Here is a 243,793-nt window from a genome sequence, read left to right as displayed (position 1 = left end):
CCGTAGATTACATCAGAACATCCTTACAGAATGCATGTTATATTAAAAACATGACTAATTTGAGTGTTTTATCCGTTCACAATGACAAAAATACTTTTTATTCTGATGGCACTGACATGTTCTTTGACAGTTATTTGAGAGACAAACTAAGGGTTTTGAGCAAATGACTGGCTTTTGCATGTAATCCATGGAGTTTTTCTATTGTACGAAATGTTTTGAGAAATTAACTAAATGTTATGCAAATGTTTAGAGTGGGAAAGCGACTGGAAAAAACTATTTCGGGTTACCTAATTGATATAAACTCCGGTTTTCCGGTCTGATCACAGCAATCCCAAATACAAATGACACTTAAACGTGACGCACCCTGTTAGCCAATAGAACGGCTTAGTGTGGTTTGAGTGATAGGTAGTCTAACCAATAGGGACGCAGTGGTTGTTTGAGTGGCAGACGTTGCGCTTCTAGTGGGGGAGGGGATCGTCCAAATTGACGCACCCGCCATCTTGAAAGTTGCCTTCAGATAATCTACCCTTTCGCGCCTGTCACAGTCTGTTTTATGCGTTAATTTTTCGTTGTGGTGTTTTGTTTTAATATATTTCAGAATACAACAAGTTTTGTGGGGTTCCCGGGACAGTTTGAAGATAAGGCTTATGCTGGAGACTCGCCGTTTGCTGATGCCAACCGGTAAGCACTTGCCTAGCTCATGCAGTAGGTGCTCAGAGCTCGCCGGCTAACGTTAGCTCCCAGCAGGCAGACAGCCACACTGGGCCATCTTATCACTGCGCTGTCAGTCTCTGTAGCTGTGGCCGGGCTAAGCACGGCTACTGTTACACCACCATCACTGCTGCCTGCTACCGGCTCCTGTTTAGGGCGTTTTACTGCGTTTGTTTTAAACCATCGTTACTGGCTGTAGAGTCCTAGTCTCTCACTCATTGAGATGATATCTAAAGCACTAGTTTGATTACAATTAAAGATGATCTGTTAGCTTACAGGAGCTAATAATGTTAGCTACTAAATAGCAGCAGGGTGTCTCTGGCCCTGTGATAATCCGTAGACACAGTTCCCAATTATGGGGCAGGTGATCATGTGATAATATCTGCTTTTGTGTGTGTGTGTGTGCAGGTTTTGGCTTTGATTGTACAGTGAGAACTAGCTGATGGCTGTCACCATTTTCACTCAGCATTAGAGTTGATGGTGGTTGTCACAGTTAGCAACAACAGCTGTATCCACTCATTTAACACTGTACTGTACTTAATCACAGCCCCCTGTTAGCTTTCAAACAGGGAATGTATTGATTGTGTTATCATCTGTGCAAAGTGCTCTTTTTTTTTGGTAAAGAAATATTAATGGTACACTACCAGTCTCTTATTCTGCTTCTCGCTCAATGGGCATTAATTTAGATTTTTGTCCACACAAAAAAACTCAATCGAGTGTGTTGAGCCATAAACATCTCCAGACAGTGGAGGGATTTGGCAATTAATACTTTTAAGGAATGTGATTAAACACATTTACTTAATCACAGAAGCAATGTGGGGGGGAGGTGCTGTACTGTTTACCTTTCCTAGGTGGGCTACCAGTACTATCAATGAACCTCAGTACAACAGGAACTAACAACTCACTGCAGCTCCTGCACTTTGCACAGCATAGATCTGAAAGAAAATATATTACCGTAGTCACTCTGTATGGCAGAGATGGCAGGGTAACAGAAAGTGAATGATTTATCATCTGAGCATTAACGCAGGAAAAAACAAAGGGTTTGTGTATTTTGTTGTTTTTTTGTTTATTTTTTCTTATTTTGTGTGTTTATGAGTCCTTTTGTGTATTTTTGTGTAGGCAGTGGTTATCTGTACAGTTGCCGTATCAATATACCGTCATTCTATCCGTACGCAGCGCCCCTCATTAACCAGTTTATTTCACGTGACTAAGACTAAACCTAACCGTATACCTAAACCTAAAAATTATTGCGATATAGGGTATACCTTAACCCTAAACCTGACACTATGTACGTGTACTTTGGTAAACGCACCAATAGCACTGGGGGTTGTTCGTACGGCAACCGTACGAATTGACACTTTCTTTTGTGCATATTTGGAGCCATTTTGTGTGTTGGTTGTCATTTTTTCTGTTTGTGCATGTATTTGTAGTAGGGAATGGATGAACCAAAATGAAAAATCTAGGCGAAAACCAGAAAAGAGCAAACAAAGACAGAAACACTAAATGGTAATTATTAGGCCAATAATTACCATTGTATTTATAGCTATGGCTATGTACTAACCTCACTAAAATCAAGACATTGAAATTGTAAAAAAAATAGTAATGCTTAAAGAATAAATTACTTTAAAAAATGAAAATATGTATTTAGCATTGACATTCCAGCAATGCAAAATATAAGATAAAATGTTTAACTTGACCCCAGTCATGTCTAAAACTGACTGGGTTGCAGAAAGATGGTAAAATGTGTTCTTTTAAGAAAACACAAAGTGCATTTAAGTTCTTGATCAGAAGTGGACAGTCTCTCACCGTCAGCTTTGCTCTCCGTTTCCTGCTTTGTGCACATATCCGTCTCCAAGCAGGTGTTCCGTATCCATTGCGGCCTGCATCATTTCTTGTGTGCGCTGCTTTATTTTCACAGACAAGTAAAGATCTTTATAACTCAGATCTCAGTGAAACATGTGCTGACAGACTCTGAAGTCTAATTTATGCTAGAGTCTACACTTATTTGTAGTTGTATTGTGTATTTACTGTTTTTGTTGTCCTTTTGGGCAATTTTATTGTTTTTTGATTGTTACGGATATATTCCAGTCTGGAGTAGTGGCCGATAATATTAATTGATCTGATACGATATCAGCACAAGTCATACGTACTATTTATTACTTATTTTGTATTGTGGAATGTTTGGAGAGGTTTGATCAAGTAATAAATTATATATATATATATACACACACACACACACACACACACACACACACATACATACATAAATGTCAAAGATAAAACCAAACATCAAACTCAGACAACTACTAGTTCACCCCAAAGACAAAATAGAACAAGACAAAAAACAAACATCAAAGGGAGTGGGAAAAGGAGAAGGCAGAATGACTACAAGAATGGAGAAAGAAAAGGCACAACAGGACAACCTCAAGTCTGCAATATCAAAGACCATTAATATATCAGAATAATATAATATTAGACCACTGCAGAACACATCACGTCATGGACTGGGACAGACGGAAACAAACGCTGGATCAAGAAAGTCATCGGGATCAGGAAGTGGAGCTTTAACATCAACAGGGATCATTTCAATTCAATTACAGTTATTTTTTTATCTTCCGAAAGTAAATTACAATTATGTTCTCAATTACAATTTAATCACAATTACTCATCCTTAAATAAATAACCTAATAAAAGTTCCTCTTGTGTTAGCTTTCTGTTAGCATCTCTTATAACTGGTCCTAAATCAGCTGTAAAACACACTAAAAACAAATGTGTTTGATCTTTCTTTGGTTCTGTTTCTGTGACTCATAGGTGTGAGCTGCTGAACTGCTGCATGTGTGTTTTTGGTTGGTCTGTCCATCACCACTGTCTGCCTGCTTGGCCCTCTGTCCAGCAAGACTGGAATGGGCCACAATTTCCAAAGACTAGAGCACGTCTCCTTTTAACCTGAGCTCCGCTGTCTGGACTCCACCTATTTAAAGGTTAGATGGCAAAATATTCTAGTAATGCTTTGGATATAACTCGACACAACTCACCGTAATCTTGTCGAGGGTCTTTTTTTTAATCTTCTTTTTCATTAGGTGTTGGAGATAAAGTCAAACTCTTGACTTCTTGATGTATGATCGGCTTTCTCTCAATCTGTTTTAGCACCAACATGTTTTGGAAATTTGACCTCCACACCACATCCCACATCGATACACTGCTAGAGAAAGAGGATGTGACCCTTACAGAGGTAATGGATGAGGACGATGTCCTGCAGGAGTGCAAGGCCCAGAACCACAAACTTGTTGATTTCCTGTTGAGGCCACAGTGCATGGAGGACCTCGTGACCTTCATCACACAAGAACCCTGTTCAGAGGTTGAGGAAAAAGTTAAATACAAGTAAGTAAATAAATCAAGGTGCACACATACAAGGTCTCTTCAGGTTTAGATGATCAATATTTTTTACCTCACACATAAAGATACAAAAATAATACATAGAACAGTTCTGATGGTACTGTGTATGTGTGCGCTGATAATCCCAACACCGATTAGGTGTGGAAATTATTTAGGCACCTCACGATTTGATCATGATTATAGGGACTGCGATTTAATAATGAATTGATGCATCTAGATGCACTTTTTAATAGGATTTCTTTGTTTCTCACTGTGACCTCTGATGAATTGCTCATTTTCAAACCACAACAATTGTATTCAGACAAGAGACATACTTACTGTATTTACCAGGCTATTGAAAGCACCGCTGTATTGGCCGGATTAGAGAGAGAGTTGCGACTTTGGTGTTATTTTTTGTGCGACTTCCGAGTCTCTTTTTTTGTCTCAACAATCTGTGACGGATTATGTGCGTGCGTGCGGGCACGCATGCGTGAGAGAACGCGCACAAAGTATTTATAATAAAAATAAAAAAATATACTAAATGAGTAAAATAAAACATGAAAGTAAATATTCTTACAAAAAGTACACAAACCAATAGAAATGCACAAAAATATACAAAAAGGCTCCAAAAAAACACACAAAATGACTCCAAAAAAACATATATTACAGAAAAATACACCAAACATCAATAAAAATATGAAAATGACTCAAAATACACAAAACTAAATATTTATATACAAAATGACAACAGAAATGCACTAAACTCCACCAAAAAAGATACAAAAATACACAAAATTAGTCCAAAATCACACTACAGTGGTAACAAAAAACAATAATAAAAGAAATGCACAAAAAGACAACAGAAAGATACATGTGCTTTATTTTTATCCAAACAGAATACATGTAATAATAAAAAACTATAAAAAAAAATGTTTCATAATTTATTCTATGCAAACACAATACATATAATAAAGAACTGCTTAGAATAAATTATGAAACATATATTTTTCAATACAAGCACAATACATGTAATCTATATATAAAAGCAAAAAAGGTGTGTGTGGAGCGAATATCTCCCCAACGTAGTATGAGTTTGACCTGAAACTTAGTCAACGGCTTCCAAATACCCCAAGTGTGTGCATTCGTTATTTTTGGAGTAATTTGGTGTAGCACAACATTCAAAACTTTCAATTTAAGATTACGGCCCTCTCGGTAATGAGCGCAGTATTGAGTGCGCTACTTCCGGCTCCGGGTTAATGACGTCACTGTGTCGCAGTTTTGTTTGGGTTGAAAAAAAAGTTTAATATTAAAAATGTTTTTTGTACTGCTAGAAGTTATTTAAGTTAATATTTCATGGTTATTTAAAATTACTAGTACAGTGCCCGTCGGAAGTATACATTCATGTGGGCGCATAAGTACAGTTTTCAATTGTGGCCAAATGAGTGTGTTTGAAGGTTGGATGTACATAGAGGTGTACATACTCTGTACTCTGTAGTGTTATAAAGGGGTTTATTTGCGGGTGCAAAGTAAAATAGCGTGTGCGATTTCCCTGGTTTAATTTTATGGGACATGTGCATGATAAATGTGTTTGATGTTTTTTTTATACTCATTTTTATATTTTTTTGTTTGATGTATTTTTCTGTTATGTATGTTTTTGGAGTCATTGTGTATTTTTGTATCTTTCTGTTGTCTTTTTGTGCATTTTTTGTATAATTATTGTTTTTTGTTGCCATTGTAGTGTGATTCTGGAATCATTTTGTATCTTTTTTGGTGTAGTTTCATGCATTGTCATTTTGTGTATTTTTTGTACAAGTATTTAGTTTTGTGTATTTTGAGTCATTTTCATATTTTTGTTGTTTGGTGTATTTTTCTGTGATGTATGTTTTTTCGAGTAATTGTGTGTTTTTGGAGCCTTTTTGTATATTTTTATGCATTTGTGTTGTCATTTTGTGTGCTTTTTGTATAAATATTTAGTTTGTAGTTTTATTTTACTCATTTAGTTTATTTTTATTATAAATTGTGTGTGCGTGTCTGAAAATTTTTGTGTGCGTTATCTCTCTCACGTGCGCGCGCATCATGCACATAATCCGTCAGGTTGTTGAGAAATTAAAAAAAAAAGAGAGAGAGAGACCCGAAAGTACCACGAAAAATAAACATTTTGCAACACCAAAGTCGCAATTCTCTCAACGGCTCTGTGTGCGTTCACCATGTACATCCCGATGTGGTGCACGCATGCCCGCGCATCAGCCGTATGTGTGTTTGTTTACATTGTAGCTGCTAGCATCTTTCTTGGCACATAGAAGAATATAAGGAGAAACACTCACCGTTGTACAGAACCCATCCGCTCACAAAAACGTTACATTCCTCTGTCTGAAGAAGCAGAATGTTTGGATTATAATCGGCTAATGACCGTCAGCACAGCCACCGCCCACAGTCATGGAGACGAAGGAGGAAGTGACGTCCGTGACCCGAGATTTAAAGGAAGTTTGGAATAATGATAATAATATTAAATAACCATGAAATATTAACTTAAATTACTTTTAGCGGTACAAAAAGGGTTTTAATATTGACCTGTTTTATTTATTTTTTTTTATAACCCAAACAAACTGCGACATAGTGACGTCATGATCCCGGAACTGGAAGTTGCGCGCTCAATCCCGCGCTCTTACCAAGGGAGCCGTAATCTTAAAATTAACGTTTTGACCGTTTTGCTACACCAAATTGCTCCAAAATAACAGGTGCACACACTTGGGGTATTTGGAAGTTTCAGGTCGAACTTACACCGTGTCGGGGAGATATTTGCTCCACACACACCCACACACACATACGCACACAGACATTTCTGGCTTTTATAGATAGACTAGTACAGTGCCCGTCGGAATTATGTATTCATGTGGGAGCATAAGGGGTATATTTGCGGGTGCAAAATGTGGGTGCAATTTTCCTGGTTTAATTCTATGGGACATGTGCATCACTTTTATATTTTTTTGTATGGTGTATTTTGCTGTAACGTATGTTTTTTGTAGTCATGTGTATTTGTGTATCTTTCTGTTGTCTTTTTGTGCATAAATGTTTGCTGCTTTTTATTTTTATTTTTTTTGTAATGTATGTTTTTTGGAGTAATGTTTATTTTTGTATAATTATTGTTTTTGTTGCTATTGTAGTGTGAATCAGGAGTGATTTTGTGTATTTTTCTGTTAATTTATGTTTTTTTGAAATCGAGTACAGTGCCCGTCGGAAGTATGTATTCATATAGTGGGAGCTTAAGAAGAGTTGTCAATTATGGGCATAATATAACAACATACTCTGTAGCATTATAAAGGGGTATATTTGCAGGTGCAATTCTATGAGACATGCCCATGATAAATGTGTTGTTGTTTTTTTAACTAATTTTTGTTTTTTTCGTTTGGTGTTTTTTTTCTGTAATGTACAGTGCCCGTCAGATGTATGCATTCATGTGGGATTATAAGTATTTAGTTTAATGTATTTTGAGTCATTTTCATGTTTTTGTTGTCGTTTGGTGTATTTTTCTGTGTTGTCTTTTGTGTACTTTTTGTATAAATATTTAGTTTTGTGTATTTTGAGTCATTTTCATATTTTTTGGTTGTCGTTTAGTGTGTGCGCGCGCGCCTGCCTAACTTTCACTAAAATAATCTATGTAGCACCGTTTACTGATCTGACTCAACACTACAGTCACTACCACCCAATGAATGGGTGTCGTGACACAGACTGTAACCGGACTAAATGGTGATCCGTTACACAGGACACGTAGACTCTCGCTCTTTCTCGCTCTCTCTCTCTCTCTTTCTCTCTCGTTCTCTCTCGTTCTCTCTCTCTGTGTTTCTGTGTCTCTCTCACAGTTTCTCACACGCGCGCACTGCTGATAATTGTGCAGCTTTCAACACAGCAGCCATTGCCGTCAATAACTTCTGGGTGAGGTCTGTCCGGTCTAAATAGCGAACGGTCAAACTAACATGAAAATAAATGTTTCAAAATGTCATCACCAAATAAGTAACAGTAACAGTTTCCTCGAAAGAGGAAGTCCACGGGAGCTCGTGCACACACCGGAAGTGAGCTGTGCAGTGAAATAGATATAGATGGTGCGCTAGCGCCCCCTCACACCCTGAGGTCAAAAGCTGAATAGGTTTCATTTCTGGGCCGTCCAGAAGTGAAATAAAATTAAAATAAACATTTTGAAATGACCAAATTACTCCAAAATAACAGATACACACACTTGGGGTATTTGGAACCCGTTGACCGAGTTTCAAGTCGAACTCGCACTGTCGGGGAGATATTTGCTCCACACACACACACAGACCTCCCTTGCTTTTATAGGTAGATTCCCGTGATCCCAAACTTCCTTTAAATCGCGGGTCAAGGACTTCACTGGCTGTGCTGACGGCCATTAGCCGACCATATCACAAACTATCTGGTTCTTCAGACAGAGGAATGTAACTTTTATGTGAGTGGGTAGGTCCATAACATGGCTCCACTATGATTAACCTTTGTTCTGCGCAAGGGTGAGTGTTTCTTCTAATATTATTCTATGTGTTGAGATGCTAGCAGCTACAATGTAAACACACACACTATGTGCATGAGCGCGTGTGTGAGAGGTAACGCACGAAGTAGATGGAGGTAGACACACACAGTATTTACAATAAAAATATACTAAATGAGTAAAATAAAACAAAAAACCAAACAATATTCATACAAAAAGCACACAAAACAACAGAAATGCACAAAACTATACAAAAAGGCTCCAAAAACACACAAAATGACTCCAAAAAACAAACATGACAGAAAAATACACCAAACAGCAAAAAAATATGAAAATGACTCAAAATACACAAAAATAAATATTTATACACAAAATGACAACAGAAATGCACAAAACGACACCAAAAAAGATACAAAAATACACATAATGACTCCAAAAAACATACATTACACATTTATTATGCACATGTCCTATACAATTAAACCAGAGAAATCGCACACGCTTTTTTATTTTACACCCGCAAATATACCGCTTTATAACACTACGGAGTATGTACACCTCTTTATACATCCAACCTTCAAACACATACTCATTTGGCCATAATTGACACCTCTACTTAAGCTCCCACATTAATTCATATTTCCAACGGGCACTGTACTAGTAATAAAAAAAACTCCAGAGAATAAATTATAAAACATATATTTTTTTGTACAAACACATTGCTTTTAAATTGAATTTTCAATCTCAGCATGGCAGAAGTGGCAAAACTCACAGTGAAAGCAGCAAAAATTCATTTTCCAGTAGTGCGCATGCTCATAATCAATCTCAGTACGAACTCAGACCGTGGCACCGGAGAGGGGAGAGGGGCGTCTGAGCAGCCGCACTCACACTGATATACTAGCAGTGGCAAAGCTCACAAGTATCAAGCATTTCAACCTGATGTGAGTCACTGAGTGCGTGCACGTGTGCGACTGAAGCGCGCGCGTGCGTGAGTAGGGGTGGGAACCTCTGGGTACCTCACGATATGATACACTATACGAAGCTCACGATAACAATTATCTTATGATATGACGATACTGCGATTATTGATATATTGGTCAGAAATCAATCTACAATAATCTATGACATAAAAAAGATTAAGTGAAAAAATACAATTTTTATTTTACATCTCTGAAAGACAATAAATTGAAAAAGTGTCCTATGAACAGTGACACTATTTTAGTGCAACATTTCTGTAAATAAGCGTCAACATACCAATATAAATGAATAAGTATCTCCAATAGTGCTTTCTGTAAACAAAAAATAGGGTCTTTCTTACCAGTGACGCCAGTATAGTGCAATATTCTAGTAAACAATATATTGGTTCCTTCAACAAACAGTGGCCAAATTTATGTGAAGACCTACCTGCACATTTTAGTGAAAAAGCAGAAAAGGTCTTGAAAAAAAAAATAGATAATCGATCGTGCAGAAAAATATCGCGATATATCGCCGCATCGAAATATCGTCACACTCCTAGTATCGAGTAACACACACCATGTTTCCCCAGTGAGTGTGAGCCACACACATGAATTTTAGTAGATGAAGTTATTTTCAGTCTGCTCGTTAAGTTACGTCTATTTGTATATTCCTTATTAACCTTGGATGATAATCACCCATGCACTAAGAAATGGTAAATAAATTGTTTTATTTTGTACGAATGTGTCTTTTATCAGATTTTACCTAAACCGCAGCATTGGTGCAAACTTTACTAATCTATCATGCGCATATCCAATAGAATTAAACCAGGGAATTCACACACGCTATTTTACATTGCACCCCCAAATATAGCCCTTTATAACACTACAGAGTAGAGAGTACAGTATGTACACCTCTTTATACATCCAACCTTCAAACACATACAGATTTGGCCATAATTGATAACTCTACTTAAGCTCCCACATGAATACATACTTCTGACGGGCACTCTACTGGTACTGTTAATATATATGAATATTCAGCAGATGTAAGACTTTTACTGTCACTCGTTGCCACGCAATTTCCCTCCACGATCAGACACTGTCCTGCATACGGATCATGACACCTCCGTTTTGTTATTAAAGCTGTGAGTGCTTTCATTTTCCCACATGATCCAAAGCTCGTTTTTGAACTTTCAGTTCACTGTGATGTTCAGTGGCTGTTACAGTTCAGTCATTCCGCTGCAGGGGGGACTGTCAGTAATATTCTTCTTCCTACACCCACTTTCACTGGACATGTGTGTGTGACTGACTGAAATTTCCACACACACAGCGCACCGTCACATTGGCTGCACTCACAACTTTAAAGGAAAAAAATAGCGTCCTATTCGGTATATTTTTACCTTTTACTGAACCAGCAGAAGATATCTGTAAATGTTCAGTAAGAGCTGCATGGTAAAGATCCAAAGTAGCAGCCTCCTACTTGTGATATAATCAATAAAAAAACACTAAACCAAAAGTGCTGTTCTGAATAATATATAATATACACTTTATAAAGAGCTAAATCAACAGTTAATGAACCATAGTGCTGTTAAAATATCCTTTTACTGTAATCCGTCAAAGTTACCATTTAAAAAAACGATAATGGAAAATGACTGCATCGATTATTACTTGGTCTGAATGATGGTGCATCTAGTATTTCTCCCACCCATATACACCTCACACATAATTATTCTGTCCCACCACCGATCTTCCTCTAAGCCAGAAATCACGGCGTGATCAAACATGATCTACTGCTGCATTGCAAGCTACTCGGAACTCAGGCTTTTCCGACTTCCTACTTGAAAAACTGACTTGGAATGCCACCTGAAATCGGAGCTCCTATTCAGTAAAGTCGGGGAAAAGATTAATATTATCGTGGTCAGCCATGTTTGAGGTATCTGGATGCGGAGATCAGAATTTTTAACTGGGAAAGGCAGAGTTTCAAGTTGCCTTGAACGCAGCATTATGCATTTCTCAGTCAGCTCGCTTCTTGATTGGCTACATTCTGTTCTACGTCACAAATCACGCGGTCAGGAGTCATCGGCTTTCCCCACACACACACAAGGAGTTTTTGTTGTGAATATTTAACGGGTTTAATATTTATGATTGTCGACCCTGACACGTTTCATAGTCTATTATTTCTAAGATACGATAGTCACTCGTATCTTAGAAAACACAAGATAATCTGGTTTTTGCCATCTTTGGACTGTAAGGGAGAAATTGGGACAAAAACAGCCTGATTATTCTTGTGTGCAGTTTACACTTATGGTTTAATTGTAGGAATATTTTATTGTTTCATATCCATATATGTAAGTGTTGTTTAACTACATCCCAGTTTGTTGAACAAAAGAGTCAGGCAGAGTGCTTGTTTTTATATGAGTTAAACACTCTGAGCAGTAAGGTATTCTGTCTGCAGGTATCCCAACATATCCTGTGAGCTGCTTACATCAGATGTGAGCCAGATAAACGACAGATTGGGAGAAGATGAAAATTTGCTGATGAAACTGTATGGTTTCCTCCAGAATGAGCCACCTCTTAACCCTCTCCTCGCTAGCTTCTTTTCCAAGGTCCTATCTATTCTTATTGGACGCAAGCCTGAACAGGTGAGTTTATGAGACAATGTTGGTAACAGCACAAATGTAATGATTTCCACTCTGCGTTTCATTAGTTATTCCATGAAGGCTTGAGCTTCTTCATATTTGTCTTTGTCCATTTTGTTCAGATTGTGGATTTTCTGCGGAAACGGGAGGACTTTGTGGATTTGATGATTAAACACATTGGGACATCGGCCATAATGGACTTGCTGCTTAGAATGCTCACCTGCATTGAACCCCAGCCTCTACGTCAAGATGTTCTCAATGTGGGTAGCAACACTTTTATATTCACTGAAATGAATACTATATTCCTAATTTAGATCTTATCTAAAGTCTCACAAGTTCTGTTTCAGATTTTTCCCAATTACATATTAGTATACCCAATTCCTTTTCACAGTACCCAGTTCTCTTTCATCAGCTTTCCCTAATTTGTAATTACTGGTGTTATAAACTCCACAAAATCATGGAAACAATGTTTAATGGAGATTAATGGAATTAACTCAAGTTAACAGTTTTATATTTCTAAGTGCTGAATGGAACAGCATCACGCTCGACACATGAGATGGATTGCAGCAAGATTTATCATTTGCATCCAAACGTTTGCTGCAAACTAGAGCTGCAACAATTATTTTGTAGTTTACTAATCTATCGATTGTTTGATTAGTCATGATTATTTCTCTATTTTTAAGCGCATATTTTGGACTCCTTTTTTATTTTAATTCTAATATCATTCAAATCCCACAGTTGATAATAAATGAAAGAGTTTTACTGTTCAGAATAAACCGTATCAGCAGAAAGCAGAAAAAGGGTATTTCAAAGCGACCACGCTGTTATTCACTGATTAGTGCAGTAAATTTTGCATAAACATAACTAAACTAGTGTGTGCTAAGCAGGCTTCTTCATGATTTTCCAACAGACAAACAAACAACATAGATCTAATAACTATTTGAATAATCAAATTTGCATGTGATTAGAAATAAAAAAGAACTCCTCACTTCGCTGCATAACGGGAAGGAACAGCAGCTGTGGGTGTTTGTGTGTACTTTAATGGAATGAGGGCTCATCTTCAGGGTTTACACTTGAATAGTTTCACTGGTTTCTTCTCAGTGAAATGTTTCCAAACTTTGGAGACTTTAGATCAGACTCGGAGTTAGGCCTCTTCTGTTTGTTTCGCCATTTTTCTTCACTGGGCAGGAAGTTGGCTTGTAATTGCAGGGTCACCGGTTAAAATCCAACACTGGGTCATCACTGTGGGATGATGAGCAAGTCCCTTAACCCTAGTTGCTCGTGTTGTACGTCACTTTGGATAAAAGTGTCAGCTAAATGAAACTGTAATGTAATTGTAATCTTGTTTACTTGTAGAACATAAATCGTAGGCCCTACAAAGCTCAGAAGTACCAGCCAGTTAAAACTAGTTAAAATTTTCTTAACCATTTTCAACCATTGTCAAACTGTCCAGCTGCCTAATGAGAAGGCCTCTTAATAGCGACAAACATTTATTTGGTCTTTTCTAGCTGCTTTAGCTGTAAACTGCTTAAATTCTGTACATTTTTAACTCCCAGACATTATTTAAACATTCTCAACTTTTCATCTTTTATGTTTTATAATCCAAGCCTTCCTGTGATGGATAATGTGAGTGTGGCAGCTGGACAACTTTCAGAAAAATTGATGCTACAGCCACACTTTCTATCTTTAAATGATTTTACATTTCCAAAGTTAGTGTAACACAAGCGTTCTCCCGATGCCCCATGGTCCTGTTTCAGTGCTTACATGCCTGTTATGGCCCAGGGGTAAGCAAGAACACCCTGATGTGTTTTCAAAAGTGTTTTTCTTAAATCCAGCACAAACTTATTCTGCAGTTTAAGCATTGCATCAATTTTTCTGGACCAGACACTGCAGATTTTCTTCCTATGGTTTGGATGAACCCAGTCGTTTATCTATCTCAGGGCAGTGATCCTCAAACTGCCTCAAGTCTGTACACTTGTCCTTTTTTTTCTTGTTTTAAAACTCATAAGCCTACAATGAATGTTCACTTGTTGCCTGATAAATTTGATATCAGTTTTATTAAAGTGTCTCTATGGTCACATTATGGCTGTTGTTTGTAATCTATTGCTTTAAATCTTTGTCCAGGAGTAAAGAGTGATTGTAACATATTTTAGTGGTGTTTTAAATTTATTTTTTAGAAGTTGTGTAATGGTAACTAACAATAGCAATAACTGATACATATAATGATTTTATGTTCTAGTTAAGTACTTCAAATCTGAAAAATGTGTCTTTGTTCGGGATTGTTTATTACCTCCTCCAAGGAGAGTTTTTGCCAGCATTATTTTAGTTTTTTGAAAATTGGACGGATTTTAATGAAATGTTCAGGAATTATCTCAAATGGGACAAGGAACAATTGATTAGATGTTGGGGATGATCCAGATTAATATACTGATTCTGGATTAGGTTGAAAAATGGATAAATCCTTACATTCAGCTGGTACTACAATATTGCCTGCTTTGGACTTTGTACATTACATGCACTAGTCATGAGTTCTGTTTCACTTTCTCTTGTGATCTTGCTCAGCCATGTGCTGTAAATGTCATAAAAGCCTTTTAAAGTGTGAATGATTGGGCACCATATCTGCCAATATCTGGTAAAGATGAGATTTGGTGCTTGGCGGAGGTTCTCTCAGTGCTCTTGTTTATTTTGTCTTCAAAGAAAGATCTAAATACTCTGTTGTGTCTTTAGTAAAGTCTTGTTAGCAGAAGTCACATGTTTATTTATTTAGGTTCCCCTAATTCGATATCTGATTACTTCCCCAGCTGCAAATATGTTTTATTTTTTGTATTTAATATTTTTACTCACTGCTCTACACATCTGTTTGTTTTTAAGTGGTTGAATGAGGAGAAGATAATCCAGCGACTGGTGAACATGGTACAGTCTTCTCAGGATGAAGATGTGAGTTCTACTTATAGACACAATGGATATACAGTCAAGTTTATTCTAATAGTTTTCCTTGAACCTGCTCTGTGTGTGTTTTCCCCCCATAATAGAGACACTCCAATGCCTCCCAGTCTCTGTGTGAGATCATCAGACTCAGCAGAGACCAGATGTTTCAGGTCCAGGGCTGCTCTGAGCCGGATCCACTGCTGGCCACTCTGGAAAAGTAGGCATTTGGTTATGTTGATCAACCCCTCTTGTCTTTTATTATACTTAAAGGTGCAGTCTGTAACTTTCAGATACCTCCCTTCCCCTCCCTCTCTATTGATCTCTTGCCCTGCCTCCAAAGTCCCTGCCTCAGAGGAGCTAACAAGCTAATGTTAGCCCGACAGCAACATCACAGTAATATAACATTCACTGTTAAAAGCATATTACTGCAGCACTTCTCTCTCTCTCTCTATGTGCACACACTAAATTATCAGCCGCAGCAACACAGTGTCACTCACAGCAGCCCACACGGAGGCTGCAGTGATGGCAGTGAGCACATGAACAAACACATGCACTACAGAGTTCTAGTGCAACAATTACAAATAAAACATAATGTAATTAAGCAGCAGTAATTACCGTTCAAGCAGAAAAGTTACCAATTCCATCTTCTACTCCTGCAGACCATAAACTGTAAAAAAGACGGCGCTCCAGGCACTGCCTTGCTATGAGCATTGCTGTGTTTTGGTGTGGCGGAAATGGGGCGGCGGCTGTGAGCAACAGCTGTCAGACAGTCCATCAAACACAATCCTGGCTCTGATTGGTTCTTTTTGCTCGGTGGTGCATTCTGGCAATCTGCCAAAGGCTGCAGGAGCAGCAGGAGGGACTCAATGAGTCTGTTTTTTTTCACACAAACTACTAGTTTGATGTAAGGCTGTCCTTACATAGTGACAGCTTTAGCAAATATGACAAAACGTCACTTTTATAAGAGTTACGGAGTGCACCTTTAAGTTAGCACAAGTGTTTAGTTTTATTAATGCCTTTGATATTTTCAATGTGATTTTTCAGGCAAGAGACGGTGGAGCAGCTGTTATCTAATATTTTTGACAAGGAAAAAAACGAGTCCGCAATCGTCAGTGTTATTCAAATCCTCCTCACTTTGTTTGAGACACGGAGACCAGCGTAAGTCCAGTCTTTTCTTCTTGGGCTTTTATTGAGAAATCCGATTTTACCATTTCCAAATTGTCCGTTACAACCCCATGATGTGTCCCATTGAATGTTATGGTTTATTTTGATAAATGTATACACATCATTTTACTTTAAACATCAAAGCGTAAAAGGGACTTGTTATTCATTGGACCAGTTCGCTAAAGGAAATAAAATGTGATGATAATGACTGATACAAACAATTTTATGATGGGATGTCATATCACGACATCCACACTTTCTATCTCTCTAGTTACTATCATGTTCTGAGGTCATTTCTGTCATGATGGGATTTGACAGTTTATAGCCTGCAACAAATGTCAGCTCTGCTGATTTTTCCCACCACCTCACTACACCCATCATCCACTCACACGCTATAGGCAACAACGCAGCCATGCAAGGCACACACAGGGTGTTCATCATTACAAATTTCAGATATTAGTTCTTACCTGGAAACAGTTCAGGGGCCTCATTTATAAAACATTGTGTAGGATCCATACTAATAGTGTATTTGGATTGCGACAGTCATACTTTCATTAGGCCAATTTATTTAAAATCTGTTGAGGATAGATGACTGAGACCCTAATGTCACCAGTCAGAGACCAGGTTTATAAATCACTGAATCAACTGCTTTATCTGACAGAAGATGGAACCACCTCCAACTTTAATTCATTCTTAAGAATATAGTTGAAACCCTCTTTAACAGCCTCAAGTAAACCTAAAACATACTGTTTGTATGAATCAGTAATTTTTTTTTTTTTTGATTAGCAAATAAAGGAACACAATACTTCCAACAACGAACATGGAAGTTTTACCTTCTACACAAAATTAAAAACAATAAGGTTTAAACTAATTGAAAAGGTGTAGGCTGAAACTCATGCTTATTATGCCTATACCCTTTTTTTCAAAGCACTTTCAGACAAGATTTCACAATTAATTATGAGTCGTCTGAGCAAACAAGCAACCTTTTAAAGGAATCATCAACTGTTTTTACAAATGTGGCCCAAAACCTTTGAAATGTTCTTATTAGAAAAGCTGCTAAATGATCTAAAAAGCTGCTCAATGATTTAAAAAGCTGCTAAATGATTTAAAAAGCAGGCTGAATGCTTTACTCCAATAGAAAACAATGGGATTTTTACAGGCAAATCAGGCTGTGTGACGTCTTCAATTATGTGATTTCAAGTTGGCAGAACACAGGTTCTGAAATGGTAAAGAAGTCCAATTTTTAAAAGTTAAGAAAACCATGATGGTGCAAAATAATGTGTTTTGTTAGACATAGATCTTCTAATAAGGACGTTTCAAAGGTTTTAGGCCACATTTGTAAAAGCAGTGAATGATCCTTTTAAGCATCTTACAGGATAACTAATTAAATAAGATTATTTTCCATAGCAATATTCCAGTCTTATTTTTCAAATCTTTTCATCATACCTAATCTTTATATTTTTTTAACATTTGATTTTAAACGTTTTTGTAAACGAGGAAAGTAAACTGCTTATTTTCAAAGTCATGATCAATGGTGTGTATTAATGACCTGTGATCAATCTGCTTCCCTGAATGTAAAACCTTTGTGTGTGTGTGTGTGTGTGTGTGTGTGTGTGCGTCTCTAGGTTTGAGGGCCATATGGAGTGCCCCCCAGGAATGTCTCATCCTTCATTCTCAGTCAACCACAGCATCTTAGAGGCTGTTAGACCTCGACTCAAAGATTTCCACCATCTTCTGCTGGAACCTCCAAAAGTAAGGCTGCATAGACTTTATGTATTGTCATTTGTTCAAAAACCTGTGTCATTTAGAGTTACTGTTTGTTTTTCAACCATTAGAAAAATGTAATGAAGACCACATGGGGTGTATTAGACCCTCCAGTTGGAAACACTAGACTGAATGTGGTGAGACTAGTGGCCAGTCTGTTGCAAAGCAACACTCACAGCATCAACGCAGAACTCATCAACCTCAACACCCTGGGAGTTATACTCGTAAGTAGGCCCTGTAGTGACATTCATCTTTTACTTTTCCTCCATATGCTTTACTTACAACAACATTTCTGTAAAGCTGAGAAAACATTTCTTCTCATTGTGAGTTGTCCTAAGTGCGTGTGGAAGACGTGCATTTGTTCACAACTGAATGATTTAAATCCCCCTCATTAGAATGACGTATTTTTAATAGAAAGGGAATACCCTGCAAATAAGCGCAAGCAGCATAAATACCAACACAGGCAAAAGGAGGTGGGATGACGAGGCTTTATTTCCTGATCCCTTTGTAAGATCTACAGAGACATCATGCCTATCATAAAGGCTACATAAAGCCCTCTAGGTGGATTAGGATTAAAACATCTGAGAAGCTGCTGGGACACACAGCTGCTTGGCAAAGGTCTGATGATGTTAGACGGTACTGAAAAAATGAAATATTGTCATCGATTGACATTAATGAGTGCTGCTTTCTTTCTAACAAAGTCTGCTTCATCCAGGTTTACAACAAGCTCAGCTTTATAATAAATATCCAAAATGTTCATTTATTTATTTCTCTGTAAACAGGATTATGTCAAAAGTAGTTAACAGATTTTGAAAATATTTGAACCAAAGATAGACTTCACACCATGGAAGATTCTATTAAAGTTTAGATGGGATCTAGATTATTATGCTGATTCTGGATCGATTTCAAAAACAAAAAATTTGGCAAAATTTGACATTTGGCAAAATGTAAAAAAAAATCATATCTGCGTTGGTAATTGACCGTTCTTTATGAAATTTGACTTAGTTCATGTTTGGTTGGTTCCTCCATTGTCCCACAGAGTTTCATCTGTGTCAGATCTGGATTGCACATTTCATTGTCCATACATTTGGACTTACTTTATTGTAGTTAATGGGGACAGAAATCTCATCCAAGCCTTTAAAGTGTGAATGATCATGTTTAGGGCTGCACCAAAATAAAAATTCATGGCCAAAAACCGAAAATGAAAAAGCCAAGGCCAGAAACCGAAACACCGCTAGAAATGATTGTGCAATTGTTTTTAACCTGTAATGTTTGATTCTTCCTGAGGGGAGGGGGTTAAAGAGTTTGTGTGCAGGGTGGATGGGGTCCTTTATGATGCAGGAGGTCTTTTAAAACAATTTCCTCACACAATTTCTTCCTTTTTTCCATTTTAATAAACAGGATATGTATTTCAAGTATATCTGGAACAACTTTCTACACATCCAAGTAGAGATCTGCACAGCCATGATTCTGGCGATGCCTCCTGCCCCTCAAGACATCCAGCCAGACACAGAGCAGAACCACCCACGGGAGAGTCTCCTTATTAAACATGTAAGGCCTCAGCACGTCCAATCAGTTCATTTATGTGCCAGCATTAATTATTCCATGTATGAGTTTGTTTTTAAAAAAAATAGTACTTTCTAAATGTTTTATGTTACGATTGTTCACAAACATGGCTGATTTAGTCATAGTGAACTCCCTAAATCACTGGTGTTAAAGCAGCAGTATGTAAGTTTTTTTTTTTGGCATTAGTCATTTGGTCAAAAATCCATAGTAACCTTTGAGGATATTATAATTCAAAGTGTTTCAAAAGGACACTGGATCTCTACGCCTTCTCTTGGGCCTGTTTTCATAAACTGTACTGACGTCGTACTCAAGGAAATGTAAAATAAATGTACACATTCAGAAATTGACAAAGTAGAAGTACAAAAAATTTAATGACTTCACTTTGATGGTTCAGACCAAAGTGATTGCTGATACAGAGAAACACTGCAGCCAACTCTTAAATCAAATATACAACAGTCTTAATATTTTATTTTTATAGATTTTGTAGTATAGAATTTCACTTGGCTCAGTTTCAGTGTCTTATTGTCTATTCTTGAGAGGATATATATTTAACTTCCGTTTGCTTAACTTCTTTCGTTGTCAAAACTAATACTTTTGACAAACAAATTTTGCTTTCTGTACAAATGTATCTTTTAACCTAACAATAAATTAATAGGTTTAGAATTGAAACAAAGCTTTTATTGAAACATTTAGTTGTCAACTGACTTGCATAGCGTGCTTATGTATTTTTGTGAGCAACATCTTTTCTTCTGTTTTAATTCACTTTTGTGTTTAAATAATTGAGATTAATCAATATGGCAAATTACCTACCTTCCTCGAACACAAAAATCCAACCTGGCAATGCAGCTTCTTCATTGGTTTACTTTCTTCATTTCCTAAAATCTGTGTTTTGCTACTTTTCTCACTTAAATGCACCTTATTTATTTATTTGACAGGGACAATGCAGTTCAACTTAGATACAAAACAGGTTTACAGCTGATATGATACACATAAGAGTATATACTGTAGCTAGTGCTAGTTTACAATTCCTGTCCCTGGTTTTGCCTTTCTACACTACAGTGAAATACAGTCAAAACAATAAAACTTACCCAACCACAATACAAATATTATAAAACATTCACAAACATACAACTATTGACAAATAGGTACAGTTTGGGGTTTCTTTCAGACAGCACTGAGTTGTTAAGGGGGCGTAATGAGGCAGGTTTCAAAATATAAAAAAGTGCAGATATTTGTGTAAAAACATAGTAAGTCGTTTATGAAAAAGAACTACTCAAGTAATGTACAGATACCAAAATGTATTTAAATACAGTAACAAAGTAGTTGTACTTTTATTAATGCCACTTCTGTTCGCCAAGGAAAAAAGCGGTACCCTACAAACAACAAGAGACGAACTGGAGGAGCACTTGAGAACAACGCACTCTGATCCAAGGCACTACGAACATCTGGCCATTCCTCCAGACATCCCACCAATCGCCCCCCCAGAATATCAATTTGAAATTGGCCCTCCAACCTGGAAGGAGGTGAAAAGCGTAGTCCATTGGGCAAGATCAGCATCAGCCCCTGGGCCCAATGGAATACCATACAAAGTATACAAGAACGCTCCAGATGTCTTGAGATTTCTCTGGAAGCTCATGAGAACAGTATGGCAGAAAAAAATGATACACTAAGTGTGGCGTAGAGCAGGTAGAGTCTTGATTCCAAAGGAGAAAGATGCAAAGAACATCAGCCAGTTCTGCCCAATCTCCCTATTTAATGTGGAGGGAAAAGTGTTCTTCAGCGTCATTGCACAGAGGATGGCTGCGTACCTACAAATAAATGAGTACATTGATACAACTGTTCAGAAGGCAGGGATATCAGGCTTCTCTGGCTGCCTGGAACACTCTAGCATGATCTGGCATCAGATCCAAGTGGCAAAGCTGGAGAAAAAGGATCTCCATGCCATCTTCCTGGATCTCGCTAACGCCTTTGGCTCTGTGCCCCATGAACTCATTTGGACTGCTTTTAGGTTCTTCCATATCCCTATCACCATCTTAACTCTAGTTAAAGCCTACTTTCAAGATTTACAGTTCTGCTTTTCAACCTCTGAGTTCACCACCTCATGGCAGTGCCTGGAAGTAGGCATCATGGCCGGATGCACTATCTCTCCTCTGGCATTCACCATGGCGATGGAGATCATCATTCGAGCCTCAAAATGGGTTGTAGGTGGACAACGGGTCGGCTCTTGTCTGCGCCTTCCTCCCCTCAGAGCCTACATGGATGACATCACCACGCTGACCACCACCATCCCATGCACCAAGAGGCTGCTCAGGAAACTGGAGGATAACATCAGTTGGGCCCGTATGAAGATCAAGCCATCTAAGTCACGCAGCATCTCAGTGGTGAAAGGAGTGCTTGCTGACTTGAAGTTCTTCATTGGTGATGATCCAATCCCCACAGTATCTGAACAGCCAATCAAAAGCCTCGGAAGGTATTACGATGCAAGCCTGAAGGACAGGTACCAGGTGCAACAGCTGCGCAAGGACATCAGCGCTGGCCTACAGTCCATCGATAATACTCAGCTACCTGGGAAGTTAAAGATTTGGTGCCTTTAATTTGGTCTCCTACCCCGGGTGCTGTGGCCCCTTGCAGTGTATGAAGTCCCCATCTCAACAGTAGAGAAACTGGAAAGAGGAGTCACAGCGTACATCAAAAAGTGGCTTGGACTTCCGCGATGCCTCACTAACATAGGCCTGTATGGAGATGGTGTTCTCAAGTTGCCCCTCACCAGTCTCACGGAGGAGTTCAAGTGTGCTAAAACACGACTACAGATGACACTGAATGAATCCAAAGACAAAGTGGTGAAAGACAACGCACCAACCTTAGCTACTGGGCGCAAATGGACTCCAGCAACAGCAGTGGAGGAGGCAACATCAGCTCTCAAACATGCTGTCATTGTGGGGAATGTTCAGCGCGGAAGAGGAGGCCTTGGCCTAAATACCAGCCAACCAACATGGAGCAAGGCAACTGCACCTACACGGAGGAAGATGGTGGTGGAAGAAGTACGCCGTCAGGAGGAGGCTGCAAGGTGGGCCAAGGCAGTCTCCCTTGGCAAACAGGGACAGTGGACACGGTGGGACAATGTGGAAAGGAGGAGGCTCAGCTGGAGAGAGGTGTGGGCCATGGAAGCACAGAGTCTGCGTTTCACCATCAGGGCTACTTATGATGTCCTTCCAACACCTGTCAATCTCCATCAGTGGTTTGGGGAGAACCCAGCTTGTACCCTATGCTCCAGGCCAGCCTCTCTCCGGCACATTCTAACAGGATGTAAAGCCAGTATCAACCAAGGACGGTACACTTGGCTCCACAACCAAGTCCTAAAGAGCCTTGCGGCCGCCTTTGAGGGCAAAAGATCTGCCATCAACTCCCTACCACTGCTAATATCCAACCCCACATGGACAACTGCCTTTGTCGGTGAAGGGGTGAAAGCAACCAGGAGCAGCTCGGCACCATCAGAGAGAGGCCAGCTGTGCCTAGCACGTGACTGGGCAATGCTGGTAGATATTGGCCAACAATTGGCGTTTCCTGCAGAGATCACCACCACCACCTTAAGGCCTGATCTGGTGCTTTGGTCCCGCTCCATCAAGAAGGTTTACATCATCGAGCTCACCGTACCCTGGGAGGATTCCATAGATGAGGCATATGAGCGAAAATACCTGCGCTATGCCGAACTAGCAGCAGAAGCACAACATCGCGGCTGGAATACAGAAGTCCGGCCAGTGGAGGTTGGATGCAGAGGGTTTGTAGCAACATCTACCACCAAAGCTGCATCGGAGTCAGCAGAGAGAAGCAGCCAGTGGCTCTGGCTGAAGAGGAACGATACCTCTTGGGTCCCCAAATAGTGGGTTGGGGTTTGCGGTTGGCTCAGGCTTGGCTCTGGCAGGCAGGGCGCCCATGCCATGTGTGGGCCTGGGATGCAAGCTATGGGCTGATCACCCTGTGGCTGGCCAACTCTGGGGAGGGTGTATAGTGAATGGCCGAAACACCCTATGATCCGGAGGAACACTACTGATGATGCATCCTAGGCCCTTGCTTGCCCTGTGGGGGGATGGGTGTTCTGTTCCCTGGGTCAAGCTCTTTTCATCAACTTTTGTACGTGCTCGCACAAAAAGGGTATTAACATCTTGTCCTGTGTTTTAGAATCTGGAAGTCAACATTTTTAATAAAATGTCCTGAAAATTCCTGTTTGTACTGCCATATTTTAGTGTGTCAATGTTATTACCTACCTGTACATACATTAATGTTTTTTTGTTGTTGTTTTTCTGCGTTAGCTGTTTCAGAAGTGCCAGTTTGTTCAGAGAATTGTAGATGCATGGAGCTCCAATGAGAAAGAACAGTAAGTATCCTAATAGCAGAGTCCAAATTAAGTGAATTAAAGCTAACATGATTATAAAGTGTACTGATGTCTGTGTGTGCTTTAGGGCTGAAGGTGGGCGACGACGAGGATACATGGGTCACCTCACCAGAATAGCTAATTCTATAGTTCATAATTGTGACAAAGGCCCGAACGGACCACAGATACAACAGCTCATCTCTGGTACGAACACTCCTCCCCCTGTCTGGTGGAACAGTTAGCGTCATCTTCATTTAAATCACTGGTTCTCATACTTTTTTGGAGTTTTCCCTACTTTGAACAAAAGTGAACTTTCAAGCCTGTCCTGCTCCCATTGCCCCACAAATAATCCTGATAAATAAAACAAGGAAGTAGTCAAAAAACCAGGAAATGACAAAATATTGTTTGCAATCTGTCCATGTAATAGATTTTTTTTCCCGGTTGCATATCTAATGCAGTCTAATAATTTAATGCTCTTTTGATTTCTGCTACATTTTTAGGCTTCTCATTATTCTTTGTGTGTAGGTGTTTTGTTTTAATGTTAGTGATCTTTATTATTAATGTAGAAAGGTATTTAAGAAGATTGGCATGAAATTGAATCTTTCCTCCTGTTTGTGGCGCCCCACCTGTCATACCTCTATTCCCCACCAGGGGGGCGCGCCACACACTTTGAGAAGCACTGATTTAATTAGGCTTGTTTTCTGACATTTTGCGTGTGACAGAGATTCCATCAGAAGACAGAGAAAAGTGGGAAGTGTTTATTTCTGGACAACTGGCTGACACAAACAAACGAAACACTGTTGACCTGGTAAGTCAACATTAACTCCTTTCACTTTTCCATGAAGCAAAACTAAAATAAATCTGCGTCCAATTCGTCGTCCACTTCCATCTATTCCAAAATCTTAGCTGCGCAAATGCGTGTTACAACCTTTGATGTGGTGGTGGTGGTAATTTCTGGTATTTAGCACGATAATGATAAAAATCACAATAAATAAAAACTATTAATAAAAAAATTAACAACTTAGGGTAAACAGGTTCCTTACTATAGCTGCTGACTCAAAGAGTTCATGTTCATGAGCTAATATATTATGGAATATATTTGTGCGAGTGGATTACTATTAGTGTTATTGTATGTAATTCATTTATTTCCTCACTTGAAATAGAATTATTTTAAAAAAAAAAAAAGAGGACATGAAAAGCACAAATAACTTCATTAGTGTTTTTACTGCTGCTGAATCTTGTTTATTTCATATTTGATAATGAGTTACATAAAGTTATGGTTAATTAATAACTATGATTTCCTATAATTAAACCAGATCAAGCTGATTATTTAATTATTCAGTATATTTTGGTGTAATAATCTCAATAGTTACATTAGTCTAATGCAACCAGCTTTGTCTTGTGAACACATGAAATATAATTAAAAAATATTGCTTTTCACAAATTGGGACGAATGAATAGTGACATTAGTATTTAAGCTAACATTTATTTCACACAATGTGTGACATGTTAGTTTTTATCCTTCCATACAAGTGTTAAATCTGACCATAAACAAATCAATGGCTCTCTGTGGCTTTATGACAGTAAGACGTGTTCTTTTTATTTGGTCTGATCTGTATATGGAGAGGTTCGCATTAGCTCTTCGCAATACTTATCGTTGTTTCTGCTCTGGTGAATATGAAGCAGTCACAGTGGGGCGTGTCCTAAAGAGTATGCCCTTTGCAGGTGAACACACATCACATCCATTCGTCCAGTGATGATGAGGTAGACTTCAAAGACAATGGCTTTCACCAAGATTCCTCTCTTCAACAAGTAAGACACACACAAACATGTTCACACATACACAGTAGATCCATCGCCACACCATCATTAGCTTATTAATACAACGATTCATCAGTCAGCCAATGCCCTAAACTCTATGTAATAATTTTTCTGTCAGTTTGCCAAAATTTGATGCAGCTGGTGATTATTTTTTGTATTGCATCATTGTAATATTTTTGTATTTTTATAATGATCACATTATCTTTTTATTCAAATTGAACTTTGTGGCCTTGTGGGTTTATCGTATTCAAGAAGGATTTAGAAGTCAATCAGTATAATACACATTTAAAAGACTGTAATCAGCAAAGATGTGTTTGAGGTATGGCAAAAAAAATGCCTGCCTCCCTATTAGATAACCCAATTTACATTTTTGGAAAATGAATCAATTTAAAAACATGCTTAATTCACACATTTGAATTTTTTGTATTGCCAGTAATCAGTTTTGTGTATAGCCAAGAATATATCATTATCGTTGGTCTTGGGTTTTGCCAGGCCTTTTCTGATTATCAGATGCAACAAATGACGTCCAATTTTATTGAGCAGTTTGGCTTCAATGACGAAGAGTTTGCTGATCAGGACGATGTTGTGGAGTGAGTACTTATCCTGCATGATTAGTCTTTCCGTCTAAATATTTCTGTGCAACGCTGAAGAGACAGAACAGTGAATGAGTAAAAAACCTGGTGTTTTTATCAACTCATTGGCACATGGATGCATGAGTCTAAACTACACTCTCTGGGATCTAAAGGATCACTAGCAAGAGAACAGTGTATACTGTTTCAAAAAAAAAAAGAGAGAGAGAATCTTAGATTGTTTCTAAATGTCCTTTTGTTATCAATTATTTTATTTTACCCATGATTTGGTTTACTAATTGATTTCTTAATAAAAGTAAACCTATATTCTTAAAACAAATTCCACCATTGCAATTCTCATGTTCTGTCTTTTCTGCATTTCGTCCATATTTTCTCGTGTTGTATTGTTAATGGGCCTGCGAACTTGGAACGACAGTTTAATCCTGAACTGGGCAACAGTGGGCAACTAAATTAAGTATGTCAAGACAATTAAAAAAGATCATACAAAGAAAAAATACATTAGTTTTATACCTTTAGTTTGCAAGTGTACTTGGCCAGGGTTCTAGGAACATGAGAAATGCTGCTGTATACAGCAGTTATATGCTTAATAAATAGGGGTGTAACGATTAGATTGTTTGTTGTTGACGATTCGATTCAAGTACGATATTGGTTAATTTAGAACGATTCCCGATCTGAAACTATTCAATACTGTACAGGTGAGGTTTCATAGATTCTTGATATTTCTTGTAAGGGACTCATATATCTATAAATGTATTATGGACATGACCAAACAAGTAAACATTTAGTGGCAAATGTATTCACATTTTATTTGAATAAAGTCCAACTAACATTTCAGATTAACATTTTCTGCTCTCATTTTCAGTGCATTTTAAATAAAAAATAAAAACATAGGCTTACCTGACCCTTCTGCTTGTTTTTTAAAAATCATGAAAATAATACAATGTTAATATCAAAATTTAAGTGCAACCACGATCTGTTCAGGTTAAATGAGCAGTGGTTAAACCTGCTACTTTTCCTTTTAACATGGTTACGATGAGGCTTCTGCAGAGCTAATGCTAACGAGCTATTGCTACATGTGTTGCTGGTGCTGCAGTGAATGTTTCCAGAGGGCCTGGTGGTCCATCTGTGTTAAAGCCAAAGTGTTTCCGATTTAAGATTGATTGTCATCTGGAAGGCTAACTTGCCGAGCACAGATTAATGTAGTTGGATCGTAGGAATATAAATCAATTTATTAATCTAATTGAGGAATCGTTACACCCTTATACATAAACATATATCTATCCTGTCCAGTGTCCCGGGAACACACATATTCTCTTATTTCTTACCTGATTTATGAGTGTTCCGATCTGATATTGATATCATATATCGGTCTGATATCAGCAAAAAAAACGAGTATCAGATTATATCGGCCTGCATTTATCTCTAATAGTACTGATACAAGCAGTCAATTTATTGGATTTATTAAGGTTATTTTTTCTGATTTATTTATTTATTTTACTCTTTTTTAGAATATTCTTATGTTTAAAGTTAAAATGTATGTAATCAATTTCTTAATAAACGGTCACTTTTACCTCATACATACTACTGCTGACTATTCTGTAATATCACTTAATCAAGACTTTTCTATCATTCAAAATAAGTAATAAAAGTGTGTATGATTCATGCTGATATTAGATTGATGTCAAACAATATTCAAGGCTACAGTTATCTGTATCATCAATCAATCAATCAATCAATCAATCTTTATTTGTATAGCGCCAAATCATAACCAATGGTATCTCAAGGCACTTTACAGTAGAGCAGTCTTAAGGATGGACTCTTCATTTTATGGATACACACATATGCATATATACGTATATACACATACATATGTATCCCACACCCAACATCATCATGTTAGATGTGAGAAAGTAGTTTTGGGACACCCATCTATAATTATGGCCCATTTGTCAGTTTTAAAAACTGCCCATTTGTTGGTGAAAAGTTTGCCCACCTCTGACCTAGAAGCACAAATTTCTTTCAAAAAGTTGTAAGTAATGTTGATTTGGAAGCTCACGTTTGGACACTACGGAGTATAAGCAAGGCCAGGTTTTGCAACTGCTATGACGCCAGAAAGTGAATTCCTCCTGAAGCTGGTGCCGTGCCATCAAATTCTTATCTTTAAGGAAGTTGATGCAGCTGAACGCTCATCATGTGACAGGTGGGCAGGTGTATAAACATACAATGACATTAGCTCAATCCTCTCAAATTGTATTTAGAATGGCCTGAGAAATGCTGCTATATATAGCTCAGAAGATGAGTTTTTACTTCTCTGATGTGGTCAAATGTGAAAGTTTGAATATAACTTATAACCTTTTATTATCTCTGTCATTCAATATACACAGTATAGAGCATGAAATTTTGTTGCATGGCTCAAGAATAAGAACAATAAAAACATTAAATCAAAAAAACTGTTAAGACCAAAGTGATGGTAGAAAAAAATACATTTGGACCTACTGTAGTTTTTTTCCTCCAATATTTTAAAGTGTGAATTATCATGGTACTATGATCAAGATCGTTGATCCAGATAATTACCAATATCTGGATAGAGGATAGGATAAGAGAAGGATATTTGGTGCTTGGTGGAGGTCCTTTTTTAAAATATTGTGTTGCATAACTCATATTAATGAATATGCTGAATATTTTCCTCACTCTATCCTAATGTGTGTCACCATCATTTGTAACACATTTTATTTAATAAAAACCACAAAAACATTTTAATTGAATCCCCTGAACTGCTTGTTGTAGCGTCGAGAGTGGTCGTGTCAATGTTATAGGTCATGTTGCTACGACAGGTATCCAGTTCCAGTAGCAGTTGCAAAACCTGCCCTAGCTTAACCTCCCTACTATCAGTCATCTGGCAGCACTGAATCATCAGACACCTTGAGAACACACAGCGAGGACGTGTGGGGGGGACTTTGTTGGTGTTTGCATGAATCCAAAGTGGTCGTGTTGACTGTAATGGTTGTTGTGAGCATGAAGTGTTCTTGTCTGCTCAATGTTTGTCATAACTGTGGATGGCTAACAAGCTAACTTAACTAAACTCTGTTCTCTCCAACATTGCAGTATTCCCTTTGATAGAATATCAGACATCAATTTTTCACTGAATACAAATGAAAGTGTAAGTACTTAAATTTTTGGTCTTGAAATGATTTGTAGTCTGTAAATGACAAGGGAAAGTAGGAAATCTTTTAAACAAGTGCTGTGTTGCTTTGTTAATGTGCCTTATCTATCTGGTAACAATAATCTTGTTTTTGGCTGTGTTGTCCAGCTTAATGTTGAATAATTACTGCGCAGCAAAGCTGACAAAATGTGTTTAATCCTGGGGTTGTTTTTTTTTTTTTTTACCAACACATGGATAAAAACAACAAATGTGTTAAAACCAGCAATATTATTTAAATTTAACCCACTGGACATGTCCAATAAAGTTCATTTGGGTTATTATGATTTTGTTTTGTGACTGTAATTTGTGATTGCATGCTTTGTCTGCATTAAGTGTCATTTGAAGTGTTTATATGTTCTCTCAGGCAAACATAGCTTTGTTTGAAGCACGTTGTAAGGAGAAAATCCAGCAGTTTGAAGATGCTGGTTCAGATGAGGAGGATATCTGGGACGAGAAAGATGTCACCTTTGCACCCGAGGCACAGAGGCGCCCAAGGTCAGTGACTCCAACAGACGACTATGAACATTTGTCCTGGTAGCCTAACAAGGTCAAACACACAATGTGTTAACTTGTTTATTTTGTTTAGTACAATCATCACATAGTTGAACATAAGCAAAAAAACAGGTGTTTTCTAGCACTTTATTTTTCCTTGTATTCTTTGATCACTACTGGAGGGTACAACTCAGTCACAGACATTATTGTACCTCATTTATAGGGCTGTGGATCAATCAGTTGAGATAAATTAAATTACTGTATGGATATCATCTAAATAATTCAAGCAAGTTCCTACGTCTTCTTTTTGAATAATATATTTCATTTATTCTGAAAACTTTTTTTTGGGAAATTTCCTTTCATCTTCTGACATGTTTCGACTGTATTGTCACGCGGAAGTCAAGGACACATCAAAGTGATCAGCAGACACCTCTGAAGAAGACTGATCTCCTGACATGTTTCGACTGTCAGCTGACAAAGTGAATTTCCTGAAAATAATATATCTAAAGCAGAATTTTTTTTACTTTCGTCACAGCAGAGGGTAGAGAAATGTGTCTGTCTGATCCAAATATCAAACATTCATGTTTTTTTAAGAGAAGAAATTGTTTTGTGGGTTTTTTGTATTTTTGTTGTGTTTTTGTGACATTTTCAGTGTTCATTTTGTGTGTTTTTGGAGATGTACTTTGTTCTGAGAATCATTTTATGTTTTGGAGTCACTTTATCCATTAAGTCATTTTGTGTTTTTGTTGGCATTTTATGAGACTTAAGTCATTTCATGTATTTTTTTTTAATTTTTAGGTTTTTTTTTTTTATTAAGAACAATTTCTGTTATTCAATGTCCTTTTCAAGTCATTTAATGCATGTACTTAAGGGGTCACACAAAATTAGACCGCCAGTTTTTCATGTCTGATTTAAAGTATACCGTAATTCACCAGTGAAAGAAGAAGACGTGATTAAAGGCCATTGGACAAAATATAAGGGATGATGGTTTTTGAGCTGCAGGGAGTAAAAATTACTGATGCACATGTGAAAACCTTTCCCTACATTTGAGCTTCATGTTATTTCACATGTTTGCTGCTATTCTTAGTTTAAGAGAGGGTGATTGTGGATCTGAAGTAACTTTACTGAATGCTTTGTTCTTCTTTAGGAGTTCGGGCAGCACTGACAGTGAGGAGAGCACAGACTCGGAGGAAGAGGATGTTAAGAGAGATTCTTTTGCAGCTTCAAACCTCAGCACAGATGACAGAATGGAAGTTGACAATGGTTGGTGTTTCATATACTTTATGTAGGACACATCCTGTTTACCTTGAGGGCAGAGGAAGCAATCTGTTAATTTACTTCTTTTAAAAACAAAGTTCAGTGCAACAACTGAAGTGTGGGCTTCACTGTGCTGCTCTTCTGCTCGTGAATGGGTCAATTCTCCAACTTATGACCAACTGATGGGAGTGTGTTCACTAGGGATGGGTGATATTGACAATAAAAAAATGATCCCGATAATTTTTGGTATTTATCACGATAACGATAAAAATCACAATAAATAAAAACTATCAATAAAAAAAATTCACGACTTCGTGTAAACAGGTTCCTTACAAACAAAAATAAATCTTAATACATCAACACCAGACACTAGAGTTCATGAGCTGATATTTAATGGAATATGTTTGTGGATTACTATTAGTGTTATTGTATGTAATTCATTTATTTCCTCACTTGAGCACCTGAAAAGCACAAATAACTCTAATAATGCTTTTACTGCTGCTGAATCTTGTTTATTTCATATTTGATAATGAGTTACATAAAGTTATGATTGATAAATAACTATGACTTCCTATAATTAAACCAGATCAAGCTGATGATTTAATCATTCAGTATATTTAGGTGTAATAATCTCAATAGTTACATTAGTCTAATGGGACCAGCTTTGTCTGTGAACACGTGAAATATAATTAAAAAATATTGCGTTTCAGAAATTTGGACGAATGAATAGTGACATTATTATTTATGCTAACATTAATTTCACGTGTGACATGTTAGTTTTTATCCTTCCATACAAGTGTTAAATCTGACCATAAACAAATCGATAGCTCTGAGTGGCTTTATGACAGTAAGACGTGTTCTTTTAATATTTTTACTTGGTCTATTTCTTATATGGAGTGGTTAGCTCTTAGCACAGGCTGTTTGTTAGCTTAGCATAGTTAGCTTTAGTTAACTTTCCAGTTCATAATCGTTGCTACAGGTTCATCTCTGTCCCCGTGATTGCTGAACTTTAGGTGGATCTGACGGAGGAACTTGAATGGTTCACTTTGTTGGATGGTTGTGTGGTTTTAACCAAGTAGCGGTCCAAGATGTATCGCAGCACGGCAGCTTCAGGTAGCTGTGACGTGCACCTCACACACAGACAGACGTGCGTGGGGCAGTGGCAGTGCACACCTTGCAGAGCTTCCGTAAACAGTGTTTCCCTCCAGAGAATAATAAGTTGTTGACAACAAACAGGCAGCTTTGGTCCGTGGATCATGGTTTTTTCGGGGCATTCTTGGCTAAATTGAGGGACAAATCATGGGAATTTATTGTTTATATCGTGGGATGACATATTCTTACTGGTGATACTTACTGGTATTTTAAATGTTACCACGTACAAACAGAAAGCATATAATGTGGTCACAGTGTTGTTCATTTTATTTCATGGATAAAAACATTGCATGTGCCTATGTAATGGTTTAGATCAGGAGCCTCAAACACAATTTAGTTCAGGGGACACATATGATCTCAAGTGGACTGCAGATTATACAGTAGGTGGGGAATTGAGCATTTTAATGTGCCCTAGTTTTTCAACATTAATGTGCCCATATAGGTGATATGTAAAGTATGTAAGGCACTGGATTGGCACCCTGGCCTTAAAGAGTAATTAAAAAACCCAAACCACCTTTTTTCTGCTGAATAAATTTGTATTTGTGTATTAAGTAGTGCTGTTGATTGGTCTTAGTCCAACTTTTAACATTTTAGTAAAAGTATTTTAATTTTGCGTTTTTAGTTGTAAAATGTCAGTCACTGGCCTAAGAGTTACAAGGGAATTTTGCTATTGGCTGAAACGTATTCTTTGAATTGCCTGCGTCATCAACTTTCACTGTATGCTCCGCCCCTCCTATAAAAGGTGATAGGAGGGAGGAGGGTTTCCTCCAATCACAGCCCTCAGTGAGCACTGATTGACAGCCTCACTGAGAAAATCTAATGTTCCGTGTGTACAGCCCACTGTAGCTGTGATGTTTTTGACTCTGCTTCTATAAAGAGCAGATTCTGGTCTAATCAAAGGGTTAATCAAGCTACTGTATGTGTGTATGTACAAATACGTAGTGTGCGTAGCCCCCTCTGTCTCTGCGTGTACGTGCATGTGCATTTGTGAGTAGTTTATTTTCTGTGTGTTTATGCTTGTGAGTTGGGTATTATATATAGTAGTTGAGCAGGCAGCAGTCTGTTACTGCCAGCACTGATTGGCTGTCTGAGTGGGCGTGTCTTTCTGCGTCAACTGTAACGCCCATAATCAAGGCATGTTTTAAAAATGTGGTTTAGAAAAAATAAGAAAATAATTTTTCATATTGCCACCCCTACTTAACCCCTCATACTGTTTTGTATAGGGCCTGTATGGACAGCCAATTTTGATGACATCCCCATGGATACGGGTACATCCACAAATTCAACAGCCACTCCCAACAATCCAGCTGCACCTTCGTCCTCCTCGTCTGCTCCCACTGAAGTGGGCTGGAGCTCCCCTCCTGCTCCTTCCAACTCTGAAACAGGCTGGGCGGATTTTTCAAGCTTCACTCCTGTCAGGTAATGTATTCTGCTAAATGATTTTGGTGTGATTTGTTTGGATCTCAAGCTTCTGCATCTGATTAACTCGGTCATGAATTTAAAATATCACTATTGGTGCTAATTAGCAGCAGATGGTTTCAGGGAAGTGGTGTTTACAATTGTAGCTTACCTTCACCAGTACAACTAGTCTGAGGAAATTCTTGTTTCTGTAACTGGTTTAGGTTTCTTGAAAAATGATTTAACAGCTTGGACATTTTGTGAACAAGAGTTAATATCTTTCAGTCCCAAAGATCCTCTGCGGTCCAACTCTCCCGTGGAGATGGAAACCAACATGGAGACAGTGGACCCGCTCGGCGTTAATGCACCTCTGCAGCCTGAAGGTGGGTGTAGGGAACAAAATATCCACCTTTCTGTTTCGATCCTATCCAGATAAAATAGGCCGCTTGTCCAGCACCAGCCTCAGTAGATCTTTGTGATTCAAAATATGCTCAAAGTGAACCCTGGTACTATTCTGAAATGTATAACCCTCTGAACACTATTTCTTGCATTTTAAGGGCCAAATTTTATGATGTAAAGCTAAAGTTTTTTTTATTTTTTTTGTTTTTTTTCCCAGCCTTACTTTAAAGCCAAAAGTTATTTTTGAATTGGTGAAGGGTCACGAATGGAGTTAGTTACTCATGTTTGGTATAGGTTCTCCACTAATAAATACTTACTTTTTAGACAGGAAATAACATTTTATTTAAAATAAATGATACAAAGATGCTCTTCAGCTTTAAAACTCCTGCGGTCAGCCTGTTTAGTTGTCAGCCAGTGAGCATCATGCAAGTCACATATATCACGTGGCTAATTTGCATCGATTTCCCACCAAATGTAGCAGCAAAGGAGCCGCGCACGTGTCTGGACAAAACAAGGGTGTTGATTACATCCTTTTGGCACATATACTGGGCATCTTGATATAAACAGAGATGTACAAACAGGTGTTTATTACATTGTTCTCCATTCTCTGAGATGTTCTTTACAGAAGCAGAAGAAGAGCAAAGACAATATTTTTCCCCAAATTTAAATGAGGTATTATGTGAGACCCGCAGTGTCCCCACGGTCATGACATTCTTGGAAAAGTTATGGAATTTGAAAAAACAATTTTCCAGTTTTGAAAAGTCATGGAATAATTTAACTGTTTTGGAAATATAACCTATTTTATTTGAACGTTTAAAACCAACATTCGCTGTTACTATGAGAAGTTAAGCAAGTCCCTTAACCCTGGTGTTTTACATCACTTGGTAGCACTTAGTTGTTGTTTAATGTTACATTCAACAGCTGATGCATTGTAATTTAAAAATTATTGCACAATGGGTGTCAAAGGCTTTTGCACCATTGTACGATGATGTATGACAGATAAGTGATGTTTTGCTACTAACCGCTCATTTTTGCACTTTTAATGGTCATTAATAGATCTTAGCGGTTCAGAACCAAGTCATCGAAATTTGGTAAAATATTTTTTAAAAGTTTAGAAGAATCATTGTGAAAAAAGTGTGGGAACCCTGTACTGGGACTGTTATATATTTTTCTGTTTTATTTAGATGATTGTTTTTGTTTAGATTATGAAGCACACTGTTTATATTGGATGGTGATTAAGGGTTACAAAGCAGACGATGCACACAGGCAACATCGGGGCAGCGAAGTGGCTCCAGGGGTCCTCAGGGGAAGGCGGGAACATCCAAGCCGATCGCCTGTAGTAAATAGACGGAGCGGCTGATGAATGTGTTTCTCAGTTATGCAGATTAAAAAGAGTTTAAATAACTCGTGTCCGCCTAAAAGTTCCTTTTGTGTCCAACAATTATCATGACGGTAGCGATTAAAAAGGGAAAAACAACAGAAAAACCGACATCACAGCGTAGGGGCCCTCTATGCTCAACTGCGATGGCGAGAACCATGTGTTGTATTGCGAAGGTGCCATGTGAAATAATTTACACAGCCCATACAACTTTATTTACAATTACAATGATTAGATGTGAATATAAGCATTAAAGTCTTTGTAAGATAGTCCAACTTTTGCACATACACCAGGGTGTCATCACATCATGTTGATTCTGGTAGCTTATTGAAGTGTTGCTCGAGGATATTTTGTGCGTGTGCATGTTGGAGGGTGGAGAATTAACAGTGCTGTTTAAAATAAAAATATAAAAAAAGAGTAGGAGGAGATAGTGTTAGTGTCAGTAGATCACAATCCTTTGCTCACCTCAGTTAGTACAACAATGTAGCTGATCAAACTGGGTTAACTAGAGCTGTCGCTGCATTCAATGATCTTGTTTAATCTGAATAAACAACTTATTGGGTTATTCCCACAGACTGTGACGGCTGGTTGAGTACAACTGCGGCTGCCTCCTCGACCACAATGAAGGATTGCGGGAAATCTAAGCCAGCAGAGGAGGAGCAGAGTTCAGAGCAGCGCAGCATAACAGAGACAGTCATCAACGGCTCAATGAAGGAAACAGTCAGTCTCACTGTGGACGCCAAGACTGAGACGGCAGTTTTTAAGAGGTTCGCCAAATAATCGTACACTAAACTAACCTCACAGATCTTTGTAAGGAGGTTTTTTTTGGATGCAGTTTAAATTAAAATCAATATTATTTGAACATAAATTGGTTCATCACAGAATATTTCAGCATCCAGCAGCAGTTGATTGGCTCAGACCAGGCTGTTTCAAAGCATTACATTCTGCCCCCGTGTTAGTATTTCACTTATGTTAGTCGTACTAAAACCTGGTATAGATGGTTAATCCCTGGACAAGTTATTTTTTTGTTTTGTTTTTGTATTTTACATTTCTATCAATCTTGAAAGCTGAACTGAACAATAATTTCACATTTTATGCTAATCTTTCTACCGAGTTCTGCAATTTCCCACATTCTGCTTGAGGCCTTGAATATGTTCCCATAGATATAAAGAGCTAGTTGAAAGTTGGTTGTCCTTCGTCTTTCTGTCGCCTTGTTGATGATGCATTATATTTTGTGTGTCTTAGTAATTAACCACAGTGTAATGAACTGAGTGACACTTACAATCTGAGCTTCCCCCTCTCTCTTTGCTATGCGTTGTTGGTGTGGTCTTCCTCAGAGTGTTGAAATCTTATCGGTATGTACAGCCAATCAGAGATCAGCCTGCAGCCGTGATGTAGTCTTGTTGTCACGTCAACCACCAACTTTTCTTTCCCAATTTTGATCTTCTGCTTTGGTTTCAACTCCTTGTTTGTTTCATTTATTCCATTCTGCATGCCTCTCTACCAAAAGGTGTCTAAGGAACTTTCTCACTTTTTGTTCCAGTTTAATCTGTTAGCAGTGAAGGTCGTCAACTCTGAGTCTATGAGCTGGCCTTAATACTCCTCAGACAGCCATTACATAATGCCACCAGCAGTTGGTGTAGGAGTTCTGCCTAAACATGTTTGTATATCAGCGACAAATATTACATGAGTGCACACTTTGCTGGTAGAACTAGGAAATGGTGGAGCCTGATTTGGGTGTAAGATATGAAACAGCTTTTTGTGCTGCAATAATGACTGGTGCAGGTTCCATTTCCAGTAGAGGCCTCTGTATGTTGTAAAGCTGAGATCACAGCAGGGCCACAAAACTGGGATTGTATCTGGTCTGAGTGCCACATTATTAACATTCATTTTAGCATTTAGAATAATGACCAATCTGAACATTAACACAGGAAAGAACAAAGGGTTTGTGTGGTTTTGTCATTTTGTGGCTTTTTCTCATTTAGTATTTTTGTTGTTGTTTTCAATGTATAGATTTTCTTAACCTTTATTAACCAGGATTGTTTTGTCACTTTGTGTTTTATGTAGTTTTCTGTGTTTTTGGAATCATTGTGTGTATTATGAAGTCATTATGTGTGTTTTTCATGCTTTGTGTGTCTCTCTCTCTCTCTCTCTGTATATTGTCTCAGTCGTCCTGTGTATTTCTGTTGTTTTTTAGGTCATTGTGTATTTTTGTTGTCGTTTTGTATATTTCTTTGTCACCTTGTCTATTTGTCATTTTAAGTGTTTTTTGTCATTTTATTCACCTTATTTTTTTTCATTTTGTGTCTTTTTGTTGTATGATGTATTTTTCTGTAAATTCCATGTTTTAGTTTTTTGTGTAGTCACTTTGTGTGTTTATTTTGGGGCCAAATAAAATTAAATCAAAGGCTGCCATGTGTTGTAAAGTTATGTGGACTTGCTATTAGCGATAAGCGTTAGATTTTATTGTTAATATTAACCAGTGGTCTCTGTTGCTCATGGAAATTAATAATATTTGAGGGTTTATTACATTAATTGAGGCCTTATTGAGATTATTGGTGGTTCTGTTGACAAAGCAAGACTGACGGCTGATGAAATCAATTTTGGCCATAATCTGTCTCCAAATCCCTTTGTAGCTCTGCCTACTGTTTGCTTGTCATCTGCCCGTCAAGTAAACGATGTCGCAGCCAAACAATCAAAAGTTGACTTTCTCCATTTGCTGTACATTTTAATGCTTTTCCTCCATAGAGACCACCAAATCCTCCTATTTCCACCCAACCATCCTTTCTGTTGCCACGTTCTATCACCTTAGCATGTGTCACTGTGCCCTGTGTTTCTGTGGGATAGGCTTAGAGTGTTTGCTTCACATCTCACCTGTCATCCAGGTTTCACAGTGTCTGTTATCATGTACCTCTCTATGTTCCAGTGAAGACAAAGTTGTAGCATCATCAGAGAAGAGCACCGTGGCAGAAACCGTGGACTGCGAGCGACCAAACATCAACAGCTCGGCTGCAGCCGGCTGCCCCATAACAGGGTTAGAAACAAGCCGAGTTGCACACGCTCATGTTTAGGGTTTCCTGCTGGGCTGATGATGTCTCCTTGTGTTTGTCTCATTAGGGAGAAATGCCAGTCTGCTGCAGAGCTACCTAATGGGCCTGTAGATGAGTTGGTGACTGAAGAGTCCAAGTAAGTCAGACGAGAATCTTTTTGTTCCCCCTGTGAACACAAACCCTGATCGCTTAGTCCAGTGTTGGGAAAACAAGTGTAATATCAGGAACTGTGTGAGAGGGCCATGGTAAAAGCAATAGTAAAGCACAAAGATACCAGACATCTCTGCACTGAACCAACACATTTATTAACTTCATCTGTGATCATATCAAAACTCAACCTCAATCTTACTTTGTCAACTCTACTAGTGCTTGAGTTTGGATGACAAGGAATGAAAAAATAGACTATTTCAACTTCTGTTTTGAGTTGTCTTTTTTTGCCTAACTGTGCTTGCTCTGTTAGAGAGTAACTAAACCCTGAGATTTAGGCTGACATGTGTCTAGGCTTGAAAAAAAGAAATGCCTTGATTATAGGTGTGGCTCCTGGAGCAGTTCAGACACGCTAACTCTATATAAAAAATCTGTAAGCACACAACACATCTTATTCAGAATTATCACTCAATTTATTGAATTAATTAGCCTACTGGCAAATTTAAGTGAGGAAACAATATTTTTTTTTTTTCTAAAAATAAGTCTATCAAACATTTATTGATGGAACATATAGCAGTAATAATACAAAATACTCATCAGCCTAAAACTGTAATACAACTATCTACAACTTTAATGAGAAGGTTGAGAGTCTGTCTTAAATCTTTTTCCACATAACGTCATCATATGTATTTTGTTTTCATGTTTGTCAAAGCTGAAAATCCACTTTCACACAATTAAGTGGTGGCAGAGGGCATCAAGCACGTTTGGCTAGTGCAAAGCAATGTAGCTCATTATATTTACAATTTTTATGAGATAATTTCTCTGTTACCACTTCTCTTACAGAGGCCAATGTGTAATTTGTGGCAATGCATGGAGGCTCCTGACTGCTGCTCTATTTATATTCTAGTTTCCAATGTTGTCACGCTGTTTTTAATTTATATTCACATACCCTTTATGACATTTTGTGTACCTCAGTTTGGAAAGCTCGGCTCTATACTATAAAATCTCCAAAGAACAATATGCTATGCTAACTAGCTCCTCAATGCTCACTATATCTCTTGATTTACAATAATCTCAATCCAACAACCGTCTTACCACAGATTGTAAAGTCTACTGGTGCTAGTTTAGTAATTGCTGGGTTTCAACCCATAAAGCAGTGGTTCCCATATGTTTTGTCATCAAGGTACACCAAAGGACAAGTAAAAATCTGAAGGCACACCTGTTGTGCAAAATAGCCTTTATAATCACTCATATCATGTACAATATCTGTATATGTGCATAATTATTTACTAATGCCAAATAAAATGACAGACAACTATATTACTCATGAAACATTTATTAATGAAACATTTCAAAAAAAAGTTGAGATGTAGAGTTTGCCTCTGTATTAGGAAATGCGTGCATACAAAGAAGTAAATCAAAAAATAGTTATATTTGTGTAGTTGTATATTGCAATAAATGTATGGTTGTCACACCTGGACTACCCCAGCACACAGTTTAAAACCACTGCCGTAGAGGACAGTCACTCTAACATTACTACAATAAAATGTCACATTTAAATACTTTGACTGAAATCTGAAGCGTTGGACAAGAATCAATTAACAACACTACTTAATACCCAAATATGTTTGTTTCCAGGGGGGGGAATTGTTTATTTTCTCTTAAAGTGTTAATGGAGGGAAACACAGCTTGTTACGTGAGATCACTGCTCACTCCTCATAGATCCTAATGACGTGCTCTTGCTTTGCAGGCTCGGCCGGAGTTGTGCGCCCTCAGAGCCAGCAGTAAACGGGCCTGCGTGAGGCTCCATCAGCATCCACTTGGAGCCAGCTTGTTATGCCATGAAGGGTCCTTCCTCCTTTTGGCCATCCAGCAGAGGCCATTGCTATGAGCTTCAAATCACACGCCCTAACAGGACCCAAAACGGACCAGCAATACCCCCCTCAGCTCATCACTGACAAACAGACTGACAGGTGTACAGACACGGCACAGACTGAATGGCAAAATGAGAACAAGAGGACATTGATGATTTTTTTCTGCATTTGTTTATATATTGTTGTTCTTATGAGGTGATGTGCAACTGATATCTTGACACTCAAAATTAAATAGTAATGTTGCTATAGTTAAAGAAATGATTGTATGAATAAAATATTTTATAAAAAGAAAAATGTATAAAGACACAGGAAGAAGTACCACAGGAACGAATCATTAAGCTGTTGTACCTGGTAGGATCTGTTGTAACGGCATCACACTGAATACAACAGTTAGTTTGATTTTAAGTGTCACATGTTGTTTCTGTCTCCAAACAAAGCTGATCCCCTGATGGGATGTTGTTTTTAAAACACACTTAAAGGTGAAACTTTGTTGCTGCAGGAATTGGTAAATGTGTTTTCTTTTAATTTTAGCAGGAAATCGAAGTTGACTGATTTGATTTTTTCGGGGTTAATCTTTTCTTTTTTTTTTTTTTTAAGGTCAGCAACCAGACAACATAAAACACTGCATTTTTCACTGATTTTCTTTTATTTCTTCAAAAAGAATCCAGTCAAACTCAAAATAAAAACCAAGTATCATTTTCAAAGTAACAACAATTTCCATAATAATAATTAAATAAAATGTCATCTCAAAATCATAATCTCCACTAGTGTCAAAGTCCAGGCCTGGGGTGCCAAATCAACTCATCTGGACCAAAGATGACTGATAAAACTAATCATTGTGTAAATCACCAAATAGTTCAGCTGTAGATATCTCAGCTCTTCCAAATACAAGGAAACACCCCAATATTTGTTGGGTTCACATTGAACTCTTTTGCATTTAATTTTTTCAAGAGAAGTACTAATAATAGATGAAATTCAGTTTAGAAAGTAATCACAGCATTTAACTCAAACAGTGGAAAAAAAACATGAAGTTTCTCCTATGAGGACCAAGTCTGACAATCATAGAATGATATTTCCTGCATGCTAAAGTAAAACTTGGGTCTTTAATATAAAATGTTTATAAACTGTAGAAACGTTGGAGGCGCAAATAGGATCAGCCAATATTTTTGCTCCTCAGCTTCAGTGTGAAAGTCAGAATTAGGGATACACGATACTTATTAGTCCAAAAACTTCTCTACGTTTCCGTATTATTCACCTGAACAGATGTTAGGAAGGAATATAAAATGGTCGCAGCGCAGATTGTCGGATAACGCTGGGAAAGATGTGATGTGGCCAAACTCCAACACTGCACATTGTCACTGCTCCTGGGCGTCACGTCACACAAGTTACATTGGCAGTTAGCCCGGCTTAGGCTAGCCGGATGCTAGCTTGACTTGAAGTCCTTGGTGCCCGTCGTTGTGCTCTTTGCCTCCAGCTACCACCGGGAAACATGACAGATAGATACAGTGAGATTGGTCTCTTCCAGCAAATACTTGGTTTGAATTTGGTGCCACGAAAAAACGGAACAAATCGAGGCAATGACACTTCACTCCGCGATTTCTCAGGTAGGCTAATGCTTAGCAGCTAGTTAGCTAGGTATCCTGTCTATCTCTGTTACATAAACACAACCAGACAGCCCGATATAAGTCCTAGTCTTGGTCTTTACATTTATTTTTTATTTTTTTTAATTAAGTGTGTGCGTGCAACGTGCTTCATTTTATGCAATTTTGTTACAATTGCAGCTACGTAGTGGCTAAGCTAGCTGTCACTGGGAATGCTGTGTGTGAGTTACTGTGAGCAACAGGTAGAAGAAGATGGAGCAGTGACTAGATAATAACACCTAACAGTATGTCTATCACATCAATATTTGTTCCACTGTCAGAAGAGTTTGTAGTTTTTAGGGTCACAACACTCCACAACTTGTTTAAGCTTACAGCCATTATGTGTGCGTAAGTAAGACTTTAGTGAAGCTTTGTCTTGCTTTACAGGATTAACTAAAGATTAGCACAGTACTGAGCTCCATTCTGTTTCACTGCTTTAGTATGTTTTCATTAGTTATGTTACTACAACAGACATGTAGGAGTCAATTAAAGTTAATGTTATGGTTTTAGTCACTTTAGTTGGGCCACAACATGTGATTCAATTCATGATTTTATGTACTTCTTACATCTCTCACTGAGACCCTGACACATTGCACTGTTTTAAAGACGTCTTCTCTCCTTAAAATTCAAATCCTCCTGCTCATTTTTACATTTACACTGTTGAATTAGATCTGTCAAAGTGAATGTGGTTCATATTAAGGTTGCAAAGGGGCAGAACGTTAATGCTAAATTTACTCAGGAACCTGAGTTTTGGTCATTTAAAATGATAAACTTTTCATGGTAATTGTTTATTGGGATTAACCAGAAATTGGGAGTAATTATAAATGGCCGTGGCTGCCACTCTATGCATAAGCGCCCCTCATTGGCCTGTTTAGGTCACGTGATAGGTGCACCATGTGACTTAAAGTTCCGTCATTTGTACTTTCGCTTGTGTTTATTTTTAGCTACCCCACTAACCCTTTTATTTTAGCCCTAACCCAGGACAAACCCTAAAATGTTTTTAAAAGTGGAATTTGCCGTGTTAAATTTGTTAAAATGAAAAAAATATATATGTCAAAGGTGGGATTCGAACCTACGGCAGCAGAAGGAAGAATCCTTGAGTCAGGCACCTAAGACCACTTTAGACCAAGTTAGCTTTTACCAGGGATGTTGAATAGAGTAGAGGAAAATACTTTTTAGCATTATCTAAAATATCAGCATCAGTTATTTAAAAGTTAATCTGTACTTCTATTTGATTCCAATAAATAGTTTCCACGAATCGTTTATATTTTTTTAATATTCTATAACATTCCTGACCTGGCAATAAGCCACACCCACTTCTTTACTTTTTGTAAGAAAGTGGGTTTGGTAATGCGGTCGTTTCTGCTCACTATCAGTGCCCGATCCTTAACGGGCCTGAATGTTTTGGATCCTTTCAATGCATGCGCAGAGTACTTCACTTCCTTCACTGTCAATCGTCACGACAGAGCTCCTGGGATGTGATATTTGAATGTAAACCGACCATACAATGTTTGTTAAATATTTTAATAGTGCACATGTAAATATGTGACTGTTTTTGTTGTTTGTAATTGTTCATTTAAAAAAAAAAAGACAACAAGGAAAAAACACCATTTAAGAAAAAAACGGATCAAAACACAATACACAACATTGACAATCAAAAACCAAATTAAATCGGAATTCACTCAAAACAACTATTTCTAATTATTTTCAAATGGCAGGGTTTCCACCTTTTAAATCGTACACGAACTGCCGTAAAATGGGCCGACCGGATGTAGATGCGTTTAGTGCATGCATTCAAAGGATCGGGCACTAACACATACTCCTCTGGTTCAAAAGAAACCGAGTCAATCAAAGCTGTACATAAAGAACGTAATATCTCCTGCGCCAGGCAGTGTCAAAACAAACATGGCGCCCATCACGGAGAGGCCGTTCAGCACTGTGCTCTGCTCTGTTTTAATTGCCTGTATTAAACATTGAATAATACAAGGAGATTAGGATGGAATCCAGGTTATAAAATTCCCATGTTTCCTGTGGAAATGACATTTTCAGCCCCTTTGCAACCCTAGTGGTGAGAAAAATCACTGAGACCCCAATACATATTTGTATTTGTGTAATACAGTACTGTTTAGTTGTATTTACATGAGCAGTATTATTGTTTATTTAGAATGAATCATCTAATGGTGTTTTTTAAATCCCAGCAGGGTTTAGTCATGGAAGCAACAGGTTAAGCAAGTCACTAGACCTTTATTTAATTTCAACACTTGACATGTTCTGAGGATGAAGATGAGAAAAACCTTCCTGTTAAGTTGTGTTTAAATTTGTACTGTAAAACAGTTGAACTGTGTGTAGTGCGTACATGGACTGTATAGCTGTGATTCTTAACAATAGACGTGTGTTTGTGCAGAGATGTGGTATGGAGTGTTCCTGTGGGCAGTTGTGTCCTCACTGGTCTTCCACCTGCCTACAGCGCTGCTCGCCCTCGCCACGCTGCGACAGCACAAGGTGGCTCGATATATGCCCATCGCCATCCTCCTCATGGGCATCCTGGGGCCACTGTTGGGTGGTGTCCTCACTAGTAAGACTTTTGCTTACATTAAGGGCCTGAACTACGAAGCTGGATAAGTATATCAAGGATATTTCTCCCCTTGCAACCTGACTGCGTGCACACTCGCATAAAAGGGGCGGAGTTTGCAGTGTCTGACCAATCAAACAAGGAGAATCTGCAGAGCAGCCTACATTACGTAGCATGGAGTAACAGACAATTACTCTTTAAAAGATGAAGAGTTCAAATTCACGATTCAGGCCTAAAGTAACACTGTTAGTGCAGGAAGGAAGATGCTGACACTGTCGGTGCGTAAAACAGTGAGATTATACAATATTAATTTATCGGATGATAAACAGACTGTTTCTATTCAGGTAGTCCTCCGCCATTTGTGGAAGTGTTTGGGAAATTGAGATTTTCTAAGAGAACTGATTGGTCAGAAGGCGGTCAGATCTTATCCAATAACAAAATCTGTTCCTGAGCAGGTTAGTCGTTCAGCATAAGTTACCATGGTGATTTACCCAGGTATAAAGATAACCAGCTTCATAGTGCAGCACACAATGAATAAATCCCAGAAATTAGCACAATAAAAGAAAATCCAGCATCAGAGTACAGGCCCTAAATTTGTATTTGTGGTTGTAATTAAAGCTGCTGGAGACAATAATTTTGTTTATCAGATAAAGACGTAGTGTAGGACACTTGATCAATAAATTGACAATCATTTCCTTGAAAAAAAAAAAGTTGTGAATGGTTGGAATTGCTGCTCAAAAGTTTGTTGTAATCTCGACTTTAAATACACTGACATTTTGGGCCTATGCTGCAACGCTAGATTACTTCTTATTGCGCTAAATTCCGGGATTTAATCAGTGTGCGCTGTCCTACGAAGCTCGCTAACGTCTTATGGAGCTAAATCACCATTCATTATAGGGCGACCGTGGCTCAGGTGGTAGAGGATCGTCTTCTGATCGAGAGGTTGGGGGTTCGATCCCAGTTCCTGACTATGTGTCAAAGTGTCCTTGGGCAAGACACTGAACCCTAAGTTGCCTGAACCCTAAGTTGCTCCCAGTGGTCAACTAGCGCCTTGCATGGCAGTGCTGTCCCACTGGTGTGTGAATGTGAGTGTGATTGGGTGAATGAGCTGATATGTAAAGCGCTTTGGGACTGCTTCAGTGTGGGGATAAAGCGCTATATAAATCTAGTCCATTTACCATTCATGGTAACTTAGGCTGAACGACTAACCTGGTCGGGACTGGGCTTTGTTTTTGTTCTGGCTAGGATCTGAGCGTGTGCTAAAGCCCCACCTCCTGACCAATCAGTTCTCTTAGAAAACGACCTGCCCATTGTTAGAAGATTCTGGTTGGTGAAGATCTGACAGCTGCATTTAGGATAAATACAATCCTTTAATTTACTGATGACATTCTTTAGGAAAGATATAGATTTATATCTGATGGACTGATCCACAGTGAGCTGATGAAGCCTGTGTGTCCGTATGCGCAGATGGGTTAAGTCATTCATTTATTCATTCATTCATACACTATAGTGAGGCTGACAGCATCAGCAGGAACATACTATAGTGAAACAATGTGCTATCTGAATAGAAAAACGCGTGTGCTGTATTAAAGTTTAACTGATCAGAGCGCTGTCTGTTTATCATTCAATGGAATATTATAAATAATCTCACACTTTTACGCATTAACAGTGTCAGCAGCTTCCTGCCTGAGTTCTTTCATTCCTGCCTTTTCTGTGACAACAGTGTTGTTTTTGGTCAAATTATGGATTTTAATTATTCATAATTTTAAACTTAAGGTTCACATCTAACCTGTATTGCACATTGCATTGTGGTATGTGGAGTCCTGTGGACAAATGCATAGAAGTCTTTTTACTTTATTCTTACTATGATTTATTATGTCAGTCCTAAAATCTCTACCAAAGTGACTTCCCAACACAACACTGGTGTTTTCATGAACTGAAAGTTGTGGTATAACAATGGTGGATGTTTATTTTGGCTTACATGGAAAGGACTGTTTGGTGGTGAGGTGATATCACAGGGAATACTGGAACACTATATACAGTATATATATATATATATATATATATATATATATATATGTCGCAATACTAGAACAAAATGGATTGCAATATGCAATATTCTTCTAAAAATGCCAATAAAAGTGTTTACATTGGAGATCAAAACAAACACAATCAGCAATTTCAATCTTTTGCATCTTTTTTTGAGAAAATTCACTTGAGTTTATTGATCAATGTGGCCTAATCTGTCTTTATCTGATAATAAAATTGTCATCTCCAGCAGCTTTAAATCAGATCAAGACCCTAATTTACTGATTTTCTACATTATGCTGTCATATTTCAGTTCTGTCAGAGCAGATAGCACAGCTTTAATGACTGTTGCTTTCTTGTTCCTCCAGGTGCAGCTATAGCAGGTGTTTACAAAGCTGCAGGGAAGACCATGATCTCACTGGAGGCTCTGATTTTTGGTGTTGGACAGTCTTTCTTTGTCCTCGTCATCTCCTTCTTCAGGATACTTGCCACACTTTAGCAGTAGTCTGGCCTCTGGGCCAGAACTAAGGCTGCTTGTCCTTAACACTGTACTGGAATGTAAACCAGTTTCCCCATTATGATGACAATTTCTGGTGATGTACCAGGGTTGACCCAACGACCACATGGAGAACCTGTTTATGCCTTTTACCACCTGTGGAATCTTTGACACATGGAATATTTTCTCTGTAGAACACTCATGCCCTTATGACCTGATGAAGGAATATGGACGATGTGACGATGGGATGAATTTTAATGCGTGTGTAGTCAAATAAATGCTCATTCAGCAATATTAGTCACCCTTGTGGTGCCGCGTACCATATTGTGATGATCCACACTGGTGGGCAGTGGCGTGTGCCCACAACCATGACTGAGCATCACAGTGTGACAAATTATCACTGACTAGTACCATTTACCGTACATGGTGTTGATATGTGAAGCAGTCTGTCATTAATATAAATTTGTGGCGTTGGTGACGTGTCGGTGTAATCCCAGCATTGGATGCTTCCCCTCACAGCAAACACACAGAGATGAACCGTTGGTTGTTGTCGTTCTAGACTGAAGACGGTTGAATGTGTGCATGATGACTTCCTGTTGATAGGCTTACAGTGAAGCTGCAGAATGACAAATATCTCAGGGTGTGTGCACTTTTTGTTCTGTGACAACACTGATGGCTTCAAAAACATGGTGTTTTTATGCAGGGCTTTAGCTTTTCCTCAAGTGACCTTAATTTATACCTTTTGACATCCAAAGTGCTGCGTTCCTTCAGGGCTAAATTCTTCTGACCCTGTGTTTTTCTGCTTCACCTTTTCATATTTAAGTCGTTCTGGTTTTTTTTTCTTTTTCTAGGTTTTACAAAAGAAAACAGTACTTTTTTTTTTTTTTTTTCTAAAGGAGTGGGTACACTTTACGCTTTTAGCAGCAGGATATTTTTAAAGGCGCTCTGTTGTCAAAGCTATGATTAAACTAAGTTAGAGCTTCTTTGATTCCCTCCTCCTCTGAATGCACTCATTTCTCCACTTTCAGAGTGTATACTGATTTGTCGATACTTCTTCATATTCAGTAACATTTTATATATATTGTGTAATTTAATAAAATGTTTGCAAAAATGTGTGCCTGTTTTATTTTATTTTTGTTCCTGTACTGAATGCAAATGTCTTAGCCATTAAACATGACTGAGCTGTGAAGAAGTTTGTTTCTGAACCAGTAGCTACTAAGTACAAACATTATTTCACTCTGTCAAAGACTTTGTTGTCTGGTCATTGTCTCTTGTGGTTTAAAAGGAGGCAGATTTCCCTCTAGAGCAGATATGGGCAGCTAGAAGCCCTCCAAAGGAAATGCAAGAATGACCCAAAATAAAAACACAAAATAACAATTCACAAGATTTCTTCAAAACTACACAAAATAACTACAAATGCATAACAGAATACAAACTGAGTGAAAAACATCTTACACCAGTGATTCCCCAGCAGAGGTATGCGTACCCCTAGGAGTACAGTAGCACATTGCAGGAGGTACTTGGAAACATTTATCAATTAATTTCAAAATAGGAAAACATTACTTGTTCCTTTTTATGATATTTTTGGGACACATTTGCCACAAATAGTACTATTGCTCAATAAAATACTGCATTGTATTTTATTCATACAGGACTATTTTATGCTGTAGATGCCATTTAATCAAATTTCTGACAATAATTTACAATGTGTCTCAATGCTTTCAATAATCTGTGCTGCTGGGTGGCAGAAAAAAAGGTTTATTTTTGTAAAATATTTGACTGAAGAACAAAGGCTCAACGTATATTGCCTTGATTCTGAGATTCAAACCTGTCTCAAAGTTTACTTTGAATATATATTGATACAAAAAAAAAATCACATCTTTGTTGAAGTCAAGAAGAAAATACATTTTAAAACTCAACTTTATGACTGCGGTTGGTGGCGGGTCCTGTGTGAATCAGACAGACCAGCAGGGGGCGGTAAAAGGCATCTGCGTGAGTAAAGAGAAGAAGAAACCCGGCAGTGTGAGCAGTGTTTTCCCTGTACAACAACAACTCTCCAAACACCCAGGAGCTCTAAGCTAATGTGTGAGAGCAAAGCCGTCCACAGAGGCCTGTGAGTGTCAAGCAACACCAGCATCCAGATGTGCACGTAGAGCTCAGGTAGGCCCTTTACTCTCACTCAACTTTGATAGACGTGTGAAGTTGTGCTAGCAGGTGTAGCTTTGATACAGCTGCTTCTCAGACCAGCTCCTGTTAACACACACACACGCACACACACACACACAGAGCTTTTAAAAAGCTTTCCTCGTTGAATGGCCATCAGTGTGCGCGTGCCTCCTCCATCCTGTGCGTGCGTGTGAAGCCCGCTGGGTGTTTGATGTGTACTTTATGGGTTTGTCCCTGTGTCCTTACTGAGGGAGGACGGTTCATGTCTGCATAGCAAACACTAAGTTCCTGTTGGTGACACACACACACACACACACACACACACACACACACACACACACACACACACACACACACGCACACACACACACACACACACACACACACACTGGTGATCCATACTCAAGTTACAAGTTACAAGTACAGGTACGTCATACATAAAATACTCAAGTTAAGTTAAATGTAGCTCAAATAGTAGTCAAAATACTAGTTACTTTCACCCCCTATGTACATTTTTTAGTAATTAATTTTGCCACGTGTCCCTTGCATACTGTAAACATCTCATGTGTGAACTTAAAAAGGAAGAGACCAAATCTTTCACTATTGGAACTTAGTTTGTTTTCCACAAAGATATCTGTGTAACATAAAAGGTTTGTCAAAATGTACAAATAATTTTTTTAAAAATAGAATAACACCAATGAATTCATTTCAAAATCACAAAAAAACACTGGTGCTGGTTATATAATTAGAATATCATGAAAAAGTTGATTTATTTCAGTAATTCCATTCAAAAAGTGAAACTTGTATAATGTATACATTCATTGCACACAGACTGACATATTTCAAGTGTTTATTTATTTTAATGTTGATGATTATAACTTATAACTGACAACTGATGAAAACCCCAAATTGAGTATCTCAGAAAATTAGAATATTGTGGAGAGGTTCAATATTGAAGACACCTGGTGCCCCACTCTAATCAGCTAATTAACTCAAAACACCTGAAAAGGCTTTTAAATGGTCTCCAGTCTAGTTCTGTAGGCTACACAATCATGGGGAAGACTGCTGACCTGACAGTTGTCCAAAAGACGACCATTGACACCTTGCACAAGGAGGGCCAGACACAAAAGGTCATTGTTAAAGAGGCTGACTGTTCACAGATCTGTGTCCAAGCACATTAATAGAGAGGTGAAGGGAATGAAAAGATGTGGTAGAAAAAGTGTACAAGCAATAGGGATAACCACGCCCTGGAGAGGATTGTGAAACAAAACCCATTCAAAAATGTGGAGGAGATTCAAAAAGACTGGACTGCAGCTGGAGTCAGTGCTTCAAGAATCACACCGCACAGACGTATGCAAGACATGGATTTCAGCTGTCGTATTCCTTGTGTCAAGCCACTCTTAAACAAGAGACAGCGTCAGAAGCGTCTCACCTGGACTAAAGACACAAAGGACCGGACTGCTGCTGAGTGGTCTAAAGTTATTTTCTCTGACGAAAGTAAGTTTTTCATGTCCTTTGGAAATCTAGGTCCCAAAGTCTGGAGGAAGAGAGGAGAGGCACAGAATCCACGTTGCTTGAGGTTGAGTGTAAAGTTTCCACAGTCAGTGATGGTTTGGGGTGCCATGTCATGTGCTGGTGTTGGTCCACTGTGTTTCCTTAGGTCCAAGGTCAAACGCAGCCATCTACCAGGATGTTTTAGAGCACTTTATGCTTCCTGCTGCTGACTAACTTTATGGAGATAGAGATTTCATTTTCCAACAGGACTTGGCACCTGCACACAGTGCCAAAGCTACCAGTACCTGGTTTAAGGACCATGGTAACCCTGTTGGCCAGCAAACTCACCTGACGTTAATGCCATAGAAAATCTATCTATAGGGTGTTGTGAAGAGGAAGATGCGAAACGCCAGACCCAACAATGAAGAGCTGAAGGCCACTATCAGAGTAACCTGGGCTCTCATAACACCTGAGCAGTGTCACAGACTGATCCACTCTATACCACGCCGCATTGCTGCAGTAATTCAGGCAAAAGGAGCCTCGACTAAGTATTGAGTGCTGTACATGCTCATACTTTATGTTCATACAGTTCATTTCTAAAAATATTTTTTCTTGTATCTGTCCTAAATAATATTCTAATTTTGTGAGATACTGAATTTAGGATTTTCATTAGTTGTCAGTTATAATCATTAAAATACAGTGGTTACAGAAAGTATTCAGACACCTTTACATTTTTCACTCTTTTATTGCAGCCATTTGCTAAAATCAAAAAAGTTAATTTTATTTCTTATTAATGTACACTCAGGACTCCATCTTGACAGAAAAAACAAATGTAGAAATTTTTACAAGTTTATTAAAAAAGAAAAACTGAAATATCACATGGTCATAATTCTTCAGACCCTTTGCTCAGTATTTAGTCGAAGCACCCTTTTGAGCTAGTACAGCCACGAGTCTTCTTGGGAATGATGCAACAAGTTTTTCACACCTGGATTTTGGGGGTCCTCTGCCATTCTTCCTTGCAGATCATCTCCAGTTCTGTCAGGTTGGATGGTGAACGTAGGTGGACAGCCATTTTCAGATCTCTCCAGAGGTGCTTAATTGGGTTTAGGTCAGGGCTCTGGCTGGGCCAGTCAAGAATGGTCACAGAGTTGTACCAAAGCCACTGCTTTGTTATTTTAGCTGTGTGCTTAGGGTCATTGTCTTGTTGGAAGGTGAACCTTCGGCCCAGTCTGAGTTCCTGAGCACTCTGGAAGAGGTTTTCTTCCAGGATATCTGTACTTGACCGCATTCATCTTTCCTTCAATTGCAACCAGTCATCCTGTCCCTGCAGTTGAAAAACGCCCCCATAGCATGATGCTGCCACCACCATGTTTCACTGTTGGGATTGTATTGAGCAGGTGATGACTAGTGCCTGGATTTCTCCACACATACCGCTTAGAATTATTGCCAAAAAGTTAAATCTTGGTCTCATCAGACCAGAGAATCTTATTTCTCATAGTCTGGGAGTCCTTCATTTGTTTTTTGGCAAACTCTATGCAGGCTTTCATCTTGTCTTGCACTGAGTAGAGGCTTCCGCCAGGCCACTCTGCCGTAAAGCCTTGACTGGTAGAGGCTGCAGTGATATTTGACTTTGTAAAACTATCTTTCTGCTGCATCAGCCACAGCAATCTTCTTTACCTCTCTCACGATTGCTCAGTTTGGCTGGACGGCCAGGTCTAGGAAGAGTTCTGGTCATCCCAAACTTCTTCAATTTAAGGATGATGGAGGCCACTGTGCTCTTAGGAACATTGAGTGCTGCAGATATTCTTTTGTAAACTTGGTCAGATCTGTGCTTTGCCACAATTCTGTCTCTGAGCTCCTTGGGTAGTTCCTTCAACCTCATGATTCTTATTTGCTCTGACATGCACTGTGAGCTGTAAGGTCTTATATAGACAGGTGTGTGCCTTTCCTGATCAAGTCCAATCAGTTTAATTAAACACAGCTGGTCTCCAATGAAGGAGCAGAACCATCTCAAGGAGGATCAGAAGAAATGGACAGCATGCGAGTTAAATGTGTCTGAATACAAAGCAAAGGGTCTGAATACTTATGACCATGTCATATTTCAGTTTTGTTTTTATTTTTTTTAATACATTTGCAAAAAATGTCTACATTTCTGTTTTTTCTGTCAAGATGAGGTGCTGAGTTTACATTAAATAGAAATAAAATGAACTTTTTTGATTTTAGCAAATGACTGCAAAGAGTGAAAAATTTAAAGAGGCCTGAATACTTTCCGTACCCACTGTAGATCAGTCTGTGTGTAATGAATTAATATAATATACAAGTTTCACTTTTTGAATGGGATTACTCAGTTAAATACATTTTTTTCATGATATTCTAATTATGACCAGCACCTGTACATTTGTGAACTCTAAAAAACCTGTTTCGGCACGGTGCATTACGCTTAATCTGATTGGTCGGCTTTGATGTGATGCATTAAATTGTCTGGTCAATTTATTTTTGTAGTTTCACAATGTCCATTGATCATTTCAAAACAAAAAATAACAATTTATTCAGTAACGGTTGGGTGTATAATTGTAACAAATTGCTTCTTTTATAACCTACTGAAGTACCAGTAAAAATACTCAAAAAAGTACAACTACCCATAAAAGCTACTTAATTGCAGTAACGTAAGTACTTTTAATCCTTAATTTCACCTCTGGTTCCTGGAACTTTTGGTTCAGGGCTAGTTCCCAGATCTAAATTTACAGTGGTCTGTAGATGCCTGCTTTTCCATTTTTTTTGAAATTCATAAACTGTTAGGCATTCGTGAACGAATACTAAGGGTGTCCATGTCCGATATTGATATCAGAAAGCGGTTCGATAGCGGCAAAGAAAATCATCGGATTATATCGGCCTGTATCGTAAATCTCAGATAGAAGCACTCAGATACAAGCAGTCCATTCAAGTCTGCGCTCCAGCACTTCTATCCAGTAGGTTTTATTTTTATACTATGCAGTTGTGCAATATTTTCATGTTTAAGTTAAACCAGTTGTTATTTGTTTGTTTTTAATGGATTTATGGATGTTATTTTTCTGTCTCCTAATTTATTTATTTTTGTTCAATTGTGGAATATTCTTATGTTTATGGTTAAAATGTATGCTACCATTGTTGATAATAAACGGGTGAGAAAAAAAACATCCTTGTGAGGACTATGGAAAGATATGACGAGCGATAAAAGATGGAGAACAAAAGAGGAAAAAAATAGATAATAATAATAAATGAATATAAATATCTATATACAGTGTTGGGTAGTAACTGAACACGTATTCAGAATACGTATTTCGAACACTCATTCCGGGGAACTGCATTCAGGTACAGTTATTCTTTTGTCAATTTCTTGATATCAAAGGAACACATCAAAGCACTGTCATCAAATTTCAGTTTCATAACCGTGACATGAAAAAAAAAAAAGGGTCAATCCAGCCGAGGAAAAGTTTAGCTCCATTTTTTTTTGGGATGTGGGCATTTGCAATGTGCTTTCTTTTTTTTTTTGCATTCCACATTAGTGGTAAATGAGTTTGTAGCAAGTGTGGCCTAAACATTTTCTTATCTACATTCAAGACTATTGTAAAATCCCACACTACAAAATATGCAATGAAAGTATATGTGATTCATGCTGCTATCGTACCAGATCGATCAACGGATCGACAAACACTCAAGGTAGAAATATTGGTATCGTATCAGAAGTGAAAAAGTTTGAAGGGTACACTACCAAGAATAAAACTATACTGATCTAACTAAAGGCCAGCTTAGTATGCACTGGAGCTCAGATATAAAAAGGGAGATACAGTAGGTAGGACTACGCAGAATTCATGTTCTGAAATGGATAAAGCTATCTGAACTGTTTTTTTTTTTAAATTTATTTTAAATGGCCCCCAAAATGACACGATAATACCTCACATCTATAGTTTTGGAAAATGTTTGTTCTTTATAACCTTCAGATCCTCATTTGTGCTTTGTGTTTCTGGGAACGGTGTCAGGAGATGTGTGCGCACACAGGGCGTGGGCAGGAGGGGACGTGAAGACATCTACCGGTAATTAGTTCCTTCCATTCGGACTTAATGGTATGGGTTGGTCAGTGCTCTGGGAAAACTTCAGTGGTCAAAGTAGGCGCTATATAAATCAAGTCCATTTGTAATTGATTTCCGTGACCGTTCTTGCACTTGCTGATGATGTTGATATTTGGACACAATGCAATTAAGGATGGGAGAGGGAAAAAAAATTGATGTTACGATTTATCGCAATTTTTTTATATGCCAATTTTAATAATCAATTCTGCTTCCCAGCATCAAATTGGGTGGCGATAATGTACCAACAAGTGAGTACAAACATGAGGAAGACTTCACGAAGAAGAGTTGCAGCAGCTGGCACTTCCCTTTAGCAAAGAAAGTGTCTAGAGATACGTTAGCTCCCGGGAATATGGCTATGTTTCCGGACCTTTTCTACACAAGCGTAATGTGCCTGTGTTTTCACCGTGTCGGGATGGCTAAGTGATATAAGGTGCCGCACAGTTGTTTACCTCCTTTCTGATGGAGGTTTGATTTTATTTATTTCAGCATAAATAATAATAAATCACTGAATAAATAATGATAAATCAGTGAATGAGTGAATATGATGTGCATTGTTTTTTGAAACTGACATATTTCTAGAAGTTTAGGATTCAACATGTGTTTGGATAAGGAAAAAATTGTAATAATCGTCACTGTAGAATTGTAATGCTTGTAAAAGCAGAATCGCAATTTAAATCGAATTGGCACCCAGGAATCGGGATTAAAATAGAATCGGGACAAAGGGTATTGTCCCAGCTCTGGTTGTGTAGATAAATAAATCAAAGCTGTTTCATTCACAGACATGTCAAAGGTTGGAGTAGCAGCTCAAAAGTTAGTTTTTTCCCTCCACTGTAAACACTCTTAGTTATTTGAAAAGTTATGTGCATTGCATTGTGGGATGTGGAGTCCCGTAGATAGATGTCTAGAAGTGTCTTTACTTCTTTCTTACTGTGATTTCTGTTTTTGTCCTCCAGTAGTCTGCCAAATAAATAAAGTTGAATTGAATTGAACCCAAGCACCGCTACCAAGCACCCCCACCCCCACGCCGACCCGAGACACCCCCAAACCCCAGCACAGCCCGGAGTCGCTGATATCTTATCGGTATCGGCCAATACTCAAGGCTGCGCTATTGGTATGGTATCGGAAGTGAAAAAGTTGTATCGGGATATACCCAATCTAAGACTACTTTTTCAACAACGTCAGTAAGAGTGTTTACAGTGGAGATCAAAACAAACTTTTAAACAGCAATTCCAACCTTTTCCATCTGTTTGTGAGTGAATGATCTTTGATTCATTGATCTCTAAGGCCTACACTATGTCTACAGGTATATCTGATATCGCCCTGTACAGCTATCAGAAATACTTTTTTATGATGTACTTAGACCGAGTTCAGAAAATATCAGCGGCAAGTCATATCTGTATTTGTTAATACGTAATAAGTTGTTTCCGTATACGATCAGAGTGGGAACACAGGGCGTAACTATGTTTCAGGTAAACTAACTCATTTCTCAAACTTATGGCAAAGCAGTGCACTGGGATATTTGTCTGACTCTGCATATCATCATATCACCATATTTAGATGTTACTGCATTGCAGCTTTGGGTTAAGCAAAGGAAATCCCACACGCTACTATAGACTGCTGTGTGTACGCTACTATAGACTGCTGTGTGTGAGCTCACGGCTCCCACTGCACAGTAAACAGGTGCCGCTATGGACCTTTGGCCCTGGTAGGATGCTGCTGTTTCCTCAGAGACTGGTGTAGTGCTGACACTGGGTGGCAGCGTCTGCTCACATTACATGGTAAAAACTACACATTTATTTATTCTTTCTTGAAAATATCCCTGACTGAATGTCAGATTATGGCACACATTGACTAACCTTTGTTACAGTGGTCACTGGTTACCATTAGCAGAATGAGTGTTGGGCCATAACTGGGATCTAATAAATATGAAATGTACGAAGTGTGCTGTAAACTTCCATTGCCAGTGGTTTGTATTTTAAGCAGCTTTAAAAAAATAAATAAATAAATTGTTGCCCTTCTGCTTTTGAAGAGTTTGTTGCAGCAAGACACTTAGTTTTTCTGTGTTTTATTAAGCTCAAGTAGACAGAAATGTGTTTCGTAATCAACATGTTGGTTGGTGGTGAGATAGCAGAGGTGAAAGTAACTAGTAACTTTTACTTTGAGTACTATTTAATTGAGCTACTTTTTACCTGTACTTGAGTATTTTATGTACTGTATGACCTACTTGTACTTGAGTACAATTTCAATCAAGTAACAGTACTTCTATTTGAGTAGGATATAGCAGCACCTCTGTGAAATAGTGATGATAATTCCAATTGAATAGGGTCCCAGACGCTAACAGACTCGTCTGCTAGGCCGGTGATGTTGTGGGGGTAAAACTGGACTTTCTGACAGTGGTTACAGAGAGGAGGCCATCTTGGTCAATGAGTCCCACCCATTCCATGATGTGCTGGTCAGACATAAGCACCTTCAGCACCAGGCTGATCCCACCACGGTGCTCCACAGAACGCCACAGGAAATCATTTTTGCCTGGTGGCGATCAAACTCTACAATTCATCACTGTAACTAGGGATGTCCCGATGCAACTTTTTCACTTCTGAGACAATACCGATTTTGCAATTTTGCATATTGGCCGATATTGATCCGATGCAATATCCGCATGAATCATACGTACTTTTGTAACTTATTTTGTAGTGTGGAATGTTAGAAATGCTTGATTATTTAAAAAACATACCCATTTATTATAAACCAATGGATTACATATAATTAACCTTTTAGAATAAGAATATTATATGATTGAATAAAATAAATTAAAAAATAAAATAGAAGATATTGAAAATCAATATCGGATCGGGACACCTCTAACTGTAACCTCACAGCTTTGATTGTTGTATATATTTGTAATATTATTTATCTTGTTTTATTTTTTCCTACTGTAATGTGTGCATTTGTATTTAATCCTTATTTAATTAATTAATAGTTTTTTACTTAATTATGTACATCTTTCTTTAATGTTTATTCTTTTCATTTGTAATATTTCTCGAGTGGCTGTAACGCAGGTAATTTCCCCCTGAGATAAATAAATTACTTCTGATTCTGAACTTGGCATCATTGCATTGTTTGATCTGTGTTTGTGTTTTATAGGTGCAGAAAGTGGATCCTTACCTGCTGTTCATTGGTGTGTGTGTGTGGCCACATTAAATCCTTGAGAGCGTGCCAGTACACCATGTCCAAGTATTACTGGATGCTTCGACGAAGTCCATCGTTGTGCTGCATCCTCTGTCTATTATTGCTGTTACTGGCCAACTCCTCCCAAAGTGTAACAAAAAAGGTTCTCCCTGATCCACCGGATCGCCTCCTCCAGGCCAACTGTTCCTCCTCATGTGAGTATGAAGCTTAAATGTGATAACAGTGATTTATCAACCACAGATAAGCACTACTAGTACTATAATTTGAATTACATGTGCTCAACTTTGGTTTACTATTAAAGCAAAAAGTTTCACTGGCATCACTAGTAAGCATTGGTGTATATGCTACTGAGGGGGCGGCATTGGCTCTAAAAAATGATGGTTTAATCTCTCTTACTTCACTTGCATTATGTCTACTAGTACTACTAGTGAATCTTTGGCTTTACTCATAGACTAGAAATAGTGAGAGACCTCACTAGTAAAGCAAAATTGTTTACTAGTAGACAATTATGTGTGACTGTACTAGTAAACTAAAGGACTTCCTAAATGAGCTGAAAATCAAAGCAAAGCTTCTGCAGCTTCATCTTCTGCTCTCCAACAGGCTGATTCATCAATGTAACAACCATCACAAAGAGTCTGAATATGAACCAACGGCTCCCTTTAGGCTGGGATACACTGTGTGATTTTTTTCAATCGTACTCAGCTCCAGCTCAAACTGTGCGACTCAAGAGTCTGACGGACCGATATTCTGACACGATCTGACTGCTCACACTATGCGTTCATACACAACACGTTGGGGTCTCGTTTCCGTAAATGCAACATACAAATTAGAAGAAGAACTCTGAAGGGTCGTCATTAAAACAGAAGAAGAACCCGGAAGTGGAGAGACACTCGGAAATCTCAGCAAAAAGAGCTTTAAAAAAGAAAGACGGCGATGTGATGGACCAAGAGCTGGCTGGACAGATGTGGGCAGTACAGTTCGTCAATTTTACAGCGGTCCTATGGTGTTAACACATGTGCAGTGTGAGATTTTAAGGTAAGCCGGTCTGTAGCACTGCTTCAACAGAGCTACACTCACGAGGAACGATTTCAAACGTGTTTGATTTCCTTACGCCCATACGATTGCTGATTGGGAGCTGGTCGTGAGGTGTTAATCACTTCTCGTGACCCCATGTATACTACACGATGCACGACACGCGTTCCGATCCCAAAAATAGAGGCACAGGTCAAAAATCGGCTCAAAGTGTGCCAAAAAATTGCACAGTGTATGCCTGCCTTTAGATCAGCGCCTGTGTGACACTAATGAGCTGCTCTTGTTAAAGGATGTGCAATACAATCTGCTAGTCTTTGCTAACGTAATGTAGCATAACTGTTCAATTAGGGATGCACCGAATATTCGGTGGCCGAATATTGCAAAAAAAAGCCACATTTGGCCTTCGGTTTAGTGAGTTAAAAGCAAGGCCGAATAGTAGCGTGTGACGCAATCAAACAACGTGCAATGATTTTGAGTCGGAAAAGTGTGTGCGTGTTGCTGCAGGAGTACAGCAGCAGCTCCTCCTTTCCCCATGCAAACACAACCAGACTCTCTCCTTACCGCTCTCCGTCCTCCGTTAGAAGTCCAATTCCATAACAAAGTCCGTTGTTAGCGCTGTGACCCACGAATCCGTAAACATCCCCATCGTTTCCTCTTGGGTCTTGCTGCACAGGCTGGTGTAGCATTAGCACGGAGTGCTAACAGCTGATGTGTGCAAACAATGGGTCTGTGGCTTCAAGCAGTGACTCCCAACACGATCGACAGCAGAAAAAGTAGTGCAGTTTGTATTTACATATATGGCGATAAAGAATAATATATTTTCTATATTAAACCACAGTGTTTGTTTTAGCTGTTAGATAGTTGGAGAGGGAGGAGCTCACATTCTAGGAGGCGTTAGGTGACGTCACCTGCCAACATGGGCAAAATCCAAGTCGCCCATTTTGAGCTGACTTTTTACAAAATGTTGAATAAAACTTTGAATCTGACAGATCACCAATGTCCTGTGGGGTTCCTCAGGGCTCTGTTCTTGGACCCCTTCTGTTTAGCCTTTATATGCTTCCTTTAGGACAAATTCTACAGAAGTGTAAGGTTGATTATCAGAGCTACGCAGATGACACACAACTATATCTATCACTGAACCCAAATGACTATGGTACCATTGAGGTGTTGTGTGACTGCTTAGAAAAAGTAAACTGCTGGATGAGTGAAAACTTCCTTCAACTAAACCATGACAAGATGGAGGTGATTGTCTTTGGTAACAAGGAAAAGAGGACTGCTGTCAGCAAGTATCTTGAGTCTCGATCTTTAAAAGCTAAAGACCAAGTCAAAAACCTTGGTGTTCTTACATTCAGCAGTCAGATCAAATCTATGAGAAAAACAGCCTTCTACCACCTAAAGAACATCTCCAGAGTGAAAGGTTTAATGGCTCAGAAAGATCAGGAGAAACTGGTCCATGCTTTTATATCCAGCAGACTGGACTATTGTAATAGTCTTCTGACAGGAATCCCCCAAAAGAGCATCAAACAGCTACAGCTGGTTCAGAACGCTGCAGCTCGGGTCTTAACCAGAACAAAGAGGTCAGAGCACATTACTCCAATTTTAAAGTCTTTACACTGGCTCCCAGTCAGCCTCAGAATAGACTTTAAAGTTCTGCTGCTGGTGTATAAATCTGTGAATGGGTTTGGTCCAGAATACATCAGTGACATGTTAGTCAGGTATGAACCCAGCAGGTCTCTCAGATCTATGGACACAGGTCAGATAGTGGAGCCCAGAGCTCACAGTAAACATGGTGATGCTGCTTTTAGTTGTTATGCTGCAAAGAAGTGGAACAAACTACCAGCAGAGCTGAAGTCAGCAGCCAATGTGAACATTTTTAAATCAAAGTTAAAGGCACTTTTATTTCTCTACTGTGATTGATTTGAGAGAGAGATTTTTGGTCATGTTGTTGATGTAATGTTTGTTGATGATTTGAATTGATTTTACTGATTATTTTAAATGTTCTTATAGATTTTAAACAATTGAATGTTTTATCATGTAAAGCACATTGAGTTGCCTCGTGTATGAAATGCGCTATACAAATAAATTGCCTTTCTTCTCAGAACAGCATGTAAAGCTCAGTTAGATGGTTCAGTAAGTGCGTCCTAACCCAGACCTTCCCCATAACAAGCTACACTACAGAACTCACTCACACGTGCTGTCCCTTACAGGTGAAAAAGCCAAAAGTGACACACATTGTGCAGCTGTTTGTTAGTAAATGAGCCTTTGTAACATTTTGCATCAACAAATTTAACCCAGAATTGTCTTTCTGCTCAGACTTCATTTGAAATAAAATGATCAAGATTTATATTTTATATCACCATTTTGAGAAAATTTATTGAGAAATGAGTTTTGGTCCATATTATTCTAGTAGGAATGTTCACAGCATTTCAATGTCAACAAAGGTAGGTCTACCATATTCTAATCACATAATCAGATTTAGTAAGTGGTTGACAGGTGGTTTTAGATTTCCTGTACACTTTACACTGGAGCTTGGTTGGGGGATTGGTCACCCACATTTTATTGTATCAATGATCTGTTTGCATTATCACTACATGCTGTAAAATCACTTTACTGCTGTAATTATTTTGCTGTAGGCTACTTAAGGGTTCAAGTTAATTAATTACTATATGATCATGGTCCAAAGCAACATCAAATGCAGTTATTTTCGTCAAGGGACATGAAACTCATGTTGCTGGTTGGCTCCTGTTGGAATAGATTATTATTCATGGTTTCCTTTTCTGTTTAATACTATAATTATATGTCTTTATACTCAATAATCCTGTTAATAAAATACATTCTCAATCAGGCCAACCTTTTTCGAAGCCCCACAGGACAAGGACAAACAGTTTTAGAACATCTAATATATACTTAATCTAAATCTAACAATAACAACCATGTACGTAAGCAATGATATAAATAACCAAGACACTCATATTAACACTAAAATGTCAGTTTGACCCAAAAGGCACAAAATCTAAATCATTAACAAATAAGAATAATTCTATTTTAAATACTAAACTTAATACACATTAAACAAAGCACGTTCATTTACCTAAATAGATCAAATAAACAGACACCATAGACACTAAATGATAAATAATATTAAGGAATAAATCAATAATCTTGTACATAATTTGTATGGCTTTAAATCAACAGTAAAATATATTCTTTGTGCATGTCTTTATCTTTGATGAGCTCATGTTTGACCTTGACAATCACAAATGTCTTGCGTATCATAACAAAAGAAGACACATGCAGCCTGCATGTTCCATCCGAAGGAGGAGAAACACTAGATTACATAGAATAAAAATGCTAAGAAATCTACGTTCGGGGCCCAGGGAGTGAGCAGACCCAGCTGTGCTTTAGATGAGTGCCTGTTCTTCTATTGACTTGATATTGTTGTTGATTCGTTTTCTGTTCATCTCTAATAGATTGATTGATTGATTCAGCAAAGCAAAACCTCTGACTATGTCTCTCTGTATGCAATCTGAGGTATTGAACACAAGAGTTAGCTCAAAAACTCGTAACACTCCCCACACCGCGCGCGAAGTGGGCCGGACTGTCAATGAGTCCCGGGCTTTGTCCTGAGTTGTGGTTGTTGCTTATCAGTGGAACGGTGCTTCTGTGTCTTTGATCTACTTGTTGATTGTGTTTTGTCATCCAGGTAATGAGAGCGACGTCCCAACGCAGAAAGTGTCCAAGTCCTCCTCCAGTAATGGGACAGCTGCTACGGTGCAGGAGGACAGCACGCCTGTGCCAGGGCTCAATGGCAGTAATAAGATTGTCACAACCCAGGCCCAGACCTCCCCTAACTCCTCCTCCTCCCTTACCCCCTCTGTCACTTTGAACACCAACAGTACTAAAGCACCTTCCACCCAACCTTCAAAAAATCCCAATGCATCCATTCCGTTAACGGCATCACCTACCAGTGTACCAGCTCTCAAACCATCAACCCATCCAACATCAGCAGAAGCATTCAGCAAATCTGTTCCTACCACAGCCCCGAGGAGTCGGCCTTCACTCACTGCATATTTGAACAAGAGTCACACCACAGCCACAGCGTCTACAGTCACGACTCCACTGGGTTCAGTTTCTACCACATCTAAATCACAAGCTACAACAACAAGAGAAGCCCCAAAACCTCCATCAACAACGGACACAGGTAGACCTGAAACCACAGGGTCATCAGCAGTGCAACCTGTACACACTACCACTGTATCTCCAGCACCTGCTAGCAGAGCTGCAGATGTTGCTTCCACTCCCGGTGATGACAGGGAGCCCATCGCCACGGTGACCAGGGTTTCTCTGGTGGAGGCTGCAGGCGTGGCTCTGAGCAGACAGCTGGTGGACACGGCGTCTTTACTGGCTGTGCTCCTCTTTGGTCTGCTCTTCTTCCTGGTCACAGTGGCTGTGTTCACCACACAGGCCTATGAGAGCTACAGGAGGAAGGACTACACTCAGGTGGACTACCTAATCAATGGCATGTACTCAGACTCTGGGGTGTGAGAGGTCAGTAGGCTTTCATCTGTCGGTGCTTCTGAGGTGAGGACTTCTGACAGGATTCAGATGGATCTACAGACCCACCCCCAGTTTTCCTCACACAAATCCAGACCTTTTTTTCTCTCCTGTCGCATTTCAAATTTAATGTGCCAATGTTGATTTCAGATATTAATACATGCAGCCTGTGTATCACTGTTGCCTCAACTGAGATGTATTGCTGCTTGGTAATGGTAACTAAGCCTACCCAGGCTGTGGGAATATCCTACCATAGAAAACTTGTCTGTCATTTCAATATTTTTCAATCTATGCAGAGTGAATGATGTGTAGCACAGCATATGGCTGTTGCTGCAATGGTCCTTAATTGTTCCATTTGCTGTGTGAGACACCACCTCAGTCAGTTTCCATTGTATTTGACTTTGGTTGATGCTTCACAACAAAGTGCAAGGAAAAATAATGCCTGAGCTTAAATACAGGTAATCCCTGTGGACAGTTGTGTAAACATATGTTGATTTATGTTTTTTGCACTTTTGCACCATAAGGAAAATGTGGTGTGTTCTTGGAGTTTAGAAAGGTTCACGTTCAGCTTCATTGGGATGGGGGGGGGGGATCTATGTGTCTACAGATTAATTTTTGTCCTCTACAATGTTAACCAGCGATGAGGCCGTCATCACAGCACTCACTCAACTCATTGTAATATCAGTAGAGGGACATATCTTGAGCTTTGGCTGATTTTTAGGCTCCAGTAAGTGTTTTGGAATATTCTGACGGCTACTTTACACTGTTGAGAAGTGATCTCTTATTTGGGGGATGCTATATTTTTGGCAGGATATGATGAATCTGCTTCATAAGTCCCTTTATATATAATCTAACTTCTGCAAACTGTTAGTACATACCTGAGAACTTACATAATTGTTATACAGGGTTTCACCTTGACTCAGCTCCAACTCACTCATACTAACAAACATAGACCTTGTGTAGGTATCATAGTTCAATAACTCATAGATCATTTGCTCAAAGAAAAGATGTATATTGTTGAAATTGCTGCTGTAATATCTGTTTTTATCTCCAGTGTAAACACTCCTAAACAGATGGAAAAGTTTGGTGCATTGTTTGCCCCCAAAATATTGAAAGTTCTGGCAAAACAATGATGGATCTTTAATTTTGGGCTGACATAGAAAGATCCGAATCCTGTGAAATTTGAATTTCTTGTGGTGTGATGTGATATTACGGGGATTACTGGGAACTAACTAGAACAGTGGTTTCCAAACTTTTCACAGTCCCATACCCCTTCAGACTTTACCTGAAGCCATGTTCCCCCTACTCCTGCACACTTAAAAAACATAAAAATGTAATGTCATATACAATGTAGCCCTACAGGCAAAATTGTCCTTGAATTTTACTTATCCTGTTGAGGAATAGAATATATTTAATTTTTGCATTTCCTGAAAAAAATGCAAGTGAAGATGCAAGTGCTGGCCCGTGTCATTGAAAACTGCATTAGCATTAGCCTAGTGTTGGCATTACCCAAGCATTAGTATTAGTTAACATTAGCATTAGCCGAGTGTTAGCATTGTCCTAGCATTAGCATCAGTTAACATTAGCATGTGCCTAACATTAATTCGCATTAGTTTAATATTAGCATTAGCTTAACATTAGCCTAAAATTAACCTAGCATTAACATTTGTTTATTGTTAGCATTAGCTTAGCATTGGCCTAGCTTTAGTACTTGTCCCCCTTCAAGCAAATGATTTTGGAGTTATTGACCAATGAGGCATACACTAGGTCTCCATCTGATTAAAAATGGTCTCCAGCAGCTTTAAGTGTTTTCAGAAGCACTTAAATCTTGACATGTCCTCCTACTGGATGCATTCAGGACCATTCAAGCTGTTTAGTGCCGCATTGACTGTTTAATTTTCAGTGTTGCAAGTAAAGGCAGCTGTTCTCAACACTGAGAAAAATCAATTTTGGAAATCCACATATTCTGTAATCAACAATGTTTACTACAGCATTGTCAAATAAATCAGATTTTATTTATCCAACACAAATTATACAAACATATTGCAAGTCTCAGAGGTTCACACAATCAAAGGACACACAAACAAAACATGCCTCTGCCCGCCCCTCTACAAGGACCTGAGAAAGAGTTCTGGGTCCCCTCCAGGGAAACGGATGCCCTATAGGTGCCTCATCACCATCGAGCCCACAGCACAGAAAATTTACAGTATAAAAGACAAATGTTTACATATATCTAGCTTTATAGACCAAAACAGAGTAACTGAACGAGACGCAAAATTTCCTCCAAGCCTCTGCTTTTCCTCCGCCATTAACTGATCTCACAGAAGCTTCCATTATTAATGTCACATGTTTTTATTGTCCTGAAATATTACTGTTAATAATTAAAAAGACATATGTCATGTTGGAAAAGGTGCAGCTTGGCAACTGATTGGTTTTCTACACATACCCAAAGATTTTCTCCCCTGCCTTCAAGTGACTTTCACCAGCAGCAGATTTAGACTTTTCATTTCATTGATAAATGAACCACTTTGACAGCTTTGGCCCACTGAAAATCTAAATGAGTTGAGTTGAGTCTAGTTCAGCAAGATTGAAAAGAAAACATTTGTATAAGCTTAGTGGCTTTAAAAGTCTAAATGAGGTGAAATAAATGCAATCCAATCTCCTTCCTGCCACTGGGGCGTATAGAGAAGTGTAGACTTGGTGTTCTCTGCTGTGAGGTCCAGAATTTATGATATAACTGAAAAAACTCTTCTGAGTCAGGATTGGAGGTGTGTGGGCCAAGTTACATTTCTTCTATGTTGGCTTGGCAAATGTTGAGCAATAGTTGATGACATCCTTAAAAGGTATTTGTTTGTACAATTTGTCTTGCACATGCTCCTTTATGATTTCAAGTGTCTTTCATCACATTTCAGCTTCTTTCAACAATAATCAAGAGGCCGTGGATTCTTATTGGCTGCCGGAGAACGTTCTCCATCAAAGTCAAAGTGTAACTTCTAGCACACTGCAATGGATAATATCTTACCCACGTTCTCTGGTCTGCTATGAGTTTACCAGAAAGGCTTGTTTTTTTTATACCGGGATCTGTTGTGCAAAGTTTTCATGAATTTTGGAGTGTGATGCCATACATTACGTTTCCTCCTGGTGGTTTTATGATCTCTGGAGGTGTGTCATTAAAGCACATTATTATAATGAAGCAAAGGGAAGCAAAGAGCCATGAGCCTGTATTCCTTACCAGGAGCACAAATTCCATCAGACTTTTGAAGGTTCACATTCAAATGAGGGTGAAGCAGTGATGTGTACCTTTGTGCGCGAGAGATTCTGATAAAAGCACAGTGTTCTCGGTCAATGTCTTAGGCAATGAAAACGAATTAATAGTATGAATCTTTAGTCAGAATTGTATCGAAGCTTAGTCTCATAACTTTAATCTTGTGAAATGTCGGCTCATCTGGAGAAAGCATTGATCTGCTAATTTCTGTAACACATTTCAGCCATGTGTGGTCTCAGGTAAATGTTTCCTGTAGCTTCGTCACACTCGGTGTTTACATGACGATTGCTGTCTTATGCCATGCATCTTTGAGACTAGAACGAGTTATGGTGGAGCTTTTTTTTAAATGAGCTTTTTCTGTTTGACTGAAACCAAAGTGTGATTGAGTTCTGCTGATTGGTCACTTTCCGTTTTTCAGTTTTGCACTTTGAAATGTGTCTGATCAAACTTAACCAAGGCCACTGGTCTCATGAGTTTTTGTTGGACATGTTTGCCTCTAAAAAGGAGGTGATGGAGCTAGAAAACTTCCCAGTAATTCCAGTTGTCTTCATGGAGTTTATCAGGTTTCACATGACCTTGAATGACTGAGTACCTTATTGGACAATCTGTAATAATTTGTTTTCCCTCTAAACATTGCAAATAAAGAATTTTGAACAAATCGATGTTGCCAGAGTTTGGCTTAATGGGTTCGATGTAAAATATGGCCATTCTTTGATCCAAGCTGCTAGTTAAACCCAGAGCCTGGGGCTAGGGATGGAGCGTTCTGGGAGCCAGCTGTGCAGCACCGTGGAACACCTCCAAGCTCACAACATGTCTGATTTGGCTTGTGCAACAAGTCTTTGTCAACAGTGAATTATTTTAATCGGTCCAGTTTTCTAAGCTGCTTTTGTTAATGGGATAGTAAAATGCACACTAATGAAATCCACCTACATGGTAAACAGCCCTGCTGAGTCTTTAACACGCCAGGCTCAGGTTTCACTTATGCTGATGTCTTTCCGTTACCACTGGTGGTCTAATGTGTCCACCAAGATTACACACACAGCACATGTGAAAGGAGCACGATCCGTTGTCTTGATCGCTGTTTGCAGCTGTGTGCAAACAGAAAATGGAGAAAAGCTCAGTTGACCTCAACATCTGTCACTTTAAAACTTTGATATTTGGACTTTGGAATAAATAACTGTTCATCAGAGATGCGCATATTTTATCACAGCAGGGCCACAAAAATGTGATTGTCTAATGTGAGGGTCACATTATCAACATTGTCAGCATTTAGAATAATAATGACCAATCTGAACATTAATACAGGAAAGTACAAAGGCTTTGTGTGGGTTTTTGTTGTTGCATTTTGAGTATTTTTGTTGTTTCATGTATTTTTCCATAATTTTTGTATATTTTGTAGCTGTTTTGTGTATTGTTTTTGTATTTGTGCATATTTTTGTTGGTTTTAATATTTTTCTGTCATTCTGTACATTGTTTTGTAGGTTTTGGGAATCATTTTTGTGTATTGTTGTCATTTTGTGTATTTTCAGTTATTTATTTTTAGTCTGTTTCTGGATTGATTTTCAAAAGTCCTTTTGTGTATTTTTTTTTTTTGTATATTTTTGTTGTTATTTTGTGTTTATTGAGTAATGTTGTGCATTTACTGCACAAAATTAGATCACAAGCCAGTAGTGGCCCCCGGCCTGCCAGTTGCCCAATGTCAGTTGTAGAGAATCTACAAGGTTTTCCCAAAACAAAGAATAGTGACTGATTTAAAATTCATTTAATATGGCTTTTCTGAATTTCTCTGGGTTTTAGACCAATGATAATCATCTGAACCCTTTATGAATAGATGGATGGACAGATGACAACCTATAGTTCACACCATTATGCAGCTGTAACTGTAGGGTTTGCTCATTCACTGTTAATGTGAGTTTTCTCCAAATTGGTACCCCGGCACTCCACATCATTTGAATCTGTAATGTACGTAACTTTTATGTGATCCACAGTAGGTAAAGCCTTTAAGTGCATTTAACTTGTTTACTGATGTGTTTTTCAGAGCATCAGTGAATGCCTTTTCTCTTAGTCATCTGATCAAACCTTTGCCAAAACACCCACAATAAAGACATCACACATTGCAACACAGCATTCAGCGTGCATGGGAGCCTAAACTTGGCCAGTAGTGCGCAGACTAAACAGTACACACAGTGAGCACGTTCCTCTGGCATGCTGCACTGTTTACATGTGCATAAACAAGATAACTTCAAGCTGACATGTGTTAAAGGGCTAGTTTCGTGCACTGGGCTTTTAAAGTGGTTGTTGGACAGTTTTACCCAAATTTGAAAGTGTTCAGGACAACATTTCAGTGGTAACACCTGCCACAAGATGCACCCAGTGCTCAAACACTTCAACCACTGTGAGAAGCAACTCAGCCTGTTGTTTGTTATCAGGATCTTATTCAAACATGCAGGGAAATGTCTTTTTAGGCTTTAAAATGCCCTTTTTCAGCTTCAGGATTAAAGATAACATTTCCAATCATTGCATTATAACTTAAACTTTTCATGAGCTGATCAAATGTTTTTTTTAAAAAAAGCTTCAGAAGCGCCAATATATCTTGAAACCGCTGGATGCTATTTATCTGACAATATTTTATCAAATAAACCAGGGTTTTCAAGTGTGCCGTGGGAAATTATTCAATTTCACCTAATTGTTAATAAAAACATTTTTGAAAAGGAATTAAATATTGTCTGCAAATATGCCAGAAGAAAAAAAAAAATGAAAAAGAAAGGCACATATTTCTCATCATTCAAACTAGATTTGTGTCATTCTTGATTAAATCTGACACTCTTACGTTTAATAATGTAGCACAAAATTGAATTAGAAAAATGTATTATGTATATTTATTATTATTACACCCCGCAACCCTGAATTAGGACAAAATGGGTCTGATGGATAATAATAATATAAATCATCATCATAATAATATATTTATATGTTATTATAAATATAATATAGTTATATAATATAAAAAATACATTCTATCAGACAAAACAATATTTAACAGAATAAAGTTCAATTATAGTTTTAATCATATTTAATTATTTTTTCAACACACTTTTGTCCCTCTCATGATGTGTATCAAGTATGCAAAATATTAAAGGTGATAAAATATTTGTATTCAAGACACTTTAATAAGAATTTCTGCATATTGTTAATTGCACTTTTCATTAGAAAGAAGAAATATTAAAGATCATAAAAAAGGTTTTTGTGTTTATTTTATCCCTATTCAAGATATTTTGATCAGAATGACCCATATTGATAATATAGGCAACAAACGTTTTTCAATATTTTCGGTTGGTGGTGTGTCTTGGGACTTTTTATTAATGAAAATATATACCTTGGCTCAAAAAAGGTGTAAAAACACAGAGATAAAACTCATGAGTATGGGAACCACTGCTCTATGAGGACATCTTTCTCTATGTCATCCCCTTTGAAAACTGCATTATAAAGCTACATTCAGGAATTATTTAGTTTTAGGCTTCAAGAATAAAGTCGTAATATTACAAGAATAAGCTTTTAATAGGCTATTACAAGAACAAACACAGCTTTATTCCCTTAATTCTACAAGTTTACTCAAGTAATATTACGAGAGAGAAAAACTTATGAGAGAATAAAGTAGATTTCTTCTAGTCCATGTGGTTTCTCCGTCAGAAAAGACACATTTTATGCTGATAATGTGCCTCTATTTTCAAAAAAATACGACTTGTAATACTATGACTCTACTCTCATAATATTATGACTTTATGATGATAATATGAAGATTTTTCCTTGCAAAATTATGACTTTTTCATTTTCGTTTTATAAATTACTAGTAAAGTGCCCGTCGGAATATGTATTCATAAAGTGGGAGCTTAATTAGAGTTGTCAATTATGGCCAAATGAGTATGTTTTTGAAGGTTGGATGTACAAAGAGGTGTACATACTCCGTACTCTGTAGTGTTATGAAGTGGTTTATTTGCGGGTGCAAAGTAAAATAGCATGTGCAATTTCCCTGGTTTAATTCTATGGGACATGCGCATGATAAATTGATAAATAAAGTTTGTACCGATGCGGTAGTTTAGGTAAAATCTGATAAAAGACATACATTTGTGCAAATACAACTATCTATTTAGCATTTAGCATTTCTTAATGCAGGGGTGCCTATCGTGTGCGTGTGTGTGTGATATTATGGTTAAAGTCACCTCGTCAGGGAGATATTCGCTCCACAAACACACACACACACACACACACACACACACACACACACACACACACACACACACACACACACACGCACACACACGCAGACGGTCCTGTAATTAATAGATACATGTTGCTGTTATTCTTGGTTAATGGGGTGTTGCAACCAACTTGAATAGGTGTATATCACCACCTACTGTACTGGAGAGTGAGATTTACTTCAGGTAAAAAAAAAAGCCACTAGTACGCTAAAAATCTTGGAGCAAATCTTAGTATTATAATAATAATACATTGAATGTATAGAGTGCCTTTCATAGACATAAAGCATTTTTTCTTGTGACAGTTTGACTTTATTCTCATAATATTACAAGGTTTTTTTTCCTCGTAAAATTACGACTTTTTCTATTGTAGTATTAAGAAGTTTTTTTTTCTTGTGATAGTTTGACTGTCAATATTTGTAAATATCCTAAATTTAGACTTTATTCTTGAAGTCAGGTTTTCTCTCTCCATCTGTATATGATGGAAGGCCGTTTCCGCCACAGAAAGAATAAAAAATCACTATGGCAAGTCATAATTATGAGATAGTAAAGTCATAATTATGAGATAGTAAAGTCATAATTATGAGATAGTAAAGTCACAATTATGAGATAGTTAAGTCATAATTATAAGATAAACTCATAATTTTGAGATGGAAAGTCATAAATGTGAGACCGAAAGTCATAATTATGAGAAAATTATTTTTTATGTAAAATTGCAAAAAAAAACAATTTTTCAATAAATACTTCAATTACACTATGTATGTGTTCAATTCTAACTGAATAAACAGCCAAAATATGTGTTTTGAATGAATTATTATTCAAATTGTCATTAAGAATTGTAACAATCAGTGTCGGTATGGAATGTATGGAAGCCCATTCCCACCAGTAAAAAAAAAAATCTAAGTCATAATTATGAGATATTAAGTCATAATTCTCTAGCACGCACACTTTCACAAGCTGCTTTTGAAACACTGACTCTCACTGGAAATGTGCAGATGTTTGAAGGCAGCCCATGAGAATCTAAAGTGAGCTTTATGATGGTAGTGTGTACTTGTACAAGACAATGCAGTGAAAGAATGTGAATTGTGTTTTTATACATGCTATAATCAGTCGCATCAGCTGACGCAGTTTTTCTGTCAGTAATTATCCCGGCCATCCAACATTTTTGGTGCATCCATCTGTAGCCGTGTTGCAGAAGTTTGCAACTGACGGCCTATAAAGGTATATAAAGGTCTATGCAAGTCTATAAAGGTCTATAAAAGTCTATAAAGGTCTATAAAAGTCTATAAGGTCTATAAAAGTCTATGAAGGTATATAAAGGTCTATACAAGTCTATAAAGGTCTATAAAAGTCTATAAAGGTCTATAAAGGTTTATACAAGTCTATAAAGGTATATAAAAGTCTATAAAGGTCTATAAAGGTTTATACAAGTCTATAAAGGTATATAAAGGTCTCTAAAAGTCTATAAGGTCTATAAAAGTCTATAAATGTATATAAAGGTCTATACAAGTCTACAAAGGTCTTTAAAAGTCTATAAGGTCTATAAAAGTCTATGAAGGTATATAAAGGTCTATACAAGTCTATAAAGGTCTATAAAAGTCTATAAAGGTCTATAAAAGTCTATAAAGGTCTATAAAGTCTATAAAAGTCTATGAAAGTCTATAAAGGTCTTTAAAAGTCTATAAGGTCTATAAAAGTCTATGAAGGTATATAAAGGTCTATACAAGTCTATAAAGGTCTATACTTGTCTATAAAGGTACATAAAGGTCTATAAAGATCTATACAAGTCTATAAATGTCTATAAAGGTATATACAAGTCTATAAAGGTCTATACAGGTCTATAAAGGTCTATACAGGTCTATAAATGTATATAAAGGTCTATACAGGTCTATAAAGGTATATAAAGGTCTATACAAGTCTATAAAGGTCTATAAAGGTAAATAAAGGTCTATACAAGTCTATAAAGGTCTATTAAGGTCTATAAAGGTATATAAAGGTCTATAAAGGTACATAAAGGTCTATAAATGTATATAAAGGTCTATACAGGTCTATAAAGGTCTATAAAGGTCTATATAGGTCTATAAAGGTATATAAAGGTCTATACAAGTCTATAAAGGTCTATAAAGGTCTATACAGGTCTATAAAGGTATATAAAGGTCTATACAGGTCTATAAAGGTATATAAAGGTCTATACAAGTCTATAAAGGTACATAAAGGTACATAAAGACTGCAACTTGAGCTTCACCCATCTTATTTCGTCTCCTCCACATTGGTTCTTCTGTGGTTTTCTCTCCAGGGTCCAGAGGCTGATTTTGATACTGTGAGATTTCTCCAAAACAACTACAATTTCACCATTTGTGAATCCATGTCTAAAGTAGTGTTAAATGATATCATCTGTAAAGATTTGTCTCAGCCCCTTCAAATGTAGTATAGGCACATCACATGGAAGACCATTTAGACCTCTTAGATAGTATCTCATAAATATGAGATACTGAGTCATAATTATGACTTAGATTAATATATATATATATATATATATATATATATATATATATATTTTATTTTTTTTACTTTGCTAGTTTTTGCCGTTTTTTTTTTTTTACTGGCCGGAATGGGTTTCCATAGAAACGATATTCCATGTTATGTGGCATTAAAACATCGTTTCTTTAAAAACGCATTATCGAGTACATAATGAACAATTTTGCTGTAAACTAAGAAAAGAAAACTCTCCCTGCCTCGTGCCGTTGACGTAACCCTACGTCATCATGCCCTACTCTCTGTGTGCGCGAGCTCCAAGGTCCAAAGCAAAGCAGCGCGAGCGCCTCAACAGGAGAAGTTGACACGACAGCGCACGAGCCACAGCCACAGACACAGACACAGACACAGACAGGCTCCTGTGTGTGTGTTTCATGAACAGACGCAGTGAAGGAGCCTCTCTCAGCCTCACTAGGACTAGTTGTGTGGAGATGGAGCGGCTGCCATGGGCTTAGGGTCCAGGGCTCCTGAAATGGGCGCTGCGCTGCTGCTGCTGCTGCTGTGGAGCTGCCTGTTGTTCACCGCTGACGGTAAGTTAACTTAGTGTTAGTTCACCCAACATGGATTCACTCTCCAGGGAGCAGAAAGTGAGCGGAGTGGACCGAGAAAGGATGGCACCACACTGCTCCTGTTATGGTGCTCGCACCCACAGGCTGGGACTGCTTTGCTCAAAGTGAGGGCAGCTCCTTTCCCGAGGCTTCTTTGACAATAGTTCCCAGGACGTCCCGGGCTGTGATCTCACAGCCAGGACAAACACTAGCCCGGTGTGTGTCCGCTGTGTACCGTACCGTGCACGGTTAGGATCTCCACTGGTGCTCAGGAATGGCTTTTGGAGCCATCCTGCATATTTTTCGGGCCTCGGCAGCTCCAGCCATGAAGTGGTCCGGTGTCGGGTGTCAGGCACTCTTTCTGTCTTCATGAATCAATGCAACGCGTTCTGCTGCTAATCTGCGTGTTGTTGGACACGAAGGAGTTTCTACACAGGCCCGTTTATGGCTTTGTCCAACTAACAGGACACTTTTACACTTTACCAGTCTATCAGTGGGAAGAGTTGGACACCAGGCGGAGCTTTTAACTCTAACTCTGATGGATCTACGTCCACATCTCTGTGCTCACACTCAACAGATAGACGGATCAATACACCTAATAGATTCAGATTTTTAATAGCGTGGGACGATACACAAAGTTCACGAGAGAAGTCGATATACGATCCTGGGCTTTCGATAACGATAGGAAAGGTGGAAAAGAAACACAAAAAGATGACCTTTGAAAAATAATCATTGTTTTCATTTGACTAACTCTGTGCTGGGTATAACCTTTTCAACTCCATAGGGAACAAAAAACTAAACATTCACTAATTTGATAATAATTGATGATTAATAAGACCATTTTTTTTTCCTATTTAAAGTGCTAAAAGCGCCATAGAATGCAAAAACAAAAAAAAAAAAAAAAAAAAAGAAGACTGAGTTCATGCTGGTCTAAAATAAAAACCAAATCATGTCATCATCATGATATTCCTATCTGTGCATGAACTCTGCACAAGTTTATTAACACATCAAACACTCCCACACAGCCCAGATTATATTGACCTGGCAGCATTGAGACATTTGGAAATTTAACCCCCCCAACACACACACACACGCTCCTCAGTTATTTATTCATTGTAAATAGTTGTGTTGTTTTGATGACATAAAGGTCATACCAAAGGCCAGTCTCTACGACAGGGGCCACTGATCTGAGGGCCACACTCATTTTGTAGATATTTCTCCCATTTTGTGTGTTTGTTGTTTTGTGTTTTTGGTCATTTTGTGATTTTTTTTTTTTTTGTAATTTCAGTTGTCTTGTGTCTTTTTGGAATTAATTTGTTTATTTATTTGTTTAGTTATTTATTCTTTAATTTAATTTTGCTGTAGTTTTGTGTATTGTGTATTTTTCTCACATGTCAATATTTTGTGTTGATGTTGTTTTGTGTCATTATATGTTTTTTCCAAGTCATTTTGTGTATTTATGTTGTCATTTTGTAAACCCTTTTTTCTTTTGTGTGTTTTTACCCTAATTATTTTTGTGTGTTTTTGGATTCACTTTTATTTTAGTGTGTATTTATTGTTGTCCAGTGATTAGTGATTTAGGGTATTTTATCTTATTGTATAGCTATTGTGGTTTTTTAAAAAGCTGTTATCCAGTATATCAGCTGATATAAGAAGTAAGAACATTGATATACAAAGGATATATAGTGTCTATGAACACACATTCTTATAATACACAAAATCTGATTCAAAACAAAGAAGCAGAACACACAATTAAATAAAAATACTGATGAACTTTGATTACGTTTTAACATAAAGACTTTTAAGCCACTGATGAAGAAAAAAAGGAATTTTTGTGCAAACCATTTATTGTGGGATACAATGTCAAAAAAGTTAAAAAATGAAGTTGTTCAAATCCCAAACAGTAAATATGGAAAACATTTACTACGTGAGTTACACATAAGAGCCCAATGGATTAATCGACCGGGCTATTGATCGATGTCGGTTAATCGATGATGGCTAAAATTGGCCCCTAACCCAGTAGTTCACAACTTTTTTTTTTGTCGTAACCCCTTTTTTATATCAAAAGTTTCTGGTAACCCCAGATACTTTATTTTTCTCCAAATTATAGTTTTTAATCATGTTTGTTGTGTGTCGCGTTTTATTTTGAAAAAGAATAGTAATTTAAAAACATTTGAAATAGGGCTGGGCGATTTTGCTTAAAAAAAAAATCAGATTTTTTTTTTTTAAAGAAAAATTCAAGTTTCGATTTGATTTTTGAAAAAAAAAATTTCAATACACTTAAAAATGATTGCAGACATTAGATTTATTGTCAAAAGTGCAACTTTATTGCTGTGATTGTACTCAAGAGTTAAAATGCATAGAAAAATCTCAAAATAAAAAGTAAATGATTCTCTGTCATTCAACAATTTCTAGCTTTAACCCAGGTTTAAACAAAAGTGCAGCAGCAACTTCACAGTAGCTTAAATTTTCTGATTAAGAAATAAGATAACTATATATTTTACAACATATAACATTACAATTAAAATAATAATAAACTCTTCCCTTAGCATCTCAGCATAGTGTGAATAAAACATTAAACATGCCTGTAGCACACATATAGCCTACTCAAAGGGTAAACACATGTAAACAAAGAGGGGGCTGGCTCACATCACAGACGGAATGCTAAAAAGTCCGAAAAAACTGGTGAGGAAAAAAATAAAAAATTAAACTCAAATTTGCAAAATAAAAATCGTTTTATCTACAAGTTTAATAAATTGATGAAATCAATTTTTTTTGCCCAGCCCTAATTAAAAATATGATTTTTATCAGTCATTTTAAAAAATTGTACCACTACTAGACATTTCAGGCAACCCCTTTTTATTTCTAGGCGACCCCACATGGAGTCACGACCCCAAGGTTAAAAAACATTGCCCTAACCTTATTTTTTTTCTTTTCAGGCTCACCTCTCCTGCTTTTTGCAAACCGTCTTGATGTGCGATTGGTAGATGCAGAAGGTCCGCGGGATGAGTCGGCCATTGTTGTGGGGGACCTGGAGGATGCAGCAGCTGTGGATTTCCTCTATGCTGAAGGCCTGATATTTTGGACAGATGTCAGTGAGGAGGTTATCAAACAGACACATTGGAATCAGTCATCCCACTGTAAGAAAACCTGCAAACTTACTTTTTACCATTTCATTTTCTTGCTGTGGAAACATTTCTTGAATGAATAGCAAGAGTTAATAAAAAGCATGTACTGTATTTTCTGGCTGTGTAGGTTGCTATGTTTTAACTTAGAAATAGCAACCTAGAAAAACAATGTTTACATTACCTTCCTGAAAATAATAAGGTAAATAGTATCCAAACCACCACATTAAGTTTGTTCATGTCTGATTGCACTCTGTTTTGTAACTGGTAAAGTTTAGCTTATGTACTGGTAGCATAGCTAGCTAGATGGAGTGTGATTAGAGTAAAAAAAAGAACCTGATATGCAGACATGGAGCAGTGAGGAGGAGTTGGTGTTTGTAGATGCTTGTTGAAACTCTGTCAGGACAAATAGTATTTGAACTCAAGCCTGCCTCCAGTCATGCTCTGATTGGCTGAGTTGATTGATGATTGACACCTTTCTAACAAAGGTGTCAATCAGCCTTGCACTAACCAATGAAAAGCATTCTAACACACCGGCATGGCCTTATTGGCCAGAGCGACTTAAGGCGGGCATACACTGCGATTTTTTTTCAATTGTTGTACTCAGCTCCAGCTCAAATTGTGCGACTCAGTTGCAGAGTCTGAAGAGGAGGGTCTGGGGAACTGTGGGGGCGTTTCAGATGGGCTACAAAACTGCCTTAGTGGGGGTTGCGGTACCTTCTCACCAACCAATCAGAAAGGGTTTGAAAAAACGGCATTAATGCTTATTGACTTCCGACTTGGTTACTGCTTCAGCATATTATCATGGAAAATATGAGATCAGGGATGTGCAGTTTGCTTAAGTTGTTAAGCTAACGTTAGAGTTCCATTCAGGATTTGTTAGTGACTGGATTCACAAACCTGACATATTATTCTTGTGGCTGAAAGTCTTCTGGCCAATATCATGCTCGTATTTTTGAAGATTGTTGCCACGTTTGGACACCTTTTTATGAGAAAATGATCAGACCATAGTTCATATGTGCTGAAAGAGAAGATGAGAAGAGAATTTTAAGCCATAAGCTCTTTAGAATGTTGTGATATCACATGACATGAACATGATTGTTTTGCATTTACCTTTACCACTTCTGTATTTTCTACAGCTCCAAATGTTTGGTTTGTTAATGTTTGAGAAGTGTATCATGTATAATGGATTGTCTGTGTGTCTTTTTTTGATTTGTTAAAGAATGAGATGAGGAAGTCAATGATAGTGATGGGCTTTATATGAATCCACGGCAGTGGTGGGATATAGTTTACTCTTTGTGCAGTTCTGAGACGTTGGTTATGTCCATGTAGGTCGGGGCCATATAGATCTATATACTGTATCGATAGTGGCTCGCGAGCCCCACGGGAAAAAATAAACATATTCCTCGACTTAATTCTCTACAGTAAATCTCATGCTTAATCAGTGCTTACATCAACTATTTGTGGGGATATGTATATATATTAAAAAAAAATCCTAGATAGCACATATAACAGTAATAAATATCGCTGAAGATCTAGAACTGTCCCAACAAAACAATGATTTTATCAGTGGGTAAATGCAACTGTTTTTTAAACTTGCTTTGTTGCGTATCATCAGATCAACGTTCTTTGTTGCGTATTACCGGATCAACGTTAAACTTAAACTACCAAAAATGTATCGTAACAATACCATTCCGGGTTACAACATCTTATTTTGAAAAACCAATCAAGACCGGATGTTAAGTTACAATTCAGAAGCAATTAAGAAGGAGGGGGTGTTTCTGCCTTTGAAGGGGGTGTACTCACTTACAAACCAAAATGCACCTTTTTGCTGCTGGTCGGATGTTTTTGAGTCTGATTGTTCGCAGCTCACGATTCATGTCCTCACACTATACGAACCGACACTCTGACGCGATCTGACTGCTCACACTGTACGTTCATACACAACACGTCAGGGTCTTGTTTCCGGAAATGTAACGTACAAATTAGAAGAAGAAGAACTCTGAAGCGTCGCCATTAAAAGAGAAGAAGAAGAGGAACCCGGAAGTGCAGAGGCACTTGCGAATCTCAGCAAAAAGAAAAGATAGGCAGCAATGTGATGGACCAAGAACTGTCTGGACAGACGTTATTAGTACGGTCCGTCAATTGTACAGCAGTCCTACGGTGTTTGCGCATGCACAGTGTGAGAGTTTGAGGTAAGCCGGTCTGTGCCACTGCTTCAACAGTAGAAGGAGCGACTGGATTTCAAACAGGTTTGATTTTCTTGCGACCATATGATTGCTGATCAGGAGCTGGTCGTGAGGTGTTAATTGCTTCTATATTCTGTATACTACACCATATATACTGCACGATGCACAACACACGATTTAGCAGAGACTCTGTCCGATCCCAAAAATAGTCGTAGACAAGTGAAAAACGGGCTCAAAGTGGGCCAAAAATCGCACAACGTATGCCCGACTTTACTTGTACATCCTTCCAGGAAAATAGTAAATTTCTTGGAAAGCGACATACCTGTATATGTATAGCCTTGAAGTCTTTTCACCCTTTCACTCCAGCGTGTTGTGTGTTTGCAGCCCTGAAAAAAGCTCTGGGGACAGGTCAGACTGTAGTGGTGTCAGGACTCGACAGTCCTGATGGGCTGGCCTGCGACTGGTTGGGTAAAAAGCTCTACTGGACGGACTCGGAGACCAATCGGATTGAAGTGGCAAACCTTGATGGTAGTTGCAGAAAAGTGCTGTTTTGGATGTCCCTGGACCAGCCCAGGGCTATTGCTCTCAACCCCTCTCAACGGTAACTCCAGAATATTTTTATACTTGTTGACATTTATTTTGATGCATATCTTTAAACAGACTGTGAACCAAAATAATTACTTTAACAATTCGTTTTATCATCCCTAAAAGTGCAGTCAATGGACAAAAAGGCAAAAGCTTCTAAATACACTTATTAGAAGATCTGTGCTCAAGAAAATGCCTAATAATGCACCGTATTCATCTTATTGGTTTTTCAAAATTCTCATCATGGAATCTGTGACTCTCGGTCATGAGCTGCAGCAAAAGCATCATTAGGGATTTTCTGTGATCATAAAAAAAAGTAGACGGAAAACGCTTAGTGTAATGTTTTTGTCATCGGATGTTGTTTTTTCAAAAAAAGTGCAAAAAAAAAAAAAAGTGGTTATTTGACTTTCATTTTAAAATTAAAACATTAAGATTGAGATTTTCATTTTCTAAAAACTAAAAATTAAATGTTGGAAGATAGAAACAAAAAAATAGATAAAAGGAAAAGGAAAACAACGTGCATCCGTAAATCCTTTGGTGGCACAGTTTCCTCACCTGCTACAAGCAATTCACTAAGAATGCAGCAATGATTAGTGCACGTGCAGAAGTAGTGGAGACCACCCTATTTAAAAGAGCATTTTGTGCATGTTATTTTGAAAATGGAGGGTGAAGGAGAGCTGAGTGCGCAGATGTGCATACCATACCCAGCGGCCACAAACGCATCCTCCGCAAAAGAAAAATCAAGCCACTTTAATTTAAACGTTAATAAAAAGTAAAAACATTAAATTTCAATGCAAATATTTTACATCGCCTAGATGCAGGTTGTTTCCCGTTCAGGCTGAGTTATGTGCAATAAGATATTTGTTTTGTGCCTGATATTCATTTACTTGCGGGTTAATACAAGTCCGTTCACATTTGTTGTTGCTGCTATTGCTTTTTCGAAATGCACAGTATCTGAACTTATTTGAAAATCTGTCCTTTTTTTATTTTTAACCTTTATATTTTGTATATATTTAAAAAAAAATTCTACTGTTAAATTACGCAGTGGCTCAGAGAGAAACGTATTTAGATTTTACTGTATGTCCAGCACATGTTGAAAAATTGACAATTAAATATGACTTTGACTTTGATATCTCTAATTATGTTTATTTCTTTGATTAATGCATTTTCTGTGTACAATAAAAAAGATGCATACCTTTTGAAACAGGTTCATGAAAAACTGCTTTGTATTAGATCGGCTTGTGTTTGCCGTCCCGGTTCATTTTGTTGCCCCATATACGGCACCTGCTGATCGTCCTCCTCCATTCCATGGCATCATGCTCCTACCCGTGTCGTTTAGCGATGTTGTGCAGCATGCAGCAGGCCACAATGATCTGGGCTACTTTTCTGGTGCTGTAGAGCAGTGCTCCACCAGTGTGGTCCAAACAACGGAACCTGCTTTCCAGCATTCCAAAGGTGCGCTCCACAATGTTTCTGCTGCTGCTTCATCTAATAGCTCCAAAATGGCATGGGTTGATAAACTATTCATTCTTAAAAGTTTGAATTGATTCGTCCCAAAAATATTAACTCGAGGTCTTTCCTCTCGCCTGTGCCGTCTCCTCACAACTATCACTGCTGCCATCACTGCACAAAAAGCTTTGACAGTTACCACTTGGTTGTGGTGTGTGCTAAATCTATAGGGAAAAACAGGGGGTGCAATCAACTCCAGGTTTCATGAATTGTGTTGCGCCCACTGCATTCATTCATTTTATTTCCTCCTCCCATTTTTTTGCACGCCTTATGAGATACGCTTACTTTACATATTCATCAGAGGGAAACATGCTAAATGGATTGTGGGTGCATTGTGACGCGCAGAAAATGCACAGTCCTGATTTCCTGGGGTTTATATCCCTTATTAGTGGAGTGACGCTTGCACACGTTTCAATATCCCTAAACCTTTAGTGAATCCGCCCCACAGTGTGGTGACAATCTAAATTGTTAGGTTTCATTTTTCGTAAACATAACTGTGCCATCTCGCGGGCCACTAGTGATTTTACAGAAGCAGATTCGGCGTCACATTTATCGACGCTCAAGAGAAAAATCTCTTTTTAGAATCGTTGTCAAAGACAATCACAATATATTGATATAGTCATGAGTTATTTCTTCTATTTTCGTTGTACTTTGTGTGTTTGGAGTTACTTCTTGGATTTTTGTTGTTGTTTTGTATATTTTTCTGTTTTTTTTGCTGTTGTCTTGTGTATTTGTGTGTGATTGGAGTCACTACTCTGGATGCTACACAAAATGAAACCGAAGGCTGCCTGTGGCCCTGGGGTCACCCTTTGTCAGTGTTTGGTATAAACTATAAGTAACCAGTGCATTTTTAACCATAGTTACATGTACTGGACTGACTGGGGAGAGGAGCCCAGAATAGAGCGTGCTGGCATGGATGGCAGTAACAGGTACTGACACTAAAAATCTGTCTGCGTAATAAACCTAGTGTTTTATTGCCAAAGATTATCTTATTACTGCTGGTGAATGTACAAGTCAAACTATTTAAACTATTAAACTATTAAAAAGCCAGTGATCTTGTTGGCCTGCTTTTGTCTTTTAACAGAGAAGTGATCGTGAACGTGGACATATACTGGCCAAATGGTCTTACCATCGACCTGGTGGAGGACAAATTGTACTGGGCTGATGCTAAACTCAGTTTTATTCACCGAGCCAACCTGGATGGATCAGCACGGTATGGAAGCCACTAGTTTGAAAACAAACTCTATGACAGTTGTCAATTGTCATGACTACTGAATACACTGAGTTTCAACCAGAAACGTGCTCAACACCACTTTTACTGCGAGACCTCAACTCATTTGTTTCACCAGAGGTTTTATTTCGGATTGGCCAGGTTAAATATGTTGGACACACACCAAACAAATATACTGAAGAAAGAGAAAAGTAACACAGATGAAGACAGTGTAGACCTCATAGATTCATAAATCAAAGATTATTTGCTTGAAGAAAAGATATAAAAGGTTGAAATTGCAGCTCACAATTTTGTTATCTCCACTGTAAACACTCTCCTATTGACATTATCAGAAATGTTTCTTGCATTGCATTGTGGGATGTGGAGTCCCATAAAGTGATGCATAAAAGTGTTCATTCTTACTGTGATTTCTTGTGGGTTTTTTTTTTTTTGCTATAAAAGAAGGACAATTATTGGCTCCGTTTATGTTCTTGTTTGTTCCCAGTATTTTCCGTAATATCACCTCAGTCAGTGAGACGTTTAGCTTTGGATGAATTCAGAGCCTTCTGTGTAAGCCTCAAAATCAACAATCACCATGGTTTTGCTGCAACTTTCAGTCCAAGAAAACACTAGAAATGTTTTGGGGAGTCACTTTGGCACAGTTTTTCACGGCAAACACAAGAAATCACATTAAGAATAAAGTAAAAACACTTCTATGTATCCACAGATGGAACTCCACATCCCACAATGCAATGTGCAAAACTTTTCAGTCAATGTCAATCAGAGTGTTTATAGTGGAGATCAAAACTTACTTTTGAGTGGCGATTTCACATTTTGGGGATTTTGTTAATTTTTTTTATGAGCAAATTATCTTTGATTGCTTATGTATTTTACAAATTGGAGAAGTCTTTTTCATCAAGCTAACATGTGCTAAACCTTATTGTTGTGATGACCTTGCAGTGAAACCGTAGTGGAGGGCACCCTGACTCACCCTTTCGCACTGACACTCTCGGAAGATACGTTGTACTGGACTGACTGGCAGACCCGTTCAATCCATGCCTGTAACAAAAACCTTGGAAACGAAACCAGAGAGATTCTCAGTGGGATTTACTCTCCTATGGACATCCAGGTTTTGGAGACCTTCCGACAACCGTACAGTAAGATAAATCTATACAGTGGAAGAGATTTACGCAAACATGAAAACATTACACCCTCAAAGGATAAGACATGTACTTCTAAACAGAACAGTCAATTAAGGTATGTGTTTGTTTGTTTTTCAGTCCAGACTCCCTGTAGTGGCGATAATGGAGGCTGTAGTCATCTCTGCCTCCTGTCCCCAGTCCAGCCCTTCTACAGCTGTGCCTGTCCCACTGGAGTCCAGCTGAAAGCAGATGGGAAGACATGCAAGCCAGGTACACAAAAACCAACCCAGAGGTCTTCTACATCAGCTGATGTTATATGTGGGAATTTAATGGAATAAAATCATGCCTGTGAAGGTTTTGGTACTCAGAGGCCTCATGTACAAACACCTGTGTGGACAATTGCGAAATTATGTACAAATACATCCAGAAAATGTCACACGCACATGTCACAAGATGTGTCAATCGTACAGTGCATCAGCGTGGATTTAAGTGCACACGTTGGAGTACTCGACTCCTCTTTGTCTGGCCCTCATTTATGAATGTAAATCATATTAAAATTAGACTGGCAGCTTGCAATAAAAAAAGCCTGTTTTGCAAAATGAGATACATGAGATACAATAGACAGCAAGCATATATATATATATATATATATATATATATATATATATATATATATATATATATATATATATATATATAGATATAACATTGTAGTTGCATCTTGAATCTTGATATAAATGAAAACATAAATGGGTATATGAAGCACGTGTTTTTTTAATATACTTACAGTTTATATACAAGTCAACATGTTGCATATTTACTGTTAATTTCACGTTGCTTTTCTTTAAGTTAGTCATTAACATTTTATTTTCATTACATAATTTCTTTTAATTTCTCCTGCTCACTCATGTGGTTCTCTGGTATTCACTAATGACTTATACAGATGTGTTACAGACGATATCATTTAACACTTTTTGAAAGCAGTGTATATTTGTGGCGCTTGTGATTGGCTGATTTTTCATGCTTACGTGGTTCCTTTCACTGTGGTAGACGTTAAAATCTCAGTTACTAATCTAACAGAACGTGTAACTTTGTCCCATCTGCTGCTATTTGGAAAGGTAAACTCTCTGTCACATTTTAAAAGTTATTTACACAACTTTGTTTTTTCCGCCGGAACGTCTTCATCCATCATCTCTCTTCTGAGTTGTTTCCGGGTTTGTTGCTGCTGTTGTCGGCGCTAATCTCGCGAGAACTGCCACTCAGGCCATTTCAGGCGGCAGTTCTCGCGAGGCTAGTGACAGCATTCAGTTTAGTAAGGTATCTTTTAATTATTATTACATTAAAATACGGGAAAATACTCATACGGGACGATGGCGGGAACAAGGGGTAAAATACGGGAGTTTACCGGGGAAAACGGGATACTTGACAAGTATGGTTGCAGTGTAGGCCTCATATATCAATAAATCAATGATCATTTACTCAAAAAAAAAAAGATGTAAAAGGTTGAAATTGCCACTGGAAAGTTTGTTTTGATTTCTAACTGACATGTTAGAAAAGTTTTTGCATTGTGGGATGTGGAGTCTCATTGATGGATGCTTAAAAATGTTTTTACTTCATTCTTATTGTGATTTCTTGTGTTTCTTTGACCAAGCAAATGAGTGATCGTCTTGACTCCATTTTTGTTCTTGGCTGTTCCCGGTATTTTCCGTAATATCACCTCTCTCCGTGAAACATTTAATTTTGGCCGGATTTTGATCTTTTTGTGTAAGCCCCAAAATAAACATCCACCATTGTTTTGCTGCAACTTTTAGTCTGTGAAAACACCAGAAATGTGCTGGGAAGTGACTTTGGCAGAGTTTCTCATGGGGGCAAACACATAAATCACAATTGTAAGTTGTTGGAGTAATTTTGTGCATTTATTTTGGGGACCGCACTGAATTAGACCAAGGACCGCATGTGTCCCTCGGGCCGCCTGTTGCCTATGTCTCGTTTATAGAAGATGGAAGTGGATGTGCCCATAGTGAACAGATTTCAGATGTTTGGTCAACAGATGCTTCAATAATGCTCTGAAGGTTGATTATCATTGTAAAATTGTAATATTGTTCTTGGTGAATGCTGTATACGAAGTTTCCTAACAAGGTCATGTTGAAAAGATATCAAGAACTTTATTGCTTTTAGCTGTAAAGCCATTCACTCTTTTGTTTTGATCCCCAATGATCTTCCAAGGTTCAAAGTACCATTTTTTTTTTTTTTTACAGTTTTATAGGCGCAAGACACTCCTATAGTGTTTCAATACTCAACTGTTGACAGATAATTTAGTGTGTGCACTCTTGCTGATCCTGGGATACCACAGAGGGAAAGAAGTAAAAATGGCTTCAATGGTAGCAGGCTGGCACACCTAATGACCACCATCTGCCATAGTGATTCCCACGATGAGAAAACAATAGAGCCTATTCTTCCATAACACAACACTGTCACGGGACTGAACTGAGGCTCAAGCGCAGACAACACAACAGGAGGCACAGATACAATTAAATGATTTATTCCATAAACAGAATATAACAGAAAACCTACCAGCGCCCTAAGTGGGGTGGTGGAGAAACTAAAGAAGTGCTGAGCAAACTGAGGGAGACCTAATACTAAGATTAAATAAAAACGATCAGGAAACTACTGACGAACAAACAAAATCCTAGGTCTAAAGGCATAAACTCAGAATGGGCTAAACTAACAAAGAAAACCTCTGAACCCCAAATGGGCAGGAACACGGAGACGCTCGAGCTGCAGCCAACACGGAAGAAACGACGGAGCCTGGCACAGGAGTGGGGAAGAACCAGCTGAAGGGTGGAGTGAGCTGAGGGATTTCAGAGGTGATGGTAGTTGCAGGTGGGAAGGAGGCAGGAGAGATCCCAGCGGCAGAGAGGGTCAAAGTGAACACTGTTTATGGTTTGGCGTTGGTTTGTGGTCTGCCGATGTCTTAAGTAGTGGTGTGAATACTTGCAGGTGGGGAGACCACTCCCCGCCGCAGCTGGAAGCAATCCTGATGATCAGAGGTGAGTAGTCCGGACAGTGATGAATGGAGACCACCAGATGGTGCCAACGGACCAATTCAGGAGATGCCAGAGGTAGAGGGCATGACAGTACCCCCCCTCCTACGTGCGCCTCCAGGCGCACGACCAAAACGTTCAGGACGCCGCCGCTTGAGATCCCTGATTAGGTCAGGGCAAAGGATCTGACTGCGGGGGACCCAGCTCCTCTCCTCAGGCCCGTAACCCTCCCAGTCCACGAGAAACTGGAGGCCGCGACCCCTGCGGCGGACATCCAGCAAGCGCCGAACCGAGTAGGCGGGCGAGTCATCCACCATCCTGGGAGGAGGGGGGGGGGGGACAGGAGGAGCCAGGGGGGAGTCCCTGGCGGGCCTGACCTGCGAGACATGGAACGTGGGGTGAATTTTCAAAGTTCTGGGAAGGGTGAGACGTACCGCTGTCGGACTGATGATCCTCTCCACGGGGAAGGGACCGATGAACCGGGGTGCCAGCTTTCTAGATTCGACCTTCAGAGGGAGGTCCTTGGCCCTCAACCAGACTCGTTGGCCCACAGAGTAGGTTGGTGCCGGGCAGCGACGGCGGTTGGCCTGCCGCTCCATCCTCTCAGTTGATTGTATAAGTCCGGCCCTGGCCCTGTCCCAGACCCTTTTGATCTGGCTGACGAAGGCTTGAACAGAGGGAACGGAGAGTTCTTGTTCCTGGGAGGGGAACAACGGAGGTTGGTAGCCGAGGGAGCACTGAAAAGGAGACATCCCCAGAGAAGAGTTTATTTGTGAATTGTGTGCATACTCCACCCAGGCCAGATGCTCAACCCAGGCAGTGGGGTTGGAGGAGACCAGACACCGGAGGTACGTCTCCAGAGACTGATTGGCCCGCTCCGCTTGGCCATTAGACTGGGGGTGAAAGCCAGAGGTGAGACTGAGGGTGGCCCCTAGGGCAGCGCAGAAGGCCTTCCAGACTCCGGAGATGAACTGTGGACCACGGTCCGAGACAATGTCTGCTGGTATCCCATGCAACCGGAAGACGTGGTCAACTAGGAGGGATGCCGTCTCCCTGGCTGAGGGGAGTTTGGGAAGGGCGACGAAGTGTGCTGCTTTGGAAAAACGATCAACAATGGTGAGGATGACCGTGTTACCTCCAGAGGGGGGTAGCCCCGTGACGAAATCCACAGCGATGTGTGACCAAGGCCGAGAGGGCACCGGGAGTGGTTGAAGGAGACCCGAGCTGGGTCTGGAAGGGGTCTTGCCCCGGGAGCAGGTGGGGCAAGTGGCGACAAAGTCCCGAGTGTCCCTTTCGAGAGAGGGCCACCAAAACCTCTGCCGAAGGATGGCTGTGGTCCGGAAGCCCCCAGGGTGGCAGGCGAAGCGAGAGGTATGAGCCCACTGGAGCACCTGGGTACGCACAGACTCAGGAACATAGAGAACATTAGGCGGGCAGTTACCTGGGATTGGCTGTTGGGACTGTGCTTGACGGACCTGATCCTCCACTTGCCAGGTTAGAGAGGCGACAAGACGAGCAGGGGGAAGGATAGATTCAGGGTCACCAGAGGGTTCGTCGCAGGAGAACTGACGAGACAGGGCATCCGGCTTGATGTTACGGGACCCCGGGCGATACGTGAGGGAAAACTGGAAGCGACCAAAAAACAGCGCCCAGCGGGCCTGCCGAGAGTTCAATCTCCTGGCTGAACGAATGTACTCCAAGTTTTTATGGTCTGTCCAGACAATGAATGGGTGCTCTGCCCCCTCCAGCCAGTGACGCCACTCCTCTAGAGCGAGCTTGACCGCCAGCAGTTCCCGGTTCCCCACATCGTAGTTCCGTTCTGCTGGGGTCAGGCGGCGAGAGAAGAAGGCACAGGGATGCAGCTTTTGGTCAGATGGGGTCCTCTGGGAGAGTACGGCCCCAACCCCGGAGTCAGATGCATCCACCTCGACCACAAACTGAAGGTGGGGATCTGGCTGAACAAGGATAGGAGCAGAGGTAAAGCGTACCTTGAGGGACTGGAATGCTTGCTCGGCCTTGGGGGTCCACTGGAAGGGAATTGAGGTGGAGGTCAGGGCTGTGAGAGGGGCTGCCACCCTACTATAATCACGGATGAAGCGGCGGTAAAAGTTAGCGAAGCCCAAAAAACGCTGTAACTGTTTCCGGGTCTCTGGCTGGGGCCACTCGGAGACAGCCGATAGCTTGGCCGGGTCCATCATCACACGTCCTGGGGAGATGACAAAACCCAAGAATGATACAGTAGTAATGTGAAACTCACACTTCTCCGCTTTAGCAAAAAGGCGGTTCTTCCACAGGCGCTCCAAAACCAAGCGGACATGGCGGACGTGTTCCTCCTGGTCTCTGGAATAAATCAGGATATCGTCTATGTAGACAAACACAAAGCGGTTGATCATATCCCGGAGCACATCGTTAACCAGGTTCTGGAAGACGGCGGGAGCATTCGTGAGGCCAAAGGGCATTACTAAGTACTCAAAGTGTCCCAGGGGGGTATTAAAACCCGTCTTCCACTCATCTCCCTCTCTTATTCTCACTAAATGATAAGCATTTCTCAGGTCTAGTTTGGAGAACACTTTGGCCCCGTGGAGAAGGGTGAAGGCAGAGTTTATCAGAGGTAGAGGGTACTTGTTCTTCACGGTTATATTATTTAGGCCCCGAAAGTCAATACAGGGTCGCAGGGACCCGTCCTTCTTATTTACAAAAAAGAATCCCGCACCTACCGGAGAAGTGGAGGGCCGAATGATACCTGCTGCCAGGGCGTCCCTGATGTATGTCTCCATGGCAGCCTGCTCGGGTTTAGAGAGGTTGTACAGACGGCCAGAGGGCAAGGTGGCTCCAGGCAGGAGCTCAATGGCACAGTCGTAGGGCCGGTGAGGAGGCAAGGATAGGGCATCCTCCTTACTGAAGACTGGAACTAGGTCATGGTAAACCTCAGGAACGCCGGACAGGTCTGGAGGCCGAGGATCTGGCCTGGGATTTACAGGAGCAGGGGATGGGGCTGAACGGAGACAGTTAGCATGACACCCAGTACTCCAGGACTTAACCTGGCTGCCGCACCAGTCAATAGAGGGGTTATGTTTAATCAACCAGGGGTGCCCCAGCACCAACTGTGGGCGAGAATGCTCCAGCAAGTGAAAAGTTAGTGTTTCGTGATGGTTACCTGCTAACCGGAGGGTAACAGGAACTGTCTTCCGGCGGATCGTGGCCAAGGGGAGGCCGTTGAGAGAACGGGCCTCTACGGGAGAATCCAGTGGCATTGACGGGATGTGGAGCTGCCTGGCGAGGGCCGAGTCCAGGAAGTTCTCCTCGGCCCCAGAATCCACCAGCACGGTCACAGAAAGTGATTGGTTCTGGTAGCTGAGTGTAGCGGGTAGCTGTAGCAGATGAGGGGAGGTGGAAGCAGTCCGACTCACTCGTAGACTCCCTGTCACGAGTGAGCCCTCTTTTTTGCTGGTCCCTTGGGGCAGGAAGCAATGAAGTGCCTCCATGACCTCGGAGGCAGCCTCAGGGCACGGTGTGGGCGTAGCAGGCTGGAGAGTGGGACTCAGTCGGCGGGAGGGTGCAGAGTCCCTCCAGTGTGAGCGCTCTCTGCGCCTCTCCCTCAAGCGATTGTCAAGCCGGATGGCGAGGGAGATTAGGGCCTCCAGGCTGCCCACCTCCTCCTTGGTGGCGAGTTCATCTTTCAGAGCCTCGGACAGTCCCCCATAGAATGACCTCTGGAGGGCCGGATCGTTGAACCCACTGGTAGCTGCAAGGGCCTGGAATTCCACGGAGTACTCTGCAACACTGCGGACCCCCTGCCTCAGGGCCATGAGGCGATCTCCAGCGTCTCGCCCCCGAACTGGGTGATCGAAGACGCGCCTCATGTCTGCAGAGAAGCGGGAGTAGGAGGTGCAGATCTCCCCCTGTTTCTCCCACACAGCTGTTCCCCAGTCCCGTGCAGGCCCTCGTAGAAGGCCAATTAGATATGCGATTTTAGCCCTATCGGACGCGTAGGAGGTCGGTTGTAACTCAAAGACAAGTGAAACCTGAGTCAGGAAGGCCTGGCACGAGCCGAGATCTCCAGCATAGCGCTCAGGAACCGGAACCGTGGGTTCACGGCCTACTGTGGCCAGAGCAGAGGGAGAACCTACAACCGTCGTCTCGGGGACATTAATGGGGGTAGGCTGGCAACCTGACGCAGCTAGTGAAGATGCTAACACGGACTGCTGACCAGTCAGGTGAGACATTTGGCTGATTAGAGCTTTAACGCTAGACACGAGAGTCTTGAGTAGCTCCTCATGCCGGCCTAGAATCGCTTCATGACTAACTACAGCATGATGAGCGGCTGAGGCCTCATCTGTAGTGCGGTCTGCTGAGCTCATTATGGCCAAACCATACTGTCACGGGACTGAACTGAGGCTCAAGCGCAGACAACACAACAGGAGGCACAGATACAATTAAATGATTTATTCCATAAACAGAATATAACAGAAAACCTACCAGCGCCCTAAGTGGGGTGGTGGAGAAACTAAAGAAGTGCTGAGCAAACTGAGGGAGACCTAATACTAAGATTAAATAAAAACGATCAGGAAACTACTGACGAACAAACAAAATCCTAGGTCTAAAGGCATAAACTCAGAATGGGCTAAACTAACAAAGAAAACCTCTGAACCCCAAATGGGCAGGAACACGGAGACGCTCGAGCTGCAGCCAACACGGAAGAAACGACGGAGCCTGGCACAGGAGTGGGGAAGAACCAGCTGAAGGGTGGAGTGAGCTGAGGGATTTCAGAGGTGATGGTAGTTGCAGGTGGGAAGGAGGCAGGAGAGATCCCAGCGGCAGAGAGGGTCAAAGTGAACACTGTTTATGGTTTGGCGTTGGTTTGTGGTCTGCCGATGTCTTAAGTAGTGGTGTGAATACTTGCAGGTGGGGAGACCACTCCCCGCCGCAGCTGGAAGCAATCCTGATGATCAGAGGTGAGTAGTCCGGACAGTGATGAATGGAGACCACCAGATGGTGCCAACGGACCAATTCAGGAGATGCCAGAGGTAGAGGGCATGACAAACACTGTGTCAGAGTTTGTCTGAGTGTTAGTCGATGTTATGTGAATGCATTAAATTTTAATGAAACATGCCAAGCACACATTTTGCCACTATTAAGCATAAAAACAACAATGCCCTTGTGTCTGTGTAGTGTGTATGTGTGTGTGGTGTGTGTGCGTGCGTGCTCATGTGGCGTGCTGTAATTTGTTTTGCTTGGCTGGTTGAATTGAAGGCATTTGTTATTGCATTAGGAGTCTCTCACTCTCTCTCTCTCTCTCTCTCTCTGTGAGGCTTTTTTCTTGGATCTTTGTCTTAAAATCAAGTCAAGCAAAGACAACAATAAGAATGAAAAAGAAGCTTAAACTGTTTTTTTTTTTTCATTCTCTGCTTTGATTTGATACACCCTCCTTCAGCTGTTAAGACTTAAATAAAACCTAATCCATTACCTGAAGACTTTACCAAATTATATGAAATGCATTGTGTTCTAAATGATAGAATATATGGTTTTATTGGAAGAATTATACACATACCAGTATTTCAAATGTCATTTGATTTGCTCTGCGATGATTAGAAATAAAGCTTTGTTGGGTGGAAGGGAATGATGAAAATCTTTGAACTGTTTTAGATGAGAACTTCTCTCAGGCAAAAGTTATGGAAAAAAAGAAAAAGAGTAAATATATATAAATATAAAAGATAATGCTAATCATATCACAGCCAAGAACCTGTATTTTCACAAATACAGTTTTTTACTGGTACCACCAATACTTCTTTAGTCCTACGAGCATCTCTTTATTTGACTGTCAAAGAATAAGTTGTATGCATAAGTCACTGTAAAAGAACAACAAAACACTTTTAAAACCAGATTAAATCTGTAAAACCTGTTTGTTCAGGTGCAGAACAGGTTTTGTTGTTGGCTCGCAGGACAGACCTAAGGAGGATTTCCCTGGACCTGCCAGACTTCACTGACATAGTCCTACAGGTAAACACGCACACACACACACCAGCAGGACTCGTCTTGGAAAGGATCAATTGTTTTACACTCTTTTTTTTTTTGCTCTTTTACCTTGTAGGTTGAAGACATTCGCCATGCCATTGCTATAGATTATGACCCAGTTGAAGGTTATGTCTATTGGACAGACGATGAAGTTCGAGCCATCCGACGCTCTCACATCGATGGTAGCAACGCTATGATGCTGGTTACTACAGAGATCAACCACCCAGATGGAATTGCTGTGGACTGGGTGGCCAGAAATCTTTATTGGACTGACACTGGCACTGACCGCATCGAGGTAAACATACACACACACACACACACACACACACACACACACACACACACACACACACACACACCGGTTAATGTTTCTAGTGATGCATCTTTCCAGATCATTGGTTAAAGCTGCAATTTTTTTTTGGCATCATTTGGTCAAAAATCCATAATTATCTTTGAGCATATTGTAATCCAAAGTGTTCTGAGTGGACAGTGAATCTGTTCTCCTTCTCCTAGACCTGTAAATAAGGTTTATAAACCCAGGAGCGTGACTCTGGATGTCAGCCAATCAGAGATCTTTCTACTAGGCTTTACACCAATCTGATCTGCTTTATCTGATCAGCCGATATTTAGCATTTTATGCAATTAATGTGATTGGCTGTAATGTCTTAATTTGTAATCGGATAAATTACTTCATCTTCATTATGAAACTTTCTGTAGATGCTCCCATCGCATTGTTTTATCATCTCATTTACACCAAAGAGTTGTTTGCTTTACGTGACAAAGCTTTATTTCACTCACATTTGTGCACAAAATTTGAAAACCTATGAGCAAATGACAAAAATGTTCTCGGTTGGAGTGAAGCGGATGAGCACCGGACATCTTCCCCAGTCTACTGGCTCTGAAAGCGGGGGCAGAGTCTGCTGTTAGTGTCTGTGTGTATGTGTTTGTCCTCTTGTTTTGTTTATTCAGCCCTAGCATGTTAAAATGGAGAGTCCTAGAGCAAAGCGAAGCGCTCCCATTTACTTTCACTTTCATACCAGAGACTTCTGTCCCTTTCAGCTTGATGGTGGACACAGAAGCGCACCACCTCCGCTGTGCATCTGTGAATACGCACTATAAGCAACAGCAGGTTTTGCAATGCTACAGTCAGGAAACAAGTGTTTGCTCCTAATGCTAATGCTGTTGGAGGCTTCACGTAGTTCCAGTGTGGTCTGCCTCTGCAGCTTCATCTCCAACTCTCTTGTAGTTGAAACGATCCTTAGCTTCGGGGTTAACTCCCTCGCTTCACATCAGTCATTGAGTATGACATGGGACTATAAAAGCTTATACACGCTCCCTCACTCCGCACACTGGTCGAGCGACCAGCGCATTCATTTGCAGGTAAAGGGACACACACACACACACACACACACACCACACACACCACACACACATACACACTTCTATAAAATGAATATCACTAATGTAATAAAATTATTTTAATTATTACATGTTAATTTAAATTATTAGTATTAGTATTTTATACATTGTTGTTCTGGTCCAAATATTCAAGAGAGCACTTATGATGACTCTCTCAAGTGGAACAAATAAACCATAACCTTGTTATCTACCTATAAAAGCAAGAAAGGTCTGCATGCGTGCCTGTGTGTGTTTGTGGAGCGAATTTCTGCCCGACGCTGAAATTTTGTCAACGGCTTCCACATACCCCAAGTGTGTGCATCCGTTATTTTGGAGTAATTGGGTGTTGCAAAATGTTTAAAACGTTCATTTTATTTTTAAGATTGCAGCTCCCTCTCGGTGTTGAGCGCCGTACTTCCGGTTCCTGTTTGGGTTTAAAAAAGAAGGTCAATATTAAAAACGTTTTTGTACTGCTAAAAGTTGATATTTCAAGGTTATTTAAAATGAACCTAATGTGCACCTTGGATATACAACACGGTCCACAATGATTATCGTTTGTTCTGCGCAAGGGTGACTGTTTGTGGTTGATGCGCGTGCGTGTGTGTCAGACTGCACCCAAGGACAGGTAGCGAGACAGACATACACACACACACACACACACACACACACACACATGGCTGATGCGCGTGTGCTTGTGTGTGAGAGTGCCGGCCTGTTCTGTCTACGCAGTACCACAACCACAAAGAGGAAACATTTTAACAGCACCTTAACACTTACAATAAACAGCTCTAACCATAATAACACACACGCATGCACAATAATCACCCCTGCATTAAAAAAATTTAAATGATAAATACTTTTATTTTTACGAATTTGTCTTTTATCAGATTCTACCTAAACCGCTGCATTGGTACAAACTTTATTTACCAATTCCTATCTCCCATAGAATAAAACCATGGAACTCGCACACGCTATTTTACTTTGCACCTGAAAATATACCCCTTTATAACACTACAGAGTATGTACATCTTTTTGTACATCCAACCTTCAAACACATACTCATTTGGCCATAATTGACAACTCTACTTAAGCTCCCACATGAATACATACTTCCGACAGGCACTGTACTAGTGTTTAATAATACTCTGTATTAATTCTTGAAAATGGTCAGGTCCGTCTCAACACCTCAAAATTTCTGCTACACCCGACATGCAACACACCTCAACTTGCGCCCCGTCCCGACATGCGTGTGGTTGCGAGGGCCCATTCATCGCTGCTTGCAGCTTTAATTCTTACTTCCATTTGTCCTTTTTTTTTTTTTTTTTTTTTTTTTCATACAGGTTACAAGGTTAAATGGAACATCTCGAAAAATTCTTATCTCAGAGAACCTGGACGAACCAAGAGCGATTGTCCTGGACCCTGTGAATGGGTAGGTGTAGATGATTTATGAGAAAATGTGTTTCATTAAAATGTACGAATGTGCTGGTGAAGGGAATGTCACTATTTTTACAAATGTGTCACAAAAAGCCCCTTATTATGTTCTTATTAGATGTGCTAAGCCTTAAAATGAAGCATAATCATTTTATCATCTTTTAAAGATGGACAATGGCATATGGTACATGGCTGGGTACAAAGGATGGCAAACGCTTCATTGTCTTTTGTCTTAGAAGATTACCCTGTGGTCTAACGGGTGTTGAGAGTGACTTTGTCCTAGGGCTGGGCGATATATCGAATATACTCGATATATCGCAGCTTGTAGTCTGTGCGGTGTTGAAAATGACCATACCGTTAAACTCGCGGACTTTTTTTTTTTTTTTTAAATATCTTAGTGGCATTATGCACAAAAGGTGCACTTAAATTTAGTGTTGTTTTGAAATGTCATCTTAATGACAACATGCACAAAAGGGCACTATTTGTTTTAAAATATTGTAGTGGCATTATGTACAAAAAGTGCACTTTAATTTTGTGTTTTGAAATGCCATGTGAGTTGCATCCTGCACTAATGTCTTGTTTTGAAATGTCTCTGTGACAATTTTGCACAGAACGTGCACTTTCTGTTGACAATTTTATGTTTGACCCACTCACTGTTTAATAAATACAGTTATGTCAACTTTGACTTAGTTGTGATATCCCCTTTTTTGCATGAAAGTTTAAAATTGGCATATATTAATGCAGTATGATCAAGAATGTTTTAATGTAGACATATAGAATCATCATACTGGTGTGATTTTGTGCATCAAAGTGTTAATTCAAGGGTAATGCAAAATATCGAGATATATATCGTGTATCGTGACATGGCCTTAAAATATCGCGGTATTTATAAAAGGCCATATCGCCCAGCCCTACTTTGTCCTGACAATTGGCTCTGAAACTGGTCAGGGCTTCAGTTTAATTTTTTCCCAGCTGAAAATTGAAATTAAAGTCAAAGTGTGTGGGCTGCCATGCAAAGGATTCAGAGTTGATAACGTGTACTTTAGGCCTGAATTACTTAGTATTTGTGTGTAAAAATGTGAGCAAATCTGACGGTTATTGATGTACAAGTAGTTACTTACGTCTTAGGGTTAGGGTTAGTGTTAGGTTATAACCCAATATCGCAACAATTTTTAGGGTTAGGTTAGGGTAAGGTTTAGTCTTAGTCACGCGACCTAAACTGGCCAATGACTATCATATCACGTGACCTAAACTGGCCAAATAGGGGCGCTGCACACGGATAGAATGTCGGTATATTGATATGGAAACCGTACGGATAGCCACTGCCTAAATCTTACCATTAACATATTGGTGGCTCTCTGTGGTTTGATGACAGTAAGACCTGTCCTTTTTACTTGGTCTATTCCTTAAATGGGGTGGTTTGCGTTAGCTCTTAGCCCAGTCTGTGTGTCGGTGGGCTAGCTTAGCATAGTTGAGTTTCCTGTTCAAAATCGTTGCTACAGGTTCATCTCTGTCCTTGTGTTTGTGGAACTTTGGGTGGATCTGATGGAGGAACTTGGATTGGTTCCCTTTGTTGGATGGTTATCTGGTCTTAACCAAGTAGCGGTCCATGATCTGTCGCAGCTCGGCAGCTTCAGGTAGCCGTGACGAGCACCCCATCTGTGTGTGTGTGTGTGAGGCCAGAGAGAATAATAAGTTGTTGACAAAATAATTGAGGGCAGTTTTGGCCCCTGGAACAAGGTTTTTAGGGGCATACTTGGCTAAATTGAGGGACAAATGGCCCGTAGCCCTGGCTAATTTCCGACATGGGCATTTGTCGTTTCTATCACGGGATTACATATTCTTACTGGTAAGAATGGTTTTGACGATATACTGTACCATGAACGATGATATATTGCACATTCATAACCCAGCGCAAATAATATTGTGTCTGTTAAACACCCAAAATAGAAGAAATCTTTTTGTTTGCCAATTGAATATGAAATCACACAAAATAGTGAAAGGAGGAGATGCAAATCAATTTAACACACAGAATGTGATTCACTTAAAGGTCCAGTATGATGCTTTTTTTCACCCATTTCCATTTGTTCTAAGAACCACAACGACATAGTATTTGAGGCTTTTTTTTCCCAAACTCGCCTGTTTTCTGGAGTTTTAGCCTCTGAAAGAGTGGAGACGGCAACAGAGAGTGGAGATCTTCTCTGTGGAGTCAACTTTATTGAATGAATGAACATTTCTTCTGAATCTTTTTGTTATGGTTTTGTTCTCGGCCACAATGCGTTCCCAAACCAGTTTTTAGTGTTTTACACAAAGTGGGACAATAATCTTGGATAGGGGAGGAAAATATAAACATTTTTATCCCTAGTTTTAAACAAAGAGCTGTAGAAAGTCATGTAATATTAAACAACAAGTGTGTGGGGCAGTTAATTGGCCTTTTAAAATGTGAACTTTTAAGAAATAATAGAACCTTGAATATGAGTATTAAGTTATAAATCTGCCTTCTCTGCTTTTGCTAAAGTTACATGTACTGGACTGACTGGGGTGAGCGTCCCAAGATTGAGCGAGCCCATCTGGACGGAACAGGCCGCCTTGTTTTGCTCAACAGTTCTCTTGGTTGGCCCAATGGACTGGCTGTAGATCACACAGCTGGAAAGCTGTACTGGGGAGATGCCAAAACGGACAAGATTGAGGTATGTGTGATTTCATTTTTTAAATATTTTTTTTCAGTAATTCTGATCCTACCCATTTCCACTGTGGGCTGTGCTCCATCGAACAACTGGGAATTAAACTTTGTAATGTGACAATGCATGTTGTACATACAGAAAACTATTACGTATATACTGTTAATGTATATTACTGTATCTACGCTTCTCTTTTCTGAACTGGCCATCTTGACTAACTTTATCAGACTTTGTTGTCTGTGTTGTGATTTTGCAAGTGTACATTTTCTTGTGCAAGCACATTTTTAGAGCTTCTGTGAAGGAAGGGAAAACTACCCCTCCAAAAACCTTGAATGCCTGAGCTTTCTGGATGAATGCTCACCAATAGAAAAGTAGGGGCTGCTCTTTCTCTGGGGCCTCCCCCTCCTCTCGTTCTCTCTCTTAGGTCTCAGAGAGAAAAGATCCTCCATAAAGGTTTTTTCCCCTACATTTCAGCCTTGTTGTTTTGTTCTCCTGTTCAAAAGAGATTACTGCTGGGGGTGAAGACATTTCAAATCCAATGCACCTCTGCCTGCAGTGTGTGTGTGTGTGTGGTTGCTTGTGTCGTTGTCTTTCTTTATTAAAAATAATATGTTTTTATTTCTGACAGATATTTAGATTTTTTTTTAGGCTCACTATTTTAGTCCCCTTCAGCCGAGCATTCGACATCATAGTTACTTCTTGTTACTAAGTTACTTTCAGCTGACCTTCTGACACCCAGGGTCAGCGTTATGGGAGGGCATTCATGGGCCAGGCCCCCCTCAAACGAGTCACTCTGCCCCACCCCCTCACCCACAAGCAGGATAAGGCTTTGTGCATTGATTGCAATTTTCTGCTTCCGCAGATTTCTGACGATTTTATTATTTCAAATTGATTGTTTCTTGGAATCGTCTAAATCCATTGAGAACGTTTTGGGGGTGTAGGTACCTTATCTTTTTTGATGTAGTCAAAATTATCTTCTGTAAAATGAAATTTGCTCAATCTTTTTTGCTAACAGGAAGCTCAGCACGTTTGTTACATACCTGTCAAGTATCCCGTTTTGGATGGGAAACTCCCGTATTTTACCCCTCTTTCCCGCCATCATCCTGTATTAGTGTTTTCCTGTAAATATTCTGTATTTTAATGTAATAATAATTAAAAGATAAATAAATTTAAAAAAAAATGTGTCTCTTTAAACTGAACGCTGTCACTAGACTCGTGAAAACTGCCACCTGAAGTGGCCTGGGTGGCAGTTCTTACGAGATTAGTGCCGACAGCGGGACCAAACCCGGAAACAACTCAGAAGAGAGATGGATGAATGTAAAAAGACGCTCCAGCGATAAAAAACCTTGTGTAAATACTTTGGAAAATGTGACAAAGAGTTTACCTTCCTATAGAGCAGCAGGATGGGACACAGTTACACGTTCTGTAAGATTAGTAACTGAGATTTTAGCGTCTCCCACGGGGGAAAGAATGACATCAGCATGAAAAATCAGCCAATCACAAGTGCCACAAATATACACTCCTTTCAAAAAGTGTTGAAAGATATAAAGTCTGCAACAAATGTGTCTAATAAGTCATTAGTGAATGCCAGAGAACCACATGAGTGAGCATGAGAATTTAAAAGAAAATATGTAATGAAAATGTTAATGTCTAATTTAAAGACAAGCAATGTGAAATTACAGTAAATATGCAATGTGTTGACTTGTATATGAACTGTAAGTATATTAAATAAACAAATGTGCTTTATATACCTATTTTTGTTTCAGTTTAGACTGTGTTGTAAATTAGGAATTAGGTCTAGGCGATATGTTGAGGTTCAAGATGTATCGAGTTTTCTATTTTGTCGAAAACTACAATATCGCATATATCGCACATATATAGTAGCAGGTGCCAGAAAATTTCCCTTATTTTTAAATTCAAAACTTGACAGATATGGTTTGTTAACGGATCGGTGGTTGGATGAATATAAAACGATTTCGACCAGTGAGAACGCTCAGAGCATTTCACTTAAAGCTAGGGTAGACGATTTTCTCCAGAGACACTTTTTAAGTTTTTGGTTGAAATTGTCTTTATGTCCTGACAGAAATTAAGATCTTATGTGCTCTGAACCTGTAATAACTTCAACCAATGGAAAAAACTGTTGTGAACTGTTTTTTTTAACCAATCACGTCTCCCTGTCTCCCTGCTCGTTCTCGATCCCTCACATGTATGAGCTCACACTGAAAGCACGTCACTGCTGACAGAATTAAAACAGAGTTTTTGGTCATGTCTTTTGACATATATAATGGTAAAATTTATTGTTTACTTACTGCTGAATGAGACAACAAAGTTTCTACACAATACAAGCGATGAGCTGAGCTCCTCTTCTGCAGCAGCTGTGCGCATGCATGTGAGTGAGACGGAGCACAGAGGGGAGGGGCGACGGGGGAATAGGCACTACCGTCGGGGAGGCTTCATTCAAAATCATGCTAGCTTTTGAAAATCGCCTACCCTACCTTTAACAAATTCATGCCAGCTTTGTATTGTTTTTGATTGAAATATGAGTGTTTTAGCAAAAGATCAGGTGTCTTCAGAGCTAGAAATCAAAAAATCTGGCATGGGTTGGAAATCTTTTTCTGATAATTGGAATGACCTGATTAACTCTGGATCATGCATCTAAAGCAGTGGTTCTTAACCTGAGTTTGATCGAACCCCAGGACTTGGTTGGGTCAGTCTCAGGAGTTTGGCAGGGGTCAAGACACACACTAAAAATGTGTCATACAAAAAGAATGTCCATGATAACTTTTAAAAGATATCTCAAATTCTGAAACAAATTAAAAGCATTTTGAAGAAAGCAAGAACTTTAATTTGGAGAACAACGGCTCATTATTTTATACCGTGACATAACCACGACGATATCGAGGGACTTGTGATACTGCGGTATTGCAATACCGTCAATACCTTGACATTCCTAATAATTACATACAATATGGATTCACTTGTATGAAGGAATGTTATGAGTTACGGTCCTCGATGCATGATTTGCAATGGCAAGTTGGCCAATTCCAGTCTAACACGAACAAAACTAAAGGAACACTTTCTAAAGCTGCATGCAGATGGGGAATACAATAACACAACTCAGATTTGAAGGTAAAGAAATCATATTTTATTTTTCCAATTATGGGGGGTTCGGTGAATTCACTGAAGTTCAATACATTCAATAAGCCATTGATCAATACCTTCAAGAACCACTGATCTAGTGATAAGAATAGAGACATTGTTAAGGAGAAAGAGAGATGAATGCATGGCAAGCACACAAGAAGGTTAAAGATTAAAGTGGAAGGCTTTGCAGGCCTACTAGTATGGTTTATTGCCGACTGCAATAAAATCTCCAACAATAAATTGACATGAAGTGGCTACGCGTTGCTGTCTCTTAAGCTGCATCTACTGAGTATGCTAACTTAAGTTTGCTCAGCCCCAGGGTGCTGCTTTCCACGAGCACCTGCTAGCTTACATGCTACCTGTGAAGGGAATGACCACTGGACTAACCAGCCGGACCAAATGGTTTTACAGCAGTACCCGGGCAGCATTCTTAGTGGAAAGAAGCTATAATTTGTACCTACTTGTTACAATCAAAACAGCTTTGAATACAGCATGAAAGCCGAAGCAGCATTTGGTATTGGCTTCTTAGGAACCACAGTTCTCAAAAATCAGAACGTGTACAGCTGAGTTAAAGGACAGTTCTGGGGAGATTCAGCATAAACACGCCACGCTTGCAACACTTTTAAAGAGAAAACATGGTGCTCTTGGCGCCAGCCTTGGCTTTCATTGTTTAGCAAAATTTGGAACATTTGGGTCCGTCTAGATCCAGTCCGTGAGTCTGGACATGTTCCCAAAGATGCAATGACGCGTATGGGCGTGTGCGTGCGTGTGTGTGTTTACTTCAATGCGGTTTGAGTATAGCAATGAATTAATGATGTAGAAGAAGTGTCGGTACAGAGAAAATGTTGTAAGTCAAAGCTCGCCCCCTCAAGGTCACAGCTGGGCAGTGAGACAAAACATTAATTTATTGTGTCATTCTGAGCTGAGAGAAAGGAAAATAAGCTCGGTTTATGCAGTGAATGAAACACACAAAGCATTGGTCAAAAAGAAAGTTTTTAACGTAAAGTCTTTTTAAAAATCACATTTGGTGTTGTCAGTTTGGCTTATGGCCAGGCAACGGCTGAAGAGAGAGAGAGGGAAAGGAGGAGAGAGGTGAGGAAAAGATAGAAGCTGATGATCTTGGTTAAATGTCTTGTTTTGCTTTGACTCTTAAAATAAAAGGATAATTTTTCCACTATATATATTCTTAGGATAATTTTGAGCCAGTCTTTCTTTGTGCCTAGACCTTTTCTGATTTTGCTGGAGATTCCTTTTCTAAATGTATTAAAGTTCGTTAGACCCCGCTTTGTCCACAGTATATATCTGCCAGCACCACAGTTTGGGATAAAGTGTTTATCATATACATGCCATCTGAATATAGGTAACTTTTTTTTAAATATTTCATAATTTGATCTCCAACTTCCACTCGTAAGGTATGACACATCCATACTTTACCAGTTTCCTCTATCCTCTTTATAAGTTCATCAGCCTGCACTGGTTGTAGAGGGACTCCCTTTGCAAGACCTGATTCCAGGTCCTTCTACTTTGCTCTGTATTCATCGTCCAATAAATTAGCGTAGTTAGCTGGGCAGCATAATTATACATTTGTAAGCAGGCAAGAGACATCCTCCTTTACCTCTGCTAATTGTAGGTTTGCAAATCTAATCGAGGAAGTTTTCCCGCACCAAACAAATTCACTTATTGTCCCATACTTTAAACTGAATGTCAAAGATCTGTATAGTTAGATTTCTAAATGGGGAGAGTGAGTGGTTCCTCTTAACTGCACTGACTCTTGAGGTAAGACTCGGGAATAGTGAAGACTTCCCCTGTGCAAATCGTTTTTTTTTAATCTAAGTTAAAATTGTTTCATAGTTGTGCTGGAAGAGGTCCTTTTGTGAGCGATATTCCTAAGTATTTAGTTTCCTTTGATTACATATTTAAGTTAAATTTGTCTCTTTAACTTTCAAGATTTCAGTAGAGATGTTAATCTTGTATAATTTTCCAAATTTAGACTGAATTGCCATCAGCTCTATGAATGAACTCTCAAGCTGACCCGCACATAATCAGTAAACATTGCAAACTCGTGATTACAATACCTTTTTTTTTCTCCAGTTGTTGGATCTAAAGGTTTAATAAATAGATCATAGAGGATCAAGTCCTCTATCTCGAGCCACCCGGGTGAATGTTTGAGAAGGCGCCTTGTTTATCTTAACCAGATATGTCGGCTTATCATAAAGGGTGTTTAATAACCTTCACAATATTGGCATGGAGTCCAAAGTTCTCTAAGACCTAACAGAAAAATAACCATTGACTGAGTCAAATGCTTTCTTAATGTCTAAGCTTACGATCATTGATCCAGGTTTATGTTTTACTGTACTGAGTATATGCAATGTCCTTTGTTTATTGTCTCTCTGTTCTGAATAAAACCATCCTTAACTCAGTTAATGAGGCGACGGTAGGAGGTTCTCAAATCTTCAAGCTGAATGTAAACAATTTGTAATCCACCTTAAAAATGCTGCTTGGTTCATCGTTGCCAGACTCCAGCTTGTCCTTGTCCTCAATGGGGACGACTGAGATGGTTGCCTCTCTCCAGGAGGGTAGGAGCTCTCCTCCTTATAGAATCCAGTTTAATGTACTAAGTAGTAAAGGAGCTAGATCTGATTTTTCTAGTTTGAAACACTGTAAACATAAAAATTAGGGTTTTTTCCTGTTTTTAATGAGGGCTTGGTACATTTCCTTCTTTAAGATTGTTTCTGATAAGTATAAAAGGGTGGGTCAGAGAAGTGTCAACATGATTTATCTCCAGGGCAGGAGATTCAGAATAAATTTCCCTATAAAGGCAATCAAAAAATCTTGGATTCTTTCAACATTATACTCAATAGTCAATAGTTTTAGTTTGGGGGTTTCTGAATGTAACTATGCTCCTGCTGCTTTAATAGTTTGTAAGCCAAGTATTTGGTAGATTTCCCTTGAATGTCATAGTCTCGCTGTCTTAGGAACTTGATTTCTAAGGAGCTTCTTGTGTGTATCTTGAAAAAAAATTATCCTTGTAATTGATTAATTTCTTGGTCAAATTTTGGTTTTGGGTTCTTACTATTAGCTAGTATTCTTTATTTCAGCTGTAGTTGAAAGTCTATGGCCTTCTGTTTGTTCGGTCTTTTCACTAAAGTTTCTTCTGTTATCCTGCTTTGCTGCTGTAACACTGTAAATTTCTCCATTGCAAGATGAATAAAGGATTATCTTATCTTATCTTATCGTATCTTATCGCATCTTAAAGTTGTAGTAGAAATGAATTTCCCCCTTATTTTGTGCCTTCAAAGTGTCCAATCCTACCAATCCTTATGAATCAACAATTAAAGGTTCATTTTTTTGATCAACCAGTCTCTTCCTGGAGGGGTGTGCACATTGCTCATTGATATTTCAGTTCCCTCTATATTTTTGATAAACCTGCCCTATCAGCATTATAATGTTCTGAAATGTGTTCATAATTAAATGTGTTGGAGATCAGAGTGGCTGGACTGATTTGAGGAGAAAATATACCTTAAACCCATGATCTTAAATTTGAGATCTTCAATCGGACTCATGTCTCAAAATGCTAATCAACAGGTCTTTGAACCTCTTAATTTGATCTTAAAATCAAAGAGTCTTGTTTTACCAATCTCCTGTGCATGTCGTTTTAGGCACAGTAAAATGTAATAGTAGTAGACTGATATGTATACATTTGTGCCAAACACAAAACAATATGCAAAAAAAGAAGAAAAAAAAACTAGGAAAGGTGAACTGTGTATATAAAAACCGTAAAAAGTAAGTCCCAACGGTGAGATTTCACTGCTCCGCCACACAGTTTTAGGAGAATTAGCAAAATGTGGGTACGTTGGATTGTTGTTCCGGTTCAGACTGCTTAGGGACTCTGCAGATTTGTAGCGTTTCACTTCTTGAGTACCTCTTCATGGAAGGGCTCTTGTGGTTTTAGCATTGGTGCTAAAATGTTGTCAGTGTTTTTTTTTTTAGCAGCAATTCTAGCAATGCCTCACATTGGTTTTGGACAGTTTGCCTAAAACATCCTACATCTCTTTCTTTTTTTTAATCTTTTCTTAAATCCTCAGCTAGTTTCTCTGTTAGGTTTCTCTGCTGGGGAATCCATCTAAAACTTGACGTCAGCTAAATTGAGTAATTTTCTCTTCTTGATGGCATCTTTTGCCCTAAATGTATCCACATCAGTATAGTTTTATTTTAAATAGTCTCCATTAGTCAAGAGGGTTCATTTCACGCTGCATCTCCTACAACATAGAAGTCCCTCTTCCATAAATCTCAAGATATTTGTTTTAGTCTGTAGTTCACAGCTACTCGTTCACTGTCAATCACATCAGAGATGAAAAAAAATCAATCAAACAATACATGTTACGCTGGGCTGAAGATATTTTGTTTTTTGAACTCAGAGTGACCAGTACATGTATTTACTATTTAATGTTCCTCTTTGCAAGGCACTAGCCCACCATTGGGAGCAACTTGGGGTTCATAGTCATGCTCAAGGCTACATAAGCATATGGCCATAGGTTCAATAGCCTGGCATTGAACCACAGACCTGCTGATCAGAAGCCAACCCGTTCTACCACCTGATCCTCTGCCACCCTGCCTCCTGGTTGAGAGCGTTTGTGCTCTTTGACAGTAACTTCTCTTTCCATGTCTAATTAGACCTTTGTTACTTTATTCTGTTTGCTTTATTCATTTCTTTGTCTGTTTTCCATCGCGTCCATCAAGAAATGAGACTTTCTCACCCCAGAAATGAAAAAGTACTAAGAGGCGAAAAACCACACTCCCAGTGCATAACTCTTGTTGAAAAAGCCAGCAAAGAGAAAGAGAGAGTAAAAGAAGAGGAGAGTCAAGTGAAAGGGAGTCTCTTTGCCATCTTTTCAGTGGGATGGCCATGTCTAATTGTGTCACGGTGATAAATGAATAGGGTTTTGTGGTGGGTTCAGGAGCCTCCCTCGGATCAGAGGCCCATCAAAGAGGCTGGTTTTGTTTATTCTGTTTGCTCACCTCCTCGCCCCCGCCGTTTGAATGATTATGTAAATCAGGATTCAGTAAACAGAACAGATAGATGAACACTTGGCTGATTTTCTCAGTAATAGTACAAAACACAAGGTCAGTAATATATTACAAGACTTTAAAATTTAGTTGTTTCATTCAATCTAAATTAGTAATAGCAATTAAAAAGAGTGTACCATCTTTTCATTTATTTGTTATCTTCTGACCACCTTATTGCACGACACCACTCCATATCACAAAGCTCAGATATAACTTTATGACCACTGACTGGTGGTTGAATGCATGTTTTGCTCATCCTTTATCAACATTATACATTAAGAAACTTTTTTTAGAACATTTCTTCACATTGTTTTCTTTACTTGTTTTCTTTACATTTATTTTTATTTCAACAAGCCAATACAAGAATGACACAATTTCTTTCTCTCTTTCTCATACAGATGATGAATGTGGATGGCAGCAACAGACAGACTCTGCTGGAGGATAAGCTACCTCACATCTTTGGTTTTACTCTGCTGGGGGATTACATCTACTGGACTGATTGGCAGAGACGTAGCATTGAGAGAGTCCACAAAATCACAGCTGTTCGGGAACTTATCATTGATCAGTTGCCAGATTTAATGGGGCTCAAGGCTACTATGGTCACCGAAACATCTGGTAAGGAGACTCGCATGTTTTTGTCATTCCTACATAGCTTTGACATATACAGAAGACATGGAATACATGTTGGCCTTTTCTCCGTGATTGTGTGGCCAGGTACAAATGGCTGTGCAGTGGCGAATGGAGGATGTAGCCATCTTTGCTTCTGGCGTCTGCAGGCTGTTAGGTGTGCCTGTCCTATGGGAATGGAGCTACTCTCAGATCTTCAGACCTGTGTGGTGCCAGAGGCTTTCCTACTTTTCACCAATAGGTAGGTCTCCTTTTCAAATACAAAGACAACTCACTTCTGTTATTGGTAATTTTGCTTCTCTAATTATACAGTAGTATGCATATGTTCAGTTATATTACTTTGACAATAAATATTAGGGATGTAAGGACATCAAATAAATATCGATACTTAAACAATAGGGGGTGCTGTGACTGTTTTAGTGCTGCTTTTTTAGACATTACGGTTCAGCCCTGAGTTTGCGGGGTGAACTAAGAGCAGCGGTGGGAGAAAAGCTTTAATCGGAGTAGAAAAAGAAGACCCGGCCCGAGCTCGACAGAACGCGGCCCGAACCCGTCCGACCCGAATGAAGCCGATCTCTCTTTAAGCCCGAACCTGTTTTAATCTGACATTATTTACATCTGTCCGTGTGCATGTCGAGGCAAGCCGGCACCCATTAGTGCGTCTTTCTCGCGGTAATAGGAAAACATCACTAATTACTGCGGAAAGCCTGAACCCGGTCCGACTATTGAAATTAAGCCCGAACCGTTGGCACAAAGGCCGGGAGAACGCTCCCAATACGTCAACACAAAATGTGCGTCGATGTGTCGTCCGACCAAAACAATGATGGCGCATCCGGAGAATAACTAACGTGAGTGGCTCCTCCGAGTTTCAAAAGTGCAAGGCAGTGAAAGCACGCACTCGTTTGTCGAAGGTAGCTGTTCCCCGTAACACCCTCTTTTTTATGCCGGGTGTGACCGGACGGCAGCGCGTCGACGGGACAAGGAGGAAACACTCGCCGTGACATCAGCGGCAGCAACAGCAGCCGCTGCACGCGCGATGAGAGAAGACATTTACATACCACTGTGATACCCTAGTAGTCCGTCCTGATTTGTAAATTAAACACAATGTATGTTTGCTGTACACACAGGCATTTATTGGAGTTTTTCCTTTTGCAGTCTGACCTTTTATTTTACCCTTAAACTTCCTTAAAGGACAACACACACGCACGCGCGCACGCACACACACACACACACACACGCACATGTTATTTTAATGCTACTTCTGACTCTGAATGCATTATTTTGTACGATATTCTTACTTGAACTTTATTTTGGAATTTTTGGTTGAAGAGCAATAAACATATATTACAATGTTAGGGATTCATGTTTTTTTTTTTTTTTCATTTTAGATATGTAAATCAACATGTATAATTTACTTTTAGTTAATTAATGGGGAGATAATTGATAATCGAATCGAACTGGAAAAAATAATTATTAGATTAATCGATGCATATCGAAAAAATAATCGCTAGATTAATCGTTTAAAACATAATCGTTTATCCCAGTCCTCGTCCGCACAGAGCAACACGCACGCACCCACTCAAATCATTACATCCTAATCTTTGATATACGTTTTTTTTTGTTTTATTTTTTTATCGGGATTCAAATTAAATAGTTGATTGAGTGTATCCAGACATAATTATTGTAAAAACAAAACAAAACATTGGAATTGTACATGTTTATGTGCTTTGAGATATGTTTTCATTGTGCTGTTTTCTCAGGGATAATATCAGGAGCATATCTCTGGGCACAAACAGCAACGATGTAGCTATTCCTCTGACTGGGGTGAAAGAGGCCTCTGCACTGGATTTTGATGTTTCAGAAAGAAGAATATATTGGACAGACATTCAGGCCAAGGTAGGCCAATTTAAAGTAATATTAATATTCAACAAATAATAATTCTTCAGAGGTTTTTTTCTGCCTAAATGTTATTTCATAATAAATGTTGGGACCTTTTATTGACTAAAGAGTTGTATTCTTGCTTTCTGTTAGACAATCTGCAGAGCATACATGAATGGGAGCTCTGTTGAACATGTCATTGAGTTCGGGTTGGACTACCCAGAAGGCATGGCAGTGGATTGGATGGGTCGAAACATCTACTGGGCTGATACAGGAACTAATCGTATTGAGGTGGCACGATTGGATGGCCAGTTCAGACACGTTTTAGTTTGTAAGGATCTGGACAACCCACGTTCACTGGACAAGCCACGCTCACTAGCACTGGATCCAGCCAATGGGTAGGTGAACTACTGAGGGCGCTCTTGCACTATGACATCCAACACTCCCTCTCCCCTTTCCTCTGCACTGTACTCACACTACCCTCAGCCCATGAATCCCTCTGACACACATGTCATCACATTGATATACGATATACACATGGTGCATCGTCATCATTAGACTTTTGTTTGTGGTTGCAGATGAGCCTGAAAGCAAGGCTGACACTTTGAACTGTTTTTTTAAAATCTATTTTAAGAATAACAAGCACTTGCAAATGTAAAGATCTATGTGGAGAGATGCTTGCGTGGTGCATACGTAGTCACCACATTTCGCATGTTGCATATATTAAGGTGCATGCATGACCAAGCGTGTTATGCTAGAAAAGCCTACCATGGTCAAGCACAACACAGTTCCACTCACACTAGCCAAACAATCCAGACTTTAGGTGCCAAACTTGGCCATGTAATGGATTGCCTAGTGTAAGTGTGTCCTAAAATACGTTAAAGAACCATGCTTGCCCATGGATAGTTGATGTTGAAAACTAAACACTAGGCTGAAGATGGACAACTTTTTACACAGTAAGAGCCACAAAAAAGTGATCTGATGCCGGTCTAAACCCAGCATTGAGAATAAAGTCCAACCTGAGCATTAATACATGAAAAGAACAAAGGATCTTTGTGTTCTTGTTGTCTTTTTGTATATTTTGGTTGTTGTTTTGTTTGTTTTTGGAGTCATTATGTGTATTTTTCAGTCTTTTTCAAAGTGTTTCTCTAAATTTTTAGTATTTTTGTAGTCTTTTCTGTTTTTCTGTGTATTTTCCTGTAATTGTGTATGTTTTTGGGAGTCATTTTTGTGTTTACTTTGGGGGTCGCACAAATTTAGACGAATGTCCACCAGTTGCTTATGTCTGCAATAGGCCATTCGGAATCACCTGTGAGTCGCAAAACATGAAGACATCTTTACATAAATTACGAAGTGCAAAGTTGAAACAACCCATCAGTGTGGGCCTAACAATCAAACAACATTTTTTAAGTGTTGCTGTATATAAAGGGAGAAGTTAATGAAACCTGTACTTTCTCTACAGTTATATGTACTGGACAGAATGGGGTGGTCGACCTCGAATAGCCAGAGCGTATATGGATGGCACCACTATCATAACCCTGGTGGATAAAGTGGGACGTACCAATGGGCTGACCATTGACTATGTAGACCACCGAATCTACTGGACCGACTTGGACACATGCATGATAGAAAGCACCAACATGCAAGGTTTGAACACGTAATCACATGAACATTTGAATCATAAATGTTTACACAAATGATTAATCTCTGTTCCATCCCCAAGAGTCTTAATCATTTTTTGTAATAATAAAAAGCAACATAGAAAAAGAGTTATGATCATCTGGGTATTTTGTTGTTTCAGTGTTGTAGTAAAAGATGTAAAATATTGACATTCTTTGTAGGCCTTCAAAGGGAGATCATCGTGGACGACCTCCCTCATCCGTTTGGTCTGACTCAGTACCGGGACTTCATCTATTGGACAGATTTTAATATGCGCAGCATTGAACGTGCAGACAAACGCAGCGGACTTAATCGCACTGTGGTTCTTCAGGTATTGATTCAGTTTAACCTGTGAGGAAAGTGTTTGCATACTCTGTTCTACTTTTTTTGTCATTGGTACCGTATTTTCCGGTCTATTGAACGCACCGCTGTATTGGCCACATTCCAATAATTTAGCAATCTTCCAAGGAAAAAAATCACGTAAAGGCCGCACCGTAACATAGGCCGCACCCTATTGGCTGATGAGGGTGTTCTTCAAACGACTCGGCCAATCAGAACAGGCGGGCTGCTAGACTGAAGTTAACGGAGGTTTCTGTGTATTTCCGTGTATTCTGATCAGTTTCAACGGACAAGTTTCCATCTCCACATAAAGTCCCAGTGTCTGCATATCAGTCCTTTTACAGCTTTTTATGGTCTCTTTTTACTGGAACCAGACTGATATACCACTCCCTCCACTACCATGCACCATCGCCTCAGCAGCGATCACGTTGATCGGACTCTGAGTCAGAGCCCGGACACGTGCGTGTCACCTCAGGTCAGCTGTCAAGCTCAGAGTCCAGTGTGATCGCACCTGATTAACCTAACGCAGTGAATTGACAACTTTATGCCATTTATTATTAACTACCGTAATTTCCGGGCTATAAATTGCACTGTTTTATTGGCCGCATTACAATAATTTAGCAATTTTCTAAGAAAAATCCACTCAAATGCTGCAGCCTAACATAGGCCACACCCTATTTGGCTGATGAGGGTGCCCTTCAAACGACTCGGCCAATCAGAACAGGCGGGCTGCTAGACTGAAGTTAACGGAGGTTTCTGTGTATTTCCGTGTATTCTGATCAGTTTCAACGGTTTCACGTGCGTGTCACCTCAGGTCAGCTGTCAAGCTCAGAGTCCAGTGTGATCGCACCTGATTAACCTAACGCAGTGAATTGACAACTTTATGCCATTTATTATTAACTACCGTAATTTCCGGGCTATAAATTGCACTGTTTTATTGGCCGCATTACAATAATTTAGCAATTTTCTAAGAAAAATCCACTCAAATGCTGCAGCCTAACATAGGCCACACCCTATTTGGCTGATGAGGGTGCCCTTCAGACAACTCGGCCATTCAGAATGGGCAGGTAGGTGGGATGCTGTACTCAAGTTAGGTTGCAGGGAAATGTCCGTGTTTCAACTGATGTTTCCTTTACTACATGAAGTCTCCTCCTCACTGCCCCACGTCTACATATCAGTCCATTTACAGCTTTTTATGGTCACTTTTTACTGGAACCAGACTGATATACCACTTCATCCGCTCTTCTTACCGTGAACTACCTCGGAGCGATCTCAGTAAGTCGGACTCTGAGTCAGGATACGGACGCGATCGCTTCCGAACAAATCCAACATGGCGATTTGGCAACTTCATGCTTTTATGCTACTATTACAAACTGGCTGATTTTTACTGTAGACGGAGCAGAGATCAGAACAACTGATCTCCGCTCCGTCTGTCCGTCTGTCCGTCCTCCTTACGGAAGCGTCTCCATCAGCCTCAGAGTCCAGAGCACCGATCAATCCTGAACAAACCTAACGCGGTGATTTAACAACTTAATGCTGTTTATCTTTCTATTATAAATATGCTGACTTTTACTTCATCCACGTTGCTGCTGTTGCTGCGCTCTCTCTCTCTCTCTGTCTGACAACATTTCTCCGCGTCGTTGCTATGACAAGCAAGAACAATTTAATGTCCACAATTTCATTGTTCCACCTGGTCTAATATGACAGAGCTCAATTTTGTGGTGCATGAAGCTTATAAAACTGGGAAAAATCCACAATTTAGCCGCGTCATTGTTTAAGCTGCAGGGTTCAAAGCCATGACACCTCCGTCCTGAGTCATTAAACCTGTGAGTGCTTTCACTTTCCCCACATTATGTGAAGCTCTTTTCTGAACGTTCAGTTTACCGTGATGTTCATTGGCTGTTACAGTTCAGTCATTCCGCTGTAGGGGAGACCCGCTTTCACTGGACACGTGTACGACTGACTGAAAAATGCACACACAGAGCGCACCGTTGCATTGGCTGCACCCTCAACTTTAAAGGAATTAAATTAGCGTCCTACTGTATATGCCGCAAAATACTAGTAGTAGTAATTTGTTATTACCTAAAGTAGTTGTTATATAGCAATTATTCAGTGCACTAATGCTGAACTTGTCTTGTCCTCAGGGACAGCTGGAGCTGATGCTGGACATCTTGGTGTTCCACTCCTCACGTCAGGATGGAACCAATGAGTGCTCGCAAAACAATGGCAACTGTGCCCACCTGTGCTTGGCCACGCCTGCTGGAGCCCAGTGCCGCTGTACCTCCCATTACACGCTGAACGCTGATGGACGCAACTGCAGCTGTAAGTCCACTGATGCAGGAAGTCCATCTCAGTCCCTCACAAGAGCATTTCAAAATTTACCTGAACACAGATTTATATTTTTTCTCGGGTTAAACGATTTGCTAGAATGTGTTTTAGTGGGGTAGACATGCAGTCATCAGCTTTTTCTGAACGTCCAGGTACAGGCTCAATGAGAACCTGTTGGCTCAGTTCTTGGCCAAACCTTAGAAGAGGATACCTTGGATTGTGTTTGTAAAAACATTTATGCATTCAATATCTGTAAAATATTAAGATAACTTCTGAAAGAATCGTTGACAATGGGGTTGCGCCGATATGGATTTTTTTTTACTACAGATGCTGATACGATTATTTCCTCCATCTGGAACCAATAACTGATTTTTTTTAAAAAGGATTCCTGAAAATGTGTATTACATGTCTCATAAAAATATGAGTTTATGATAAGCATTGAACAAGATTCTGCAAAAGTTGACTTTTATATTTCTTCTTTTGAATTATCTTGTTAGTTTGTTTAAAATGATTGCTTTCACAGGAAAATATATCCAAACTTCCAACAATAAAGTGCAAAAGGTTAAATAATGGGCATTCATTTTTACAACAGCCTATCTTAAAGTGTCATTGTATTGGATTATTTTTCACTGCATTGAACTTAAAAGTAGACAGTGTTGTGTAAATAACAACTTTGCAGATGCCACTGCTGTATTTTTGACCTTACACATTCATTTACATGCAGAATTATTTGTGTTATTTTATCATCGTTATTCACAGGGACATTATTTCTTCTTCTGCCGTTCTTTCTTCTTCTTTGGTGGTGATTCTTGTAGTTGGCATCAAATCTGTTGCTTTAGCAATGGAAATCTTGCACCGGAGCCAAATAATCGGTCCACATTGACACATCGGTTTGATACTTAAAATTTAAAAGTATGCAAAAATCGTCTCTTAGTCCGATTATTATCATGCGTCTTTAGTTGACCACTTGTTCAACATATTTTCCAAACCAAAACTGGCCAAAATAAAACATTCAAACCAAGAATAAGCTGAGACTGAATCCAGCAAATCATTATATGATCAACTTTGTGCTCAGATTTCTGGGCTGGTTTGTGTAGTGCAAGGTCTTGTAATCCAACTTTTGAGTGCATGTTAATATTAATATTCTCAGATGTTTGTTACTGCTGAAGCGTGCGTTTTAACGGTTGTTTGTGTTGATTGGTTTGACGGTTAGTTTGTTGGTCATTTACCATGTTTAGTTGGTTGCTCAATCATTAGTTCCTATATTTCTTATAAGATCCTCCACGTCCTTCAGTGGCTTTGTTAGAATAGGAAGAATACATGTGAACACTGTAGGTTTTAATGCTTCGTTTCCATCTTCCATCTCCTGCAGCCTTGAAGAGACTTGTTGTTGTTTTTTGTTTACGATCACTGTGTCCTAACTGCTCTGCTCTTTTGCAGCTCCTTCCAGTTTTCTACTCTTCAGTCAGAAAGCCAGTATCAGCAGAATGGTACAAGGTGAGCAGAGTCCTGACATCATACTGCCAATCCACGTCCAGAAGAATGTCAGAGCGGTTAGCTACGATCCACTGGACCGGTTAGTCTACTGGCTGGATGGACGGCAGAACATACGAAGAGCCAGAGATGATGGAACCATGGTAAAACCTCCCTTTAACAAAAACCCACTCATACATTTTGAACTTCTTGTGGATAACATCCACGACGAAAAAAGGTTGTAGATGGACAATACTGAAGCTGTCATCAAATAATTATAAATCAGCCTTTGTATTTAGTTCAACCATCCATCAACAGGGAGGCACAGACAGTGACAGGAAATATTTGTTTAAAGCTGCTTAACATATCAAGCACATGTTGTAATAATAACTATACCTGTATTTCATCCAAAAGTTGTTCCCATTCACCCCTGATGCCAGTGTGACCTCAAAACACAGCCAAAGGGGCATTTTTGGGGTTTTCACGGATTGAAGGTAGTTGACTAAACAATGGGGGATGTTGATATTGTGGCTTCTACAAAATCACCAGAATACGGATGAAATTGGAGTAACGTCATATCTCAGTCAACAACAAAACAAACCATAACAAAAACAAGAGCACTCAGAGAGCACAAATATCCTCTTTGCGAGATATTGTCAGTTACCAGAATCAGTGATCCTGATCATGGTACCATGGTCGTTTACACTTTAAAGGCTTGGAAGAAATGTCTATCCCCATTAATAAGAATACAGTATGTTCAAATGTATGGACTCCCCTATATTCTTTTAAGAAAAATCATGATGAAATGTGCAAACCAAATCCAATCTGGATGAAAATTAATTTAGTAATTCAGGAACCGACCCGACATAACTAAGTCAAATTTCATAAAGATTGATCAATAACAAACTGAGATATTTGCCAATGACCAGAGATAGAGATTTTTTGATGATTGAATTTGATTTAAAATCAGTATATTGATCCGGATTCCCTCCAAAACTTAATGGAATCTTCCATGGCATGAATTCTATCATTGGTTAAAATGTCAAAATTTGTTTAGTACTTCATCCATAATCCTGCAAACAAGGAAATTACCTCCTTGGTGGACGTAAAAATTGACAGCAAGTGAATCACTGTCTTGTCTGGCGAAGAAACACAAGAAATCTTGTTAAGAATGAGGTAAAAACACTACTTAAAGAAACTGCTTCAGCATCATCTTTGCATTCTTCTATGGGACTGCAAAACCTCCAATGCAGTGTGGGATTATAGTGAGAAAATCCCTATCAGAGGATTTCTGAGAACAACTTTTAGATGAAATACAGGTACATTTTTTTTTTTTAATGTAAGTGATGTGGTTAATGAGCTTAAATTATAAATGTGTTTTGGTCTGCTAGTCTTCAATGATAGTGAGCAACCCTGCCCAGCAACCAACGGACAACCAGCTGCACGACCTGAGCCTGGACCCCTACAGCCGTCACATATACTGGACCTGTGAAACCACCAACACCATCAACCTCCAGAGGATGGACGGTCACACTGTTGGTGTGATCATCAAGGATGACACAGACAAGCCCAGAGCTATCGTGGTCAATGCTGAGAGAGGGTGAATTCATTATTGCACTCATTTCTATCACTGCTGCGAAGAAACATTTAATCTTTTCCATTATAAGATAAGTGACTGTTAGTAAATGATGTGGATTCAGCGTACGTGTACTCCCTTGTATCTGTAGGTACATGTACTTCACCACAGTACAGGAGCGGTCGGCTAAGATTGAAGGAGCCAGTTTGGATGGAACAGAGAGAGAGTCTCTGTTCACCACTGGTCTCATCAGACCAGTAGCACTGACTCTGGACAATAAGTTAGGAAAACTGTTCTGGGTTGATGCTGACCTCAAACGTATTGAAAGCAGTGACCTAACAGGTAAGCCTCCTCAAAAAAAAAAATAACTGAAACAAGAAAACTTTATCCCCACACTGAAGCAGTCCCAAAGCGCTTTACATATCAGCTCATTCACCCAATCACTCTCACATTCACACACCAGTGGGACAGGACTGCCATGCAAGGCACTAGTCGACCACTGGAAGCAACTTAGGGTTCAGTGTCTTGCCCAAGGACACTTCGACACATAGTCAAGTACTGGGATCAAACCCCCAACCTCTCGATCAGAAGACGACCCACTACCACCTGAGCCACGGTCGCCCACAGAAAGTCCCTTTTCAGAAAGCCATTGTAAACTGCATTAATGTGTTGGTGCTGATTTGTTAGCTAGTTTAATACTATGTCCTCCAGTGCAGCTTCTATCTTCTTTTCTCTGCCCTGGGCTTAATTTTGTGCAGCACTCAAAGTGAACACACAAACTGACAGAAAAAATGTCCAAAAGCACAACAAATGCACAAAAACACATAACATGACAATGCACAACAGGACTCCAATGACTCCAAAAATTTCAAACAGAAAAAACTAAACAAAACTTCCTCAATAATATACAAACTACAACACACAAAATGACAAAAAAAAATACACAAATGGCCAACAGTAAACACAAAAATGAGTCCATAAACACATAAAAATACACAAAAAGGACTCTATAAACGCACAAAATAACAGAAAATTACACAAAAGGACAACAGAAGTAACTCCCAAAAACTCCAAACAACAAAAATGTACAACATGACTAGATAAACACACGAAACGACAGAAAAACAAACAAAAGGATGACAAAAACAAATAAAATGGCAACAGAAGTATATAAAATGACAACAACACTGGGACTCTTTGTTCTTCCCTTATTAATGCTCAGATTGGTCATTATTCTAATGCTTACATGAATGTTGATAACGTGACATTCAGATCAGATCAGATACAATCACATTTTTGTTGCCCCCGCTGTGATGGAAGCTTCATCTCTGATTTAGGAAATGAAATACAAAATGTGTATTAGTTTAAGTGGAGCCTGTAAACTGGCCGTAGCCATGAATAAATGTGTTTTTTCTGTGTAAGCCCTGAGATAGAATTAAAAATAAACTCCTCTTGTTTTTACATACATCCACAATCCTATAGAATAGGTGCTCAATGTTTGAAAATGTTATTGTGAACTAAAGTTATGCAAAAAGTTGTTGATCTTCATCCATCTACTGTAATGATATAAGGTATAGTGTATCAATGATGTCAAATGATTTTTCAGAACGTGATGATTTGGGTTTTTAAATAGTTTTAAAAACAAAACAAAACCATTTTATACAAAATTGTTCTGAATAGGAAGCAGGAATGAGTTTCCTAGTTCTGGTCTGATAAACGTCTTTCAACCCCATACCTTCTAGGAGCAAATCGCATAGTTCTGCAAGACTCCAACATTCTTCAGCCAATGGGATTAACCATACTGGGAGATCATCTTTACTGGATTGACCGGCAGCAGCAGATGATAGAAAGGGTGGACAAACACACTGGAGATGGGCGCACACGCATTCAAGGCCAGATTGCGTCCCTGACCTCCATCCACGCTGTAGAAGAGATGGACCCACAGGAGTTTGGTACAGAACTCATCCCTTTGAGTAAACATCTCAACTCTGGTGATGACTGATTTTTTTCTTCTTCGTCTGTAGTCTCTCATCCATGTTCCCGTGACAACGGCGGCTGTTCCCATATCTGCATTGCTAAGGGTGATGGGACACCTCGTTGTTCCTGTCCAATGCACCTGGTGCTACTGCAGGACCTGCTGCACTGTGGAGGTAAACAAGCGCTGAAAGATTATCTTTGTCACACACTCAAACTGACTCTTCTTCTTGACAAACTTTCTCTCTGCTTCCAGAGCCTCCAACCTGCTCCACAGAGCAGTTCACATGCTCCACTGGGGAGATCGACTGTATACCGATGGCTTGGCGCTGTGACGGCATCTCTGAGTGTGAGGACAACAGTGACGAAGACAACTGCCCCGTCTGTTCAGCCTTCCAGTTCCAGTGTGACAAAGGAGGCTGCATTGATGCTCAGAGACGCTGCAATGGTGAACCTGACTGTGCCGATCACTCTGATGAGCGAGACTGTGAAAGTAGGTTTACAACTCAGGCCTTCTGCTACCAGCTGCAGTGATCATCTACTGATCAATACTCAATGCACATATAGGATGTACTGAAAGTTTGTGGCTGTAAAAAAGTGTGCACAGATAAACAGTGAAGACCCTATGCAATCAGGATTGCGTCTGTCCAACATAGCTCACACGATACACGCGTTAGCCTCTGATTAATAATATAATGTGGGCGGATCAGCTGAGGGGGGGGAAAACTTGGAAGGGGGAAATGCAAATGCATTAATGCAGCACTTACACATACATTTATCAAACCTGGAAGTGTTTGCGGTGCCTGTTTTTGCGTATAAATGTAATAGTTCCCAAATGCACGTAGTAATTCTCTCAGCATTACACAGTGAGTGATATTGCAAGTAGAACACACAGGGAAAACACAAAGAATGGATGTTTAATGCTCGAGTTAACATTTTTAGGACCAAAATGAATTGATTGAGTTGAAACGAAACTATAGTCCAAGTCTTTCCCAAATGAATGGCACCACAGGGGGTACTTGAGAGAGCGAGTGGAAAATTAAGAAATGAAAGCATTAAAAAAAATTGGGGATTTTATAATTTATTATAATGATAATAATATATTACAGTTTATTTTTGGTTAAAAATGCTAATCATAATAATGATAGTGTAAATTATCTTGAATAGAACATGATTTGAAAATAAAAAAAGTCAGTCTTGGTCCCACAGCAGGCAGGAAATGACCAGAAATGATAAAAACTATAGAAATAAATCCATTGAGGAGGCACTAAACACTGTTTCATTCCACTTATTGACAAAATGAGATTCTTTATGTCATCACTCATTAATTCCATCATTGTGCTCTGTAGTTGTAGCTCCATAGTATTCTGAGCTAAATGTTGAACAAAGGGGGTACTAGGATTCAGAAATAAGAGAAAAGGGGTACTAGGGCCAAACATGTTTGAGAACCACTGGTATATATTAACAGCCACCAAATGAAAAAGCAGTGTACATTGTGTGTGAGGTAAATGGCCTGTGTGGCAGTACTTCCTACCTTTAGACAGCAGTTGGTGAGTCTCTGGTTCTGCTGCACAGATTAGATTCAGTGGTTTAAACCAACGTCTGTGTGATCACAAACAGAGCTGAGAGGCTGCTGATGTGCGTATCGATGAGCTGAGTGTGCCAAGAGATCTTAGTAAATCTGCTCCATAGTGTAACACGGGTCATCAAACATTGTGTTTTAAACATTGAGCCTCTGTTTATTCAACTAAGACTAAGCAAGCACCTGTAAACCAATCTCCCATCTTTCTCATGAGTACTTTTCCTTTGTGAAGAAATCTAAAATTAGCCAGCTAACAGTTTCAGAGTGACGGGGATCTTTAATGTCGATGTGATTGTGTGGGATTTATTTTGTCTCTCCCACAGCCATCTGCCCACCAAACCAGTTCCGCTGTGGTGACAACCAGTGTATCACAAAGAAACAACAATGTGACAATTACTCTGACTGCCTGGATGGATCAGATGAGCTTGCTTGTGGTAAAAACACAGAAAGATGAAGCTTAGATGGGCATACGTCTTTCTTTCTCACTTTACTTGCATTTTTTTCTGATGGTGCATCCCTCTCTTTCCCCCTATAGAGTATGTGTCCCCCCCCTCCAACGGCAATCCCAACCCTGGACCCAACACTATTGGCCCTGTTATTGCCATCATCCTACTTGTCTTCTTGGTCGGGGGAGCTTATTTTGTCTGCCAGCGTGTGGTGTGTCGACGCTACAAGGGCCCGAGCGGCACGTTTCCTCACGAGTACATCAGTGGGACCCCACATGTACCTCTCAACTTCATCGCTCCCAGCACATCGCAGCACGGCACCTTCCAGGGTAGGATGAGACACACACATCAGCAGTGCTAAACTGGTAACGCATCTCCTGAGTGCTGATGTCAGTGAAATGTGACTGCAGGCATTTCTTGTGGAAAGTCAATGATGAGTTCAGTCAGCCTGATGGGAAGCAACAGTAGTGGAGCTCCTCTCTACGACAGGAATCATGTGACTGGAGCGTCGTCCAGCAGCTCATCATCAACCAAAGGAGCCTTCTACCCCCAGGTACACACACACACACACACACACGCACACGCACACACACACAGACATGCTTGTAGTGCAGGGTTTTTTAACCTTGTGGGGTCGCCTGGAATTAAAATGGCATCACCTAAAATGTCTAGTAATTGGTAAAAAAAAAAAAAAAGTTGGTAAAAACTGATTAAAATTCCATATTTACACATCACACGCATTAAAAATCAAATAACTGTATCCTATACTTGAACTTTATCAGATATAAATCTGGTTAGAATAAAATGCAGTATAGAAATACCTGAGGTAGCGTACTTGTCACTGTGTTATAAGTATTAGGGAATTAAGGAATTGGCTCTCGCCAGCTTCCGTAGATTTGACTTTATTAGCAAACGTCTGACTTTTCTCACAATATTGTAGTTTGAGTTCATTTTCAACTTTAATCTCGTCTTTTTGATTTTAATCTCGAGCATGAAAAATAGAAGAAAAATCTTTTGCACTCAAAAACTTTAATATTACTGTTCTAAAATACGATTGTACACATTATGTTGTTTTTATGAGTTTTGAAGCAGAATAGTCACATGTTTACCACTCCATTACACTTACTTCCTTAGCAGCACATTTGCTTTGACTTCTTTAAGTTCATTTAGCAGCTGCCCATTGAAATCTGTTCTTAAGGGTTTATTTTTCCACTGACTTATGCTCCAGTCAGAAATGTATTTTCAGGTAAACGTCTAATTTGTTCGTGTCCAAGGATAGCCTTTTATTGTATTTACTGTATTTTAAAAGCACTATGGCTGATTTAATTGATTATAAACTGAATACATTTTAGAACAGGCCTGTTTTGTTTAGTGTTTTATTGTGTATTGTTACAAGGAATCATGTTGTTACTTTGGCACGTTACCAGGCAGTTTTAACTGACCAGTTTACACATGTCCCTTTTTTCCTTTTCTTTTTCTTATTTCCGCTCTTTTTTTGTCTTTCTTTCTTTTAAATGCGTCTGCTGTTTCTGAATGCAAATGTTATGTTTTTAAAAACAGCAATTGCTCAGTATTCTTGATAAGGAAACAAAGAAATGCTGTGAAGATGATTCCTAATGGAATCACAGTCCTTATAATGGAATCATATTGTGACATGCCCTAATATTCCCATCCCTGTTTGTGGTTGCAGATCCTGAACCCTCCTCCCTCACCAGCCACTGATCGCTCTCTGTACAACACAGAGATCTTCTACTCCTCCAACAGTCCATCCACCACCAGATCCTACAGGTACCTCCTGACTAAGGGTGTGCGATCTGACCAAATTAGAGCATGAAGGATTAAAACATGATGACAATCTGCCAAATCACTGAGATCGTTGAACCGTCTGTAGTGCACATTTTATTCCTGTAGCACTGAGAGACGTTTGAGGAAACACTGCATGTATTTCTCTTCTGTAACTAACTCTCCGCGGCACGGGGCTGTTTACACACTTCTTAAAGGGTCAACATCCTGAATGTGGTTTCACAACATTATAGAAGGATTCTCACCAGGGATTTTTCACAGCATAGAGGGATCGGTGCATGAGCAAGCACCATCAGCGCGGAAAATTTTGACATTTGTAACTCTGAGGGCCAAATTTAGTGAAGTAAAGCTAAAGTTTGTTTTTTTGTTGTTGTTTTTGTTCCAGCCTTATTTTAAAGCTAAAAGTTATTTGTTGAATTGGTGAAGGTGATGATGAATGTAGTTAGAGTATTACTCATGCTTGGTAAAGGTCCTTCACTAATACTCACACACACAAACTGTAGAGAAAATAAATAACATTTTATTCAAAAGACTGATTCCAAGACATGCTTTTCAAATTTATACGAGGTATTATGTGGGACCTGCAGTAATATTGGAACACACATACAGAGGACACGTGAACACACACACACACACACACACACACACACACACACACACACACAGGCGCGCAATGATATTTAGTAGGTGAGATGGTTTTGTTTTATTGGTAAATAACTTTTAAATAGTCTAAATGATCTGAATGAAAAAAAATGTGATAAAAATGTGTTTGTGATTTTACAAAGAAAAAATTGTGATATGAATTTTTTTTCCAGATCACCCACCCCTACTCCTGACTCAAAGTATTCATTCACTCCATATTGAAGCTAACTCTCTGTCTCCTCCCACTCAGACCTTACCAGCCGATCCGTAGTGGCGCCCCACCCACCACCCCGTGCAGCACAGACATCTGTGACAGTGACTACACTCCTCACCACCCTCCAACAGGACAGCCTTCATCACTAGGCCGCTGGAAAGCTTCTGGCCCCAGCAACAGCCACTGCAAACACAACAAGTACTACATGGACCTGAACTCAGACTCTGATCCCTACCCACCCCCTCCCACTCCTCGCTCCCAGTACATGTCGGCCGAGGAGAGCTGCCCCCCTTCGCCTTCCACTGAGCGCTCCTACTTCCACCTGTGCCCCCCTCCTCCCTCTCCTTGCACTGATTCGTCCTGACCCACCAACAGCCTGGGAGCCATGTGATGAAGAAAGGGATGAAGTCCACCTGCCTGACTGGGAGAAGAACAAACGTGCCATCTGTCATTGGTTCTGTGTGTGTGCAGCCACCAGGGTTTACACGCCCCACATCAGTCATCTGGTCATGTGTCCATGTGTCCTTCTTCTCCTGCTCATACGTTCACTCTCCCACAGTGACTGACAGTGGGAGGCTCTGCCGGGAGTTGAACCAAAGCCTCTTCTTTATGATGGATTCCACTGAGAGGGAAAAAGGCGTGTGATTGATGATCACTTTTGATTATAAGACTTAAAGACTGTTCTATTGCCAAGCACCATGAAGCCTCCTGCACATACGGTCCTGACTGAGCCATTAACAGTAGACTGCAGAGGAAAAAAACCCCAAAGTTATAGCAAGGTGTCAACTAGTAGGGAGGAAAACCATCTCCCTGCTCCTGGTGGCAGGGAGATGAACTAAAGATCATTTCTGAATGTTATCTAGATAATGTAGAATCATGATGACTTTCCCACCGTGCCTATTCCCATTCTGGATGGAGTGAATCAGTACAATAAGGGATGCTGATTGTTTTCTTCTTTTGTCAGAGAACAACAAAGTGACGTTGCAGATCAAAGTGTTGGCTCGATATGAACTCGTGCACTTGGACTGTAAGCCACGTCCCTAACATGCACATTTTAAAACCCATTCCAATGTGTGATCACGGCCCTTATAGCAGTCCTTCTGTTTCACATAAAGCCCATAGTGTGGTTTGACAATGTGGATGTTATTGTACTCTCACCTTCTTCCATCCCTTTGTCTTTATTCTCCTTGTCCTCTTTACCAAAAGTATGTTTGCTGCTGCTCTAGATATTATACCACTTACTATTACACAGAAAGGCCAAAATTACCATTGCCATACCAACTGTAGACGATGAAGCTATTTTACCATTAATTAATTATTAACAGATTATTCTCATTGTGAATTTAGATGTTTGTATTTTTATATGTTTTGATTCTTATGAATGTTTGGGTGTTGAAGGAGACGCATTAGAAAAGGAAAAGGTTTGAAGGAGCTCCAGCTGAGGCCTACGGTTCCACAGTCACCTGTAGATCTCACTGGGCTTCAGCTCAACCTCCTCCAGCTTATTGTATCATGTCTTTATGTGAGCTTTTCAGGCATGAGTGATCACTGCCAATGGCCCTAGTCGAAAAAGCACTTAGTCTGAAGCGTTGCTGACCTTTCAAACAGTGATCCTGCTCTGGCTTGACATTTGGAAAGTTCGTCCAAGGTAACTTTCCTGCAGGATTTCTACAAACCAAAGCCAAACCTGTGCCTCTTGTTTACAGTGTTCACCACGTGTCAAACTCACGGCCCAAATGCCCAGAGTATCCAATGTGGCCCGCGAGCAAAAGTAAAATTGACAGAGAACGTGAATCATTGTTTAAATTACCAACTAACTCACAGTTGGAAATTTCTCAGTCCTACCAAATACACACATGTAATGACACTCCACAATATTTGCAGGGCTCTCAGTTTTCTTATGCTTTTATCACATGATGCCAGTCATTTTTAATCTCAAATTGTTGAAAATGCTCAATTTTTCCAAAATCCTGCAATTTTTCTCAAATTATTCCACAAAATTAAGGAAATTTAAAGGAAAGTCACTTATTGCTTGGATACTGTTGGTTTTTCACATACTTTACACATCATTTATATGTGAGTGCAAACTTGGGCACATTAATGTTGAAATTGCTCATTTTGTTGCCTAAAATCTGCGGCCCACTTGACATCAAATGAATCCGTATTTGGCCCCTGAACTGAAATGAGTTTGACATCCCTGACATGTAAACAAGCACTGCACCAAAACCACTTCCAAAAATGTAGGATTGCTCTCAGAATGTACAATAAAAATACACCATAACCTGTACAGGTTATTTTTAAATGAACCTTTTTGTAACATTTAGATGCACATTCAACTTAAAAACAACTTCAATAGATTTTGTTATTACGCTGTTATAAAATAACAGGTGATCAACCACTAAATGATATCCTTTAATAATGGATTGTATCTGCATCCGTGCTCTTCGTCCTGATGATGTCACACGTGTTCAGTCTTTTCTTTGTGGTGTTCGCTTTTGTTTCAGTGAAGGATTTCCATGTAACAGTCTTTCTCAAACTGTGGTCCGAGGACTGCTGATGGTCAGTGAGCGCCCCCTTAGGAGTCTATGAAGTGACATCCATCATAACAATGTATTCCATGTCTATATTATTGGTTTTAGCTTTTTTTGAGTGTCAGGACATTAAAGTAGATATGGGCAACTGGGGGCCACGTCACCAACGGCTTAATTATGTGCAGCTCCCAAAGTGGAAACATTTTTAAAAAAATACTCAAAAAAAAATGTATACAATTTACAGAAATATATATATATATATATAAAGACAACATCTAAAATGACCATTAAAACACAATTAAAATTGCCCCAAAATTAGATGGCTTAAAAAACACACGCAGAAAAACAGTTTACAACAAAATGACTTCAAAGACAGACATCTCCCATGTTAAGGCTCTGATTGATCATTATTCTAAGCGTTGACATAAATGTTGATCATGTGACCCTCAGATCAGATACAATCACATTTTTGTGGCCCCCACTGTAATTAAAGCTGCCAATTTCTGCTTTAAAGCATAAAGAAAGAGTTTTGTTTTACATTTCCAATCATTTTCATGTGAAAAACAATTATTTCTAAACTTACTTATTGTGATTAGTGCATTAGTGATTTCTATTGCATTAAGATTCCTGTTATACTACATTTCATTTTCTCAGTCGAAGCTGACCTAATAACAAAGCTCAATAAGTGCTCAGAGGGCAGAGGAAACAGTTCTGGACATTCTGCTTTAACAGCACATTACGACTGTATCCAAAATGTCTCCTTTTGATGATGAATACTGCAGTAATTTTTCAGCAGATCAGAGCTGATGCTTTAAGATTTTTCAGGTTGATTTCTGTCTCAGATCACTAAGAGTTTTTTTTCCACAGAGATTCAGTATATTCTGACTGAGCTGAATAATAAGTTGGATGTAAAGGGCTCCAGGCCCTGCCTCATACCACTGCCAGAAAAGCCTCTGATTTTTTTTTTTTTTTTGTATCAGCAAAGAATGCTTTGTGTATTTTAAATTGTGACATTTTTTTAATCAAAAACATTTTATAAAATAAAAGTTATATTTTAAGCAATCAAATGTGTGTTTCTTTAATAGGGAGCAAGACCTAAATGTCTTACCGGTTGTGTGCAACAGGATGAAATAAAAAGGTTTTGTTTTTAAATACATATGTGTGAATAATTTATAAAAAGACATTAACACAAGAAGGTGAAACCTAAAAGTTTTTTTTATATACATTGACAGCAACTCACACAACTGTGAATCCCCTGGTGGGCTCCAAATATACTGCATGTGGCCCTTTATGGGTTCGCTGTAGTGAAAAGTTTCTATTAAAACAATCTGTAGCTTTTTGTTTGTGATTTAGTGCATGTTTTTCTTGGATAAGTATAAACGGGGATGGATTTTGCTGACATCTCCCAACTTGGGCTATGGTTAGTCTTCAATCAGAATCAGACACATTATTTTCATTATACCTCAGTATAACACAAAAATATACAATAACAGAATGAAAAAATAAAAATGTTGCTCATTTAAAATTAAGATAAAACCCAGGTTTTTATATCGCACAACTGATATTGTGTTTCACATGTAAAAAATAAAGTGGATTATTTTGGTGTTGACCTTAAAGATGCTGCTGGTATTTTGCACCTGTGACCGTAGCTGTGTGTAAAAACCTTGATTTTGTGTGTCTGGATGTATACGCTGTGTGCTTATCAATTTTTGTGTTTCTTGAAGAAATGCTTGAGTAAATTTATGTTGGTCAGTATTTGATCAATTTGAAGATTTGGGGTTGAGTAAGAAAAAATATGAATATCAAGTTAAAGATGTCGAAGTCAAGGAAAATTAATAATACATCTTTGTATAATTACTGAACAAAAGTTTTTTTTAATTAAAATTAATCAGAATACATGAAATTAGACAGAGGGCCACGCGGGGCCCCTGGTCCAACAGTGATGTAGGTAGATTTGGTACTAGTTGCCCATGCCTGCTCTAACCATAACCCTCCACCTATGCTGTGGATGTCCCAGGGTTAGGCCTGTTCAGTCCTCCATGGCAGAGTGGCGACATCTAGTGAAGAAATGCAGCAGCTGCATAGACATATATGTGTAACCTAAAGGAAAGAACAGAATTTAATTTAACCAGTGAATCTCAGTGACTTCATTTAATGTTAACTTACCATTCAGCTCTGAATCAAAAAGTGGAGTCCGGTTTGGAAGCTGGTCATATTTTCTTAACTTTGTAGAACAATTCTCTGTAGAACCCATCGCAGGCCAACAGCCTTGTAGGGATACACCATGTGCACATGGCGAGCAGGAGACTGTAGTAAAGTCTGCTGGAAGTGATGGACAGAGTGAAAGAGGAGGAGAGGGAACCGTGTCCAGCTGGCAGACAGGTGCTGAGGGCTGAACAGAGCCTGGAGAGGTGGAGACCAGCACAAATACTTGGACAACGTCTCCTTTTTTCCTACTCCTTTCTTCTCACTATAAGCTTGCCGCTCTGTAATTACACCAGCTGCCTGGAATGGGTGACTCCTTTCCTTTTCTCTCACTCACTGCCCCCCTCTCACCCCGTTTGTCCCTCTCTACCAAGAAATTCTTTTATGCTCCCTCTTCAAACAAAAAAGAGCTCACCTGTGAGCTGCACTCACTGAATCTCTTCATCTCTGTCAATGTGTTGCTGTGTTACTGCTTTGGCTACATTTCTGTAACAAACTTCAACAAATACAAACTTGATGCCCCTCCTCCTACTTAAATCTTGATCAAATGGATAATCTTCTAACTGTTTTTGTCAGAAACCCAAGCATTTTCCCATGAATCCTTTAGTGTCATTGATGAGCCACAGAGCTGCCCTTTTGGTTTGTGAAACTTTGTATGTTTGCAGTTTTGAGTAATAACATTTAAATGTAGCATTGAAATTACTTAAATTCAAATGTAATAGAGGCTGAAAAAGTGTGTGGGAAGGAGTTGTATGAATCTATGTATCTAAAAAGTGAGCACCAATAACTACCCACCAAAAAGGTTATGTGTAGGCCAGCTTATGGACATGTTGATGTGTAACTCCCCCAATCTAGAGGCTGCTCTATGAGAGTGGATCATAGTATAAGAAGGATGATGGAGAACAATTTGTTTGGTCCTCCTCTCCACTTCACTTTCCAGGGTGTGTCTAGTTACAGCCTGGAAATGCAGTGGGCCTTTTTAAACCATTTATCAGAGTCTGCTGCCCCAGCAGCGTAGAAATGTGTGATAGCCACCACAGACTAGTATCTCTAACATTTTGCTGCACATGTTGAAAGATCGGTGCTTCCCCGTAATAGTTCCAGCAAAATTCATTTTGTCTTTTTTCTGAATATTAAGTTAAGGTTTCATTGATTCAGACAACTCTTCCTCAGGAAATCAACCTTGATCTCCTGACATGTTGAGACTGTCAACTGCCAGTCTTCGTCAGAGGAACCTTAACATACTTTCAGTAATAATAATAATAGTAATAATAATAATAATAATAATAATAATAGTTATTTGTAACGCACTTTTCATTCAGGGAATCTCGGAGTGCTACAAGAAAACACACATTTAAAAACATTAACAATTAAAAGTCTTCTTAAAAAGGTATGTTTTTAATTTAGCTTTAAAAGAGTCCAGGTTTTGTAATTCTCTCAGCTCAACAGGGAGGTTGTTCCAAAGCCTTGGCGCAGCAGAGCAGAAGGCTCTGTCCCTAATGGTTTGGCGCTTGGTGGTAGGAACATTAAAGTAGACGCTACTGGATGACCTTAGGGTGCGGGTGGAGGATTGCCATGATATGAGTTCCTGCAGGTACGGTATAATGGAGCGTAACCAGTGATGCATTTGTGAGTGAGTAGCAGGATTTTGTACTCAAACCTAGCAGAAACCGGAAGCCAGTGCGGTGAAAACAGAATGGCTGTGATGTGGTCATACATCCTGGCTCGCACAAGTATCCTAGCTGCACTGTTCTGTAAGTGTTGGAGCCTTTGCAGCTCTTTGGCAGGAAGCCCAATAAAAAGTTGGTTACAGTAGTCCAGCCTGGAAGAAATAAACAAGTATTGCCTCTCAGTTTTGGTGCTGTTGAGTTGGAGGAAGTTTAACTGCATCCATGCCTTTATCTCCTCAAGGCATGCCGTGAATTGTGTCAGCGTTGTAGATGGACTTGGGGCAGTTCGAATATAGAGTTGCATGTCATCAGCATAACAGTGGTAGGAGATCCCATTTTTGCTGATGACATTACCGAGAGGGAGCATGTATGTTGTGAATAGTATGGGGCCGAGCACCGACCCCTGTGGGACCCCACACGTGACTGAGTGTGGCCTGGCCCTAATGTCCCCATTTGGACAAACTCGGTTCTGTCAGATAGGTAGAACTGAAACCACTGTAAAGCCGTACCTGACAGTCCAATGGTGATGTGGAGACGATCCAGAAGGATGGTATGGTTCACTGTATCAAAAACGCTGTCAAGTCGAGGAGGTGATCCCGCATCAGCTGCCATTAGCAGGTCATTCGTCACCCTGAGCAACGCTGTCTCTGTGTTGTGACTCGTGAGCAGAGCGAAAGCCTGATTTGAACTTCTCGAACAAGTTGTTGTACTTGAGGTGGTTCTGGAGCTGGCTGGCAACTACCATTTCCGAGACCTTAGACAAGAAGGTGAGGTTGGAGATTGGCCTGTAATTAGCAAGCACATCTGGGTCAAGTGTGGGCTTCTTGAGACTGGGGCGTATGACAGCCTTGAGAAAGGATGGAACATGGCCATGGAGAATTGAGAGGTTTACACACTGGGTAATAACTGGAATGACTGTAGGTACAAGTGATTTGAGCAGTGCAGTTGGGATACGGTTCAGTGTGCATCTGGATAATTTCATTCCTACAATGATTTGTTCAACATAGGTTTGCTGAACCTCTGCAAAGTAGTGGAGGGCAGGTGTACTGCTGACCAAGGCAGATGAGACAATAGGAGACTTAGAGCTTGAACCAGCCAGAGATGAGCGGATGCTGTTGACTTTGGATCTAAAAAAGTCAAGAAAGAGATCACATCGCTCCTCCGAAATTTCATTGAAGGAGACTTCAGGAGGTAGTTTATAGTTCTGAAGAGCTGCATAGCATTTCCAGAATGTACTTCCTCTTTTTGTACGCAGTGCTGATGTTGGACTTCCAGTCCAGTCTGTTGTTGATGGAGACACCATGGTATTTGTACCTCCAGAAGGCCCACATTGTTCCCAATGATTGGTGTAGATAGTATTCATTGATGTCCCATCTGGGTGTGCCATCTTGAGGGGCAAGCCATTACCTGGTGCACGGCCACTCTCGTAAACAAACACAGCTTCACAACAAACTAAATATGTTAAAGAGGGTTAACAGAGCGATGTGGATAGCCAGGATCAACAGAAATAACTTTGTACTCAAAGTTTCCATCACCTCTGAGTAGCAGGCTGAGGGGGCTTAACAAACTGTTTGAATGGGATTTATCCACAGTGAATATCAAGCGCTTACAATCAGTTTAGCTTTTAGCAGCCGTATTCTGCATTGTATCGCCTTTTTGGGATGGGTTGATGTGTTCCAATGCGGTAAGACAAAACAATGGACTATCGTCTTAAATTGACTCTTTCTGTGGTCAGAGGAGGTGTGGAGGGCAAGAAAGAGACTTAGCAGCCCCGATGAGTTTGAAACAGCTGACTGTTACAGTAATGATTTACTCTGCTGCTGCTGTGGTAAACACACACCCTAAAGCAGCGTTTGTCGGACTCACAATCACAATAGCCGCTTAAATAGCCATGTGTTTTATTGAAATGTGCAGTTTTTTTGACGGAAAACAAAGATAAGTAATCAGCTGTTGGAATTCCACACCCCCAAACTCAGATGCTGCTCTGCTTTTTGATAGCAGTCACCAAAAATTGATTCTTTACTTGAAGAGACTTTACATCCTTCACTGATTCACACATGAACTGGATGTAATCTTCCAGGGATTTATAAGCTTTTAAATCAGCCAGTGTATAAGCACTCTTAGTATTTACTAAGTAGTTCACCATGTCTGGATAACAACTGGCCGATATATCACTGGAGGTGTGGCCAGGGGTGGAGTGTCATAAAGTTCCTGAATAAAGGGAACAAATCAAAGGAGGTGTCTGCAATCCTGTTCAGAAACACTTTTTTGTTATCCTAGGTGAATTGGTCCTTCCATCCTGAGAGTAGTCAATACATTATTCAGATTTAAGAAAAATAGAAAGAACCAATTAGATATTTTTATGTCTTGTCCTAACCACGCCCTCCTCTGTCCCTGCATGCTCACTCATCATGTGACAACGACCCTGGAAATATGGAGCGCAAATGAGGATTTGAAAGACTTGAAAAGTAATGCAGAGGTTGCTTTCTTTCTATTGAACATGTCAATATTTGTTTTGCTTCAGGAGCATTTTTTTTTCTTCATATCAGATGCACGTTCAAGCTTGTGGGGGTGTGGATTTGGTGGAGGGGAAGGAGGGGGTGGAGCTTAGAGGAGGTCTTGCTAGCTCAAGTCATGCTCGCTCTCCAAGAATGACTGGATAGATGGACTGTTCCAAGTGTGACTCATCCACCACACCTGAAGTACAAACAATGACTCACTGTAGTTTTTTTAAAATATTTTATTAGGATTTATTGTGAAATGATATATTTTTCCTGAACTCCACATGTAGCCACAGGTAGTGGAATGCTTTATCATCTTATTTTTCATGTCAATCCTTAGCAGTTTCATACAAGTGTCACTATGAATTATTATTTAGTCTTTGTAATATGTGTCACTGTCACTGAATCACATTATAAACACAGATGGGAAAATACCAGAAGATAGTCTATTGAGATGTAAAATAGGGGAAGATTTCCCCAAAACATCCCAGAATAAGCTCCCATGAGTTAGTGAAAGGAGCAGATGTCTGCAGGAAGCAGCAGGTGCTTCACCGACACTGTTTATCTGACACTTTACTCTGCTTCCTGGAGTGCTGTCATCACTTTTGTGTCATGCAGAATGGAAAAGGAACAATATGTGAGGATGACCATAGCTTCATGTCAGTCTATGTGAAGGATTGCAGCAAAAAAAAAATGAAAATAAAATCATGATGGGCTCAAACAAACTTCAGAGTGAATGCATGAATCTTTATGTTTATGTAGCCACATAGACATAAAAGTCAGAATGACTGCTATATCACCCCAAATACACTGACAGAAGCTTCCATGCATTTGTGGTTTGAAAAGTGATTATTTGATGATACAAAAGAATCCAAAGTTTGCCCCAAAACTTTCAAAGGAATAACATACAGGATAGGCTGAAGATGTGCTATAGCAACTTTGGTGTCAACTGAGCAAACATTGTGGGAGCTTATAGGTTTTGTAAGTTTAACGGTTTTTTGAAAAACAAAAACAAGTAATGGACTTTCTAATGTTTAACTCAACAAAACATTTTTGGTAATGGGAAAAGTTGTAAATCTCTAGTACATATGGTTGATTTTTGTTGTTGTTGAGAGTTTTAAAGATTTTAGAGGCTTGTTGTAGCGCCACCTTTAGGACTATTGGCCTGTTTTTATTTTAGTTGAGGCAATCTGGCATGGGACTGAACCTTTGTGCAAAATTTGGTGATTGTTTGTGCCTGGGAGGAGAAGAAGAGAGATAAAAACCACCTTTATTGAACCATAGTTGAGATATCTACAATCCCTGAACACATGCAGTGACAAATGCCTTGTTGTAAACATTATAGAAATCTCCAGCTTCTCCTTTGGCGCCCCGCAAAGCCCAAATTCAAGAAGAAAAATGTACATACTTCTGTAATACAAAGCTAACTCTGAAGAGCATCAGTGACAAACAATGCTTTTAGACATAACAAATTCAGTATATGCTCCATAGGTGAAGCTTAGGAGCATACTGAATTTTCACACTCAAACTCAAGAAAAAGTGAGCGCATCACCAATAATTTTGTAATAGTTGTTTTCAAACATTCATCTTGCTTTCAGTATAGCCTTTAAGACTGGAACAATTTCTATACTGTTTTTACTCAAAGCCTTGTTTTCCAGATAGCTAACTTTGTAGCACCAACAAAGTAATTCAAAAGTGTTCTTTACCCTATATTTTGGCCCAAATGTGAACAAACAAGAGAAAAATATTCTCCAAGGCCCTCAAACAAGTCTTTCGGTAGAGCAATGATGCCAAACAGGAACATTGGGCACACAGGTATTCTAAGGTTTAATTTTGTAACCAAAAATTACATCTAGGTAGTCTAGCTAGGGATCAAGGTGCACTCTGTGGCTATCGCCCCATGTAGAATCCATACAATCCTCCATTGAAGGTCTGCCATCCTTTTCTCCAATGGCAACATGTACAGGGCTCGAAATCGGCCTTTTGAGGAAGAGCCTGGGCCAAATACCACAGTCCACTTTCTGCTAGAGACTGTAGGTTTGATACTTTGACACAAAGTTGATAAAACACATTTTTTACCACCTCCTCAAGCTGTTCAAGAAAGGGTTTTAGAGAGAGTAGCTGTCCCTCCCACTCTTGCCACTCACTGACGTTTGGGGAGATAGTAAGCCTGAGAAATGCATACTCAATGATGTTATCTCATTGTTCAGCCAGATTATGTATTTTTTCACAGATATCCTTTACCAGTTTGTTAATCAATCTTATAGAGAAAATTTTACTCCTTTGTATCAAACTCTACACGTTTTGTGATGAGCTGGTCATCTTTGATATGTGATTACAAAATCTCTCCTGGTTCTGGTCACCCTGCACTAAGCAGGCCAGACACCATTGTACACTGATAAGTGATAACATTTGTCTTTGTTTTGCACTCAGTAACATACAAAACACTGAGAGCACAGAACAACTGCAGATTCACTGGGACACACACACTGAAACCGCTGAATCACAGGCCGGTCTGCCTTAAAAACCCTTTGGCCAAATAAACCATGTCTGCATCTGACCAGCAACCCTACAACTTGACTCCGTCTCATTCCATTCAAAACCACCACAACAGTTGGCGGCTCGTCTCAGGATCTAAATACATCAGATAATGAGGTAAGTGCAGAAGTTTCCTTCTTAACATTTCAGAGGGAAATCAGTGGCTTACCTGTTAAAAGATTGACATAGCGATGTTTAGTCATTTGGGCTATGAAAAGCACAAAATGCTGACACTTTCAAACTTATAGGTACTGTAGGCTATTGGAAATTGAAAAATAAATAATTTATAATTACATTATAATTAAAACAAATAATCAAAATATCAATTCACCCTTGGATAGGCACTGCCTACCTTGCCTACCCTGACTGCACGTCACTGGAAGTCAGCATGTCAGAATAAAAGCATAGAGGGAGAGAGAATATTAAGCAGGCACAGGATCTATCACAGAGGGTGATAGATCATTAAAAAGGCTTACAAAAGCTACATAAAGATCCATTTTTTGGTCATTTTTAATTTTGACATGAAATTATGCTGATGCTCGGGAACAGAGTTACAAAAAATGACCAGCAGGTGACACTGTGGGGATATGTTTCTTCTTTGCAGGCATGATTTCATGAATATTCACGTGTAAAAAAGACACAGTAAACACATGAACTATATGGCTTACAATGTAATTTTGGAGCTTTTGAATGAGCTCAGAACAGGCTTGGTTTATTTGGTTTATTTATTAATTTATTATTATTATTATTATTATTATTATTATTATTATTATTATTATTATTATTATTATTATTATTATTATTATTATTATTATTATTATTATTATATAGATATAGCCACGGGCGACCGCGGCTCAGGTGGTCGTGGGTCGTCTTCTGATCGAGAGGTTGGGGGTTCGATCCCAGTACCTGACTGTCGAAGTGTCCTTGGACAAGACACTGAACCCTAAGTTGCTCCCAGTGGTCAACTAGCACCTTGCATGGCAGTCCTGCCCCACTGGTGTGTGAATGTGAGAGTGATTGGGTGAATGAGCTGTTATGTAAAGCGCTTTGAGACTGCTTCAGGGTGGTGATAAAGCGCTATATAAAATCAAGTCCATTTACCATTATTATTTAATCAATTTTGATTTAAATTTGCATTTATAATTTTTAAATCATTACAAGATTAGACACTATATGATACCACAAGGCAAATCTATATACAATATAAAACGTGCAGTGTGTTACCAGGAAGAAAACATGGGCACAATGATGTAAAAGGTCAGAGTTAACTATCTATCAGGTTTGCAAGCAAAAAAGGAGATCTTTATGTATTGGCAATCAATAATCAAATGTATTATCATATTTGGGAAATTTACAACATTTATTTTGTATTTATTTACTTGTATAATAATAATAATAATAATAATAATAATAATAATAATAATAATAATAATAATAAATACCTGGACAAAACTTTAATAGATTACCAACACACCACTTTAGGCTGAATTGGTAAAATATATGGTTTCTAGCATAGTACATTCTAGGTTAAATCCTAGAATTCCCCTCAAAGACACAGCACTGTTGGATTTCTGTGTAAATTTGAAAAGTAAAAGTTTTTCAGAGGAAAACATAATTCCTTTAAATATAGGGATTTAAATTATGAACTTTTGTCACAATGAATTGTGTCTAAGAGCAGTACACAGGACAAGGGTTAAACAACAAAAAAATTTGACGCACAAATATAAAATTTAGATTAAAGAAATTAGATCAGATGTTTTGCGTCTGCAGGAAATAAGGGTTTGATAGCATATAGGGACAACTTGACATTTGATTTGAGGAGAAAGAAAGGACAACATGTCTTTAACGCTGTCACATAGAAGAATAAATTCAAATAATGACACCAAAACTTAAATTAAATGTCCTGGTTGCAGTGAGGAGAGATTGGTTTGAAAATCCTAGGATTATGTTGTCTAACCCTAGTACATTTGTAGATATCCTGATAAGATGGATTTCAAACGATACAGTATTAGAATTTTACCTGGGATATGAGTTTTTCCTCTTGTTTTTTCTTCTTTAAGTTACTGGATCAGCACAGACTTTTCACCTCTACAGCTCAGGCCGGGTCACTGCAGGACTGAAGGAAGTGTTTTGAAAATTGATTAAATGGATATTTAAACAATTGTTATGTTATAACATGCATTTAAATGTTTATGTTTAGGAGACACTTTAGAGATACACTGCAGTATCTCCCCCTCACCGGAACGGGCCCTTGCAACCACACTCATGTCGGGACGAGGCGCACGTGGAGGTGTGTTGCAGGTCGGGGAGAGCACAGAAAGAAGAATGAGTATTCAACTCAGGTCACATACAGTATCTACTGTACATTACTAATAAACATGAGCATAGCGTGTAAGCTCCCTGCTATACCAATAACATAAGCTGGCAACTAGGTAACAATAAATAAGCATTACAATACTGAAATGATCTCAAAATATACTGATATAAGCATGAAATATTACCAAAACGGGGAGAACACAAGGATTCCAAACATGGAAATGCAATGTCTCAGGAAGAACACACGACTGTTCAATATCAAGGTTTCACAATCTCAACTTAATCAGACTTAATAAAATTAACAGGAAGAAATGCAGAGATGCATAATTCAGCAAACACGTCCGTCTGGTCCTCTGAAGGTCTCTATCACAGACCCCACTGGCCAGTGCGCACGGTGGAGTTGAGGGGTCTACAATGAGAACAACTTGACCTGTGTCCAGTTCCTTGGACTCGGTTCTCCACTTATGACGTTCCTGAAGACTTGGGAGGTAGTTCCGTGTGAAGACTGTCCAGAAGTTATCCGCCAGTTCCTGATTATCCCTCCACCTTCTCCTACCCAGTAGATTGTGCTGGTTGTAAAACACCTGAGGGAGTGAGGAGTCTCGCCGTCCCATGAGAAGGATGTTCGGGGTGATTGGGTCCGGATCCGCAAGGAGACATAACCCATGGGCTTGGCATTGAGGGTACCTTCAATTTCCACAAGCAGGGTGTACAGGACTGGCTCGGGAATGGACTGCTCCTTGAGAATAACTTCCAGAGCGGTCTTCACATATTTTACCTCTCGCTCCCAGGTTCCTCTGAAATAAGGAGCGCTCGGCGAGTTGAAGCAGAAGCGAATCCTTTGTTTTGCCAACTGTGTCTGTAGTTTAGGGACCATACGTTCAAACTCTTCCTATAGCTCTTGACTGGCTCCAACAAAGTTAGTGCTGTAGTCACTCAGGACCTCATAGGGTTGACCACGCCGGTAACGGCGGAGGGATAGCAGAAAGGCGTCTGAGTCCAAACTCTCTAGGAGGTCATACACTTGTACAAGATCCCCCCATCTTTTCTCCTGTCGATGTCCAATCTTGACCAAAAATGGGTCAAAACAGTCCACCCCGGTGGAATAGAAGGGAGGTTTGTACAGGCGTAGTCGGCTGGGGGGCAGCTCTGCCATCTTTGGGATGTTAGGTTTGGCATGCCAATGTTGGCAGTCTCGGCAGGAGTGTTGGATCTTCCTGATAGCTTCTCATCCTCTCAGCATCCAATATTGGCACCAAATCTCTGCCAAGACTCTTTCTGGACAAGGATTAAGAAGCTCTTGGTCGAACTTCTGAATGAGTAGTCTGGTAACTGGATGACTTGGATCAAGAACGATCAGGTGGATGGCTTCAGGATCCAGTCATTCTGCATCTTTCAGTCATTCACCAACTCTAGCTAGACCAAGGACCTCATCGTACTCTGTTGTGAAGAAAGCAAGACGGCTGTCAGCAGGGATAGGTCTCTTGACCTTTAGAGTCTTTATCTCGTCGGGAAATGAGTGTAGCTGGGACTGAGCTAGAATCAGCTTCTCTGCATTGATGATGTCAGTAGCATCGTGCAGCTTGTCGGCGTTTTAGTCAGTCGCCCCATCAAAGACCCTGATTGGCTTGGACAAGGTCTTGCCGTCACTGGAACTGAGCAGCGTCGGGTATCTGAGTACTGATGTTGGTCATGACTGTTCCGATGAGTGTTGACTTCTTGAACTCACTTGTGTCAGAATCCTCAGACGACACAGGAGTTTTGGGCCATTGCGCTGGTGGTTCCAGCAGGAATTCAGGGCTTGAGATCCATCGATGAGGTTGTTTTAATGCTGCAAGCTTCAAACCTCTGGTAAGGTCGTCAGCCACATTGGTCAAGCTCTGAATCTTGGCTACTCTGGTTCCAACGAAAACCTTGTACCTGCAAGATTTGGATTGTAGCTATTGAAGGACAGCTGTGGAGCCCGACTATATGAAGTGTGGATATTTTCGATGGTACGGATATAGGCCACTGGTCCATATGCCCTCTCAGATGTGTCACTGAACACATGAAGCTCTCTTGTGAAGGTGTTCAAATCAGAACGTGCGGGAGCAGACGGTCGCGGGAAGTGCAGCTGTGGGAGATAGGACAGTTCCTGTTGTGCCCCATTCCTCCCGCAGGTGTTCTGGTTCAATCGGGTCATTCCATCCAAATTCCTCTTTCCAAAGGTCCTGGATTAGAATCTTGGCCCGGTTTGTGAATGGGATAATGAAGCCAAGCGGATCGTACTCGCTGGCTAACTTCTTGTACAAGGTGCGAGGCGTGGGAGGAAGTGGCTCTGTAGGACAATGGTTGTTTCCCAGAGTGTCTGTAAGGCAATTCCACTGCATGCCGAGGATCAGCTCTTGAAGATCTGAATTTCCCTTGGAGAGTCACAACTCACTCGTTGTTGTAATGGCTTCAGATGGAAGATCCTCAATGACTGCAGGAAGATTACACACCCATTGCCTTAACTCAAACCCTATTCCCCATGAGAGTGGATGGGGAGGAGGAGTGGCAGCAGTTTTTCACTCAAGCTTATCAGTTTCTCCAAAAACCAAAAGGAACCAAAATTCATTCGAAATCCTCTCCCTTGAAATTTGTAATCCCAAAAACCAGACAGAAAAACCCACTTTATTGGACCTTGTTTTAACATATGGTCTAGATACTGATCACCTGACAATATATCCTCAAAGTCGCCCCCTGGTGTAAATCTGAATTGCGTCTTCTAAAACAGGCATCACAAAAATTAGAAAGGAAGTGGCTCTCCTCAAACATGGTAGGAGTTCATACTGCTTGGAGAGAAAGTTTGTTAGCTTATGTAAAAGCTCTCCGCAAAGCTGGAACCTCCTATTATTCAACTTTAATAGAGGAAAACAAGAACAATCCTCTGTTATTATTCAACACTGTAGCCAAGCTCACCAAAAGCCACAGCTCTGTCGAACCCTCAACTCCTGTCAACCTGAGCAGTGACGACTTCATCAACTTCTTTACTGAAAATTATAACAATTAGAAACAAAGCTAATGTCCCCCCCCCTGCAAGAGTGTTCAATAGTTTATTAAACAAAGCAGCTCCTGAGGTATCCCCAACATGCAGCCTTTGCATAGTTTCACTCCAATTGGTCTATCTGAGCTGACCTCAATAGTTAGTGCTTCCAAACCAACTTTTAGATCCAATCCCATCTCCACTTTTTAAAGATGTTTTTCCACTAATTAGCACTAATATGATTAATTAGATTAACACATCTCTAGTAACAGGTTATGTGCCACAGCCCTTTAAAACCAATGTAATCAAACCTTTCCTTAAAAAAAACCTACCCTTGATCCAAGTGACTTGTCCAATTATAGCCCACTATCCAATCTCCCTTTTGTTTTCTTGAAAAAAGAATTGTAGGTCAATTATGTGATCACCTACATAGGAACAATTTATATACGTAAGAGCTTTCAGTCTGGCTTTAGAGCCTATCACAGCACAGAGACTGCCTTAGTAAAAGTAACAAATGATCTCCTCTTCGCCTCAGACAGAGGGTTGGTCTCAGTTCTGGTGCTCTTAGATCTCCAGTGCAGCCTTCGATACAGTGGATCATCATCTATTGCTGCAGAGACTGGAAAGTGTTTTTGGGATTAAAGAAATGGTGCTAGGTTGGTTTAAATCCTACCTATCAGACAGAACCCACTTTGTTCATGTTAATAATCTCTCCTCAGCGCTTGCCAGAGTTAATCATGGAGTTCCACAAGGTTCAGTTTTGGGACCAATACTCTTTACATTATATATGCTTTCACTGGGTAACATTATCAGAGAACATAATATAAATGTCCATTGCTATGCGGATGATACACAGCTCTATCTCTCAATGTCATCTGACAAAAATGATCAGTTACTAAAACTCCAGGCTTGTCTTAAAAACATCACATCCTGAATGAGCCTTAACTTTCTCCTTCTTAACCAGGATAAAACCAAAGTGATTTTATTTGGTCTAAAACACCTCAGAGAGAAATTATCAGAGCAAATAGTGTCTCTGGATGACATTACTCTGTCACCCAGCACCACAGTAAAACACTTAGGAGTTATTTTTGATACTGACTTATCTTTTAACTCTCATATTAAACAAATCACAAGGACAGCCTTCTTACACCTCCGTAATATCTCTAAAATCAGGAATATCTTGGCCCAAAGTGATGCTGAAAAACAAATCCATGTATTTGATACATCTAGATTAGATTATTGTAACTCCCTACTGTCAGGATGTCCTAGTAACTCACTAAAAAGTCTCCAGCTAATTCAGAATGTTGCAGCTCGACTGCTAACAAGTACTAACAGGAGAGAGAATATTTCTCCAGTATTGGCTTCCCTTCATTGGCTTCCTGTAAAATCTAGAATAGAGTTTAAAATTATCTTGTTAGCCTACACAGCTCTAGATGATCAAGCTCCTGCATTACTTTAAGACTTGTTAGTGCCCTATTGTCCAGGCAGAACACTCTGCTCTAATGTGTCTAGAAGTAGAACAGGAGGTAGAGCATTCAGCTACCAGGCTCCTCGCCTTTGGAACCAGCTCCCAGTATTAGTACTGGAGGCTGCTATTCTCTCCAGCTTTAAAAGTAAACTCAAAACCTACTTATTTGCTAAAGTGTATACATCATAATAGCAATAACCTAAAACTGACTTGGTCTCGCTGTTTTGGAAACAATCACAGACCATTGTGAGAGACGATTACATTCAAAACCTACTTATTTACTAAAATGTACACCGTATAATTGCGATGATTTAAAGCGGACAAGGTCCCCTCTGTAGTGCTCACTGAGATCACTACATACGCCTAGTACAAGACAAAACCTCGTCTGTAGTGGTAGCATTTCAGAGCATGATGGAGGCCGCAAGACGTTTAATATTAATATTAACCTAACCACTAGGAACAAGTGTATCATGTTTTTCCTGCAGTTCGCTTCGCCCTCCGAGGGCTCTCTTTTCTCTTTCAGGTGTCTTTATGTTGAAGCTGGCGCTTCCTGATCAATGGTTTGCAGTTCAACTTGTCTGGAACACTTGGATGGACTGATTAATGGTTCGTGGCTCAACTTGTCTGGAACACTTGGATGGACTGATTAATGGTTCGTGGCTCAACTAGTCTGGGACACTTGGATGGACTATCCTTCTATCCTATTCTGTTTGCCCTTCTGTTCACTAACCCCAACCAGTCGAAGCATTTAGCTGCCACCTCTGAACCTGGTTCCCCTGGAGATTTCTTCCTATAAAATAGAGGGAGTTTTTTCTTCCGACTGTCGCTAAATGCTTGTTCATGTGGATCCTGTTGGGTTCTTTTTCTTACTAAGGACTTTATATTTTGTTAACGTTCACTGAGATGACCTTGTTGTAATTTGTGCTATATAAATAAAGTTGATCATCATACTTGTTAAATCTGTTGAAGCCATATGTTCCAACTCAAAGTTTGAGATCCCAGTGGACTGGGCTTCTGAATGTCCCAAAGGTCTGTAAAAAGACTGTTGGGGCACATGCTTTTTCATTTCGTACTATGGTACAGTTTACCCGCTGAAATTAGGCTGGCTCCCCCATTGACGTTTTTAAGACAAAGCTAAAAAACTATTTGTATACTGTGACTCCACAGAGTCCTAAAATTGCTGTTTTTACGTATGTCTTTCATACTATTGTTATGATCATTTTTATATGTTTAATGGCTGATCAATTTGATGTACAGCACTGTGATTGATGTACAGTAGGGATGCATATTGATAAGGATTTAGCAATTCTGACACTTTATCGATTCCTGCTTATCGATCTGTTTTTTTAATCAATTATCTTATCGATTCCCAAATAGGCTGAAAAACAAGTAGTACATGAGTACAGAAAAGAATACAACCTGGTTTATTAAAATAAATATCAGGTTTATTAATATAAATATTAATTATTCACGGCTAAGAATAAACATTGACAATACTCAAATGAGTCCTCAATAAACAAATAAACAATACTCAAATGAGTAAAATGAGTCCACAAGTCAAGTTAATATTGGCTTAGGATAATAAATTAACCTAAATTTTATTCTCATCACACAACGTTATATAAATCTCTTAACTGCTGAAACCAGCGCGCTGCTTTTATTGTGAAATATACTGGTATCCTATTACTTCCTGTCACCGAATTAGCTTAACTGAATAGCAGCCTGAATTAACACTAACCACTACAAATTATTGCTCAAACATGAACCATCCTAACACTACGTTATAAGTGCATAAAGAAACATGCTTTTAACTAGACATGTATGTAGAACTGACGTACTGAGTCAGGTGCGCTATCATGCACACACACACACACAGCGAGCATGCAGACTCTGGCTTTCATTCACATTAACTCACCAAACTACATTAACATGAGTAAACACCAACATTATGACAAACTATGCAAGAGCTAGGTAATCACACCTTCATTTACGCACACATGACTTCTCGTTATCACTTCACCGCCGAAGCCCACTAGTCAGCTCGTCAACAGCTTTCTGCGTAACACCCATTTGGAATATCATACTGATAGGATGTCACGTGAGTTAGCTCACCTCTGGCGTTAACAACGGTGAATAACATATTCCTCACACACATCAAACATAGATAAAGAAGACCTCCATAAACAACAGTACTTATTTATCTTTAACTTTTGGGCCTTTTCTACAGCATCGCATGAAGCAGCTCAGCCGCATGTGTGTGTGTGTGTGTGTGTATGTGTGTGTGTGTTTGTGTGTGTGTGTGTGTGCGTGTGCACGTGTGTGTGTGTGTGTGTTTGTGTGTGTGTGTGTGTGTGTGTGTGTGACATCATCGCAAACTTGCGAGTGGGGTGCGTTTGTTTACTGTGGCGGCGTAGCCCGGAACAACCAATAGCAGAATCGTAAAGGGTTTTTGTTAGCGAGTCCAAAGAATCGTTTGACTCAGAACTGGTTCTCAAACAAAAATGGTTAACGATGCGCATTCCTAGTTGCCATGTTGGGGATCAATCAACCCTCAAAACTGAGAAGTAACTTTGTGTAGTCCATTAATTTTAACAATGCACTTGTAATACGATTACTAACTATTTAAACTGTAACGGATTACAGTTACAGTTACATCTGATTATGTAACGCCGTTACATGTAATCCGTTACTCCCAAACACTGCCAGACAATGAGCTTCCTATTGGACATAGCCAGCAGGTAGTTCTCAAAGCTCCGTATCCATGCTTTAAATGGCATCTTCATGTGTCTGATGTTCTGTAGAAAAGGAGGAGGTTGACTCAGGTTCAGGGCCGCCATCCTTGTAGCCAATATGTTGTGTCGATGAAATAAGACACTTGGGGGTTTCTTAACCTCGTGTTTAATTCACAGTAGCAACAGGTAGCCAGGTTTGAGAAGGTAACTTACTTTAAGTATCATAATATTAAAGTAATGTAATTGAATACTTTTAGTTACTTTTGGATTACTTCAATGCTAAACATGCCAATAAAAAAACAAGATGACAGAAAATGTGTACTGTATTATTTCAGACAACATAAAATCACACTTAGTTACTTAGTTACACTGCATCCAGGAAATGTAGTGTTTCATTTTAACAGACTGACAGAACCCACAGTGGTTTTAACAAATAACATCCACTGTATATTTGTAAAACTAAAAAAAAACCACCAAAAAAAGGTGTTCACCTTTTCACACCAAATTCAGGCAATAATTTCTAAATTCAACAGCCTGCAATGTAACATTGTAAAAGAACATTAGCTGTCTTCACAGTTACAGCTGAGTTCAGTAGGCACCACTGAATACAGGTCAATACCAACTGTAGGCCTAAGCTCAATCAAAACAAAACTTCGGGCTAAACCTTCTGTTATGACAGAGGAGGACTCCATTTTTCATTTCACACGCACGCACGCACGCACGCACGCACGCACGCACGCACGCACACACACACACACTATTGTTTTGTTTCTATTGTCATATGCTGGTTTTGTTGCTGGTATTGTTAGAGCTGGTCGGCCTGTGCTTAGATCCTGTGTGTGCTGCTGACACTGCTGATAGCCGTCATGCGACTGGAGGCCAGGCCATGTCAGATCGATCCAAGCATAGAGGAAACAAAGAGACAGCACAGTTTGGTTTAAAACTTCTTGCTAATAGGCTGAGAAAAAAGAGATATGATGGTTATGTAAAATTCCCATATGTCTGAAAGTGGAACATTAGAGCACCAAAGGGGTAGCAGCGACGCATAAAGAAGCGGCTGGGTCACATGAATAAGGAATACACAGAAGTTCTACTATGAATGCAGAACAGTTTTGGTCCTCTGAAAGGAAAACTGTTTTAGTTACTTAGAGTAGAGTAGAGTATCTTTATTGATTCTGCATTGGGGAAATTTACTGTCATGAAAACTTAGCACAGATAAAGGCAACAGAAGGCAACACTCAGAAAAACCGAAAAGACACCCGAAAACAGTGAAATGAAGATAAAATAAACAATACAATAATAGAGGCTATATATACATAGGAATATAAATAGAAAAAATAATATAAAAAGTATAAAGGATTCATATATATATACCTATTCAGAGTCATAGAAAGTCCAAAGGAGGGGTCTGCTGACCTCAAAGGACCTCAGTCTCCTCAGGAGGTGGAGGCGACTCTGACCCTTTCTGTACATGGCGGCGGTGTAGTGAGACCAGTCCAGTTTATTGTTGAGGTGAACACCCAGCTACTTAAAGTCCACCTACTCAATGTCCGAGCCCTGGATGTTCACCGGCGTGTGTGGTGTGTGACCTTCTCCTTCTCCGGAAGTCAATCACCAACTCCTTCATCCTACAGGTATTTAGACTCAGACGATTGTGTTCACACCAGCTGGTAAAGTCCATGATGATTACCCTGTACTCCAGCTCGCCCCCCTCAGACACACAGCCAACAATGACTGAGTCATCTGAGAAATTCTGGAGGTGACATCTGCTGGAGTTGTAGATGAAGTCCGCTGTGTACAGGGTGAAGAGGAACAGTAAGAAGACCAGTTCCTGTGGGGCTCCCGTGCTGCAGACTACCACATCAGACTTACAGTTTTGCAGCCTCTCGTACTGCGGTCTGTCTGTGAGGTAGTTGATAGTCCATGGAGCCAGATGTTCCTCCACTCCCACATCCTCCAGCTTCCTTCACAGCAGCACTGGACGGATGGTGTTGAAAGCGCTGGAGAAGTAAAAAAACATGACTCTCACAAAAATACCTTTTGGATTTTTTTCTTCTTTTGGACACCAAACTGAACATTCAAATCCTATTAAAACTGACTTACTAACAGTACCTTTTGGCCACTGACAGCAAGCAATGCTTTTCTGTGTGGATACTTGGTATTTCCATACACAGGGCAACTCAACATGCTTTGAGTCTGTTTTTAGTTATTCTTATAACATTTGGTCCAGTTACCTCCACCAAAGAATCCATCTGTTAATGTGGTTGTTTGTTAGCAGGATATCTAAAAAAGTTGTGTATTTTGGTGAAATGACCCCACATATTTAACCTTGGACAATGAGGATAAGGTTAGCTGTCCCCAAAAGAAGAGGAGAAAGCTTGGCTTCAGACAATGCTCCTGTCTCAGTGGGTGGTATGGCCTCTTTCATTACACGCTCAATGTCATATAAAATAATGTGTCTCATCAAGCATGCTGGCATTCTGTTAGGCTGTGGATCATTTTCTCATGCTGCCCATAATAACACAAAGAGCACAGGCTGATACACAGTTTGACATTTAATATAGAAAGTTGATTTGATCTGACATTGTGAAAAACTGTGTCTTCCCATTGTCTTATCTACAAGGTTTCTTTCTTGATGAACTGAGAGGACTTGGAAGTCAATTTACTGAGTATTAGAATCAAACAGTGAACAACCTAACCATTGTAGAGAGTTATTCCAAGAAGCTGGCTCTACATACAGTATCCTGAAGCAAACAGGAGCTCCAGCTTGACTGAGGGTGCATTCACACCTGTTTAGTCCTGGACTGGGTCTAAATGGGTGGAGAACAGATTATAATTTTATCATCTTGGTTTGGCTCGGTTTGTTTTCAGAGGGCAACTTCTGATCAGCACCAAACAGCCTCTGGTGCAGTTGCATGAGCTAACCACCTGAGGGGGCTTTCACTGGAGTAGAGACTTCTCTGGGCAGACAAACAGAAATAAGAAGGTGCGCTCATCTATGGGTCAAAGCGAGCACTTAAGAGTGTAGTGTTTTGTCTTTTACAACATTCAACAATGGAGCAGAAACAAGTTGCCATGTTTTTGATGATTTTAATTTCCTGTTTTGCACCAGCGCTGGTTCTCCTGACCACCCACAATGCTGTGCGCTCAACGTCATCTCCGTCAATTCCTGTTTTTAGTCCGCACAGCACTCCTAACCGCTCTATATCATATAGACTGTTTGCATGTTCACACTGCCCAAATGAGGCGGCATATCCGAACATACAAATCCTAGAGCATTTTAACCGCTCTAGAGTCCGTCGGTGTGAACGCACCCTTAACCAACAGTGATTTGCATTCATCAATCCAAGATATGCTGAGTCTGAGGAAGGCGTGAGCACGCTGAACTCCAAAAGCCATCACCAGTAGATTATCATGGACAGACAGCGGGGAAACACACAATTAATCAGTGGACACCAGTGCTGTCAGTCAGACCATTACAGACAGGAGGGTCAATGTGATGGTTGTCACAAAGCCTTAAATCCTTAAAAATGGGGTAAAAAAACAACCCCACACATTCACACTATTGTTAAAAATTCCTCTGAGCAGAGCACAAAAGATAAACAGAAATCATATTAGATATTCAGCGAAATGCATACAAATGAACCAACACACAAAAGGACGACAAACACAAATCATCTGTTCTTTCCTGCATTAATGCTTAGATTGGGCATATTCTAAATGCTGACATGAATGTTGATAATGTGACCTTTGGATCAGACACAATCACATTTTTGTGACCCCGCTGTGATCAAAGTTGCCCATTTCTGGTCCACACAAGTTTATTCCAGTCTCATTAGAGTTAAAGATGATCATAGTATGATACGCTGCACTATTTGTAATGAGTTCATCATCCATCTGTGGCTGCTTTTTGATTTTTTTTTTACCCAGTGTGTTAATGCTTGTTTATAACCTACAAAGGATTTCTGTTGGAACTTGGCATCATGCACTTCATCTGTAAAAGAAAGAGCAAGCCCAAAAACAAATATTAGCTTTATTAATTATATTTTATTAAACATTGAAAGTGCAGGGCATTTCTCCATGTGCCTGGTATTTGGGGGTGAAACAGTAACTCTGTTCCGGAGTGCTTAGAATATAACTAAGTCCTTAAAAAAATGTTGTGTGCGGCTCTCTAAAATCAAATTTGGTAACGGGGTGTCTAACGCGTCACTCTGTGGAGCACTGGTGAGCACTGCTGCCTCTCAGTGCAGGGATCATGGTTCCAAGTCCCACTGGTGGCCCCCAACTTGTCTCTGCTAAGCCCTGCAATAGACGTCCTATCCAGGAGGGTTTACACTGCCTTACCCCCTTTGCCTGAAGAGATAGGCTCCAGCATCACCTGCTACAGGAAAAAGCAGGAATAGAAGATGAGATTGGACGAGATGTCTAATGCACAAAGTGTCCAAATACTTATTTAAAGAGTGAGGGAAGTCAGACAGGGAAAGAAGAGCTCCTGATTGACACCAGAAGGGAACACATGTATACTGACAAGACCGGGAAGTATTTAAATAAATCAGGAAGTCATTACTACACACAGAGAAAGACAGGTAGCCTAAACCTAGTGTGAAAAATGCAGGCACTAAAAGTGAAACCCAAAATAATGACCAACCAAATAAGGACCCATTGGACGTGGACTCACAATCTTTAATATTCAAGAATAAAACCCAATATATTGTACCACCTAATGAAATAAACTGCTGTAAAAATAAAGACAGAACATAATACCATTAACTCAGTGGTTCAAAGTGTGCCCTGAGCCCCTTGTGACGTCATGAAAGGGGTGCGTGAGAATGCCCCCCCCAAAAAAAACATTATTATTAATTGTATTCATTTTTATTACTGTGATTGCTCACTTTGTTATTTTTACAAGTTTTGAATAAGACATTGTTAATATCAATGAGACAGGATGTTAAAGAATAACAGGAACAAAATAAATAAATAATATAATATTTTAAAAAGATTCAAAATGTTTACCTTTTTCAACAAAGATTGGATTTTATTACAGAATCTGTAAACATTTTGTTGAGATAAGTGAGCCAAAAATGTTTCATTCTTCAAAGGGGGGCACAAGAGAAAAAGTTTGAGAACCACTGCACTGCACTACGCATAAACATGAAAGATAAATCCAAAAGCCCACCCACAAATGATAGATCGTGACACTTTTTTTTTACTCCACATTGTCTGTATTTTGGATAAGGACCACAACCACAACCATTACGACACACAAAACCAGCCCTGGTTCACTAAACAAAACTAAAAGTTCTCCTTCTCCAAAATACATGCCACAAGCCAGGCTGGTTGCCAGGCAGGCAGCTGGCATCAGCTGGCATCATTGTTTGTCATTGTGGTGAGAGGCTCTTTCTTTCCGTCCTCTCAGTGTTCAGCTGCTCTTTGAGCTCACTGCGTGCACTCAACAAAAAGCAAAGAGTGGGGCACCCTCAGGGGAAACATGACATTCATGAGCTCTTGAGCTGTGGAACCAAGAGATGGTCTGCAGTTTGAGTTTTATACACGTGGAATGTTGGATAACGGTGTTGGCAATGCATACCAATCATGGAAGAATATCTACCAAAATGTTGTTTTAAAGCTCTTTATTGGGCTACAATTCGAAGAGTAATGCATAACAACTCCTAGCACTCCTAGCTCCTTGGAGCACTATAGTTACAAGGTCACAAAGAGATTTTTATTTTTATTTATTTTTATTGATCAATATTTGTTGGCTTTTTTAAATTTTGGAATTTTACAAAGGCTGTTTTAACCCCTGTTTTTCTCTTTAATGGTTAATACACAGAGCAGAAAAGCATACATAAATGCAAAATACTGTCATTGTCGCTCTCCATCTAAAATTGCATTTGGTTTTCTTTTTAGAGAATGATCATACTGTATATGGGTTGTGAGTTATAGATAGCATCATCATTATTATCATTAATGAAATGACTTTCAAAGATGCCTTGATACTGTGGTCAGTTAATTCTAAGAAGACTTCTGCAAATGGAGTTTCCTTATTTACACAGAGCCATCACTATGTATGGCACAGAATTTGTATACTGGTTTTTATGACGGTAGTCGTAGACAGGCCTAAGTTTGCGTTTAGAGCCACTGAAGTCGGCTCCAGTAACTGAAGCAGCCTTTAACAGCTTTACTATAAACTATAAAGCTTGAATATAACCAATAATTTTCCTCTTCATGTATTTTAAAATGAGCTTTTTCCTACAGCCTGAGCACAGACAGCTTGGTTTGCTACATTGACAACTGGCTTTCTACTTCTTCATCACTCATATTGGGTTCATATCAATAAGATTGAATGAATCAAGAAAATACGATGTTTATTTAAAGATTATGAAAAAATTAAGCATCTTTTGTCACTTTTATGACTGGATTCTAGCACAAATTTCTCTAGTCGAATAACATTGTGTTAAAAAGACAAGAATGGTGTAAGGGATTTTAAATCAAAAAAAGAAACAGGCTCAAGATGTTACAGTGAAAAAAAATAAAATAAATAGGAGGACCCTGATATTCCTTCACGTTTACTTGATTTATAATTTTATTTTATAATCAGCAATCACACATTTAGTGCTTGGTGTTTCTTTGTGTGTCGGTGGCCGTGGACACTTGTGTGGCACACGTACAGTTTACATTATTTGTTGTCCACCTTTCACTTTACTTCATGCAACTGAGTACAGCATCTCATTTAGTAATTGACATTTGACAAACAGGAAAGTAAATCAACGGGAATAATAATTTTATAGCAAATACATTATAAAGGGCTCACCCTGACCTATACACTCAAAGATGATTGGCCAACCACCAAGAGCCATCCACCAAGAGCCAGTAGCAATGAGCCTCAATGTTCTGACTTCTTAGCAGTTTCATCCTTTTGCATCCGGATTTCCCTCCACTGTCCACTGCATCCGCCATTTACTGTCAGGCACTGGCTCTGTTCATCTTCCTACACTGTAATTCCAAAACATTTGGAGAAAAGATAAAGTAAAAAACACTGCTCTTACATATTTTCTTCATAAAATAAAGGTTTTGAACTTGTTATGAGTCTTAAAGCTCATGCTGGAGATGATAATAGTCTAGGGCTCGATTAGTAAATCAAAGATCATTTGTTCAATGAAAAATGTAAAAGGTTGAAATTGCCGCTCAATCTCAACTGTATACACTCTTATTGACATTGTCCCAGATGTTTTGTGTATTGCATTGTGGGATGTGTCTTGTTGTAGTTTGTTCCCTGTGTTCCCATTGACATTACCTTAACGCATAATAAACATACATCAGTGTTTTGCCGTAACTTTTAGTTTGTGAAAACACCAAAAACATGTTGGGAAGTGAGTTTGACAGAGTTTTTGGAGCAAACACAAGAAGTAAAAACACTCCCATGTGTCCGTCTACGGTACTCCACATCCCATAAGTCAATGTGCAAAAACCTTTCCAACAATGTCAGTAAGAGTCACATTTTTTTTTTACCTTATACCAATATAGTGATCTATGACGCCTACACTGTCCTTATCTGATAATAAATATAAAAAATCTCCAGCAGCTTTAATATTAGCTTTCCATTAAATGTTTAAATCAGTTCAAGTAAAGCGTTTGTGTAGGATTATTGATTGATTTGTCATTTACTTTTATTGTATTTTGTAATTTATTGGATTTGGTCATTTAATGTGGGCTTGTTCATTGAATTCTGGTTGTGTACAAAACTATTAGATGGCTAAGTATTTTTATTCATTTTTAGGAAAGTAATAATAAACACTGTGTGTTTGTGCTTTTCAATTTATGTATAGAAGACAATAGTTTGATTTATTGATCATAGAGAGGGGTTTCATTACAGGACGGAAGGAAAACTTCAGATATGGACACAAAAATACTGCAGAGAGACTGCACAGAGGAGTGCACACAGAAAATATTTTAAAAAAATCTTATTTGCTTGATTAATAAACACAATAACATGATTATATGCTCCTCCCACCCCCTTTAAGAAAAAAAATCATCTTAGCTTGGAGAGTCCCATGATTACTGAAAAGCATTATCACAACTTATGAATATAGTTTGGAAGTCTATTGATTTAGAAATTATACAACTTGATTGATTAATGCCTGGGGCGCACGGTGGCTTAGTGGTTAGCACGTCCGCCCCACAGCAAGAAGGTCCTGGGTTCAAGCCCTGGGGTGGACTTGGGTCCTTTCTGTGTGGAGTTTGCATGTTCTCCCCGTGCTGCGTGGGTTTCCTCCGGGTCCTCCGGCTTCCTCCCACAATCCAAAAACATGACTGTTAGGTTGATTGGAGTCTCTAAATTGCCCATAGTGAATGAGAGAGTGAATGGTTGTCTGTGTCTGTGTTGCCCTGTGATGGACTGGCGCCCTGTCCAGGGTGTACCCCCGCCAAGCGCCCTATGAGAGCTGGAGATTGGCACCGGCAGACCCCCGCGACCCTGTTAAATGGGAATAAGCGGGTATGAAAATGGATGGATGGATGATTAATGCCTCTGTGTGTCAACAATACTGCTGTTATTTCGTTGACTTGCTTTATCCCATGTCAAACTCAAGGTCCGTGGGCCGAATCCAGCCTATTAAAGCATCCAAATTGGGCAGCGGGAAAATGTAAAAATAACTATAAAAACTGTAAAAAAAACTATAATCATTATGTTAATGACCAAATTATTCAGTTTTAAACAACTCAGTCCCTGCATATTTACATATTCAATGAAACTCCACTATATTTGCAGGGAAATTACTTTACATACAAAAAGTCCCACAACATTGCCCTATATATAACAGCAGTATTGGTCACAAAATTAAGGAATTTTGAAGAAAAGATCCAGCACTGATATCTGCCATTTATCGCTTGGATATTGTAGATGCCTTACATACATACAAAACATACATATAAAACTGTTGAAAATGATCCCCTGGAGATCAATCTGCTCCATAGTTGGTCTGAGGGTGAAAATGAGTTTGACAGTGTTGCCGGACAGGGTGACTGTGTCTGCTGGAGCCTATCCCAGCTGACACTGACCACAAAGTGGGACCCCACATGTATAGGACACCTGTCATTACAGGGCTACACAAAGACAGATAGTAGCTCTCTGCACTGGAGAAAGTGACACTAAATAATACCATAGTGCAAACATTTGAAACCCAAATTTAAACTCCATAATCAGTTTGTAGATTTGTTTTTTGTTTAGTTTTTTGCATTGATAATGTTATAGGCCACATGTTACTGTAACACAAGTGCAATAGTTTATTTCAACTGCCTACACGGTCAGAGCAAATGCTTGCATGTGAGCAAACGTTAACTCACGTTAGACATACATGCTGCTTTGAACTGTGTTTACACTCTTACTCCTAAACACTGGACACTTTTTCTCACAGAAGACACAGAACATGCAGTCGTGGTTTTGACTGGCAAAACATTGAATCATTAAAAAACCTGAGAAATACACATTAAAGCACTAACACTAATCGTTTTTGTTTTTGCTTTACATCTTATGTTCACTATTGTTTTGTACTCCTGTTTTCTGTTTACGTTACTTTGAAGTACTGTAGCCTATACTGTATAAACCACACAAGAGTAACTGTAAATACACAAAATGATCCTAAACACATACAAAACAAGAGCACTCAGAGAGAATCTCTGTTTAGATCAGCTCAATAAATTTAATTTAAATCCGCAACTTTTTGAAATATCTGCTAACAAAGATCCACATTAACAGACGGATGGACAGACAGACAAACACGAGTGAAAACATTATTTTCTTGGTGGTAATGACAACAAAATAAACAAAAGTTCAATAAAAAACACACACATTTACAGAAAAACACTCAAAAGAAAAACTAAAATACACAAAATGACAATTATACGCAAAAATAACTGAAGAAATACACAACATCAACAGATAAAAACCAAAAGGATGACAAAATACACAAAAGAACAACAATTATACACAAATAACTGGAAAAACTGACAAGAATAGAATTCACAAAATGTTTCCAAAAAACGCACAATGAAAAAAATATGACAACAAAATAAATATGATTCAATTTTAAGAATTACTATTTAGCTCTCCATCAAATTTTCAGGCCTCACATTCAGCAACAGGCAATGAGCCAGAGAGATGGAGAAAGACAGAGCAGTGTGGGATATCCATCTACTAAATAAAGAGCCTGCAGCAGTGAAGCTCTGACTAATTTTACATACAGTCAGATAATCATTAGCAGATAGAATCATGTTGAGATTCAAAAACATAAAAACAACCTCAATATGCTCACTTTTAATGTCTGTCACTCACTCTCTCTCTAATGCCTTTTCACACGCACAAACAAGGACATACATGCGAACGAGCACAAACACATATACACATGCACATGAGATCATATATCTGTCCTACACAAAGATTATATGCTAATGTTTTCTTGCTAACTTCAGGTGAACACACAGATTCATCTCATACATTTCATGTCCAAGTCTGCTATGTTATAGATGTAAACAGTGAGCCATTAGGTCATGTATTTAAATGTTTATATGAAGGCTGAGTAAAAATAAATGCATGTGCATGAACCGTAAGATGTAAATACAGTTGGACAAACATGGCGCACGGTGGCATCAACACATAATGCATGTCTCCTGACGCACAGCAGTGTATATTAATCTGTAACAGACTGCAGTTTGGAAAGCCATTTGATGTGCCACACGCGCCGCCAACCTGCGGAGGAGATAAGCTGTGCCCGCACTCATGTGCGCTCTGTTGGGGACCTACAACTTCACGAAATGATGAACTTCAACTGAGAATTTGTAACGTGGTGTGGGCTCAGGTTTGTCCTGTAGCAGAAACACTCTGACGGTGCATCTCAGATGCTTCTTTTCATTGACGACTTTTATTTATGCTATTACTGTGACCACAAAATAAATCTTCTTTTTTCTGGCCTTCATCACACACACGCAACTCTCCCTCGTTCCTTCTTCCATGAACGATGTAGAATTCCATTGATCAGCAGGCTTGTTTAGATGCAAAAACCACTAATGAGCTCCTTTGACCAATTATGTAGAATGTGGGCTTGTCGAGGGCAGAATATGAAGTAAATATTTGAAGGAAGTGGTACATTGATTAAATGTATTTGTCTGCCACACGGTCAGACGCCCAGCGGAATCGATAGGAAACTACCAGTTTGCTGGTTACAATGTTCGTGTTTTGGGTTGGTGAAAGAACAGTTCACTGTTGGATTGCAATCAACCAATAGGATAAAAGTTCAGCCAGTGTGGATAGGCCCCTCATCTGCATCACATGCCATTGTGCATGCTGAAGTGAGTGCATAAATATATGAATAAATAAAGGAGTGGCTGAATAAGACATAGACTTAAAGCTGATAACTGGAGTTTCTGAGAAATATCTCGATGTCCCGCCCTAAACAGCTCCACTTCCTCCCCCTGCCTCTCCCAATCTACCAGAAGCCACGCCTCTACTTTTCTGCACGCGAATCGCAGAACATAACAAGGTCGCATAGGGTCACATTGATATAGGTCTATGGGTCAGGTAAGAGCCAAAATCATATTTACCTGTTTGCTGTTGTGAAGCGTGGCCTTGTTTCCATGCCCAGTTCCACATTCACTTTGATTGACAGTCTCAAAAACAGGAAGTTGAAGCCTATTGGCTGGGCACACTCGGCGATCGTTTCCATTTGTATAGGGGTCTATAGGACAAAGGAGGGACTTATATACATTAATGTATATAAATGACCACCGGCAGTAGACCATAGTAAAAGACGAGTTAGCTATTTTTTGCATTTCAAAAGAATCATACATAAACATAAATTTCTCAGGATATTACCTTTAAAGTAAGCCAAAAACCTCAAAAGATCCAATAAAAAATTCTGAAAGAAATCCCCAATATTTGAAGGGAATTGCAATTTTCCCATTCTCGTAGTACATGATGGCAGTCAATTTTTAATCTGAAATTGTTAAAAGAACTCTCAATCTTTTGAAAAATCTTGCAATTTTCCTCAAATATTCTACAAAATGTTTCCAAATTTAATAAAAATTGTTAAAAAATAAATAAATAAATAAGTGAAATAACTTTCCTTGCCATGTATGTTTTCCTCAGAGTGCTTCAGTTATCTCCTCGTATTTTGTCCGTTTTTTACCTTTAGTGTGACTTTGTGGTCGAGCCAGTCCCATAGAAATGTGTTTTTAACACCCTTCTCAACTCCTGGTCTTTTGTTAGAAACCGCATTATTATGATGTAAAAAAGATGCCAAAATTCGACCGTCAAGTGAAATGCTAAGAGCATTGTCAAATGTTGAAAATTGTTTCATCTTAATATAAGATAAAATGTATTCATCCCACGAGGGGAAATTTGCACAGTTCCAGCAGCAGATGAATAAAATAAAATAAACACAGCATAATAAAACATAGAAGATATATACAACATGGGCCTGTACAGAGAATAGAGAGAAAGAGGGAAAACAGAATATGCACACAGAATATATTAACAGAATATCAACATATACATGCTAAACTAAACTAAACTAAACTAAACTATGTGGAAAAGACAATGCAAGGGAAATTTAGAATTTTGATGACATCATTAAAGATAAGTTACTTGCTGTGGTCAAAACGCAGCCCAAAGCTGTACTTTAAGTGGCCAAAATAGGAGCCTCAGAGTTTTGACTCAAAAATTGGTGATATTTTATTTAAAAAATAATAAATTAATTAAGTTCCAATTGTGCAAGATTTGATCTCTTCTGTTTTAAGTTTATACATGAGATGTTTACTGTATGCAAGGGAACCGTGGCAACATTTATTACCAAAATAAATGTGGGGGTGAAAGTAACTTGTGACTTTTACTTTGAGTATTATTTAATTGAGCTACTTTTTACTTGTACTTGAGTATTTCATGTATGAATTACTTGTACTTGTACTGAGTACAATTTCAATCAATTAACAGTACTTCTACTTGAGTAGGATATATCAGTACTCTTTACACCTCTGCACAACATTCACTGGTCACATTTTTTAGTTTCTTTTTATAAAGCTTTTTTCATCACAGCACAACCATTTACCACATAATTCTTCAATAAATGATCATTTCAAATATCTGCCTAAACATGCTGGATTAAGTAGATACATAAAACATAAAAATGCATTTCTTGATGTCTGAATCCTCCTCTATTCTTCGCACTGTGTCTGCCCTCTTGTCTCTTCCCACAGTTTTGTGTATGTGACCTTTAGTCATTCTATTGTTCTTAAGTGGGCCAAGAGGAACCAATCATTTGCTTATTGAACCAGTATTTAAGTGAAAAGGGGGCTGAGCATAATGCGTGTGTGCGTGCGCGCGTGTATGTGTCCGTGTGTGTGTGTGTGTGTGTGTCCGTGTGTGTGTGTGTCCGTGTGTGTGTGTGTGTGTGTGTGTGTGTCCGTGTCCGTGTGTGTGTGTGTGTGTGTGTGTGTGTGTGTGTGTGTGTGTGTGTGTGTGTGTGTGTGTGTGTGTGTGTGTGTGTGTGTGTGTGTTTGAAAGAAAACCATATGCTGTTTGGATGTAATTCCATAAGGATATCAAGCTGCCTGTTTAGGGATTAGCATTCAGGATCATATGCTTCTACACTGTTACATAATTTCTACTCTTACATAAATCACAACTATTCTAAGGAACACATGGTACTCATGTCACATTTTTTCAGCACCAGGCAGTGGTGGCTTAATGTTTGGAGAAGAGGACTTAAATCCCAAGGGTTGCTGGTTTGATTCTGCTGAGCAAGGCCCTCGACCCTCACTGCTCCTCAGGGATGAATTAAAAGCAGATAACTCATTTCCTCTATATGGCAACACACAAGATTGAGAATTTAGTGAATCCTCCTTGTTTTTTTGTCATTGAGCTAAGATCACACAATGACAATTTTTGGCCCCCACTGTGATAAAAGTTGCCCATTTATTTACTCATTTAATTTTTTAGATGAGAAAACAAAGATTTTTTTTTTTTTTATAATAGTCAATATCTAATTATCTATTTGCCCTCTACAGTACATCGATAAGTTAGGGATCTAACCATGGAGCACATCTCTGTGATCTCATAATCAATGCTGGGGATCTGAGCAGCTGCTCACTGTGTGTGTAGGTTTTGGAGTAGACACCATATTAAATGTCTGCTGAGAGTTCAGAGGAATGACAGAGCAACAATAGCAGTGATGGTTCACTGGAGACAGCGGGTGACAGAAAAGGATGCAAACAAGGGCGAGGGCGAGATAAAAAGTGGGTGTTCCAGCCATGTAGCTCGCTCTGTTGCAAAATTCATCAGCATTAAGGTTCAGACAGGGAGATGCAGGAGGTCAGGGGTCATCACCCTAATGCTGTGACCTAACATTTGAGGCGAGGTTCAAATACAGCAACGGTGGGCAAAAAGTTCCACAGATATTTTAGAGAGCCACATAAAACACCAGACAACTCACACACTTAAGGTCTTGTTTTTATTACCTTTTTTAAAAATTCTAACTACTGTTGGTAAAAAATGAAATTAATCCAATTCAGGCATTACATTGCACATATAGCTCCATGATTACTTTTGAAAAACTCAACTCACCAACTACGTTTAATGTCAGTGTGACTCCAAAGATGTGAGTAAAATGCTTTGTTAAAGGGCTATCATTTAGGAATGCTTTGATGTCCAGTTGGACGAGTGAGACAAGCTGTAAAAACAACACTATCACAGCATGAAGAACACAACACTAAACAGAACCAAGAAAATAAAAGTGAGTGTGTCCTCACAGCTTCTGTTCTGACAATCAGAAACCTTTTATTTGAAGAAAACTGGACCATGCTGTTGTTTCCTAATAAAAATATAGACGGGGCGTCTCACTGATGGACTGCATCAGTGAGACGCCCCAAGCATTGCACTAGCTTCATGCTTGTGCTTTTTAATACTTTCAGCAAATTAAATTACAATAGTTTAGTTTGACAAGTAATAAGTAGATAAATCAGAAGTAATTATTCCTAACTTGCTGCAGTTTTCTGTGATCAGGTGAATAACTGTCTTACTGGGTCACAATGGCAAACTTCTCTAATCGTCATCCATGGTAGCCAAGCTCTACTTTATATTAGATGTGTTGGGGGAAGCAAAAGAGTGCGGGGCACCCATGGAGAGGAGCATTGTCTTGGAGTTTTCCTCTTGTTACCACCCTTGGCCCCTCAGTGTGCTGTGTCACACACAACCCCTGCCATCCACTCCGTCCCCTCCCTGACCTGTCTTTTCGGATCACTTAACCGAACAATTACTCTATCCATCTTTTCATTATGGCCTATTGTGTTTGTAGCCTGAGTTTAGAAGGCTTTTCTAGGGAACACATCTCTTTTTCTTCTTTTAACTCTTTCTTCCGAGCTACATTCACGCTGTCTCATTCAAAAAGGGATGGTACCGATTATTCTGGATGGAGCAGACATGTCAGACTTTATGGATGCATTGAAAGTAGGCCTTCACAGAGGAGATTATGATCTTTTAACAGATATACCAGATTTTATCAAACATTTAATAAACCAATGGGACACTCTTTTGTGAACAGTTTTGGCCGATTGACAGACAGATTGCTTAAACAACTACAGATTAATTGTGTAATAACTTGCTTTCATTTTTCTGCTTTTGATCATTTTGAAAGGAAAGTGTTTGCTATAAATTTCTGTTCAAGGGTCAATTATAGTTGGAATGGAATGTACACATCACGAGTGTAGCAAAATATATATTGACCAAAATATTTATGTCTCATTAAAGTGGACTACAGTATGCTGGCACCACCAGTTGCTCCATCACACGCTGCAGTTGTTTAGCTTCCCCCAGGAGGAAAGCCCATCCCCCAGTCAGAAGAAGAAGCTGAAGGGGGTGGGTGGCGGTGGCGGTGGTGGTGGTGGGGAGGCGCTGTGGGCTGTGGGGTCTGCAGCTTTGGAAAGAAGCCTCAGTCCTTTCTCTGCCCTGGTGTCCAGACTTGATAACCATGATAACAGGCCATTCAAGAGCTACTGGGAGCGTCCTTCCTCCTCCCCTAAAAGACACAAACCGACACAGACAGAACGCTCCCAGTCCCCCCACCTCACACACTAGTTACCTTCTACTTCATTGCACAAAATTGTAGCCAAGTGTTGGAAGGATTTAACTATTTCTCAAATCTTCTCAGTTTATAATTTCACTTTGAACTAAAAAGAAAAAAAAAAACAGTCCTTTGCCCTGTGAGTTCTGTCTTTCTCCAAACTAAGGCTGCCTTCACACCATGGAGAACAGCTGATAACTTTATCACCTTGATTTGGTATTGTTTTGATCCGCTCCAAAAAGCCTCTGATGCAGTTGCATAGGTTTGTCACTTAGAACGCTGTTACTACAGTACAGACATCTCTGGGCAGACAGAGAAATGAAAAGAAAAAGCTCTCATCTATTGGTCAAAGTGAGTTCATAAGAACATGTGGAAATTCCACCTTCTCCGTCTGTTCTTTCACAACATTCCACAATAGAGCAGCAATAATTTGCCGTGTGTTTGGTGGTTTTGATGCTTTGTTTCACGCTGTAATTCTCCTGCCCATCCACCATGCGCTCTACATCATCTTCCACAACGGTTGCTCTCATCAGTTGCTTTCATTTTTTAGCTTCTCATAGCTCACAGTGTCCACTCGTGTAATAAGATCAGCAGCTTACCAGCCTTTGACTTTACTATCACTTATTATTTGACTGTCAATTGGTCTGTGTGTATTTAGTTTGTTTCAATGGAGCGTTTTGTGGAAGGCACCTATGGTCCCATCTCAGTGTTGTTCAACACTCCGGTTTATGAGATGATTTTCCAAAACGTATGGAATCTGGTTACTTACAAAGATGAAGTCGCAATTGTGGTTGAACTCATGAGGTTGCAAAACCAGAACCAAGTGATGTGTGACATTACTCCAGAACACATGGCTCAACACCTCCATGAAAACAGCAAAAACACCCTGAGGGTGAAGCTCCTGGACTTCCAGCTGGAAGAATACAATGACGACGATGAGGTTAAACTGCTTCTCAGCTTGGTGAGGGATGTGAACAACAGTATGAGGCTGAGGGACATTCAGAGAGATGCCCAAAGGCTACTCAGTGCTCCAGAGCTCATGCCTCCAGCGTTTAGGTGAGTTACATTTGACAGACATTTAGGGCCTGTACTACGAAGCTTGATTCCCTCCTAAGATCCAGGATTTATTCAGTGAATACTGTACTACAAAGCAGGTTAACTTCTTACTTGGCTAAATCACAGTGGTAACTTTAGGCTGAACGACAAACCTGGTCGGGAGTGTTATTATTAAGATGTATTTTGTGGTGACGCTGAGAGCCTCAGTTCTGTCAGACAATGCAGGCTGTATAAAATACAAATACTGTCCTGAGCTGTATGAACACAGCATCAGAGCCACAGACAGGGTCTGTGCTTAAGTGAAAATGATCAGCATCCGTTTTCTCCGATGAATATTGTATAATGTCACTAATTTAAGCATTAACAGTCATGCATTCCTGCATTTATACCTTACTGCTTTTACTGCAGCAACAGTGTTGTTTTTGGTCTGAACTATGATTTTAATTCTTCATATTTTTTTTAATATTGTCTAATACTGCAATCTCCACCCCTTGGTGGATAGTGCACACATAGCCAGGCTCAAATCACCTGTCTTAGGTGAACGCTATATCCCGGATATACTTATCCAGCTTCGTAGTACAAAGTTAAAGTTTAAAGACGTGTGGTTGTGCTGTTTCTCTGCTGTTTTGGGGTGTTTTGAAACCAACTTTATGATTCCATTTCACAGGTTTCCAAAGATTACCAAAAAGGCAAAGGTGATTTGGGAGACACTCACTGAGAGACATCAACAAGCCTCCTCCACTGAACGTCTCCAACAGCCACGAGAGGTGGTTTTGGAAGTTATTCCAAAAGTTGTGCAGGGCTTGTGGGTGCCTAAGCAAAGGCTAGTCCTCACCATGCCTTCCCAGGAGCTGGACAAGGTGGCAGTGGGTGTGACCAAAGCAGTAGAGGAGAGTGTTCTAGCTTTCCTTGGCTCCACTCTACAGGAAATCACCATGTCACGCTCAGCCAGGGACGAGCTGATCGCTTCCATCATTGAGACAGTTGATGAAGTCTACCTTAAGGACATCTGGAACACATTCTCACCCCAGTTGCTGCACCACGTCACTCAAGTTGCAGCCGAACAAATCACTGCATTGTTTCAGCAACAAGATCCTAATGTCAGTGTTGAGAGTGACACTGATGCTGGGCCCAGTGAAGACGTGAGCCAGTGTACCACACCCACACCTCCAATGACTGATGATGAAGATCCGGCTGCTAATGAAAAGCTGGAACCAGAGGAAAACCCAAACGTACTCCTGGATCCTCCTGCGATCAGCCAGCACTCAGAGCTCCACCCACAGGAAGAATCAGATGGATCCACAACTGAACAGGTGTTCCAGCCTCTTCATCTTTCACCTGTATCTGTGATGTCTTCCGATGGAGCTCCCGTTGCTGATTCTGAGGGACCTGAGGAAGTTGTTCCTGATTCTCAAGCCATCAACTCAGTTCCAGATTCCACGTGTCCCCCTGAGGACCCAGAGGCCCACGTCAGATGTGATGTGGAGGGTCTTGGTTTTCTTGGAGAGTCAGCAGTAATGGACGATAAATCTCCTAAAAAGAAGAAGAGTCGGATGCGTCGCTCCATCAGGTGGATGCAGAAGAGGCTCTTCAGCTGCATCTGGTCCCAGATAAAAAAATGAAAACAAAACACTGTTACGGACATTACACTGTCTCTCTGGGCACCAGGGATATATATAGTATTACATGTATTACATTTATGTGTGTAGACATTTCACTGTTCATGTATTTATCTTTATCTACTTTTTATTATTATGAATTATTCTTCTCCTACCCCCTTCCAGTTATTTCCTCATCTCTCTCACTTTGTCTTCCTCACACACTTTATTGTAAAGTGAAGGATTTGTAAATAATTGTAAATGTTGTTTCTTACACTGGCTTCGTCAATATCTTGTATGTTGCAAAGTTAATAAATAAATAAACCCATATGTACAGTATTTGAAAGATATGGTATCATTAATAACTCTATTACAACCACTCTATAAAAATCAACAGTTCTGTTCTTAGAACTCAAAACCCCAATAGATATTAAACCCAATACTTTCACAGAATTATTGATAACGCAGGGGTGTGAAACTAACATTCATGTGCCCTAGTTTGCACTTCCATTTATATAGATGATATAAATGATCCAAAGCAGTGACAATATCCAAGCAATAAGTGACAGACATCAGTCCTTAATTGTACAATCCTCCTCCTTCCTCTAAGATGGCCAAAGCAATGTCATTATTTATGGATCAAATAGGAGGTGGAAACCTCTGGCACTTCCTACATCCTGATAAAAAATAATTTTCTTTTTATTCCATAAAACGTTTTAAAGAAATTATTTCTTTTACATTGATAATTATAATTTCTTGCTGTTGTATAGAAAACTTTTGATAATATGGTTTATATTTATTGTGTGTGATGTGTTCATTTGAAAAAGAGTATTATTTGAAAAAAAGTAATAAAAAAATAAAAAAATAAAAAATAAAATTATTCAGCGGCATATGAAAAATGTTTTTTTATTACAAAGTTGAGTGAAATATCCTTAATTTTGTGATCTGTGCATGATTTTGACACAAGATTACTCAAAAAGTACACAAATACTTAACATTGTGCATGCAAGTAGTCTAGGACGGGTTCTCAACTGGTCTCACCCCGGGACCCATATTTTGCCAGGGTCATTAAATCGAGACCCACTTTTTTCAGAATTCAACCAACCAAAGTTAGTTTTTCAAAAATGGCTGTTGAAAACACACGTATATAATCATCTTTTAAATATAAAACTAAATATTATCCTGTGCAACATGCACAGAAAAGTTTATTTCAAGATAAAACAAAAGCCCAACACAATAAACATTAAGTATTAATTTGGTTTTGATCAGCTGTCTGCAACCCACCCAGTCCAGGTCGACGATCCACCTTTGGGCCCCGACCCACCAGTTGAGAATCACTGCTTTAGACTTTGATTGGAAACACTCCATGTCTAGCCAGAACAAACACTAAAATTTGCCTGTCTGATCTGCTTCAGCCCTACCTTTTTGTTGGTGTGAACGCACCCAAAGTGACATGAAAGGAATCATCTAGTGTAGATACGAATGGACCTCTAACCTGGTGAAGAGATTTCACTTCTTAAATTTAATAAACAACCATTCCCAGAGTTCCCCAGTATGCAGATGTCTTTGTGCCCGTGCACATTGTTACATTGATTTAAGGTGGCCAAATAAACAATAACTAGTGAAAAAAATGCCCAGAATCAATAGTTTTCAAAGCTTTATGAATGAATGGATCCTGACATGAAGCCCATCCTCCTGCTTTAACGCTGATAACCACAGATCAGTCTCTATTGTAACAGGGATCAGACAACATCTATCAATGGAACTTACTGGCTCCTTTTCAATGGAGTGTCCAAAGTATGACCCTGTATCAGGCCACCCTGAGAAACTGAGGTCAAAGTTCACACAGACACACAGAGAAATGACTACTCAGATCAGTGCCAGCAACTCAGAACTGAAGTTTAAGTAATGTCTCATACTCAACACAGCACAATAAAAGAGCCTTTAAAACAATGAATGGAGGAGAAAAGATTATCTTTCACAGTTTTGGTGAATCAATGTTAGCCTTTAAAAAGCTCCAATTTGATAATATGATTGGTTACATTGATCACGCTGTCACCACACTTTGTTCAAAATCATCTGACATTTTACCAACTTTTCAGGGCAGTTGGCAGTCGCTTTTAGATCATGTGATTCTTCCTTCTGTGGGTTATGATTTAGCTATCAACTTTGCTTTGTCTTTGGTATATGTTCTGTTTGCCTTTTTCTGTTTAACTGGGTGATTACAGTAAATGAAAATGGATGCAATTAATATACAACATTAACTTAATGTTGACAAAGCACATGTATGATCAACTATAACTGGAGCCTCCAAATCAGCCAGAGAACTGAGTGTATGAATGATATTGTTTGTTTCCTTATGATTAATGCTGGATATCATTTATTAGAGCATCTCATCTTTGATTGACAAAGAGGCCAATCCTTTTTAGCTGAAGATGGGCCTGTCAAAGAAATATCATGTGCGGTGTTGACATAAAGTGTATTTCATTGAAAACCAAAACCAAAACCATATAAGAACAAAAGTCAGAGAAGAATCATTTTTATCTGGGATTTTGTTAGTGCCCATTGGTTTTGGGGAGTTACCAATGTTTTCTTATCTTACAAATTATCTTAGGAAAAAAAGTCCTACGAGTAGTCGGGAGCACCCATGCTAAGATAAGAGAAAACATCACAGCCTATTTAATGATTGATCAATGCACAATAACAAATGCTTTAAATAACACACGCATTATATAGTCTCACATTTATATATATTTTAAAGGAATTTTAGTGATTGATCTCTTTTTCATTTGTGAATTAAATTGTTACCTAAACCCAGTCAAGACTATAAAAGCCCAGGTGTTATTTTGTGGGTCAAGCATATAAACAGTGTCTTTTCTACTTTTAGGTGTGCTGGGAAACCGGGCCTTAAGAACAGAGCACACGTTTAGTGATCACACAGATTCATTGATACACGTGTTGCTTTTTTCCCCAACAAAATTTTAGAAAATAAAAATATTCCCGTCAGTGCCACCTTTCCAATTAATTCCCAAATCCTTTGGTCTATACTTTTTTTTTGTTTCCATCTTCATGTCGAACTGTTTCCTTTTTTATCTCCAACTGTGCATCCCTCCACTGACATGGCATAGCGTCACATTCACGTATGTTTTTTTACTGTGTCTCTAACACCAGAACTGATTCTATGAAATATTACATTATTCCAGTGTTTGATTTGATTAAAAGGTTCTTAAATTTCAACGCTACTAAAGTTCTACTTTCTTGTTTGGTGGCATCTCTCAGCTTTTTGGGTGTTTCGAAGCATCTGGAGATGATTTCTCTTATTTTTTTCTCTTAACAAAAAAAGAGGAGAAAATATAAAATAATTTTGAGAGAATATTGCTGCATGAGGCCCAATGATGGCCTAACTAACAGATTGACTGACCTGATGATGTAGAATACGCCGTTAAACAACTTCAACTGCAAAATAAATACAAAACACACACCCTAGATTGTGACAGTAGCCCCAGTCCCTGAGCACTATGGAGGGTACACACAAAAAGACCATTTGGCTGTTTTTGTCCCAGTTTCTCTCCTTTTTGACCGAGGCAGGCAAATGCCATATTACTGTATAGTATGTTTTATGAGATTATCCTATAAAATGATCCTGTGGTATGAGGTGCGTTAAGAGGGAATTTGTCCCGATAATCAACTCTGAAACGTTTTGGGGCAGACAAACATAAATATTAAACTTAGTTAATATTACCTACTATTAATAATAATACAATCAAAACTGTTCTATGTCTGATTTTTTATCTTCATGTGTGGGGTCTGTAACAGATAAAATAAATCTGTTCATATTTATAAAATCCTTAGGTCTGTAGTACCCCACTGAAGGAGGCCACCACCCCTCAACGTGACTTAGGCCCCAGGAAGGTCCTCCATGGCTTTCTCTGCAATCAATCACAGAAGCAATGCCTGCCGTGCACAGCAGGCGCTAAAGTCCATGTCTACCCTGTCTGGTCCGCAACATGTAGATTCACTGAACTTCTCAAGTTTGACCTGATCTGTTACCATTACCTTTATTTTTGGACCAGCTTTTATGTTTAGACTAAGTCTTTTGTTCTCCACCTTTCTGTTCTATCAGACTCTGTTTTGGGTCCCTTCCCATCACCACGTTCCAGCCCAACACTTCCATGAATACATTCACACATACATCCATTGCCTCCATGGCGTTGGGCTGTGAGTACAGGCCTCACTTGTTGACATCGGGCCCTCACACGACCCTCATGGAGTGTGTATTTGACAGCTTGATCAGAACGTGCCCATTTGTGGCAGGTGGCGGCCATTTGGAGTGCTTTTCCTGCTCTTTATTGTACAACAGAACAGAGTAGATAGTGGTCCTGCTATGGTGTTGTTGTTCTCCTAGAGCCCCCTCCACATCTCCTGGTGAACTCACCTTGCATTGACTTGCCATCCTGGATGAGCTGCACTACCTGAGCAGCTTCTGTGGATTATAAACACCTCTAGTGGTGAGGACATCAGCAATATGTAAAAAGTGGCCAAAAATCATCCAGAAAGGATGAGGACAGAGAAATGATTGTCTTACTAATTACCTCTCATTTCCACCTGTTGCTCATTCCATCTGCACAACAGCAGGTGAAGTTGATTCACAATCAGCGTTGCTTCCTAACTGGACAGGTTGATTTTCCCGAAGTGTGAATTTACATTGTCATTTAAGGCTGTTAGAGACAATACGTTTTTTTTTTTTTTTTAAACATAAAGATATAGTGTAGGCCTCATAGATCAGTACATCAAAGATCATTTATCATTTTCTTGGAAAAAGATGTAAAATGTTCAAAATTTGCCACTTGTAAGTAAACACTTGCTTATTGAAATGGTCAGAAATGTTTGTGCATTGCATTGTGGGATGTGAAGTCCCGTGGACAGATACTGTACATTGATGTGTGTTTACGTACTGTGATGTTTTTTATGTGTTTCTACACCAAACAAGGAGGACAGTGATTTGCTTGACACCATTTTTGTTCTATTTTTCTCTCTAATCTATTCTCCTCTATCTTCCTCACTCTGCGAGACATTTTATTTCAGCTGGAATTTGATCTTTCCGTGTAAGTCCCAAAATAAACATCTGCCATTGTTTTGCCAAAACTTTTCGTTCATGAAAAAAACCAGAAATGTGTTGTTGGGAAGCTACTTTTGCAGAGTTTTTGGGGGCAAACACAAAAAATGATGTACAAAATGTACACATGACGTAAAAACACTCTTATGCATCCGTCTATGGGAATCAACATCCCACAATGCAATGTGCAACATTTTCCTGACAATGTCAATAAACCAATGCTTTTTGTTGGTTTTGTTAAGAAAGAAAAATTAAAAAATCTGTTTGTCTCATATTTATTGATCACTAGATAACAATGACTTGGAATAAAGTTTGTTCACTGATTAAAATAATGGATCAAATGTAGCAAAGCTACTGTTGCTATTTATTGTAGCTTAGCTTGTTATATTTATCTGGTGAGTTGCTTCAGTGTAATGAAACTTCATTTAAAGTACAATAACTTGTAGCTTAGCTCACAAGATTTTCTTAGTAGCTTGCCCAACACTGTTGATAGTAAATGATGGACTGATACATTTGGTCTTAGTTTCCTTTAAGAACTTTTTATCCGACAAAAAACAAACTAAATACAAACAAAAGCAAAATAATACAACTGAATTCTAAAAGCATTTATAAAACTAAGTATAACAGAATAATAATAAAAATAGATGATAAAACTAAAAATACACAAGAATGTGTAGGTAAAAATAAACAAAGGATATCCATTACAACAGTGGTTCTCTAACTTTTTTTGGCCCAAGTACCCCCTTTGTCTGACTACAACATTTTGCTCAGAATGCTGTAAAAAACAAAACAAAACAAAAAAACAAACATTATAGAGCATATTGATGTCATTTTAAAGAATCTCATTTTTTTAAACATGTGCAATGAAACAGTATTTAGTGCCTCCTGAATAGATTTATTTTTATAGTTTTTTTTATCATTTCCGGTCATCTCCTTCCACACCTCTTCATTCAATTGTTAAAATTCTAATTTTTAAATTTAAAATTATAAAACCCCATATTTGTAATGATATAATTTGTTACTTTTCTAATGACTCTCTCAAGTACCCCCTGTAGTGCCCCCTTGCGTACCCCTAGGGGTACACATACCCCCATTTTAGAAACCCTGCATTTTACAACAATAAAAAATACCCCCAAAACAAACAAAAAAAGATTTGCATCATTTAAAAGATAAACAAACAAACAAACAAAGGGATTTTAATGTTGTATTCAGAAACAAGCAAACAGAAGTGTGTGGGTTTTATTATGAAGTTTCAACTCGAACGTACTCTTCCTGCAACAGCGTGATGACGTCATTTGAGAATAAATAGACGGCGTCGGGACGGTGAGGAGCAGAGGAGCCCCGCTGCCCAGATAAACCCGTGTACCCCGGGTCCACTGTGTGCACGGTGCTTACTTAGTGTCCTGTCGGTATCTAGAGGCCACACATCTGCACAAAGACACGGTTAGTCCACGAACATGCAGCGGCTGCTCACCTGCTGCTAGCCTTGGTCCGTCGGTCTGCTTGGGGGACAGCAGGAGGGTCGATGGAGCTCCAGCTGCTGTGCTCCGAGGGGGGCAGGCCACTGAGGCCAGCCATCCGGAGGGCCTACCGAGACCGGAACCTGCTCACTGAGCGGGTGCTGCGAGCCCTGCTGCGGGCAGAGGACAAGTACCTTCCCGCTCCAAACTACTTCAAATGCGTCCAGAGAGAGGTCGCTCCCTACATGAGAAGGATCGTGGCCACCTGGATGTTAGAGGTGAGATCACTTCCATAAGTCCCACATTTGATCTGCTATCCGGGTCGAGGACGGGGTCATCTGTTGGAGCGAACAGGGGGTTTAAGGCTCGGGGACCGGGGCTTCTTCGCCCTGAAGTGTGCTGTGCTCCTCCATCAGGGAGTCTTTGTCAGAGGAACGTGTTGGTGCCATAAAGGAGACTTCCTGTCCCTGCTGGTCCTTAGTGTCCATACACAGCTAGGTAGTCACTACTATAACACTTAAAAAGTGTTTATATGTGTCCAGTGGACACATTCAAAGTGTTACATTTTACATCCTCAGAGTTCAAACAGCGCTGATTGTTTTGCTGTTGGAAAGTGTTCAACATAGTTTAGTAAAATCCATATAAAGTAGGGTTGCTCGATTATAGAAAAATATAATAATCACGATTATTTGTCATCCAAAACAGTGTAAAATATATTCTTTAAACATGAATAAAATCCTTCAAACACTAAAATCAAGTCTGTTCACTTTTGCACAAAGCATAACACTTGTAGCATGCGATGTGTCTTTTCTCTACGTCTTCATCATCAAAGCCAAATTGTTCCCATAGCAGAGGATTTGACTTGGTTTGGTTGTTTACTAAGTGTTTTTTCTGTGTCTCCTCACATGTTTTAGGACCGCTAGCAACAACTTTCCTTGTGTTGACATGAGCTTCTACTCAAAGTTACTGCTAACTCATAATTTATAATAATAATATTTTTTTCTCATGTGTGCCAAGCTTTATTCTTTGTAGATATTCTAAAACCTGAAAGTTTGTTTTATTTAGCAAATAAATCATTTATAATTGATATATATATATATAATTTTTTAAGTAATAGTTTTTCTTGATTATGTTGTCTTGGTCATCGTTGAGTGTATTAATTGCACAGCCTTCATATAATTGACTCCTGTTGTGGCCTTATCATACTTATAACCTACATTAATTATTTAACTGAAAAGAATTCATGTGTGGCTCATTAGAATCAGAAATACGAGAGATAAGACTTTTGTTGTGGCTCTAAGTAAGAAATAATAACAAAAATAAATACTGACAAAGGATATAAACAGAGAGAGACGATGATTATATTAACACAATAATAAGGATTAAATATGAATAGTTATTAAATAAATACCTGTGCAAATGCGCATGGAAATATAATACACAAACAGAAGAATAGCCAAGTATCTGTGGATTGAAAATCTTGCAATAGCTATTAACTAGAGGTGTCCCGATCCGATATTGATATTGGATGTCAGTCCAATGTCGGATTTTATCGGTCTGCATCTAAAATTTCCGATATATATTATATTTATTAAATTGTAGAATACTGTAGATATTATGTTGAAGGTTAAAATGTATGTAACAAATTGGTTAATAATAAGTGGGTCAGTTTTTCTCATACCTACTGTTGCTGACTATTGTTCTCTGTTTGAGTGACATCACTTGATCAGGCCTTTTCTAACATTCCACACCACAAAATAAGTCATAATAGTATGCATGATTCGTGCCGATATCGTATCGGTATCGGCCATCACTCAAGGCTGAAATATCGGTTCCGTATCGGAAAGGAAAAAGTTGTATCGGGACATCCCTACTATTAAGTGCATGAACAAAGGCCCAAATTCCAAGGTTTTCCCAGATGTCACTCGGCCTAATTTCTCAAGGGTGAAACCATCTTTGATAAGTGTCAGCGGGACAAAAACGTGTCACATGGTACAGAAACAGAGGAGCAGGGGTTCATGTGTAAGGCGATGGGGGTCAGAGACATTCATTAACGTGTGAAATTCAGGCAACCAACTATACTCAGCTGAGTTAGTGGGGACATTGTTTGTCATGGCAAACTCAGACCTTTACTAGAAGAGAAACTGTACAAAGTCAATATGTTCATTACAATTAGGTCTACTCATTTATACAAGCTGTGTTTTTGTAAGTGCATTTCCCTCTCTGTACTGGTTGGTAGTCATCATAGGCTCATTCTCATTTGTTATAAATACAGCGTGCCTGTATGTAGGTGATATTAATCCTTTGTTACTCTGTTTGCTGCTGTTTCCTAATGTTGGAAAACCACTGCGTGTTGTCTATTGAATGATAACTTTAGATGATGAACAGTTCCTGCATTGAAGGATTTTTTTCTTAAACAAAAACTAAAGGTGACATAAAAACGTGTTGCTAGCTTAGCATCGACATCACAAGCTTCAGCAGAAAGAACGCTACCAAGACCTGCTGAAAACACCAGCAGTGATCTACTGCAGTGTTTCTCAAATGGGGGTACACAATGGCAATAAAGGGGGTACTTGACAGAGAAAATGAACAACAAAAGTGTCAGTCTTGGTCCCACCCCTGGCGTGAGATGACCAGAAATGATAAAACTATAGATATAAATGTATTTAGGAGGCACTAAAGGAGTGTTTTTCCACCTCGGGGTTGGGACCCCATGAGGTGTCAGTGGAGTTTAATTGGGGTCGTCTGAAAATTCAAAACAGATTTTTTAAATTATTATTCTTATTTAAATTAAAACAACACACAATCTTAAACAACTGTATTTATATACTTTTACTTAGTGAAAGTACTTTTACTTTATTTAGTTCAATTAAAATGCAGTAAAAAAAAATTATATATATATATATATATATATACCGTATTTTTCGGACTATAAGGCGCACCGGATTAAGAGGCGCACTAGCAATGAATGGGTCTATTTTCATACATAAGGTGCACTGGACTATAAGGCGCACCGGTTTGTTATTATTAATATTATTATTCTTAAGACGCATTAAGCGAAATAAAATAATCAGATAAGTCAAACTTTATTCAACTTATTAACAATAACTCTCAACATTGTTCAGGTTTAACACATGAAATACAGAACAATACACTCACTTTTTCAGTTCAGTATGTTGAAGCACAGTAGTTAATTTCATACATAAGGCGCACCTGATTATAAGGCGCACTGTCGATTTTTGAGAAAATTAAAGGATTTTAAGTGCGCCTTATAGTCCGAAAAATACGATATATATATATATATATATATATATATATATATATATCTGAGCCCAAACATGATCAAAAACTAATTCTAGAAAAAATGTCTTTGGGGTCATCGGAAATTCTTGATATCAAAATGGGGTCATGATCCAAAAAATGTGGGAAACCACTGCACTAAATACTGTTTCTTTCCACTTATTTACAACATGAGATTCTTTAAAATGTGTTTTATCACTCATTAATTCCATCATTATGCTCTAAGTGTTTTGAAATAGTTTTCTAAGCAAAATGTTGTACTTGGACAAGGGGGGGGGGGGGCTTAGATTCAGAAATAAGAGAAAAGTGAGTACTTGAGCCTAAAAAGTTTGAGGACCACTGATCTACTGGACCAAATGAAGTATCCACTAACTGTAGCTCATATCTCACCTTTCTTACCTTAATGAGATCTATGATAAAGAATAAGTGCACACAGTTAATTACTCCCTAAACCTTGGTAAAATAACGTGGAGATTTAAGTCTAAAAGCAAGGCTGCATTATTGTGCAAAGTGATGGTTTCCAGGATTTTATTCAATAATAATAATGTCATACTTTAAAGATCACTTTACATTGAAAGGATTCTCTGAATTTCACAAGTTTCCCCTGAGAGCTAGCAGTGAGCTGCCACTTTATTGCAGGGGCACGTTGGGGGTAAAGCAGTCATGCACTACTGATCTGATTGTGTGCACTCACCCAAAGTAAAGGCACAAAATGACTCCAAAAATATACAAAATGAGACCAAAAACACACTAAATGGCAAAAAAAAAAAAACCCATCCTGAACAACAAAAATAACTCAAGTGACTCCAATAATACACAAAACAATAAAAATACAGAAAATGAATAAAAATTATGCATTGCAGAAAATGACAGCAAAAATAATATACAAAATGACTACAAAAACACACAAAACCAGAATATACAAAAATATGAATGAAAACAAAACAACCCTAAAACACAAACTCTTTTTTTCTTGTGTTAATGCTCAGATTGGTCATTATTCTAAATGCTGACATCATTGTTGATAATGTGGATCCGACAATCACATTTTTGCAGCCCCCACTACGATAAGTGTCCATCTCTGGGGTTAGCCACATAGCTGAATGCTTTTTATACTGTATGTATGTACTATGTAGTGTACAACTTACTGTGTAACTGTACTTGTATCCAAAGTATGATGAATTTCGACGAATTGTGTGTGTGTTGCTTATCATAGCTGTTACAGTATTTGGTACCCTTTCTGAGGCCAACATTCAGTTTGACAGGAAGAGTCAGAAGTTGTGTGACTAGAGCTTGTTTTCACTGTAGAGCAAAACGGCTGCAAATATTCAAGATTAAACTGATGTTCAGGTAACAGCTGTACAGCTGTTTTAATACTGTCTGGTTACTTTTCCAGGTGTGTGAGGAGCAGAAGTGTGAGGAAGAAGTTTTCCCCCTGGCTATGAACTACATGGATCGCTTCTTATCTGTGGAACCTACAAAGAAGAACCACCTGCAGTTACTGGGAGCGGCCTGCATGTTCTTGGCATCCAAGCTGAAGGAGACCATCCCACTGACCGCTGAAAAACTCTGTATCTACACCGATAACTCCGTCATGCCTTCTCAGCTGCTGGTACGTCACGCATCACACTCCAACCATTCGTCTCTTAAACCCATTCAGAAAATGAGTCGTGTAAAATATCCAAGTTGATACAACATTTAGTTAGTGTTAGCGAAGCCCCGGGTCTAGTTTTTGCACTTCTGCCTTCATTGATTTTCTTGAAGCAAGAGCCTGCTTCCTTTACTTTTGTTTCTGGTTACCTGAAGTAGCATGGAGCCGTCTGCAGACCGTGGTCAAACTGGCAGCAAAAAGTTTACAGAAAATAAAAAGACAGCCAATGTCCAGCTGGGTTTCCACTAACCATGGAAATGTGCAAACTCTAAATTTGCGCAATAAAAACTGGTAATGGAAATACCTGAATTTAGAAAAAACACTTATATCACAAAACAAATCACTTTCAGGAGGAGGTAATGTATTTCTAATGTTTCGATATTGAAATGTGTTGCAAAAGCGCCGTGGAAACATGACCACTTCTCTCTGAGAAAACATGGCAGAGTACATGTAAACAGAAGAGGAGACTGGGATATTTTTTTAGTGCCACATTAGACGTGAAACAATGAAGGAATGCAGAATGTTATAAGGAGGTTCTGAGCGTCCATCTTCCTGCTGCAAAGTCTCGCGGGATGAGATTTCACAGGAGTTATGAGGCTCAATGGAAACAATTTCAAAGCACAATAATACTTTGTCTACATTTAGAAATATCGCATTTATTTTGCGAAAAATAATTAATGGGAACACAGCTTCTAAAGTGTAGGAGCACCACAAACTGCACCAAAGACGGTACTGTGCGGTATGTTCATTTCTATGTAGCGTTAGCTTTAGCATCACCTCAACAGGGAGCATCCACAGTACGACAGGTCAGGTTTATTTCCTCTGCAAAATGCATTTACTCAGACTTATAATTACACATATCTCTGGCCTAACACAATCAACCTCATGTAAGTTTCTCAATGTACTTGCATGTAAAATGTGTGTTTCTTCACCAGACAAGAAATACAGTGATTCACTAAATATGATCTTTCTTTGATACTGGCAGTATTTCCAGTTTTTTTTTTTTTTTTTTTTGTGGATGCTACAAGATCAGCGTCTGCCTTTGTTTTGTTTTCCAATCCATGAAAACAGCAGAAAAGTCTTTTTTCGGTGTGTTTGGGGTCACATGGGCATCAGTAGAGTATGAGAACAACTTTTGGATGACATACGGGTCCAGTTAGAAAAATGTTAGTTATGTGGTTACGCAGCTTTAAAGGAAGCTGTTTTTGTTACTGGGTTATTTTGTGGTTGAACATGCCCCTAACGGATAATGGTGTAAAACATAGCTACAATCATTACACATTATCACTGCCAAAAAAATTGCATTTTTACATGCTTGTTTTCACTTTTAAGATTAAGGTAAACTAGTACAGCAGTATGTATTCATACAGTTGGGGCTTAAGTAGAATTAACAATTATAGCCAAATGAGTATGTGTTTGAAGGTTGGATGTACTGTATAAAGGGGTTTTATTTGCGTGTGCAATTTCTCTGGTGTAGTTCTGAGACATGAGCATGATATATTGATAAATGAAGTTTGCACCAATGTTTGTTTAGGCAATAATAAATGTCCCAGAGCATCCCCTGTCCTTAGACCCTCCTTTGCCCAGTGGGAGACACAGAAAACAGCAGATTCTTCTCATATTCTGCCTGTGGCGCCAATGGAGCGTGCAATGTAACCACCTCACACGCTTCCCCACATGCTTTTGTTTTGCTTTTTCTTATTTACGTAAGGTGCGCATTGTTTTATAAACACGTGGTGAAAAGATCAGCGTTTAAAAAATTTCCCTGTACGTTATAGTAATAGTAGTGAATGAATGAATACATTTTCATTTGGTTGTGCATTCGCTGCACACTACATTGACAAATACCACATTCACCAAATATATCTCAACCAAAAAGGGATTGGGCTGAAGCAACTTGCTTATTTGAGCCCATCCAGACGTTACAAATTAGCCAATTAAACACTACAACAATTCTCAATTAAATTTAATACATTAATAATTTCTTTCTTTATTAACTTATTTTCCTTATTTTTTTGTTTTGTAGTTTTTTACATTTTTGTACTTTTATGACAACAGTGTATATGCGTTAATCATTTAATATTTTTAAATGTAGTTGGTGTGTTAATTGTTTTAAGTTGATCATTAAGATTGTTCCAGATTTTTTATTCCAATAACGGGTACACTGTAGTAGTAGTAATATTAGTCCAGGGCTCTCAAGTTTTGAACTCAGATCAGAGTGAGACTTTGGCTGCAGCGGCGGTTTAGGTAGAATCTGATAAAAGACACATTCATACAAAACTATTTAGTTAGCATTTAACATTTCTTAGTGCAGGGGTGCTTATCGTTACACACACACGGGCATGTAGGCGGGCTGCTGTCCTCAAGTTAGGTTGCACGGAAATGTCCGTGTTTTAACTGACAAGTTTCCTTTAATACATGAAGCAACCTCCTCACTGCCCCACGTCTACATATTAGTCCATTTAGAGCTTTTTATGGTCACTTTTTACTGGAACCAGACGGATACAATGCTTCGTCCGCTCTTCTTACCGTGAACTATCTCCGCTCCGTCTGTCTGTCCGTCCTCCTAGGAAACGTCTCTATCAGCCTCAGAGTTCAGTGATAAACAGTCGCCAACAACTTCCGGGAACTCTTCCGTTGTCACAACTCTATCTAAACGGCTCTGTGTGCGTTCAGCATGTACATCCAAGGTGCACATTTGGTTATATAGCATGTGGTGAAAATATCAGCGTTTATAATGCCGTATCCGCGGAGAAATGTGCAGTTTTCGCTGTTCGCTTTCAACACAGCCGTTTCAGGTCGAACAGTCACCGTATCGGGGAGAAAAATTTAGAAATTTTATTTATTGGAGGATAAGCCCCTTGAGATGGAACATCTCGTTTTCGAGGGGGTATGTAAATCTGTGAGTTATAGAGTAAGACTGCAAAACGTGTGATTTCTCTTAGACAATTAATCGTTTAAAACAGTGGTTATCAAACAGGGGTATGTGTACCCTTAGAGGTAGAGGAGCACATTGCAGGGGGTACTAGGAAAGATTTAACAGTTTAGCAATTTTTTGGACAAATTCACCTCAAACTAACAGTACTATTGCTTAATTAATAAAACACTACATTTTCTTGTAATTCATTGAAACAGACTTGTTTAAGCTGTAGAGGCTATTTTATCACACTTCTGACAATGGGAGACAATAATTAGCTACATTTTTACAAAGGAGACCATATTTACTTACTACTGAAGTAATCACATAAAAGTTGCATGGTATTTTTTATTTAAAAAAAAAATTCATAAATCCCACTTTGAATTCCACTCATTGTTTTAAATTTGTAAATTAAGCCTTAGGCTTAGGGAACCAATGTTGTGAATCAATGAGACACAGTTAGGGGTTTAGGAGAGCCCACTGATCTCCAACTAAAAAAGCATGTTAAATTATGGAAAAGTACTTATGATATGAAGAGGTGGTACACGTTTTGACAAAAATGCAAAGGGGGTACAAAGTTTAAAAAAAAAATGGGAACCACTGGTTTAGAACATGAATAAATTAATTGATGACTAAAGGAATCGTTAAAATCACATTTGTTCAGCACAGTGTGATGATAAGCTGTAATCCTTTGCCTATAAAAGTGAGTGGGGCGGGGCGGGGTGGTTGAAGGTCCTCCTAATGAACACCTACCCTCACTAATTCCAACTGCCATGTTTGCTTATTGAAGGAAACAGTCAGCATCATAAAGGCCTCTGTCAACACTCTCTGTCCCCTGAGGATTTGGGGCTTTGAGCTTTCTCTGAGTGCCCAAACCAAACTTCTGCTCAGCATCTTTGCTAATCCCTGCATCTGGCACGTTGAACCTAACTTGACCCTGTCCTTCTGTCCCTCTCTGCATCTTCATCCTCACAGCAAATGGAACTGATGGTTTTGAACAAGCTCAAGTGGGACCTGGCTTCATTAACCCCTCTTGACTTCATCGACCATTTTTTGGCCCAGCTTGCTGTCAGGAAGGAGAACAGGCCAATCCTCAGGAAGCACGCGCAGACCTTTGTTGCCTTGTGTGCCACCGGTATGTGAATGACACCCACACACATCTCACTGTTTCAGCTCACACTAACCTTTTTGTCATCTTTCTAACCTCATCATATACACATGCATCAGACGAAATCCAAACCCAGCAGGTTTTTTAATGTCTCCCTAATCTGACGTGTTCGTACATCTCATATTCTTAACAAACCTACCTAATGAATCCAGGTGTGTGTTGTAGAGCCTCCATGTTTCAAAATTTCTCATTTTCCGTGTCAGTTTACACATATCCATTTTGTTTCCGTTTCATCATCTTTCCCTAATTATTCAGTCGTTACAGGCTATAAAACTTCCCAAAATGGTGGTAAACATGCTTAATATAGGTAATGGAGTCCACTATGGCATATGCTACGATCATGTCAGATTGTCTGTGAGATTTGCTACATATGCTAAACATTAGACCTCCCATTTTACAGTGAAAAATATGGTGGAAATGGAAAACATGTTAGTGAGAGTTTAGTCTGTGTCGTGAAGCTATTTCAGAAGTTAAGTCGGTCAAATCGCCTCATAATATGTCAGATTTTGAGCAAGAATTGACATTTCTGTCTCTCTGACGACCTGTTTACAAATTTCGTGTGAGGCTATATTCAGTGTCTGATTGCAATTTGCGTTTGATTTTATATAAATAAAATCATTAAATAATAGGGGTGGGACAATACAATGAGTGTATGATATTTTTGGAAATGGGAGAAAAAGACAAAAAAAATGTAGTTGTAACAATAACCCTGCTTTAACTCTGGACATACTTACTCTGGATATGACCTTTTTCAACCATATATGAATAGATACAAAAATGAAAACAAACTATAGCAATCTGGTGTGTCGTAGATTGTGTAGATTTAGAAAAAATTATTGAAACCACCCTGCGATACCACTCGTACCGTGAGGTTTTAGTATTGATGTCTTCATGATACGTTCCACCTTTATATCTAACAATGCATTCCTTTGTATGTGTGCAGATGTTAAGTTCATAGCCAGCCCTCCATCCATGGTGGCAGCAGGCAGCATGGTGGCTGCAGTGGAGGGTCTGCAGATGAAAATGGTGGGCAATGCTACTATGTCCCAGGAACTGACTGAGCAGCTGGCCCAGATCATCAGGAGTGACCCGGTACGTTCAGGTCTTCTCAAAGTCGCTTTCATTTTCTATCAACCACAACAATCCACTTACCATGACTCCTCCCCCACCGCAGGACTGTCTCAGAGCTTGTCAAGAACAGATCGAGTCACTTCTGGAAACCAGTCTCAGACAGGCACACCAGCAACACGGTGGTATGACGGAGGCCAAGAGCTTGAGCGAGGGACAGGACCTCTCCACCACTCCTACAGATGTACAGGACGTCAACATCTGAGCGAAGAACTATGTGTGTATGTTCATGTTCCAGCATGTGAGGTGCTCACTATGGACAGTGGCAGAGACTCCCACATGCGGCTGTACTGGGAGCATGTGATCGCTGTGTTCATTCCACAGCCCTTTGGGAAAATTACGTCCCTTTGTTGTCTGAGAGGCTCCAAGTGTTAGCCGGACCTTACACCTCCTACCAGGTGTTTCTAAAGAAGTGATGATGGCTATAATAGATTACAATGTCATTTAGCAGACACTTTTATACAAAGCGACGTACAACACAAGCAGTTAGGGTCAGTGATGGCCCAGATTGGATTCGAACCAGTGACCCTCTGACTACAAACCTGCTTCTTTAACTGTTACGCCACCACTGCCATAATGAACTGGGAGAACTAAACTGGAAAGCAACAGTTAGTTATAGTCTCTTGAAACAAGCCTGTTTGGTTTATTTCCATTTTGCATTTTATTTATTACTTCTGTTACACTGTCACACTATTTGATCATTTTCATGCATCTATCTAAAACTTCATGAGACAATTTTTTTTTAAAATTTTTTACAAATGTCATTGAGAATTGAAGTGTCTGTCTTTTACCAGTAACAATAATAATAATAAACCATTTCTCTACGAAGCCCTCATATCAAATGATTATGGTAATCTAAAGTTTCCCCTCACACAGCTCCTCTATGGGGACCCTTCCTGTCCCATACTGCAGTCAACAAGTTCCACAAGCTGTGTTCACATGACGACTAACCTGTGGATGATGACTGTTCTTGAAGTCTGAGACATGTTGGCTAAAGATGGAGAGCTCAGGTTTACATGCAGCCTGGTCCAGCATTTCTGTAAACTCTTGATATATTAACATTATGGAGCTTGGTTTAAGAAAGCCTCACAAACTTAGTTCACGGTTTATGCTACTGCTTACATAGTAAATATAATCTTAAATTAGTTTCACAAAGTGTGTGTGAAACCTTGCCCCATAGCACAGTCATTTTATCTCAATATTGATAATCTTGAGTTGAAAAAAGGCTTGAAACATTTCTTTATGAAACCATGTTCTGGTTAAAAGCAGTACTATAACAGACTGGGAACCAACGGGTTCATGAAAATTAATTCTCTTCATCAATAAATCAATGTGTGGGGCCACGCTGAGAGAAACCATTCAAGGCTTTAGTTTGTAGCTAGTGCTTGCTGAATAGTTATCTATACGTTACTAATGGTAGAAACCAACAAACACTGGACAACAAGTCAAACTGAAGACCCAGGGGATTGGTTAGCACACCCGCCTCACAGCAAGAAGGTCCTGAGTTCACACCCTAGGGTGAAATTTTGGTTCCTTTGTGTGGAGTTTGCATGTTCTCTCCTACTTCATGTTTAAATTCTCTGCATCTCGGGAAGTCATTCAGCACTTTAGTTTTGGCTCAATATCACTATCATCACTGCTGGACCTCTATCTCTTGAGTATAACGTAAATATCATCAATTACTGTTCTGCATCATGTTGGACAGACCAAATTTTTAAAGGCCTGTCAGTCTTCAGATAGACAGATGCCTATCGTTCATCTATCCTCCCTTTGAGACAATCCCTATTTTCTACTTTATCTGATTGTATATGCTTAATGAATAAAAGGCCTATATAAAAACAAAGAACTTGTAGAATTGTAATTTCCTTCACAGTGACTAAAAGTAATAAAATGTAGCAGAGGAGAGTGAACCAGTGCAGAAGCTGAGTTGCCAGATTGGATGTAAAGTGTCTGTACTGGAAAAAGTGGCATGGGATTCTTTTTTGGTGGAGTTCTAACAGTCTATGGTAGAATTACCAGCTCTATCTGGCTACGCAAAGCAGACTGTGTCATGTATGAGGCGCTTCAAACAAACAGCAACACATTGTTGAATGGAAAAGGTAAATAAGCAGGAGACAGAAGCTGCTCATTCATGGACGTAATAAATTGTTTATTTAGTGCTCTGAAATGATTTAAATGTTAAATGAACATCTGTTTTATAGCTTGAGCAGCACAGGTTGCACACATGAGATAATGTCAGCAAAATCGATGTAACATTAACGTGTGCTAATGTATAAAGGTGTTGGTGGGTTCTCTGCTTGAAAACAGATGCTGCTTTAGGAACATAGTTTTTGTAGAAAAATAACTGTTTAGTATGTTAAAGTATTAAATATTGAAATAATATCAATTATAGCAGATTATATTATCATCTCTTTCCTCAGAGTCGTATTATATTCTGGGATTGCTTTTCCCCCAGTATTTATCCATGCTTTGTCACATCTTCAAAATTTTTCTTCTTGTTGGTGTTGATGGAGATGCAACCTTAGTTCCACACTACAGTATTGTGATGATTACTATTAATAATATCAAACAAATGTTGCTGAACACAAATAACTAAGTTTAAGTATACACTTCAAGCTGTTGGTATGAGGGTGGAAATGGTGGCTCTGATGAATGTAATGTGCTTTACTGGCCACAAGAGGGCAGATGAAGTGAGTCACTGATCTTACAGCTCATTAGTCTGAGGAACAACACTTGTTTGCACTTTATAAAGTGATGATAAATCACTCAAGTGTTAACATATATTCACACAGGTCTTTTCTTACAAACAAATATTGTTTGTAACAAATTAATATTATTTCACTGCAATTATTATCAAATCATTAATTACTATGATTATAGTTGCATTGCTATAACAATAATAATAATTATTATTATAGTAAGTAAGTAGTTTATTTATAAAGCGCTTTTTGCAGATAAAATTACAAAGTGCTGTACAGAGTTGTGGTAAAATTACAAATGCAAAATCATAATAGAATAATAAAACATGGGTGCATAAACATCTTAAGAACAGCAACATTAAAGGATAATACTATTTTAAAATCCAGGTAACTAAAAGCTTTTCTGTAAAGTGAAGTCTTCAGCAGTTTTTTTAAAAGTGTCCACACAGTTGAGCTCCCTGAGAGACTGGTGCAGGTTATTCCAGAATCTGGGAGCTACAGCCTGGAACGCCAGGTCTCCTTGGGTTTTAAATTTATTTTTTGGGGTCTTTAGGAGACCCTGACCTGAAGATCGAAGGCTTCGCCCTGATGTGTAGGGGCACAACAAGTCCGAGATATATTTAGGGGCCTGACCATGTAACGCTCGGAACGTAAGACCTAATATTTTGTATTCTATTCAAAACTTAACTGGAAGCCAGTGCAGAGTAGAAAGAATGGGGGTGATGTGGGATGTTATGGGAGTACCAGTTAAAAGTCTGGCAGCAGTGTTCTGAACGATCTGGAGTCTGTTTAGGGTCGACGTATTAAAACAAGTAAAAACAAAATTAAAATAGTCAATACCAGATGATATAAATGCGTGTTGGACCAGTTCCAGATCTGATTTTGATAATAGAGTCCTCACTTTAGAGATATTTCTCAAGTGGTAAAAACAGTTTTTAGTCAAGTGTCCCTCCAAAGACATGGACTGATCAAAGACAAGGTTTCTGAGGCTGGTTTTAACAGATCACCAAGGGAGTTTTTAATCAGAGGAATCTTTTTATCAGGAGCGATGATCAGAGTTTCTGTATTGTTTGAATTTATCTGGAGATAATTTGATGACCAGTTTTTGATATGGGATATACAATCTAAGAACTCAGATAAAAAGTGAAACTCTGAGTCATTAAAGGAGCAGTACAACTGGATATCATCAGCATAAAAATGATAAGACACATTTTTAAAACCACGGATCAACCGAGCAAGAGGCATAAGATACAATAAAAACAAAACAGGCCCCAGAACAGAGCCCTGGGCTACTCCACATGACAGGTCAGACATATTAGACATAAAATTGTTAATAACAACATTAAAGGTTCTTCCATTTATATAAGAGGCAAACCACTGGATAGCAGCACCAGAAAACCCCATCTCAGATTTGAGTCGATCAACCAGTATACTGTGATCTACAGTATCAAAGGCAGCTGTCAGATCAAGTAAAACTAAAACTGTGTAACGACCAGAGTCAGCGGCCATCATCACGTCACTAGAAACTTTCAGAAGAGCAGTTTCAGTGGAGTGGATTGATCTAAAACCAGATTGATATTTATCATAAAAATCATGCTGTTCCATGTATGAGGTTAGCTGCTTAGCAACCACTTTCTCCATGATTTTAGACATGAAGGGAAGCTTAGATATGGGCCGGTAGTTTCTAAGTTCCCCCGGATCAAGATTGGGTTTTGTAAGAATGGGGTTTACTATCGCATGCTTAAAGAAGCTGGGGGCCGAGCCAGATAAAAGTGAGAGGTTTATCAATTTTACCACTCAAGGACTGACAACATCAAAAACATTAAAAAAAGAAGGAAAGTAGGAACAATGTCTACAGTGCTCGATGAGGGTTTAATCTTTCTGACTAAAACTTGAACATCCTGTAGGCTGACAGGAGTGAAGGAGGCCCATGAGCTCACAGGGGCTGAGGCAGTGCACAAGCTAACCAAGGGAGGAGTGATGCTAGCCCTGATGTCTTGTACTTTGTTTACAAAAAAGTTTTAAAAATTGTTACAGTCCTCCTGTGTGTGTACAGGCACATGAGACGGTGAAACAATATTTTCTATAGTATTGAACAAGCGGGGAGCCGGCACTGGCGGCAGAGTTGGCGGCCGGGTGCGGGGAGCGGCACTGGCGGTAGAGTTGGCTGCCGGGTGCAGGGAGCCAGCATTGGCGGCAAAGTTGGCTGCCGAGTGCGGGGGGGCTCAGGAACGCTAGCCTGACAGCTAGGGAACTCAGGAACGCTAGCCTGACAGCTAGGGAACTCAGGAACGCTAGCCTGACAACTAGGGGACTCAGGAACACTAGCCTGACAACTAGGGGACTCAGGAACGCTGGCCTGACAACTAGGGGACTCAGGAACGCTAGCCTGACAACTAGGGGACTCAGGAACGCTAGCCTGACAGCTAGGGGACTCAGGAACACTAGCCTGACAGCTAGGGGACTCAGGAATGCTAGCCTGACAACTAGGGGACTCAGGAACGCTAGCCTGACAACTAGGGGACTCAGGAACGCTGGCCTGACAGCTAGGAGACACAGAAACGCTAGCCTGACAGCTAGGAGACCCAGGAACGCTAGCCTGGAAGCTAGGACAAACAGGAACGCTAGCCTGGAAGCTAGGACAAACAGGAACGCGAGCCTGGAAGCTAGCGTTCCTCTTTTCCTTTGAAGGCTCCCGGGTCCTCCGGAAGCCAGTCAATTCCCCAAGTAGGGGTCCCTGACAGGATCCTCCTCAGTCAAAATCCTGCCCGCCCTGGCCTCACGGAAGAGACTTTGGAAATATAAAATCTTCTCCACAAAGTTCTTCTCCGCTGGGTCCACTGTTGGCTGGATCATTCTGTCACGGTAAGGTGTGGGTGTGGACCCAAATGCAAGGAGAGATGGAGACAGAATGCAGGCATAGCATTCCTTGAACTAGTCCATGTTTATTTATCCAACAAAACCAAAATCCAAAAAAAGGCAGCACGAAGAAATCAGGGAGCAGGGAACAAAACGAAGCTCGACATGAGGAGGGTAGACATTGACATTAACAATGATCCAGCAAACACACTCTGTCCATGCACTCAGCTAAATAGTGGAGGAGGCCTGATTGGGAATGGGCCACACCTGGGTGGAAACATGAGGGAGCTAAAAAGATGTGTGTGTTTTAAAGCTCACCTCTGGAGAACTGAGTAAGCAGTTGCTTTGCCTCATTTCACCTTCTCTTCCTCTCCTTTCTTTCCTTGCATTTTTAGCTTGATTTTCATTTCTTGAGGAAAGACATGGTTTCCTGCTGCTGTCTATCTCCTGCTCCTTGTCACATCCACAGTTCAGACTACCAGCCACAGCGCAGCAGCACATGTGGGTCAAACAATCTGCACTGTTTTAAAGGGGGTTGTAGCTAGGGCCCTAATTCAGCATGAATAATTGTTTTTAGTGCAAAACTGTGCTTACTTAACATCCAGTACCCCCCCCTCGCCTTGGGCCCTGGGTACTCAGTACCCTTTACCCCCAGTACGACACCCATGATTAGAAGGCCAACATCATTTTCAGTTATGTCAAATTGAACTTGTATTTAGTTAGTAAAACCAGCATTTTTTAAATATTGAAGCATCCCATGTCATTGTCACGTATGTGACGTTTTTAACATATCAAACTGTTAATGCCCTATGCCAGAGATGGGCCACTTTATTCATTGCAGGGTTGCAAAAGTGTGATTGTCTGATTCGAGGGCCATGATATCAACATTCATGTCAGCATTTAGAACGAGAGCACTCAGAGAGCACAAACATCTGCCAAATCTCCTCTTTGCCACATATTGGCAGTAATCTGGATCAGTGATCTTAATCATGGTACCATGAACATTCACACTTTAAAGGCTTGGAAGAAATTTCTCTCCCCATTGATAACCATACAGTAGGTCCAAATGCATGGGCACCCCCTTTTTGTTTTGGAAAAATCACAATGAAATGTGCAATCCGTTGCCAATCCATATTAAACTCAATGGGGTAATTGAGGAATCAACCCAAAGATTCGTCCAATACAAACTGAAATAATTTTTTTGGAATTTTCACAATTGATGAGAAATCTTTAATTTTTCAAGCTGATCCAAAATCAGTGTATTGATCTGGATATCCTCAAAATGTAATATATTCTTCCATGGCGTAATGTCTATCTTTGGTTAAAATTTGGTCAAAATCCATCAAATACGTTTAACGTAATCCTGTTAACAATCAAAAAAACATTACCTCCTTGGAGGAGGTAGTAATGATCAATCTGAGCAATAATACAGGAAAGAACAAAGAGTTTTTGTATTTTCTTTTTTGTTGCCGTCGTGTCTTTTTGTGTATTTTTCTCTCATTATCTGGATTTCTGTTTTCATTTTGTGTTTTTGTGGAGTCATGGATGATGATTAAATACATGAATTGACAAAATATATTATACCCGCTTGTGATAATTTATATAGAAAATTACTGTGTTTGGTCAAATGTTTTTTGTAATTTACAGTCATCCTTTTAGCCATAACAGACACAAAAATTCAATGCATCACATGATGTGGTTAAGATAAAGCTGATTATGGTCATGAGGCCTCATCTCACATCACTACCAAAAAGCTGAATAACATCATCAGGCAGCTGGTGCTCAGAGCAAGCCTCAGTTAAGCTCTTCGAACTTGATATTACAATCTGTCGTATAATCAGCATTTTAGAGGTGAGTGGGATTAGGGGAAATGGCTTCATTGGAGTCTTCAGGTGGGCACCTTGTTTCATTGGGGTTTTGTTGTTGAGTCCACGACACCTCACAGGGCTCAATGGCAATACCTGGCCTTCCAGGTGTGCTGCCCTCTGCTTTTACCCACTGACGGTCATTGTGCAGCCCAGTTATGGTCCTTTCTCTTGATCCACAGCCAGTTGCTGCTCTGCTCTGCTTTCTCTGACAGGGATCTGATGATTTATCAGAAGGCCTTGTCCTCACACTCCAATCTCCTTCAAGTGCTTGGCTGCAATTTAATTTCTGTATCTGACCTCGACAGGAAGCACTTGGGCGGCCAGTCATGTTATTCTGCGTCTGCTGCTATGTTAGAGTACTTTAGGTGTTTGCATTCATGTGCTTCACTGACAGCAGCTTCAGATGGTACATTCAGTTCCACACTTCTGCACGGTTTACCACAGAGATTAATTGTAGTAATCTCAGGTGGAAAGACAAGTTTCTGGTCTATATCCACTGCATTTTCCAATCCAAAGCAGTGTTCAGGAGGGTTGATTCCTCAGGAGTGTTGTCCTGCTCTTATGAAAGGGATAAGTTTACCGTGTGTGGAAGTTGAGGGAAGACGGGCATGGTTGGAAGTTCTCCTTACTTCCTGGTTGTGTCTCCAGGTAAAACGGCCTTTCGTAAAGTGTTTGAGGCCACATCGGGTGGGGGAGCAATTTGGACTGCAGACACTTCAGTTTCAACTTGCATTATGGCATGCATATTATAAGATATGGGTTTCAGATTAATTGAAGTTGTTTCCCTTTTCAGTTTCTGTGAATGCTCGGATGAGCGGGTTCCTTTAAATGTTGTCGTTGCAAGGAATTGTGGGTCAGCATTATCTGGTCTCCTTTGGTAAAGGTGCATCAGTGTTTCCTAGGCTAAAGGAGGTTACAAAGGAAGTATTGAGCCTCCTTTCCTTCACTTTTAGAGAATTCAAATGTTCCTCATAATGGAGCATAAACACTTCCAGGGCAGTGGCGGCTGCTGGTCTTTCATGCAGGGGAAGCTCATTTTCTGCCTACTTCAGAAAATGTATCTGTTTATTTAAATGTGAATTCTAGTAGAATTCACATTTTGTTGTCAACAACTATTTGTAGATTATCACGCACGCACGCACGCGCGTAGCTGCTGCGCGCTGGAGTGTGAGTGTTTGGTCAAAAGTCTCACAACACAAGCAGTAACAGTCTCCACAAACACCAAAAACAGACACTAGGTTTGTCAGAAGTTGATTCGCTATGAGAGGATCAGCAAAGTCTCCGTGTCAACACAGAGCAACGGACTGAAATATTTGAAAACTCCACCTGTGTGCTTACAACGTCATACTCTCTGATTGGCTCATTTCGCTGTCAATCAAAATTGAATTAGCCTGAGACAGATCATCCAATCATCATCCATTATTCCAGCGTCCGGAACAGACAGATCCAGCCCACTGCTCCATAGACCTCCTGTGAAGCCCGGCGTCCGATGGGCGGGACTAAGTGCGTCATAACCGAGCATTTATCCAATGAGCGTCTAGTTTGACTGCAGTGGATCAACCCCTAAATCCTGTCCCATTGAAGTCAATTGAAGCTGAACTTCACCACTGTTTATTAACACTGTGACGCTGCGGTAATGAATGAAGAACGTCACGCTGTCAGTTTCCTGTTATAAGAAGCTGATTCTGAACTAAACATACATGTGTTCTGTCATATATTTAGTCAATGAAATGTACACACAACACTACATATTTGACCACTGATTTTAGGGGAAGCTGAGGTTCCCTTGTAGTCTTAAAGCATCCGCCACTGTTCCAGGGGTTATGGAAAAGTGAACAGGAAAGGAAATAGGAGGGACTATTCAGACGCAGCCTTCATCCTTATTGGAGGTACAGGATGGAGCATTTGTATGAAGGATAAATTAATACCTACAGATATATAACATTAATAAATAAATCCCTCAATATCTAAATATGTCATAAAGAAATAAATAGATCACTTGATACCTAAATATATGGCATAAATGCTATTTAATTGCTTTATTTATGACTTTTATATTATGTCGATAAATATAAATAAATATATTATTATTTATAACAATTAATTGTTATGCAGATGAGGGGGCTGTCCACACTGGCTGAACTTTGTGCCTATTGGTTGATCGGCAAACTGTTATTTCGCCAACCCAAAAGTGACAATCAAACCCACAAGCCGGTAGTTTTCTATCGATTCTGCTGGCAACACATGAGATATCCGACCATGTGGCAGATGGACACGGTCAATCAATATACCCCTTCCTGCAAATACCTGAATAACTGAGGGGCAAAGGTTGTGTTGGTGAACAACTTTAAATATAACACGCTATCAGTCAGGTTTTCCACTACAAAAAGTAAATAGTCCCGACTTGTAGTGTTACTTTCTACCACATCATCTCAGCACGTTTAGCTCTGTAACAATCTCCTGATTTAAATGGGATCACCTGCATTGACTGCCTATTGCTGCACCCTTTCAATTCAAACTACACTACCTGGCTATAGGAAGCAAAGCATGTGCAGTTGATCTGCAGTCTGTACAGTCCATTTGTGCAGCCTCATCTGCATCACATTTCATTGTGCATGCATGCTTGCATAAATAAATAAATAATATCTTTTATGACATATTTAGGTATTAAGTGATTTATTCATTTTTAATCATTTTTACCGCATATATCTGAAGGTACTTTTATTTATTTATCATTATTTAGGCCAATTCATTTATGTATTTATTTCAAATGTTGGCAGAGTTAGTTATCCATACATTTGAGTGTGGCAAGGAGAACACAGGAATGAGTTCAATCAGCTGAACTTCTGAACCTCACCCCAGAAGCCAGCTGTCTTTTTGGTCTCCCTCCTTTAACCAGTGGAACGCCATTGCTGGACAATTTCATACCAGTAACTACAGGAGCAAAGCCAAAAAGCTTTGCTATTTTTGTGCTTTTAATGTGAAAGCTTCCTCCACATTGAACCGCAGTGCCTCAATATTATCTGGGTGTCTGAGCCAGAGATTGAGAAGGCTACAAACTGCTTTGTGACATTGCTTTCAAACTCTTGGCGAGGTGGACTCAGATGCCTTAGATTCAAAAAGTTGACAGAGATATGGATTGGTGTGATTGTACCATCTATTTGCCCCTGAGTGCATCCATTTTGGCCAGTGGATTAAGCAGCCTGCTGCTCATGGACTTAATTAGGTCGACTAAGCTGTCAAGTAGCTTAAAGGGCTGCACCTGCTTCCCCTCAAAAAACTTAATGGTCTGCAGCGTGTGGCACACATCATTGCAATCTGTGAGCATTGCTCCCACAGCTGATGACCTCATATAGCCTTGTAGACCTCCACTGATATGGACTACTTACTACAGGGGAGGGAGTGATTGGACGCATGACTGACAGTAAGCTGCAGAGATCAACACACACAGCGGATAAGAATGAAATCTTTAAGGCCATACGCCTCCATCAGCACTTCCACCATTATTAATCCTTGTCATAACCAAGGCATTATCAAGAAAATCCATAACAGCATGCACTAGAGATCTGACATCTCAACAAGCCCCAAACATGCTGACACAAATGTCTGTTTGGTGCCAGTGAAGTGCCTCATTATCACAACCCACACTTACCAAAAACACACCGGTAAGCAACTTTTTTCAGGGAAAATGGTGCTCAAGCACAACTAATCCTCAATTCCTCTACCAGCCTTTTTTTTTTTTTAACCAACATTTATTTATTTCTTCTTTGGCAGGATTATGTCAAAAATAGTCAACAGATTTTTACAAAATTTTCACCAAAGAAAGACCTTAGGGCTTAGGCCATGGACGACCGCATCACATTATGTTTTGGTTAATAATTTTTCTGTTCCGAAAAGGACAAAAAAGTAGTTATTTGATTTTCATTTTAAAACTCAAGATTTAGATTCAAGGCACTTTCTCAAACAGGGATAAACAAAAACTTCATTTTCTGTTTTCAAAAACCAAAAAAGGAAAACAAAATTAAATGTTAGAAGACAGAAACAAAAAGTTGCCGTCATCAAAGTAAGAGCACACCTTATCACGCCTGCTGCTGCTTCTAGGCTTTTATTCTGAAGGCCATCTATGCCACCTTTACTCCTGCAACCTGCTCAGCTGTGTCTCAACTTTTCATTAACACCCCCTGTATTTATCCACTCATTTATTGTGACCAGCATTCCAGCAGTTTTCCGATCAATAAATTCATTCTGGCTATTTTCTTTTGTATATATTAAGGCTCCAGTGTTCTGACTTCCTCCTCACATATTTCAGCTCCTCCGAATACAGAAATTCATTGAAATAACTCTTAATTTTTTGCCCCTAAACCCTGCAATTGTCTGCAATATTTTCCACAATCTCCCCCAATTAAATAAAAATTGGTCTCAAAATCAAGGATATTTCAGTAAAGTTCCTGCAGAAACTGTATTCTGTCACTTAATGCCTGTTAATGTCAGTGGCTTACGTATGTTACTAATAAGTGGAAGTGCAAACAGGGCACAACTGGTCCATATTTAGCCCCTGAACTAAAGAGTTTGACAGTCCTGCATTAAGTTAGCTGCAGCAGTGGGGTCTGAAAAAGCAGCTTTACATGTGATCACGTCATTATAGAACAGTTCCCAGCACTAGCTAATGCAATGTGATCTCTGCTTTTCTGGCAGAATCATGAGCAGTTCTTTTTTGTGATGAGTTCCATGAAATGACTTGTTTTTTTTGTATTTAATGAATAAAGTTGAATTGACTTAGAAGCATGTTTTGAGTTGAGTGGTGTTCTCTTAGAGTGCACAGTGGCTTAGTGGTTAGCACATCTGTCTTTTTTTTTTTTTTTTGAGAACTCAGATTTTATTTTCTCTACATTGAAAAAAAGACGACAAGATGAATGAAAAGGAGCAGAAAGAACATCTGCCCCCTCGATAAAAAGATTACTACATTAAACAATGGCAAACTGCAACACAGTAATATTTAATGTAAACCCACAATAGATATATATATATATTAAACATGTTCATCCCACTTTCTGCACTTGTTCCCTCAGCAGTCATTTCTCCTCACATCTTCAGAATAACAGCAGCAGCTGCAAGAACACCAGCTAAGAAGACACACAGTGTCAGCCATGTGGGGGTGCCCAAGTATGAACGGATACCCTCCCAGCCTCCCTGTTCTGCCATTCAGTTGATCAAGTGTTGTCTGAGGTAGTTCATGGTTCATCTTATAACAGTTTGGATGATATCACAAACTTAGTTTCCAAGACCTTTGATGATGAGTCGACAGGCGAAGTAGAAAAGTGCACCCAGCTGACCACCCCATTAGAGAACATCTCATGGGCTACTTTCAGAAAAGTAGGAGTGAGGTTTGGGTCATCTATCATCCTTTGCAGCTCTGCATTTTCATCCCACTCCTCTCCAATCTTCTGCAGGAGAAGACTGAGCTTCTTGTGGTTCGGGTTGGTCAGCTCGGAACCACCCAGCTGCTCTCTGATCACTAGCTCTTCATGCTGCTGCACTTGCTTTTAATAGAAGAGCTCCCAGTTCTTGCATCTGGTCTGTTGAATTCCCTTAGGAGCAGTGCAGGACTCCCAGCAGGTGCAGGAGAAACTCACATAGCACAGTTCACTGTATCCTCCCACCAATGAGCCACGCCGCTGCATCAACCAGGTTGGGAAAAAAAAAAAAAAAGAGAAGGTCCTGGGGTGGACATTTGGATCCTTTCTGTGTGGAGTTTGCATGTTCTCCCCATGCTGTGTGGGTTTTCTACAGGGACTCCAGCTTCATCCCAAAAAAAATGACTAAGGTTGACTGGAATTTCTAGATTGCCTTTAGGAGTGAATGTGAGTGCGAGTGGTTGTCTGTGTTGCCCTGTGATGGACTTGTTTCCTGTCCAGGGTGTACCTGCGCTTAACGTTCATTGAAAGCTGGAGATAGGCACCAGCAGACCCCCGCGACCCTGGGAAAAAAGCAGTTCAGAAAATGGATGGATGGATGGTGTTCTTATGTCACACATTTTGGCGTAGTATTCAGTCTTACTCTAAATGTAGTATGCCCATGTATCATCACCAATAAACAGCTTTAACCAACCTTTAAAATCAGGGTTTGATTCCTCTCCTTTCTGTATTTCTGAGTTAATAGTTTGATGATGTGCTTGCTAGCTAGATGTCAGACAGAAACACACAGAGGACAAGATGAGGAGTTACAGACACTGTGAGTCATTTTTTAGTTTTAAATCCCACCCTGAATACACTAGTGGCAGTTTCAAGTATGATGCATGTGTGATTCTTCTTCATCATCAGGGTCTGTTCGGTTTTGTTTGTGTGAAGTCCTTGTGGTCCTTTTAGTTTTTCTGAGAGTCTATGTTTATTCTGTTTTTGTGTCGAGCATCATGTGTTAAGTCTTGCTGGTGTCTCCACGTCCCAGTGATGTCAGTGTGTTTGGGTTGTGACTGATTAGCTGCCTCATGTTTTGCACCCAGGTGTGGCCCGTTCCCAATCAGGCCTCCCTCACTATTTAGCTGACTGCTTGGACAGAATGGCTGCTAGGTTGTTGTCAATGTTACCCTTGGGTGTGTCTGTGTTTTTGTCTCCCCGGTTTCCACATGCCTTTTTTGGATTTAGTTTTTTTGTTGCCTTGAGAATAATAAATGGACTGGTATTATCAACGTTAGCCCTGCCTGCCGCCTCCATCTGTCTAGATGTGGAGCGGTAACCATCTCTTCTTATGGTGAATGCTGGGCCTGTGAGGCCACTCCCGTCCCAAAAGAATTAAATAGACTCCATCCCAAAATAAAAAATCTTGAGGTCTTCAAAAACTTCTTCCGAATTAGTAAATTTTAAGCTGAGGGTCGTCAAAAGCCTTCCTAAAACGATCCTCATTAGTGTTACTATATTAAATCCCAGCTTTGTTTTCATTGAAAAGTACTGTCAGTATGTAACTTGTCTCATTCATGAAAGAAATTCCTTTGGGCTCCTAATGACTTTAAAAAATTGTTTAGAAAAACAATCTGTTGAAAAACAAAACAAAAAAACTATCTAAACACTGACTGCCTGGAGCAAATCAATAGGGGGTAAAACTATATTATTGAAAAAACTTTTAACTTTACAAAAACTACAACATAGTCAAAAGGAAATGTACACGGTAAATCTCCACTGACACACTCCTTAAAGAACGAGGCAGCGGCCCAGTCTCAGAGATAAAAATGCAAGTTTAATTGCATTCGCTCTTTACACACTGTTTCTCTAATACATGCCTCTTATAAAACAACATACATACAGTTGCAAAAAAAAAAAAGCACCTGAGATGGCAATGAGAGCGTCTTCAACTCCAGCTCCACAGAGGAATCCTGGTTACCATGGTTACATCACATCATTAGGTGGTGGTGTTTGAAGAGACGGGTGTGCTCCAGTGTGTTTGTCACCGTCAGAAGAGCTTAGCCATGAAACATAGGACCATACATATCATCTGGATCTATACATTAATAATAATATAGATTAATGGATCAACATCCTAATTAGATAATGTAGCAACATTATTGATAATTACACATAGGTTTTAAAAACTGCACAGATAATTTCTTTTTTTTTTTCTTGAAAAAAAAAAACCAACATGCATTTATATTTATATACTGCACGTTCTTAAGTCTTTTTCTTCTTCCTGTTGTGTCGACTATATACGTAGGTCACTTAAATATTTACAGTGATTTCTTTACAGCTATTGGTCCAGCCCACTGAAAATAAGATGCTTCTTTTACTTAGTCTATAAGGAAGAGGAAAGCAAGAAGGAAGGCAACATGGAGACGAGAGGGCTGTGAGGAGCAACATGGGTCCCAGACCCGATGCATTCAGGGCTACACAGAGGTCTCCATGCTCCATGTCAGGTGAAGAGGGGAAGAAAGGTTGTGTCCTGCTGTAGCACAGGAACAAAGGGTTCTCCTATACCATGGTGCGATGGTTGTCTCATCCATGGCACTGCTTAGTGGATTGTCCCAATTTGGGTTTTTACAGCTGTCTCTACATCCCGAGCAGCTGCCCGAGCACCATCCTGAACTGCTGCGTGTATCCTGCCAGCTCTGTCACACGCTCAGTCATGTCTCGGACGGCTGCAGGGGAAGGATACTGCAGCGCTGCCGCCTTCGTACTGATCACAATGTCTTTGAGTTTTTCACAGAGGCTGTTGCTGCTCTGTGCTACTCGAGCCCTCACCTCCGGAGACTTGGCCTGGCGTGACAGCGTGTCTCCGATGAAAACCAGTTTGTGTGCGCTGAGGATGACAAACTTGCTGTGTGCCACAAAGATCTTTGGTGGCTGGTTGGAGTTGACGGCTGTGAAGAAGGCATCAATGGCATTGGTAACAGTGGTGATGTTCTGCTCACACTGCTCCTGGTAGAAGAGCAGCAGCTGCTGATCACTGTGGCACAACTTGGTGGAGGACGTCTCTCCGGGACAAGTATTTACTGGCTGGTTGCCTAGGGGATGGTGGGGAGGCGGAGTCCAGCCCGACATGTCATTGTTAATTGGTTGGGTGACTTCCTGTTCTAGTCGCTCAAACTGTTTTATCTGTTAAAAAGACAACAGGGGAAGAAGATAAATACCACATACACACTCAAGTACGGATCAGGCCACATTTTTCTGTGGCCAGTCTGAACCCAACAGAGCAGTGATCAAACCCAACCAGTTAAAATCTCTTTTTTCATACTAAGCCTGCTTTTATTAAGCAACTAGAAACTTCACGTGCACATTAACACAGGCACACACACTCTCTGTGTGTGTCACACTGCTGTGTAAACCCTAAAGCCTGCACGTTGTCGGGCAGTGGCTACGGAGTGTGCAGCGCTGCAGGTTTGAGTCAGAATACGAACGTGATCGCATCTAAACAAATCCAACGTGGTGATTTGGCAACTTTATGCTGTTTGTTTACTACTATTACAAACTATTACACACACACACACACACACACACACACACACACACACACACACACACACAGTACCTGCTGTTGCTCCAGGAGGGTCTTGCTGTGTCTGATGAGGTTTCCTTTCTCGAGTAGCTGTCTTTGGTTTTTCTCAAACTCTTCCTTGCCCTGGCCATTCAACGCATAAGCACGCACACACGCACACAAACACACAAGCACACAAACACACACATAGATTTCTTAGAGCACTTCTTACTGATAGCTGCAGTAGGATCATCATGTTAAGTCTCCAAGGTAGTTTACTGCATGTGAATGACTATATATGTGGGACGGTGGGATTTCCACTGCTTACACAAAGTGAAGCCACGTCTTTAGTATAGGCACATTTCATGCTGCAGTGTGAAGGAAAATATGTGCGCATACCTGCAGATGTACGTAGTCATAGTCCTCCATCCAGCCTTCCTCTGTGGTCTCATATGGCCTGTCCACACCCTCTTCTTCCTCTGCTGCTGTGAACTTTGGAGGGGAGGGAAGGGGCCGAGACTGAATATTCACTCTCTCCCCTCCCTGGTAGCTTCCACTTCCTGACCCTGTCAGGTGACCACTCACTTCCCCTGGGATTGGAGGCAGTGGAAGCTGCTGCTGCTGTTGACGGGGAGTCCGTTTGAAAAGCAGCGAGGCATTTCCGTGGAGAAATGAGGCTAACTGCTTTGCATCATCTGGAATGCCTCTCGCTGTCATGACAAGTCGGTCCAAGTCATCCCCTCCTGGTGGGGGCGCTGCAAGTGCTGTATACGACCAAGAAAGTGCATCCAGGCTCTGACTGTGTTGAATTAGGCTCTGGAATACCTCCTCCATCTTCCCGACCTGACGGCCCAGTTTGGTTTGCAGTGAGCGATCAGTAGCCTGACCAGCATTCGCCACAGCTCCCCGAGCAAATTCTAGAAAGTCTCTGACAGCGGCTCGAACTCGATCGGCAGCCTGATGAATGGCAAGCAGGTTCCCCTCTAAGTGAGCAGGGCTCCTCCAACTGCCTGTGATGAAAGACATCATGAGGGAAACACTGGACTCCACAGCCTGCTGCAGGCGAGTCAGGCGCTCCATGGCCTGATCCAGGTCTAGGATCAGGGGTTTCCCAAGGGCAGGGACTGAGGACGTGTCCCGGACAGGGACCATGTCCAAGGAGGACGTAGAGTGGTTGCTGCGTGTGCTGCCTGTGCTGGATGCAGACAGACGCTTTGAAGACATCGTCAGATCCTCACTGGTCGACTGTGCATCGCGAACAACCTACAAAACAAGAGGTGACGGATCAATGCAGAGATCTTGTGACACTGACATGGCTGTAAGCCTAACAAAACCCATGATGACCATAGGCAGGACACCAGCCAATCAAAAACAGAGGGAGGAATTACAAAGGGCCATAAAGATAGGATAACCAAATCACTGTATTTCTTCATTACACCACATTACATCTACATAAGGTCATTTCAGATAGTTTTTTCCCTTAGTCATGCTACATCTCTGTACATTCAAACAACAGTCACCATGAATAAGTTTCAGTATAAATCCTGATGACTACACATCACTATTGCCATCACCATGAAGACTGCTCCTGTGAGGTTGGGTCAAAAGAGGTTCCTATATAAATGTTCTCAGTAGACCATTTCACAAGTACAATCTTAGCCTGCGCCAATTTGATTGACACCACGGGTTGCAGGGTCATTTGTGATAAACAGAGCATTTTAAGGGGGGCAGTTGAAAAATAAGGGGTAAAATAAGACAAAGCAGAGGATCTAAGTCAGGGGTGTCCAATTCTGGTCCTCAAGGGCCACTATCCAGCATGTTTTAGATGTTTCCCTCTTCCAAAACACGTGATTCAAATGATCAACTCCTCATCCAGCTCTGCAGAAGCCTGATAACAATCCTAATCATTTGAATCAGGTGTGTTGGAAGAGAGAAACATCTAAAACATGCTGGATAGTGGCCCTCGAGGACCGGAATTGGACACCCCTGATCTAAGTGCTTTAATTACAACAGCATTCATAACCAGGTAGGTTTCTTATCCTGTGGAAGTCATTGTGCCATACATGTAACCTTCAACTCATCATTTATATATAGTCTAACATTATTTTGGGGTTAACATATAAGTGAAATGCAAACCCACTAATACTTAAGATTCCGTACGGAATTTCAGTTTTAAAGCTGCGCTCACTATGATGGAGCAGTTCTTGTCATGTCCTCATTAAGTTACACTTGTACTGTAATGGATGGTGTTTTCAGGAGGTCTTGGTAGCTTTGCTTCCTCCTGTTGCTCGGCTTGTGATGTCGAAGCCGAACATCAACAACTTCAGGCTGCTGCGATGCAGTAAACACAAGGCATCTGTCTTTCCTTTGTGTCAACTTTTATGTTCCATTTTTGAAGAAAATGCTTTAATGCAGAACCCACCTATGGTTTAATGTCGTCAGAAAACACACAACTATTATCAGCCGTCAGGGAACAGCATTAAACGCAGTAAAATAAAACATTAGATTGCTGTAACTTACTGTCTACGTGCAGACACACTCAGAACAAATATAATATGAAGCTCTTTAAAGTTGTTTATCACAAATGACCATGTGACCCCTGACCTCACCAGCCCCTGTGCCCAGTTACCAAAGGTTACATATAGAACATTTTTAATTTAGATTTCAATGTTTCCTACAGATATATATGTATATTACACGTATATACATACATATGTGCATACGTGTACATACAAGCATCCAAATGTAAACTAAAATAAGTGGACATTGACATCGTCCTACCTGTGGTGGTACATCGTAGACATACTGTTCTCTTCTGTCTTCTCGCTCACGGGGAAAGTCGTAAACATCCTGGGTGGAGTGACCTCCGGAGCGCAGGATGGCAGGAATGTCATAGATGTCCTGAGGGGCCTTAGTCACTCCTTTGTCTCTGTGGTAATGCTTCTCTGTCAGGATGGGGGGCGGGATGTCATACACGTCCTCTGGAATCGGAGGCTCGTTGTCATCGTCATTGAGGCTGTTCTGAAAGTACTGCCCTGGAGCTTGGGCTTTCAGTTTGGCAAAGTGTGGTGGCACATCATAGGTTTCCTCCTTAATCAGCTGAGCATCATGAATATCTTTACTGACGGATGGTGGAAAGTCATAGACCTGCCGGAAGCAAAACAACTGTTAGAGCTGATAATCTACAAATACAAACGGTATCTGAGCAACTTTGTAATCATAAACCAAAGTTGGAGTGGGACACGTTATCAGTCTGACTTGTGGGGACATTGGTATGACTGTCTTTTTAAAATGCAATTGTAATTATTTGTCTAGTATTTTTATTTTATTTTTAATGGACTACAAGTCCGTAGTAAAGTTGAATTGAATAAACTAATGTAGGCAACACAAATAGCAACCTACTAATATTTAGTAGACTATTATAGCCTGAAAATCAAAAGGCCTAACAATATCAGCATTTAATGAAAAGGCACAAATGTATTAGACCTATATACATTTGAGAAGCATTTTGCTGAGGAATATAATATAATACTAATATAACTAATATTAATGTAACTATAATGTACAAAAAAGGGTTGAATATAATAAATGGATCTTTGACTTGTTAAAACAATAATATTTGCTGAACTTTAAGACTTGTACCCCTGCTGTAACACATTACATTATAAACTAAGAAACATAATTACTGTTACTGGTACTGGTACTGTACAATGAGTTACGGCATTACTTTTATGTAGATTAGTAAACTAATTAGGAGCAGAAAATAAACTAAAGGAGTGGATACTTTTTAAGTATCTAGTTCTTTAGGACGTGCAGAAAGTAACACAATCCTAAACATCAAACATGTTTTTCCACTCAATACCTTTATAACTGAAAATCTCAACAGCCAAAAAATCTGCTCTTCAAGCACAAACTGCAACTATTTGATCGAATAATCAATTCTTTCACAACCAAAATGTCACGATTGGGTGAAATATTTCTAATCTGCCTGACCCCTTATTTGAAAATTAAATATAATGACACAACCCCCTTCTAAAAACAACAGAAAAGTGCTGTTCAAAACCTTTTCAGGCAATAGCCTCTTCCTAAAGGATGAGTGTACAGTGCATACAGGGGGTGTGGCCTCAGTACCCCTGCAGTAAGCAGTGTGTCATGTGCATGTGACTGAGGAATAGCAGAGATATTCTCAGGTAAACTTGCATTAAATCAGGTTGTTTATAAGTCAAGATAATGCTAAATATATACATATACATATATTTAACATCCCTGTTGAAGGCTAACCTTTATTTTTGTAAATTCCCCATATATTCCCAATTAATGTCAATGGAAAGTTTACAACTTTGAAAATTCATGGAATTTTGCAACCCTAAACATGCATCATAGTGGTGCCAGAGCCTTATAGAGAGAGAGTTGTGTCAACTCTGTTCACTCCAATGGTTCAGTTTTTTTCACAGCAATGGTGATTCATGCAGACTCGCATTCATTCCCCAGAAGTAAGTAGTTCACTGATGAAGCCACAGCAGAGAGAGTTTGTGATGCATTTTTTGAACGGTAAGACGTTTAAATAATCATATTGATATTATTATTATCAACGTATATAAACTCATTAACGTGCGCATTAAAGCATGTTAGCTGATTATTCCCTGCTAAACTAGTAGATGAAGGGATAAATAGAAGATAACGGGTAAGGATATGCTCACGTTACTGGATAAAGTAACACAGCGTTAACCTCAAGGCTCAATTATTTTGATGCCATTTCATCCAACGACGTGGAATTAGACAAAATAAGAAATTAAATAAATAGAATAAAATACTTTTAAACTTAATTTATTTTTGCTGTAGTAAATTAAATTGATGAATTAAATATTACTTTAGGACATATGATTGTACAGTGATGAGTGAGAAATGAGGAATGGATTTTTGGAGTACGAGCTAGGATGATAAATTTAACGTTAAACAACAACAATGAAGAAAGCTATTTTTGTGATATTGCTTTGAATTTATACTGCTGCTGCATATTTCACATTTCTAAACAGCAAACTTAAGCAAAAAGGCAACTTATGGATTTAATTTTTTAAGCTTTGAGTTTCTTCTAGCTGTAATTATCATGTATAAACTCAGCTAATTATGATCATGGCAGAGGGAAAGGGAAGTTAGAAGCTCTAAGTGAGATTGAAAGCACACAGCAGTTTAAAATAGGCCAACAATGTTGAAAATGCTGTCAATAATGCAGTTATTGACGCCAAATTACCGAAAATTCCAGTGTTGTCAATTGATTTGAATAGGCTGCCAGTGACTTCCAGGGTACGAATTCAGTCTTACATGAATCACGTGACGGTGAAGGATTTTGGACTTCCATTGTCGCAACTCTCTCTTTATATGGCTCTGAATGGAGCCAAATGTCTTTCCTAGTGCGAGTGCATTACAAGAGTTTCCCTCCTGATAATCTAGATTAGGTTACGAGTTATGAAGAGAACATGTGTAGGTGGTTGTCATGTTAGTTCAGCAGCCAATCAGAGCCAAATGGGAGGTTGTGTGTACTGGTGAACCAGAAAAAACCCCATTAAAACTGTACTTAGCTTTTCCCTTCCATGACAATATTTAAAATACATAAAAAATATGTCTTCACCTATTAACAACACATTTACAGTTTGCATTAACAAGTATACCCCTGTAATTGTAGAAAATATTGAATTCATTTAAAAAAAAACTTCACCCTAGACCTTATGTAAAACTTAAAAATGCATCAATTTACCTAAATTGTGTAAAAAAAAGAAGAAAAATGACTTTCTGAATTTAAAATAAAATGTTTGTATGTGTTAACTGTTCTTTTGTATGAAGGCAAAACGGTTCACCACTTGATACTTTTATTCTTTCACTCGATATCAAACACATACACAGGGCAGCTTTAAACATCTATTACCAAATTGTATAAATTAATGACTTACTGTCTGCTGTGGAAGCTTGTCACTGTTTGCTGGAGTGTCATATATGTCTTGACCACTAGAGGGCCCTTTAACCACCATGGGAGGAGTATCATACACCTACACACAGAAGGAACACATCAGGTTTACCCACACAACCAAAGGCATAGTCAGGGGCCCACAATGACCTACACACATGAATAGTTATATGATAAGATTAGATGACAGATTAAATGACCGTTTAGAGCAGTGGTTCTCAAACTTTATTGGCTCAAGTACCCATTTTCTCTTATTCCTTAATCCAAGTACCCACTTTGTCTGACTTTAACATTTTGCTCGGAATCCTTTAAAAAAACAACCATAGAACATAATGATGGAATGAATGAGTGATGACACACATTTTAAAGAATCTCATTTTGTAAATAAGTGGAAAGAAACAGTATTTAATGCAGTGGTTCCAAACCTTTTTGGATCATGTCCCCATTTTTCAAGAATTTCTGCGACCCCAAAGACATTTTTTTCTAGAATTAGTTTTTGATCATGTTTGAGCTTCAAGATATATATATATATATATATATATATATATATATATTTTTTTTTTAATGCATTTTGGTTTAACTAGATTCATAAAGTGAAAGTATAGAAATAGTTGTTTAAGATTGTGTCTTGTTTTAATTTTGAAAACGAAAAATTTGTCAATGCTGTCAAAGGTCAACACCACAAGAATTCAGTTTAGAAATTTCTAAAACCAATCTTCATTCGTCAGAAATTTCTGGCGACCCCATTTAAACTCCAAGCGACCCCACATGGGGTCCCGACCCCAAGGTTGAAAATACCTAATTTAGTGGCTCCTGAATAGATTTATTTCTATAGTTTGTATCATTCCTGGTCATCTCACGCCTGGGGCGAAACCAAGACTGACACCTTATTTATTTATCCCCCCTCTCTCTCTCTCTCTCAAGTACCCCCTGTAGTGCCATCGTATACCCCTAGAGGTACACGTACCCCCATTTGAGAAACACTGGTATAGAGAACACACTCTTATTCTTGTTATATTCTGTGAATCCTGCAGCAGCACAAGTGGTTTAGTTTTACACTGCAGTATAATGAAAAGTGTAGTTGTTAGCACATCTTCTGTGATTCCTCTGATCATTCCATTTTTGATTCAATATTTTTCATACAGAATCAACACCTTTTCTTCATACAAACACTTTTGAAACGAGCATGTCATTCTGTGGTTTATGATCCATCTATTTAGTAATATTCTGATGTGTTTTATCCATCCAGTTCTATTCATACATCCCTTTCCACTAACTCCAACTGGTTGAGGTAGTTATACGTACAAAGCACCATTTGTCAACTCTCTTTTAGTAAGCACCATGGAAATAGACTTTACAGCTGGCATCGAGGCGTGCATAAAGATGTGAGTCGAGTTAACCTACGATACATTAACATTTTACATTCATCACACAGTTTCTCTGCTGTCGACCAGTTAATCATCAATGTAACCAGCTCCCCTGCTGCACAGCATCATGGGGGGTGTACTAGTAACTATTTTTGCTCACATGGATCCCACAGTAGGTTACACCCTAAACAGGACACCACTCTGTAATACATGCCGTAGGACAGAGTCCACAATAGACGATAAACCTCAAATATCATCATTTCAGTACAGAAAGCAAAGAAGAAAGTAGATATCTACGATAAGAAACAACACTACAGAATTTACAAAGTCAAGTTTGTTTTTTTTTACCTTTGAAGTTAAAAGGTTTATTTAGGTTTAATCAAGGGATCAGTCAAAGGTTTTGAAATGAAGCTTTCCTGCTCTCTGTTCTTTGCACCCTGGGTGTACAGTAGAAGAGTGTTTCCAAACCTTTTTTGGCTCATGTACCCCCCCGAGGCCTCAATTCTGATTAGGAGAACGCTTCGTCACCTCAATTTAGTAACCTTTCTTGTTTTATTTACATGTTGTTAATGGCTTGAAAATGTCAACCTGTACTTTTAACGCACACTAAATATCAATTTTGTGCATTACAATTATTGTATAGCAGAGAATATATTTACCTAAATTTTTAGTAATGTGCAGAACATGTTAGTAACAATTTAGTAGGATATTAAGGCCACAATATTGTTTATTCCATTAATGCAGTTTATTGTCAACGGGTGGAAAAGCTGTTGGATGAGCGTGTACAGTGTCTGAAATAGGCTTAAAAATGACTCAGCATGTTGGAAATAGATTCATCAATGATTTCAAGTACCCCTACAATGTGTTCAAGTACCCCTGGTTGGGAACCACTGCTGTACAGTAACTGTAGATTACCAGTATTCAGTCTGAATCACATTTAGCTCATTTTGCCTTATTTCTGGTTGACATTGTTTTTACTGTGTATGTTTTTACTGTATGTTGATGCCATGCTGGTCCTGGACTCTCTTGAAAGAGACGTTTTTAGTCTCAAATGGACCCTCTTATTTAAATAAAGGATAAATATATTGTTAGAGAGGATTCCCAGTAACCTACCAAGTCAGTCAACAATAACAACTCAAAAAGGGATTAGTCTGACCCGTACACTGTACTGCTGGCGAGTGGGCGGTACATCATATATGTCCTGCTGGGTTGGAGGCAGATGTCTGGGTGGGATGTCGTATTCATCCTGATGTGGTTTCACTGTGTCATAGACATAGACCTGTCCAACTCGGGTAGGAACGACCACCTGTGCACAGAACCATAGAAGAAGAGAAATAAGAAAATGATTTATTTTTGCTTGCTCCACATCTGGCAGAATATACAGATTCAAACAAGGCTCAGAGAACAAATGCAACCAACTCTCCAAAACTTAGAGATACAGATAATACCTTCAGGTCATAGTCAGTGGGCACACTGTGAAGCTGGTTTCTTCACTTTAAAATGTGGTTCAATATTTCATTATAACTCTCCCCAACAAAAACTCTCCCACAGGCAATAAAAACAGAGCAGGGGTCCTGACATTGTTGTCTTGGGAACCAGCCAGACCTATTGTTTGCCTGTTTAAACTTGTTTTATCTGCTTTAGATGAAGAGTCAACCAGCCAGCCTGGGAAAGCACAACAAGGTCTAGTTAGACCAAACCTCCAGACAGAGACACGCGCACGTACACAAACACACACGACTCATTTAATCTGATCGGCCAAACTCTTGTTGCTATTCTATGATATATACACAACAGAAATCACACGAATTAAGTCTCTTTTCTCCTGTGGCAGATATTTGTGTGACATTTTGATAGAATTTTAAAAATAGATGGTTCACTTCTACAAATGAAAATGTAGCCTATGATATTGATGACTTCTCGAATGTGTATCTTTATTTATCTCTGATCTCTGCTTTGATGTCTGTGTGCGTAAGTGTGAGTGTATGAACAGGTCATGTGACTTAGGTGCCTGTCAGAAGTAGTTACTCAGTGGTTAGTAAGTATTTGTCAGATTGTAAACATTCAAGTGTAACAATACTAGTTAGAGATCAATCAGAAATGGGATTGGATGATTAATAGAATTATTGTAAACATATTCCTGCTTATCAATCTTAAAGAATGCAATAATTAAAGAAATGCCAGGTAACATTTCCACAGAACAGATTGGAGAAAAAAACGTATGTTGTTAAAACAGACTAAAGCGTGAATTAATGCTTGGACGTGATTTGTAGGAGAGTTATTTTTTAATACAAATGGTGGCCAACGTTTGGGAACAGTTTAATCAGGACGTCCACATATTGTTAAGGACCTATAATGATAGTGACTCCCAGAGATGGCCAAGACCTCTCCCCCTAAAGGCGGGCATACACTGTGCGATTATTTCAATCATTGTACTCAGCTCTAGCTGAAATTGTGCGACTCAATTGCAGAGTCCAAATGTGCTCAGCTCACGATTCATGTTCTCACACTATACAGACTGACACGACATGTCAGGGTCTTGTTTAAGGAAATGCAATCAATAAAGAGCACAGGGACCCACACACAACACAGTTACATCTATGATTGACTTGCCTCTCCTCAAGCAGTGCTATCACACAGATAGATGTACATAGGTGCACTTATGATGATACGCACACATTTTGTTTAAGCAGAAAGAAGAATAAATCCACAGCATTAAATCTAGGTTTTGGTATCATCAGAACTACAGTACTGTACGAGGAAGGCCAGATCGGCAGCAGGAACTGTTTATGAGGTCAGTGATACAGTGGAGAGGTGACAGGTATCTTCAGGACTGTGAGTACATTAGAGATCAGCTCTGAATTAATCCCTGTTTGCAAAGATAATTGAAAGGTTGACAGAAGATATTAGATGGCAGTCTGTTCACAGATGATTTTATCATCCATAGTGAAAGCAAGAAGCAGGCAGAGAACCTTATAGGTGGAGAGAAGAGAAACGAGATGAAGGGAAGTCAGCTGGAGCAGGACACAATGTAGCTAAATGAGAGTTAAAGAGGTGGACAGTTTAAGATGAATGTGTACAGAAAGTAAATGCCAGGTTTCAACCATCCAAAGCAACAAACGGTGCACTAGAGGGGAAGAACGGACTCTAGGCAGGCTGTTAATGTGCAACAGAGTACAGACACTTCATTACTAAATGTCGGACGATATATTGTGGTGATATTAAAATGTGACAAGATCTATTGTTGAGTGGTGTTGCAATATCGCTAATGGTGTGATGTCTACCTTTCCATTCCTGCTACATCTGTTCCAAACGAGCATGTATTTTTAACAGCAGGAGACATAGTCAATGCCCAAAGGTCTCCATTGCAGCTAATTAAAGCTGATTACCGGAGTTTCTAAGAAATCTATGTTTATGAATGATTCTTTTGAAATGCGAAAAAATACCTAACTAGTATATTACTATAATCTACTGCCGGTGGTCATTCATATACATTAAAGGTCCCATGTCATGCTATTTTTCACCCATCTTCATTTGTTCTAAGAACTCTAAAAACATAGTATTAGAGGTATATTTTCCCAAATTCACCTGTTTTCCAGAGTTTTAGCCTCTGAAAAATCACTTTCTGAGCAACTCTACACAAACAGGCTGATTTGCGGCTTACTTATGAATATTCATGAGTGGGCGTGTCTATAGACGGGAGACTGACTTCCTCCTCCCCGCACGGTGACGTAGGGCCAGAGGACGGCCCACCCTCCTCCCACCCACTCCATAGCCGAGCTCATGTTGCTTTATAAACACGAGACAGACGTGGGGGCGGGGCGTTCACCGGTACATACATAGACTAGAAAATACATACAAAGCACTGCGCGAAGGACGCTGCAATGCTCACCTTTGTGGGCGTGTCTGTTTACATGTCAATCACGGCAGAGATCTTCCTGGAGGCGCGGCTTCTCCAGCTCAGTGCCGCATCAAATTCGTCAAAGTGGGAACGCGTCATCAAATTGGAGCGAGGGGTTTGTGCTCATCCTGCAGTAAGAAAGGAGCAAATAACCTTCTAACAAACGATTGAGATAAAAAATGAAAAAAAACACTTTGGGCATGTGTATGAAGCCCAAATAACACGTTTATGATGTTTAAAGCACAGAAAAGTTGATTTAGCATAACATGGGCGCTTTAAAGTGATAATCATCTGTTTTGTCCAACCGCTGTGTCGCATTGGTCACAAACATGTCAGATCATGTCAAAGGCGATACAAGGCGGTATAACGGTTACTAAAAGTGGAACTGCTCCAGGGTGCTACACCGTGGCTGCCCACTGCTCCTCAGAGAGGGGTAAATGCAGAGAACACATTTCATGTATGTAGCTTTACATATATGACAATGATGTATAATGTGTATTCTATATTAAACTATATAATAACAAGAGAGGGGGGAAACAGCACTTTTTCAACTTTCACCCTCTAAAGGATGCTAAAGAAATGTATATCACTATAGCAAAACCATTATGAAGTGATTTTTTCGCAATACTGCTCCTTTAAATGCTCAAAGGGAACAAGTAGCAGTAGATTGGTAGTGAACCCAAACACATCTGGTGAAGCTACGGAGCTCCAGGCCTGTGTGTCTGTCGCTGTTGACCAGCCTCTCTGAGTTTGTCTCCACAAAATCCCACCAATAAAAGATACTACAGAAACAACCACACATAGTCAAATTTAAAATGTATTGAGCAGGAAACACAGAGATGAAAGATGTTCCCCACTCACTTAATGCTATAAACTTATTGCACTCTGTTAGTTTGAAGTGTTTACAAAAAGGATCGACCGATGAGTTTTTTAGGGCTGATACCAATTATTATCGATCAAGGAATCTGAAACCTGATATTTAGAACCAATATTTAGATTAGAGGAATTTTATTTAACCTTCAACATTTTCTGTAGCCTTCCCTTCAATAACCACAGCACTGCATCACAGAGCAGTCCTCTCTCTCTCTCCATCTGAAGCTTCAGTGTTGATTGGCTGTCACTTGCTGTGTAGCCAATCCGTGGGGGCTGTAGGTGGGACATTATGGTGACTTCAGACAAAGAAAGATGGCCGTGTAAGAGCCAAAGTAACGCGTTTCAAAATAAACTTATTTTATGGGCCATTCTTGGAAAAAACAGCCAAAACCGATTATTATAAAAATTACAAATTTAGGCAGTTATTATCGACTGCTTTGATTATTAGTTGATTCTTAGTCCGAGAATATTTTGATAGCGGTCCGATATCAGCAAAAAACCATCTTATTCGGCCTGCAACTATAATCCCCAATATAAGCAGCTACATACATAATTTGTTGAGGTTATTTCTAATTGTCTTCTGATTGAATTTTTATTTTTATTCTTTTCAACTGTAGAATAGTCTTGTGTTGAAGGTTAAAATGTATGTAACCAATTGGTTAATATTTATTTATTTATTGGCAACTTATTTTGGAAAGAAGTTTGACAATTTTCAGTGAGAAAACACTTACTAGTGTGGTTCAAGGGTAACTACAGGTATGTGTAGAAAGTGTGTGGAAAGTATTCAAGCTCAGACATTACTACTTGTAAAGTTAAAAACACATTGGCTGGCCCAAATAAAGGTCACCACCTACATTAACTAAGCAAATAAGTACGAGCTAAGCAAATAATCAGTGCAAGGTCATTATGTTTTAGCTGGCAACAAGTTATTTAACATTCTCTGAAGCAGGGAGTGGCTTCTCATTAGTTAAACAGACATCCCTGTGGTCATGGAAAATATGTTCATCTGTTTTAGAAAGGTCAAGTTATTGTCACACATCAGGCAGAGGAAACATCTAAGGACAATGCTGAATAAACTTAAGTCAAGTTAAGAATTGTCTGATACATTAATAAAAACTGGAAAAAACTGTGGAGAAACATCGTCTTTCAGGAAGGAGGTCGATGGTCACACAAAGTTTGAAACCAAATGATAGAACACCAGAACTCAGGGCTGTGAAATAGTGAAAGTAAGAGCACTTACACACACAATGCAAAGGGAACTCAAGGGGTTGTGACTAAACAGCAGTGTAGCAATAATACATGTTTTTCTTCCCTGATGGCACGGGCATGTTCCAAGATGACAATGGCAGGATTCATCAGGCTCAAGCAGGGAAGGAGCAATTCAGGGAGCATGAAACATCTTTTTCACACATAGATTGGTCACCACAGAGTCCAGACCTGAAGCCCATTGAAAGTCTCTCAAATGTGCTGGAGACAGAATCTCCCGTCATCAATACAAGGTCTTGTGAATCTGGATAGAAGTAAACGAGGCCACAAAGTGAATTTGTGCCAGAGCTGTGTGAATTTATACACTAAAAATGTAAATGTAAAAAATACCTGCAGTGATTTAAAAAAAATGTTTTTCTCTCACCACTTATTTTGAAATGAACCTTTTTTTGTTTGTTTATCAGGCAATGACTTGGTAAAGTAAAAAAAAAAAAATAATAATAATTTCAGATTTCTGCATTTACATTTATTTTTTAAAAACTTTTACTTAAGAAGGCGATCTAAGTCATTAGCTTTGCCAGAGTACAATTTTATCTGTATTTTTACTAACAGCTTGTTAGAGACACTTTCTAACTGTACATATATGTAATCCCAAAGTTGTTCTCATCCACTACTGATCCAGTGTGACCCCAAAAACTCTACCAAAGTGACATTTCTGGTGTTTATACAGACAGAAAGTGTTAATAAAACAATAGCGGATCTTGATTTTTTGGCTTCCACAGAAACACAGGAACATGGCTGCACACCATAAAGAAATCAGAACAAAAATGGCATCAAGTGAATCACGGTCTTGCTTGTCTGGTGAAGAAACACAAGATATCACACTAAGAATGAAGGAACTTCTAAAAGAAACTGGTCCGCTCTTTATTCTTCAACCAGACTCCAATGACGTACAGGTACAGTTTAAAAAAAAAAAAAGGACTGTAAATTATGTGGTTAAGCAGCTTTAAGTTAAAGATGTATGTAATTTTGATTGAATGTTTTGAAGTTTAAATTTAAAAATGTTTTTGCCTGTATTGTTTATCTTGCAATAATTAAAAATAAATAAATAAATAAAACATGAGGGTTCAGCGATCCTCCATGACTGGATATGAACAACTGCATTTTAGTTATGGGCGATCGTGTTAGAGGAATTGGCAAAGGCTATACTTCTGTCTGTCAAAAGGATTTTGGGCAAGACAATGAACCCTAAGTCACTGCCAGTGACTTCCATCGCAGCTATGTTGTCTTTGGTGTATGAATGTGGCTAACAATGTAAACAGCTTTGGACGACTACTACTGCTACTCAAGTGCTGTTATATATGCAGTCCATTTACAACAAATCGAGGCACAATACCACACAGATGTGATTGACAATACAAACTACCCAAGCATAAATGTACATTGCAGCAGACGTCATTACTGCATTTATGCACATGGCCACATTGTACACTCCTCCTAGTGACAGTGTGTTACCCAAAGCAGGAATCCACAAGCAACATTCAAGCATTGACAACAGCAGCCAAAAGAAAGCATTGGTTTGATTGAAAAGCAACTACAAATCAAGTAGTTGCCAACTCCGCCAAGCCAATAAATTAAAAAAACAATTTCAGCCATCAGATTTTTACAGATTCTTTTCACTCTATTTAAGCTGGCATAAATATCCCACCATCATTATCTTTCTTAAACTCAGGTCATTCTTACCTTGCCAAGAGGCTTGCTGCCACTATCCCAGTTCTTCTGATCCAAAGAGGGGGGCACCTGATACACATCCTGGCTGGCCATTGTCCCTCGTGCAGCATCTGCCCCTAGGTTTATTGAGGGGGGGACCTGGTATATGTCCTGTCCTAGTAGTTTGTACTGTCTCTGACCTAGCACTGGAGCTTTGTTGGAAGATCCTTGCTGGGGCTGTGTTGGGGGTACATTTGGACCAGATGGTACTTGGTAGAGACTTTGGGGATTTGCTTTGGCACCATGAGAGGGAGGCATCATGTATATAGAGTCAGGTGTGGGCTTTGCAGGGGTTGGGGTGGTGTAATTTGGGTGCATGGATGTGTACTGGGTAGATGTTGGGGGCTTGGTGGCAGAACCAGCAGCGCATGGACCAATGGCATTGGTTTTCTGAGGAGGAAGGGGTCGCTGCACCTGGGATGTGGAAAAGAAACTAACTGGATCGGGCTTTGAAGGTGTGGTCAGCTGCTGCTGCTGCTGTTGCTGCTTGCCGTCATACATGCCAACCAGGATCTTGAGCCGGTTGCCTGGGACAATGCCTTGTCGTCCATGAAGCGAACACAGCCACCAGCCATCCAATCCCTGGGTGTCGCGTTCCAGCACTGTCATGATGTCACCTTTGCGGAAGGACAACTCATCTGGAGACTCAGCCACATTGTCATATAACGCTTTGGCCAACACGTTCTGTACGGGAAAGAAAGACAGAGCAGCGTCATTGTGGTGTACACATCAGAATTCTTCTTGTGTTAAAAAAAAGGCAAAACATTTCCCTTCTATTCCCTCTTCAGTTAGTCAGACATGTATAACCTTGAAGGTGTTTGTCTAGAAGCAGAGCTGTAAGACACTGAGCCTACTGTGGAAGAGGAAAAAATTTGTTTTATCGTGTCTTAACACTGTGCACTTAAAGGTCCCTTTCAGGCATTCACAATTCTGCTCCCCAGAAGCTGCAAAAGATGTCTTTCTGTTGTTTTTCTTTTTCTAATTCCTCCAAATTTTATATATATGTTTAATGCAGATATGCATAAGAAACAATAACTTCATACATAGATTATTTATATAAGTGAGATGAAACAAAAATATTTTTTCTTTCCATTCTGGAAATTCTATTTCCATTCAACTAACATTTTTCTGTACATAATATACACACAAAAGAAACAAGGGAAAAAAATATCACCATCTTTGATGTCAAGCGGCTCTTTTTCCTTTGTTGCTTTTCTTTGAAACATTACATGAAAAACAAGGATGGAACTTTTTCCAACTACAAAAAAGAGCAGAAAACTATAAAACACAACTGTGAGAAAAGTTTCCATGTATATATATATGACACTGTAGTAATCTTCTTCTTCTTGACATTACTTCGTCAGAAGTAAACAACAGCAACAAAATTGTGGACAACAGATTAACTGCAAGCTTTCACTGTACTACTTCAGACATGTGTTTTACAACTGCATACCAAGTGGTGAACTACTGCAACAGCACATGATCCATCGGTAAAACTAAACTGACTCACATTACGTAGTATATCAGTAGCTTTTCACTGTCTTTTTGTCATGTATCAGAACTCCAGGAGACAACATAACTTCAGAAAAGCTTAAAAGATATTTGTAACCAGTGGACAGTTCGGTTTTGATAGGAGAAAAAATAACTTCTTCATTTTATTTCAATGTCTTTTTCTACATTTCAAACATATTTTGAGTAACCAAATGTACAATAAAGAAATGTATGCAAAGACAAAAAAAAAGAGGAACCCATGACACTAACATTAAAGCCACCTAATAAGTCCTTAAAGAATCAAACATACTTGGGCGGACACCCGCAAAGTGGAATCCACGCAGACTGCTTGCGGAGTCTGCGGGGCCAATTAAATGCAAAGCTCAGATTTTACTACCGTGCGGACTTCTCCGCGTAGTTGGTGTCACACAAAACACTGCTCGCCATTGAATCGACCCGCATTAAATGTAACACCGACCTGTATTTCACTCTCCTGGTGACACAGAGGAAGAGAGATGAACACGAGCTTAGAGGAGAAACTGGCAGACAAGCTATGACAGTAGAGACACCTCTAAAACGCGTCCCAGGAGTACAAGGACCACAGAGGAGTGCCAAGAATCATGGGACATGCAGGATTTTAATGAAAACTACTACGTGGTGGTGAGCCCAAGTATGTAAGCTCTGAGGAGAGGGGACAGTCTGCGCTGAGTCTGTTGTGTGCGGGGTCCGCCCGAGCCTTAAGGCTCATTCCATTGAAAACTGTGTATTTTGCATCAGCGGAGAAAAACCCAACAAATGCTTTAACGTTCTGTACTCCAGAACACACCTTGATTTGAGCCAGAATTAAAATATAAACAATTTGAGTTTCTGTGAATTATACAATTATACAATTTTATTTAGCAGATGTCTTTATCCAAAGCAATATACAGGTACAACATGAGCAGTTAGGGTTAAGGGACAGCCCACAGTGATGGCTCAGGTTGGATTCAAAGCAGTGACCCTCCGATTCTAAGCCCCCGTCCTTAACCGTTACGCCCCCACGCCACATTTTCTGAAACTAAACCAATATTTGTCCTTCATGTCTGACCTTGGCCTATCTCCAGAGATGAGTGCAGGCTTAGCTGGATGTAGGTCAGCAAGCCACAATCACACAGACACACAAAAACAAGCCAACATACAGTAGCTCTGCATTTAAAACAAGAGTAATCCCCCTATTCATAAAGCCTCCCATTTTATATCTGTTTGAAAAATCAAAAAATCCTTATCTCTAATCCATGGTGAAATTTTTAATGACAAATCTTAATGAAATTTGACTCAGTTATGTATAGGGTTGGTTCCTCAATTACCCAACCAAGTTATCCTAATCTGATCTGGATTGCACATTTCATTGCGATTCTTCGACATAATGGGGGTGCCAATACATTTGGACCGATATCGTTATTAATGGGGATAGACATTTCTTCCAAGCCTTCAAAGTGTGAATGATCATGGTACCATGATCAGGATGACTGATCCAGAAAATATCCAACATCTGGCAAAGAATGATTTGGCACTTGGAGGAGGTTTGCGCTCCCTTGTTCCCACTTGTTTTATCACTTTTCAAGTTTTGATGGCATCTCTTTTTCATTAAATCAACATTATGCACAATCCACATTATCGGAATTAAGTAATAATAATCAAACATTCTTCAAAAAATAAAAAATAAATAAATGCATTTAAACTGTTGACATGGCATTGGGCTACATTCAAGTTTGTTTATCTTCTCTCAACAACTTTGGTAGAACCTTAGGTAGAACACAGAGTACCCGATTTAATGTTTGCGTTTGTATAAATGCATGCTAAGTTGACAGCAGTAGATCTAATAACCCTGTGAAACAAAGGCTGTGGGCCCTATGTTAAACATTTACAGTTTGTGGAGTGTAAAGTCCCATAATGATTCATAATAATTTAAGGTGTGGCCAGACTGTGTGCTGCCACTTGAAGAGAGGCTGAAAACCTTTTCATTTTGCGACCGTGCCCGCCTACTTCAGGTGTATCAATAACTCACAATATTCATGGGTGTGGGTCAAGAGTGTTTCAGGATGTGACCAACCAATCAGATACACTCATCTCATGCATCTTAGGTCAGAGGAATCTACTTGTCGAGAAAGACTGAGCAGCACATGTCCCCAGTCAGATGAGGTTCTCTGCATGTAAATGGGAGTTCATCTCCTCTTCAGCCATCTCACAAGGACATACTCTACAGAAGTTATGTTTCAGTGCTTGAAGCAAACATTTTGTCAGAAAGCTTCATATTCTGTTATGCTTTAAAGGGTAGACATGTAGTTGCCCTGCATCCATTCATTTTCAGTTGATATTTAAGTAAAATGTCAGGTTATCCAAGCATCCAGGCTGTATTCTCCTGTGAGGTGGTTATGGAAAACATCAATTTAAAAAAAGTGAGCACATAGCAATAACCTGAGGTGAATCAGATAATAAATGTACATGTGCACACCTAGAAGATTGTAATTTGTATTTGAAATAGTTAGCAGCCATGGTACTGAGATAAAAACAGTTGGTTTAAAGGGCTGCTGCAGGTATTTATACTGTGATAGCTGTCAAGCATTGAGTTACAAAGTTATTAGAGCTGAGCAATCAATAGTATTTTGGCTTTTAAAGGTGTATAACTACGCAATATATTTACTAATTAATTAACATGCTTATTAGGGGTGTAAATTACCTGTTGCAAGACAATACGATACAAGATTGATTATTTAGAAAACAGCAAAATATTTATTGATATAACAAAGTCTGCCACGATTCAATTCAGACAATACTACAGTATATACGGTACCATCCATCCATCCACCCATTTTCAGACCCACTTATTCCTGTTTTTCAGGGTCCCGGGGTCTGCCGGTGCCTATCTCCGGCTCACACTGGGCACTAGGCGGGGGTACACGGCGCCAGTCCATTGCAGGACAACACACAGACAGACAGACAACCACTCTCACTCACTCCTTCGGGCAATTCAGAGACTCCAGTCAACCTAACAGTCATGTTTTAGGATTGTGGGAGGAAGCCTGGAGTACCCAGAGGAAACCCAGACAGCATGGGGAGAACAAGCACTCCACACAGAAGGAACCCAGGGCTTAATAATAATAATGCATTAGATGGCGCTTCATCATAGACACTCAAAGCTCTTCACGTTGATGTGCATTATTCTTTCACTCCACACACAGTGGTGGTAACCTACTATTGTAGCCACAGCTGCCCCGGGGCAGACTGACCGAGGTGAGGCCGACATAGTGCACCATCAGTCCCTCCGAACACACACACACACACACAGGCTGCAGTTACTACAATCTTGTTCTGAATGTACCTTACACAAACCCAGCGTAAACAAACTAGTGCGGGCATTTAGGAATAAAAAAACAAAAACAAATTGAATTTCAAACATCTTCGTAACGGTTCCGGAACCCGACGCCAGGAACCGGTTCTCGGTGCCCAACCCTACCTGGGACTGTCTTGTTGTAAGGCAGAAAAGCCCATCACTACACCACTGTGCTGTCTGTATTTTAACATGTTGTTAAAGGTGGTCTCCAGGACTGGAAATGAGCACCCCTGCAATAGATCATTTTCAACCAAACTGCTTGTTTGTATATCCTCAAATATGGTGGCGTGTGGTTACGCAAACAAAACGGCATCTGCTACCAGCGTGTCTACTCATGTGTTCACTTTATCGACATAATTCACCTCTCTCGATGCCATAATTTATTCAACAGCAAGTAATACTAAATAATATGACTTTGAAATATCATGATTTGTTGAATATACATGTCTCCTTATGAAGAACAGCTCAAATAACTTTTTATTTCTTGTTCAATAGCTTGCAAAACATAAAACTCAAAATTTATAATAATTCCAGTGCTGGGTGTTTGGTGACCATGAATTTGCCTTTGTCTTTTCTTCTGTGTATCTGTTTTTATTTATTACTGTTTCCAACACTGTATCACTGGCTGCATGAATGAGAAAGAAACGAAAAACAGTTGTTACGGTAACCAGTTACATTACTAAATAATTTACATGACATTAACATGGTTGCCTCCTCACAGACACCTTCTCACCCCACAATTGCAAAAACATGAATAATAATAATAAATAAAAACAAAGCCACAATTTTAATAATTGAGAGGCCACTGGACTCCTAATCCTCGGCTTCGCCTGCGCCACCTCATGGGAGGCCGCCGGAATTCTGCTCCTCGGCCTCACCTGCGCCACCTCATGGGAGGCCGCCGGAATTCTGCTCCTCGGCTTCGCCTGCGCCACCTCATGGGAGGCCGCCGGAATTCTGCTCCTCGGCCTCACCTGCGCCACCTCATGGGAGGCTGCCGGAATTTTGCTCCTCGGCCTCACCTGCGCCGCCTCATGGGAGGCCGCCGGAACTGTTTCAACCCTCCTCCGGGTCCCAGTCCACCCATCCTGGTTGGGTAGTTTTTTGTTTGGAGTGTTTGGAACCCGTACCTTGAGGGGGGGTTATGCCAGGTTCTGTTTGTGTTTAGCACTTTTGTTCTGAGTCTTTGTTTATTCTGTGTTTTAGTTTAACTCTTTGTCTGTGTGTCAGGTATTCCTGCTTGTGGCTCCACCCCCCCCCAGTGATGTCTGTGTGCTTGGTTGGTGACTGATTAGCTCCCTCATGTTTTCACCCAGGTGTGGCCCATTCCCAATCAGGCCTCTTCCACTATTTAGCTGAGTGTTTGGACACAGTATGACTGCTGGATCATTGTTAATGTATTGTCGACCTTCCTTGTGTTCTGCTGCGTTTGATCCCTGCGCCCTGATTTTCCTTGTGCCTTGATGGACTTTGTTTTTTTTTGTAATTAAACATGTACTCTTTTGAACTTTACACCTGCCTAATTCTGCCTCTGCATTTGGGTCCACACCATACCGTGACAGCCTGGGCATACAACGTTCTACATTGTCTATGTCGGCATCGTCAGACAAGTCCTCTGTGAATATATGTCCAAAATATTTTGTTTTGTTTGTCACATTAAGCATTGTGTTGGACAAATAAAAATCAGGAAATGTTGTACTTTAATCCTCCTTGGTTCTACAGATAATAACCAAACTTTTCACTGCATTATATTTGATGTCATGCTCCAGGCCGTAGCGCAAGAGGTGCCCAATCCTGGTCCTCAAGGGCCACTATCCAGCATGTTTTAGATGTTTCCCTCTTCCAACACACCTGATTGAAATGACCAGGATCGTTATCAGGCTTTTGCAGAGCTTGATGGTGAGTTAATCATTTGAATCAGGTGTGTTGGAAGAGGGACATCTAAAACATGCTGGATAGTGGCCCCTGAGGACCAGGATTGGGCACCTCTGCCGTAGCGTGAACAAATGTTAAGCAGCTGTTGCAGCCCAGCAGTGCTCGGACTGAAGACCACTAGATCGTCTGCATACAACAAATGATTTCAAGTCTGTAATACAGTAATGTTTGCTCACGAGTGTCAGTTCCTGATCATCTATTAATGAGTTGTGTTTTTCTGGGACTTCCAGATGCTTTGCCATTTAAATAAGAAACTCTTAAGAAAGCCTTGAGTCATTGTAACCTTTTCCAGTTGATTGATGCCAATTGTTGTGTACTCATCTGTTTTTCAGCCTGTTTACGTGTCAGCTCCGTGTTTTGTTTGAGGTCTTAACATGACTAAAAAGGCTCATAGGATGGTGGGATAGATGTATCTGTCTGATAATGTTGAAGTCTACTTCATTTTGTAGCAAACCTGTTGTGTGTGGATTTTAAGGGGCAAATACTTGGGCAGTGGTTAGCAATGCTGCCGCACAACTACACAGTATTTACAAACTGGATTGCTTTGAGTACTATACATTATGAGTTCCTGTAAAGGAATACATTAATTTACTGCTAAAACCAATCTGCAACTACAAAGTACACCTCACTTCACAAGTTCACAAACACATTGTAACCCAGAAGTTGACAGTAGCGAATGTAAAAGATTCAGTTTTTCTTTTCCACTGTTCCATCTCTCTCTGATCTGACTCACTTTGTGCTCCCCTCCTCTTTCCCTCTTTCCTGTTGTGGCACGTCAGACTGTTCTTGAGAAATGGCCGTGTTTCATAGCTGTGTTGTATACCCGCAGGAAGAAAAAGCTGCACCCAAGAATGCCTTTATCTGGGGGTTTAGCAGAGCATGTTGTATACAACATGTTCACAGGTTTGTACTAAAACACTAAGTTAACGCCTTTATTTTAAAAAATATCAATTGTAAAACTACAGCAAATGTTGGTCAAAAGAGCTCAGTTAAACAGCCATTAGGGTGTAACTTTACAGTAGATTTGTATCATCCCTAAATTCCTGCCAATGTTACTGGGGTTAGTGGGCTGTAGCCGTGGACACTTTAAACTGAATCTCTGTATCACAAAGTTTACTTAACAGGCAATAACTTGATTCCAACACCTCATATTGTTGATGTGTGTGTGTGTTGGTGTGTGTGTGAGCCTGCATGTCTTTTAATTTACATGACAAAGAAAAATAGAATCTCTAAAGTGTCCCAGCTGGTATGTTTGCAATGTCTGCTGCTTTAGCAAGTGATGATCTGAGCTGAGGAATTCCTCCCATCAGGCTTTGAATAACAGCATGAACAACAGCAGGGATTGTGACGCCTAAAGCACAAAAAAATACTCATGAAGGCGTGGCCTAATATTGCTTAACCTGTTGACAGACAGCAGTGCTCGGAGATTCTGAAAAGCTGCCAGATTTTCCCTGAGAGAGTTTACTGACTAGCTGAAATCAGCTACATGTTTAAAAACAACAGCTTTTTTTTCTTCCTTTGTACAAGACTAATTAAATCTTTCAGGAAAGTATGAAATCAAATAATCCAAACATATTTTAAAAAATCAGGTTCTATTCCCCAAGGCTAACCATATTTACACTTTGCTGGACCTACAGTATATCTGTCATGAAACTTACTCTTAATCTCTGACATGAGTAATAAAGAGATATAAAGTGTATATTTTGAAATTAAAAGCAATCACAAAAACCAATAAATCCAAACCTATATTTTATTTTGTTCAAAATAACATTGCAGAGGTATACTGGGAGGCTTTGTAAAATAAAAAAATGCTTCTACTTTGAGAATTGGAATCACAACCACTGGATGTGATTTCAGTGATTCAGACGTTTTTGTTTGTCTTCATCGTGTCAGAGAGTCATGTGCTAAAAAAACACAATTTGATCATGCACAGTTTGAACAGTCTGTGCATTTTTCGTATTGTGTAGGGCCTCCAATTTCCCATGATCATAAAAACGGATAGGAAATGCAGAATTTCATGTTCTGAAAAAAGCAAATTGTAACGCTTTTTAAAAAATATTATTTATTTAGAATCAGGCCCCAATATGACAAGGAAATACATCACATTCATATTTTGGAACAATATTGTGCATTTACATTGAATATATACAATTTTGCTTATTATCTTGTTCCAAATGTCTCACCAATCACATGACTACGCTGGAAGGTGATTTGTCAGTTGGCAGTATTTGATGAAATGTAAATATTTTTATGACATGGACTTTGGACCATATCACATATTTCCACACAAATGTGTCATTTTTCCTGTAAACTGGTGTTTGAGTATTTAGCAAGTGTATCAAACAGACATGTGAAATCTTGCAAGATTTCAGCATAACCCTCCTGGCTTCCTTAAGTCATCTAAAGCATATAAATATAAAATTAATAACGGTAGTTGAGATGATTAACCCTATTTAGCATGATTGATTTCAGGAAGTGTAATAAGCAGTAAAGTCATCTAAATAGGGAAAGATGATGAAACAGAAACAGGGAAGGACATTTTTAAAGAGAAAATCTCTAAATGTCCCAAATACTGCAATACATACATAGGGAATCAGTTAAGAATATCATGATCTGACTAAGAGGGAAATTTCAGAGTAGTCTCCATAGAAAAAAGGCCAAATGCACCAAAGCAACAGGTAGTTACAAAAATGATTTAATACATGCAGAAAAATTTAAAATATTTTCCAACAAAAGCTAATAAATGTGGAATTTGTCCAGTCTTGATGCAAATATTTTTTCTAAATTTTTTAAAATTGTGGCAATAAAGACACTGGTCTATAGTTTGAAAAAACATGTTTACTCTCCATTTTTGTAAATAGGTACTATTTTTGCTAATTTCATTTTCTCAGGAAAAGTTCCTGCTGTTAGTGACAGATTGATCATGTCTAAAACTTCACAGTCAGTTGATCTCATTTCCACTGTTTTTTTGTTGTTTTTTTCAACAATTTTCCTTATTTAACCTTTTTCCACATTATCAAGAAATATACTTTTTACATTATCTAGAATTGTATTTGGTATATATAAAAAAAAAAAAAAAATTGTAGATTCTGCACTTGCAAAATATTTACAGAACTCATCTAATTTTTTTCTTTTCAGATATTTCAAGATCATCCTTAACAAAATAATTTGGGTATGCACTTTGGGATTTTGTTTTCTTTAATAATACTGTTGATTATTACCCATGTAGCCTTTGTGTTGTTTCTCATAGAATTCTATTACTTTTTCTATGAAGGAGTTATATGCTGTGTTTACATCATCCCAGCTTTGTTTTGCTTTGTCATTGCTTTTAATGATCTGTTTCATCTGGCCTTTGTGGTGCCGTGTTGCTTTATTTTATGATTGTGTCTAAACACTGAAAAAATGGGTAGATGATCACTAATATCAGTCATCAAAATCCCACTCATGACAATTTCTTCATTTATATTTGTAAATATGTTGTCTATTACTGTGGCACTTTGGGTTGTAATTGTAGTTGGTTTTGTTATCAGAGGAAATGGAGTTTAAGAAGTCAGTTGTTTTCTGTTCATTCAAGTTTCATAAATTGATGTTAAAATATCTGCATATGATTTGCTTCTTATTTTTTGTACTCTTTCAGTTATTATTCCCATGAACAACTCTACACATGAATCTGGTGGTTTATAAACACAATTTACAATATATTTTTTGCTGTTTTTTCTCTATTACAATATTTTCTATCTCAGTCATCTCATTTGCCATCTTACTTTTCAGATTTGAATTTATGTACAAAGCAACTCTCTTGTTTTTTGTTTCATGAGTAGAGATCATATCCCTCCACCTGAATCTCACTCATCATATCATCTTTAAACCATGTCTCTGTAACCGCAATAATTGTGAATTTCTTTTCAAACTCACTTAGTCATTTACTTTTGTAAATTTACTAGACATACTTTGACTATTTAGATGGATAATGGATAGAGTTTTGTCTTCTATGTTTTTCTTATTGAATGCTTATTCATTATAATATTCACAGGTATTTGCAATATTAAATATATTTTCAGCTACTTGACTGCATATTAACCAAAAATAAAACCTCTGCTGGATCGAGAGGACACTCACTGACCTCAACTACTAACTCCAGAAAAGCTGGCCATAGAACTAAAGTTATCTACCAGCTAAAGTAAAACTCCATGGTTGGAAATGTGTCAGGAGTTAAGGTGCGTTCACACCAGCAAACTTTGGCTTGTTTTAACCAAGCAATAATTATTTTACCTAGAAAGTCTGGCTTGTTTAGCAACGGGACTCTTTTGCGGATCAAAGAAGTGGGCTTAAACAGATGTCAGAGCTCGGCTGTTTTCACACCTCTGACGTAGAGCTGGATGACAGACAGCAGTAGGGAGGGGCAGGCATGTGTGGATGTTTGTAGAAATTTACCAGGTTTTAACATGTAGCAGGCAGAAAACAACCATGGCTGGATTGGAGGGTAATTATGGTATGGAAAAAATGTTGCGCCCAAGACAAAACAGGTTAGGCAAACACTAATTATTCTGACCACATCACTGTCTGATTTGTGTACGTACAGACACCTTCACCAATTTAGAAATGTGTCCAGTAACTGCTCATCAGAGTCAATGCTGGCTTACATTGTCGGCCACTGAGTTCAACATAGCTCAAGTATCTAGCTGTGGAGCGAGAGAGCCATCCGCCCCAGTGTTATCCACAGGCCTGCAGGCTACATACATAACATCCTTTTTACTGTGTTTTTCCCTACACTGCCGGAAGTACAGACAAAGTGCATGAGCATCTAATGAGTGGATGGATAGATTTATCCCATGCAGGAGGACGGTCAGAAGCATCAGCTAATTTAAAGAAAGCCTTTTTTTTTTTTTTTTTTTTTCATTTTTAGCTCCTAAAGATCCTCCTTCTGTCATTTGGCTACAAAACCTCTGAGTCAGCAGAAAGACTGATCATGTCAATCCCACCCTTTCCCCCATTTTTTTTTTTTCATTCATTCATGTTTGCTCTTCAGAGCCATAAACCATCCGAGTTCTGCCACCAATGTCCACAGAGGCCTTTGTTTGAACAGTGAAGATCAACAGACAAAAGAAAGTAAAAACAACCAATCTGAATTTAGTGAACAAAACAGCCTTCTGGTGTCTAATCTGATTCTGTGTTGTGAACGACAAAACATGTAAGCAATAACTATGTTAATAAGTACACTGTCAAGATTAGACAATGAAAAGCATTTTTCATCATTGTAGCTTAAGTATTTACTATTAAAAATAGTTTTTTATTACTTTCTTTTTTCTTTGAATTACTAGGTTACACTGAATATTTATGTAAGCTATCACATACAATTACATGCCGGTGAATTTAGTTTATTGTTAAAATAATAAATGATTATATTATCTGTTTCACTTCAGGACATTCCATTGACATTTTTTTCAGATTGTGTACGCACACCCTGTTACGGACCAAAAAAAGATAGGAATTTACAAAATGTTGACCCCAGTTCCTCTCTCCTCCCCTTTACATTTTTCCGTGTTTCCCACTGTCCAGTGGAGGAGTCCTTGGACATCCAGTAGGTCTCACTCACACACCCACACAACGAGTGAACTTCAAAAATGCATTCTGTAAAACACAGCTACTCACCAGGTACTTCATGTTGCCCCTGTTGTTGTGTGTTCACTCCAGGGTCAGGCTTCCACTGCTACACTCTGCCTCAAACAAATCCTTTGGGGAGCACTGATTCCAGAAGATTTCCTCAACTAGTGCAAGTTTTCTCCCCCACCCTCCCGTAGCCTTCTCTACTTCCAAAGTCCTTCTTTCCCCTCTTTTCCCTCTGTGTCTTTCCGTCTATCCTTCTCAGTTGACTTTATGGAAAACAATAACACCCGACATATTCTCTGCCGTTTTATGATCTCATACAGAAAGAATGAAACTGCAGCTCGGCTCATTTACTTTTTTCTCCCTAGACCTCTCTCTCCCCTTAAGTCTCTTTCTCCTGAGAAAAATGGGAGGAGTGTGTAACCTAAGACGTCACTTCCTGCTGGATCTTGATATTTCCAGGATCCAGCCTGGCCATTGGCCCGTGGCTCTCTTATCATGCAAATACACTTTGCCCTCCCACTTCACCCCCATCCCATCTACCCTCTCTAACTTCCCTGCCGCCCCCTTCCTTCTCTAGCTGTTTGGGCAAGTCATTGCTCTGGAATGCATATGGAGACCAGCGGACATGAACACATGCATACACTGGAGTGTGAGCCAGCATGAGCTCACTGGTTTCTCCTTTGTCAAACAATTTCAGTAAAACCCAACATGTATCAATCTATTTTAAGATCTATTAAAAATGCCAACCAAATGTTTTTAAACCTATAATAAAGCAAAGTAGGATATCTGGTAAACTGAAATGCAGTAAATTAAACATATGTAGATTTCAATTTTATAAATTCAATTGAATAAGAAAATTATACTTTGAGTAAAACTAATTTGAATCTCAATCTCTACTTTTGTTGAATTATCATTAGTTAATCAGAACACCCTGTGACGCTGCATAAGTGAGACACAGTCATTGGTTAAATGGAATTTTGTTTTAATATTATTAAAGATGTCCCGATCTGATATTGATCTTGGATATTGGTTCCAATATCATCAAAAAAACAACAACAACAACCGAATATTGGATTGTATCGGCATATCATTTTTCAAACTAATTCTGGATCAGTTTGAAAAAACTTAAAATCTCACTCATCATTGGCGAAATTTAAAAAATTAATATCCCAGTTCTTAATTTACAAATCTTTATGAAATTGAACTCAGTTGTGTCGAGGTTGGTTACTCAATTACTCCACTGAGTTTCATCTGCATTCGATCTGAATTGCGCATTTTATCACAATCTTTCAAAAAAAAAACAATTTATGACTTCAACATAAATTGTTTTCAACAAATCTCAAAAATGTTTTTGCCTGACTTCAGTGTAACACACAATTCATAGAATTGATTAAATCAATAAACAAAAGGCAGTTAATTAATGTCCTTTTTTAAAAGTGCACACCCATGCACAAAAAAATTATTATTGTCAAACAATGTATTCGCTGAGGACAAGTGGTTCCCTTTACACATTACTTTCTCTGTACTGACAAGACCTGGTTCTGTCAAATTTAGAACACTAAATGCAAAAACCAAAAACCGAATAAATCAGGAAGGCCTGATGTTTTCTCTCTTCCAAATTTTCCAGAAAAACTCCACACCACAAATAGGAACCGGTTCCGGAAAAATGGCCTGTGTAAAGGCTTTTTCAAATGAAAAAAATCTCCTGTGAAATCTGTGACCTGTTGATCTGCACAACTCAAAGAATTTGAATCAAGATTTGTTTAGAACAGGAAAAAACTTTTACAAACCAAAGCTTTAATGGATACCAATGGAATTAAGCTTAGTTGATACATCTGGACTTAAAGACCATTCACCTCTTTACCAGCAGGCTTTTTCAGCCAACCTCTCCCTGTCCACGCCCCCACCATTAATGCAAATCACATTAATATTATCTATAGAACCTTTACACTGATTAAGACAGAAAAAAGAGACTTTAATGAAGGTGAATTAAAATTGCTCCTCAAGAAGTGGAGGCACTCATATGTATTGTTTGCTATTACGTCCACCAGTATTAGCACAAACCATAAAACAGAGGTGCCCAATATGTGAATCGCCAAAGATAATTTTTGTCCCATTATTAGCATTTACGCAGCATTAACATTAAGTGCTTTAAAAAATATAAAAAGCTGTTGAAACTTGCATATGCCAGCTCTGTATTTTACAATAAGCACCATCACTCTTGATAAATCTGAACTTTGTCGAGAAAAAAGGCTATGTAAGCTATGTTGGATGGAGGATGTGTCCAACCAACTGAGCCAATTCTTAACCTTCAACAAAATATTTGATACATTTCAGTCAGGCTTTTGTTCTCATCACAGCACAGAAACAGCTCTTATCAATGTGATTAATGACATAAGGTTGAACACTGTTTCAGGAAAATAATCTGTTCTCATTCTATTGGATCTAAGTGCTGCATTTGACACTGTAGACCATACAATTTTGTTGCACTGATTGCAAACATGGGCTGGACTAAATGGAAAAGTAATACAATGGTGTACAGCAAGTCCTACTTGGAGGAGCAAAGTTATTTTGTAATCATTGGAAACTTTGAATCTGACAGATTACCAATGTCCTGTGGGGTTCCTCAGGGCTCTGTTCTTGGACCCCTTCTGTTTAGCCTTTATATGCTTCCTTTAGGACAAATTTTACAGAACTGTAAGGTTGATTATCAGAGCTAAGCAGATGACACACAACTATATCTATCACTGAACCCAGATGACTATGGTACCATTGAGCTGTTGTGTGACTGCTTAGAAAAAGTAAACTGCTGGATGAGTGAAAACTTCCCACAACTAAACCATGACAAGATGGAGGTGGTTGTCTTTGGTAACAAGGAAAAGAGGACTGGTATCAGCAAGTATCTTGAGTCTCGATCTTTAAAAGCTAAAGACCAAGTCAAAAACCTTGGTGTTCTTACATTCAGCAGTCAGATCAAATCTATGAGAAAAACAGCCTTCTACCGCCTAAAGAACATCTCCAGAGTGAAAGGTTTAATGACTCAGAAAGATCAGGAGAAACTGGTCCATGCTTTTATCTCCAGCAGACTGGACTATTGTAATAGTCTTCTGACAGGAATCCCCCAAAAGAGCATCAAACAGTGACAGCTGGTTCAGAACGCTGCAGCCCAGGTCTTAACCAGAAAAATTAGGTCAGAACACATAACTCCAGTTTTGAAGTCTTTACACTGGCTCCTAGTCAGCCTCAGAATAGACTTTAAAGTTCTGCTGCTGGTGTATAAATCTGTGAATGGGTTTGGTCCAGAATACATCAGTGAGATGTTAGTCAGGTATGAACCCAGCAGGTCTCTCAGATCTATGGACACAGGTCAGATAGTGGAGCCCAGAGTTCACAGTAAACATGGTGATGCTGCTTTTAGATGTTATGCTGCAAAGAAGTGGAACAAACTGCCAGCAGAGCTGAAGTCAGCATCTAATGTGAACATGTGTTTGTTGCTGATTTTAAATGTTTTTATTACTGATTTTAGATGTTTTTGCTGCGTATTCATTTTCATGCTGTGGAATGTTTTATGTTGCACTTTTTGATCATGTAAAGCACATTGAGTTGCCTTGTGTATGAAATGCACTATACAAATACATTTGCCTTGCCTTGCCTGATATGAACCTTTTTAAAAAGAAAATAAGCTCTGTGTTTTATATTAAACCATCATATTTTATGAAAAAAATCAAGCTGATATCCGGTAATAAAATTGCCAGAAGATGCTCAGTAATCTTTATTTATCATTGTAATTTTCATTTCCGCTCAGCCACTCTGCTGAAATCCCAGCAGCCTGATTATGACGTCAGTGGGGGAACTCTCAGCTTACTAGCCCAATCCAGCAATTTATGGAGATCTACACTTTGAAATGGTTACTCTTCGTGCTCAGATGCTAGTGAATCTTAAGGTTTCTGGTTTGGAATCTGGTTTTATGGTTAGGAGCCAGCATTTGAGTTATAGGCGCAGCATAAAATAAGGAAACTGCATTCATAGAGTTTCACTCCGTTCAAAAGTTTGTTCAAAAGTTGCATTGCTTTGTTTGTCAAATGAGGGATTGGAGCACCAAGGAACTGGCTGAGACTCCATCCACAAAAGGCTGGACCTCCCTAGAAAAGGAGGCCTTGGCAAAAATTCTTGAAAATGTAAATAAATGAATAAGAATCTGTATTTTGACTAATCTGTTTTTTCTCTCCAAAATATGATCTCAATGTATTCAAATTGAAAGGAGTTAAGTGCATCATTACATCCCAAACTTTGATTTCAGTAAATAAAAAAAAATAATACAAAAATGTTGAGTGCATCCTTACACCCCTAGTGCATTCCTATAATAGTGCGTTCACCAGCCAGTCCTCATTTAAATGATTTACTCTCTCCAGAGAACACACATTGAAAACTGAGGATGGAGATGAATTCAGGAGGATGAAGGAGACCCCACGTCTTGTTAAAGCCTCAATTCTTAACAAATGGGTTATTTTTAAAAACTAAATACACCCCTCTACAGAGGAGCTACTACCAGCAACAAAAGTCACTCTTACTAGAGAAAGATTTTGCACGTCACAACAAGGAGAACCCAGTGAAGCCCTCTTGAATGTTTTTGGACAGTTGGAGAAAGTAGAGAAGCCAAAAACACAGCCTTCAAGCTGAGAAGCAGCATTCCTAACAATTACGTCACTTATAGGCTCTTACGGATGGAAGCATAATGGTGACATTATAAAAGCTGTTCTGTGCGCAAAAGGCGTCAGCAGCCATGTCTGGCACGTTTCCATTTAGAAGGCCGACATCGCTTATCAGAGGCCAGCTCTTTCAATGGGACTGCATGGTATCAAAAGGTTCAATTCACCCAACAGTTACACTCATTCACAGTGCGAAACGCTATTATCATAAAACTCTGGAATCAATGCCACCCTGTTTATGAGAGAAAATAGCATCAGACAACTTATCTTCTACACCCCGGTATTCAACCACCAGGAATTTCAATAAATATAAAATGTATACAATGTTTTATGATATATTTATGTTTTTTTATTTTGTCAATACATGTATTGATTTTTATGGATTTAGGTAAAAAATTAGATTCAATATTACCACATACTGCAGAAGTACTGGCTTTGGGTGTGTCTGTAGCTTGACCGTTAAAAAACTTTCACTGTTCCTAAAAGCTAATAAAACTAAGTCAAGCATCATAGCCTCGCAAATTTGGATTACATTCTTTATTGCTGCAGAACTAGAAGAATACCGGTAAATGTGTACAAATGGAAATAACAAATGTAATGTGAAATATTTAAATGTAAAAAATCTTCCAACAAAACACTGCGGCTTTACCGCAAATTTAGGTTAAAACCTTTGTAAATTATGTTGTTTTAATTAACCTTTATATTAAGTTAACCTCCCAGTGAAATTTCTGAGTTTGTTTAAACCATGTTAAATAACTGTAGGAAACATAGGGCCTGATTTAGTAACCCTTTTCCTGTGAAAAACACTAGTATAAACTTAGCATGCGCTAAAAGTGACAGCTGCCTAATCTCTGGTATAGAAATTATTATTATTAATTATTTTTTATATTCAATTTGAAACTTGAAAAGCTAATACAGGGTACAAAGTCAGATTAATTTCAATTAATTTGACAACAATAGGTAAATAAAGAAATTATGTTTTTTTTCATCTTGTCTTTTTTTCTTTTTAAAATAAAATATCGTATTGATCTTGTAAACCCCACATCTAGTAATGCATCACCCTACTCCTACATATTTGTAGCGACTCCAAAGCAGCCTTGTTGCTTGAGAGGAGATTAATGGGTTTGGTACCAGTCAGACGCGCTGTTGCTATGGCGAAGAAGCACTCTGAGTCTTGAAGTTGCGTTTTCCTTTCGTCTTTTAATTTAATTTAACATTCACCGTTAAGACACACTGGATGGGTTCGTGTACACCATACGATATGTAGAAGCATGTGAAAAAAGTGAAGCGAAGCAGTCAACAAAAAATACGGCTACCCAGCTCTCCTTTCTCATTTGACAGCCGGAAATACATGCCTTTTGAACGAGCCGCCCTTAACCACCCATCATGTGACCCCGCCTCCCGTGCGTTACCACAGCAACCAAACACCGCGTCACACATTCACCAATATCCTATATTATGGCTCTTATAATATTAGCTACTGTATGTATGTGCATGTAGTGGCTCAAAGAGTTTGACCAAAAGACATAAATATATACATACTCAATATGTATGCATTCTACTACATGCAGTTTACACTGAGCAGCACTTCTCCTTCAAATAGTTTTTGACTCCAGTTCTCAAGCCCCTCTTAATTGGCCACATTCAAAAGGTAGAGTTATAAAAACTTTTAGTTAGTGTCCAAAGTCAGGGTGCAGTAAAAAACAGAGCATCACACCAAAATGGTAGGAATGTGAATAAAACTAACACACACCACACCATGCTACCACAGACCTACCTCAACCTGTGATGCCCCCTGTAGGCAGTCAAACATTCTACAGAACACCTGTATAAAAATAAAACATTCATCAGCCTAAAAGATATAACATTAACAATATGGTGTGAAAAAAGACTAAGAATAACGAATTGTTAGAAATAGTGCTTGATGACAAACTAAAAAAGCTTATTTTTCCATATTGATATCTCACTGTTGTCAACGATCGGCTGCAGTTTTATTGACATAACATCTTGAATGTAAATAACATGATGTTGGCTCTGATAAAAATAAATTATTTAGAAAATTAGGAATGGCAAGAACCAGTAGATATAAAGCACTGATTACATCAGCAGGACAAGAGATGAGTTCCACTAAGTCCTCAGGAGGCTCTTCTGTCTTTTTATAGTTAATCAAAACTAGAGTAGGCTAATTAGCAGGCAGTCCTAAACTTGGTCATGTTTGGCACTTGGGCAGCATTTTACTGGAACACCACCTTTTCATGACAAAAAAACAACAAAGCAGACAAGGTAATTTATAGGGGTCCACCGATCACGATTTTTGACGATCCTGATATTATATTTTATTTTATTTTAACTACCCTTTTACACCTTGAATGATTCAATCATATTTTATTCTAAAACACTTAACAATAGCTGTGAAGCAATACAAACTTGCTGTTTTAACTGCACATGAGGTAGTTATCTCAAATACAAATTAAAAGTTTAGAACATTGCTGTCCAAAATACTAAATTATATCAGTTCCTTTAGTCTTTCATTTTTCACATTTTAAAAACAAACTTGTGCAACAGGTTACACTGTAGACCTAGAATGGTATTACATTATCCAAATACACAGACAGACTTGATCCTTTTAACTGAACACCATTGGCTTTATTGACCTTTTCTTTCATATATGAAGCAACTAACATTGCAGTGGGTCTGCTCTTCCCGATTGGGAGAGGACAGGTTTCACGGAAAGTTTGGCTCACGCCCCATCTTCATGTCCACAATGTATCCACACACATGTTCAAATAAGGATGACGTATACATTGCCCTATAAGCAGTGTGGTAATGGTACCTGCTGTCTCCACTCAGCGAGATATTCTCTGGGTTGGATGCTGCGGAGCTCCCGTTACCACGCTGTCCCCGAAAAGGAGCGGTACTGCACGCTTGTTCCTGGGGGTATGGCTCTGCTCCACTGACAGAGGGCGCCGCTGTGACAGGGTTGGCTCCTCTGCCATTGGACAGGCTGCCGCCAACAGAGGGCTCCACCACCTTTGGGTTGGGCCCTCTGGCAGTGTGCAATTTGTTGCCTCAAGAGGGCATCGTTACGCCACAAATGGCGCGGGCGCCACCATACCATGGCCGGTGCCTCCCTGGTTGAACAAGCCGGAGCGCTTATCCACCCTCTCCATTAATAGAGAGAAATGGGCAGCGATTGCTTCTCCACCATGGGTGCTGCGGACAATATCGAGGGGTTATAGGCTGCAGTTTGCCGCCCCCCCTCTGGTCCCCAGACGAGGGGGGCCGGCATTCGCCTTATCCTGGATTTACGGGCTTTAAACAGATTTCTCAGGAAATATAAGTTCAGGATGCTTATATACCCTTTTACGCCTGGTGCATCAGGGAGATTGGTTAACATCTGTCGACCTGAAGGATGCGTATTGGCACATTACAATATATCCCCATCACAGAAAGTACTTGAAATTTGCTTTCCGGGGGATATGTTACGAATACCGTGTGCTCCTCTTTGGCCTCTCTTTGAGCCCGAGGGTGTTTGTGCGATGCACGGAGCCTGCGATAGTCCCGCTGAGGAGGCGAGGCATCTGCTTGGCCACCTATTTGGACGATTGGCTGCTTTTGGCACAATCTGAATCCGAGGCCACAGCGCATTTTCTTTTCTTTGCGCCAGTCATTGTTCCAGACGGGTATAACCCTGGATTTCCACTGGATGCGCAACTGCACCGTAACTGCTGCAAAACAGCACCGCAGCTGATAGCTGACGCGAATCTGCTCCAGCACAGCACCGTCACTGCTGCAGCATGCTGGAGCCCTCTGCAGCAAATACGCAGCACTTATATTTTTGCTGGATGTTGGAGCTGTGCTGCAGCTAGTTAACAAAAATAAATCAGTGCGGGACAGGAAGTAGTACATAGACACAGAACAAAATATCTGGAATAATTTCAAAACCAAATACTACGTGTTCAAGAGGGAAAACACCGACCTTCCGGGACCTCGTACGGGCCCATTTCGGACTCTAGGGGACCAGACCTTTACGTTGATACCATGATTGGCCCAATCTGAGCACCTTTAAAATCATATTTTACATATAAATATTGCATTCATCCATGGTCTCCTGAGTTCTTGCTGCAACAGATGTGCAGCAAAATCGGAGGCGATGGGGATTGCTGGACTGCAGATTGTGCTGAAGTTACGCAGCGGAGCAGTTTCGGTGCAGATACGCATCCAGTGGAAATCCAGCATGAGGCTGTGTCAGCGCCGCGGTTTTGCTCCGTCAATCTCCAAGTGGCGCGTCACAGCAGCATAGCGATGGCTTGCGAGCCAGCCGTATTCACGCGACACCACAAAATCCCGCAATAAAACAACAACAAACTTACTTTCTCCGACGTGGAAGAACGTAACGGACTGGGTTCTATGTTAGTGAGTAATGTTCGACATGTAGTTTATTCAATGGTTAACAGGTGTTGTGGTTTCCCATGGCGTTGAAGGCATCACTGTTACATGCAGCTTTCTCTGCCAATGTTCATCTTTGTTTACATGTGTTCTGCGTGTTGATTGGCTGGGAGGCTGAAAAAAGGGCGGGCGTAAACAGAGAACGGGAGAACATTCTTTTCCCAAGGGTGTTGTAATTGTTTATTTTGGCTTTGGCGGGCCGGATTAAAAAGACCAACGGGCCGTAGTTCGCCGACCTATGAACTACAGAGTAAATAACAAGTTTAACATTGATGACAGATGATGATGATGATGATGATAATGATGACGAAGACAATTAGGGTGCCCTAATCATTGCTGAATGTAAGAAGTTAATAAAATCAGATTTTCCACACAAACAAACATTATTCTGTCATTAGTATGAAGGGAAAAAGCGATATTTTAACTGTGGCTCAGACAGAAAAATTATGCCGATCTTCACACTGCAATACATTGACTTCTCTTTTGGAGCAGCCTAACTACCCAGCATGTTGACCAGCTCCTGTTTCTACACAAAAACCTATACACTCCAAAGCACTTAATGAACATTAAAAGTTTCAGTTGACTAACTTCAAAAAGATATGTACAAATGTGTTTTTTTGTACATGTTGTTTACCTCTTTTCTGATGGAGGTTTTATTTATTTATTTCAGTATAACTAACAATAAGTCACTGAATAAATAATGATAAATTAAGTGAATGAGTGAATGTGATGCGACATGCATTGTTTTTTAGAACTGTGACATATTTCTAGAAGTTTAACATTCAACTTATGTGTTTGGATAAGAAAAGAAATGTGATAATCGTCACTGTAGTATCGCAATACTAGTCAAATCAGAATCGGCACCCAAGAATCGGGATTCAAATCGAATCGGGACAAAGGGGTATCATCCCAACCCTAGAGAAAACTTTCAGCTTTAAAGACAATTAATAAGAATTTTACTCCCCATTATATATATGTGAAATACTTTTGTCAAATTGTTTTTAAAAAAGTCAAAAATAATTTTGCTCATGATTTCTTAATGCACGAGTATGGTGAAGACCACTATGCAAGTGTTAGAAATTATTCTTATAATAATAATATAACAATAATGTAAATATCACTTACTTGGAGTAAAAAATAAAAATAAAAACGCCATATCAGGGGGCACCAAAAGAAAATCATGCCTCGGGTGCCAAAGATGCCTGACCGGCACTCTGTGTGTGTGTGTGTGTGTGTGTGTGTGTGTGTGTGTGTGTGTGTGTGTGTGTGTGTGTGTGTGTGTGTGCGTGCGTGTGTATGCGCGTGTATGCGCGTGTGTGCCCGCGCGCACACAAACAGCTCCATGAGCCGCCTGCATTAGCTATGAACAGGCCACAGCGGGGAGAGGCCGGGCAGCTGTGGGACGGTGAGACAGAGGGACAGCACTGGCAGCGGCTGTGTAGAAGCCTACTTACGGGCACAGACATCTTGCTGGTGTTCAGTCTCTCTCCTTGGCTGCTGTCCTTCCAGCGCTCGAGGCTCGTCCTTAAATGGCTTCTGTCATGAACACAGCACAATGTCCGATCCTCAGTCCATTCACGGTCCTCTGTCGGTCCTCTGTCAGTCCTCTGTCGGTCCTCCGCCCTCCGCAACCGCTCACAATGAGCGCTAGTAACTGTAGCAGCGATGGCGGAGGCTCCAGGCTGGCTGACACACGGCTCTGCTGACACCGCAGCTCGGTACCGGGAGCGCGCCGGAGCCGCCTTAAAGACACAGGCTGTGCTACGTGTGCATGGCTATACCCAGCATGGGCAACTGGTGGCCCGGTGTAAATGTTTCAGACAACCTCCTAAATCTACCCCCAGTAAAATAAAACCTGGTTTCAAGCTACTCCTGAGGGTAATATAAATCTGTTTTTGAAACTACCTCTCCCGTTTTCATTTATCCCCCCTCCGTTTTCAGAGAGCACGTATACGTTTTATAGGTGATAGTCAGATGTTATTAATATTGTGGTGTAATAAAAAACGTATTATAGAGGAAAGTTGGTAACACTTTACTTGCAGTTTTATACTTATGGCTGACTTTACGCTGTCATTATCTGTTGTCATGACTCATGAGCTTAAATAAGGTCTCATTAATGCTGTCATTAAGTGTTGTTTGCTAAATTATGACATCTTTCACTAAATTATTACACCTTTGGAGCTATGTTGGCATTTTTTGGGTTAGGCGGAGGGATCTAGTGGGGTTGGTACATAGGTGGAGTTAGCCAAAAAACGAATTAAATATATAGAACGTCTCGAGATTCGAGCCAACCACAATGTGTGTAACATAAACAATAATGCACATCAGGGCTATTCAACTACGCTTTGCTGTGGGCCATATTGTCAGAAGGCTATGGTTTGTGTGTCAGTGTCACATACTGAATTTACCTCCGTACTGAGATTATAACCCTAACCTAAACGTAACCCAATCTAATAAAAAATTTTTTTTAAAAAACCACTTGTCCTTTCACTTTGAAAACAAAAATAAACAAAAATGAATTATTGTTATTTTTTTAGCAAAAATTCATTTTCCGGTAGTGGGCATGTGTGCGCATGCTCATATATGCGCATATACAATCTCAGTACGATGCAAACTCAGTACGTGACACCGGTGTCACGTACTGAGTTTACCTCCGTACTGAGATTATAACCCTAACCTTAACATAATCCAATAAACAAATAAAACACGTGCCCGTTCACTTTGAAAACAAAAATCTATTATTTATTTTAGCAAAAATTCATTTTCAGGTAGTGCGCATGTGCCGCATATATGCGCATATACAATCTCAGTACGATGTGCACTCAGTACATGACACTGGACATTCCTGGTACAGTTGCTCTCGTATAGGGCTTTTCCATCAAGAGCACAGGCTTTTTGTTCGGAGCTATAGTTGGAGCTCGAGCTACTTCAGAGCTAGTCCTGTTTAGCTGAAGAACCGGTTTGGTTTTCCACGGCAGCAGCGTCAAGTTGGAGCCACGTCCTTGCGTCACCTCAATACGTCACTGATTACGTAGCAGTTTACCCATGAGCGCTTGTCCCATAATGAAGCCCATGTTTTGACTGTTGACATCGTATGAATACTATCCTATCCTATGTAAATATTCAGCTGAACAACTCTACCGTCTTCATCAGAGTCACAGGAATCTGCGACATTTGTGAACACAGGTTAATATCAAAGATGTTTTATTGCTTAACAATGGCTGTGTTAGTGTTAGCCTTTGCTAAGCTACTTAGCTTCAACTACCCCTGCATAAGTACAGAAGATAAAGGCAATAAGTTGATTTTGATATGTTTGTGCACGTCCGTGATCGCAATACTGCAACTCAATACGACCAGAATCAGCACAAGTTTGTGTCAAACTAACGTGTCCTGATGTCATTCAGCCATCTGTGTTTGGACCAAGGACCTACTGTGTGTGACTGAAGGGATGCTGTATTTAAATATGTTTGTGTCCACATCATGCTGTTCAACTTGTGTTATTTATGATCAATGACACCTTATTTATCCACATTTGTTTTATACCTATTGCTGCTGTTTGATTTGTTTCAATAAATTTTGTTTTGAGGAAATCTCCACTGCATTCTATTTAAATGTCCTACTTATTAGGTGAGTATTGTAGGAACTTTTCAATTCTCTAAATGTATCAAAATAAAATAAAAAAAAGTAGTGAACTGACACAAAGCACCATCACATTTTCAATATTTTTCTTCAACTCTTTAAATTCTATAAACAGCACCGGTTGGATAATAATATAGTAATAAAAATTACAAGCAGCTTCAAGCTTAATTAAATAATAATCACAGCACCTGCTGGTTAAAAGGTGCAAGAAATAAATAAACTGAAAAACATAACCATTCCTGGTTTCATTGCAAAACAGTAACAGCACCTTCTGGATTTTTGTGCAAGAAACTGAAAAAAACAACAACAATATAATTAGCTTCAGGTTTAACCTACAAGCATAGTCACAAAGGCATAGACCTGTTGGCTTTCTGTGTAGGACATAAAAAAACATAGCTAGCTTCAGCTTTAATTAAAAATAATAATAAAAAAACAACTGAAAAACATGACCAGCTTCCAGTTTGCTTTTTGTCGGGAGATACTAAAACCCGGAAACATTTCGAAGACACACTTGAGACAAAGTCAATTCTGCCCCGTACTACTACTGCATGCACTGGTTGTAATATCACCAAATTTGTACCAGTTGTTAGAGATACTATCTTTACCAAGGAGCAAATCTTTTTTCCTGGTTATGGTTTTCCAGAGTTTTATTGGGCGTTAGTTACCGGCGACTAGTTCCTATTGCTTGGAAACACATGGAAATGAGTTGTGTTTATTTATGTATTACATTATTATTATTTAAAAGGTTGCCTCATTCAGATGTAGCCTATGTATATACAGTATGTTCATATCAGGAACCATGCAGAATAATACAGTTATATGTATGAACTTGTAAATATGCAGTAGGAACTAATTACCGGTAAATAAAACCCTATTTAACTCCAAAAAACAATAACCAGGAATAAATATTTGCTCGCTGATACAGATAGTAGCTCTAACAACTGGTACAATGATAAACTTAGTGATATTAAAGCCTGACCATGCAGTAGGGGAAGAATTTACTCTGTGTCTGGTAGCCTATATCTCCGAAATGTTTCTGGATGTTTCCGGGTTTTAGCATCTCCCCTTGCTGTACAAGTAATAAAAAACACAAGCAGCTTCAAGTTTAATTAAATAATAATGACAGCATCTGCTGGTTAAAAAGTGCATGAAATAAGTAAACTGAAAATGTCTGTGGCTAAAACATCCACCCTTCTTGCAGATGTCGTATCCGACAGAGGAATTTCCTTAATAGAAGATATTACCTGTTGTTTCACTTTGTTGTCTGTTACCACCTCATCGACAGTTGCAATTGTGCTTTCTTTCACCGTTTCCGCATCGGTAAATGACTGTTTCTTTTTCGTTAGTATCCATGCTATTCGGAAAGAAGCTATGGCTCAATGGTCCTGCTGGAAGAGGTGGGCCAAACAGCGTGCCAGACTGGCACGGTGGGCCTCGCATGCGCACACACAACTCGACTCTACTCGCGCGCAAAACGTGATGACATTGGTACTGTGCAACGTTTACCTTTTTTTTTGTGCGCGACGCTTACCTGCACAAATATTTCTACAATGGCGAAGGCTGCACGTTGGTCGGACGCTGAGGTGCAGTCCTTGCTGGAAGTCTGGGCGGAGGACAGCATTCAAAGCCAACTCGACAGGATCCACAAGAACACGGAGGTATACGGCAGAATTAGTGCTTTCCTCAGTGCCCGTGGTTTTACCCGCTCCAAGGACCAATGCAGGCAGAAGTTGAAGAAACCCCGCTGCTTGTATAAGAAATACAGAGATGGCTTATGGAGGTCTGGATCTTCGGCCGATGTGGGAGAGCGGTTCCGGTGGTGCGACGCCATTGATGCGATCGTCGGCACCAAACCTACCAGCCAGCCTAATCTGTTCGAGTCAATGGCCCTGGAGGAACCATCACTTGATGATAGTAAGTCCACCATGCTAACTACATTGAAAAGTAGTTGTTGAACATAGTTTATTTGCTAGAGCAATGTAACATGATTATTTTGGCAGTATTTCTGGGGTGGGGGTGGGGTTAGGGGGGTGGATAACATGTAGAGCATTTGTGAGTAGATGAACAACCAAATCTTGCTCACATGGATTTTAAATTTTCAAATAACAAGCATTATTTATTCACAGGATTTACATTATGAGGTAGACAAATACCACTCAGAGAATTTCAATGATTGGCAGTGAGATTTTGAAGGGGGTAACTATTTTGGAGGGAAAAGTCAAAAGGATAACTCATGACTCATATTGCTGTTCTTTTTCTGTTTTAAATCACACGAACACCTGAGGGCTTTGAGGTGAGCTGTTCTACGTCTGCTACACCCTGTGGGTCCTCGGCGAGTCCCAACCCCTTGGTGAGTCCCAACCTTCCATTCTGCAGGAAAAGGAGGAGGAGGCCGGACATGGCAGAAATGATGGCAACCCAGATAGAAATGCAGGAGAGGCACCACAGAGAATTTATGAAGACAGAGGAAGTCCGGCATACCCAGACCTTGGCCCGCATGAGCCAGCAGTGGGAGAAGCTGCAACAGACTAACGAGATGTTCTCAACGCACAGTGGCAACAGTTTTTGTCGTCCTCTTCTTGACACCTGACTGGTGTTACCAAGAACTGTGATTTTAAAAAGACATATTCATATATTTATACCTATTTATAGTAGTGTGGTTTTTTTTGCATGTTGTGTGATTTGTGTGCAATTAAAATAGCTTTGCAAACTGTTGGTGGAATCTACTCATTTATATGTTATTATCTGTGTAGAGAAATGGGCCAAAATTATTAAAATTTTTCCCACATTTCATCATGTTACAGCCTTATTCCAAAAGGGATTAAATTCACTTTTTTCCTCAAAATTCTACACATAATACCCCATAATAACAACATGGAAAACATTTTTTTTTAAATGTTTGCAAATTTATTAGAAATAAAGAATGAAAATATAACATGTACATAAGTATTCACAGCCTTTGCTCAGTACTTTGTTGTGGCACCTTTGGCAGCAATTATGGCCTCAAGTCTTTCGGAATATGAAGCCACAAGCTTGGCATATCTATCTGTGGCCACTTTGGCCCATTGCTCTTTACAGAACCTCTCGAGCTCCATCAGTTGGATGGGGAGTGTCGGTGCACACCCATTTTCAGATCCCTCCAGAGATGTTCAATGGGATTCAAGTCTAGGCTCTGGCTGGGCCTCTCTAGGACATTCACAGAGTTGTCCTGAAGCCACTCCTTCGATGTCTTGGCTGTGTTCTTAGGGTCGTTGTCCTGTTGAAAGATAAATCGCAGTCTGAGGTCAAGAGCGCTCTGGACCAGGTTTTCTTCCAGGAGGTTTCTATACATTACTGCATTAATTTTTCCCTCAATCTTGACTAGTCTACTGGTTCCTGCTGCTGAAAATCATCCCCACGGCATGATGCTGCCACTACCATGCTTCACTGTAGGGATGGTATTGGCCAGGTGATGAGCGGTGCCTGGTGTCCTCCAAACATAACGCTTGGCATTCATGCCAAAGAGTTCAATCTTTTTGTTTCTCACGGTCTGAGAGTCTTTCAGGTGCCTTTTGGCAAACTCCAGGCGGGCTGCCATGTGCCTTTTACTAAGGAGTGGCTTCCGTCTGGCCACTCTACCATACAGACCTGATTGGTGGAGTGCTGCAGTGATGGTCGTCCTGCTGGAAGATTCTCCTCTCTCCACAGAGGAACCCTGGAGCTTTGTCAAAGTGACCATCGGGTTGTTAGTCACCTCCCTCACTAAAACCCTTCTTCCCCTATCACTCAGTTTAAAGGGACGGCCAGCTCGAGGAAGAGTCCTGGTGGTTCCAAACTTCTTCCATTTATGGATGATGGAGGCCACTGTGCTCATTGGGACCTTTAAAGCAGCAGAAATGTTCCTGTGCCTTGAGACAATCCTGTCTCGGAGGTCTACAAAGAATTCCTTTGACTTCATGCTTGTTTTGTGGTCTGACATACAATGTTAACTGTGGGACCATATATAGATGGTGTGTGCCTTTCCAAATCAACTGAATTTACCACAGGTGGACTCCAATTAGGCTTTAGAAACATCTCAAGGATGATCAGTGGAAAAAGAATGCATCTCAGCTCAATTTTGAGCTTGATCTCAAAGGCTGTGAATACTTATGTACATGTTACATTTTCATTCTTTATTTACAATAAATTTGCAAACATTTAAAAAAATGTTTTTCATGTTGTCATTATGGGGTATTACATGTAGAATTTTGAGGAAAAAAGTGAATTTAATCCTTTTTGGAATAAGGCTGCAACATGATGTGGGAAAAGCGAAGCGCTGTGAATACTTTCCGTATGCACTGTATATGGAACATGTTGTGCAGGAGTGCAAGAAAAATGCATGAATTGTGGAAGAGCAAACAGTGTTTGATACAGAGAGAGTGAGGCCAGAAAGAGAGCAGCTGAAATCCAGCAGATCAGAGTGGAGGGAAATGATCTTATTCTGAGGCTGTTGAGCGATTACAGGCTGCACCAAAGCTGTTGAGGTAAACATCAAGAGTGGGGCAACGTGCTGCAATCGATGAAGATTCACTTACTGTCAAAAAGAAAAAAATTTTATATTTTATTATTGAAGTTTTTTACTTTAGTTTCCAGGCAAAGCATAGAACTGAGAAAACTGCCATCGTTGTGAAGAGTGCTGCAAGATACTTAGGCATTAGGGACATAAAATGGGAGACTGTGTATGAAGACCTCCAGATCTGAGAAAATACTGAGAAGTCATTAGCTTCCCGATCAAAAAGTTGTCTTCACAAGTGAAAAGCTAAAGTATTTATTTTCTACAGTGGAATGCAGGAAGCCAAGAGTGAATATGTGTGTGAGCAAAATGATAGCGCTGAAAGCGGTGGGGGTGGGTGTGCTACTTTTTATCAAAGAGGGGATTCCCTACAGAGTTTTAGGTAAGGGTGATGGATTTGAATATTTAGTTATTGAAATCTGGTGTGATAATGGGAGCTTAGCAGTTGTACATTTTTAGAATCCTTGTAGGAGACTTGAGATTGATCAACTGGTGATTGATTGAAGGACAAGATGACAGTAAAATAATATGGCTTGGAGATTTTAGTGCTCATAATGCACTCTGGGGAGGGGATAAAACAGATCACAATGGTTGGTTTTAGAAGCGTTTATGAATAGGAAAGGTTTGGTGTGGTTAAATGATGGGTCACCTACACGAATAGGAGTGACAGGGCAATCGGTGTCAGATCTGACTTTAGTTTCTCAGACTCTTGCTGATCAAGTTTCTAGTGAGTCAACAATTGGTATTTTCTGGTTTATATGGGTTAATATACCAGTAATATGTGTTTATATGTATATTTATACCCTCGAAAATACCCGGACCTGATGATGAGCTGCTACACTCCGTTACTGTCCCGCTTTCGGCTGATCAAAGAGAAGTCCTTACGGTCATGTTGTCCTCTTCCTCCATGAGTTCTCTGTGGTGTCGTTCATATATATCAGGTAACGCCACTCTGAACTTTTCATCGGCCAACGAGCACTTCTGACACCGCTATCATTGCGGAATGCTGATGTTTATGTGCCGTAAAGCGTCGCGCGGTACCAACGTCATCACATTTTGCGTGCGGGTCGAGTTGTGCGTGCGCATGCGCGGCCAACCGTGCCAGTCTGGCACGCTGTTTGGACCACCTCTTCTAGCAGGACCATCGGGCCGTTAACCCCCCTGCGTTGCAGTTCACACCTACGCAGGCCAGACAATGGCCCCCCATGGTTTCACACATGCACAGAGCTGGTTAGGAACGGCCCTGGTTGCCAGTGTGAGTACACCCTTAGTTTGGCTATAGTCGCCGGTAGTCCTGTTTTCCGGGTTTTCTTTCTTGGTTTAATAGTTAGTTTCGGCTGAGGTAGCTTAGCCAGGGTGGGGCCTGGTCCGATGGCCCATGGAGCGGTTAGCCAGGTTCTTCACCCCTCTTTTCCTTATTTTGGCCGGCGCCTGTAGCCTTTTTGGTTTGTTGATTTATGTTTTGATTCATTAATGTTTTTTTTACAATAAAACTTGCAAACCCGAACCCTTTTGTCTGTGTCCTTTTGTATATGTTAGTGGTCTCCCTTCATCAAGCCACATTTTCATGAGGAGACCGTAACAATTGCTTAAACATTAAATAGTTCTTGTTTTTGGCTTTGGGTTTCACCTGTGAAGACTACATTTGCTGTTAAACAAACATGAAGACCAGAGAGCTGTCTATGGAAGAAAAGCAAACCATTTTGAAGCTGAGAGAAGAGGGAAAATTGATCACAGCTATTGCACAAACATTGGGCATAGCCAATACAACAATTTGGAATGATATGAAAAAGAAAGAAACTGCTGGTGTACTGAGCAACAGACGTCAAACAGATCAGCCAAGGGTATCAACAGCAGTTGATGACAGAAACATTGGGTGTTTCTTCACAGCTCTCACAAAGACAACAGTCAGTGACATCACTGCCAACCTCCACAGGGCAGGGGTGAAGGTATCACAATCCACTGTTTGAAGAAAACTTCGAGAGAAGAAATACAGAGGCCATACCACAAGATGCAAACCACTCATTAGCAAAAAGAATCGGAAGGCCAGATTGGATTTTGCAAGGAAGTACAGAGATGAGCCACAGAAGTTTTGGAAGAAAGTTTTATGAACTGATGACACCAAGATTAACCTCTACCAAAGTGATGGAAAGACCAAAGTATGGAGATAGATATATAGAAAGGATCTGCTTATGATTCAAAACACACAAGCTCATCTGTGAAGCATGGTGGAGGTAATGTTATGGCTTGGGCTTGCATGGCTGCTTCTGGAATTGGCCCACAAGTCTTTATTGATGATGTAACTCATGATGGTAGCAGGATAATGAATTCTGAAATCTACAAAACCATTTTGTCTGCCAATTTAAAGAAAAATCCATCTAAGCTAATCGAGAGAAGCTTCATCATGCAACAAGACAATGACCCAAAACA

General features: G+C 39.5%; 6 protein-coding genes and 1 pseudogene across 15 annotated transcripts; 5 read left to right on the top strand and 2 right to left on the bottom strand.

Moving 5' to 3' along the window:
* Positions 1-461: 461 nt before the first annotated feature.
* Positions 462-41,218, top strand: ppp6r3 (protein phosphatase 6, regulatory subunit 3). 6 transcript variants are annotated; one of them, XM_028449126.1, is made up of 26 exons: positions 462-681; positions 3,523-3,692; positions 3,859-4,092; positions 11,996-12,182; positions 12,302-12,439; positions 15,051-15,116; positions 15,212-15,324; positions 16,152-16,265; positions 17,897-18,023; positions 18,107-18,259; positions 19,437-19,586; positions 23,912-23,976; positions 24,062-24,177; positions 24,696-24,781; positions 25,699-25,785; positions 26,338-26,384; positions 29,490-29,544; positions 29,951-30,081; positions 31,226-31,341; positions 33,711-33,906; positions 34,171-34,268; positions 36,237-36,429; positions 37,000-37,017; positions 38,589-38,696; positions 38,780-38,848; positions 40,610-41,218. In XM_028449126.1, the coding sequence occupies exons 3-26, from the start codon at positions 3,866-3,868 to the stop codon at positions 40,659-40,661; spliced, it is 2,712 nt and encodes a 903-aa protein (XP_028304927.1). In that variant the 5' UTR covers positions 462-681; positions 3,523-3,692; positions 3,859-3,865; the 3' UTR covers positions 40,662-41,218. The 6 variants fall into 6 exon arrangements, 5 of the variants coding, with proteins under 5 accessions (XP_028304927.1, XP_028304929.1, XP_028304925.1 ...); XM_028449124.1 differs by having other exon boundaries at positions 463-681; positions 26,287-26,384; XM_028449127.1 differs by lacking the exon at positions 37,000-37,017 and having other exon boundaries at positions 463-681.
* A 746-nt stretch (positions 41,219-41,964) lies between these two features.
* tmem170a (transmembrane protein 170A) lies at positions 41,965-48,452 on the top strand. Its single transcript, XM_028449817.1, has 3 exons — positions 41,965-42,337; positions 44,778-44,948; positions 47,342-48,452. The coding sequence occupies exons 1-3, from the start codon at positions 42,223-42,225 to the stop codon at positions 47,470-47,472; spliced, it is 417 nt and encodes a 138-aa protein (XP_028305618.1). The 5' UTR covers positions 41,965-42,222; the 3' UTR covers positions 47,473-48,452.
* A 1,026-nt stretch (positions 48,453-49,478) lies between these two features.
* Positions 49,479-64,554, top strand: c6h11orf24 (chromosome 6 C11orf24 homolog). 2 transcript variants are annotated; one of them, XM_028450328.1, is made up of 4 exons: positions 49,479-49,629; positions 55,149-55,202; positions 58,383-58,621; positions 63,163-64,554. In XM_028450328.1, exons 3-4 carry the CDS (start codon positions 58,465-58,467, stop codon positions 64,002-64,004), a joined length of 999 nt encoding a protein of 332 aa, XP_028306129.1. In that variant the 5' UTR covers positions 49,479-49,629; positions 55,149-55,202; positions 58,383-58,464; the 3' UTR covers positions 64,005-64,554. The 2 variants fall into 2 exon arrangements, with proteins under 2 accessions (XP_028306129.1, XP_028306128.1); XM_028450327.1 differs by lacking the exon at positions 55,149-55,202.
* Positions 64,555-74,331: 9,777 nt separating this feature from the next.
* On the top strand, positions 74,332-126,507 carry lrp5 (low density lipoprotein receptor-related protein 5). The gene is made up of 29 exons (XM_028451555.1): positions 74,332-74,599; positions 77,557-77,757; positions 80,316-80,532; positions 82,886-82,954; positions 83,110-83,238; positions 84,196-84,392; positions 84,516-84,647; positions 93,333-93,421; positions 93,513-93,731; positions 96,175-96,263; positions 98,784-98,955; positions 107,553-107,769; positions 107,869-108,022; positions 109,542-109,677; positions 109,813-110,057; positions 111,122-111,306; positions 111,501-111,649; positions 113,802-113,979; positions 115,426-115,622; positions 116,850-117,058; positions 117,186-117,376; positions 118,777-118,986; positions 119,059-119,184; positions 119,265-119,501; positions 120,914-121,024; positions 121,126-121,365; positions 121,447-121,589; positions 122,727-122,824; positions 123,732-126,507. Exons 1-29 carry the CDS (start codon positions 74,515-74,517, stop codon positions 124,057-124,059), a joined length of 4,953 nt encoding a protein of 1,650 aa, XP_028307356.1. The 5' UTR covers positions 74,332-74,514; the 3' UTR covers positions 124,060-126,507.
* Positions 126,508-169,856: 43,349 nt separating this feature from the next.
* ccnd1 (cyclin D1) lies at positions 169,857-180,988 on the top strand. The gene is made up of 5 exons (XM_028449875.1): positions 169,857-170,277; positions 174,696-174,911; positions 178,843-179,002; positions 179,979-180,127; positions 180,210-180,988. The coding sequence occupies exons 1-5, from the start codon at positions 170,065-170,067 to the stop codon at positions 180,366-180,368; spliced, it is 897 nt and encodes a 298-aa protein (XP_028305676.1). The 5' UTR covers positions 169,857-170,064; the 3' UTR covers positions 180,369-180,988.
* An 11,650-nt stretch (positions 180,989-192,638) lies between these two features.
* Positions 192,639-194,299, bottom strand: LOC114464207 (apoptosis regulator BAX pseudogene; annotated as a pseudogene).
* Positions 194,300-194,799: 500 nt separating this feature from the next.
* Positions 194,800-234,964, bottom strand: bcar1 (BCAR1 scaffold protein, Cas family member). Of its 4 annotated transcripts, none has more exons than XM_028450020.1 (9): positions 234,648-234,964; positions 230,522-230,569; positions 211,600-212,310; positions 205,033-205,182; positions 202,496-202,591; positions 199,329-199,694; positions 196,947-197,810; positions 196,602-196,691; positions 194,800-196,168 (listed from the first exon to the last, which is right to left on the bottom strand). In XM_028450020.1, exons 1-9 carry the CDS (start codon positions 234,657-234,659, stop codon positions 195,623-195,625), a joined length of 2,883 nt encoding a protein of 960 aa, XP_028305821.1. In that variant the 5' UTR covers positions 234,660-234,964; the 3' UTR covers positions 194,800-195,622. The 4 variants fall into 4 exon arrangements, with proteins under 4 accessions (XP_028305821.1, XP_028305822.1, XP_028305824.1 ...); XM_028450021.1 differs by having other exon boundaries at positions 205,039-205,182; XM_028450023.1 differs by lacking the exon at positions 230,522-230,569.
* Positions 234,965-243,793: the final 8,829 nt, after the last annotated feature.

Source organism: Gouania willdenowi, chromosome 6 (genome assembly GCF_900634775.1).
Source record: "Gouania willdenowi chromosome 6, fGouWil2.1, whole genome shotgun sequence".
Lineage (NCBI taxonomy): Eukaryota > Metazoa > Chordata > Actinopteri > Blenniiformes > Gobiesocidae > Gouania > Gouania willdenowi.
The sequence above is the reverse complement of the archived record's forward strand: the minus strand, read 5'-3'. Positions and strand labels throughout refer to the sequence as shown.

Excerpts from the sequence above, each read along its gene's own strand:
- ppp6r3 (XM_028449124.1), top strand. The coding sequence starts at position 3,866 with ATGTTTTGGAAATTTGACCTCCACACCACATCCCACATCGATACACTG. Across the intron at positions 15,117-15,211 it reads AGTCTTCTCAGGATGAAGAT|AGACACTCCAATGCCTCCCA; the intron begins GTGAGTTCTACT and ends CCCCCATAATAG. Across the intron at positions 38,697-38,779 it reads GCCGGCTGCCCCATAACAGG|GGAGAAATGCCAGTCTGCTG; the intron begins GTTAGAAACAAG and ends TTGTCTCATTAG.
- tmem170a (XM_028449817.1), top strand. The coding sequence starts at position 42,223 with ATGACAGATAGATACAGTGAGATTGGTCTCTTCCAGCAAATACTTGGT. Across the intron at positions 42,338-44,777 it reads TTCACTCCGCGATTTCTCAG|AGATGTGGTATGGAGTGTTC; the intron begins GTAGGCTAATGC and ends GTGTTTGTGCAG. Across the intron at positions 44,949-47,341 it reads GTTGGGTGGTGTCCTCACTA|GTGCAGCTATAGCAGGTGTT; the intron begins GTAAGACTTTTG and ends TTGTTCCTCCAG.
- c6h11orf24 (XM_028450327.1), top strand. The coding sequence starts at position 58,465 with ATGTCCAAGTATTACTGGATGCTTCGACGAAGTCCATCGTTGTGCTGC. Across the intron at positions 58,622-63,162 it reads GGCCAACTGTTCCTCCTCAT|GTAATGAGAGCGACGTCCCA; the intron begins GTGAGTATGAAG and ends TTTGTCATCCAG.
- lrp5 (XM_028451555.1), top strand. The coding sequence starts at position 74,515 with ATGGGCTTAGGGTCCAGGGCTCCTGAAATGGGCGCTGCGCTGCTGCTG. Across the intron at positions 93,422-93,512 it reads TCACTGACATAGTCCTACAG|GTTGAAGACATTCGCCATGC; the intron begins GTAAACACGCAC and ends TTTACCTTGTAG. Across the intron at positions 113,980-115,425 it reads TGATGGACGCAACTGCAGCT|CTCCTTCCAGTTTTCTACTC; the intron begins GTAAGTCCACTG and ends GCTCTTTTGCAG.
- ccnd1 (XM_028449875.1), top strand. The coding sequence starts at position 170,065 with ATGGAGCTCCAGCTGCTGTGCTCCGAGGGGGGCAGGCCACTGAGGCCA. Across the intron at positions 179,003-179,978 it reads TGTTGCCTTGTGTGCCACCG|ATGTTAAGTTCATAGCCAGC; the intron begins GTATGTGAATGA and ends GTATGTGTGCAG. Across the intron at positions 180,128-180,209 it reads AGATCATCAGGAGTGACCCG|GACTGTCTCAGAGCTTGTCA; the intron begins GTACGTTCAGGT and ends CCCCCACCGCAG.
- bcar1 (XM_028450020.1), bottom strand. Across the intron at positions 205,183-211,599 it reads GCAGCAAGCCTCTTGGCAAG|GTGGTCGTTCCTACCCGAGT; the intron begins GTAAGAATGACC and ends TTCTGTGCACAG. Across the intron at positions 196,169-196,601 it reads CCCTCCTGGAGCAACAGCAG|ATAAAACAGTTTGAGCGACT; the intron begins GTACTGTGTGTG and ends TCTTTTTAACAG.